The 270,350-nt window shown below is 41.1% G+C and overlaps 6 protein-coding genes, 2 long non-coding RNA genes and 1 pseudogene across 21 annotated transcripts; 4 read left to right on the top strand and 5 right to left on the bottom strand.

The window, feature by feature from the left end:
• Positions 1–3,824: 3,824 nt before the first annotated feature.
• LOC120718534 (gastrula zinc finger protein XlCGF26.1-like) lies at positions 3,825–7,511 on the bottom strand. 11 transcript variants are annotated; one of them, XM_040007070.1, is made up of 4 exons: positions 7,204–7,511; positions 4,854–5,442; positions 4,733–4,769; positions 3,825–4,564 (listed from the first exon to the last, which is right to left on the bottom strand). In XM_040007070.1, the coding sequence occupies exons 1-4, from the start codon at positions 7,217–7,219 to the stop codon at positions 3,857–3,859; spliced, it is 1,350 nt and encodes a 449-aa protein (XP_039863004.1). In that variant the 5' UTR covers positions 7,220–7,511; the 3' UTR covers positions 3,825–3,856. The 11 variants fall into 11 exon arrangements, with proteins under 11 accessions (XP_039863004.1, XP_039863003.1, XP_039862997.1 ...); XM_040007069.1 differs by having other exon boundaries at positions 4,733–5,442; positions 7,204–7,510; XM_040007063.1 differs by having other exon boundaries at positions 3,825–4,769; positions 7,204–7,510.
• Positions 7,512–14,376: 6,865 nt separating this feature from the next.
• LOC120718557 (E3 ubiquitin-protein ligase TRIM39-like) lies at positions 14,377–30,477 on the bottom strand. 2 transcript variants are annotated; one of them, XM_040007090.1, is made up of 15 exons: positions 30,347–30,477; positions 27,098–27,242; positions 26,700–26,934; positions 25,867–26,087; positions 25,683–25,787; positions 24,848–24,943; positions 23,368–23,601; positions 22,390–22,537; positions 21,090–21,137; positions 20,099–20,125; positions 19,949–20,013; positions 19,673–19,783; positions 19,330–19,448; positions 14,986–15,082; positions 14,377–14,812 (listed from the first exon to the last, which is right to left on the bottom strand). In XM_040007090.1, the coding sequence occupies exons 2-15, from the start codon at positions 27,236–27,238 to the stop codon at positions 14,660–14,662; spliced, it is 1,800 nt and encodes a 599-aa protein (XP_039863024.1). In that variant the 5' UTR covers positions 27,239–27,242; positions 30,347–30,477; the 3' UTR covers positions 14,377–14,659. The 2 variants fall into 2 exon arrangements, 1 of the variants encoding a protein (XP_039863024.1); XR_005692511.1 differs by lacking the exon at positions 14,377–14,812 and adding an exon at positions 15,712–16,156 and having other exon boundaries at positions 14,998–15,082.
• A 3,768-nt stretch (positions 30,478–34,245) lies between these two features.
• LOC120718524 lies at positions 34,246–35,266 on the top strand. The gene is made up of 2 exons (XR_005692509.1): positions 34,246–34,657; positions 34,695–35,266. It is a non-coding gene; the product is annotated as an uncharacterized LOC120718524 (long non-coding RNA).
• A 677-nt stretch (positions 35,267–35,943) lies between these two features.
• si:dkey-9k7.3 (circularly permutated Ras protein 1) lies at positions 35,944–52,736 on the bottom strand. Its single transcript, XM_040007082.1, has 19 exons — positions 52,563–52,736; positions 47,911–47,962; positions 47,634–47,690; positions 45,651–45,782; positions 45,476–45,562; positions 45,306–45,391; positions 44,987–45,184; positions 43,755–43,799; positions 43,571–43,660; positions 42,466–42,617; positions 42,297–42,378; positions 42,062–42,189; positions 39,643–39,727; positions 39,454–39,560; positions 39,180–39,292; positions 38,952–39,063; positions 38,687–38,827; positions 37,694–37,787; positions 35,944–37,049 (listed from the first exon to the last, which is right to left on the bottom strand). The coding sequence occupies exons 1-19, from the start codon at positions 52,611–52,613 to the stop codon at positions 36,906–36,908; spliced, it is 1,956 nt and encodes a 651-aa protein (XP_039863016.1). The 5' UTR covers positions 52,614–52,736; the 3' UTR covers positions 35,944–36,905.
• Positions 52,737–52,783: 47 nt separating this feature from the next.
• On the bottom strand, positions 52,784–65,475 carry tkfc (triokinase/FMN cyclase). Of its 2 annotated transcripts, none has more exons than XM_040007084.1 (17): positions 65,367–65,475; positions 64,634–64,823; positions 64,449–64,553; positions 62,445–62,632; positions 60,666–60,744; positions 60,478–60,567; positions 59,853–59,887; positions 59,683–59,767; positions 59,508–59,597; positions 58,937–59,053; positions 56,693–56,812; positions 56,071–56,208; positions 55,892–55,998; positions 55,698–55,804; positions 54,834–54,867; positions 54,643–54,735; positions 52,784–54,555 (listed from the first exon to the last, which is right to left on the bottom strand). In XM_040007084.1, the coding sequence occupies exons 1-17, from the start codon at positions 65,370–65,372 to the stop codon at positions 54,397–54,399; spliced, it is 1,743 nt and encodes a 580-aa protein (XP_039863018.1). In that variant the 5' UTR covers positions 65,373–65,475; the 3' UTR covers positions 52,784–54,396. The 2 variants fall into 2 exon arrangements, with proteins under 2 accessions (XP_039863018.1, XP_039863017.1); XM_040007083.1 differs by lacking the exon at positions 65,367–65,475 and adding an exon at positions 64,909–65,303.
• A 701-nt stretch (positions 65,476–66,176) lies between these two features.
• On the bottom strand, positions 66,177–67,162 carry LOC120718586 (annotated as a pseudogene).
• Positions 67,163–67,789: 627 nt separating this feature from the next.
• exoc6b (exocyst complex component 6B) lies at positions 67,790–193,153 on the top strand. Of its 2 annotated transcripts, XM_040007141.1 has the most exons (23): positions 67,790–67,976; positions 87,283–87,448; positions 87,545–87,592; positions 87,688–87,778; positions 88,520–88,565; positions 89,310–89,514; positions 100,040–100,213; positions 107,792–107,860; positions 114,966–115,049; positions 115,924–115,970; positions 120,465–120,585; positions 120,679–120,750; positions 122,212–122,309; positions 123,027–123,132; positions 123,379–123,488; positions 133,189–133,300; positions 135,529–135,663; positions 135,904–136,092; positions 140,728–140,757; positions 151,293–151,434; positions 155,957–156,030; positions 185,637–185,749; positions 189,118–193,153. In XM_040007141.1, the coding sequence occupies exons 1-23, from the start codon at positions 67,888–67,890 to the stop codon at positions 189,242–189,244; spliced, it is 2,448 nt and encodes an 815-aa protein (XP_039863075.1). In that variant the 5' UTR covers positions 67,790–67,887; the 3' UTR covers positions 189,245–193,153. The 2 variants fall into 2 exon arrangements, with proteins under 2 accessions (XP_039863075.1, XP_039863076.1); XM_040007142.1 differs by lacking the exon at positions 140,728–140,757 and having other exon boundaries at positions 67,792–67,976.
• Positions 185,756–188,869, top strand: LOC120718588. Its single transcript, XR_005692519.1, has 2 exons — positions 185,756–187,334; positions 187,392–188,869. It is a non-coding gene; the product is annotated as an uncharacterized LOC120718588 (long non-coding RNA).
• A 35,109-nt stretch (positions 193,154–228,262) lies between the features above and the next one.
• Positions 228,263–265,477, top strand: LOC120718533 (cytochrome P450 26B1). Its single transcript, XM_040007060.1, has 7 exons — positions 228,263–229,583; positions 247,279–247,503; positions 258,950–259,068; positions 259,308–259,464; positions 259,826–259,981; positions 261,649–261,933; positions 262,867–265,477. The coding sequence occupies exons 1-7, from the start codon at positions 229,380–229,382 to the stop codon at positions 263,257–263,259; spliced, it is 1,539 nt and encodes a 512-aa protein (XP_039862994.1). The 5' UTR covers positions 228,263–229,379; the 3' UTR covers positions 263,260–265,477.
• The last annotated feature ends 4,873 nt before the right edge of the window (positions 265,478–270,350 follow it).

Raw genomic sequence — 270,350 nt, 5'->3', positions numbered from 1 at the left:
AACGACGTATTCCGATAAAAAAAAGATCTCTTTACCCGTCGGCTTCCCGTGGCTGTCATGCGACCGGCTATTGCAGTTAATAATACAACAGCCTCTTGCCATTTTTTGGGTTTCTTTTTATCGCTGTGTAACTGAGTTCAATTGAAAGCCTGCGTGCGCTAGTACCTCTTGCCACAAGTTCCCAGAATCCTTTGCGGCTTTACCCCTGATTGACGTCACATTTTCAATCTTTATCCTGGTGGGCCGGTCTCTAGTCAAAATGCCCGGGCCGATTTTTTGTCCCAGTCCAGCCTTGCTTTTGTGCTTGGGTTTTTTTGGTGTTTTTACAATAAGGGGTATGGTTTAAGGATAAAGTGAAAAATATTTATTAATATGAAAATGTAAAATGTATTTATATATATTTTTATTGAAGTTGATGTATTATATAATGTGGTGGAAGGTCAGGATTTGAGAACTCACCTGTTAATAGAATAATGCTTTAACCTGTGACAGCTGAAAGTATTTAAGACTGTCAGTTAGGGATGGGTACCGGTGTCTGGTGCCATGATGGCACCGGTTCTGACATAAACGGTAGTAACCAGACCGAAAAGCAGCGCACATTTCGGTGCTTTATTTCGGTGCTTTTTTTTCCTGAGCTGTGATACACTTCTAGCCAATCATTTTACGTTTCCGAGGATAGTAGGCGGGTCCAGGTACGTACGTTCTTTTAGAGCAGAGCTACAGATTAAAAATGCCCAAGGCGACGCGGTCAAAAGTCTGGCTGTACTTCACAACAAAATATGCAAACTCAGCAGCCTGCAACAAGTGCTTTAAGCTGATACTGTGATACTGTCAAAGGAGGTAACACCTCAAATCCGATGAAACACCTGGCGACGCATAGCGTTTTTTTTAAAAGCCCAGAAATGCGCTGTATGATAGCTTGCTGCGAGACCTCACACCGAGCACATCTACTGTGTGTGGGTTGCCTGTTATCGGACCCGGAGTTAGCAATATCCCCCAAAAACCCCGAAGAGGAGAGTCCTGGCCCCTAGCCCTGTCAGTGTAGCAGAAATGATGACGGCAGCAGCAGCCGTTCTTCTCTGCGTGAGTAGCTTAATGTTGTTCGTGTGTAATTTACATTGAGTAGGCTAACCACGTTATTACATTAATGCATGTAATGTGAACTAGCAAACATCATCATAGTTACATGCTGCTGTCTTCTTGTTTGATGGCAGATACTCCCTTCACCCTGGCCAAAAAGGCTAAAATGACCAAAGAAAAAGTGGAAAACAGTTAAACATGAAAGGTTTTGGACAAAGTTTGTGTTTTTTCCATTGATTAAGCACTGCTTCCAGCCAAGAGTGATACCATATATGCCCCATAGCTGCAGAAAAGGCTAACATTGTTATCTTTTTACAAAAAACCAGCCTGAACATGAGAGGTTTTTGGACCAATTTTGTGTTCTCCATTCTTTAAGCACCGGTTTGAGCACCGTTTGAGCACCGGCACCGTTTCAAAAGTACCGATTTGGCACCGGTATCGGATAAAACCTAAACGATACCCATCCCTACTGTCAGTTGTTATTAGATGCAATGTTTGTGAGCTGTATGGTAAATAAATACCTTGTTCAACTATACTTGTCTTGGTCTGCCTCATAATAAATCCAGCCGCAAAAGGCTGCCCTATTACACTGCACATGTCACATGACAATACAGTTACAGGGGGATTCGGAGTGTGGTCCTGTGATAAATGCTGCAATTCCACTGTAATTATATGATATTTCAATTATTCTCTTTGAATTGGCATTTTAAATATATTTATGCACAAATACTTAACAGTAGGTATACTGGAATAAAGGGTTAGCAAGTCGTTTTCTTACAGAGAAAATACAAAAAATGATTATAGCGACATAACTTTTAAGTAATGTGTAAATAAGTTAACAGAAAATAAGAAATATACATTATAAGTTTTATATATCTTAATAATTATAGGATACATTTAATTTTACACATACCTTTGGTCAAAATGACAAACTGATGAAATACAATAAAAAAAAGTTTGATGCAACATAAAAAAGACAGGTTTCTTTTTCTCATCATGCAACAAAACAGACCCACATCATGTTTTAAGACAACAGAAATCATTTAAAACTATTAAATTTTGTTATTTTAATTCTTTTGGCGGCAGAGAAAGACTGGACCCAGGGTGGTCAAAGCTCAAAACATGATCTTTATTTTACATTCCCGGGAACGGAGACCTGAACACATGAACACACGCTCAGGTCTGAAAGCAGCAGCAGCCAACATGGTCATATATATATATATATATATATATATATATATATATATATATATATATATATATATATATATATATATATATATATTTCTGCAGCACGTCACACACTCTAAGTTTGGATCAAAACACTCTGCTTAGTTTCACTTTCTGTCTGCACCTCCTGTGCTGCGACCTAGTTTACACTCAAATCCCAACAAAACACATTTCACCACATTTCAAATAGCTACATTAGAGAAACAGCGCTGCATTGACCTCACTAATTATCTCATGATGAACAGCCCACTAAACAGCAACAGGTCTTTCAGATTGACCTAGAAGGCAATCTGTTCAGATGCTCTGCTTCTCTTTGTGATCACATGATGACAATAATGCTTGGTCTGTAAGATTACATAGATGTTTGCACAGAACAGATAAACTCAATGTTTGCATGACTTTAACGTGACAAAGTTTTCCTCAATTTGATCTTCAATGAACAGTTTGTTTTGTGAGGCGTGCATAGATCTCTAAGCCTTTGTGCATTGTGGCCTTTTATTAAATTCCGTTTATAGTTCTGCTATACGTCACACACACATAGTTTCGATATAAACAACTCCTTCAGTGTTACTAGTTCCGCTTTTCTGTCTGGTTTCCTGTGTTTCATTAATATGCCTATGCAACTCTACCCTAGCTTCCTGTTTTTTAACTTCCCCTTACTGAAGTCTCTGTTGCCAAGGCGACCAGTCACCCTCTGACCTAGTTTTCCTCACAGACCTTACTACAAAGTACAAAAAAACAATATAATCAGAAAATAAGAATATATTTTTATTAACACTCTTAATCATGGGTTTAATTTAGTAAAGTAAATATGGTAAATAGACTGGTTCTTATATAGCGCTTTTCTACTCTTCTGAGCACTCAAAGCGCTTTACACAACTTGTGCATTCACCCATTCGCACAAGCACATTGTTCTAAGTGCTTTCTAAGTAACATTCACACACATTCATACTCCGATGGATGCATCGGAGATCAATTTGGGGTTAATATCTTGCCCAAGGATATTTGACATGCAGACCAAGGGAAGCCAGGAATCGAACCACCAACCTTCCGATCAGTAGATGCCTGCTCTACCGCCTGAGCTACAGCCACCCCATTAATAATAGCCATTACATTTATGAAACAACAATCAGGAGTTTCTGAAAAGACCATTTGATTAAAAATCAGAAAATGTAAGAAACTAATATCAACAATTAAGAGAAAGTCTTTCTACATGCTGGCTGCCAGTTTAAGATAGGCATGTTATTTCCCTTCCCTTCATTCCTCTTCTCTCCAGAGCACACCTCCACCTCTCCAGGTTCTCTTACTACTGATTCCTATTCCTACTATAGATTACAATATCATCTGCAAACAACATATTCAACAGAGACTCTTAACTGACTTTGTATGTCAGTCTGTCCGTCGCTACTGAAAACAAGAAGGGCTCAGAATTGATGTAATCCCATCCCCACCGTCAACCCATCTGTTACTCCTTCAGCTATTCCGGAGGGGCTCAGAGTCGCAGAGCCGCCGCTCCTCCACATCGAAAGGAGCCAGTTGAGGTGATTCAGGCATCTGACAAGGATGCCTCCTGAGTGAGGTGTTCTGGGCCTGTCCCACTGGGAGGAGGCTCCGAGGCAGATCCAGGACACGCTGGGGAGATTATATCTCTCGGCTGGCCTGGGAACGCCTTGGTGTTCCCCGCGATCCAGCCCCGCGATCCAGCCCCGGATAAAGCGAAAGAAGATGGATGGATGATTGGGTGGATCAGTTGATGATTTATTAACCTATTCTTGAGTGCAAAAGTCTTTCCACACTGATCACAGCTGAATGGTTTAAATCCAGTGTGGATAAGCTGATGTTTTTGTAAGCTGCCATCCTGAGTAAAGGTCTTTCCACACTGACCACAGCTGTATGGTTTAAATCCAGTGTGGATGACCTGATGTTTTTGTAAGTGACCATTCTGAGTAAAAGCCTTTCCACACTGATCACAGCTGAATGGTTTAAATCCAGTGTGGATAAGCTGATGTTTTTGTAAGCTGCAATCCTGAGTAAAAGTCTTTCCACACTGACCACAGCTGAATGGTTTAAATCCAGCATGGGTGAGCTGATGTTTTTGTAAGCTGCAATTCTGAGTAAAGCTCTTTCCACACTGATCACAGCTGAATGGTTTAAATCCAGTGTGGATAAGCTGATGTTTTTGTAAGCTGCAGTCCTGAGTAAAGGTCTTTCCACACTGACCACAGCTGAATGGTTTAAATCCAGTGTGGATGACCTGATGTCCTTTTAAGTTACCTTTGGAAGTGAAAGACTTTCCACACTGATCACAGCTGAATGGTTTAAATCCAGTGTGGATGACCTGATGTCCTTTTAAGTTACCTTTGGAAGTGAAAGACTTTCCACACTGATCACAGCTGAATGGTTTAAATCCAGTGTGGATGACCTGATGTTTTTTTAAGCTGCCACTCTGAGTGAAAGTCCTGCCACATTGATCACAGCTGAATGGTTTAAATCCAGTGTGGATGACCTGATGTCCTTTTAAGTTACCTTTGGACGTGAAAGACTTTCCACACTGATCACAGCTGAATGGTTTAAATCCAGTGTGGATGACCTGATGTCCTTTTAAGTTACCTTTGGACGTGAAAGACTTTCCCCACTGATCACACCTGAACGGTTTAAATCCAGCATGAATGAGCTGATGTTTTTTTAAGTTGGCATTCTGAGTAAAAGCTTTTCCACACTGATCACAGCTGAATGGTTTAAATCCAGTGTGAATGAGGTTGTGTTTTTTTAAGCCGTCACTCTTGGTGAAACTCTTTCCACACTGATCACAGCTGAATGGTTTAAATCCAGTGTGGATGAGCTGATGTCTTTTTAAGTTGGAATTCTGAGTAAAAGCCTTTCCACACCGATCACAGCTGAATGGTTTAAATCCAGTGTGGATGAGCTGATGTTGTTTTAAACAACTATGCCGGGTGAAAGTCTTTCCACACTGATCACATGTGAAGCTTTTGTCCCCACTGTCAATGCTCTCGCGTCTTCTGGGCTGCTTCATAGTGCTAAAAGTCTTTTCCATCTGGTTCACAACTGGTTCATCTGTACTTGCTGGAACTGGTTGGTTTTTGTTTTCTTTGATGCTTTCCCTTCTTTTGCCTATAATTACAAAGAAACAATGACATGCGGTTATAGAACGACAAAACCTACAAAGTGTACAGATTATGACACATTCTTAAAACCTTAATTCAGTTTCAGTTTAACATCGTTAAAAGGTTAAAGAAAACGTATATAGAGACACATTGTAGACACAAACAGAAGACATTAAATATATGAAAAGAGATGTGTGAGCTTCATGATGTAGTCGCCAAGCGCAGTCGCAAAAAAACATCAATCGCTAACAAACAAAAAAGTGGCTCACGTGGTGACCGCCCCAGGAAAGGAAGACCAAGAGTCACCTCTGCTGCTGACGATAAATTTATCTGAGTCACCAGCCTCAGAAATCACAGCACCTCTGGTTAGAGCCTAGAGAAATGCCACACAGAGTTCCAGTAGCAGAAATATCTCTACATCACCTGCTGAGAGGAGACTTTGTGAATCAGCCCTTTATGGTCAAATAGCTGCTAAGAAACCACTACTAAGGAAAAGCAACAATCAGAAGACATTTGTTTGGGCCAAGAAACACAGGGAATGGACATTAGACCAGTGAAAATCTGGTCTGATGAGTCAAATTTTGAGATGTTTGGTTCCACCCACTGTGTCTTTGGGCGAAGCAGAAAAGGTGAACGGTTCACGCTGTGAAACATGGAGGAGGTGTTATGGTGTGGAGGTGCTTTGCTTGTGACGTTGTTGCTGATTTATTCAAAATTGAATGCACGCTAAACCAGCATGGCTACTACAGCATCCCGCAGCAACATGCTGCCCCATCTGGTTTGTGTTTAGTTGCACCATCATTTATTTTTCAACAGGACAATGACCCCAAACACACCTCCAGGCTGTGTAAGAGCTAATTTGACCAAGGAGAATGATGGAGCGCTACGCCAGAAAGCCTGGACTCCACAGTAACCCAACCTAAACCCAATCCAGATTGTTTGGGATCATATGGACCAAAAGGGCTAGAAAGTACTCAAGACTGTTGGAAAACCATTTCAGGTGACTACCTGTGAAGCTCATCAAGGGATGCCAAGAGTGTGCAAGGCAGTAATCAAACCAAAGGGTGGCTAGAATCTAGAATATAAGACATGAGTTATTTTCATTTTTTTGTTTACTTCCTATTTCCATATTTCTTCATTTATAGTTTTGATGCCTTCAGTGAGAACCTACAATGTAAATAGCCATGAAACGAAAGAAAAGGCATTAAATGAGAAGCTGTGTCCAAACATTTGACTAGTGCTGTACTAAGATAGAAAGACAAACAGCACACTTGGCTCAGCCTGGCTGCAGCGCCGAAAAGAAACCTGAGGTTGTTCCCGGTTTTTCCTTACTTACTAAGATTTCATTACTTTCAAGAGGGCTTTTACTTTTCCAGGTCAAAAGAAGATCTTCTAAATTAGTCTTCAGTGTAGATGTACTTATAAGTTCTTCCAGGTAGTCCAGATTCTCTGATTTGTTGCCTTCTTTTTCAGAGCAGCCACATTGTGCAGAGGATGTAATGCTATTAACAAAAGAAGCTCTATGCGATCATCAGATGGAATAAAGTAAGCGACAGAGGATAAACAGAAGGTACAAGCGAAAACACAAATTAGCTAAGAGAGAAACCCTGTAGACAATTATGGAGTTAGGCAACCAATGCAGTTATAATTTACTCACTGTGGATCCCTCTCTGAGTAACCCGAATTAAAGATCCACCAGGGGAGAAGGAGGCAAGCGTGCCGATTTTGTAATTGGACTACGACGAGTAGAGAGAGTGGGCTCACTGACCTCCTCTTTCAGGCATGTTACTCCCGTCAGTCAGCACGAGTACACGTTCTTTGTTTACAACGATCAACGAGAGCGTATATCTTTCCAATCACGCATCAGAAACAGAAACGCGATCTGCTGGAGACCAGAGGGGGAGCATTAAGGAAGCTCAGCACAGCCACACCATCTTTGCCTTAGACGGCTTAAAAAACTAAAGGTCCTCGTGGAAGATAAAACGTTTGATGACTGTAGTTATGCTCTTACTTCCTTACGCCTACGTTCTGCTTTTTACAAGCGGTACTACTTCTTGTTTAATGTCGATTGGCAAGCAACGTTTCTGGTGCATTACCGCCACCACCTGCACAGGAGTGTTGATAGGGGACACTAATCTCCTGCGAATTCTTTCATCTTTACTGTTCTGCCATCTTCACTTGATTTTTTTAATTACTTTTTCATTTCTCCTTTAGTGAAGAGTATCATTATATCAATTTGACTGCTTTATGTAGCTTGTTTTTCATATTTGCGTTCCAGCTCTAAAATTTGAGGCTCCCCCATGGCCCCTCCCGTCAAGATTGTCTTATGTTTGTTTTCATTTTAATAAACGTGAACAGCAGAGAGAGGAAGACACACTACAATGAGATGAAACAATACCTTGGAATTTTTCCTGCATATACAATTTTACGGTCATTCACACGATGCCACTAATAACCAGCTCGCAAAGTAAAACATAATAAAAACAAACCAACAAACACAAAACACCAGACATTATGATAAAGACTTATAATTTGCACAATTTGTGTTTTCAAAATTCTATTACACACATATACGCGAAAAGTGAATGCAAGGGCCCTCAGTGCCCCTGCTTGCTGCTGCTGCGCTGAAGTCTCAAACACAACCTGTCAAAAGGGAAAGGGGGCCGGAAGCATCCAAACAAAGAACATTTCATTCATAATGTTGTCAATCCAAGCCCAGTGTGCATTGATTATTTTTTGTGGTTTGTGCGAAATCCCAGAAAGAAAATAAAACCCTATAAAATGGTCAAGGTCTATTAGGTTATGTTAAGGTAATTCTCGGGTTGAGTGTCATCAGATGCTCAGTATAGGAAAAAAAAAGAAAGGAGAGGAGAAGAAACGAGCAAAACATACAGGTAATCAGATGTGTCATCGGATAATGGTAGGTATGGGGCGTTAAATGGGGCATTTAAACTTCATTTCATTTCATTTCAAAACAGCATTAAGACCGTGGACCAGACCTTTTATTAGAAATTCAATAAATACTGGCATTAATAGGGATACACTCCTTTCCAGCTGGTGGCGATAATGCTCCAATAAATGAAGAAGAAGATGTGCCAGTCATCATAATTGTTATTTTCCATGACATTTTTTTTAAGCTGGTTAAAGCCATCACCTTTGTCTATCTGTATCTGAAAGTGCCACAGGACTAGGGCTGTCCCAAACACACTATCAGTTGTGGCCATCTTGCTGATGTATTCATGGATGTTTGTTGTTTCATCCTGAATAGTGGTTCTGACACTCAGTAGGCTGCAGCCACCTTCATTTCACTTAGTGTAAAGTCTCAGAGTGCTGAATTTGGATTGAAACTTTCCTTACATGTTAAAGAGCTTTCTTATCTTGATGCCAGTGGCTTCTTTCTCTTCTTTTAGCCTACTGATTATCCCAGCAGGGGTACAGGTATTAATTGCCTGGATCCTATTCTTCCCATTCAGCTAACAACAGGCCATCCTTCAAAAGTCTTTGCCTCACTGTGTGTGCAGATTCACTCACACCTGCCTGCTGCCATTCCTGAGCAACTCTGCACTGGTGGCACCCATATCCCGCAGCTGAATCCTGTTTAGGAGACCGTTCTAAGCCTTGCTGGACTTTCTTGAGCGCCCTGAACCTTCTTGACAACAATTAAACCTGTTTCTTAAAAGTTCTTGATGATCCCATAAATGGTCGATTTAGCTGCAATTTTAGTAGCAACAACATCCTTGCCTGTGAAGCCCTTTTTATGCAACACAATGATGTTGCATTGCAGATAACCATGGTTAACAGGAAGAACAACGATCTCAAACATAATCCTCACTATTATTCTAACTCAGTCAGCATAACATAATAATCTTCAGCCTTGTGCTCGTCAACATTCTATTGTTTGTATTGTTTGTTTCTTGAAATTATCTCAGCATGTCTTTTTATGGTAGTGATAAATGCAGTGGAAATAGGTTTTTTTGGGATTAAGTTCATTTTTATGGCAAAGGACTTGCAAAGAACTGATCACTCTTCTTAACATTCTGGAGTATTTGGAGGATTTTCCTTCCTTCGGCAGAAACTGCTTCTTTGTGCTACCTGATGCTCATGGCGTGCATTTAGCTTCTTTAGCCAGTAGGTGTGAATCATGTCATGGCTGTCTAAGTCAGGGGTGTTGAACTCCAGGCCTCGAGGGCCGGTGTCCTGCAGGTTTTAGGTATCACCCTGTTTCAACACACCTGAATCAAATGATTAGTTCATTACCAGGGTTGTGGAGAACTTTAAGACATGTTGAAGAGGTAATTTAGCCATTTAAATCAGCTGTGTTGGAACAAGGACACATCTATAACATGCAGGACACCGGCCCTTAAGGCCTGGAGTTCAACACATGTGGTCTTAGTCTTTATGCTTGAGACCCTTTCTTGGATGCGTGGATCCTGTTCAGGGAGGTTGGCTGTTAACACCACTGGCCACTAGAAGTGGGAATCACCAGACTCTGAGTATTGCGATACAATATATTGTGATTTGTCACATTTTTTTCTATTCATTTTATCTAATAACAAAGTCAAACACTCATTGTTTCTCTAATTTCCGTCAGTTTTATTGCTGACAAACTGAACTGTTTGTATCACAGTCTAGTCCAACGTAACTGAATGCAACCGTCTGGGGACAACGGTACAATTATAGCTATTCCGAACCATCAAATTTGTAAAAACTATGCAGCCCCTTCAGCAACAAAAGAATTTAAAAGTAAATTACTGTAAAATTAAAACAATATAGTTTTACATTAAATAAAAATCTTTTTCAATTGGAATAAAATATGTTTGTCACGGCTCGGGTCAGCGGCCGTGTGAAGGGTGGAAAGGAGGACTCAAATGCAGCACTTATTCAGACGTGAGGGTGATTTATTAACAATACCAAACATAAAGTGGAGATGGCAAACAGAACTAAGGATGAACTAAACTGGGAGAAACTAAGCCAAGGAGTAGCAAACCTGAACATCGAAGTGAGAAACAGCAGGGAGAGCACGCAGGGAATTTCACAGGGTATGAACACAGACGACGCGACCAGGAACAGAGGCAAACACACACTATAAGTACACAGAGAGACACTGGGAAATCACACACAGGTGGGAGACACAGCTGGACCTGATTAACCTGACCGAGACAGGGGAACACTAACACCAGGGACCAATAGAGGGAGCACAACCCCAGAACCGCGTATCTAATTCCCAAAACACAAACCATCCCAAAACAGCCACGAATAATAATGAAAGTAATAACAATAAAGAACACAAACACAAAGTCACTGAGTCATGGCCACAGGACCATGACAATGTTGTCTTAAATTAAAATAAGTAAACTGTCATGTTTATTGCTGCCATAAAAAAAGTTAAACACATTTGGACAGTGAAGGAATGTCAGGATTCTTGCTCAGAAAAAGGATCAACATGCTCTGAAGTCAGAGTTCCAGTCCACAAAACCTTTTTTGTAACAAAATATCGATTTCTGCTGTCCCTGTATCGATACATTATTAGCAAACAAAATATCACGATACTACACAGTATCGATTTTTCCCCCACCCCTAATATACAAACAACCAGTACACAGGACACAGAACAGAAACATACACAATTTTTATTACATAGAGGGTAGTATGTAGTGTCAGGGCTATGGCATCATCAGTGGACCTGTTGTGGCGGTATGCGAATTGTAGAGGGTCCAGTGAGTCGGGTAGTGCAGAGCAAAGGAAGTCCCTGACCAGCTTCTTGAAGCATTTGCTCACGATGGGGGTCAGGGCTACAGGTCGCCAGTTGTTCAATGAGGAGATGGTGGAGGATTTGGGTACAGGGATGATGGTGGCCATTTTGAAGCAGGCTGGGACTACAGACAGAGAGAGGGAAAGGTTGAAGATGTGTGTAAACACTCCAGCCAGCTGAGCCGCGCATGACTTGAGGATGCGGCCGGGAATCCCGTCCGGACCAGTAGCTTTGCGCGCGTTCACCTTCCTGAAGCACTTCCGCACATCCTCCTCAGACACAGTGTGCGCACTGACGTCATCCGCGGTGCGCACACTGTCCGGTCTCATGGTGTTTGCTGTGTCAAATCTAGCGTAGAATACGTTTAGATCAAGGGCGTAGATTTGGTTTAGGCATTGGTGGGAACGGATGATTCAACCACTGAACCCTGTTCCATGTAATCTTAGATGAGTAGTTTTATGGACAAAAACCACCAGGTCAATCAGTGTTCCCTTAGTGCCAAAATATAACAGATGTTGGTGCACTATAACTGAAGTAATGATGTTAAGTCCTCAAAGTCATATTCTTTTATTGTCATGACTGTATTTGAAGCTATTTTTATTTTTGTATGATACCTGATTTATATGGATTATGGCTGAAGTAAACTAAAGCCTAAAATACTTAGTCAGTCATTTGTTTATTAGTAATTTAACATTATATAATTCACATATAAAACTATGAATTGTGATTTTAAATGGTTTAAAAGCAGAATAGCATATGTAGGCAAGTATATTTCTCGTCTTTTTATTAAGAAGCAAAAACAAAAAGGAAAAAAAAAAGAAACAGGGCAGGGTTCGGTGGTTGAATCATCCGTCCCCACCAATGCCAAAACCAAATCTACGCCCTTGACTACTGGAATAGGTTTTGTGTCTCTCCTCTGGGCACAGAAATTGCAGGGTTTTAAAGCTTGGATCGGGGTCTGATGCTGTATGCTGATAATATTCAATATTTAGTATTTACTGTTATAATCACATAGATTATCGTGATGATGATGTTTATTATATTGCTCTCTTTTTTTGCTTGCTTTTTCTTTTTTCTTTCTTAACAGGTGATCCATGGATCACCTGTTAGTTATTTATTTATTTATTTATATATATATATATATATATATATATATATATATATATATATATATATATATATATATGTATATATAGTTATTTATTTATTTATTTATGTATATATATATTATTTATTTATTTATTTATTTATTTATAGCAGTTGTCAGCCACCTCCTGTACATGGATGACATCAAGCTGTATGCCAAGAGTGAACGAGCCATCGATTCACTGATCCACACTACCAGGCTATACAGCAATGACATTGGAATGTCGTTCGGACTGCAGAAGTGTAGGCGGATGGTAACAAAGAGAGGCAAGGTAGTCAGAACTGAGGGGATTGAACTACCAGAAGGCAACATTGCAGACATAGAGGACAGTTACAAGTACCTGGGGATCCCGCAGGCAAATGGGAACCATGAAGAGGCCGCTAGAAAGGCTGCAACCACTAAGTACCTGCAGAGGGTCAGGCAAGTCCTGAGGAGTCAGCTGAATGGTAAGAACAAGATCCGGGCCATCAACACCTACGCCCTGCCTGTGATCAGGTACCCTGCTGGGGTAATAAGCTGGCCAAAGGAGGAGATAGAAGCCACTGACGTAAAGACAAGAAAGCTCCTTACCATGCATGGAGGGTTTCACCCCAAGTCCAGCACCCTGAGGCTGTACGCTAAGCGGAAGGAAGGGGGCCGGGGACTGGTGAGTGTCAGCACCACAGTCCAGGATGAGACAACGAACATCCAAGAATACATTGGGAAGATGGCCCCAACTGACCGAGTGCTCAGTGAATACCTCAGGCAGCAGAAACCCAAGAAAGAGGAGGGAGACGAGGAACCATCATGGAAGGACAGGCCCCTGCGCGGTATGTACCACCGGCAGATAGAGGAGGTGGCTGATATCCAGAAATCCTACCAGTGGCTGGACAAAGCTGGACTGAAAGACAGCACAGAGGCACGAATCATGGCAGCACAAGAACAAGCTCTGAGTACAAGATCCATAGAGGCTGGGGTCTATCACACCAGGCAAGACCCCAGGTGCAGGCTGTGTAAAGATGCCCCAGAGACAATCCAGCACATAACAGCAGGGTGCAAGATGCTAGCAGGCAAAGCATACATGGAACGCCATAAACCAAATGTGGCCGGCATAGTGTACAGGAACATCTGTGCAGAGTATAACCTGGAAGTCCCAAGGTCAAAATGGGAGATGCCCCCAAGGGTGGTGGAGAATGACCGAGCTAAGATCCTGTGGGACTTCCAAATACAGACGGACAAAATGGTGGTGGCTAACCAACCGGACATAGTGGTGGTAGACAAACAGAAGAAGACGGCCGTAGTGATCGATGTAGCGGTTCCGAATGACAGCAATATCAGGAAGAAGGAACACGAGAAGCTGGAGAAATACCAAGGGCTCAGAGAAGAGCTCGAGAGGATGTGGAGGGTGAAGGTAACGGTGGTCCCCGTGGTAATCGGAGCACTAGGTGCGGTGACTCCCAAGCTAGGTGAGTGGCTCCAGCAGATCCCGGGAACAACATCGGAGATCTCTGTCCAGAAGAGCGCAGTCCTGGGAACAGCTAAGATACTGCGCAGGACCCTCAAGCTCCCAGGCCTCTGGTAGAGGACCCGAGCTTGAAGGATAAACCGCCCGCAGGGGCGTGCTGGGTGTTTTTTTTTTTATATATATATATGTATATGTGTGTCTGTTTGTTTTGGTTGGTTTTTATTTTTTGCCCTTTATCACCGTTCCTCTTCCCTGTTTTTTTTCTTTCCCTACCTCTCTTTCTTTCTCCTTCTTTCCCCCAGTCATGCCTGTCCCATGTGTAGCAAGTGAAAATAAAATAAACAATAAAAACAAAGGTGAATCAAATAGACCAATACAGCAAGGCCGGGATGGTCCATTTGGTAAAGTAAAAAAAATCAAAATGAAAAGAAACCTCCAATTTCAGATATTTGAGGTTATGCTGAAAATAATGATACCAAACAAGGCAAGATAAACTGTTTTAAAGGTGAAATATAGAGGTAAAATCAAAAGTAGTCAAAAACAGTCATTTATACCCTGGACCCCAGAGGGGTAAAGCATGTTAGCTACCACTCACCGCTTGTTTGCAGGCTTTATTAAATGGAAAACTTCCACAATACATCCAAATGTAAGATATTTGTTTAATAGATTATCAGTTTCAAAATACATAAAAACATTTAATCTGTATGCATAAACTATTCAGTCTGACAACTGCAAGGTTTAAATCAATAGGGAATATTTATAGATAGATACACAATTGGGGAAAAAACTGACTAAGCTTATATGTATGGAGAGCACATAAGTGCAAAGGCAGCAAAATAAAACTGAGAGGAAGAAATACAATACTATGTAACTTTTAGGTGTCACTCGGTCATCTTCACTGGCGTGATGATCAGTGGAAAGTCGTTCCTTCCTGACTTGTTGGTGCAGGGGCTGAAGAAAGGGTAGAGGGTCTCATTGAAAATGTCATTAAAAGTATAGATGTGCATCTTAGCATCAACATTGTAGAAAGACACCTGCAAAGAAGAGAAACACACCTAAAGTAAAATTACCTAAACAAGACAATAGTGAAAATATGTATATTTATAATATTTATCTATATGTAGCTAAATAAGTTGAAATTAAAGGGGGACTCAATTTGCCCATTCTTTATGAGACAGGTAAATTCCAATCATGTACACCTGCACACCTGTCCATTTTCAAAGTCCACAAATATCCCGATCTTATGAAGTACAAGGTTCACTGGGACATCTGTGTAGGGTTGAGATCGAAAGCCAAACTTATTCCTGTGGGGAGAAATGACAAAGGGAAAGGAAATTAAAGATGAAAAAGTTCTTCTAACATCAGTAGGTCTGATTTCATTTTAATCTGCATTATTGCAAAAGCATGGCATTTTCATGCATTTTTAAGGAACTTAAAAAAGTAAGACATCTATCAGGTAAAAGGGAAAAATTAAACAACTGAAAACATTCTTTGTGGGGGATTGCTAAAAAGACCGGCTTTTAAATCCAACATTTACATGTCATTGCTTTATTTTTACATTCAGCAAATGCTGGGAAACATTAGCATCAATCTGGAGTGTTTCTGTCCTTTTCATTAATACAAGTACAATGTTATGTCTCACAGTTCTGTTTGGTCTTGATCCTCTGCTAATTGAATTTTCTGTCTCATTATTGGCTAAATGTGAATGTATGCAAAGACGACACAAGAGTTCCCGTAGCTCTTCTGGGAGCTAGAGTCAACTAGAAAATGTCTTCTTGAGTGAGTCCTCTATGAAGAGGAGCCTTTCCTTATTGTCAGCGGTCGCGGCTGCTACAGAGTGCTGGCAGCCTCATTTCCCTCGGCCTTAAAACTGCAAGGCGGCCATGCTGCAACGCCAAAACACTGATGGTAAAATCACAGTGATCCCACCCACCATCAATGCGTCGGTTGCCCCCGGGAAAATCGTGGGGGTCACGGGAGATCCCGTCGGAACTATCGTCTGGATACCAAAGCTCCTAATAGCCAGGAGAATGTGATCCATTTCTTCAGTGAGTGAGCGGTAATCCTGCTAGGCCAGAGACAGGGAGTTGGCGAGGCCAGCTTGCACTGGAGCCAGCAACTGTTGGAGGAATACGTAAGTGAAGATGAATCCGTCAACATCCATTCCTAGCAAGGATGGCATACTTTCCATGAGCTTGAGAGGCCATCATCCAGGCCAGAGAGAGAGAGAGGAGTTTCTCAGCCCACTCTTCAACAGAGAGGGAGTAGCGAATGAGTGGTGTCATTCCCTTGGGTGGGGGGGATCCCGGAGGAAGGTCATCACACGACCCTCAGCAGATCCAGTAAGGCCACCACATGATGGTATTTCGTTACGTTGGCTGAAACGGCCAAAAAAAAGAAAACTCAGCTTCAACGTGCACAAACCATGAAGGAGGGGGTGAAGCCAAAAATCCGCCAGCTTAAAAGCCACAGCAAAAGTTGAAACATACAGCTCAGCTATCACTTCCAAAATAAATGAAGACAGAAAACTAAACAGCCATGGTGTTTGTAGGGTTACTGAAGTAGGGTTAGCATGGTGGCTAGCTACACTGCTATCGTTAGCATGTATAAACACCGTGAAGCTGGACGCCGAACGCTAACTTTTTTCCACTTGATAAAAGTTAACGTGAGGGTTCCCGAAGGTTAGGGACAAATGCAATCGCATGGCAAGATGCTGTAAACAGACCAAACTTTAGTCAGGAGAACAACTGAGATAATCCATCTACAGTACGAGGTTAGTCATTAATATACTGCTGCATGGGCTGGTGTCGCCCAGTGGAATTGAGGTTCCACAGTTCTTCTTTTTCCTGTTCTGTCTAATCTATTTTTATAATTCTATATTTTATAATTCACTATAGTTTATTTGCTCTTCTTTGCCAAACCTATTCTCTATTGTCTCAAATCTATGTCTATCAAATTTATTTTGCCATCCTTTCACCTTATTGGCTTAAACCATACATTCTTGCATGTGATTGGTTAGGAGAAGTAGATCCTGCCTCCTCATGCTTACTGAAGGACATTCCAAGTGCAGTGTAGATGAGGCTACAGCGAAAGGCTAAAACAAACAATCCCTGATTAATGAGGTAAAATACTTTCTGTAGTGGAAAAAAATAACAGCCTGTAACCGGTATTTGGTTCAGGAGGAGCAGAACGGAATCACCTAGAAAACCGGAGGTTGTTTATACGGAAATTATAGTACTTCCGACCGTCTTGATGAGTGTTGTGAAAGTTAGCATTGCTAGCTGATGTAGCGAGCATGGTGCCCTCTTCCCAAGTCTATCGGTGTGTGGGTAAGTTGGGTAGGCACAGATGAAGTTTTCAAAACAGTGTTTGGAGGATTCAGTCGTTCTTATTAATAAGAACGACTGAATTTTTATTAATATTAAATAATATTAATAAAAATTTGTTTTATGTCCAAGTTAACCATATGATAGTCCTGCCTAAGCCAATGCTCTTTATTCCAATTTTATTCCTCTTTATTTGCATGCAAATGTTACTGCTGCTGCTGCAGGCAATGTGTAAAATGTGATTGAAGTCCCGTAGCTGGATATGGAGTATTACACAAATATTCTCCCCTAGTACTCTGGCTTCTTCCCACAGTCCAAAGACATGCAGTTAGTAGGGTTAGGTTAATTGATCAATTTGAATTGCCGGTAGGCGTGAATGTGGGTGTCTGTCTCTGTGTGTTAGCCCTGCAACAAACTGGCGACCTGTCCAGGATGTACCCCGCCTCTCGCCCTATGACAGCTGGGATAAGCTCCAGCGCCTATCCCATATAAAAATATGGTTTTGTACATGTAAAATTTGTTTAGAAATAAATGCTGATTAAAACTATATTGTAAGGTGAGTACAAGTCAGAAAAACTTGATAACTTTCTAGTTAAAGATAATGAGACTCCATAAACAATAATTAAGACTTAATCAGTTTCTTTCATTTCCAAAAAGAAAAGTCCAATGTTATGTGTTTTTCAGTGCAAACTTATACTATTTTATTAGTTCAATGGTTTATTTTCATTTTGTATAAGGATTGAAATGATGCAATGTCCATATGGTTAACATACTTGAATACACAAATATGTGTGTGAGCTGAATTCCAAAGCTGTATGTAATAAAGGTTTTTATTGTCATGCAGGCTGGGTTTTTTTCCCCTTCCATCCTATTTGTGGTTGTTCATGGATTTCTGATGTTGGAACTCTCCTCTGAGAGGAGATGTCGAGCCATCCCAGACCCTAGAATTTGTCTGCCGCAATGATCGTCCTTAGTTCATTTGAAGATTCGCGGTTTGGTAGGACACGCCCAGACCACATAACAGTGCTGACAGTAGAAAAAGACCTGAGGGTGCACCCACTAAATCTTTTCTGATTTTTTTTCTCATCTTCTTCTCCAAGAAAAAGTGAGCTTGATTTGACTTATTCTTCTGACTCTTGACTTGAGACTTTGTATCACTGACACCCATGTGGAGACTCAGAGACCCTTAACAGTGATTCTATGACTGAGATTGTTTAGGTTATAAATTGTTTTGCCAGCTATAGTTGTGTCTATGTTGCAGTGCTATCATCTGTGTGATAATACAGCGTTCTCCTCAACTCACCTGCCTCCTGTAAACCATTCTCCCTTTAACACTACCTCACAAACCTAGAACTGGTCCACCAGAGGGTACATAGAAGCTCTGGTTAAACTGGGCTATAGTTACATTGTAAGGTTTTCAAACTGAGCTTTAAAATGAACAGTGATAATAAAAACTGAGAGGGGCTAACAGCGATCACTGGCTGTTTTTAGGGGGCTGTTCAGATTAAATAGAACAAGATACAAAGCATTAAAACATGTTAAAAACACAACAGCCTTAATAAACGCAAAGTAGTTTGGATCCAGAAGCAGGATTCATCAGGTCATCATTTAAAGATTGGATATACCACCTGCTGTGAATGTTTTAATGGAGTACAGTTGTTATTATTGTCACATGTCACAGCCAGTTTATGACCGTTAAAATAAATAAAATTCATATAAGAAATAAAATTGCCTTGTGTAAACTGTATATAGTGTTAAATAGGTCTATACTACAGTACTGCGCTGGACAATATGTTGCGGTCTTAAATGGAAGTGACTAAGTGACGATTTATCCACAAATACTGTTTAGCTTCTCTCAGACCTATATTGAAACTAAAAATATATATACAGACTGCAAATGGAGACCATTCACCTTCAAAGTGGAAGTTGTACTGTATGAAACATGTTGACTGTAGCTCTGAGGTACAACTTTTACTTTGAAGGTGAACCTTCTCCCTTTCCAGTTTGTGTCACACCATAATGTTGTATTACCACAAGTAGTTAACCACATACTTGCAGAAACACATGAAAATCTGCAAGCAATTGTGGCAATCTGCTAGCAACCAAAGTGACAACAAGCAGCATGCTTCTGGGAACCACCGCCAACCATTTGGGAAATAAGCATTTTTCCTTCAGCTACAACGGCCAATAATTTGGAGAACTCTTCAACAATGTGTTTAACTCACTTGTCTCTTAAACTGAGGAACCAGAATCCATTGTCTGGGGTGTATTCAATCTTCCCCTTCCTGCTGACGGAATACTTGACCACACCCAGGTCCCAGTCAGTCTTCCCTGTCACGTCCACCTTTTCAAACCAAACAAACCACAATCCTTCACTCAAATAGTGAAACGCATGTAAGTCTGAAGAAGCCAAGATGTTTGGCAAATATTTGTTTATTTAGCACACAATTGTATCTTCTAATGAAAGCAGTATGGAATCAAGTTTAATCAACGATAAAGAACTGAATTATAATATATGAGCAATGATTTTCAAGGCTTTTGACTCTTAGAAAGGGCAAACCCTCATACCTCCCAATAATGTTTTCCAGAAGAGATTGGCTCCCTCCCTATAACACAGACAACTTTTTCAAACCTCTCTGGGTTGTCTGGCACCAGTTGGTGTCGATCTCCACACCTCACCTGCAGAAATATACAATTTATAATTACAGCTCATTTCATGGAGATTTTACATCTTCTTTTTCTACTGTTCTCTCTTTATGCTAAAAGAGAGGCTCCGAGACAAGAGGACACAGGAAGTCATTTCAGCATGATTGTAATGGTCTAGTAACTGAACAGGAGCCTCACACTTTTCAGGTCTGATGACAGCACCAGTCTTGGATGGGCGGTATTGGAGTCCAGAGTTACATCCACTGTGTTGAAAGAAGATGTAAAGAACTTCATTTTCTGTTGGTAATTCTGCTTTCATTAATTTTAGCTTGGATGAATGTCACTTACGTGCATATTCGTGTATCCCCTTTATCCCTGCAGACAAACAATACATATATATATATATATATATATATATATATATATATATATATATATATATTATTAACAAAATACAGTGCTGCTGTTAAAACTCACCAGATACATTTGGATCTTAATTATCAACAAGGTTAAAGTGGATGAAGTTGTATACAGTGTAACCGTTAAAAGAGCACTTGTTAAGGTGGAGAGGACATATAGGCTGTCTCCCAATTCAGGGTCTGCAGCCTTAAAGTACAGACTTCAAAGCCAATTACGTCACAGCGGCGCACCGAAGGCTGTCCCAATTCAAAGGCTGCTCGAAATTCGGCCCTGAAATGCGTCCTTCATTTCCCTGAATTTTAAGGCTGTGGCAGTGTAGACTTCGTGGCCCAACATATCCCAGAATGCATAGCGCGGCGATGGGTGTGGATAAATTTGCAGAAAAAAACGGCGGATGAGGGGCGGCCGAAGAGTACACTTTAAGTACTGAATATTATGTCACTTATTTATGTGCAAATGTTTAATAACGAAGAACATTAAAACATTACTGTTGGCCACATGTCGGCAAAGTTATGTGACATTAGTGACGTTTGTACTAACTTGGTTTTAAAGCCTTTACTTTAAAATATACGCCGTTCAATAGCTGACCTTAATCTTACAGAGAATGATCAAAGCTCATGTAGAAACAAACAAATGAACAAAAGATTTTCTCCTTCATGTCTGTCAAACAAAGCTGTATGAAACGTCTCCAGCTGTTAGTATCATGGTTGCTAGGCAACCTGGGCAGCGCAACAGAGGCTTTTTTTTTTAAACTTTATTGACAAACAACAGTATCAGCGCAACGGAGGCTAGACCGTCCCATTACACAAGCCTCGCACTTCCGGCCTTAGCGATCTTTGAGTATGCGGCCCTTGAGGATCGTTGAGGCTGCGTACTTTAAGGCTGCAGACCCTGAATTGGGAGACAGCCATACACTCACTGGGCTGTGATCGAGAAGGACTGGGATCCAGTGTTTGTGCAGGAAAACCTGAACAGAAACAAGACAACAGGTGTAAGGAGCTAACATGAACCTACCTTACTGTTTGGTCTGGTAATCCAGCAGAAATAGAAGTAACAGCTAATACAAACCTGCACCACCAGGGGGGAGTATTTCATTGCTTAATGATTGTATCTGTAGTACTGTCTGGCTTGAACACTTAAAAATACTTTAAAAAATTCCTCTAGTGGCAATTTATAGCCTGCTCCAGAAAGACAGTCATTGATAGTCCATGGATAGATAGACCATGAATAGCCAATAAAAAACAATTGCATAGTACATGCAAATTAGTGAAAAAGCCCAATACAGGTTTTGGAGCCATTTGCTGAATCTCCACGCTGCTTTCTACGTGAAAGATCTCTTAAAGTAGAGTTTTTTTCACTTGCGTGTTTTTAATAAGATTATCTGACTGATTATCTTCTAGCTGGTGCCTTTTGGGTCATCACAGCGGATCATCTGCCACCACCTCACCCTACCCCTAGCATTCTCTTCTATTATACTCACACTAATCAACTTCACTACATCCATGAATCTTCTCTTAGGGGATATTCTTCCTCCTCCCTATCAGCTTCATCTTCAATGTCCTTTATTCAGTATACCCACCATCCACCCACCTCCTCTTCAAATGTGCAAACCATCTCAGCCTTGCCTCTCTGGGCTTGTCTAGATCCTAGATTGTAGATTGCACTTAATCTACTCATTTTTAATTCTGTTCATTCCCAATAAAAATCTTAACATCTTCAATTACCCCTGACACTTGTCTTCACCCACTCCATCCTACCTGCACTCTCTTCCACACCTCTCTTGTCCAATGTCTGTTGAATATACCCCGATGTGTGGTATGGGTCATAAAAAGTTTGTGTCTGCATTTTGGTGATCAGAATTATAGTATTCTATTGTTCTACTACTTAGCATTAATTAACATATGGGTATCTGTGCATTACACTGGTACAGTTTATGGATGCAGCTTATTACCCAGACCAGCATTAGCTGAGTATTTAGCATTTCACTTGCAGTTACAGAAAAACACAAAAGCATCAGCCAAGAAATTTATTTAAAGTTTCTTTTTTATATAACAGCCAGACTCGGTTATATATCGCCTAAATGTGTTTTGAGAGTTGTTGGGTTTTTTTGCTCCGTATGTTGAGTCTGAACTAATTAAAAATTCCCTGTTCTCGCAGATTTTGTGTCTTCTTTGTATATTATATGTGTAAACCAGCTGAATGCTTTTCATTACACTGACCTTTTTCTGTGATATTCTTCAGCTCTTTGGCAAACTTCTCCACCTGAGCTAATATAGACATGTAAATGGACTCTGTCCCCAGGTCAGAATTCACCGACACTTTGTACCAGTCTTTGGTAGGTGGAGGGCTGGACAGAATTGGGAACGTCTAGGGAGCAGGTGGAAAGAAATGTTAGAAATTTTTTCTTGTCAGTATTTACCAAAATGCCAACTCTTCCTACAGGATCAGGAGTTGAGCATCAAAGCTTATCAGACATTAAGTCACCGTCATGTTGCCAAGCAACCACCTAATAATAGACTAAAATGTTCCTTACACAACAAATAGGCACTTATGTGCTCTTATAAAAGCTTACAGAAGCTTTGTGTCACTCATTTGATGTCAGTGACATATAATTTGGCAAATATTGAATATAATCATTTTTGATATCTCCAATCTGTGAAGTGTACATTACATCTCTTTTCACCCTAACTTATCAAGTCAAGTTTACTTTATTTAGAAACTATATGAGTAGTTTAATGTTTGCTTCAGTAAAAGTATAAATATATTTAAGGTAATAGGATTTCAATCCACGTGAATTTGACCTTAAACAGATTGTTGTCACATGCATGTTATGTATATGTATAGGTAAACCAAAAGCCATACAAGTATACACCCATATAGTATATCTTTTACTATATTCTAGATAAACAAATCATGCATATCAATATTTCATTATATACTTAATGGGTCTGGCCAGTGTCTGACCAATGAGTGCATTAGTATGCCTTAATGATACACGCAAATGCATTTTGATGTATAAGAACATTTTGTCAGTTCTGTGATTATCTGCTATTTATTTGTATAAATAACATTTACCACCTCTACTTTTTTACTTTCCTCAGTCTGATTCAGTATGTCAGTTTGCCAACAGCACAGAACAAATAGTATTGGAACATGGGCGTGTACTAGCATCTTCACATTCATTCTTAAATTCTCACTTTCACACAGTATAAATGATCATCTGATTGGGCAAGCTTGGAAAGCTCGCTTTGTCTCTTCTTTAGTTCTTCGATCTCCTGTTCCAGCTGCCTTGTTATGGATTCAGCATGGCGCTGTGCCACCTTCCGGCTGATCTCCATCGCCTCCACCAGCTCTGCCTGGGAACGTTCAATGAAACAAACCAAACTCGAGAATAGAGAAACGCTGCCCGCCGTCTCTCGGTCCACTGCCAGCTGGAAAGTTAGACAGAGTGATATGAGATACATAATTGTTTAATTTGTTTTGGTTTAAAATATATATTAATCTCCCCAGTAAAGAAAAATTCTCACATCACATGGAAATATGCAGCATCTGTGAATTGCAGCTCAGATTTCAAATGTAAGGAACCTAAATTTTGCTACAACTAAAAATCTAAGAACATGTGCAAAATGTCTAGAAATCCTAAAATGCAAGGTAAAAAGTTAGAAACATAAAATCTTTACCAAAGTTTGAATAATGTAATTAAAAATTGAGAGTGTTTCATAAATGATTTTGTTGTTTAGAAAAACATAATGTTGGAAAAATATATATATATTTTTAACTTAAAATGTAATATGTGGATTTGGTAATCAGATATAAATTGTAGATCAGGGAAATACACCTGCACTTTTATGTGAAATTGGCTATAGATATTGTTTAATAAGCTCCCAACATGTAGAAATACATCATTTAAGTTTGAAAAATTCAATTCAATTTTATTTATACAACAACAGTCGCCTCAAGGTGCATTATGTTGTAAGGTATACCCTACAATATTACACAGAAAAACCCCAATAATCATGTGACCCCCTATGAGCAAGCACTTTGGCAACAGTGGGAAGGAAAAACTCCCTTTTAACAGGACGAAACCTCTGGCAGAACCAGGGTCAGGGAAGGGCAGCCATCAGGTGCGAACAGAAAAAGGGAAATTGAAATAGAAATTGTTTAACACAGCGGTCCCCAATCCCCAGGCCACGACCAGTACTGGTCCATGAGTCATTTGGTACGGGCCGCGGGAGTTGAGGCTGTGAAATTTATGGTATTCAGGGTTTTTATCATTAACTCGGTTTCCCTGGGTCTTTTCCCATGTTGTAGTTGTGAGTCTTATATTGAAAGAAATGTTTACGTGTTACCATAGTGACCAGAGAGCATTAAGGGGCAGAAAGGAGGACGTTACTCTCAATGTTGTTGGCGCATTTCAGGAGGACGCTGCTAATAAAGTTACACAAATACACACTGAATTCGCTAAATAGCACAGTTTTTGTCTTGGTCGTATAATTTTATTTTTTTGCATTGATCCTTGACACCTTAAAGGCCGGTCCGTGAAAATATTGTGTGACGTTAAACCAGTGCAAAAAAGGTTGGGGACTGCTGGTTTAACAAAAACCTTGAAGTGATATGAGGATTTACAGGTTTTACCATGCACCTGTGGTCTTACACAAGAATGTGTTTGTGTTTTACCTCCAGCTCTGTCACTGACATATTTATCTCTTCGATCTTGTTGATTCTCTCGATAATCATGTCCTGGATTGTCCGCTCTGACACAGTCAGCAGTGTCTAAAATACACAAACATTCATGTTACACATGAATGTTCTGAAACAGACGTGGGGAACAAGGGTGGATCTGTTTGTGATAATGTATGTCAGACAGTAGTCAATGAGCATATCTTACAAAATACCTCCTTCTGGAAACATATAATCACTACATAACTTCATATTTTATGCAGCATGACCTGAAACCAAATGTTTAAAAATGATATATTGAATAGAAACAGTGTAGAGCAAGGGTAAGCAACTCCAGGCCTCGAGGGCCGGTGTCCTGCAGGTTTTAGATCTCACCCTGGTTCAACACACCTGAATCAAATGATTAGTTCATTACCAGGCCTCTAGAGAACTTCAAGACATGTTGAGGAGGTAATTTAACCAATTAAATTAGATGTGTTGGATCAAGGACAGATCTAAAACCTGCAGGACACTGAGGCCTGGAGTTGCCCACCCCTGCTGTCGAGGAACATAGATTCTATGTATTTGACTCATTTTCTGTTATCAAACTGCTCCACGGTCTAAGAATTTAGGCTCAGATGTTAAATCATTTTTAACAGATTTTTTTTTTAAAATGGTCTAGTTCGTTCATGCCAGAACTTCATACTATCACATGTCAGTTATCACCTGCTTTTTAGCAATTCTTTGTTACTCCAATAAAAAACATTATTCTGTTGTTTTTTTAACATGGAAACTTCCCTAACCTAATCCATCTGTCCTTTGTATCTATCTTTTTCTGTTTTAATTTTCAAACCTTGGTTTCCATCCATTCGGTTTCAACGGTCACTGTGTCATGGTCTGGATGATCCTCCATCTCGCATTCAGGACAAATGCACACCTGGTCACTCCTACAGAAAATCTGAAGCCCATTGCATATGATTTTTATTTGGTCTTCTTTAAGGACTTCATTCAACAGGTGCAGAAGGTGAACCTTTTACCAATATTGGCCTGTTGTGGATCTCACAAAGAGGGACATTGTGGCTCATCTCAGTCCCACTCAGCGTGTACCTCCTCCTCCGGGTATGTGGTTGGTGGGAAACCGGAGGACCTGCCACATAGGTTTCATTCAATGCATCACTGAAACTGTGGTTTGGCACTGAGGATGCTCGTGAGTTCTTGACTGGAGGAAAGGACGTTGAGATTGAGTCACTTTCCAAGCCTGAAGATGAAAAAAATATCAGGGATTTTCAGGTTAGTCAGTCGCTTTAGTGAAAAGTCAAATATCTATTTGGATACACAATGCTGACATTTTGTAGAGCCATTCATTGACCCTAGATCTTTGTTCAAGTACAGTTGTGGTCAGAGGTTTACATACACTCATCATGGGCATGAATCACATGTTAACATTCTGCTAATCATGATTTCTTTGAACTGCTGTTTTTTTCTGGGTGGAATAATTATTCAGCATTCATCTTTCCTAATCCACAAAAGGTGAAAGTACACATTCAATTTAATTAAATGTAATTCAATTCAATTCAGATTTATTCATACAGAGCCAATTCGGAACAACAGTCGCCTCAAGGCGCTTTATATTGTAAGGTAGTTACTGTTTGGCAACAGTGGGAAGGAAAAACTCCCTTGTAACAGGAAGAAACCTCTGTCAGTAGTCTTGTATAAGTTTGCTGTTGTGCAACATAATTATGACAGGACAGTCATTTACTAAGTACTCTGAATTGCCTACTCTGAAATCTGAGAACTATTCCAGATTGTACTTGAGCTTTGAAAAGTACTCTATAAATTATTACAGACGTAAACACAGAAGTTTTCTTACTCCGAGAAAAGGTCTGGTGAGTCTTTCGCACAGGGTGACGCAGCTTTTTCTTTAGTTCATCAAATAAATGGCTTGACGGGCTTCCATGCCCTCCAGTTCCCTTTCTTCCACTCTTATTCTTTACTACTCCATTTTTCATGGATTTATACTGGTCAGTGATCTCTCGTAGTGTTCTGTTAATCTGGAGGTCCGGTCGCTTTTCAAAGCTCTTTTTACACAGAGGACACTTGAAAACCTGGAAGGAAAGATGGAAATAAGATATAAGTAAAGATGGAAACAATAGAAACAGAAAGGACATCAGCAGGAATGACGAAAATATGTTAAATAACTTCTCTGAACGTCAACAGAAAGTAAGGGAATGAAAAAGCTGAAAATGAAGGAAATCAAAAAAATAAGACCTTAGCTCCATTCCAGTATTTGGTGATGCATTGCATGCAGAAGCTATGTCCACATGGTGTGGATGCAGGGTTGGTGAATACATCAAGGCATATGGAGCACTGGAACTGTTCTTCACATAAAAAACTGTCATATAGAGACATCTTTCTGCAAGCAAAAGAGAGACGCAAACAATCTTTAGGAGAGTTTCAACATATGGATGATAACATTTGTGATTTTAAGCAACATAAACCACATAACTAATTTGGTTTATGTTGGTTTGGTTTATTTCAGTGACTAAGCAGTCACTGGAGAAGGCTACAGCTTCTCCAATGTGATGATTTGGCAAATTTACTGCTGTATGCTCTCAATCGTATTGGTGGCATAAATAATAAAGTACACAAGTAAACTTGATGCACTTCGTCAAAGGTTTCACTTGTCTTTTACACAAAAGGTGTACTCTGACAAACCACGTCAAGGCATGTCAGAGGAACAGATCTGTCACTCCCAGCTGTCACTCGTATTTCAACTTTGGAATAAAAAACTGCTGGATTATAGTAAAATCATAAAAGCTGATCAAATGTAGCTCCCGATCCTTTAATGCAATTTAACCGAGGTATTTCTTACAGTGTAGTGAAATAAAACCTTCACAGATTGTCATGTGCGTAAACAGCAAAACATCAATTCTGACGGAGTATACTGCCCCCTACTGGCTCAAGTATTTGTTATTCCCCAGCTTTAAGCTTTAATTCCTCTCTTCACTCAAAGTTTTTTTCTACATGTGTCACTTTCTGATTGAATATGTAATTGTGTGTGTGATACTTTTACTATCACACTTGACCTTTGAAACACTTTTGCTCATAATCAAACTCATCATGTTATCTGAGGTGATAACCTTCCTGCTCAGGTAGCTGCTGGGAGGACTTCTCACTAACCACTGATAACAACTTCATTAAGACTTTCTTCAGAGAACAACTGAGGCTTCTGTAACATAGCTTTTGTCCCGCAACTGTGCTCAGTCCCTGAAAACACAAAATTGTCTTATTGTGTTATATGCTCTGATCAGCGTGTCGGGTTGAATTTATCACTAGGTGATGCTAGTTGTACTTTGGGTGTTTGGTGTGTTTTAATGTGAGTGCCGTCTGACTCTTTTAAACAAGTGAAACCCAAGAGAGGAGCAAAGAGTCATGAAGCAGTTATCTAACAAGCTATTTATTTATTATGAGAATCAATGCATAGAAGTCATGTTTAAATTTAGTGTATCAAATGTCTAGCAACAAAATAACAGGGTTAAGAGGTTCAGGCAAGCTGAATATATGAGAGACAAAGGACAGACTCACACATATCTCTCTTTGATGACTAAAATCTGAACAGTATGGTCAGAAGATTTCAGGAATGAAGTTGATCGAGATTTTGTTCAGAACCTACAGGTACAGGTTTATCTTTATACAGGTAACATTTGAGCAGACTCATGTTGGGCAACACATTTCACAAATACTTCTGATAGTTGATTTTCACAGGAAGCCATGCATAATTCTGTCTCATGTGTAAACTTCTCATGCTAGCCTATCCTGTTTCAGAGTTGTATGGGGCTGGACAGTATTGTTATTGTTCTGCAGTTAAATGTGTGGAAATCCCAGGATGGTTCATCTGTCTGTCCCACAGCTACTACATGCAGGTCAGGTATTTGTTTTGTGAGGGAGGGAAATACATGCACAAGTGTGAAATCCTGCAGGTTAAAGAGAGCTAGTTGTTTGTCAAAAGAAACTAGTACCATTGTCAAATATTAGATTTTTTTGCTTGAGTCATCAACCATGAGTTGAATCGTGCTCAATTCATGAGCATTGAGATAATGATTTACTAATAGAAATTGTTATATGAGCAAGGAAAGATGCAGATCACAGGCTCCATTTAGGACAAAAATCAAAAGCTTAAAAAAATCCTCTTAGCACGTTTCCTAGATAAACATATAACTTACTTTGCCAACTTTCCTAATTTTGGCATTAAAACATTTGTCAGGGGTTCTTATGGAAGAGGGAACAAAAGAGGAATTATATCCAAAATTAAAAAACAGTGTGTTCATCATCTTGGTTTGCAGCCAAGAGATGATTACAAAGCACAATTATCATGATTATGCTCAATCTTTAACTTCCATTAAGAAGGTCATACCCACAAAGCACAAAGTAGCTGAAGTAAACAACATTACAGCCATAATATGACTCAGCCAAAATTCTAAAATCCACAGAATAAACCACTAAAGTGCCCACAAATATGTGGAGCACGTTTGGTGCTCTGGTAGCTGCAAAACCATTGCAAAATGTTATCTCACTGCTTGAAAATTATCCTTGGAGATGGGATGGTTGGGGTTTGGAGATCTAAGAATTCTTCAACTTTTCTGTGGTTTATATGATCCAAATCCAAATCGAATTTATTTATAAACTACATTTAAAAACAGAAAGTTTGCCCAAAGTGCTGTACAGAAAAACAAAAACAAGACAAAAAACAAATGATAAGACCACTCACATTCAAACACGTACATAAAATAAAACAAAGACACATCAACATCAACTCACACCGGTCCAAAAAAGAAGTGTGTCCAAAAGAGACTTAAAAACTGCCTATTATTTACAGGCAATGCATTCCAAAGTTTGGGAACCACAATTGAAAAAGCTTCTTCTCCTCTAAGCTTCAGCCTAGTTTTTCGGACAACCAAAGGCAGCTGATCTGTGGGCCTGCGAGGGAAGTACATCAGAATAGTATGGAGAAGCAAGACCATTTAAGCATTTATAAGTCAACATTAGGACTTTGAAATTAATTCTATGATAAACAGGAAGCCAGTTAAAGGAGGGCATGAAAGGTGAGATATTTCCATGCCTGTGTGCCAGTTAAGAGACTGGCAGCAGCATTTTGAACAAGCTGAAGATGTGAGAGGGATGCTTGGCTGACTACAGCATTGCAAGTGCATTGCAATAGTCAAGCCGAGTTGAGATAAGGCATGTATTATTTTCTCAAAGTCATGCCCTGACAAAATTGGCTTAAGCTTTGCCTTAATTGGAAAAAGCTTTTTTTGCAACTCAGAACTGATTTGTTTACTAAATTTAAAATCCAAATCCATTATGGCTCCAAGATTCGTTACATGCTGTTCGATGAGTGACCCAAACTATTACATTTTACTCCTAAATCTCACTAATCAACATATGCCAGAAAAACAACAAGCACAGCCTCGTATTACAAGAAATACACAAAATAATAACAAAAGGAAAATGTGATACCTTAATGCAGGTAAGGTGGACAGCACAGAAATCCAGAGATGTCCCACCTTGGCCGCTCACACTCTCAATTATGAGGTGTCTCGGTGTGTGTACGTGCATAAGTAGTGTGTTCGAGAAAGTACAGCCACGCCCTCTCATAGTTCTCTGTAAATGTGGCAGGACTGGTTAAGATAGTGAAAAAAGAAAAACTAGGTCAGAGGACGTCAGATCTTATCACTGCATATGTTTATAGTAACACTCCTTTTATTAAGCATCAATGAAAATAGCCGCACATAGATCAGCCTGTGAGACTGTATCACATATCATAAGTATTATGAATTACTGATTATAAGTAAAGCAAATTTGTGATATAGGATTATTTTGAGATTTTGTGATATAGGGTGTGTTCTTTGTTTTTTGCCATTGTGTGTGATAGAACCGCTCTGAGCGTTAAATCTGGCCTTTATCAGATGTAAGGTCCTCATCTGGTGCACATCTGAGCTGTTCTCAGCATGCTTGCTATTTTAAGATCACTCCACAGAAATCATCTTGCAATGGCTGCTGGATCTCCTTGAGGGTGTCAAAATGGTGATCCTTTACCAGAGGTGTGATTATTTTTTGTATAACTCTTTTAAAATGGATTAAGATCTATAAACTTCAGCATAATTTTTAAGCGTTGCACATGACCAGTACATTTTCATATCATTTGGTTGTGCTAAGACACTACACTACAGCAGGCTGTTTAATCATCCTCTCCATTAAGAATATTTTGTTGTTGAGGTTTTTAAGGTTTTTAAACTTCTAACCATGTCACATTAGCTTAATACTACTACTACTACCACCAACAACAACAACAACAACAACGATGATGATGATGATAACACATTTTTATATATAGGTGCCTTTCAAAACCTCAAGGTCACCTGAGATTAGTACAGCAATTTTTTAAAAAAAATACACAACTAAATGAGAAACTAGTAAAACCAGATAACAAAAGCATAAAATATGTTCAAAATAAAAGGAGACTAAGGCCAGTTGTCCACTATTTTTGGTGTGTGACTATTATGGCGAGAATGTCGGATGAAGCGACTAAGGCACCAGTTACATTTTTTTGAGCAAACTTATAAAACTTCTAGTGAGGGAGGCTGTCATTTATTTTTCCATTGAATTATGAAATTAATGCAAACTTCAGAGAAACCTCTATGCAGTTCATCATATCACTGTTTTTATGTAATATTTGTAATATTTTGACATTAACAACAACTTCACTGTGCACAGCTCTGGCTGGTCAAGACTCTGTGCTGGAATAAGAATAAAATTAGATCTTCTTATTCTCTCATCCGTCTCTCTGTAGGAGTTATTGCTGTAGAGGAGCCAACTGTGGATGCCTTTCAACTGCTCTGCATGTGCTTTTTGATTCTAGTAATCATTTGTTTGTTTCCAGTTCCTGCATCTGAATCAGTAACATTTCACAAGCTTGTCATTCCTTTCTGCCGAGAAACAATTACACCGAGAGAAAGATAAGTACACTCTGACAGTGTGCACCCAAATAAGATGTTGCGAAACAGTAGTTTTGCCCTTCATAACCAATTCCCAGAAAAACAAAAACAAACAAGTTTAAATTCAAAAAGCAAAGAAAATGTGTCTTCATAGCATAATGGTTTATACATTTTCCTTAAAAGAGGAGGAGCCCTACATTGTTCCCGGGAGGAGGTACAAATCGCTTTTTCAAAACAAAACATGCTGAGGCAAAGGTTAAACATTCCATTATATTTATACAGTACCAAATCACAAGAACAGCTTTCTCAAGGTGCTTTATACTTTAAGGTAAAGTTCCTACACTAATATGTAAAATACTCTCTATTTTAAATTGACAAGTACAGCAAACAATTGACTGAGTCTTTCTGTGTGAGAACCACAAAGAATGATTGATTTTTCTTAGCAGTGTCAGCCAAGTCACTGAAACTACAGTCTCGTTTAATTCTCTTTTTTAATTATTTTTTCAGAAAGACTGTTTTTATCAATTCATTTCATTTAAAATTAATTATCATAAAATGATTAGCCTTCTGATACTTTACATGGATTGATGGGCACATATAGCATTAACCCATGTAGGTTGTCAGTAGCTAGATAACACACGACTCAGTACTTTCTAAACTTTGGAATTGTGTATTCAGGTAGATATTCACAACAAATAAATATAAGAATCAGTCAATACCAAGAAATATTCACACAAAAAAACCTTGGAATTGTTTTTGGACTACCTTACATGGATGGATGTGCTTTGATACTCAGAAGTGTTTTTCTTTTCCTTTTCTTTACCATGAACCACATAGACGATATAACATCAGTTCAGTTTCCAGTATTTAATAATCATCTGTACAATCAGAACTTTCAATCATGGACATTCCACAGTGTCATGTCTTTGTTACTTCTTGGTAAAAAGCATAGCAGTGCCAACTGGCAACTGATAACTGAACGCCTACATTGTTAGCATTTTTGCTGAGCTTATTCACTCATTACAAGAAAGAACCTGTTGACTCCAAGGTCACTAATGGGGTTACCGGATGAAACAAAGCAGGCCTATATACAAAGCTTTATAAATTTGTGAACTGAAGGTGTAGAGTTTACATATGCTTAATATGTACACTCACTGAGCATTTCATTTGGTACACCCATGTACTTCGTCCTTAGCACAAATCTAATGACTGCAAATGAATGCATTGAGGCACGCGGACATGATCAAGACGACCAGCTGAAGTTCAAACTGAACGTCAGAATGGAGAAATAAGGTGATTTAAGATGCTTTGAAAGTGGCATGATTGTTGGGCTGAGGATTTCAAAAGCTGCTGTATTTTAAACACTGTCAGGAACCCTGGGCGGAGCAGGAGGTGGGATTCAGTGTGTTCATGTTTAGTGTTTTCACTGTAAATAAATGCACCAGAGTGATATCCACTAATGTAGTCTCTCCAAACACTTGAGGGCAGGGAAGATCCAGGGAAGGTCTGTATGCGCAGTTATGGGGGGGTGGGCAAGGGAAACACACTAGTGTCCAGACCCAGGACTTTACTAATAGCATAATTCAACAATCCAGCAAATAATGAACCTCAGTCACCACATGAAGTAGTGGCCTCCTGATGAGCTCATCTGGAACAGGCGGTTGATTGGTGCAGACATGTTCTGACAGAGGCGGGAACCTACGATGAGTTCCACCCACAGACAGACAGATAAGCAAGACAATCATAGAGAAAGAAGAGACACAGAGAGAAAACAAAGACGTGAGCAGGCCGCTCAAGAGGACTGAGGAACAGGATAGGTTCCACTGTGACTCTGAATTTAGGAAACAGAAGGCGAGCAAAAGAGAACGATGAGAGTGAGTTTCTTTTCAAAGATAAGCACAACTCAGCATGTGACATTTTATGATTATAAAATAGATATTTGATCTATGGAGTTTTCACTGAACTTTGTTTTGTCAGCTTGTCTTATACAACATTAAAAGACTTAAGCGTTGCAACAAGCTGGTCTGTAAATCTGTGATGACTCTGTGTTTTTTGCTGTATTATGAAAATGTTCTGGGTGAGTGTTACAGCATTAGAAATAATAAGATTAGATCAGTGTTACTCATAAAGCATGAAGCATTTGCAGTAGTTTAATATAGAACTACCTTTTAGCTGTTTCATATGAGTTTAAAACGAATAAAATGAGTGTTTGAGAAAAACAAAAATCATAAAATAGCAGCAAATGCAAGTTACAGTTATCTAGAGCTCAAAGCAACATCATTACTGTTTTGTTTAATCAAAATTTAAATCTCAAACTTTTTTAAATAGTATGAAATTAAAAAGAGACGTTTCAGTATCTGAAGCCATTTTTGGTATTGGCTAAAAAAAACTATTATAGTAGTTTCAGAATATAATGTCTCTTAATTAGAAAACAATCATTTCTACCTCATATAACTGTATATGTGTTGATTGCATCTCATAGTAAAGTTAAAGTTATTTTTCTTTCTGTCTTTTAGTATCATATAGTTTGAGAAAGTAAAGCCTGACTCACTATCTAAAGACAAACCGTTTTTGCTACAACAGCAAAAACATACTGATACATAAGCTTGTCATGAACTGTTTGGTTGTGCCCATCAAATAGGAGTAAAATTACTAACCATTCCTTACTGTCGGTCCCCTGACCGTGGTCGGGAGATGCAAGGGGAAATACTTACTCCAGGGCCGAAGTTTTGTCCTACTTTGGGGTTAAATCCCCTCACTTTTGTGGAGTAGTGAGGCAGGCAGAAATTAGCCAAGACACCTGAGATACTGAAGGGATGAGGCTTTAATAACGGTACTGCACATTCAAATACACACTGCATAGGCTGTAGCCCGTTAGAACGGTCACCGTCTCTACCCGCGACATTTTTTGCGCTCACAGCGTCTCCTCACGCACATCCTCACACACACATCACCTACAGTCCTCACAGGGCACCCAGCCACAAAAAAGCCGGCAAATCCCGCAACAAATGAATATCATCAAACATAGATCAGTTTAAATGTGCTTCACTATATAATGAATTTGCTGTTATTCATACATTTTTGTCATTATAAATTTTACTGCTTGATGTCACAGATGTGAATTCCAGTAAAGATCAGAATAATCCCACATGAAATCGCATCATTATCGCATTACTAAAAACAATATTCTTGTAATATAATAAAAACAGGACTAATTTAGAAATGTCAAACACGTTCATTTATTACACATGAAACAAATAAAACTGTTTCATTTTGTTTTACAAAAATTCCTCTAAAACAGAAATCAAATAAAAGCACATTTGTCTGGCTACATTTTTTGCTGACTGATTTAAGGCAGTTCTCATAAACTTTTTGTCAGTCTTAATTCAGAAACAACAGTCCTTGATACTAAAAGAACCTGTATGGTCTACATATGATAAATTCAACAAAAGAATTATTTGTTGCAATCACACTTCAAATTTGACTTTAATTTGGCCAATAATTCTTTTTGTCATTTGTGTAGAAAGTTCAATTTGGTCTAAATATTTGGATCAAATTGACAAAAAAAAAAAGAGATTTGACAAAAGGTTGATTATGTTCTGGACGTAGCGTTGTCAGTGGGAGAAACGTTTCGTCACTCATCCAAGTGACTTGTTCAGTCTCAGCTGACTGCAGGTTTCCCCAGTCTTATAAACAGTACATTTGAATAATGACTGAAACCAGCCCACTGAAGGAACAATGGACTGGGAGGTCAGTTCCTTGATTATTAATATGCAAATTGTCATGACCAAATTGACAGTAATCAGTAACTAATTACTGATTATTTCCCCTCAAAAGTAATCCCATTACTTGAACTGACTTTTTAAAAACATGATTTACAACCTGAATAGGTGATAAAGTGATAGATCTTTCAGCCCAATTCTACTTTTTCTGCATAATCCATCATACAAAGTGTAATCAAATGAAAAAGTCTCTTTTTAAAACTAGTTTTATTAGTTTTAATATTTTAACTTAATGCATCAAGCAAAAATTAAATTATATGCAACATTCTCTGACTGGAAGAAATTTGTTTAACATTTAAACCTATTTTCTGCACATTCCTGCACATGAAATAAAACAATTTTTGGTGTTTACACTCACTCTTTCAAATAGATGCAAGTAAAACACAGCAGAAAATAAATAAAAAAGTGGGGTAGGCGGATGTTTGCCCTGGTGCAGGTATGCACCAGGGCATACCAGGTCATGTCAGAGGTCATGTGAGAGGAAGGATCTGGGAGTTTCTCTTTGAATTTCACATTCCCGTGGCAGCATACTCAATGCTTGCTCTGAAGTTTAGGGGTTTTTTCCCTGTAAAAAGAAATTTTCTTCCCAGACAGTGAGCAGCAGATGCTGATGATTTTGTCACTTTTTACAGAATCAAACTCAAAGTAAGGTCAGTACTTCCACGCATTAAATACTGCGCCTCATACTCCTGCACTCGTTATATTATCCATTGTTGATCTGCACACAGTTGCCACGAACGTCGCACTCGCTTATGTCATTGTCACGAGACACTCTCACAAACGTGAGAGTAACGCAGTAACGCAGCGTGCTTACGGGAAAGTAACAGTAATCTAATGACCTTTTTTGCAGTATTAATCCCTTACTTTACTCGTTACTGCCCATCTCTGTTGTAGACTATTAAGAAATATAATTACAATACAAAGCAAACTATAATCGTAACAGCTTCTACGAAGTCAGTTACAACCACTCTAAATTCTTCAGTTTATGAGATTTTCCATTTAAAAATGTGATAAAACTCCTCTCTGTACAGTTTTTATAGAGTAGATCAATGTTGGAAAAATTGTATCCATTTCCAGCTCAATAATTAGGCGTGGAATAAGCAAAGAGGTAGGAGCTCTTATTGAATCTATTGTACAACAGCATCTCAGACACAGAAGATTTTTAGTCATATACAGCTCTTTGAATGATGTCCACATTTGCCTGTCTATACTCTGGGTTTCTTAAATAAAAAGAAACTATGGTTCTCTCACTGCTGTAAAATTAATTGCTTAATAAACAGTTTTGTTTTGTCTTTTAATTTACACAGCCTCCATGACAGCCTTTTTCTTCTTTGTGGTCTTCTTTTGGACATTAACTGTGTTGCTGCTGTTGTTGTTGTTTCTGACACTGCTGGCTCTCTTCATCTGGTACACCACCTTAGCTGCTTCATCAGAAAGAGTCAGCTGTAATAGATGTAAAAAAAATTGATAATCTGTGAATAACTATTTTTTACAAACTCATAAACAGACCTATAAACAAAATCTAATATCTTGTTCCAGTGGACCTTGTACTCTTGCACTAATTGCAAAATTTTCGTCTATGGAGAGGTTCAAAAAGTGGCTATAAAAACTTTATTCACTGCGGTTGCTTGAAAGGTGCTGACCATTAAGGGGCTGTGATGGAGTTCAATAAGCTCATTCTCACTCTGAGTTTAGTATTTACTCAAGTTAAAATTTATAGGGTGAGGGCTATATTTTCATATTTACGACTGTTAGAAGTTAAAAGTGGTATTAACTTTGTTGTTGATCTGTTGCAATGTATGTGCAGACAAAAAACAAATCAAAAAAGAAAGATTACGAGTGCACAACATCTGATTAATGTTTCATGAATTCTTGTGCTGCTTCATTGGCAGTTGTATAAAAGTACGATTTTCCAAATCTTTGCCTGCTCAGTCACAGACAAACACAACATCTGACACATGTAAAAATAAAATAAAAATGAATACTTCCAAAATGTTCATGCTACATAAACAAAGGGTTTATATAATGATACAACTCACTGTGTGATATTTCATCTAATTGTCTTCATTAAAAAAGTGTATGAATACCTGGGATTCCGTGGTAATGTCCTCACAAATTGTCGTCATGGTTTCCATCCAGTTACCATATATACTCTCTTCCTTTTGGATTGGCCTCCACTTGCTGTAGTTTAGAAAGAGGCACTGTTACTGCCTACAACACAGTAAAGTCACACACACACTTGAACTCTAACCCCTTAAAACCATTCCACTTTCTTCTACTCACTTCAACCGTTAACGTAAAATGATCAGGTGGTGGCTCAGTGGCCCCACAGTACAGGTGAACTGATGGGTCTAGATCCCCCCATTCAATGTGTACTAAGATCTGCATACATATCTGCTTTGCTATTTATTGTTATAGGGATTTAAAAAATAATAATCTGAATATTTATAAAAGTTTAAATGTCCGGTAGTAATAAAATAGTGACAAGAGATTAAATGCCACACTTGGAAAATATCTTTCCTACAAAGGCAGGCAGCAATAACTACACAAAAGTAATAAAGTTGAGAACATTTGCATAATTATTCCTCAACATAATGTATAACACTTTACGTTTGGACTATATAAAAGAATACTAAGGTAAGTTAGTTTGTTTTTAGGAGAACTCGAGCTCCTTTTCTCTGTATGATAAAGTTTAATGACCATTTTATGCACGTGGTGTCTCAAATTTAATTCCTGAAACACTGTGTGGCCAAATGTTGCAGAAAACAGTAGCTATATTATCTGGGATCTATATAGAGTTGTTTTAACCACTTTCTGTCACTTCTACAAAGTAAACGCTTCTTCACATTTCTTATAAATTTTGTATAAAACATAATAATAAAAATGCTTGAAGTAAAAACAGATTTCGGTCTGGCTTTCACTGACTTAGGACCAAATTCACCAAATTGACTTTTTACAGGATTCATCACAACAATAGCATGCAGCATACATTATCAGTGCCTTAATAGCCGGCTACTGAATCTCTCATATGTGCATTCATTATTACCTTTTTCTCCATGTATCCTCTACAAGACTCATACCTGACTTGTTGTAGCAGGTCTTGCTGTGCTTTCAGCTGCCTTTGTGCCTCCTGCACTTTACCCTCCATGGTTAAACTGGCACAGAGCTGTGCGCAGTGAACATCGAGCACTGCCATGTTAAGTCTACCTGCAAAAATCCGACTTCAGACAGACAGATAAAGAAGATGAAATTAAATATATAAATATAAATATCTTTTATGATTAACTGGAACACATTTAAGTTAATGATTCTAAAAGTATTTAACACCCAGCTCCAGCTTTTTACCTGCAGGTAGTTGCTGGTCGCTGTTCGGTGATGATGCGAGTGATTCTGTGTTGGTCTCTGGTCTTGAAGCTGAGCTGCATTTGGAATGGAAGCGTTCCTTTCTGGAGAAAAACTGGTGAATACAGACCAATATATAACAAAATAGATTAGACTTTGGTTGATTCTATTAAATGCTTTCTGCACTACAAATGATTTTTAAGCAGTAATAATACAGCAGAGTTGACCTACATTCCATAAAATCAGGTTTTACAGCAAACTGGAAGGTGATCTCCAGACCTTTGGTGACATTCCCAATCTCTCTTACCAGTTTGTGATTGTTTTCATCCTCATATGGAAAATACCTAAAGTCAAAGAGAGAGAAGAGTGAAAATAAAAGAAGGAAACAAAGGAAATTAATATTTTTGATACCACTGCACCACTCTATATTATTATTGTTATTAGACTAACATACAATCGAGTATGTAAAATGTTTATGTGGCAGTGTTTTTACGTTGCCACTCACACTCCATCAGAAGCGAGCAGGGTTGCTTTGACTCCTGTAGCTAGGACGTTATCTTCGGAGACCGATTGAATCTCTCTTGCTACCGTGCCAATGCTGACAATATTTACCTGTGCAAGACAAGGAGCAAGAGTTACAGTAATATGTTCTTCTTTGTGTTTGCTTGTGTGAATTAATTTGTGTCTATCTCACTCTTCCTCCCGTAGCATCTGCCAGTTTACCAATATCAGCCAGGCGACAGTCTGTCCCTTCAAAAGTCATTACTGATATTATGACTCTGAAAAAGGAAAGAAAGAGATATGTTTTTCACAGAATTAGACAGGTTTTGTGGCTGATGTGCTCAGTTCATGCAGATGTGAAAAGTTCAAAGGTTTGAGCTAGACACCCTGCTGTAGCCAGGTGAGTCTGAATTCTGGAATGCTGTAGAGTACATGTGCAAAGAGTATATAAAAGAGTGTACAAACTGTAGTATGTAGCTGTAAAATGAAGTCTTAGTAGTAAATTCTCCATTTCTACTCCAGAACAAAGCATATGTTTCCAGTTTTTACTTTGTTTATCCCAACAAAGTGACTTTTTTGTGCTGATAAGCTACAAGTCAACTGATTTGCACTGGAGTAAAGGCTCTTAAACTTCACCAGATGTTGACGTCTTTGTTCTGTTCCAGATTCTGGTCATTGTGAACCTCTCCTCACAAGCATATCTTTTTTTCTCTTTTTTTTCCCACTGTTTTATTTTGACTGACGGTTTTATTTTTACAATCCCAATCAAAAGTTTAAGAATACTTGAAAAATGGCAAAACAAATCATATTTTGCATGGCTGGATCTTAACAAGGTTCCAAGTAGAGCTTCAACATGCAATAAGAAGAAATGGGAGGTTTTTTGAGCATGCATAATTTATTGAAAACAATGCTTAAACTGAAAAAGGCTGTTTTACAGCTGATCAAAAGTTTAGGACCACACCTCCAAAAAAAACCCTGTAATTGCCCCCAAAACAGAAATCAGTGGCCACCAGTGGCCGTTTGATGCCTCTGCACAAGCTCCATTGTTAAACTGAAGGAAAAATCACCCCAGACCATTATTGTGTCCCCTCCACTGTGACGCATAGAAAACATCTAAGGTTGGATCTACTTGTCATGCCAGTAACGTTGGAAATCATCAGGACCATCAAGGTTAAAAAAAATTTTCATCAGAGAATAAAACTTTATTCCACCTTTCAAAGTCCCATGTTTGGTTGTCTCTTGCAAAGTCCACATGGTCAGTTCTGTGGCATTCAAGGAGACGATACCATTGAAGACGTTTTTTGTTTTTGAAGCCCTTCAATCTAGATGCTGTCTGATGGTTAGGGGGCTGCAGTTGGCACCAGTAACGGCCTTAATTTGGTTCGGGGATTGTCCAGTGTCTTGACGGACAGCCAATTGGATCCAGTGCTGGTGAAATTGTTTTGGGTCTTCCACTTGACTTTTTTGTTCCATAACCCCCAGGATCATTTAAGAAATTCCAAATGACTGTCTTACTGCGTCCCACCTCAGAGGCGATGGCATGCTCCGAGAGACCCTGCTTATGCAGTTCAACAACCCGACCACGTTCAAAAAGGGAGGGTTTTTTGCCTTTGCCATCAGAACATCATGACAGTGTGACTATCTGACAGAAAATGACAATGAACCCACATTTTTGCACAAATTTGGCCTTTTAAAGGCATGCGGTCCTAAACTTATGAACAGCTGGTATTGAAAATAAAAATCTTTTGCTTTAATTACACAGTCTGCACTTGAATCTGTCCTGTCAGGAACCTTGTTAAGATCCAACCATGCAAAATATGATTTTTTTTGTCATTTTTCAAGTGTTCATAAACTTTTGATCGGGACTGTGTAATTAAAATTAAAACAAATATACTCTGTAAACAGAAAAAAGTAAAAGATTTGAAATGGTAAATATTTGTATAGCGTTTTACTAGTCCCTAAGGACCCCAAAGCGCTTTACACATCCAGTCATCCACCCATACAGGTGATGGCAAGCTACATTGTAGCCACAGCCACCCTGGGGCGCACTGACAGAGGTGAGGCTGCCGGACACTGGTGCCACCGGGCCCTCTGACCACCACCAGTAGGCAACGGGTGAAGTGTCTTGCCCAAGGACACAATGACCGAGACTGTCCAAGCCGGAGCTCGAACCGGCAACCTTCCGATTACAAGGCGAACTCCCAACTCTTGAGCCACGATCGCCCACGATCAATATTTGACAGGAATATCTCTAAATACCACACAATTTCAATACTCGAAGAGGACAGGATGAAGTTTACACTTAAATCTGCAAAGCAAAACAGGACTATTCTTATCAGCTGCTGTGTTTAGGAGCAGAGGTGGTGCCTGTCTGACTTTGAGGCAGACTCTTGTGTGGCAGGTAAATGATTGCTCACCAGAGACATGGTTAACACAATTAAACATTGACAAATGCTCAAATGCGCAATTAAACATTGAGCATTTGTCAATGTTTAATTGCGTTAACCATGTCTCTGGTGAACAATCATTTACCTGCCACACAAGAGTCTGTAAACTTCATCCTGTCCCTTGACAAATGCTCAACAACTTTGTGCATGCATGTGAGCCCTTACCCCTTCTGTACCGCATCTAGAGCCAGCTGAGTATAGAAATATGGAGTAAAGGCAGAAGGAGTCAGAGAGGGAGCTTCCTCCATCTCTCCCAGTCCGATGTTTGCTTTGCCATCAGTACATAAAATGACCTGTAAATCACAACAGCCGCAAGGTTCTTGTTAATAGTGGTGACAGTCACAGCACTCAGTTGTCCCAATCACACCGTAGTAAAATATCTGACCGCTCATTTACTCACTTTTGACCCGGGGTACCTTGAAGCCATGGCAACGGAGGCTAATGCTGCGGGACCGAGACACGTGGCTCCATGTTCCCTGAGTCTAGAGTCAGAGATGTGGAGAAAACAAAGAGTGTTTCAGACTGTACAGAGCATTCTTCCATGTTTCTAAAACACTTCTAACACTTACTCTTTGACCCTCTGTATTAGGTGGTTGTAGGTCTCAGCGATACAGTGTGGGATGTGGTAAGTCACACCCTTTTCCCATATATGGTCGTAGTCAACTAGCGCCCAATCCCTGAGTGTGATAGGAGCACTAGTACCATCACCATATATTACAACCTGTGAAACCAGCAGAATGTAGTTAGAGTACTCCAGGGGCAGGAGATTTATAAGGTCTTCTTCATTTAATGTCTTCAACATTTAATTCAAATTTTGACAAAAAAACAAATTCTCTGGCAGATGAGGGCAGATTGCTTCTCCCTTCTGTCTGCTGAAGAGCCATCTTCTACAGAGCATGACAGTTCATCATGGTAAACAGGAAGTCCTCTTGTTTTTGTGGGCCAGGCTACATAACTGTCAATTATGCAAGGTCCAAAGGGGACAAAAACAGGAAAACATTTAAAATTCTCTCATGTAGTGATAAATAAGGGATTCAATGGACTTTATAAGTCTGGTTCTATGAACAAGGACGTCTTATGATCTGCTCCACTGATTTTTCTATTTTACAACACTGAGGTAAAACTCGAGCAATGTACTTAGTTATAGCAACATAGAGGAATGCAATTAAATATTCATTATATCTTGAGTGACACGATTATATATTCATATAGATTAAAATTGGCCAAAAAAAACCCCAAAACCATAGGAAAGACAATAAAGGGCTTTTCTATTCTATTCTACTCAAAAAATGAGAAAGATCGCATGGAAGTAAAAAAAAAAAAATGTAACAGTAGAGTAAAAGGTAAAAAAAAATAAATTTAGTTTTTGTTGTCGTTGTTTTAAGGTAGCAATATAGACAGCAAAATACCTAAAGCTTTAGCATCCCCACTCCTGATAAGGACCCCAGGTTCAGTCTGAATCAACCATAATGATTTGTTCTCATTGTGATTTCTGGAGTCCAAAGACATAATGAATACTAAACACCTTTTACAATCTTTTACCACATGGTAGTTGGATGGGATAACACTTATATTTGTATTTAAATGTTCACAAAAAAAGAAAGATTCAAAAAAGCAGCATACAAGAATCAGTGTTATAATTAATACTACTACTACTACTGCTACATCTCCTACCTCATCGTTAAATGTCACCAGAGCCACCCTCCGATGAGGGGACCGTTGCTTTATGGTGAATAGTGCCCTGTAGAGGGCGTCCTGCATACCCTGTGAAGACGTACCAAAACAGCACAAACTTTAAAACAAAATGATTATGTTAATGCAGCTCAGCCAATCAAACCACAACAAATTATCCTCTCACCTCTAGTCTGGATACGTATGTTACAGAGCCATTGCTTGATGGAACCTAAAGCAGAGCAAACATGATAAGACTGAACATTTCAAATGGAGTTTTATTGTGATTTAATTAACCTACAATCATGTGGAAAAGAGGTTTCAACTGTGGAAAACTGAATGTCTCTTTACTGCTACTACAGGTATTCAGAAGGTAAGTAGCAGCCAGGTGCTGCTAATTAATTACACTTGTTTAACTGATAACAAGTGAGTGTAGGCACCTCGATGACAGCAGACATTTTGGTATTTAGCTATATGTTACCACAATGCCACAATCTTTTTAAGAGTGGATGTCCCAGTAAGTTCACCCGAAGAACAGATTGTGCAGTGCTTACATAAACCGCAAGAAACTTGAGAGGTGCATCTCAGACTGAGTTAGCATGTTAAATGTAAAAAATCTTGACAGTGCCATTAGAAAAAGACTGAACAAGTATGGCTTGTTTGGAAGGATTGCCAGAAGAAACCCTTTTCTCTCTCTCTCTGTCTAAAAATAAATAAATAAATAAAAAGTAAATAAACTTGCATCTGAGCAAAACACAAAACTTGACAGAGACAAGACTGCACAGACGAGATCAAAGTGGGAGGTTTGGCCACAATGTAGAGTGAAACTCAAACACAGCATATCATCATCAAACACTTGTATTGTGTGGATGCTGATTGCAGCTACAGGACCTGGGCACCTTGTTGTCATTGAGTCAACCAACAACTCCTCTGCATACCATTCTTTATTTTAGAATCAAATGTAAGCCCATCTGTCCGACAGCTAAAGCTTTGTCCAAATTATATCATACAACAGGACAAGAACACACAAAATCTACAACTGAATGTCTAAAAAAGAAAAGAATCCAGATGATCCAATTCAGAGTCCAGACCTCAAACTCACTGAAACGCTGTGGCACGTCCTGTTCTGTGGCAGGACCTTAACAGAGCTGTCCATAAATGGATGCCTGCAAAACTCAATCAACTAAAGCAACACACTTAAATGAGAGTGGAATAAGATTCTTCACTGAGGACTTGACGACTGATAAAATCATACAGAAATGCATTTACTTCAAGTTATTTTATGCTCAAGGCGATCCTACAAGCTTTTGAATCATGCAAGAACTCTTTTTGCAACCACAAGGGTAGCCTCCAGCTTTTGATAAACAATGACTGCAGGAATTTTACCCTCAGTGTGTTTGAATAATGCAATCCACACACCTCTGTAGTAACGCTCATGCTGCCAGAAGTGTCCACGCAGAAAACAACTAGTGTGTCCTCTAAGTTCTGATAGTCGTCTTCACTCTGTCTGGGCAGGTAAAGGTCATCACTGCGCACACCGGCTCGCTGGCCAATGCACAAAGCAGCTAAACTTTCGTCTACGCTGTTTTCATATCCACAGAACTCACATCGCCAAACCTGCACAAGAAGAAGAGGATTTGCTTTTGTTTGTTTCAACTACCTTTGTCCAGTGGAAACCAGTTAATCAATTGGTTGAGTCCAAAGAAATAAAAAATTCGGGAATTAAATTACCACTCACGTTCTTCTGTAACAAACTGAGACATGACAAAGCAGCACTACATTTCCCACAAATCACTGGCCTTTGAAAAGTCTCCATGCCTGAGTCTGATAAGCAAAGAAAGAAAAGAGATTAATAAAATCCCCAAAAAACTTGGAAGGAAGTGTGTTTGCATGTGTGTGCCCCCTGACCTTGACTGGTGTCAACCAGTTTTCCAACATTGAGTGAGACAACGTTGACGTTGGCCTTCAACCTGGTTAATCCTTCCAGCTTGTCAACTGATGAAATGCGAAAAGGAAATGAGAGAGAGAGAAAGATTAAATATCAAATATAAAACATAAGGAAAGACTGGCAAATCAAACTCACATCTGGGAGGAACAGGAGGAGGGAGGGAGGTCGGAGCAGACGGAGGCTCGAAGGAGGAATTGTTGTAAAGAGGAAGAGAAGTAGGCCGAGGTTTCCTCAGTCGACGAGGGGGCAGCGGTGGAGGAACCTCATCTGAAGTAACAAGGAAACACTGAATAAATAGCCTACAAAAGCAAAACGTATCAAGTGACACGTTCTCTAGGACATGCAGAGTCCAGGCTATGGCTTTATTACCTCACTGCAGTCATTATCTGATGTGCATATGTGAGATCCTTTTAAAATCTTCTTTCAAAACTTGTCTTAAAACATTAAAAGTCTATCAGAATAAAACTTCCAAGTGCAAGATGCACATGCAGTACATTCTGGATAGCATCTGACATGCAGCGGCTTCATTTTTTTTCTGCATGAAAATGAGCTTAACACCTCTGGTTGATATACAGCCACAAACCATGACAGAGCCTCCACCCTGTCTTACAGATTTTAAATCAGAATCTAAATCAGAAATACTTTATTAATCCCGAAGGAAATTATAGGTTACAGCAGGCAGCACGCTAATGGCGCTTGCACACTTACAAAGGAGCCCTCTGACCAAACTTTACACAAACATCACATTGGGAAGACATGTCAGAGAGGTAGGCTGATAGGAAAAAACAACAAAATTCATAACATGAGGTGAGAGGAAGAGGGGAAAAAACTCCACTCAGACTGAGCTGCTAATGGGAGAACAGGTTGAGACCAGAAAAAAAACACCCCAGCACAAAAAGCCTGTATGTCTGTCAATACACCGTAGAAACACAAGACAAGAAACACTCAGTGTTGTACCTTATCCATACCTATTGATGTAAATTTGAACCAAAAAGTTTAAACTTCATGCTGCTGATTTTCAGTCTGGTGAAGTAGAGGGGACCTTTCCCCCAATCGATTCATATAATGTTGGTTCCCTTACCTAACCAAAGACTAAGTGAAAGTGAAACTAAACTGGGAGTGAAATCAGAATTAATCCTAGAAGAAATGCAACATGAAGTCTGAAAACAATCCAAAGTAATAATGTCTTAATGCATGCTCGATAATCCAGACAAGGAAATCCCAGAAAGTTTATTCTGTTCGCCTCAACATTTCTTCACTGATCCAAGTGACTGCATCCATCTCAGATGATGAGATGGAACCACATAAACCGTCGCAAAATTGACAGTCATGTGACATCAATGCCAAAAAGTCATAAAAGCGTTCACTGTGAGACTGAGACCTAATATCCATCTATCCATCCATCTATCTAGCTGCAAATATGAAAGCTGTTTTATAATAAATGCTGTCTTTTTGTTAGATTTTTCTGATTGAACTTCAACCAACAACATTTTAAGGCCTGAGGAACTCAGAAAAAATTCTACAGGCCATCTGTCACCATCCATCCATTCTGTTGTGCTTATCCAACCATTTACTATCTATCTGCAGAACAAATAATACAAATCTTGATATTTTTTTTTTATGATTTGCGTTAATACTTGTTAATACTTGATAATACTTGATATGTGGAATATTTACTTTATTTCTTACATTAATTTCACTGAAATTGATTTGTGTTGGTGAGAAATTCAATTTTACTGGCAATGGGGGTGGAGCCAGACTGATTTGGACTGATTTTTTAGTTTTATCAGCATTAACTGTCACACTCTTCTAACATCTTGGTAATTAGAGCTATCTGACATCTTTTTCTCTGTGTGGACTTTCCCTTGTTGAACCTCTATCTTTACATCTCCTACACAGTTCGTCTCTTTGTCTGTCTTGCATTTGCAAGCATGCCCACACACACACACGCATGCACACACATTACTACTTAATATGCTTTCCTGTTATTTCACTGCAATGCTCTTGAGAATTTAATCAACGCTCTGGCCAGAAAAAAGCAACGGTTCATCACCATCAGCGTCATGAGAGTTGCATGCTTGTGCACATTTTTTGCAAGTGCATGAGTGAGAAAATTACCTGCTTGTTGTTTTACTGGCACTATGTTGTCATACTCGGGCCCCATAGGAAAAACGCCTGTAGTTGGAGGAAAAACCCTTCGTTATAACAGGTTTAAGCAGTTATGCACGCTCTCTTCCTTTTTGGTGGCACTTAATACAAACAGACGCAGACTGTTCTGCAACTCAGGGTCAAAGATGTCAACACTTCACCGGCTTAATGTACTTGAAAGATTCTAACTATAGCAAGCATGAGCATTATTTGTCACATTGGCGAAGATACACTTTAAGAAACTCACCTGGTCCATCTGGACTCCAGTTGCAAACAACATGGCTGCAAGCAAACTCCATCTGCAACACACAGATATTTATTTAAATTGATTGCGACACCATTTAAAAGACCCACAATCTCTTTGGGTTTTTATCTTTAAGAGACAAATGAATCAGATAATGGGGACAAAGAAAGCGAGAAAAGCTGACATATCAGCTTCATGACTATGGTAGACGAGCTTCCTGGCATTGTCAGTGCGTTGTCACCACAGCAGCTGTTCCTTTGGTTTGGTTATTTTTCTTGTTAACAGGTGCCTCAGTAAAACACTTCCTGTTATAAGAACAGGGAAGAAATGAGAAAACATGAGAAGTAATGGTTTCTTAAATATGAAGAAGGAATAAAAGTTGCATTTTTCTTCAGGTTTGGTTTGTTTGGTTGAAGTATGGCTGCAGACACTGAAACTAGAGCACAGAGCCAATGCCATTGAGGTCAACGTGAAGGAAATGACAGGGTTTAAAGTTCTGAGAACTGTTAAATTATTAACCAGATTTAGATTGTTTTTAATCAGAGCATGGTGGCAGTCACAGAGCAGGCTACAGACTAATGAGTGTTAAAGGGGTCAAACCACAATCTCACACGCCCAACCAAAACCCCCAAACAGCTCTAATGTGACTCCAAAATGATCTCAAAAGCCTATAAAATAAAAACCTACACATTATTTTAAAACAAAAAACTCAAAAAGCGCCTAACATGCATGTGTTTGGACTGTGGGAGGAGGAAGGAGCACCTGAAGGAAACCAACGAGAAGCCGCAGAGAAAACATGCAAGCTCCACACAGAAAGGCTTCCTGTGAGCCGACAGCCAAACCGCTGCACCGCCCTGCCCTGATATGACTGCACTATCCTGCTGCTGATTAACACGATGCCTTGAGAAATGTGAGGTTTTTGACGTGTACTTTAGTGACCAGCTAAATTTCTTCTACGTGGACCTTAACTAAAGCAAAAAGGAAAAACTAAGGATGACTCTGTGGATACTCAGAGTGATTGGTCAGATAAATATGGTCATTTATGTTTTCAGACAAATTTTTTGAGAACATTTCCTTCTTTCTTGTTTCACAATAAAAATGTGCGTAATTTCTATTTTTTTATCGTTAAAAGTTCATGATCCTTAGATTGTGCACCCCATGTTACACCCAGAAAATGAAAATGACGACGTCAGCCAGTTTATTTTCAAAAGTTTCTTTGGAAAAGTTTAAAAAGGAAAGTTTTGTAAGACTTAAAGGTAAAAACTGTTTTTAGTGTATAGCAGCTGCTAGCCATACTGTTGTTGTGTCTAATTTCAGCACATGTAGAGTCGAAATTTTAAAAGTTCACATTTTTCTGTGTTCTTCATATTTTCACAGCTCTATGTTGTGAACTGTTTTGAACCATGTTTCCTCCAAATTTATTCACGAAGCAGACGTTCAGTTTATCAAGACAGCAGCTATCTGCACTGATGACAACCAGAAATCCTCATCTAAGCATGAATTCCCCTTAGAGTAGAATTTTTTTTTTTAATTAAAGCTGCTTTATATTAAAGGTGTCTTTTTTTATGGCTGTTTTTTTTTGTTTGCTTTTTTCAGATGGAACTTTAACCAGGTACATTTTAAGAGCAGAGGGACTCGAAAAGATTCTGAAAGGAAAGGTTTTTACTGTGTCATGGTGAGCTTATAGTTCATGATCATCAAAAAAAACTGAAGGTAAGCTTAGGTATCATTTTTAAGAGCAAGATTCGCTCTCAAAAAAAGATTCAAACGTAAGTAATCTAAAACGAACCACACAAGCTTTACTTTAAAAAAGAAATTGTGCATTTTGCTATGAATTACTCTAAAAACATTTCTCACCATCACAGAGATTTAAAGGGTTTTTTATTTTTTAGATTGTAGGTAGAAAATCCTGAAGATCTCAGGAGCATTTTGTTCGAGTTTTCCTGAAAGCCATTTTGAAACAAGAGCGGGCTGAACCACAACATTAGCTCTACTTATGCAAACTCATTGCTTCAAAAAAAAGTCACATCAACCCAAGAGGGTCGAGCTACACTTATTTTGAGCTTGCTATAATTAAAGGAAGATAATGTAAGCAACAACTTAAAATAACACACCAAAGTCTGACCCTTTTCTCCACTTTATACAAGCTTTGTTTTACAAGTACTCCTGACTCAGAAAGTCAAGTAAGTAAGTAAAGTAAAATTGTATTTATATAGCACATTTCTAGATAGACATCACAAAGTGCTTTACAGATATAACAGATTAAAAGACAAAAAACAAACAAAGTTAACAAAAAGCAATTTTAAAAAGATAAGTTTTTAGCTGTTTTTTAAAAGTAATCAATGAATCAACGGATCGTAGGTCCTGAGGAAGGGAGTTCCAAAGTCGAGCGGCCACAGTAGCAAAAGCTCTATCACCCCTAGTTTTCAGTCTCGTATACTGAATGACAAGTAAGCCCTGACTACTCGACCTCAGAGACCTACTAGGGGCATAGGGCTGCAAAAGTTCAATAATATATGGTGGTGCTTGTTGTCGAAGAGCCTTAAAAGTTAAAACCAAAATCTTAAAATGGACTCTAGATTCGACAGGAAGCCAATGTAACTGCTTAAGCAACGGTGTTATATGTGAATATTTAGAAACTTTCGTCAAAAGTCTTGCTGCAGCATTCTGAACGATCTGCAGACGCTCCAAGGAACCTTTGTTTAAACAAGTAAACAGGGAATTGCAATAGTCCAGTCGTGATGAAATAAAAGCATGAATAACAATCTCGAGTTCGGTATAGGAAATTATGGAGCTCAATTTAGAGATATTTCTTAAATGATAAAAGCAGGACCGAACAAGAGATTTAACATGACTATCTAACGTAAGAGCAGGATCAAGGATAATCCCTAAGTTCCTGACAGATGGTTTTACAAACGCTGAAAGAGGACCAAGAGCATTTATTATACTGGGTCTATGTCTATCTGGGGCACATAAGAGGACTTCGGTTTTGTTATCAAGAATGCACAGCAAGTAAGACAGCGTTTTCTCTGTTCCTGTGACACACACAGCAAATAAAATACAAAAGACAGAGGTCGGCACCTCTGTGCTGCTCAGTATGAAGGCAAAAAGTACTAATGAGTCAACATAAGCAAATGCTCTCACTTAAATTACTTAAGGAGCTTATTTGCATTTTCACACAGCAAGTTGGGCATGCCCGGGATATCATTTCCTTATTTTTGCTTCCCTAAACCTCACAACCTCGGTTATGCTCAGAGGTTATCAGCTCTCTAAATCACTCCAGGTTGCTCTATAAATAGGTCGATCTTGGCAACCGGGACCAAACAAGTTGAGCTGCATACTTCACACATGTGCAGCAGAGTTTCTGCAGCTTTTGCAGGTTAGTTTCAAGGTTTGCATCAGTTGGGTACCTGAACTACTTTCTAGCCTTTCATAAAAAGGACCTCTGGTGGGATACACCTGTCACCCAGTTTAATTCAGTAAAGCTGCTAAACTGCATCTGAATGAAGAAGAAAGGTGATTTGAGAAACTTTGAATGTTGTATGATTATTTGTGCTGGACAGGGTGGTCTAAGTATTGCAGAAACTGCTAATCTGCTGGTATTTTACTGCACAGTGATCTGTGTGGTTTACAGAGAATACTCTGAAAGGGAAAATATAAAGTGAGCAGCAGTTCTCTGGGCCTTGTTGATGTCAGAGGTCAGGGAAGAATGACCAGAGACAATGGTACCTCAAATAAACACTCATTACAGCCAAAGTATGCAGAAGAGCATTTCTGAATTAACAAGGAACCTTGAAGCAGGTTTAATTCAATGTTATTTATATAGCGCCAAAAACAGACAATAAGACATTGGAAAAATGTTGCCTGGTCTGATGAGTCTTGATTTCTGTGGCAAAATTCAAATGGCAGTCAAAAGTTGGTGTTACATGAACATGGATGCACAGATCGATGCATTGTATTAATACTTCCATCTGGTGGTGCTGGTATAATGGCATTAGGCACATTTGGGCCCCAAGTGAGCATCATTTAAAAACCACAGCCTGCATCAGTGTTATTCCTGGCCATGCCTATCATTTTATGACCACACTGCACCCCTCTTCTGATGCCTGTGTCCAGGACAATTCGATTTTTCAAGTCAATTTTATTTTATTTATATAACACCAAATCACAACTACACTTGCCTAAAGGTGCAAGGTGCAGAATAATACACCATGTCACAAAGATCAGGATAATCTCAAGCTGGTTTCTTGAAGATTACGGTGAGTTCATTGCACCCACGAGGCCTCCAAAGTCACCATATGTGAGAACAGTAGAGCACCTTTCAGATGTAGTGGAACAGGAGATTCACATCATAGATTCATGAAGATTCCAGCATCTTCATGAATCTGTGCCATGAACAATTATCTGTTTTCCTAAACGACAAATTAATCTCATCTGTTGTGTCGGTTAGTAAATGAATTCTTTATACTTGTACATAGATTCAATTTTGAAAAGTGGATAAAGCAGGTGAATATCACGTTTAGAAACTTTAGTCCAAAACATTTAATCAAAAGTTAGCTAAATTAAAAATACACGACTCACTCCTGAAATTAAAAGCTGTAACAATAGTTTTATCGTGGATACACACACACACAATACAAGAAGAAAAGAAATACCTTTGCAGCGGTCTGAGTGCAGCGGTGTCGCTCAAACTGAAAGCGTTTCATGAAGCATGTTTCTAATATGTGTGAGAGTGTGGGCGTGTTCAAAGTCTAAACAGCAACACTTTGTGCATGTGTGTCAGGAAGTCGGTGCAGAGCTGGGTTTCTTTGTTTTGTTTTTTTCTTTGATACAGTGTGAAACGAAGTTTGAAAGGAAGCAAGGAAGACAAGAAAAAGACTTTATCTGCACGTTTTAATCATCAAAAAGAAAAATCTTTACAGACTGTGAGAATCACGAGACGGTTGTTGAACCATGTCCACTCATTTTCACTGTGTGGAAGAGGACAGGGAGTGGGTGTGTGCTGTTAAAGCACACATATCTATATGTACACATAATATGTCTTAGTTACTTTATTATATCAGGACTGTCCTACTGCACTGGAATCTAAACTACATTTAATCTGTATTAGGCCACACAGTGGAACAAGAAAGATAAAAGACCTTCATATTTAAAATTAAAAATATATAAAAGAAGAAGCTGTTCCAACTCCCTTCAGGACCCACAGTTGAATATGAAGATAACACCGTACGGACAGACGAACAGACAGACAGACATCAAAGGGTAGATGGACACTTTGATGGATGCATGGATAGATAGGTAGACAGATGGTGCATGCATGAATCATGGATAGATGTGTAGATGGGTGGATGGATGATGTATACATGTTTGGATTCATGCATGCATGGAAGGATGAATGAACAATGCATACATGGTTGGATACATGGATTACTATGGAGATGCATGGATGGATATTGTATGGGTAGATGACTGCATGCATGCATGGATGATGGATGTTTGCATGAATGCATGCACAGATGAATGCAGATCATCTTCATGTTAATAATATTTTCCTTTCATATCATCACATCCTGAACCTTTTACCATAGGAGGTGTTAAACCCACCAATGAACTATGAATGCTGCTGCTATAAAAGTTGTGTTGTGTGAAGAACAAACGTGTATCTGAACAATAAAAAAAAAGGTCTACAGACCTGGCAACAGATTATGAGCTGCATGAAAGCGATCATCTTCGTGTGCACGAGCTGTGGCCTCACTTTAAAAGCTGCTGTATTGCAGCCTTTAGGATTATCTTTACTGCACATCATATAGCAGGAAATGCAACAAAAGAATTTCCCAAACATTTATCTTCACTAATTATCTGAATCATACTGATATCAATCACACAAACCCTTCATAAAGTCAAGATCATCGCTGCAGCAGGAAGAAACGGTGATGGAGCATCTGATCACAAAGTGAAAAAAGCTGGGCTCTCCCTTAGAGACAGAGTGAAGAGTTTGGCCTTTCAAGAGATGGACTCTGGCTTCTCTGGAATGCCAGTAATCCCTGTGATCCCAGATCAGTACTAGAAAAATGGATAAATGGATCTTGCTTTTTTAATAACAAATACTAAAATCACTAACACCAATCTATTAATAGATTTTTCCTTTATTAGTAGAAACTATGAATATTCCCTTCTGCTACAAAAGTCTCCTGTTGTTCATATGATTCAGTTTTCAATGGAATATGTTTTAGAGACAATACCCAAGTTATTTTTCTTGATTTTTGCTTTACATCTTTGCACTGCTGCCATAATTTTTTACATCCTTTTGTTTCGTAAACTCAGTTTAACAGCTTGTAATGACTTACTTTGTGTATAGTGTGAAAAATAGCTTCCAAAAATGTAAAATATGCATCACAAAAAAATCAAAATATTTTAAATGATAATCACTCTTGCATCACAGTTTTGTTTAGGTAGCATTGGCCCTCTACTCTTATCCTGGTGGCTGCATCACTTTCGCCCCTCTAGCACCTCCAGAATAGCTTTCAAGATGGTTGCCACAGCTACAGCACCAGGGTCTGGCAGGCTGACCAGGTTGGGTGAGATGTAGCTGGCTCTCCCAGCCCTTGCTTTAAGGTCACGAGTTGCCTCCGCTCCTGAAGCAGCTTTCTGTGGAGATCGAAGCAAAAGGAACATTATGTAGAAAAATCTGCTGAGTGAGCAGTGCAACCACATCAACACCAGGTGGCACCATACCTTCACAGCACTTTGCAGTACAGCCATGTGTCCACCAGATGGAGCTGTGGCCAGCTTAATCAGTTCATCAACTGCAGGGCACAAAGCATCCAGCTACAAGGTAAGAGAAACAAAGAAACTTCACTGCTAAAGACACTCTTCATAAATTAGGTAATTCAGATTAAATGAGATTTGGGGGACAAAAATCTTACCATTGTTCTGTCTCCAGGGGCGGCACCACCATATCTGCAAGAAAGTCAACATTTAAGTCCGACCTGGCCATTGCACAGAAATCTGGAGGTTCGGTTGAAAAACAATGAAGACAATTTGCACTTTTCTCTTCCTTGACTTTTATTCTCCTTGAGTTGTGACATACACTAACAGCCCACTTACTCATCTTTGTACTTTTGAGATTACAGAGGAACTAGCGGCAATGCAAAAATGGACTATGACAGCTAGTCATTTGTTCAAGGACCTAACTGTATGCTGCGATAAGCTGGGTCTGAAAAGGAAGAAACTTGCAGTTGTTGTAGACAAAGGCTGTCCTAATCTGACAGGGAAGAATACTGGATTTTTGCAGAGGATACAAGATAAAATGACTTACATGAATCCAGAACTGAACTGGTATTTTTGCATTGTGTTATAAACCAGGAGATGTAGTGAAATTCCCTGCTAATATTAACTATGTTCTGAATGTTGTAACTTAAAGCTTCATCAGGCGAAAGACCTGATGAAGTCAACTCAGTGTTGGACTTTTGGAGGAGCATGACACTGAAAATGGTGACATGGGCTACCACACACCTGCCAGGTTGGCAAATAATATGGGACCCGAGCATTAATTCAAAAGTTAAATGTAAGGACATTCCAGAGCTTTCAGACTAGAAGGCAAGTATAGCATTTGCTGATGATGCGACTGTAGTAATGAATAAACTAAGTTTCTTTTAAACCAACTGGAGAGCAGCACGCCAACATTGATCATAAGATCAAAAACTCTGGAACAGCAGTTAAATGGCCATATGAAGAAGAAAAGTGGACTTTGAAGTAAATACAGACATGAAAATGTTACCAACCCTTACTTTTTCATTGCTTCTGTCCCAGCATTCATAGCAGTGGCCCAGGCTGCAGCATTGCTCCGCCCCTCGGTCACATGACCGGCTGCCGCAGTGAGGAACAGACTGTACAACTGAAATAAACTGAGCATTAGTATATGTGCTTGTGCTAATTAAGACAGAATACTGCAGTCAAACACCACTTGAATCAATAAACCCACCGCTCCTGAAGACCCGCCCATTTTCTCCTGCACCAATCCAGCAACGACCGATAACAGCTTCCCGGGGCAACCGGGGACCACATGTCCTTGAAGCCACTCCTGAATGGCTGAACAAGCATCTTCACTATTTTTACAAGTTCCTCTTTAAGCTACTGAAGATAGTAATCACAGTTTCTTACCTCTAGCAGCCTGAGCATGAGTATTACCACAGTCTCCATCCCCGGAAGCACGATCAAGGGAATTGAGTTCCTCCTGCTTTTCCAACAGACTGGAGCAAATCTTCTCCAAGGCTTTATGCATCACAGGACTAAGTGGTCCTGCCAAGAATAACAAAACAAACTTCCATTTAAAAAAGCCCAAACTATTTTATTAATATATAGATCAGAAATTATATACTGGGCTAGAGAGTAAAAGTTAATGGATGTTATGTGTCCTAACTGGAATGTCCAATATGCCCTCTCTGACAGCACCTCTACAACATATAAAGCCCTCTATTAAAAGAGGGAAAAGACATCATCATTTTAGCTGACATTCTACTAATGGCCCGTAGATGCCCTTATTAAATAGTAAAAGGACTAAAATTGAACTCATCTATTTCTGTTATTACAATACTAAGGATTTTCTAGCACTACATGCACAGATGTGTTTGTCTGTCACAATTTGTTGGTTTCCTCTTGTTCATCCTGTTTCAATTTCATGCAGGTAAACAAGTTTTAAACATGTTCAATTATAAGCCTTGAATAAGTAATGCATTACAATAATTGATTGCAATACACATACACAAAAAGCTCATGAACTAACCTTCAGAGTGCTTCTCATCTTGTGGCCGTTTGATGGTTGTTTGTGGTTCTGTGATGTAGCTGCGTCCACTCAAACACACATTGCTGAGGTTTGGCCAGGCAGGGGCAGTAGTCTTAGCATCTTGATGGGACAAAGGAGGTGTGTGTTTTTCATTAGTAACAAATTTATTTATCATATAAATCTGTGTCTCTGAACCCATAGGAGAGTGCTTATTTGTGTGGTTCTATCAGAAGTTAATATTCACTCATCTTGGGGATGAAAGTCCTGCTAAGTTTGGATTTATGATTACTTTGAACCAGTCCTTTTCCAGGGTAGAATAATTGTACAGCATAAATCTAATAATTTAATTTAAATCTAATGTGAAATCAAGAACTGGGTGCAAAAGTCTGAATTTATTTAAGAGAGAGATAAGATGAGACTTTATTGATGCCACAACGGGGAAATTTTTGCATCACCTCAGCTCAGGTACTGATATCAGAAGGAAATTCAAAAATACAAATAAGTACAATCAATGAAAAAAGGAAGATAATACACTGTATACAATGGTAGCGTACACAGTATGTGATTATGGATATGGCTGGAAATATGGAAGACATAAACTATATAGCTTGACATAACTATTGCACCACTACTATTCCTGTTTATAGACATGTACACACACACATGTACACACTAAATATACATATGTATACATATACAGACATATATACCTGCACATGTCCATACACATGGAAGGTCCATTATGCATGAAGTGGTGACTGTGGATGTTCAGTGTCCAGTGACTTATGACATCGTGATTTTTGGGTTGGGTTTGGGTATTTTGGGCTTTCACACTCAGGGTAGCCATCAACAAGCTCCTGGCATAATTCTAGCATGATATTTGATCATTCTTCTTGGTAGAATTGGTGGAGTTCATTTAAATTTCCTGGTTTCCTGACATGGCCGCAGCTTTCAAGCATAGTCCACAAATTTTCAACAGGGCTGAGGTTGGGGCTTTGGGAAGCTCACTCCAAAAGCTTACTTTTAGCCTGCTTTACCCATTTAAACCAATTTTTAAACCAACTGTGTCCAAGTTTCAACCACCTAGCTGTCAATTTGAAGGGAAGTTAAAGAACTTAGAGGTACTCCTTCTTCATTATTCCATCCACTTTATCCAATGTACCAGTACCACCAGTAGCAAAACACCCTCAGAGATGTCATAGTGTCATACAGTGTTTTAAGCTTTGAAAGCCTCACCTTTACTCCTCCAAACATCTCTCTGTGGCCAAACAGCTCAATCTTTGCCTCTTCTAATCATAAAGCATTTCTTCAGAAGGCATTTCAGTCAAGCTTGAAGATGTAAATTTTGGCACAGGATCTTCCTTCTTGGGCTGTACCCTCTCAATCCATGAAGATGTAAAACTCGCTTCACTGTGGACAAACACGCTGGTGTTCCAGCAGTTTCCAGTTTATAACTCGCTTTGATGATTTCTGGGTTGTTCCTGAACATCCAAATCAGTCTCGTGAGGGTGACAGTGGGTCTTCCTCCAGACTTTGGCAAAGTGGTGACACAGCCTAATAACTTCAGCTAATGACCTTTGAATCTGAAGTTTTCTTTTGAAAACACCTCCAAGAGACCATCCCAACTTGTGTCATACATCACTCGGTTATCTTTCCTGCCCAGTAGTAGTTCCTCGCTTCAAAGATGCAGAAAGTAGGTACATGTTGGTGAATTTCACAGAGATTTCATGGTCTCTGCGCTCTACTTGCTGCTAGTCTCCTCCACTCCATAAGGGATTGTTCAGACATATGACTTTCAGACTTGAACACTCTCACACTCTCACCTCTGGGTCAGACTTGTTTTCACATCTTGCCTCATGTGATTAGGTAGAGGATCAATAGGGGGTCCATGACCCTCTTCGGGGGACACTCCCATAGGGCTTAAAATCTATGACTCTCCACCAGGTGCTCTTAGAACCAAAGAAGCCTCTCGGATGAGAAGTGAAACTTCTTCAAGGAAACTCCAAGAAGTCCAGATGCTTTTCTTTCCAAGCTCTTTAGACCACTGGATTAGTTGTTTGCCTCGTGGTTTTCATGCCAAAGAGCTGACTGACTGGTTGCTGCTGCCATGTCGATCATGTAAGCATTCACTTTGAAGCTTCTGAAGTTTGAAGTTCTGAAGCTCTGAATACACTGTGATGTTATGACAAAGGCCCTCACAAGTTTAGAAAAACAAAAAACAAAGTTATGTGTTTGAACACTTACCTATCAGCCTCAGTGTTTCCTTGTCAGCCCTCATCAGGGTCAGCGACACTCCTGCCATCTCCAGAGAGGTCATGAACAACCCAGACATCACCCTGGCAACCACCACTCCACGGCTTTCTATAAAAAACACCAATCATATTCCAGATTATCGAATGATCGTGCTGTTCCCCCACCCACCAAAACCAGCCAATCAAATCACATCTGAGCTCATGCTAAGTGCTAATAAAAAATGTTATTCAATAGCATTCATTAACGTTCCACTGTGGTTTCTTTTAGTTAGTCTAGCTACTCACAAAAACTGCCATTCATAAACTATGAAAAATAAAAGAGACAAGGTTATGTTTTACATGGATGATATTTTAGCTCACAGGGTGTAGTGAGATGCAGGTATTTATTTTCCTGTATATTAAACATCAAGGTTTAAATGTTTTCGGAAGTTAAAATGGTGATCATGTGAGAGAGGCACAGTAGGACCCAGCTAAGTATGGTTAAATGCTTACCTCACACACACACACACACACACACACAAACACACACACACACACACACACACACACAGACACACACTTACCCAGGCAGATGATGGCCGATCTAGTCACCACAGCCATCTCTAGGCAAGACAGAGCTCCAAGGTTGTTCACGCACACAACCACACTGTCTCCTGTAGGAAAGAGGGAAAAACACACACATGGAGAGCAGCCGTACTAACGGTCAGCATGATACATGATCGATGTCATTTAGTGAACCTGATTTCAGCGGCAGATGCGATTGGCTGCTTGGGTTGGTCATGTGGTCTATCATGGTCTTGACCACCTCATCAGCAGAGGCCACCTGAGGGAGAAGATCAACAGAAACTGAGCCATACAGCCTGATGTTAAAAGCACATTCAGGCTGTTAAGGTTCAAATCCGACTCACCTTTGACCTCTTTATTCCAGGTTCCCCGTGGATACCTGAAAATAGAAAGAAAACACTGGCTGTTATTTCATTTTCGTCTCCTGTGCTCTCTCCATCTGTGCATCTTTAGAATGGTTCGATAAGAGTTTCCATCATTTTCTCAGCTTTTACAAGTGAATTTCCTCCAGTTTTATGAATTGAATAGAAAACTCCACTCAGATTAAAGACACCCAACCCATTTAACATGCTGAAATTCTGACATGCCCATCTCCCCATTTGACTGAATGAATTCTTTGGAAACAGTATTTTATGCTTCACTTAAACCATTTTGCTGCTCTTAACTGCTCTTGCACACCACTAGATGGTGCAATTCAGTCATTTTCTCTAAAATATCACTAACATGATGTCACATCTGCAGAGAAAGTCAAAGATGGAGATTGGCCATTCTAACGATGATCTGGTTTTAAATCATTTGTCACAAAAAAAAATGTAAAAAGTATTCATTAGCTCGGGTGGAAGTTTAGTTCTGGAAATAAGAGTCTAGATAACTGGTGTCAGCCCAAAAGGCTGCTCTCCATATTCTGCCACTCTCTTTCTCCTGCTCTCACAACTCCACCTTTTCCATCCTTCTCTAATCATCCCTCACCCAGCCCGACCTCCATGTCTCCTGGCGGTAGATCGAAGGAAGGCAGGCAGCCGGGAACGCTGCATGGAGACAGACTCACCCCCAGAGTGCCTGGAGTAAAACAGAAACATCATTAAGAAAAGTATTCCAGTGTTCCCAGAAAGTATTAAATGTATTAAAAAAAAAACCCAAAAGAAAGCGCGACTCACCAATCCTCTTTAAAATCTCTGTCACCTTGGAAACAATCTGATCCAACGAGCAGCCCTCTTCTGCTAAAGCACCAGCCAGCTAACAGAGCGAGAGACCACATGTTTAAAGGCAAGAAAAATACTACAAAAATCTAATAAAAGCATCAATGATACGAAGCTGCATGGTGCAAAATATACAAATTCATGGTTTCTGCTTAAGTTCACAAGATGATGTATACTTTCCTGTTCCAACAACCTAGATCAACAAAATACAATATCATAAAATGACTCACAACAATGAAGGTAAAATAAATAAATACAAATAATAATATAAAAAGAGAAATACACAAAAGAGCTTCATTCAGTAGAAAAAAAACATGGAGGGTTTAATAAAATGTGACATTATTATTGTGGTTCTAATAAAAATATGTATTACAAAAAATAATTACGTGGGAAAAATAAATAATTACAGGGTAAATTTAAAAAAAAATAATGCCAGAGTTTATGAATGAATTATTGTCTAATTATTTTCTAATTAAATTAGACACATTTAAGGGCATATTAAACATTTAATTCATGTTTGATGTTGGCAGTTTCAGTCCTCCATACATTTTAAGATTTGTTTTTGCTTTTCCTTTTTTTATAAAAATTATTATTAAGAGAACAGTTTCACAGTTTCTTTTTTGCAAGATCAGTAACCGCCACATACTTGCCAGCCTTGAGACCTCAGAATTAGGGAGACAAAGGGGGGGGGGAGTTGGTATATATATACATATCCAAAAAACTTGAATTTTACAGTGTTTATTTATTTAAAATTATTTATTTAAAGTAAGTTAAATGTCACTGTTGTTACTGTCCCCCAGCTGGGGCTGTCCAAATGCAGAGGCTGCATCCACCTGAGGACCCAGCCTTCATGGTCTAAGTGGGCCGGGTCCTCCAAAAGCCAGGTAGGCCGGAAGTGAGCGACTGTCACGGTCTGGCCTTCAGAATTACGTCACGAGCTCCCTCGGTGGATTGAAACTCCGCCGTCTGCTCCTTCCTATCTAAATATAACAGGATGCTGGCGTAAATTCTCGACCATCCCACACTTCTGTTTAGTCAGTTTTGCGTTTGACGTTTATTCAGCTGTGTGAAAACCCCAGAGGAAGTTTTATTTAATCTAATCTAATCTAGTAACTTTAATCTCAGCCAAACGGATTTACTCAGGAACAAATAAAACACTGAAAAAAAGTCAAACAACAACATTTTTAGGTTTTCTAAGTGACTTATATATCATGTTTAACCTGAGTAGCGAAAGACCGCAGGGGGTTGAAAACGTGCCGGGAGTTTGCTGTTCTCGCCGACTCAGTTATTTGAAGTTTACACAGCTACATTCTCGCCTGAAAATATGCTAAAAGTTTATTTTGCGACCCAGAAAGAATAATAAGAGTAATATTAAAACTAAGTAGCTGCCACCATTGTTGGAAACAGGAATTGGCTGGGCTGGGCTATGAATTCTGGGATATGGTTTTTCATTTTTGTTGTCCAGGTGGAAAATCAGGAGAAATTCAGGAGAATGGTGACTCCGGGAGGGGCACTGAAATTCAGAATTCTCCCAGAAAAATAGGGAGGGTTGGCATGTATGAACCGGCAGACAGGACAAATCTGCCTCATGTAGCTTTATAACAGCATTTGTACCATAAAAAAAATGAGCACAGTGATATAATATTATAACCCTTTTAACTCAGGATACACTTGTACTGGTCCAAGTTGAGCTGTTTCCAGAGTGAATAACACCTCTATTAGGCTGTTGTTGTGTACCTTATGTATGAAGACAGTGCCACACAAGCCTCTTCTTCCAGCCTTACTTGGTTGGTCAAAGGCGCAGTCTTCCGCAACTATCACCATGTCAACAGCAACGCCCTGGTTACGAGCTTGCTCTGCAGCCAATCCAAAGTTAAGGCGGTCACCTGTGTAGTTCTTCACAATGAGAAGGACCCCAGAGGCTCCTGAGGGGGAAGACTGTTGTTAGTTCATTGGATATTTAAAAAAAAAAAAAACTTGCAGCAGGTCACAGACAGTATATAAAAGATGGACATAGCTTTTAGGTCTATGGATCTTAAAAGCTGCATTCTCTCTAATGGCCACCAGGGGACAACTGCTTTGGATGCACAACGAACCCTCTGACCTCAGCAAACACTTTTAGTTATGGCTTTGACTCTCTAGTTTGTGACTGATGGGTCGCTACCCTATGAACAGCATCCTCAGTTTCTCAGTCAGATACGCACTCACAACTCCAGCTTGCTAACCATTAGTATAAAGTGTGTCTCAGTCTTTTATATACAGTCTTTGCTCCCTTCTGCCAGAGACAGCCGTAGCTGATCTGGGGTTATGATGAGCATCTGTTCTCACCAACATCACTTTGTTGTCCTTATCCTTCTTTTTGGGGCCAGCAACCTACACCTATTGCAGTGTAACTAGGAGAAGGATTCAGGGTCACCTGTTGCAAACCTAACTCTATGTTTTGCCAAAAAGGAAAGTTTTAAGCCTAATCTTAAAAGAAGAGACAGGGGCTCTATCCCAATTCAGGGTCTGCAGCCTTAAATTACGCAGCCTCAATGATCCTCAAGGGCTGCGTACTTAAAGACCGCTAAGGCCGGAAGTGCGAGGCTTGTGAAATGGGACGGTCTAGCCTCCGTTGCGCTGCCCAGGTTGCCTAGCAACCATGATACTAACAGCTGGAAATGTTTCATACAGCTTTGTTTGACAGACATGAAGGAGAAAATCATTTGTTATTTGTTTGTTTCTACATGAGCTTTGATCATTCTCTGTAAGATTAAGCTCAGCTATTGAACGGCGTATATTTTAAAGTAAAGGCTTTAAAACCAAGTTAGTACAAACGTCACTAATGTCACATAACTTTGCCGACATGTGGCCAACAGTAATGTTTTAATGTTCTTTGTTATTAAACATTTGCACATAAATAAGTGACATAATATTCAGTACTTAAAGTTTACTCTTCAGGCGCCCCCCATCCGCCGTTTTTTTTACGGCAAAATTATCCACACCCACCGCCGGGACAGCCTTCGTCGCATCGCTGTGATGTAATCGGCCTTAAAATGCGGCCTTTAAGGCTGCAGACCCTGAATTGGGATACAGCCATAGTCTGTGTCCTGCATCCAAACTGAGAGCTGGTTCCACAGAAGAGGGGCCTGAAAGCTGAAGGCTCTGCCTCCCAGTAGTTGCTGCAGGATAGTAATTTATCTGCAGACTAACACAGGTGCTCAGTAACCTTCGATTTTGCACAGGAATATAACTCAAATATAACCAGCTGGCATCCAGTTGAGTCGATTCCACCCTACTGCAACATGCTGGCAATCTGCATGCACTTATTTGCAAACTGTGAGACTGACTGAAGACAGTCTGAGTCTGTCCATTGCAGACAGGTTACTTCACACCAGGTGGGTGAAGGTGTTGGACCCTCTGTGACTACTTACAAAAATAATGCAATCACCATGGACACAGATTTTTCCTCACTGAAAGGAAGTGGCCACCAAATTTTTATAAGGTGCAGCGTTAACGACGGCAACAGTGCAGCACTGTCACAGGGCGAGATCAGTGAACCATTTTGGCAAAAGGATCAAATGTAAAAGGTCAAACTTCAAATCAAATCAACAGTTAAGACTTTTTTTAAAAAGAGTTGCACCACACTGCACTGTGCAAGCACTGGTTTTATTAAACAGATAAGATCAGTGATTATATATGCACTACCAACCCTCACAGACACACACACACACACACACGGAAAACTGAAGGACACATTGCCTGCATTGTGCAAGGAGAGAATGGCAGCAAGGATACTGCCAGGAGGCGGCGATGCAAACACTCCTCCTGCAACAGCCGCCGACAGCATCCCTGCTCCGATATAACCTGAGGATATGAGGAGGAGAAATCAGAGCTGAGGTCATCAGAAGCATCTCATGTTCATGTGTAAAGGAATAAAGTCTTACCTGCGTGTGCAGGCTCGTGGCCCGACCCCCCTCCAGAGAGGAGGGCCACTTTTCCCTTGAGGTTTTCAAGGTCAGACCGAAGCACAACCCTGTGGCCCTTTAGCAGAGAGAGGCCCCCGGAGGCCCTGACGAGGCCGAGGAGGGCTTCGTCCACGCAACTCTCTGCTGAGTTGATCAACTTCTTCTGGGGCTGAAATAGAAAGAGATAAAAAATAAAAATGGGGAAAAAAACCCACATAGAATATGTGTTTTTGATCAGCCTCAAAAGACACAACTGAGATGCCGTTTATCCTCATACAAGTTACACAACGAGGCATGCCATGCGTGCGAATCTGTGGAAATGCCATTCAAATGTCTTAATGATTGAAGTCCAAGGGTTGCCCTCAGCAGGTGGCACAGACACGGTCAAGCAGATCCACGCCGCCTGTGTTTGTGTGTATGCGCGAGTTAAATTAAAGTTGGCAAAAGTTGCACAATTAAACTAAAAACAAACTAAAGTTTTATTTTGCAACAACAGCGCAATTAAAATGCTGAGTTTTCACAGCTTGTTCCCGTTATCGCTGCATGGACTCTGATCCATGTGCAAAGTGCTGCGGGCTCATCCAGCCTAGCGAACCACTGACATTTCATGTTAACACAAATTATCAACCGGACAATCTTCACTCGTATTCAAACAGATCGCTTCAAATTGTCTTTATTCTTCTTCTTCTTCTTCTTCTTTTTTTTGTTTTACCTCCATCTTAACTTTTCTCGCTCCCTCACTCTTCCGACAGCAGGCACAATGAATAGCGTCAGATCCGAAAGCTTTACTCAGACTGACACCTGCAGTCTGAGTAAGCCAGTATGCCTACAAAATAAAAGCATTGCTCCCCCTTTTAAAAGCACACATATAATCCGTGGAGTACAAAAATGCTCAAAAACTGCATTATGTTGGAGATACAGCAAAATCAGACTGCAATTAAATAAAAGAGCTAAAAGATGCGAGGCCAGAATATACTTGTGGTTTTAATTTGAAAATATCAAAGGAAGTCTTGTTTCGGTTTAAGCTCGAGAAAGGACACAGCGGTCACGCCCACCTTTTTGTTTCCGGGAAAATTATTAAAACTTGAGTTTTCAGTTTGTTTCGTTTGTATATAGGCCATTGTCATATATGGATGTTCAAAGGGCTTTACAGGCACAAACACATATTAGGAAATTACATATGAGGTCACTTAGATGTAAAACCCCTCAGAAATAAAGGCATATAGTATAAATAAGTCACACATAAATTCCTGTGAAATTAGACAAAGCGAAAATATGAAATAAAGGAACTTTAAAAACAAACAATCAAACAATAGAAATGCAAGAAAGAAACTATTTCAGAATTAACAGAAGTAAGAGGCCAACACATGATATCACTGAAGAAGATATGCATGTGCATATGTCTGAATCTGCCACATAATAAAATGTGGCTGCAATCAGTTATTGTTATTATTATTATTATTATTATTATTATTATTATTGTAGTTGTTGTTGTATTTATTTTCATGTGTGAGGAGGAATGGCTAAAGTTCAAATGTTTTTGTATTTAGTTGTATTATTTTTAGGTTAACGAAAGTGGGCGTACTTACAACTTATACAGTATTTCTTTTTTTCAATTTTTCATTGTGGTTTATTGTACAACTTTGTGTACACCTGTAGAAAAAACATCTCAGGGGCTAAAAACAAAATAAGTTTTGCAATAGGTCTCTTTGTGACAGCATGATCAGTGCCTCGGTCACTTTAATTAAGCCTTATATGTCTTCTTGACTTTAGCCACTTCATTCTCATCAGGAAGTATTTCCCCATATCATTTATACCAATTGTCATCTAAAGTAAAGGAAGGGGGTGGTGGTGTGGAGCCCACAGCATCATGGGAATTATGCTGTGGGCATATCCCACATATGAAATCTGAAAAGGAAGTAAGCCGTGATCTTGTGCTGTTAATTGCCTCGTTTAGCTTCTTCTGCTGTTTCATACAGACACCAGTTCGAGTGGAATCCAACACCATTCCAGTGTGGGGACTAATGAATTGCTGCAACAACTTGACATTCTGATGGTGAATGATGATGTTTGGATCACAACAAATTGAGCAGGGGTTTCCACATATGTTGTCACCTCTAATGCAAGTCTTACAAGTCTTGTGAGGGGGGATGTCTCCTTTGTGGTTCCTCCTGTAGTCAGCCCACACTGGATTGTTTCCATACCTTTCAATATACTCTTCACTCTCCATGTAATCCCAAGGCCTGTCCTCCGTCCTAAAGCAATGCTGCTTTGCAGTAAGAGTGTCTGGGATGTATAAATAGAGACAAAGAAAGACATGTCCTTGCAGGTAGCCTCTAGAAGGGACTGATACTGACGAACTGAATGTGAAATTGAAGGCGAAATTGAAGGCGACACACGACATAAAAACATCGCGATGTACTTCATGGAGGTAGCCATTTTCAGATCCTACCCAGATTACAGGTGAAAGGTCTTATACAGTATATCTTATCGCCATGTTGTCCTACTATAGATCAGGGGTGTCAAACATTAAAGCCATTATACTCAAATAAATGGCTTCACTGCAATTTTCACCCTTTTAATGGACCATTTTGGTCAAATAGTAAAATTTTGGTTATTTTTAGTGATTTCCTGCAAATTTAACTTTTTTGTAAAACAAAAAAGTTAAAAAAAACACAGTCAACACATTATTGTTATTTTTGATTAAGATGCCAAACTGGAGATGAATGCTCAAAACATATTTTTCGATTTTAAATTTTATTTAATGTTGATGACCGTGAGGGGTTTTAAAAGGTGCCAACAAATAAAAGTGATTGTTATTATTTATTTATTGTATTGTTATGCTATGTTATGTTTACATAATGACAACAAAGAGTCTTCAATCTTGAATCAGAAGTAAAACAACATTTTAAAAGGGGAGTAAAAATCTAGTTTATTTTATCAAACCAAGTAGGGGACTGGAAATTCCAGTGCTCAATTTAACCGATTTAAATCGGTGGTTTTAGTTAAAACCGCAAATGTCACTTTTTAAACTCTTTTAACAACATTAACACTCTACAGGTCGCCGCTCCTCATAACACAACGTCCCTTCTTCCCGACAAAGAGGAAAGCTCCGCTCACTCGGGCTGCTCGGTTAAAATATCAAGCCAACCCTGTGGTTCCTCCTGCCGTGACGCACAGATCCCGGCGAGTCTGTTCAGCTCAGCTCGGAACCGTCCGGAGCAACATGCAGGATGGCGAGTTTGGAGACAGCCGCCGAGCACGAACGTATCCTGCGGGAAATCGAGAGCACAGACACCAACTGTATCGGACCGACACTCCGGTGAGTCAGTCCCCACTCCACGGCTGGGGGAGCAGCAGCGTCACTCAGCTTGCGGGAGCCGCGGCTAGCTGGCTGCGACTAGCGCTGATCCAGAGACTCCCGGAGCTTGCTCAAAACTTTAACCCGTCTGCTTCCATTATCGGACAGCTAGCCGGCTAACTTTAGCAAACATTAAAGCTAGCTAATTTCCACTTTGAACATATAGAGTGTGAGCCTGAACAGTCCTGACTGCCGGCTGTCTTTACTGGCTTCACGTTTTCTTCTCAAGGCGGGTTGTTTGGCTTTGTCGCAGAAGTTTCGGCAAGTCGTCCACAGGAATTTCAACAACTTTGGCTAACATTAAGCTAACTGTGCTAATTAATTGACATTCGGCACACACGGGGGCACAAGCCTGTTTTCCCGTGGCCGAACCGTTCGCGTTACCCGTGTGGCTCTGTGAACTTGTCAGGGCAGGGTTAGTAAACTTTATTCTGTATGGAGGGGGCGAGTGTTTGTGCCCTTTGCTGTTAGCAGCAGCTTTATCAAGGAGTGTCAAGTGCAGCAGCCGTGACAAACCCTGCATGTGTCAATGAATGAAGACAGAGGCTCAGTCCAAACCCTCCCCGAGCAGCAGAGAGGCACGTGCTGATGGTTGTCATGCTTCTAATTGACCGTTTAGTGTCTTTATCAATAATTTAGTGGAAGCTACACTTAAGATTGCCTTGCTCCCCTTTTTGTTTTGTTTTTTGGTTTGCTCAATCATATTAGCAGGGAATGGAGGAGGATGCTTCATTTTGCACCTGGAATGGGTACACACTCGTGTTTATCTTCAGCTTTCAGATTAGAGGTGTAAAACACAACGAGAGCATAAGGGACATAGACGTAAGAGCAAAGGGATCTTCTACAAAATGTGGCCTTTGAGTGGCCTCTGTGAAGCAGCTTTGTTCCTGACCAGTGGTGTTTGCCCTGATTGTCCAGAGAGGAAACAGGCAGTGAATGAAGAGGGGAAATGCTGCAGGCTACCAAAGGCGTATCAAAGGTGTTTTCCCCCTCTTATTCCTCTACGTTGGGCTCTTCTGGTCATCATAAGTCCTGTTTAAACTTGTTATTCAGGACACCTCCGCTGTGTGTTTGTGTGTGTGTGTGTGTGTTTGTGTGTATGAGAGAGAGAGAGAGAGAGAGAGAGAGAGAGAGAGAGCGAGCATGTGTGTTTATCAGTCCTCTCCAGATCCTGTTGCTAAAATGACTTGACAACTTTGTGCGACACCCCCAGTTGCCGCGTTCGTCTGCCTTTTTATATGATTCTTTTTTTTCCTCCTGTGGGTGACGTTTCATCTCCTGTGTCCGACTCCTCAGTATTTCCACTTCACCCTGTGTGCGCTCAACACTCTGAAAATACACCGGCAAAGTCTAATTTTGGAGCTGTCATATTCATTGCGAGTTAAATTTAGTCCAGAGACGCCTAAAAAAGGGAGTTTTGTTTGCAAAGGAAGGAAGTTGTCAAGTTTGCGTGTATGCAGTGGGAAATGAAACTTTCCAAAGAAGCTTTTTTTTTTTTTTTGGTAAGTGCAGATATTCTACAGGGATTTAAAAAAAAAAGAAAAAAAAAAGAGGGATATAAAACAGTAAAAAATACCTACCACTAGGGCTGGGCTATATCATACCGTTCATGGTAATACTGGTGTAATTTTGGGTAACGATAGGAAAATGAGATCGCGATAGAATATGGGTAAAATGCGCATGCGCAGTGCCTTTGTTTACATACACACATGGCAGCGACACAGAATGAGAAGAGCAAAAGCGGATCATTGTTTGGAAAATACGGCACACTTAACATCAATCCGATTTTAAGTGGTACACGGTGCTCAAAAATCTGTCAAATGTTTTAGTACGACTTTGCTAAGCTAGGAAGCTGCAGCGTTTGATGGATTGTCGGAGCATTGCGGCTATCGTAGGCAGGAGCCTCGCGGAGTGATACGTACTGTGCTTCAACATAATATTACCATATTGTGTGTGTGTGTATAACCTCTTTTTTTTTAAGTTTTGTGGATATTATACATGGTTATGCTGAGGATAGGTCAGCCAGTTTACACTGGAAATGCCTTTTGGTTAAACTGTCAGCAAGGAATTTGCACTGTTACGTTTTTATATAACTTTAATGCAGATAAAAAAACAGCTGCTTGTGTAAGTGAAAATACATTGATGGGTTTTTTGCACTAATAAAGTTGTGGAGTTGTAAAGTATTTTGTCTAGTGTCAATTATATCGTCAGTTATATCGTTATCGCAAATTTTCAAATGTATATCGTGATAAATATTTTTGGTCATATCGCCCTGCTCTACCTACCACATCTGGTAATGAACTATTGGACTGTCGGTTATGTCGACAAATCTGTTGGGGCTTCATTACTTTAATCTCTTAATTCAGTTTTGAAAAGTAAACTTCTTAAACTTTTGATTGAGCTACATCTTCTGCAACTTTTTCTAACTTCTGGCTATTATTCAGCCTCCATTTAACTTTCCCAGGACTAAAAGTCCCCAGAAAGAGCCTGGAAAAATCAGATTGGCAGTGAGAGCTGTGTGTGCACGTGCGTCTGTGTGTGTGCGCGCGTGCGTCTGTGTGTGTGTGCGCGTGTGAATGCAGCGCTGGTGTGCAGGTCGAGGCTAGCTGCAGAATTCCACCCTGACAGCATAAATATGACTGGAGCAACCATGAGCAACCAGCCAACTCCCTCAGGTTACAACATAAACTCAAGACTGAAATGCTGTGGATAAATACTAAAATACTGGCATTGTGTGTGTGTGTGTGTGTGTGTGTGTGTGTGTGTGTGTGTATTTAGGCCTGTTCAATCTGCTTTTTGCTCTGTGACAGCTGGGATAGGCTCCGGCTCATCCTCGACCCTGAACTGGATGAGCTCTTAAAAAGATCGATGGGTGGGTGTTTAACCTTGATGCTAATGGGTTAGTGAAGCCCAGACAGTCCAATCAAAATATTCATTGAGGTTGTTGTGGCCACTACAGGGCTGGACATTACAGTGAAGATTGTTTATATTGTTAATAAATGACAACATCAGCTAAAGCAACTGTTTGTATAGCTTGAAGATTTTATTAAAGTTTAGTGGAACAAAAGCTCAAAATTCATGGTAGAAATCCCACTTTGTGTGCCAGGAATCTCATTTAGTGTTTCAGCTGCCTTTATTAAAATTTCAGTAGGTTCTACTGGCATCCTTGACCATAAGGTGAAAGCTTAAAGAGTGATGTGTGAAAAGGAAGCTCCCAAGTATTGTTTGTTCTTTGTTGTTTCTCAGAGTACTTTGTTGCTTTTTGCTTTTTCTAGTAAATACTTTTCTTTACACCCCCCCCAAGAAGAAAAAAAAAAAAGTACTTTGAGCCTCTCGAAGTATATTTTTGGAGCCCCCAGGGGTTAAAAGAAGTTTGGGAAAGCAGTGCTGTCAAAATTGATTCCAAAAAAACGTTTTGAAAAATTATTTTTAAAGCAAAGAAACTGTAAAGCAAAACACACATAACTGGACCGTTATAAAATTAAAGTTGTGAATCCTCAGACACGTCGAATATGACGTTATTGCAGTTTCTTACATTTTGTGATATTCTGAGTATTGCAGTAACACACATTACTATTTATCACCTTTTTCAACTGCAAATTATGTTCTCAAAGTTAAACTATGTCTGTATCAGTTTTCTACAATAACACAAATTTATTTCACGTCAGTTTTTTTCAAAACGAGATTCTCAAGCACGCCAGCACTGTCACTAAAACATGCCATAAATAGGCATAAGGCAGAGCTTACTGAAAGGGGTCAAGTTGGCAATTAGATCCAATCTGTTTCTGACAATACAGCAATGAAATGTGATAGATCGTCAGCTCACGTAGGGGCTTGGCAGCCTTCCCGCTTTATAGAAATATAACCAGTTGGCAGCCAGCTGAGTCGAGTCCCCTCGAGTTGTGCTCATTGACAGACTCGTTCAGACTGATGGCAGCATGTTGGATATTATTATTGTTGACACAATTATTTACGAACCATTGACAATCTCTCTGAGAGATTTGCAGAAAAGTTGCCTCCTATCAGGCGGCCTGTGCAATCAACCTTTGATCACAGTTGGATAATTATCTCATGTGTATAATTAGCCCATTTAAAACTATGTGAAAACATTCGTAGAACAAAAGAAAATTAAAACAAGAAAAAAATCAACTGTTTACCTTCAGCTGACCTCCATTCACTTATTTTCTCTAATTATGTCAGGCTAAGTCATTCACACCTCTCCCTCCGTCTCTCCTTACACTGCCCATTGAAGTCTGAGTCAGTGATCGCTCCACCCGTTTGACTTTGACATAAACACTAAGCTGTGTTGCAGGTGCATTGCACTCCATTAATCCCACCCCAGCAGCGATGTAATTTTGCTCGTGGATATCCAGCTTCATATTTTTAGTGCTGATATTTTTTTTTCCTTATTTCCTCATCATTTTCAGTTTAATATAAAGTATTTTTTGACAGCTGTGAAAGGACAATGGACTCAAAACAGTAAATGACATCCAAGGCTTAAAATCTCTCAGGCTTCTATTTTCCTTCTTGAGGGCGCTTGGGGTTTAAACTTTTTCCCTTACTTTAAATATGAAGTATCAGCTTTACTGAATACTTGGGGAGCTTGCTGAGGTTGTGTCACAATGTGTGATGTGAAAGCGTTGAAATGGGACGAGAACTGGTGACGAAGTCTAAACGCACAAAAACAGGAAACGTTTAGAAAGGGGCAGAATATTGCAGACAATGTCAAACACTGGCGGTGTGTGTTTATTAAAGAACTATTTAAATGTGAAACATAAGTTAACCCATGGCTTGAACAGAAAGTATTTAATCACTTTAAAAAAAAAAAAGAAGTGTTGGGTATTGTGGATATAAACTCTATGGAGTGTGGTATTGGGCGACATTAGTTCATCTTTTAATTCAGGTGTTTTCAGTGTCATTGTCACAGGTGTATAAGATAAGTAGTAAGATCCATGCAGTGTGCCTTTACAAATGTTAGTGAGAGTGGGGCGCTCTAACGGGGCTCACTGAATTTAAGCATGGATGCCACTAGAGCAGGGCGATATGACCAAAAATATTTATCACGACGATATACATTTGAAAATTTGCGATAACGATATAATTGACACTAGACAAAATGCTTTACAACTCCACAACTTTATTAGTGCAAAAAACCCCATCAATGTATTTTCACTTAAACAAGCAGCTGTTTTTTTATATGTGCATTAAAGTTATATAAAAACGTAACAGTGCAAATTCCTTGCTGACAGTTTAACCAAAAGGCATTTCCAGTGTAAATTGGCCAACATATCCTCAGCATAACCATGTATAATATCCACAAAACTTAAAGAGGTTATACACACACAATACTGTAATATTATGTTGAAGCACAGTACGTATCACTCCGCGAGGCTCCTGCCTACGATAGCCGTAATGCTCCGACAATCCATCAAGCGGTGCGGCTTCGTAGCTTAGCAAAGTCGTACTAAAACATTTGACAGATTTTCGAGCGCCGTGTACATAAAATCGTTTCGAGGTCAGTAAACACAACCAGAGTTCATACATAAGGCACACGGGAATATAAGGGGCACTGTCGATTTTCAGAAAAATCAAAGCATTGATTTTAAGTGTGCCGTATTTTCCAAACAACACGGTAATAACAACGGCCCGCTAGCATGCGCTACCAAAAATAGTGCTTTGTTGTGTATCTGACGGACGAAAGCCAAACCAGTTCCACACCAGTGAAGTTGCAGCATCTTTACAAACCAATTCTGGTTCATCAGTTTCATTCAACGATCCGCTTTTACCCTTCTCATTCTCTGTCGCCGCCATGCTTTTTCCGCCATGTGCGTATGAAAACAAAGGCACTACGCATGTGCGTTTCACCCATATTCTATCGCGATATTTCATTTTCTTATCGTTGCCCAACACTATACCGGTATTACCGTGAACAGTATGATATGGCCCGGCCCTAGATGCCACTGTTGCAACAAGTCAGTCTGTGAAAACTCTTCCCTCCTAGATATTCCATGAACAGCTGTAAGTGTCATTATTGCAAAGTGGAGGCATTTAGGAACCACTGCAACTTTCAGAGTGGGTGTGTCATCAACACTCTGCTGACTCAAGAACTGCAGAGCTCCAAACCTCCTCTGGCATTAACATCAGCACAAAAACAGGGTGCTGGGTGCCAAATGTAAGGTGGAGCAGTGTAAAACATGCTGGCAGTGGACTCCAACGCAGTGGTCCTGTGTTCTGTGACTTGACCAAGCTCTCTCCTCTATCTGGTAGTCGGAGTCTGGGTTTGGCAAATGTTAGGATAAGGTTACCTGCTTGACCGGAGCTGTGGGGGTCTGGGCCCCCTGAGGTCCAGCGAAAGGAAATCAAGACATTGTAAACAATTCTCTGCTTTTGACTTTGTGGGAAAAATATGGGGAAAGTCTATTTCCTGTTCTATCATGACTGTGCCCCAGTGCACCGAGCCCATAGATGCACGGTGTGATGAGTTAAGTGTAGAAAAGCCTGAAGGGCCCACACCAAGCCAGACCCTCTTGTCCGACATCAGTGAACTTTCTCCTGCTATACTTGAGGGTAGAGAGCACTTATGTCACCTTGCAGTTTTCCTAGATAGTGTTTACGTTTTAAAGATGTCACTGGTGAACTGTCCAACTATTTTCACATTAAATTGTAGCTTAAAAACAAGTGTAGCTTTAAAAGAAAGCTGCTTGGCGCTGCGGGCTTGCTGTGTGCTGGTGGAAACCCCGAGAGATTTCTGTGACTGTTAGGCTGTCACTCTCTGTGCTGATGCGTGAAAACATCCCCCTCAGGGACTTTGTGATTGTTACAGAGGAACGTTTCCATCACTTTCACTGTTGATGTCTGTCTGTTAGCCAGAACAGATTTAAAGATGTCACTTTGGCACCTGGGAAAAGGTCATTATCACCGTAACAAAGTCCAGATTAAGTTTCATTTATTGATAGATTTATTTATTTATTTTTATAAAAAAAAAACAATGTTCCCTGATCTAATTTGTGCTTGTGTTGAATTTTTTCCCCTACATTGCTGTTGGTTAAATTAGTATCAGATTTACAGAAAATGACATCAACACTATAATGATGTTCAGCTGAATTTTAGCCATATTTAAATGTCTGCAAATGGCTTTATGCACCAACTGCATATTTGTTCAGTGAGGGATTTCCTGCCTTGCTAAAAGGCAGTTATGCTGGGATGCACTCTTGCTTTACAACTTGCATAAACACAGACGGGCAAGAAGAGCGCTGGCTATGAAAAGGTTAAAGTGAGGCTAATGAATGAGTGACATTGTGTAGAAGTGCTGCTGTATCATGACAGACCTCTTCTCTAATGCAATGACCGTTGCATTAGACATTGCGCACACACACAGACACACAGACAGACACACACACACACACAGAATAACAGCTTTTTTTGTTCTTTTGTTTGTGTTTTTTCATAAAAGTTGGTTCAGGTTCATTGTTGTTACTCATTGAATCTGTTCAGATTATCAGGAGCTCATATAAACAGATTAAGTAGCACAGCAGTCAATTTAAGTCTTAAGTTTCTGTCTGCGTCAGCTGAGAATATTGAGCTTGGATTTCTGCAGATTTTGTTGTGCGTTCAATGCCCGTGGAGGTTGCATTGCTCATGTTTATTTCTTCAGAAACAGACGAGTGCATCTGAGAGTTGTCCAGCTCATCCTGAGCTGAAGAGGCTTTTAAAAAGTCGTGTATGTGTGCTGAGCTCCACCCTGTGTTTAACAGCATGCCGACGGGGAGGTTTGTCAGATTTAGCCATTAATGACAGGGAACCTTTACGCATGTGCTCATTTTGTGGTTTTCCTACTGTAAAGTCATGGAAAATGCTTTTTCCTTATTGGGCTGCAGGTGTTTATTTCAAATATGACAGAGAGGCTCAGTCTTTGTGCTGGATGTTCAGCCATGAGACTGCATGAGCCGCATGTTAAACTACAGCGCCAAACGACATTTGGCTCAGCTGTGTTGGTGTTGGGCTAAAATAAAATCTGCAATGATGCTCATTCAAGGTGTTGTGATGAAAACTGTTCATTTGCAAGGCCACTCATTGGCAGCAGTGCACCGGTTTCAAACAGGAAACTGTCAGCAGCTTCGGTCTGACTTCACCAGCAGCTTTTATTTTGAAGAAGAATTTCAGTAATGTTTTTAATTAGTTCTCATTTATTATTTTACTAAAATAAAAGTTCTTTGCATTTTTGTTTTATTTTAAACATTTAGGAAAACTGTTTAAGTCAAACCTCATGTTAACCTTGTATACATAAAAAATAAATGTTTGCCAGTCTGTTCCTCACAAAGAGGAACACAGCTTATTAATTTAACACAATGCCAGCAGATACTGTAAGCCATCTGTGTCAGATTATCACTGGACAAAGCCCTGATGATATTTAAGTCTGTCCATGGGAGGACGAGCATCTGATATTCACACTGTTGTTTATTGTCACAAAGTAGGTTTAGTGTTTACTAACATAATTAATCTGAGATCATCTGAGATGGTTGAGCAGAAGGCCATGGTCACTTAAGATGGAATGACTCTTTCATGGTGTCAGAAGTCAGATTAAGATGGTCGTCTTTTGGCCATGTGTGCTCTAGAGAGGGTCACAGCTAGCTGCTGCAGCTGCAGCAACCGAGCTTTCGAAATATGAGGAACACCAGTTAATCTACTGCAGATGGGGAAACGAGAAAAAAGAAGGAAAAATGAGTCACCAAACGTACCCTGGGCCAGTGTTAGTATACCTGGGCAGCCCGCCCAAATAAAAGCTGTGTGTGGAAAAGAGGCACTGAACACTATTGTGTGGCTTGTAGTTCATACTGGGAAGGAGTGAAAGCTCTCTGGAGGAGACGTTCTTGGTCATCTGTTTGTTTTCTGTGTCCTCACTAACGTCTTCCACTGAAAACTAACACACTCTGACAAAGTCTCCGTCTCAAGGGTTCAACTAGTCAGAGAAGAGTGGGAGGAACCCACCACAAGCTTGTTAGATCATGTACACACCGATCCACACACACCCTGCTGAGTCATCATTCTGCACTTGAAACACACACACACACACAATCAGGGGTTTGCTGCACGTCTTAAGTGGGTTAAGATCCTATTTAGCTAGCTGTCGAGCAGTCAGCAAACTCCTCTCCAAAGATCCTTGGATAGAAGACAGACACACACACACACACACACACACACACACACACACACACACACACACACACACACACACACACACACACACACACACAGAGCAGCTGTTCACAATGATGTCATAACTGAGAGCAGCTTTGTTGAACTTCTACCAAACTTTTACGCTTTGGGAACCACAGCTTCCCTTACCCCCGTCTTTATTGTGAGCTTGTTTTCACTCTGCGTACGCCTCTTATAATTTGCATCTATATGAGCAGCCCTCATCTCTTCATACTGTAATGGGTAATGGTTTCTCTGATGCAGCAGAAAATGCATATTAACCTGCATGTGATATGTTACAGTATTTTTAACATTATAGGATTAATTTAATTGTCAATTTCCACTTACAATGGCTCAACGTAACATTTTTACTTCACTGAGCTCCCTAAGCCAATAGATCGCCCTATAGCTTAATTTAGAAGAATGTAGACTAATGTATGAGTTGATTTGTATTTAAAAACTATTAGTAAGTCATTTAATAACTGAATAACTAAATGTGGTGTGCTGTAGGGCTGGGCCATATTATACCGTTCACGGTAATACCGGTATAATGTTAGGCAACGATAGGAAAATGAAATATCGCGATAGAATATGAGTAAAACGCGCATGCGCAGTGCCTTTGTTTTCATATGCACATGGCCGATTGTTGAGTGAAACAGATGAACCAGAATTGGTTTGTAAAAGTGGTGCAACTTCAGTGATGTGGAACTGGTTTGGTGTTTGTCCGTCAGATACACGACAAAGCACTTTTTATTTTGCAGAACATGCAAGCGGCCGTCGTTATTGTCGTATTTGTCGGACTAAGATGCTCTTAAATCTGGGAGTAATCTGGGTCCTAAACTCCGTCCTCTTCAGGTCAAACGAACACTGCAGCATCACTGAGAGTTAAAAACTGTCTAAACTCTTTCATCTTTAATAAAAACGATCAGCATTGCTGCTTTACCAGGTGAAACTATGAAGTTTAACTTCCAGGCATCCATGAAAACAAAATTTACTACATTTAACGGAGTTAGAAGTTAGCAGGAAGCTAGCGGAAGTTAGCTCGCTAGTTTCGCTAGTTACCTAAGCATGATATAGCATGTTCTGACAGAGAGATTTCTGAAAAAATTCAAACGTACTGCTCTGCTGTCACTTCCAACATAAATGAAGATAGGAAACTAAACAGCAGTGACGTTTGTAGGGTTACTGAAGTTGGGCTAGCTGGTATATAATGATGTGCTACGTGATCGCTAGCGACACAGCTATGTTAGCATAACATAAACAGTGAAGCTGGAGGACGAACACTAACACTTTTCCACTTATAAAAGGTAACGTTAAAGTTCCTGATAGTTAGAGACAAATGCAGGCAGGATGCTGTAAACGGACCAAACTTCAGTCAGGAGAACAACTGAGATAATCCATCCACAATACAAGGTTAGTCATTAATATACTGCAACAACATGGGAATAGAGCAGCTGCCAGAGAATTCAACATTAATGAATCAATGGTACAGAAGTGGAGGAAGCAAGAAGAATGAGTTTAATAAAGTTTGATTTATCTGACTGCTTTGTTTCGCTTAATGTGCCTTATAATCCCGTGCACCTTATGGTCCGAAAAATACGTACTGCACACTGCAGTTTAATGTTGCAAAGCACCTCTTTTTAACTTCAGTGGATATTATACATGGTTATGCTCAGGATATGTCAGCCCATTTCTACTGGAAATGCCTTTTGGTTAAACTTTCAGCAAGGAATTTGCATTTGCACTGTTACATTTTTATAAAGCTTTAATGTACATTAAAACAAAGCTTCTTGTTTAAGTGAAAATAAATGGAAGGTTGTCTTTTTGCGCTAGTAATGTTGTGGAGTTGTATTTTGTCCCGCATCAATTATATCGTCGGTTATATCGTTATCGCAAATTTTCAAATATATATCGTGATAAATATTTTTGGCCATATCGCCCTGCTCTAGTGTGCTGTTTTGCCTTCATGCTGACGACACCTTCATTCTGCAGGTAGTGCTGTTAGAAAGAGAGAGAGCCCATGTCGCAGCAAAGGTTACAAGAAATCTCAATTGTTTTTTTTTTTTAAACAGCTGGCATTTTATCTGCATACAGTGCAGTGAGTTTTCACAGGACTCTGTGCAGGCAGGCATTAATTTATGCACAGCTCTCATAAGTTCCCATCACAGCATTTCACTCCTTCACCTTGATTCTTCTTTTTCAGCCGTTCTCATGTAGATTTGCTGCTGTGCTTGGGGGTCATTGTACTGTTGCAGGAACAACAAACAGCCTCACATTTGACCCTAGGATACTTTGTTAGACAGAGGAGTTCATGGTCAGCTCAGTAACTACTCAGACTGTTCAGGTCCTGTGGCTGCAGAACAAGGCCAAATCAACACCCCTCCACCACTGTGCTTGACAGCTGGTATGAGCTATTTGTTCTTAGCTCTTGGGTTTGTTGCAGTCTCTCTGAGCATTGCACAGTCTGGCCTTTGGCTGAATTTCCAATGAAATCCACTCCTGAGAAGACTGCGGTGTTGTTAACACAGCTGAATGCTCCAAACCAGTAAACTACCAAAACTTCAGCCTTTAAAGAGGTGCTTACACTTTCATCAGTTAATCAAGTACATCTGATTAGCACCCTCTTAGTTCCTGTAACAGCAGCAAACATGGACTCCGTTTATGCATAGAAACCTGTGAAATGTTTTTCACATGAATGCACAGACAGCTGATTTATTTATTTATTTATTTTTAAATGGCCTCCTAATTTATGTGGTGGTGTTGCTGAGTAAAACTGTCCACACGGGCGGTAAAAGCACGTCTGTTGTTTTTAATGTGAAAAGAGCTGTGCTGCTCATTATTGAGGGTCCATTACAGCCAGTGTGTTTGGGAAACACGGTCAGTGGCCAAAACGTGTGTGTGTGTGTGTGTGTGTGTGTGAGAGAGAGCAGTCACACCATAGATTATATTGAATCCTTGCTTCTAATCACTACATTGCTTTGTAGTGAAACATCACTAACAGACCTGCGGAAGCCTCAAGACTAGCTCTGACCCTTCATGCACTGAAATGAATTACATCAGAGCATTTATGGATATCTGTCACAGATAAAGGAAGCGGCGTAACAGAGATGGAGCCTGGCCATCGCAAGATCTTAACGTCATGTCATCACAAATACATGAAAATACTGAAGATATCAGGATGCACAGTAATGTGGACACATACACTCAAGCCCCGAACGATTTAGAGGGAAGTGTTAGACGTGCTGCGCTCTATCAGATTACACCGAAAAATGAAGTAGTACTTGTTTCCTCCATCACAGGTTATGGTGGTAGTGTCGTTTTGAGCTGTTAACTGTGATGGTCAGAGTAGATTAAAAAAGGATCACTTAAATTGTCCTATGAGAACTATGTAATGTAAAAGTAGCCAGTATTTGAATATTTTAAGTGGTTTTAGAAGCTTATCATGTTGGAAGTGTCCAGTTTTCCTTTTCTGAAGGGATCTAAAGAGGTGAAAATCAAATATTTCTACACAAAGAAATACAGAGAAAATGAACTTTTATTGTTGATGTTGATGAACCGGTGACTTCGGCGGTTTATCATTGCCAATATTGGAACTTTTATTGTGCATTTTTGAGCTGACAAGGAGCAAAACTAAGCAGCATGTCCTCTCCCCTTGCTCAATAGCAGACACCACCAGGCACTGAGTGAGTGAGAGACTCTTACCAGGCACTGCAGATGTGCTAACATGCTAATCTTAGTTTGTACACACAGGAAACCAGCCATTGTTTGGAGAATTCACCATAACATGAAGTGAAAACTTTCCACTATTGCCACCAAAAAAAGGGCACATGCTGCTGTGGCTTGTGTTATAGTTCTTGTGAATTGCCTCCCCCCAAAGCACTGAGGAAAAACAAATATGTGAGTTATAGAGATGAAAGACCGAAGGGATTTTCCTCATCCCCAAGGTAGAAAAACTAGGAGTGGACCAATGTCCTCCCTTCCGACTGCATCTACCCTCAGCAGTCTGTTTATTTATCACTGCCCTTGTTTGTACTTTGTTTTCTGCTCTGGTTTCATTAGCAGGCAGCAGTTTGCCTAAGTGTTTGCCAAAGGCAGGGCTTTATTATGTTTGTATGAGTGCATCTAAAGAAAGCAGTTAGTGACATCAGACCCTGCTGTACATGCTGGGCATTTCCTGGTCTGCAGGAGGAAGGAGGGGGATTGTTAGCTGTACACAGGTGTGTGTGTGTGTGTGTGTGTCTGTGTTTGCTGCTTCAGGAAGGGGAAAAAACACAGGAAGTGCTGTGTTCATTATTACACAGAAATAACATGAGATTTTTCTACATCTGTCCTCTTGAGGTCGGGCGAATGGAGGCGTGCTTCATTTTAAATCTATGAATCCAGTTTTATGGTTTTGTGTGGTTTGTTGCAGGCTGTAGTTAGATTGTATAAAATGTAAGCTAGACATGTACTGACTGACCTACAGGAAGAAAAGGCACGCATTTGCTGCTTCCCTGGCAGTAATCTGAGTATTTATTTATTTTGGCTCAAACTCATTGAAATATCTGCCAAAAATCTGTATTAACAGTTGCCCCAAGGATGGATAGAGGAAGTCTTTCATACCTTATGCATTAACTTTTTATAATATAATACTGCACAACAGATCGGAATCATCTGCTCTTTTCATTTTAACATTTATACCGTATTTTCACGACCATAAGACGCACCCTACTAAAAGGTGCAGTCTCAGTTATGTGTGCCATTACTGTATTTGACACACACACAAGGTGCACCTGATTATAGGGCGCGGGTTTTATATACAATCTACGCCCACACTTCCCCCTTTAACGTTCTCATGGTGTCCTCTACTACGTCCGCCTTACAACAACAACAACAACAACACACACAAGCATACAAGTGTGCGTATTTAAAAATAGAGCGGGAGCAAAACTGAGTTTGGTTTTCACATTTATTTTACCACCATCATAATCGTAATCGTCATCAATCAAACCCACTGAAGTCCTCAGCCTCTGTTTCTGAATTGAACAGCTGCGCTAAATCTCCATCAAACATGCCAGGTTCACTTTCTTCACTGTCAGAGTCACTTTTCATTTTAACATTTATAGTTCCTTTTGTGTCTTTTGTAAAAATTCTCTTTTACTTCGTTGATTCTGAAATGGCTAAATTTCCATTCCTTCTCTTTTGTTGTTAGATCAATAAATTACTTTTTCTTATTTTTAATTGCATTGCAATTAACATAACAAATTTGTTAATGTCGTTTTTTGTTCAGTATAAGCATGTAAAATGAGGAAGATATTAAACTTATATATATCGTAACATTAATGATGAATTATAGATGGCAGCGATTTAATACCTAACGGGTTGCTTTATAAAGTGTCTCATGACATGATGATGCTCACTGAAACTTTGTGTTCTTATTATAGATGGACCGATCTGATCTTATGTATCGGTCTGACACTGACCTAAATTACTGGATCGGAAATCGTATACAGAAAAGCACCTCACAAAACTTCAGACATAGCATAACCCAGCTCATAACCTTAGCACGTCGGAGCAGTATGCATCACGTGATAGAGCGGCTGTGGCGTGCGAGACCTGTCGGCAGTCTGGTTGAGCATTTGGAGCCTCGCATAGTGCTTCCAAACCGGCTTTTAATCTCTGAGAAAGTTATCCTAGAGAAGTAAAGCAAGTGTGTAAGTTCATCTCTGAATGTTTGTGAAGCATTGCCATGTTAAGCTTCACAACCGATATATGTAGCGACTGCCTCTTCTCTCTCTCTCTCCGTCTCCTGCTGCTACTTCAATCATGAAACTGATCAATGATCAGCTGATCGGCTTTTCTGTCGCAAGTCCGTCTCTTTTGTTTGTTTATCGCCCACATTGCACCAGAAAGAGGAAACCAGCAGTTGAACAACAGCAGCACGTTTACGCTTGATAAGCTGTTGCTACAATTTATTTAATATTACCTTCTACACCAGGATCTTTTTCTACGTAGCTGACGGCTGGTAACTGTGCAGGGGCGGATCTAGCAAAGTTTTGTCAGGGGGCCAGGTAGGGCATTAACAAAAATTGCCCCCTCTTGACCATTAGAGAGGATGTAGATTTCATCCACTTATAAGACCTGAGAGCTATGGTCTGGGGTTTACATAAGTGGTCCACAGTTGTGCATGTGCTGTCAAAGAAAAACTGCGCACCAGATAAGAAGTTGTCCGCTAGAGTGGGATTTTCACGGCATATTGTGCACCACATCTCTGTGCGTTCATCATTTGTTGGAAGCCACCTCACCTCATGCAACCACTTTTCCGAGAATACGCGCTTCTTTTGTGGTTCGGACTCCTTTGGACACCAAAGTAATTGCTTAAAGGAGCTTCTTCGACATCTTCAAGAGTTCTAAACAAATGTCTGTCCTCCTCCAGAAAATCTTATGTACGCAAACGCACGTTGCAACTTCTTATCTGGTGCGCGTTTTTTATTTTTATTTTGACTTATGTACACCCCTGCCTATGGTCATCTTTTATTTACAGCCTGTGATTTAAACATCAGCATTGTCCCAGACTTTCAGGATAAGTACGTCATCATGTAAATCTTGCAAAAATTTTGTGTGGTTTTTCAGGATTTTCATGTTAAAGAAATGATCACAGCATGCAGCCCAACTCTTTGTCTTTGGAGCCTTCCATGCTGTGCGCCCTGCCTTTACAGGGGAAAACAAAGTGTGGATAAGACGTATTTTTCTTCATTAATCCTCCTGTGTCACTGCCAGCACCACTTTAGTTTGTAGTGAGCTGAAAGCAACATTTGAGCTGAACTGCTTTGACTGTAGGAAAACCCTGAGTAGTTACCGTTTAATAGCTGTGTGATCTTCAGTAATGAGTATAATCAGGGGCACAGTTACTGTGTCATTTTTCTAGAGTGAATATCCAAGCATGTTAAATGGAAAATATGCAGTTTGCACAGTGAAGCTGCAAAGTTTCCCAACAATCACACATGGGAATAAAATAGAAAACATGCAGTTATTAGTTTTGTTTTTGTTTGACCAGCAGTCCAAAGACAGAAGACATATATTCGGTGAGTACATTAAGCAAACTGCCCACATTAGTGTCGTTTTTTTAAACATGATTAAAAGATTTTATGCATATGAGGAGAATTTATCAGTAATTTGACTGTTTGAGCTAAAAATCACAGCACAGACTGCCCATAAGCCCTGGAGCAATGCGATGAACTGGAAGCTGCTATGGTCAAACCCAGCTGTGAATGATGGATTACAAGCGACCTCTACTGGACATTTAGAGGAGATGCAGTTGTTTTCTTTACTGTTCTTCTTTTAGAAGAAGCAGTAACCTGTGCACGGTTAATGCTTTGATTCTTTCCTGAATGCTGTCATAGCCGATAAAGGTTGGCAGGTTTAGGATTAATTAGTTTTCAGATCAAAAGAGACAGAGGGAAGAAATAGTGCACGCTTGAAGCTTTCAGGCTTAGTGAGCTAACTTCAGATTTAACTGTGGGTTCGACGTGTCATGAAGGTTATTCATTGGTTGGACCTGCTTTGGAGGAGGATTTGATAGGGGATATAAATGATCTGGTCGTTGATGTAAAAAAAATAGCATTGCTCATGGCAACAGGGCCTTTCCCTGATGAGCATCGGGGAGAAACAGATTCTTAAAAACACATTTAAGATAAATTTTAAGCCTCAATAAGGGATTCTCAAACAGGATGCTTGCTTCTTTTTGGATTTTATTTATTGCTGTTCATAAAGATAATCATTGTAAATGATTGTTAGTTAAAGTTCTTTATTAGGAGCAAAGTTCTACAAGAAAGATACGTTACTGAAAAAGTGCGTTGGCACTCTGTGGTAGTATTGTAGACGATGTTAAACTTAATCATCATCTCTGCCTCCTGACGACCTGTTTGCTGATTCGATTCAATTTTGCCTCAGACAGTCAGAAATATTATAATTCTAATCACTTATCAGTACTGATACATGTGAGACTTCATCAGCGGTGTGAGCATCACAGTAGATGCCTTTGTGTTAAAGTAACTGAGGATAAAACAGAAAAACACGAGATAAACAGGAGATTTTCCTGGCCTGACTTTTTATAGCAGATAACCTTAAAAATATTCTGCAATTTTGCATAATTTTAAAAAGTTTAAATTTCTTCAGTACTGAACAGCAGAACAGGCTTTCCTGTCAGAGGTCATTTGAGGTATATATTAAAAAAATAGACAGCGGCTGACAGCACTGTAAACAACGGTAGACTGGTGGGTAATAAGCGAATGAATAATGTGGAAAACAGAGATTTAAGACGGGAAACTGTTCTTGATGTACAGAGAGAGAGAGAGCTGTGCAGGAAGTGTGATTTTTATCAAAACGGCAAAAGTAAGAGGGAATTCATGATGATGTTATCAAATGTGAAGCGTAGTTTGCTGCTTCTTTTGCTGCTGGTTCAGTGAAGTTTGGTTGGAGAGAAACAAAACCTGCAGCTCAGAATGTAGCGCAAAAAAGACGTAAACACAGCGCCGACCCGACGCATCAGAATCAGTGAGCTGTTGGCTCTCAGCCCCGACGGCGTGTCCGTAGAGTGAGAAAGCCGAGAAAAAGAAAGCTGATTCTGATGCGTCTTCGTGTGGAATCCGTTTACCTGCTCTCTCATTTACTGTTTGGTGGTTGTTGAAGTTGTTTTGTGAGCTTTAACCTGAGATTCTGGCGTTTCTGGCAAAATACATATTTAAAAGTCGATTCAGGATTTAATGAAGTGATATCGCTTTATTCAAGCTACTCACCTCCCTCTATCCACCTGCACTTTCAAACGCACACACGAAGGACTACAGGAATATCTGGAACACGGCCAATCAGAGTTCCCGCCCCTGACTATCTCTGATTGGTTTAGACCACGATAGGGGTGTAATGTTGTTGACCACACAAAGACTCGAACAGCTGCTGGTCACACCGGTGCGACCTAGGATTTTTTTTTTTTTAGTCGCACTCTAGAGCCCTGGTGTGTGTGTGCGTGTGTGTGTGCGTGTGTGTGTGTGTGTGGGTGTGTGTGTATAAAACCTCTTCCAGGTTTTATCAGGTTTGTGTTTCTTTGTAAAATCAGCTGCTCTGCTGCCAGCACTGCGCTGTGTAGGTGAGCGCCCTCATGGCGAGTCTGATAAACACTAGGATGATGTGTTTAGTTGATCTCCAACATCGTGTGACCTGAGCACCTGATTTCTTGGGATCAGTGAAGCCACAAAAAATGTATGAATGACAGTATTGCAAAACATAAAGAATCAGGTAAATTAATTATTTAAATTAATTGAAAATAATACCAAAAATACATTTAGAGATAAATAAATTCAGCTAAAATGTGAATTTATATTTAATTCTATGTAACTCCATCTGTATTAGTAGACTTTCCCTTACTATTGACTATCCCATTTCATTTTCCGTTATAGGCAAACTTTAAATCATTTAATACTTTATTATTAATTCTTTTAATACAATATCAATGTGTCATCATCAACTGATGAGCCACAGACGCTGTAGGAAAGGGTTGTTGAAGCTAGGTTAAGAAGAAAGGTGAGTTGTTGATGGAGAAGTGCAGAGCAGATCAGAAGGAGCTTCACTGTGAGGGTGGTGCAGGATATGCTTGAGACAATACAGTGGTGTGTTACATGGGTTTAAGGTGGGGGTACAATTACATCAGGGATCAGCTCTCAGCTCCTCCTTGTTTGCAGTGATGATGAAAAGTCTGACAGATGAGGTCAGGCAGGAGTCTCTGTGGAGAGAGGTGGAGCTATGCTTTGGATAGAAGATTCATGACTGTAGTGAAGGAGGACATGCAGAGGGTTAGTGTGACAGGAGGATGGTGGGGATAGGGTGAGATGGAGGCAGACGATCTGCTGTGGTGACTCCTTCAGGGAGCAGGTTAAATCGGGAGGATTATTAAAAAAAACAAAAGGTTTTGTGTCACTGTTGGTCCTAAATAAAAGTACTATTAGAATTTAAAATGACTTAAATGACTTTAAAAATAAATAAACAGAATATTTTTTACCAGCAGTCTTCTCTTTCTTTTCTTCTTGTTCGTCCTCAGGTCGGTGTACGATGGTCAGGAGCATGGCCTGTTCATGGAGAAGCTGGATGCTCGGATCAGGAACCATGACCGAGAGATCGAGAAGATGTGCAACCATCACTTCCAGGGGTTCGTGGACTCCATCACAGAGCTGCTGAAAGTGCGAGGAGAGGCGCAGAAGTTGAAGGTAAGGCGTGCCGGTGAGGTCTGCGTCACAGGTACGATGGCGAGCACTTGACTGTAAAGCATCTGAATTAATGTCTTCCTCCTTTGTGTCTCTCAGAGTCAGGTGACTGAGACTAACGGGCATCTTCAGGAAAATGGCAAAGAGGTAAAAGCTCACAGGTTCACACAGAGAAGTCCTGCAGGCTTCTGCTTACGTCCTCACTGATGTTGCTCTCGTCACCTCTTCCTCGTGCTATTTAGCTCACCACCTCCATGGAGGAGCTCAGACAGTGTCGGGTGCAACAGAGAAACATCGCCACCACGATAGACAAACTGACGCACTGTCTACCAGGTAACACCCAAACACTCAGTGTGAATGCCCCTTTATTGTATCTGCTCTGTTTATTATTGTTTTAGAAGATTAATCATCGTTTTGAGGCAGTAAACATGCTTGAAATTTCTGCACATACATTAGGTTGGGTGAAATTGTGTGGGTTTCCTAGGTCTCACCCAAAACGAGGGGAGCAAATGGCTTTGCAGCCCCAGCTACAAATGACAAAAGATGAGCTCCCCTGCTTTGGTTTCACGTGCACATGAGGTTTGGTTTAACACAGGAGTCGTGCCCTGAGCACAACAGGAAGTTTTGTTCTAGTGTTTTCAAGTTTCTCCCATATGCACATATACAAACGCACATATACTGGCAGCGTGTGGTGATAATGATGTCACATCTGCCGGCACCGCAGCAGAGTTGTAACCCCAAGTGCACGATTGTGTCAGTTTTTGCTGCCATTTTAATGGAGCTCAGAGATACACAGTTGAAATGTAGAGGGAGGTAAGCAACTGTTTGAAAGCTCTTTTTGGAAAAATAAAAACCACTCTGCAAAGTCTTTACTTCCAGTTATGACTTCATCGTTATTGGCGCTGATGTGGCCTTACTGTCGGAGTTGTGAAACCTATTTTTCAGGAGTGAATGTAAGGATGATGCTACATTTGAATGGATGCAATCAATTTCCTGAGATTTCCTTCCCGGGGTGATTGAGCATGAGTTTCCTTTCTCGGACTAATTACTGTTTTTTTCCTTCTTTCCTTCCAGTTCTTGAGATGTACAGCAGACTTCAGGAGCAGATGAGGGCCAAACGGTAATCATCGAGTCTTTTTCTTTGTTGACGTGAATATATTTTCTAAAGGTGTCGTGCTGTTCTCATTCCAAGTGTGGGGAACACTGCTGTTTGGTCAGAGCTACTACTGTATGGTACATACCTGTATAACTTCACATCCTTCTTGGATCATGTAGATGTTTGCTCGCTGGCAGCCACAAGATGGAGCCAGAGCACTTCCTTGAGCAGCTGAGACAATTTCTCTGCTTCTTTCTTCCCCTTCTCTGTCCTCGGGCTGCCTCTAGATAGGAGTCTTGGCTGGTCATAAATTTGTCATTTTGTTTGTGTATTTTTCCCCGTCTCCCTGTCCCGCGTCTGCTGGGCTCTCAGAGAGCAGGAGGAGGTCAGCCAAAAGCAAACGCTCCTCGAGAGGGAGAGCCTGTGTTTGAACGATGCAGTGGAGTGAAGTGGGCTGAAGTGTCTGGGGGATTTCTGTGCTGCCAAATCTCCGTGAGGTGTATCGGAGTGTGTTTATTTCTCTGTGTGTGCAAACACTCCTAGGTTGTTGGGTGTTTTTTGGTCATGCATCTGTGTGTCTGTCAGTTTTGCAAGTGGAAATTAACATGTTCAAAACGAAACCAGATTAGCTGCGTTCAGGCGTGAAAGCTGAAAAAAACAACGTTTGGCTTGAGACGAGTCAGACTTCATCCTGAACTTTCAAACCAGCTCACTGAGTGATTGAACAAACAAGCTGACTGCACTTTTCCAAATGCTTTGTCTCTGTAGGTACTACCCCGCGCTGCGAACGTTAGAACAGCTGGAACAGACGTGTCTTCCCAAAGCGGGTCAGTACCGGTTCTGCTCCATCATGGCTGAAAACATCCCCAAACTGAGGATACAGATCCGCGACACGGCCATGTCACAGCTGAGAGACTTCCTGGAGAGCATTCGGAAACACTCGGATAAGATAGGCCAGACCGCCATGAAACAGGTACACAAGCACCCAGAAACACTCTGGGCTGAGAAAGTTCAGCTGAGATGCTCTCATTCACAGGAGATGACAGATTTACTAAATGTGGCTCTGTGTGTTTATTCTTGCACTGTGTTAGAGTAGCTTTGCGTGATTTACAGTTCAAAGCAATCCTCATTTATCTCGTTCTGGGCCTCGGTGCAGATCCTCAGCTCTGTTTCTCTTTTCCAACTTCATTCTGATTGGCTGCCCCTCCCAAACAAAAGATTTAAACTACAGGTGGGTGTGGCCTTTTGACTGAGAGGACCATATTAGGGATACGTCTACTTATACAGAGAGAAGAGCAGAAAACTGTATTACAGCAGCCAAACAGCCACAAACTAGATGTGTTTTGTTAGTGGGTTCTGAACTGTGCCAGAAACCTTCACTCTGCTGTGATGGTAGCGCCCTGTGGGTTGTGATGGATTGACCCTTTCTTGGAGTTTTTATCATTATTAAACTGATGGAACAGTCAAGATTCACACAGATAAATGTTGTAAAGGTGAGTACAGGAGCTGTGTGTGTTCTTGGACTACCCCTGGAATGAGTGAAACAGGGGTAATACATCTGCCTATATTCATCATATTTTAGAGATCTGCTTCCGTTTTCGAGTTACATAATATAAAAGGTGACACTTTCAACAATTGTGTTCAGAGGTTAGGGTTTGTATCAGGTGTGTTTTTGAGGACCATTTTTAAACCTTAACTTAATCTTCTGGCTTTATCTGGTGCTCAGGAGATATTGGAGCTAACAACAGAGCACAGCAATGTGCCACAAGTGGACAGAACTCTGCTTTTCAAGATCTTTTTGGCAAAGTGAGGACATTCAGCCTGTCTTCACCTTGAAATAGGCTTTCAATGTCAAGACCTGTTTGATGGTTAAGGCTCAGTTTTTAGGTTATAAATCATTTACGTAGTCAAACAGAGCAAACTTGGGTAGCAAAAGTTTCACATGGTGCAAACAGCTAGAAATTTGAATAAAATGTGGTTTAGGCCTTTACCCACAGGGTATATTGTGAAGAAATAACACGAGTTTTTCTAGATGTGAACTTGTTACATACACACTGATCACGTTTAAGGAGGCACAGAAAGGATTTCAGAGAGCCGATTGACCCGGAGCAGCATCTAGCTGTGTATCTGAGGTAAAATAGTATTTTCACATCGTCGTACATTCAGCACTGCATGCTATGAATGCAGCTGTTGCCAAATGCACTGATCTGATTGGTCAGATCCTTTTATTCACACGTGAAAATCAGAAAAAATCTAACTTGATGGGAAAAAACTATATTTATCCTGTGACAGTATGCGGTCGGTGTGAGCGGCTGCATTAAGGGTAGGGAAGTCCAAAAATATGAATGTTCTTAACATTTCACAGATTTTACGCGTCTGGTGTGTAACGTCGTTTGGTGTCTTTGATGAAGACTGTATGTTACTGCCTGTCTAACTGACTTCATCCTACAACTGATTTTTGTTGTTCATCTTTTCTGTCTGATAATTGGAAGCAGCCTCTGTGCGTGCGCGTGTTGCTCTGTGGTTCCACTGCCAGTAAGCAAGTACGTTGGCTTGTCAAGGAACATGCACGCACACATGCACGCACGCACACATGCACGCACGCACACATGCACGCACGCACACATGCACGCACAAAGATGTGTGTGCAGCTTTTCTCCACTTACCTCATTGTTTTGTTTTTTTTCTTCAAGGCTAAGGAAGTTATACATGTCTGTGTGTTTTATGTTCTCTTGCGGTATCCGTAGCTCAGAGTGAAGGCCTCCTTGTTTATTTGCGGGCTTCCAATATTTGGGGAATGTTGTTCCATGGAAGTGCAGGATGAAGGGATGGGAATGATGAAGGAGTGGTTCACGACAGACGTACGAGTGGACGGAGGCTCAGAGTAAAGCACGCTGCACATTTGCTTCTGTTTTACATTCTAATAATTACTTCCCTCATTAGTGCTGGTGCTTTGGGACATTCAGCAGTGGTGCACCGCTCTTCTGCCGGCCCATCCAAAGCAGCAGCCGTTCAATCAACCTGCAACTTAAATACAGATACCCACAGATGTATTTCAATTCAACAGTAAATGTAATATTATATAGTAAATCTAAGTTCTCTACGATCTCAAAGATAAATGCCATTTTTACCGAAGATCAGTCAATGGCACCCAGCTTCTGGTTTTCTGCTGGTTACTTGGGTCCAGAGTAGACCCAGGACACGCTGGATGGATTACATCCCTTGGCTTGGCTCAGCTGGGTTGGGAATGATTTGCTGAATAGTTAAAGCATCTCTGGGTCTTGTTCAGGAGTGAGGAGAGTAAGGTGCAGTGTTTGCTTTATCGGCCAGTTGTGGTGAAGCGAGAGCTGAAATTCAAAGCGAAGCTGCAGATTAACCTGTCATCTACGTTTTATGGCCTCGACCTGTGGCTAGTGTCCAAAAGAATCAGACTGTGAATACCAGTGAGCTTTATGAATTGATGCCATAGGTGAGTCTACTGAATGGACGAGTGGTAGCACAGGGGGCAGTCAGTATGTTAAGAAGGGAAGAAGCCTCTTGGATGAGAAGAACAGCAGATGAAGCTGAAATCATTTTTTCACAACAATCACTAGAAGAATAAAGTTGTGTTATAAAAGTATTTGACTTTAAATTACTTGAGAAGGTTCATGCACTCAGGCAGGCTATATTTGCTTCTTATTGGGAAGAAAAAAAAGATTCAGAGAGTTTGTTAAACATTTCCTACAGGGGAGAAGCTATCAGATGTTCAAATTGTTTTGCAGACACCTTACTGTGCATGTATTAGGTGGTAGTTTGAAGCCCCTTGGGGGGGAAAGTTAACATACATTGTTTAGTTTTTTTGTCCTCTAGATGTCACTAGAGGATCTCGCTTCATAATCTTGCTGCTTCTGGTTGGCAGTTAGTTTTAAAGGTTACCATCTAGAAAAAAACAACAACAAACACCCAGAGCAGGTCACAGGGGTCAGTGCATGGTCTGAGGATTTCCAAACTATTTGAACTTCACTTGAGTTTTCAGAGTGACCTTTTAGACAGCTGCCATCGCTGTGGAAAGATGTTGCTGTTGATCCAGCACTTCACAAAGAACCTTTTATAGTAGTTTTCCTTCAATTTGTCACATCTTTGTGGGAGAAAGTATTTATTTTCTCTCTGAGGAAGGAGGTGATGGACATTAAATAGAAATTATGATCACGCACAAGCAGTCCCCATTTATAACATCTGCACGCTAACAACCCTTCAGTGACCTTTGGGTGGGGGGTCCTTGGACCACAATTTGAGAGTCACTGGCGTAGAAAATCCACCTTCAGTCACTGAAGAAGCTAACCACTTACTCCCCTAACCACTAATTACAAGGAAGATTATGGAAACCCCAGCAGTCCAGCAGAACTGATACTGATACTGGGATTATGTTGTTGTATCAAATGTTTGGCTTAGAACACACACACACCCTCGGTCGTAACTGTGTGTGTGTGTTTGGGACTGAATGTGCACAAGCAAAGTAGACGTTCTTCCCTTCCTTCCCTTCCTTTCCTCCTCTGTCTCTCCTTCACTCTTTCTTCTTGTTCTGCTTCCATTTTTTCTGTCACTCCATCTCTTTCTCCCTCAGACAGTGTGTCTCTCTGCTGCGCTCTGTTCCAAATTAGCTCCAGCTCTCTACCCGGCCGTCGTTACAACTCCCTCAACCAAGGATGTGAAAATAAATAGATCTGGGGGGAAAGAAGAGGTGGAGGAGATTGAGGAGTGCAAATGGCTTACAATGGAGCTATTGTCTGCTGCCACATGCCCATGGAAGTGGAAGAAGAGGAAAGAAGAAGAAGAGGGAGGATCAAAGAAAAAAGTAGAAGATGGTTAAAGAAGAATGAAGTTGCGGGGGCTGGGGGGGTTTAGATGTATAGAAACAAGAAGAGGAAACTGGGGAATTATCGGGAGGGATTATGATGGATGAGGGGCAGGAAAAAAGATGTAGAAGTTAGTAGGAGGAGATGAAGAGGTAAGGGAGATATCTGAAAAAGAGTAGAAGAAGGATGCTGAGAGCCAAAAAAGACAACAGGAAGGTGACGAGAGAGTGAGGAAGATACCAAAAAATTGGTATTTCATTACAAAAAGCACGCCTTCAGTGAAGCCGTTTCACTGAAGCCTGGAGTTCTATAAATATAAGATGGGCCTTTTCAAGTTTTGAACCTGCGTATGCTGTCAAAACACACAGCTGGACTGAATGGACACTTATTCAGTCCAGTCGCTGTTTACACCAGAGATTGATTTAAATCTTGTAGAGTAGCTTTGCATGACTGACAATTCCAAATAATCCTTATATGTCCCTCCTCTCCCTCGCTGGAAGCCCTTGTAAAGAGAGGGTTTACACGGTGTATCCCTCTCAATCGCATGTCATACAAAATCAGGAGTGGGGAAAAATGAGTGCGTAGAGCAGTCTGAAATTTTGTCAAATGTGACAAAGGGTATGCGACAATTAAATATTTTTGCTGTGCTTTATGCTTTTACCTTCAAATAACTTCCAAAATCTCTGGGAGTGAGTTTAGGCTTTCAGTCCACCGTTTACCTCAACTGTCGAAGCGATACAAGTCAGCGAAGCTCGCTTTTGTCTGATGACAGTTTAGGGCAGCGGTCCCCAACCCCCGGGCCATGGACCGGTACTGGTCCATGAGTCGTTTGGTACCAGGTTACGAGAGGCTCAGGTGTGAAATTTATGGTTTTCGGGGTTTTTAATTGTTATTTTTTTTAATCGTTTTTATCGTTAACTGTGTTTCCCTGGGTCTTTGCCCGTGTGTTATGAATAAATATATATATTTTTTGGTACCAGTACTGGTTTTATTTTGTTGTATTTATCTGCAACACCTTAAAGGCTGGTCCGTGAAAATGTTGTCGGACAAACCGGTCTGTGGCGCAACAAAGGTTGGGGTCCCCTAGTTTAGGGTATCCTGAAGTTTTCTGTTGGCAAGCGCTGCTGCCAACCTCTGTTAGCCTCTGTTAGCCTCTGTTAGTTGCTGATAGCTAGCATTAGTGAAACTTATTTTGAAGTAGGTCTTGTTTACTTTGGACACCTGTTGAACAAACTTTCACAAGATGTGATAATGTAATCAAACTGTTTATTTGAGGTAAAGTGAAATATTTTATTTTTTAGGACATGAGGCTAACATTAGTTGACACAACTATAGCTTATAACTAGCTGCTGGTTTTATTTGATTTTTTTTTTTTTTTTTTTTAGCTAGTTTTTTTGTCAGTTGTGCGGAGATGGGGAGACATGAGGGTCACATGTTTAATCTGCTGATAAATAATGGCAGCATCGATAATATATTTGTGGCTGATCTTCAGCCATGTACATAAAACGTGATCAGGTGGAACAGCGATGTCCGTCTCGACCTGCTCCTACAGGATCAGTTGTTAATGGATTAATTCTAAGTTCATGAGAATGCATTAACTACACAATAATAAGTGTATATTTATAAGTAGAATATTCTTTATTTCTATTTATAAACTCTAAAACAGTAGTGACTGTGAGCTTAATATGAGCATCAGAACTATAACAGCATGTATATGACAGAAAATAAGTAAAGCATAACAGGTCCTTTGGAAAGAGAACCAAGGGAGTGGAATTAGCCAGAATCGTCTGCCTTTGTCATTCTCCCATGACTCCCCTGTCATTTGTCATGTCTCTCTTTCTGTCTTGCTGTCCCATCATACCCCTCCTCCTCAAAATCTCCATGTCTGTCTCTCGTCCTTTCTTTCCACCTCCTCATCTTTCCACCTCCCTGCCTCCCTTCTTCATTCTCTTGTTCCTCTTGTTTTTCTGTTTCTTGTGTTCGCTTTCAACAGAGGACGAGTCTGGAGCTTCTGCTGTGTATTCAGTAGGCGCACACACACTCGTACACACTAATGGGAAACAGATTGCCGGGCCTGTGAAGTGGAAGAAGATTGATTACCTGTATCTAGTTACTGAACACACACATGCGTGTGCGTGCAACGAGGGTGGCTGAGGGCGCACGCTGGGTCGGTGTATTGAACCATCACAAGGGGAACAAAAATAAACTGTTATGGGCTGCTGTGTCACCCAGTCTGGACCCTGTGTGTGTGTGTGTGGTGTCTGCCGAATAATGCACCACAGTTCACTGCCATCAGACACCATTATTTCTGGCTGGCCGACTGTCTGCCAAAAAGTGATCTATAGTAGGGATGCCCCAGTCAGGTTTTAGCTTCGATCCTTATCCGAGTCATTTGTTATGGAGTATTTTTCTGTACAGAGTACCAATTTGATTCTTGTATGTTATTTCGAGTACTATCAGGATTGTTTTTCCAATACTGAACAAAAGGCCAAATGAATACTAAAAAAAAAAAAGGAGTAGTAAAACGTTATCATAGCGTCAACTTTTCCTGCTCATCTTTGCTCAATTTTTCCTTTTAACTCTGACCTTTTGATACTCATTCTCTCTAGACTTAATTCGATGGGTACATTTTGTGAAGTTTGAGGTTGGATTTTCAGACTCTCCTGTGCGGCAAGCCTGCCAGCTTTTCTTCACCAAAACCAAATAAAAATAAACAAGTTTAATGTGGTTTTAGTGGGGTTTGGAGGTCCTTTTGAATAGATTTGTATTAGTTTTTTCATAATTTCAGTAGCCTTTAAAACAATTTAGTTCAATATTGAAATCATGTCCCCTGTGAGCACAGCTCTCGGTGACTGTGGGGAGGAAGAACTTGCCCTGCAACGGGGGGCAAACCTCCAATTGAACCTGGCTCAGGGAGGGGCAGTGATCTGCCGTGACCTGTTGAAAGGGGAGGGGTTAGAGAAGAAACTGTTACTGAAAGCCTGTAGAGATGTTTTGTATGATGTCCTACACATATATCTGGTAGAAATAGAGAAATCTTTAAAAAGCTCTGAATGAGCTTTTTAAAGATTTCTTGGATCCCACAAACACATTTTTCAAAGGATAACGAGCAATCTTGGAAACAATTTTACATTTATTGTTAACAGCATTACTTTTGCATTTTCAGTGATAGATACGACCATGTTTTCCAAACATGCTCCGTCACTTTGGTTACATTTTTTGTGGGAGAAATCAATGTAGATTTTACACACATGTCCCTCGGCCCACCCCCACAACAAACAACCCGTTGAAACCACTTGTCACCAAACGCGTCACAGCATCTTTGCTCTTTCACTTACAGTGTTTCTCAGTTTGCCCACTTGTGTTGCAAATACACTCAGAGACATCGAGTCACCTCAGCCACATATTTAAGTCAGGACTCCCCTCCTTTCGTTTCCACAGAGTAATTTCCGATCATTTAAAAAGTATTTAAAGTGATTTTACTTTAAACCATTATAGTGTGGCTGATTCCAAATGCTGTGCTGCCTTCCTTTTGTACAGTTTTTATTTTTTTCTCACTCCATCATGTATTCCAAACCTGTCTTCCTCCTCACCACCTTTCCCATTTCTCTTTCCTTTTCTTCCCAACTCCTACTGTTCGTTTTCCATCTGCTCCACTCCCCATGCCTCCCATGTTTCCCTCCTGTAACTGCGTCCCAGTTTCTCATGGCTTTTTTGCGCCGCAGATGACGCACATTCCCACACTTGTGCTTCAAGCGCTGTACCGAATTCCGTCCCCAAAGAAAAAAACACAACAAAAGACAGGGGTTAAAAAGGCTTCCCGGTTAAGAGTGAATGGTCGGGTGAGTGTGTATACAGTAATGTTAGCGGGCATGGATGCACCTGCTGAAGAATTCCGGAGCCCAACTCGACCGCCGCGCCGAGTTACTTTGACGCAGGTGCTGACGTCGCTGAAAACCTCTTCTCTTTTCTCCGCCATTCACAGGTTGCTGTCTTTTGTGGTCGAGCTATGTTAAGTTGTACATTTCTGAGTATTTGAACAATTACAAAGAAATGACTCGCAGACGCAACAGGACTCTTCACTCTGCGGTTCTCGCCATCTTGAGTTTCTCATCCTGTTGTTCTTTCAGCATTTTGATTTAATTCGATGTAAAGTAATTAGAGAAAACACTCAGAGCTCGGCACATTCCTCAGCGTTAGGCCTAAGCTGCTCCTGCAGCCGAACGACACTTTCCTGATTTAGTTTGTTCTTATTGTCCTCCATGACTCACTTGTCTTCTGTGGGTGTGTGTGTGCGTGTTTGTGTTTGGACATTAGATCAAAGATGGCATTGTGTTCATACACAAGCATCTCTGATATTGTGCTCTTCTGGGTTTGTGCCTATCTGCCCTCGTGTCCGGAACAGTTTTTCTCATTAACCTCGCATTAACAGCCCAAAACGAAGCATTTTGATGTGTATGACGTCTTTATTGACGTTCCATTCGACACATTTAAGCGCACAAAGCAGCCTACGTGTTGGCGCCAGTGATCAAGGAAGGTGTTTGCATAGGTTTTTCAAAAGTAGCCCGATGCGGATTTGGGTGTGGATGGAAAGGCATGCTGACCTCATTTCTGAGGGTTTTCCCACAGAAAAATGTTGGCGACCATGCTGCGCCCGAGGCCCGACTGGAGGAGGATTTCGAAGAAAGGCGAATGGTGGTCATGTTAAAGAGTTCAAAATGCACATCAGGCCCATGTAGAGATAAATGACTAAAGACTTCAGATCAGTTTTATTTGTATGTGGAAGTGCAAGATGATGATCTCCTACCAGCGAGGTCCTGACAAAGACTTGGCCACCTCTGGAGTGACCGCGGCTCTGTTTTCACTCTGTTATGGAGACCAGCTTCCATTAATTTCTAACTAAAACTTCCTGTTTTTTAGTATTTTTATTTTTAGAGCTCATCATCGAGCACTGCCGCACAGGGAGATGAATGTATCACTTCCCACAGTAATCCCCGAACAGCGATGTAGACGCAGGACACAATTAGCATCAGAAATTACATTACACATGGCATTGTTTGGTAGGGGAATCTTTCCAGGTAGACTTTTCCATTTCCTGCTCTGCTTTACCCCACCTTCTTTTTAAATGACCACGTTTTTGAGAAACTGAAATGACAGGATGAGTTGGACATTAACCAAATGCAGCTGTATATGCTGCACACGTGTGTGTTTGTGTTGCACTGACAAAAGAAGTGATGTGACCCTCACAGGACATTTTATTAGGTATAGTTTTTGAGTTGTGCGTTCAGAGCTGCCTTAATTCTTCGTGGCAGAGGTTCAAGGAGATGCTGGAAAGATTCCACGGAGATTTTGGTCCATACAGACGTGATAGCATCATGCTGCACATCCTTAATGTGAATCTCCTGTTCCACCACATTGCAAAGGTTCGCTGTTGAAGTGAGATCTGGTGACTGCGGAGCCATGTTGAATAGAGTGAACTCATTGTGATGTTCAAGAAACCAGTTTCTGAGCTTTGTGACGTGTGTGTAGGTCACAAAGCTAGACGCAGCTTCAAGGTTTGACGTGTGCTTTCAGAGATGCTCTTCTGTATTTGGTTGTCTTGAGAGCTTATTTGAGTTACTTTTGTGTTCCTCTCAGCGCAAAACAATCTGGCCATTCTCTTCCTGTTTCAACAAAGCATTTTTGCCGAGAGATCTGCCGACCACTGGGTATTTTCTATATCAGTTTTGTATCCCTTATTACCTGTAACAAGGAGGTTGGTTTTTTTGGTATTTTGTGCATGTATTTAAAGAGAACAAAGAAAATAAAATGAATACATGCAAAATGAAATACTGTTTCATTAGAAGTAAATACTGCTCAGAGAATGAGCCCTTCCTGTTTTATTTTTCGGACAGTTTTTGTCCTCCAAATTTTTTATTATTTTTTTTTTTTGGTAAGCTTGAGTTTAAGGAACAGCTGAATCGAAGGCGTTGTCGAGCAAAAGCACAGGTCAGACATGTAACCTGTCCCTGTCTGCACTTTTATGTCTCGAGCACTAATTTTACGTGCTTTGTTTTCATCGACTCCTCATCCTTCCTGTCCTTCCCTTCCTGGCCTGCTATTTTCCCTCCTGTGTATTCTTAGGCTGCTTTGGTAAATCACTTTTATTGGCCATTTCCAATGGGACGAGGAGTGGCTCAAAAGGTCTAAACCGGTGACCTCACAACACCGTCCACAATTTCTGACATTTTTCCCGAAATGTTTCTAAAACGAGGGGGGTACTGTGAGCAATAACCCGAGCATTTATTGCTCACATGCTGAGTTGGATTAATACCATTTCCCTGTTAGTGTCTGAAAGCAGTTTGTGTTTTTTGAATTTTTCCTGGGTTTGTTTTCTGCTCCGTCCCCTATAAAAGTTGTTGCACGTGAGGAGTCTTATTGCAGACAGAGTGTGAGTGTTATCAGACAACATCTGGTTTTGGTGTCAGAGCGTGAAAATCAAAGAGCTTCCATTGTTTTGCTCTGAAGTTGCGCCAGCGCCTAAATGCAAATTCTCGTCTGTCGGACTTAAAAGAGATTCTGAGAAATGTAGGAAGTAACTGAAATGAACCAAACAATGCAGGTTTAAAATAATCCGTTGACCCTCCGTGGAGTTCTCATCTGCTTTTCTGTTTTGTTCTCCAGGCCCAGCTACAGCGCTCACTGGACTGCTCCGTCTCGCCTCAGCCGAGGGTCCTACTCGGCCGGCGCGGCAGAAAGGTGGCGCCGGCGGGGATTCGGGCTGGAATGGGTGTCAACCCGCTGTCAGAACATGACACGGGAATTCTGGATGTGGAGGATGAAGAGGAGGAAGATGAAGTGAGAAAACTGCAAACACACACACACAAAATCAAGACAACACGCAGCCTCCAATTATCTGGCTTCACCTTATTTGATGAAACAAACATCTCTGTACTGATACGTTTGTACATCCAGTGCATCCCATTCATCTCAGATTGGTCCTTGGCAGAATCGTCTCTGATCTTGCCCCCATGGCGGGGTACATGAGTCGCCAGGGCAGCTCAGACTTGTGTCCAAGCGAGCTGACATTCATTTTTATAACCCCTTAAATAGTCAGATATTGTTGCCAGTCCTGACCGTGGGTTTCCCCTAAGATTGGCAGGCTGGACCAATTTCGTTTGAAGTCTGATTATCCTTCAGTGTGGCTCAGTTTTACTTGCTTCCTGCTGCGTTTTCTTTGTTGTTAGTCAGTTTTTAGTCTTTCTGTCCTTTCATCTCTTCCATGTGTCCTCTTCTCGCCCAAGGCTTATGCCGCTTTTTCTACGTGACTCTTTCTCTCTCTTTTTTTTTTTTTTGGTCGTCTTCTTTTTCTTTCCATTCATTTCCTTTTCCTTCCACATTGACTGCGAATGTTTCTTCAGTCCCAGTAGTCTGAAGTCATTAGGTCCGGCCCAGGTGACATTTCTGATGTTTCCGGAGAGCGAACATTCATCCCACTGCAGCACGTAGCCCACATAAACCAGCTTATACTGGGCGCACGCTCAAATACAACTACTGCTCGAAACATTGTACCAAAGTATTCAACATATTCAAAAGACTGTTCCCATGGGCTGGAGCAGATTCTAGTCTTTGAAAGGGAAAGGAGCGCAAATCAAACAGCTGAGGGTAAAAACAATTTATAAAAAAAAACTTGCTGAAAGATCATAAAGTAATGACTGGGCTCTCTGCCAGTGGGCAAACCAACAAATAAATAATAAGAGCCAACATTTACTGTGAAAATGCAGCTGGATGTTTCGTGGTCCGCTTGTTAAGTCTAATGCCTTTAGAGATTTCCGAATCCAAATGCTTCTTTAGATCCTAAAGGCAAACAACACAGAGGGATCACTGAGAGGTAAAATAGTTCAAATTCTTTGATTTCCAATAAGATGATCAGTGTGGTGCTTCTCCCAGGTTTTGCAATTACGTGTAACTTCTGGGCATATTTACAAGGCTGAGGAGAGCTGCTGCGTGGTTTGGAAGTTGTGATCTTAAGGTTAATGTCGACACTGAAGTCTTGTTTGGCCTGAGAGTGATTGTTTTCTGGAGTGTTCTGATATTTAGAATCTGTGTTGCGCTGTGTGTACAAAAGTAATTTTCGTAAGCTTAAAGACTTTCTACACCTCAGCACAGTGAAACTTTAATGTCCCCATGGCAGCTTGTTTTGTAGAAGTCCAACATAATAAATACACACAGACAGTGTTGTGCAAAGGTCTTCGGCCATGCCTCATTTATTCTTATGTTGTTTCCAAGGATCCAGAGATGCTTGGAAGTTTTTAAAGTCTTGAGAAATAATTCTGCAGTTCTTTGGCCTTTAACTTTTTTCAGTCGTTTTCAGTCCAGTCTTTGTACCTGACAACTTTCAGAGGAATGTGCTTTTTGTTTGTTGAACCACAAATGACAACTTAGGAAAATTCAACTTTAAATTTCGGCACTTTGTTCCTAGAAGCCTGTTATAAAAACAAATCAGTTGGTCCCATTTTTTTTTTAGTTGAATCTACAAAAATGCCAAAGATAACAGTCTGACAGGCACACCAAGGTGATTCCCAAAGAGCAATTAGCTAAAAACTTGGCATATGTCAACATGGCATGCAGTGTGTCATAAAACAATGTAAGGAAACTGGACAAATGAAGGAGAAAAGAAATATTCGTACTCAGAAATGTCTTCAGCAGATGAACAGTATCTGGAAGTCATGTCCTTAAGAAACAGGAAAAAATCCAGCAAAGACCTGACACAGGACCTGAGGGATCCATCTGGCCCTTCGTTGATCCGTCTGCTGGTCCCTGAAACCTCATCAGGAATGGTCTCAGCGGAAGGATGGCTGTCGAGAAGAATTGTTAAGGAAGTGGAACAGGGAAAAAAGACTGAGGTTTGCCAAATTGCATAAGAACTGGACTGAAAATCAAGGACAACATGTCTTATTGATGAATTCAGATTTTAAGTTTTAGGTTCAAATCCCCGTTAGTATATTTGAATGAGATCAAAGTTGCAACAGTGAGAATCTACAGCGATCTGATCTGTAAAACACGGCGGAAGTGCTGTCATGGTTTTGTTCTATCCACTGTTTAAAGAGCAACAGTGGATAGAACAAATGAATATCTGAATCTGTTAGTCCTACATTTAGGAAAACCAAATCTTCTCCTTGATGGAAGCATCTGGAATTCTGGAACGTAAAAGACGAAGAGGGTCCAAGTGATGGAGGGTGATCTTGCAAGGGCCTTCGCTTCATACAGTTCCTGAAGCTCATTAAAGGTGGAGCCAGCGATGTTACAGCATACGCATATACAGGACTAGTGCCACTAAAGAGCTGTTTTGTGTGTGTGTGTATGTATGTGTGTGTGTCTGTGGGGTTTTTTTTGTTTGTTTTTTTTGTTTTTTGTGTGTGCGGGTGTTCGTGTCTGTTTAGATAACAGGCGACACCGCTGCACCTTTTAAAAAGGCGAGAGCCTCGGTAACAATTTAGTTGTTACATGATATTTAAAAAGAAGATAAAAAAAAAGCCTGTTTAGAAAAACAAAGTGAAAAGGGAGTATATCAGCTGAAGGCTTCTTAAATCTGTTGAGGGAATAAGAATAAAGCTTCTAATAAACTCCTGCTAACTGCTGAAGCGCCTGTAAACAAAAGCTCTGGACAGGTGGCCGAGGAAGGAACACATCAATGCTGTCAGTGAACATCTGTGACTGTGTCGCCAATATTAAACATGCTCTAAATAAACATCTTAATGCTGACAGCTGGCAGTGACTCCTTTAAGAATTAAGAATAGTACACACACACACACACACACACACACACACACACACACACACACACACACACACACACACACACACACACACTCACTCATCATGACTTGATCATCTGAATGTAAACTGTGACCGAGCCCAGCTGGAGCAGACCCGGTCCGACCGGTTAGTCAGTGCGCCCAGATTGCATCTGTAATTGGCCCGACAGTCATTAAGTGTGTGTCCAGCTTCAGACACTCGAAACAGTCTCCTCATAGGCGCGTGTCTCGCCACTTGGCAGCCATCTTGGCAACATCTCCAGGCACTTATTTCAGGTTAACAAGAACAGGCAACCTATTTATGTGAAGAGGAAGCGAAACATAACTGCATTTTTGAATAGAAGCAGCAGTCAGATCTGATTTAAAAAAACCAAAAAACACAAACTTTTAAAAGTTAGATGACTTTGCCCTAAAATAAGGTCTGGAAAGCTTTTTTATGTTTCTGCCACACGTACACAGTTTCATAACATCACAGCTCCATAACAGGCTAGATCATGTCTCCAGCTTATCCTCCCAGCCAAGCACGGAACAAATGACATGTTAATTCACAGTGAGGGCCCTCCTTATGAAATTAGGCAAATCTGAAAAAGTTCCCATCTGGCTGCCTCAGAATCACCTGATTGTCGTGTATAACAGCTTAAGTGCATTTAAGTGTATTTAGTGAAGCCGTGCAGTATATTATTGTCAGACTGTGAAATTGTTCCGTGCTCCAAATTAGATAGGGTTGGATTAAAATACGACTCTTTTACTTCTATATTTTTTCCTGCAGAAATGACAGCCATAATAAATTTTCAGGGGTAAAAAACTTGTTAAACTTCTGTTTAAAACTGCAGCCACACACACGCAGTTCACGCCAAGTAAAAGTTTATTTTACTTTATTTTGTTTTCCCCCCCCTTCTATCTGTGACTAACTTTGAGCTTTGAAATCATGATATATATATATATATATATATATATATATATGAGACATGATAGTTTAGAGTTTTAGTCCACCAGTCTAAGATCTGTGATTCTTTTTTTTTTTTTTTTTTTTTTTTATTACTATACAAAAAGAACAAAACAAAATTGGGTGGGACTCACTGACTGGAGATTTGTGCTTCAGGGGGAAATCTATGCTGCAGCTACACCATGATCTGACATGCATCGCCCTAGAAATGTAACTGCACATCAGGTCGATGCAGCCCGCCACTATTTTGAGTAGCCTGTTCAGTACCATTGATTACAGCTGTGCTTTTCCATCTACGTTTTTAACACAGTTTTTGAAATAATCTTTGATAGAACAACAACTACCATCTACCAACTACCATAAGGAACCATAGCATCAATGTAAGGACTCACAGAAAATTCTTGGTGGACGATTTCTGAAACCACTAAAATGTACAACGAAGTGGAAAAACGTCAGCAACAAATATGTTTGCCGCTGGAAAAAAAATATGAACACAACAAAGAAGGAAGGAGGAAAAAATGTCTCAGCATTCCATGTTTTTTCTGTCGTCTGGGACATGTAAAGGTGTGTGGGGTTTTTCTTAGTCTGTGGGGAACTCCAGGCCGGTGTCCTGAAGGTTTTAAATGTCCTTGATCCAACACAGCTGATTTAAATGGCTAAATGACCTCCTCAACATGTCTTGAAGTTCTCCAGAGGCCTGGTAATGAACCAATCATGTGATTCAGGTGTGTTGACCCAGGGTGAGATCTAAAACCTGCGTGGCAGGCCCTGGAGTTCCCCACTCCTGGTTTAAACTAAACTCTGGTTCGTTTTCCCCCTTGGTGCAGTTTACTTGTGCCAATTTGAATCTTACTCTGAAACAACCACACTGAGTCTGTGGGGGGAAAAAAGAAAGAAAAAAGGTCTGTACAGGCTAGCGGCTAGCTGTGAAATTCATGTTCTCCAAAGTCCAGAACACAGCACCATCCGAATGTATTCACGGTCCAGGCACATCTGGACAGTAAGCTGACTGAGCATTCTCACGTTGTTTTCAGTGACGCATTTTGGTTCGCTTAAGGTTCACTTGGATTTTTCTGTGTGTGAAAAGAAAACAAAGCCAGTGAAAGGCTACAAGTTTACAAACCCATCATCTGATTCAGATCGGAGTAAATGAGCTGTGAAGGTGTGAAGATGCCCTTATAGGAATGGTGGGAACACACCTGCTGACTTCCTCATGCTGTCCACGTATCGTACAACAAAAAAACCGCCGTCACACAGTTAAGTTTGGAGAAAAATGTTCAAATACTATGAACTTGTGGAAATCGTGTCAGGGCAGCGAAGCGGGCACAAAGCATTTTGACACTGAACTCTTCAAGTCATCCCTCGCGGGATCAGAGTTCCTTTTTGGAGCCTTTTGTTGTTCTTGCTCAGGGAAAATAAAGTACAATGAGGTTAAGGAGAGAATAGAGCTGAACTTGTCACCCCTGTGCTGCCATTCTGTTTTAAGGTCCCTGTCGTCCCCTTGGCTTTATTTATGTCCTGTAAACTTGACTCAACCTTCTTCACAGGAAGACCTTGGCTCGAACAAAGACCTGACCCCGTGGCCGTCAGGGTTACGACCGCGTTGGCGCCGCTGGCTGCAGCGATGCCAACCATCAGCGTCACGTCTCCTCACGCCAACCCTGCCTCTCCATCACTTCTTCTACTTCCCTTCATTTACAACCATCCCTCATGTTTGTTTCTCACTCCTTTTACCTTCTAATTCTTGTTTCTTTTGGCTTGTTTCTCACCTTTATGTTTTTCATCTGCTTCCTCTGGTTCCGTTCATCCTTTTTCTTTCCACCTCTGCCTTTTGAGTCATTTTTGGTTCTCTTTAAGTTTTTACCTGCCTGTGTTTGTATTCCCCCCCTCTAATTCTCAGCTCTTCCTCTGTCTTTAAGTGGTACAACTCTTTGGTTTTGTTTTTTTGTTCTTGTTCTTATTGTTTTGGGACCCTTGTTTGTGTGCGGTTACATCAAAGCTGGCATTGTGCTTTGCCTCTAGTGAGTTTTACAGAAGGCAAACTTTCCAGAGGGCAAAAGGGCAGGGGACAGAGGATGTGGGCAGGGAGGAGGGACTGGAATGATGGTTAGATCGAGGGATAGATGCTAAGAAAAAAAGGTATGAGTAACTCGTAACAGAAGACTCCCTGAAAGCTTCAGTTCACTTCAGATGGCAGTGACATATGAGAAGTTTGAATTGAGTGTTGATCTGTTTCTGCCAGTATTTATACCCATACTTTGTCTCAGTTCTGTTAATTGAACCTAATCTGCATGATGTTAAAAGCATCCTAACCAACACAAATAGAATAATTCAATGATTGTCAGTGAGTAGTAAATGGACCGGTTCTTATTTGGCACTTTTCTGCCTGAAAGCAGAACAAAATGGCTCATTCACACTCTGATGAATGCATTGGAAGAAACTCTGGGTTCAGTATCTTGCCCAAGGATGCTTTGGCATGCAGACTGTAGCAGCCAAGGCTCGAACCACCAACCTGCCTATGACCTACACCATCTCCTCAGTCACAGCCACTCCATGATAGTTAAAACCTCAGTATCCAGTGCCACTAACACTAGAAACGCTAAACAGGTTGCTTTAAAAATCATCTGACTTTGGTAAATTGAAACTGTCTCAATTCATATTTCATGGCTTTTTCCTAAAATGGGCTTATTCATTATTAGTCTTTTGTTATGAAGGCTGATATAAGATGAACCAGAGCTAGCTAGTTGTGATGAATATGTAGGGGACTGTAGTTTAATAAAGATGAATAAAAACTGCAGGGCTTAACGAGTCATGGGTGGCAGCAGGGGGAAGCGCAGCTGAACAAAGTCCGGAGTTTAGAGAACTTCAAGCAAATGGAGCAGCAAGCTCTGAGATCAGATTTAAACTTATGGCTGTGAATTATTCAGTCTGTTTCACAGGAAGTGCCTGTTTTGTTTTGTTTGTTTTAAATATAAATATCCTTGTTTAAGCACAACTGATACCACCTTGAATCTTTCTGCAGTGTTCCTCCACATTAAGTTATTTCAATGAGTAACTGTACTGTTTGTTTTACCCTTTGTGCAGGTAAAATATCTTAGAAAATATAATGAAATTAAATTAATAAAAACTCCTAAAACTTATATTCTAAATTTGTCTAATCTTACAGTGAGAAAAAAGAATTAGATACTGTGTCTGTTAAAGCAAAGTTGCAGCCTCCAGGGCTGGAAAATAGAGACATGCCAAAACCTGCAGTTCCTCTAGTGGCCACTTGAGGCCAGCTCCCGAAAATCATCTCCACTGACTCCTTTGTTAGAGTTAACAGCTTTATAGCAGAAGTAAACGTGTTTGCAGCCTGGTAACGACTTCATTTTTTGCTCTGCCATTTAAGTTTTATTGAGGTTGGAGGCTGTTCATTATTAGGGAGGCGGCCTGTTTTATTCTTGCCGTTCACATTTTCCTCGTCTGTTTCACAAACACAATCATTTGTCTCTGTCTTACCCCTCGTTGCCATCTTTGTCTCTCTCTGGTTAGAATCTCAGGTTTGGTTTTACTTTGCTTGGCTTTAACCAAAACAGGTGTTGCCAAAACTTGTAAAAGAAAACTGAAGACGGGCTGGTTGATTGCAGTTTATGAACTGAACATGTGAACTGTGCAAATTGTTTCCCCCTGCAGGTCCCAGGAGCTCAGGACTTGGTGGATTTCTCTCCAGTTTACCGCTGTCTGCATATCTACACTGTGCTGGTGAGTTCGTTTTCTCATTTTCTGTTTTATTTCTTCTGTGCTCTTTTTTTCTTTTTTCTCAAATCAAAGATGCAGAGCTGTTTCTCTTTCCTCCATCCATGAGCGCTTCAGTTTTCCAGCTTAAGTGAAGCCGCAACTCCTTTCTGATCAGCTCGTAAAGGTGTATCTGCCTGTATTCTCTGTGCATGTGATTGACTGAAGTAACAATGTTGTTTGTTGCATCCTTTGTACTGACTTTGTTCTGCCTACATCAGGGCTGGGTGACTTATGGTATTAGCTTTATGAAAACAAGATGCTTTGCTGCTCTGCTTTGGTTACAAAGTTCACTCCTTTCCTTTGGAGCGCTGGGCTCACGTTGTTCCCTAAAAGCTTAAATCTACCAGCTGTTTAGTTCAGCTCGAGCTGAGATGACTAAAAGGAAGCTTTTGGTCCACAGCGTCCACATAAAGGAGGTCAAACCTACACAGGTTCTGCAGATGAAGCTCGAGAAGGATTATTAACAGCTGCCTTTGACTCCAGAGTGTCAGTGCCATGTGACAGTCAGCTTTGACTCTGTCACCAGAGGCAGACCAGCAGTGCTTGGCCTCATGAGATCGGGGCTGAATTTTCTCCTTTTTTTTCCTACCCTGTGTCCAGCTCATCATATTGTGCAAAAGTATTAAACCTACTTTCATTTCTTTATATTTTACACCACTGACTGAAGCATAGCTCCAAAACACGACAGAGCCTCCAAATATCATGTTTGGCTCATGTATTTCTCATATATTCATGAGATGTGATTGTTGACATCGTTCAGCCCTGCTCAGTGGTTTGCAGCAGCATCCTCTTCATCGCCTACAACAGCCAGCGATAATGAGGAGGCCCGCTTCTTTTGCTTAAATGTCAGAATCTGCTTGTGCCCAGCTCTGAGGGTGACCTGGCACAGAGGGGGTAAACGACTTCGGTACGCGGGGCCTCCAGCTCGAGCCTGGCTTCGCTCCAACCAGACTGCAGAGAGAACTCGCGTGTCTCGTCTCACTTAGAGTGAAAGTGACATGGGTGGAGGTGCCACGAATGGGTTAGCTGTGCATTCAGGTTCTCTGTGTGAGTGTGCGTTTGTTTGCATTTGTGAGTTTGTAGGACTTTGTAGGGGACGTTATCAGGCCAGCACAGCCAGAGGGTCGGGGTATGACAGGGGGACAGGAAGTGCATGAACTTTGACAGGAAGGAGAAAGTGAACGGGCAAAAGAGTGAGGGAGGGAGGGAGTAGAAAAGCAAGGCTGAGGTTAAAGAAAGGTTAAGCAGGGCACGATTTAATGATGGAGGAGAAACAAAGAGAGAGAGGTTACAGAAGGTTTAGACAGGTGACGACGTGGGTGAAGAAAGTATAAACACACAAACACTTTATTTTCTGGCTGTAAATGTTTGTGTGAAGCTGAACGGTTTCCCTCATTTAACTTAAAACACTGCATGTCCCCTTATGGAAAAGATTACAAAACGTGGTTTTTTTAGGGCCCTTTTAAGGAAAAACCTGCAGCAGAAGGAAAGAAGGAAAGGCCATGAAAAAATATATAAAATATATAATGTAGCACAATAGGGAAGCCAAGTGGACTGCTGCAGGTTTTTTTACTCTACATACATTTTTAAAATGTATATGTATACAGACTGGTTCGTGTATTTTGAGCTGGATAGGTCCATAAATCTGTCATTTATTTTTTGTTTCTGTAGTCAGTGTTGCAGGGCTGCATAAACCTAATTAGCAAATTTTTTTTTCGATCGTCACGTTAAATCACATCACCCATCAGTGGCTGCCCGAGCCACCGTGTAGGACAGATTTGTGTGTTTTGGCCCTGGTGTGTATATGACAAGGTTAGGAAAAGTGTATTTGCATGAAGTGCTGTACTACAGATCTACAGTTTCTGTAATGATGTAACCACATGTGGAAAAAATATGAATAACTGTGTATAAAGTAAAAATGAAAGATATCAGTGACCCTGTGAAGAATGAGCTAGGTGTAAGAACCACTCATGTATGGCACCGAGCTGAGCTTTCCAGGTGGTGGTGGTGGTGGTGGTGGTGGTGGTGGGGTGGGGGATTAAGAGATTAAGATTAAATAGCTGGGGTCAGCCATGCAAATCGAGGAACAGTCCACAAGAGAGATGAAGAAGAGAGTGCTGGCAGGGTGGAATGGGTAGAGAATAGTTTAAGGGGTGATTTGCTGCTATTTTTTGCAGGATGGTATCATCGTTCCTGCTAAGATGTATGATTTGGAGACTGTGGCACTGACAAAAGATGAGAGGTCAAGATGCCAAGATCTTCACTCCGAGTGAACAGAATGAACAAGACATGAGTACAACTGAAGGATAACTTGATGGATTTGGAGACGGAGTTAGAGAGGCAGAAGGATGATGTATGTATTGGAAGATGGAGCTGCCAGGCAGGATGAAACGACTGAGACCTCAGAGGAGGTTCATGGATGGAGTGCAGAAAGTTGTTGCAACAAAAGATGCTACAGATTGAGGGACGAGGAGGACTTGGAGAAAAATCTCCATCTTTTGAAAAAAAAATAAAAAATCTGATGCCAAGTTGAGGATGGAAATTTGCTGTGTCACAGCGGCCAAAATGAAAACACAACCTACAACGAAATGGCTTAAATGAAATAGAACTGGGCAACAGAACAGAATACAACAAAACAAAAGTAATTATATCGTAGCAAACTGAAACAGAGCTCACGTCAAGGTGCTTTATGTTGTAGGGACAGTCACACAATGTAAGTAAAATAAATTCAGTTAACAAATAAAGTGAAAATACTTAATGAGTAAAATCAATGTGAAAATACAGCAAATGTAGGAAGTATAGGTAAATAAAGTTTCAAAAAATACAACAAAATAAATAATGGTAGAATAGTACAATAAAGTGGATCTGTGGCATAAATAGCTCAATAAATTCCCCAAACCAAAATAAAATATACTGCTTCTAGAGGGAGTGGTCGGCATCTGATTGGTTGAATCAAGTAACAGGTGAGGTGTTATTGGTCCATGGGGAGGGAGGAGAACTACCATATGGTGATCTTTCTCATCTTACTGACCCCTTAAAGCTGAACTGAACCCTTAATGATGTGGAAGAGGCAATCAGAGAGGAAGGTTATGAGAAGAGCGGGGGTCACAGGAAGGGAAGAAGGGAGCATTGAGATGTGGAGGCTAAGCAGGAGGAGTGAAAAGTGGAAGGAAATAAGAATTTTCCACAAATCTCAGTCATTAGAGCCTCAGCAGCACTTGAACCAGCCCTGCTGTATGTTGCTGAGGCCTCAATCAGCTGATTGGAGATAAGCTGTTGCAGAGAGTAGGGAGCAGAGGGAGGTCACGGGGAGGTTAAAAGGGCAAAAACAGGAAGACGAGGGTGAAAATGCAGCGAGACAAGAGAGGGGAGGATGGATGAGAGAGGAGGAATGAAGCACTCGAGATGAAGGAGAAAGGGGGGAGGAAAGGAGCACGCTGCTGCTCGGGAAGGTGTTGAAAGGATTGACCCCTGAACCTTTGGGGTCACACACTCTTAGTCATTTATGTTCCCCCTCCTCCTCCTGCTGCTGCTGCTGCTGCCGCCGCCATTTGAGATTTTGTTTGCGTTTCTATTAAAATGCAGAAAGGACACAAGATTAAACAGACACACTCGAACTGTTTTGTGTGTTAAAATAAGCTGTGTTGCGGCGCTTTGAATGACAAGCTGTCAGGGTGGAGATGTGGATTTAATATCAGAAAATAAAACCACACACACACACACACACACACACACACACACACACACACACACACACACACACACACACACACACACAGTCTGATTGTTAAATGTTTGAGTATGTCTTGTACTTCCACAGGCACACGCTTGTAGCACTTTCATTTATTTTTCTAGCAAACCTGGACGTAGAATCCCATTTGCAATCAAGACCCCCCCCCCCCCCCAACTATCCACTCTTCTCCCCTCTTTCCCTTTTCCACCTTTAAGGCCCACAATTTTCCAGCCCGAACAATACTCCTTTGTTACACTCGCACACGTACCGCACGTTGACAAATGTGGGCAGAGCTGCGATGGATGTAAACACGGGCCTGAAGCCCAGCGTGTCGGGCAGAGGCGAGGGGAAGGAGAGGCGAGGTGAGCGGCGGTAGCAGCCAGTCCATCAAACCGGTCAGACTGGGAACTCTGAGCTGCAGCACGACAGCTGGAACAAAGCAGCTGCTCTAACAGATCCTTGAGTCTTTTAAAAAAAACTATTTTAGAGAGCATTAACATATACAGGCAATTTGTCTAGTAGGTCTTTTATTTTGAAAGTTCCCTTGGTTCAAACCAACTACTTCTGCTCCTTCTCAGCTTGTTTTTCTTAAATAAAGTAAAAATAGTCGAGCATCCCCTTTGCAACTAGGAAAAACATGTAGCTGCTTGGAGATTGAAGCATTTTTTTCTGGACTTTTTAGCCTTTATTTTGACAGGACAGTTCTGAGTTGACAGGAAAGCTGTTGCACGCATCAAAACATCCAGGCCTCTGCAATAGCCTCACAGCATTTGGGTCACATGCTCAGCCCTACTACCTACGCTGGTGCCACCAGATAGTTGTGGAGGTTGAGCATGCAACGCCTTCAACCTCTGAGCGCCGATTGGCAATCACACAGGTCACACGGTGGAAGTTAGCCTCTCTCCAACAATTGCGGTCCGACTCGGTCACTCTCACAGATTGCTGAAGCTTCATTACCTTCTTTCTTACCCCTCCGGTTTGGAAAAACCTGCCAGAGATGTAAAGTTGCAAAATCGTTCTTCTTTACCTTTCTTAAAGGGAGACAGGGGCGTAGAGGGCAATGTGTGATAAGAGCTATACATTTGCTAAATGAATTTTTTTTGTATTGAATACGATATAAAACTAGTGACTGAGACTAGAAATCAAACAGTGTTTTCAAAGACTTAAAAAGAAATGAAAAGTCTATTTCATGTATACACTCTTATTGTTGGATGCTTATAATAAACATGGGCTGAAGTTTCAAATAAAGGGCTCAGGGTGATGGGATGTTGGGCTACAGTGGAGGAAAATGTCTATAAAGAGATCAAAAAGGTGAAAAAAGACTGACTTCTTGACCTTTAGCAAGCAGATGTGTTTACTTCAGTAAAGGTGGAACACTTATGCTCAGTCACGCTCACTCCAGTGTAGTCGTTTATTTATGAGGGGAACCTGCTTGTTATACTGTTTTGTTGTAATTACACTGCTGATTGGCGGATGTGCATATAAAACAAAGATTCACATAATGAAGTTGGTGTGTGAACAGGTACATTCTCAGTATGGTCATCTCAGACAGTATGGAGCGCAGGAGTAGACAAGCCCCACCCACCAGTTCCTCACACCCTCTGTTTGTGTGGGGCAGCCAATCAGAAGAAAGCTGGTGCCATGGACATAAATAGTCTGTGAGCAGTTACTAGAAACATTTGTCTTTCTTTGTTATCAGGTTTTTGGTCGAGTTCATGTTGTTGTAATTTATTCAAGTCTGATCCTCGTGCTGTCTGATCCGTTCTTTCTTTGATTCTCTGCTGGCTCCGCCTGCTGGTGTTCTTCTCTCTTTCAGCTCCTCTCTGTTTCGTTTATCTCTCCTCACCTTCTCTGGTGATGTACTGATCTCAGCCCGTGTTTCTCACCCCGTGCTCACGCTCTCTCAGGGACAGCGAGCGCTGTATAATGCAGAGTTCACAGCGGTTTGATGCCTCTCATTTGTTGAATACACATTGTTCCACTGAGGGTCAAACTGGGAATTAAAAAACACAGTTTTGTCATCTCCAAACAAGCTCAACCTAGTTCTGACACACTACCAGGGAGAGCTGTATTTCTACCATTCACCACATTGTTTTGTTGGTATCTTTGTTTTCAAAGGGCACGGTTCAATCAAGGGAACGACTAAAGAGTGTAGCTGAACATGATGCCAAAATCCACTCGATTTTTCACATACAGCAGCATTAGAGAATTGGTTAAAGTATAACGTTGGAAGCTAATCATGGTATTGATTATTAAATTCCTATCTCTTTAAATAACTGGGGCAATGGACTGCAGGGAACATGAACATAAATGTAATTTCTGAATGTATAAATTTCATATTTCTCAAAAGAAACTGTACCGTGAGGATCGTTTGTCTGATCCCAGATGGAAGGCTAGCATGAACACAGCACACACTCAGTCTGTGTTTTCTGGGACCAGGTGATTGGCGGTGGGGTTAGGCCTCGAGGACTGGACTTGTTCCAGGGTATCCAATAGATGCTCTGTGGCATTTGGGTCGGTGCTCACTGAGCTGTTCCTGAGCAGGTTTTATTTTACGATGGAACATATTATACTGCCTGGTGATGCTGTTGCTTTTTGTCATGAGCATATCAAAGTGACTTCTACTTGAATGCTGGCACCCTATGTTTCCAACAGAGCAGTCGTGTTGTCATAATTAAAGACAAAGTGTATTCATTTATTTTTGAAGCTGCCAAATGTCAAAGTTGGTAAAACAGTGGTGTTTTTGTGTTTGTGGTGTATTTTTATTCCTGTATCTGACCTCCTACAACAGCAACGTCAGCTGGGTAGATATACGTGCGCTGGTCTGGTCAGTAGCTCAGGGAGCTTGTCATGTTATCTGCCCACTCCTGGGCCTTTATCTCTGAGCTCACCGGTTACTGTGGGATCTGGATACGTGTGTGTGTGTGAGAGAAAGAGAGAGAGACTTGTGGTCTATCTTAGCACAACAGAGATAAGGGAGAGAGAGCTTCAGTGTAATGGGAGGAACAGATACGAGATGGTCAAGTTTAGACAGCCGATTCTGTGTCTCTTGCGTGGGTACGTTTTAGTTTGATGTCTGAGCGGTGACGCTAGCCAGCCATCAAAGGCAGCTTCCCTATCTCCCTCTTACTCACGTATGCACTAACATGACCTTCTCCATCCTCATGTGGGTCTACCCTTTTGATTTTGTACCTCATTACATGAGTTCTTCCTCTGTTGTCTACCAACCTCGATTAACCTGAAATACTGGGTTGTATGCTTGTGTTGTTGGCGCTTCACAGGCTGTACTTGCAGTCCATCCCTGCAGCCGTTCTTACCTCCAGTTTGTGTTTTTAGGGTTTGCATGATGTGTTTGAGAACTACTACAGAAAGCAAAGGAGGAAACAGGCCCGTCTCGTACTGCAGCCCCACTCTAACATGGTATGACTCCGCACCCTCACTTTGTGTTATTCGATGCACTGTTATGTCCACACACTCCTAACTACACTGACTCCACCCTAGCCCTGCACACACACACACTCTCAAGCTGTTTTAACAGCCAAGGCCTCAGTCACACAGGCCTAGACTGGCTAGTGACCCCTTGGCAACCACCGATGTATACCCCAACATGTTGGCCTGTGGTTGCTGGCTTTCTACTGGTCAAATACTACTCTACTGGTTAAACTGGTCAAAAAAAAAGGTATATGGTGCTGCAAAGGAAACCTTCTCATGATTGCTTTGGACACCTTAAAATTGGGCTTAAGGTAGAAAGATCACAGAAACATGATAAACTGAGGACTGATGAGTTAGTTTAGTGTTGAGAACAAAAGGCAACGAAATGAAACTGCAGAAAGTGCAACACAAACCAGAAACTGAGAACATTCACCTTCAAAGTAAAGCTTTTGCCTTACTGCTACAACCGGAGTGTTTCAAGATTTGCAGCTTTTATTTTGAAGGCGAACATTAAATACACTGAAATTAAATGTAATTACCCTCCTGTTGCAGGACTCTATTATAAAGCCTGCACCCTTTATCCTGTAAACAAGTAGATAAACAGTGGTTGGACAAAATTGTTATGATGAAAAATACGACAACCTCACATAGAATTACAGTCAATGTCTCTGCCACTTGAAAATGATGAACAGATGTTGCTAATGCATAAAACAAAGATTTTAGATGCATATATTTGAGTAATCGGTTGATTTTCTCTGGTATAAGTTTGTTTCCTGTTATTCTGATATTTGTATATTTTCACATTATTAGTAACTCCCTGTTTCTCCCTCTGTTTGGCCTTTGTGTTGTTATTTATTTCTAGCATGAAACTCTGGAGGGATACCGGCGGTACTTCAATCAGATTGTTGGGTAAGTTCATCCACCCGCTTTTATTTATTTCCTACTCCTTGAAGTTTTTCTAATTCCCTTCTTTAATTTCACCCTAATTGAAAGTGAACTTTTGCCAAAAGGTCAGAATGAAAACGTCTGTTTAGGAATATTTGTAAATATTTTCAAAATGGCTCATAACAGATTTCCACCGACCGACCATCCGCCCGCTCATTGTGAGATTTCTGTGTACCTTGGCAGAGGCGGAGGAACGTTTGAGTGAAAGCAAACATTCAGCATTTAACAGCACCTCATTTCATTTCTTCTGAGTGACTTTTGACCATTTGACATCTTTTCATCTCCCCTCCTCTCAGCTGTTATTCCTGCCCCCCTTTTTTCCCCACTCACACCCCATCCTCCTCCTTTTCTTTACTGTCCTCTCATCCGTCACTCCGTCCCACTTCTATGTTGCGTCTACACACACGTCCGCTCTTTCTCTCTCACATGCACGCAGCAGTGAGGATTGATAGTGTGTGTGTGATGGCGGTTGGCGTGTTGCTGTTATTCCTTCTGTCAGTCTTGCTGGAGCAGACGCTTCTATAAACACTGGACATCAGCTCAGGCTCATGCACTCACCCTCAGGTCTGTTATTCCCATCTGAAGTGCTGGAAAGTGCCATCCTTTGTCTGTTATCCACTAGTGCTTCTTCATCCATGTCTCCCACCCTAATATTCTTTCATCTGCGCTCTCTGTTGACATTAAACACTTCAAAATAACTCCAACTAAGGCTTCCTTTAATATCTGCATTTATTTTTTTATGTAATAGTTGTGCATGCCCACAAAACCAGAGTTATTATATATGTTTAATTAGTAACTGTGCGTGTTTATATGAGGAAACTTATGGGGGCTGAAACTGCCAAAATAACAACAACAAAAAAAGATTAAATGGATGCATTAAATTACATCAAAATTTATTTTTAAAAATCTTCATCACGCCATGTTTGTCTTCCAACTTACTAACTGAAGATTTCTCACAATATGAATGGCTGCCTCCAGGAGACACTCATTAGCAAGCAGAGGCGCTCAGCTCATCCATTTGAAAATGATACCGTTCACTGATGAGCCAATGAATAAGCAAACAGAGAAATATATATTAATGTAATGAACTCAGTTATAAGTTAAAAAATGGGTCAACTAATAAAAACGTATGTACGCTGTTCAAAAAAATGAATGCAACACCCGATCATCAGAGTGCAACAATAATAAAATTCAGCGATATCAGTGTGTCCTGTTAAGAAGTTTGAAGTATGGTGAGGCAATTTTTACTTCTTTGGAGCAAATCAAAGTGACAGAGTTGCTCTGGAGAAGTAACAACAGGACAATCCTCTAAAAAATGGATTGCAGGTGGTGGACAGTCATTGTCTTTATCTTCTTATCTTGGGTTTGGTATTCGTGTCCTTCTCCCTGCTGCTACCATGAGTTGCTACCAGGAGGGCATACAGGTTGCACATGCTTACATGCCAACAGGTTTGCTGTCTCCGCCAGCACAGTCTCAGGTGTGGAGGAGATACCAGTAGATGGGCAGTTACATGAGTAGAGCTTAAAAGGGCTTATACCAGCAGCTGCAGCATCATCTTCTCCTTCATGGAAGGAGGAACAGCTTTGCAACTGTACAGCAGAATAACCTCCAGTGCTACTCACGTTCATGTGTCTCACCAAACTTTCATAATTGGACTCCATGATGGTCCTTAAGTCATTGAGTGGGATCTGTGCAGGTCACTGATGAACTTCAGACTTGGCAGGTTCTCTTCACAGATCCAAACAGGTTCACACTGAGCATGTGTGCTAGATGTGGAGACACAATAGCAGATGTTAAGCGACCTGCAACCTTATTCTGTATGAACAGTTTGGCCCTGGGTTAATGTTAGTCTGCAGAGATAGATGCTTGGAGAAAGTTGTCCATAGGACGGGATAAAAAAATCTAATATGTAAGTTGGATTGACCTAATAATTGTGTGTCTAAATCAGGTTAAATCACTTTCATGGATGTGGTACATTTAAAATCAGAATTTGTACCAAAGTGTTTTCTGGTTGATGCTTTTAAAGCATAAATCCAACATATATGTAAATCAAATGAAAAGCAAAGCTTCTCAAATGTGAAGCTGTTCTGTATCAACTTATCAACAATTTTTAAGTTACAGTTATTCTTTCTCAATGAGTTGAATTTGTAGGGAAATTTGTGCTTTGTTCCACTGTGGTACAAACAGGTAGAAGATGCTGCTTGGTCTTCCATAAAAAAGTGCGCAAATCTTTTAGTTTCTTACATGAAGAAAAAGCTGGAAAAAGTAAAAATCTGTTGAAGAGTGAATCTCATCATATTTATTCCCTTCAGTAATAGCAAAGAGAAAAGTAACCATGCATAGCCGGGCCACTGATCCGACCGCAGTGCGGCTCATTGTGGCCTGGCAATGCTCGGTGGGCACTGGTTTGAGTTAGACGTGTTGTCAGTGGATGTAAACCAAAGTCACTTTGCAGGCGATTTGATCCGTTTCACACAGGCATCATTTCAAGACAGCAGCACAACGTGTGACTGACGGGTTTGTTGCTGTGCTCAGATATCAGCATCCTCGCACGCCTGGCTGGGCGAATGCGCCGTTTGCCTGGCTGTCATTTGCACTTGCAAATGATTTTAAATCAGAGAAACATGGCAGCTCTTCTGGAAAAGTTGTCAGAATTGACTCGAACCATCCCAAAGTAATCTCAGGGTGAAAATAAGCCACACAAGTGTTTGTCTTTTATTTGAGATTGGGGATATCTCTGAACAGTCCCTTCCTCTGCAGTCCAGAAACATGTTTTCATTTGCGTTCCTATTGCCTAATTATTTTTAATTCACTTTGCAGCTGATTTTAAGGATTGTTTTCCACAAAAACATCTTGTAGAAAAAAAAAAAAGGATCATAAAGAGAAAGATGAACCAAAGAAAACCATTTGTCATAGAAAAGATCAGCAGCTTTATTTTTATGAAAACCAGATTTCACATTTCTCTGTTTGACATGATGGAAAATACAGTTATTGTCAAGAGCAGCAGATGGATTAATAAACTGAAACCTAATCTAGATCCTGGTCTTTTAACTGCTTCGCTTATGTGAAAGTATTTCTAACCTTGGTCCGGAAAACATGACAGTACTGTTATATTTGCAAGAGGCAGTATTAGAATCAGTATCCCTTGATCCTCCAAGACTTTCTTACCAGCGAGTCTGAGTACAGCTAACACACAGCTGGACTCGTTGCCATCTCCCACAAGTAGTTTTTTTTTCTTGCTTTCTTCTTTATCTTTGTTGTCTTCTTGGTCTTTTTTTTTTTTCCATCTGCTTAGTCTCCAGCTGCTTAACTCGTCCTTGTCTTGTTTCCTTTTTTCTTTTTTTTCATCTTTTTCCGTCGTCGTTGTCTTCGCCGTCTACAGGATAACCTGGAACACCGTGTGCTGCCGTATTCCATCCGAAGAGAATCGCTGTATACCTTATCGAAAGAAACTAGTACTAGAATTTCATTATGAGTTTTATGAGACGCAGCATCTTGACCAGGCTGAACATGTTTCATGTTTAGTCTTCTTTATAAAGACGTTGTTCTGAATAGTAACAAGTCAACTTCTTTTAACTGTCATATTTGATTTGCCGCAACAAAATCTGTAAGAAATGGCACGTAAACATTAGTGGCATCTCCCGCTAGCTGCTTCAGTGTTTTGCCAGTTGCACGTTTCCACTGGTTTTCAGGTCTAGTTGAACAGATAGGAAAGTAGCTCCTGCACAAAAGGGATTAGAACAACGGAAGGTTTTGTATCACTGGCTTTGATTTGTGACATTGCTGCTAAGATTTTAGGTCTTTTTTTTGTTTTTTGTGGTGCGTAGGGGACTAAACAGAAAGCACAATTCAGTTCTGTAACATTCAAGAGGAGGCAGACTTCTCTACAGCACATATATCAGAAACTGGGCAGCCAACTCCAGAACAGTCTAAAGGATAAATGTCACTGCAGCTCAGTATTCTGCCAAATATGTGAATCTGATTTACGGGTGGACTGTCCCTTTAAATCTGTTTGTATATCCCTTCCAAAGTGCACCTAAGACAAATCCAATTTGAATCCAGGAAACACTCCTACTCAAATATTTTTCAAGTTATATCTCATTTATTTAATTTGTACAAAATCTGAAGTGTAACAAGGACAATTTGCTGTTGCGCTGGAGGTTTCAGGCCAAGCTATTTCTTGGATAGTAATGGTAGAAACACTCTGGCACCTAACCTCCTGGTTTTTGTGCATATTGAACTGTAATATAACATGCAAATTAGTGTGCTTCAGTGAGCTAGGTGGATTTGGACATAGCCCGGCACTCAGTATTTATGCAAAGCTAAGCTAACCATGTCCTGGCTCCAGCAGGAGTGGTATTGTTCTCCTCCTCTTACTTTTGGCAGGAGCGTGATTAGGTATATTTACCAAACTGCCTAAGTAATTCCATCTGTCTCTCTGTTCTCCTCGCTTGCAGCTTCTTTGTTGTGGAGGATCACGTCCTGCACACCACACAGGGTTTGGTCAACAGAGCATACGTAGAGGAGCTCTGGGAGTTGGCGCTGTCCAAAATAGTCGCTGCCCTGAGGACGCACTCTGTGAGGCGAATCACACACACTCATTAAATACAAAATGCATGTTTCCACAAGTCTGAAATGACACAGACACACCCCTCCCTCCTGTTTCCTTAGTCATACTGTGACGACCCTGACCTGGTGCTGGATCTGAAGAACCTCATTGTCCTGTTTGCTGATACTCTGCAGGTATGTGTGTGATTAATTCCTAATATTTCACTTCGAAAGGAAGGAAATCCTCTCGTTCCCTTTCGCATCACGCTATATGAAATGCTGTTGTGTTTTTGTACTTCTTGTTCAGTTATCTTGGCACATGTCTCCTAAGATATTTGACCCCAGAGGCCCGTGATTCTTGTTCAAAGCATGTTTTGTAGTTTTTACAAAACAGACTGCTGCCAGTCTCTTAAAAAAAGAGACTTTCTGTCTTAATTCGTCCGTTTTTAGAAATGGACCTTAATCATGTGCTGTCAGTTTGCGCTCCATCCATTTATTTTCTGGCTGTATTTATGAACTAGCCTGGATGGATTGAGTGTGATGTATGAGAGGATGAAGGGGAGATAGAGGGGATGTGGGTGAAAACCGGATGGGAGAAACATTCAGAGAAGAGTGAGGCACATTAAAGGCGGGGAATGATGAATGTGTGGTTCGATGTCCAAAAGTCATTCATGTACAGAGATGAAGTGCTGCTGAATGGCTAAATTTCTACTCATTGTTTATGTTTGAGGGCGTTTCTGTTTTATTTTATTATTATTTTTTGGAATTCTTCTGTATTTCTTCCAGCAGAGAGGAAACTATACCTTGGGTTTTCTTTATACCACACTCTCAGTCTTATGTTGAAGGCATGTTGTTTTCCAACCTCATTTTAATTGGTCCTTCCATCAGTCTTTATTTTGACATTTCAGACATTTGATGCAAAATATTGTTTTGAAAAATCAAATAATTATGTGTTTAATCTCATCCACCTGTATCAACTTAAAGTCCTCCTAGAGCGAAGTCTTGTCAGACAGCAGCCCTGTTAGCCAGCTATGTGCTGTCACAATCTTCCCAGGAACATGTCCCAGTAAAAACACCCCAAGGTCAGATCGTTCAATGCTCAGAGAAACTGCAAAAAACCCAAGAGCTGCAGCTTAGACTTTACGAGCCTCAGTTAGCTCATAACAGTGCAGTTACAAAAAGACTAAACAAGTATGGCTTGCTTAGAAGGTTTGCCAGAACAAAGCCACTTCCCTCTAAAAAGAACGTGACAGCACAGCTTAAGTTTGCAAAGTTGCATCTTAGCAAACCACATGTGCCACATCTGGAGAAACCCAAACACAGCATATCAGCATAAACACCTCATACCAGCTGTCAAGCACAGTGGTGGAGGCATGAATATTTGGGCTTGTCTGTCTGCTCCAATCTCCGTGGAAATATCCTTGGACAAGATACTAACCCCAAAATTGCTCTCCGATGCATCCATCGGAGTATGAATGTGTGTGAATGTTAGATAGAAGCCCTTATGTTAAAAAAAACATAGTGTGTAAATGGGTGTGAGTGAGTGAACGAGGCAAGTTGTTAACCATTTGAGTGCTCAGAGCAGAAAAGTGCCATATAAGAACCAGACCATTTACCATGGTTTCACATGCAGCTGCTCTTCTTTCCCTTCTGCAGGGTTATGGTTTCCCTGTGTCTCAGCTGTTTGACATGCTGCTGGAGATGAGGGAGCAGTACGGAGAAATCTTACTCAAGAGATGGAATGTCACCTTCAGGTAGCGAACGTTTTGTTTCCACGCTCTCCTGATAGCTGTTTTTCAGTAGCTGGGTTCTAAATACTCCAGTGTGTGCCGCACTGACCTTCACCTCTCTAACGATAAGGTCATGAAGCTCGTACACACACACATATTTGTGCAGCAGCGCATGTCTGTGGGAAACGTCCTGGTTTTGAAGTTTTACAACCAGCCAGAGAGAGGAAGTGTTTTAAAACAACGTCCGGAACATTCTCTGCCCTTCAATGGGTACTACCCCCTACAAAACTCTGAGTGTGAGAGTGCGTGTTTGTATTCGGGCTAAACGTGCCATTGTTTCAGCAGCGCTTTTGTCCAATGACACCAGTGGGACTTGCAGCAGTGAGAACGGACAAACAAACACACACTCCCTCTCTCCTTCCTCCATCTTTCTCTTTCACACACACACACACATCGTGGAAGCCACAGGAATTTTGTGTTGTATTGTTGGGGAGAGGGAGAGAGCGCGCTCCGGTTCACGGCCTCTCCATGGAACGCTGGAACGTCCGAACTCTGGAGTGCCAAAAAGACGCGGGGGTGGTGAAAGAGGGCAGGGTGGTAAGAAAACCTCAAGAATTAAAACGACCCCCAATGGGATGATTGTTTATATGCATCCTCTGTGGGTGTGGGTGTGTGTTGACCTCTTTGGAGAAGATGGGAAGTTATTTACCTTTGATTTATTTGTTTCTTTGCCCTCTGCAGGCAGGTGATAGACCAGGACAACTACAGTCCAATCCCAGTCTCAACGGAGGAGGAGTACAGACAATACACTTCCCAGTGTCCCTTTCAAGACCCCGAACTGGAAAAGGTAGAGAACATAGACGATATAAAAGTGTGCAAAAAGAGAAAATATACCCTGAAAAGTGCTGCATGTTGCTTCTTGCAGTCATGTCAGTTTAATTTCTTCCATGCAAAAGCTTCTTCCCTTTAGGAACTCTCAAGAAAAAACTACCTCTATGCTTGAACTTGCTCAAGTTAGCTTTTGTGCAGTATGTGAATTAAAGTTTGAGTAAAATCTCACTTAATCTCTTATTTTTCGCCCCATTTCCTCCAGCTTCCCTTCCCAAAGAAGCTTCCCTTCTCAGAGTTTGTGCCAAAAGTCTACTGCCAGCTAAAAGAGTTCATCTACGCTTGTCTGAAATACTCTGAGGACCTTCATCTCAGGTACATGCGCTGGATGCTTACACTCCTCTGCCACTGACAGTCCTGGTGTCAGAGTTTAGTGGTTTTGATTTTACAGATGCTTCTATAAGCAGCGTGGCAACACTGATTAAGGACAGCCAGCTGAAGGTGAATAGATTTGTTCTGTTCACCTTGAATCTGATTTTTCTGTGGGCAGCAAGCAAACAGTGAAACGCATTCAGTGACAGTCGTGGTTTACAAGATTCAGAAAGGATTGTAGCTCCAGATATGAGTCACTTCAATAAATCTGTGTTGGTACACATTTAAATGTACATTACTGTGCAAAAGTCTTGCGCACGTCTCAATTGTATATATTTGAGAAGAGCTTGAAAGTCAATATTTAGTACGGCCACCTTTTAATCTTCAATAAAGCCTGAACTCTCTTAGCTTTCTTGTGATGTCTTTAAGTATTTCTCCAGACTACTTGAAGGATATTCAAAGTTCTTCTTTGGATGTTGGCTGACTTTTGGTCTGTTCTTTGTCAAGATGATCCCACATTGCTTCAATAATGTTGACCCAAGTTTGAATTCATCCCTCTGTAAGACCTGTTGCCACTAATGTTCTTGTGTAATTTGGCATAGTGCAGCCGTTTCCCCCTGTTTGGCACAAAATAAAGAAATGAGGTGTTGTTCAAGACTTTTGCGCACAGTATTGTCTAATAGATCTGATGCTATAATGAAGCTTCCCAAAAGGAAAGGAAATACAAATGAAATAGATAAATATGCAGGTGTCTGCGTTAAACCTCAGGCTCACAGCATTTTCATATCCACTAGTTACGCTCTGATCATCTCCCACATCATTCCAAATAGTTATACATTCCTGGTAGCACAAAAGAAGAAGAATTTATTGTCTTATCAAATTATGTCTTTGGGATTCATTTAAATAGTTTACTCCCCACATTATTCACTCTGTAAGAGAAGCTCAAAAAATATATGGAAAAATAGACGGAAGCTGTTCAGTCGCTAAGGTCTGATTTGAGCTTGATTCAGACTTTAGACGAACAGAAACAGTAGAAACAATAGAAACAATAGAAACAAACAGAATGCTAGGACTTCCCCCCCCCTCATTGCTCTTTGCTGTGGTTTATTTTGTTCCCTGGGGGCAATCATATTTAGGTTTTCCACTTCTTTTTACATTCACTCACGTCCGTTCCGATCGTTTCAAAAATCTCACCCCAGGAATTTGCTGCTGTTTGTGAGTCCTTATATTGATGCTATGATTCTTATCCTCATGTTGAGGAGATGATTGTTATTCTCTGACTGAAAAATTCCAAAACTCTGGGGAAAAAGTAGTCGGGATTGTTGGGAGCTGCGTCGACCCAAGTTGTAGTTACATTTCTATGAAGGTGCAGCTTATAGCCCAGTGTTTCAGGGGAGATCGTGGTGACAGCGGAGCATAAATGTCCAGAAACTCATCACTTCACCTACAAAATGTCGTCTCTCATCACCTCACAAAAATCATTTACAGTAAAAGATTTAGATGAGAGCTGATTGTATTAGCTGTCTTTAGTAATAACAAAATCTGCATTTGCAATGACTGCACGCTGATGCGGACTCATCAGTCTCTACCATTTCGTTGGGTAACTATCTGTAGTCTGTGGTACTTATAAAAAATCGTTCAAAAGTCATTGAAATGGGCTTTTGTGTGAGCAATTATTCATATTCATTTTTTTTTTTTTATTCAGGCAAATATTTTCACCAGGTCAGGATCAATTGTTGCAGCTCAAACGATTCAGATTGACCACAAACTTCAATGCCTGCACACCTTCTCCCATTCATTCTCACTGACACGCACACACAAACACTCAGCAGACAGCAGACGCCGTTTGGTTGATTGGTTCTTTCCATTCTGACCAGGGGTTTTTGTCTCATTAGATCTGGCTCGAGTGGGATACAACACACACACACACACACACACACACACACACACACACACACACACACACACACACACACAGGACCACAACTCTGCAATCAAATGCAGCTTCTGTTCTGAAAAGGTTAAATGGTAAGCGTGTGTGTGGGTTATGGTTGATGGAAGAATTAAGTAAAACAATGCAGCTACTTTTCTCCTGAGAAGATGAGCAATCAGGAAACAACTTCCGCTGTCCAGAGGGATTCAGCAGGCCTGGGCCTCAGCCAGACACAAACACACACACACAACAAATTTCCCGCTTAATGTAAAAGCTAAAGATCCTCACTTTGAGCTTGAAAAAGCAGAACAAAGAACTGAACATTCACTTCCAGAATAGCACGGACTCTGGGTCCTTCAGTGTGAAACACATTATTAGAGTCATGTTCCGATTTGCGTTGTGCGTTCCAAATGAATAACATTTTTTATTTGTACCTTTAACTCCGAGTCATATAGCTTTAATATTTTTGTGCTCTTGTCCGCTTATGTAGACGAAGCTCTACGAATGTTTAGTGGCTCCTTGTGCGTATGTGTGCATCAGTTGATTCTCCCTGGGGGCTGGGAATTGGGGAGGTGCCATTGATCCGTGACCGGGGGGAAAAAGGAGACGGCGGCAGGAGCAGGGATGATTGGGGATGGGGAAAAAGAAAAAAGAAAGTCCAAGGCCTCTAATTAAAGTCATCGGTTTAGAAAAGCAGAACAGTTTTGTGTTTGTGTTAGAGACAGTTTAGTCACCATCTTTGCCACAGATCTGTGTGAAAATGAATCAAGCTGAAGAAGCCTGTGTCTCTGGCACTTTCTAGAGCATATGAGCTCTCTGAAATGCTAAAAATTGAAAGCATGAGCAGAATTCACTGGAGCACAAACAGTAGAAGTAGTAGTCTTCTGTATTTGTTGAGGACTCGTTCCTACAAATACAGTCTGCTTTGGTCAGATTTATTGGACAGTGGAAACGATTCTGTGTGCGCGTCTGGACTCTTGTGTCTGAACCTGTCAAAATGTTCCCGACAGATGTTTTTCAAGTAAAAGTTTCTTTCTGGTCTCTTGCTGACCAGACAGCACTAATCGCTCTTCTCAATCAGAGGAATGACTCCACTGTTTGACCTGGCTGGATTTTTTTTTTATGGCCGTGCACACCCTGCTATCTGGTTACTGCAGTGGCATGCCTTCCTGCCTGTTTCAAACAGACATATACATGGATACACAGATCCGGAAGCAGACGGGATGATGGTGCAGGATTTTGGTCACTGATCCCAAGCACCCCCCACACTCCGACCTCTGACCGTAACCTCTGTTCACTTTTATAATTTGGTGGAAAGTGGGTACACTTGCATGCATATGCGCAAGTGTACTTTAGTGCCTCCATGTGTGCTTGTCTTCTCCTGTTGTTCTAGACTTGTGTGTTTCAGGCAAGCTGCCATAGTAGCTATAAGGATGACATTTTTAGCCTTGGGGTTGATAAAGCCACCACTTTGGTCCAAGTTCAAATATCGAAACATTTACCCAATAGTTCTGCATTTCCGCACAATAGACTTTAAATAAAAACTGGATCTACCCACTGTGATGTTACTCACTATTATGGAAACTACCTCTTTTAAGCTACAATTTCACCATCATTTTTTTTCATGTTTTATAAAACCTGGAGGTGACAACTGAGCTATACTGACTGTTCTGACTAACAAATTGAGGTCACGACTTACTTATTTGACTTGCATGGGAACCATTACCTACTAGTTCAAAAATCTATGCATTCCAGGAATTCAAACATGTTCATGTGCTGTGAAAAAGTATTTACCCCTGAATATAGATAGATAGATAGATAGATAGATATATAGATAGATATAGTTGAACAGTTGTGAACCTTCCCAGGAGTGAATGGGCTTCCAAAATTACTCCAAGAAAACATCGATGACTTATCCAGGACGTTGTAAAAGAAAACCAAAAAACATTGCACATTAGTACATTGAAATAGTTAAGCAAAAATGGCATCCATGGAAGAGTTTCAAGGACAAACCCACTGTCAAACCAAAATAATACAAAGGTTCATCTCACATTTGCCAAAAACAAATCTTGATCATTCCCCAAGGTGGAAAATATGTTGCCTACTGTTCGAAAGCCACAGCTGTTATGGACCAGTCAGCTCTCTATAAGCCCTGGCTGATATGGTCAAACTTATCGGTGTGTTAGGTGTGGAAATATATCGGTGGTTTCAAATTGATATCTACTAAAAATCTCTGTGTTTGAATCTCAGTGACCTTGACCTTAAATGACAAGTGAACTGACCTTGAAAATCTTGTGTATGCAATTACTCGAGAAGGAAGTCACTTAGGATACCATCTGGTAGGAGGGTGAGGAGTCCTAGTTGCTGTTGCCAGTATTTTGCAGAGTTTTCTAGCACTGTTGACTTTAGAACTAACTAGTAAATCGTAACTACTCAATCTGTGTTATCAAAGCATCTAGTAAAAGACAAACCTGCCTTTCCAATAACTCAAATACAGACTGACGTCGTACTGGTGCTGATTTTCAAGCTCTTGCATCACCTTCTCCCCAGTTCGTCATATCTTCCATCCCACATCTGCAGCATCTGTTCACTGCAGCATTCATTTAAAAAAATGATGGTCTTAGCTCTGTCACTATTCTTTTTTTGTTACTTTCTGTCTTCCCAGTTGGTGTCTGTGTTTAAGAGATCTTAAGTTGGAAAGCATTTTCTCTGGCATTACTCTGTATTTTTTCACGTATCAGTGGACTTGCATGCAAAAGACAATTATATTCGTGTTCAAAGATAAGTATGATAAGCTCTAAGAACTAATTTATTTGGAGCAGCTGTACTTTTTAGGTGTAGTTCTGCAAGTTATTAATAATCCCATTTATCAGTTTATCCAAAGTTCGTTGCGTTCACTATTAGATATGAGTTCATTATGCCTGTTCAGGTAATATCAGGTGCAAAGAGGCTTTTTTTTTTTTTTTGGTCTGGATGTTTGTCGAACTCAAGAAACACTTTGGATTGAACATGTCAGACCCTTGGATGATACGTGTATAGGAGGCTGTTGTTTGAACTATTGCAGTACTACCTCAGAAATTCTATTATTTATATTCAGTTTGGAAATGATTGTATAGTCTATCGTGCCAAGGTAGCTAAAGCAGACAACTAAGACATAATTATAGGCCTGACGAAGACCTGAGTGTTGGACTGGCAGGAGCCTGAGTGATGAAGGCTGTGCAAGTTTGTGACGTTTTTGGAGGAGAAGGAGATGAGGTGATGTTGGCATGAAAATATGTGCGAAAGACATCAACCTGTAGCCTAGAGGTAGATCAGCGGGAGCTGTTAGCCAGAGGATGGTGGAGCTCATGATGAACCAGTTGGAGAACAGTCTGGAAGGTGAAAATGAGAAGTGCTGCCACACAGATGCCCATGAGCCGGTCCAGTGGAAGAAGACTGTGGGTGTGAATCTGTCAAACTGTGAATATGAACGAGTGTGTTGCTGAGAAACGGCATGCATGCTCAGCCAGCCCATTTGAGGTAAAGACTGGAAAGAAAACAGAGGCGATTGTAGATGAAAATGTCAACACTTATTGGCCACATTTTCCCCACAAATACAATCAAGTGATTCAAAATTAAGCTGCAGATGTCAGTCTTGTTCACAGGCAGGTATTTGATTGCAAACACTTCAAGACGCTGTGGACGTCAGAGTGGTAATATTTCCAGAGCGGTGCTGGCACGATAACAACAGGCATGAGCACATGCTTATGTTTGAGACTGGGAGAGCTGAGTAGTTCTTTGACATCGGTCAGTTGGAAGTTTACCATGACAAATGTGTGAATGCAAATAGTCTGGATTGCCTCAACCCATTTTTGATTTCCAGGGGGTGTTAACAACAGATGTAGACAATGTACACAATGTTTCTGGATGCAATTGGATAGACCTGCATCAAGTCCGTGAAATGGATCGTGGGAAGTAACACGGCATTAGAGAACAATTAGAGGTGTTATATGGAAATCGTTCTGAATTGTAGAGGCCTGCAAGAAGAAATGAATCAAATTCATCTAAGTGATGCTGGACGTGATTCCTAGTGATGAATCTCCAGATAGCATTTCAGCATGGAAAAGATCCATCTTGTTTGTTACATTAAAGAAATTATAAAGAAAGCAGTTGTAATATATCGTCAGACAGTGTTGGGTGTAACGCATTATTAAGTAACGAGTTACTGTAATTAAATTACTTTTCCACTGAAAAAGTAGAGTAACTGATTACTGTTCATTTTTAGGTATTTTAATTACAGTTACTTACAATGTACTTGCGTTACATTGTAAAATAATTAAACTGGCTGAATATCATTATTTAATTTCAATAATTTGTCTTCTAAACATAGAAGTAAACTCTGCCGCTTTAATATCGCTGTAGTGCAGCTGCACGTCATTTCGCGCCAGTTTGCTGCATAGTCGTATTCTAAAGCGGAAGATGTCGGACTCGGCTGAAGCGAGTGGCTGTTTTATGAAATGGACATATTCCCGTCTCTTCACTTTTCTGAAACAAGCAGACAAGAACATTACAGTAATATGTAAAAACTATCAGCTGCTGTTAATAGCACGAGTAATCTACCGAAGCGCCTGACACGAGAGCATAGACGAACACTTCTGAGTGATCCTTGTTCATCATCCATGGGTAACAGTGCAGCAACTCCTGCCAAGCAGCAAAACCTGATTTTACTTCAGCAGCACAGAAAGCGTCTGAAGGTGAGCTTAAAAAATGATTGCAGGCTGCATTGTGGAAGAGATGCTACCGCTGCGTACTGTAGAGTCTCCGTCTTTAAAAAAATGTATTTATTATTTAAAGAGTTTAATTTCTATTGTTTGTCCACTCAAGGTTTATAGGGATTTTAAGAAGTATTTAGTTAATTTACTTATTGAGTAATTAAGTACTTTAAATACAATATTGATTAAGTAATTAGTAATTAATTACTTTTTTAAAGTAACTTACCCAACAATGTCGTCAGATAGCCTGCAGATTTTCATTTGCGATTAACTGTGAATGTCAGAAGACTACAATCTTCAAGCTGTTACAAGCTATAATTGGCTTTTATCTTTAGGTGGGGGAGAAATAAGCATCTCTGTGGAACTTTATATGTCACATTTTTTATGTTACAATGTTAGTAACCCAACTAGGATTTAGTTATGAGTAGTTTTTGGCCTAAATCTCAGCATGAGACTGATTTAAAGGAGTTATTGGCAGAATCTAAAGTTAGCACATTCTTTATATATATTGTGGAGCCAGTTCATGACCTTTAATAATCGTTTGTCTCTTCATTCATTCTTTTGTTTGTTGTACTAATAATTTATATGTGCAATCTCTGGGCAGGTATGTGCAGCAGTAGATAAAGTATAGGATATAAATACAAAATATAAGCAAGGTAGTTATTTTCAAATTCTTGGCAACTACTGTTCTGCCTGCCAGGGCCATGTGCCTAGTGCACAAGGCACCAAACCCCTGCAGTGCCTGCTGAATGGACGGATCGATATACAGAGCATAAAACCTTATGTGTCAAACGCACCTGCACCTCTGCAGATAGACACCCTCTATTTATGAACCAGAATACCTCATCAATATATAAGTGCTGCATGAAAAGATTAGGAAATGCTGGTTTTGGTTGATGTTCACATTGGTTGGTTTTGTAAAACAGAAACATGTGACCTATGTAGTGTAGCTGTAAACGCAAGACTGGATGTCAAAAAAGTTGCAACTCCCTGAGCAGACAGTTGCAACTTTTAATACGCAGAGAAGCTCATCAGACTTTCATATCTGTTGTGTGCTGAGCTGCAGTTCACAATCACACTGACTGAAACACTTCTGATTTTTGCTCTCGGTGACATCATAGCAGCTTTTCTGTTCCTCAGCATCATTTTCGGTTGCTTTGCGAGCTGCTGGGACGTAATGTGGTATGAAATCCGCTGATTCAGTGACGGATGATCCAGAGAGCTGTGCTGGGGAGCCAGTGAAGCGCGAGAATCAAGCACGACTGGAATGCTTTTAGCTTGCCATCGTAGTTTGCGAGACACACGCTGGTGGCGGTTACACACACACACACACACACACACACACACACACACACACACACACACACACACACACACACACACACACACACAGCAGAAAGACACACAGAGGGAGAGCAGAGTTTACTTGGCTGGCAAATCGGTTACCACAGTTGATTCTTTTATTAAATGTAGGGAGTGCTACGTGGCACAGTTACTTACTGCCACACGTTTGAACGTCCACAGTGTTTTGTGTGTATTCAGCCCGTCGCTGTTTTCACTGCTGACTGTGTTCATTTTTTTCGTTGTTGTCATCGCTGATGCTGCTGCCTGTGTATTTTTAGAAAATACCTCCTGGGCGTGCTGTAAACACGCCTCATCTGAACGCTTCTGGCTTCCCTTTGACAGCGCAGACCGCCGTGCATTTATTGTGACTGATGGCAGCATAAATACAATGAAACTCAAACCCAGCTCTGCGGTGTGTCTATATTTGTATATGTATGCGCGCGTTTCGGTGAGTTCACCAGCATACATTGACTTTTTGCCACTCTCCACCATTTCTGTCCACTCGGCACTTCTGCCGCTCCAGGAATCTTTTTTCTGTCTTCCTCCACCACCCCCTGCAACCTTTGCTCTGAATTGTCGGAACGTTTTTAGGATTCCTCTGCTTTTTTGGAAAAGCAGTGAGTTTGAATTCCAGCTTTCGCTCTCCCTCAGGCAACTCAGTGTGCATGTGTGTTGAATTCCAGGCACAGACAATTTACTGATTCAGTTGGAATGTATTTGTTGCCCACAGGGCTCTGGATTCAAACACAGAAAATAAAACACACACACAAACACAGATTGTTCATCATCCCTCAGCGGGAGAAAGCGATTGCTTTCATTCACAGTGATTATCTCTGCCTGTGCGACTCGTTTTGACCTCCCCTGACCTTTTTCCTGCAAGAGCGTGCATCATCTTCTAATACTGTGTGTTTTACCTCGGGTCTCTCATGGGTTACGACCTCTCTTCTGTCTGTACACGCAACCTTTTGCCTATCACACCGAGCCCGAAGTCACACGACTTTTTGTGTAGTTGTTTCCAGGAACGTGTTGTTATTAAACAGGAGGCCAAAGAAAGAGACACCCTGCCATAAAAAACTTTACTGGACCCCCAAAACTGTGCAGAAAATAGTCTGGGTTTCTTCACCAAACATCATCCGCATTTCAAACATAACAAAACTGATAGCGTGTCGGAGATTCGTTAAGTGGGTCTGATTTTTCTGCCATCAAACATTTGTTTTAATAGGAAATTTGAGCTCATTTCAGAGTTAAGTCCGCTGGCTGAGCACAGCTGGTAACTTTACAACTATTAAAGCTTTAAGAATTTTAAGAATTTGGAGGAAGAAGTTTGATTTCTGTGATATTCTGTGGTCATACATTTAGGATCATGAGTCCTAAATGACCAGTTTTTGGTTGGCAAGTTTAAAGCTGAAGTCTTATCAGGGCATTTAGGATGGCGTTAGAGTTTTAATGAGCCTGACAGCTCATAACATGGTAATGTACTTGTTAGAGTTGGCTGACATTTAGACTTTTTCCCAAATGGAGAGAGTCGCAGACAGAGAAATTCACTTAAACTGTTTGTACTGGCTTTCGGGCGTAGCAGCTCTCTGCAAGAAATGGAAGAAATCGCTTCTGCACAGTCACAGACTCTCTCCCGTTCTCTTCGCTTATGTATTTATTATGTATGTGTTTTTCTCAGCTCCACAGAGGTGGACGATATGATCCGCAAATCGACAAATCTGCTGTTGACCAGAACTCTTAGCCACTGTCTGCAGTACGCCATTAAGAAGAAGAATGTCGGACTGGCAGAGGTAATGTGTGTGTGTGTGTGTGTGTGTGTGTGTGTGTTTTCCAAAAAAAGTGGACAGATAAAACCACAATGGTCACTCCAAAAGGTCAGACATTTTTCTGAACTGAGGAAGATGTGGGGAGTTTCTGTTCTCTTACTTTGGATTTAATATTTTCGTCTGACCAAAAACCATAGACGCAGAATTAAAGTTGACATAAGTTGAGCGTTTTGACGCTTTCCATCTTGTTTTTTGTTTGTTTTGTTTAGTTTTTTACCTGAATTTGACAAAACAGAGAATACGTTTATTTATATAGTGTCAAATCACAACAACATTCGCCTCACAGCACTTTTTATTGTAGAGTAAAGACTGTGCAATATTAGAAAGAATCTCCAACAATCAGATGACCTCCTACGAGGGGACACTAGGCAACAGTGGGAAGTCGCCGTCTGCTGCGACTAGCTTAAGGGGTGAGAGGAAAAAGAGGCAAACTGAGATTACTCTAATGGGATTATAACTGACAAAATAAACTCGCTGTATTAAATAAGGACAGAGAGAGAGTGTTAAATGGGTGGATACAGATGTATGTCTATTTTTGTCCCCCAATAAACCACTGGTGAGGTGGATATCCCTTATATGGTCTTCTCAGGCACTCTGACTGTGAGCACAGAAGCCCCACCCACCTGCTGTTTATACCTTCTGTTTGGAGCCGGCAGCCAATTAGAAGAAAGTTTAACGACCATTACAGTAGTTTCTGGGGTTTTTTGAAGGGCAGCTGCACAGTTAGAGGTGACCCTCACTAACTTCTGATGCACACCCAGTTATTTTGTTCTATAATGAGGTTCAGAACAGAGCTTCAAGTAATACTCCTAGCAGGCTTTCACATAGTAAGAAACTTATAACAACTTAAAAAAAAAAAATCTTACTTCATCCTCAACAATTTCTGTCTTTTATTTCTGTATCTAACAACAAAAACAGGGATGACGTTGAGTTGCAGTCAGACGCATGTGCAGTGGGGTCGAAAAACCCTATTCACTGAACATGGTTCCGGTCCCAGCAGTGGGGCCCACCCTGCTGTTTGCAGAGTAAGAGGAACTAAAGCAGCTTGTGTCAGACAGGATGAACAGAGGAGCTGCACCAAGACCCACTATAAGATAAACAAGGATTATTCTGAGCTGGGACTCATGCAAAGCTGCTCTAGTCGAGAGAACAAATAACATTGCCAATAATGACAGTGAAATTATGAAGAGATGGAGACAGAGCTCTACTGAACAAATGCTCATTAGACTTGTGTTACAATAATGGCCTCTGAATGGTGGATTTTTGCAGTGATGTGAGCCAGTAAACAAGTGAAGTCTTATGTTTTTGATTCTATCTTTTATTATGTTGTTTTCTTTGGCAAGTGCAACTTTTGTCACCCCTGACACTTGTAATAACCTTCTCAGAGTGAACATGTTACTCTAAAGTCGCTTGCACAACTTCAGAGTAGTTCTCTTACTCGGAATGGCGATTCTCAGCATTTCCAGCTCATTTACTTTCCCAAAAACAGACATTTCCTCTTTTCGGCCCACTGTTATTGTTGTCCCATCGCTGCAGAATGTGATGTGAAGTAATGATTTAATATTTTCCACTTTCCGTTGCTGTTTATTTTCATGCTCAGCGGCTACACTAGAGCACAAACATCATTAATTCACGGGGACAGGATGTAATGATAAGACGACGTGTTATGGAAAATTCAGCACGTCTGCATCCTTTATTAAACAAGTTCATCTAAGAATCACAAAGCTCTATTTGTTGTTCAAATTAAGGCTTATGAGGAAGTCACTAGACTGATTGTTGCAGAATGTGAAAGCATTTGCACACCCGTTTGCTCCTGTCATTGCGCGTATTGCAGTTTGGATTCGATTAACGCATAAAAATTCACGATTAAAGCCAAAAATCAAGTAACCGTTTGTACTTTTTAACCTAAGAAATATCAGTAAACGTGGCAAACGTATTCCACACGGTCCACAGGAGACATTATACTTTTAAATTCGGTGGTGTGTTTGATATTTGGCTTTTTGGCGAGCTCTCTGCCCATTTCATCGAAAAATTGCCCACATGCTGGAAAAAAAAGTCGAACTGTTCAATATGTTCCACTTGCAAAAGATGACACATTGTGAAAAAATGTGAGGAAAAAGAACTATCGGCTACGCAACAAAAGGAGAAAGAATCCAAAGATGACCGGCTACATGTCTGTCCTGTTTGTGTAGTTGGTGCAGGTGATCATTAACACCACTCACCTGGAGCAGAGCTGCCACTTCCTGGAGGAGTTCATATCAAACATAACCAATGTTCCTCCTGACACAGTAAATGCTACCAAGCTGTACGGCACCTCCACCTTTAAGGTAAGGCTGCTCTTTCTTCCTCTGTCTCCTCTTTTCTCCCCAGCTGTTTTACTCTTTCTTTATTCCCCCATTCTTCTTGTCTTTTTCCTCCTTTCCACACAGTTTGTTTATCGTGCCATGCATTGTCTGTCTGCAACATGAAGGCACGCACGTGTCTCCAGTTTGTAAATTCTATGATACTTTTCCTTTGTTTCTTTTCTTTTTTTAAAATTCTCTGTTGGTTACAATCTTCTCTCGCAGGATGCTCGTCATGCTGCAGAGGCGGAGATCTACACCAGCCTGAATGCAAAGATTGACCAGTTCCTGCAGCTGGCTGATTACGACTGGATGGCTGCGGTGCCCGGAGGCGAGAATCTGGCTGCCAGCGACTACCTGATTGACCTGATTGCTTTTCTTAAGAGCACCTTCAGTGTCTTCACCAATCTGCCTGTTAGTAAACACATGAATACACACACACACACACACACACACACACACACACACACACACACACACACACACACACACACACACACACACTATAGACTTTACAGCATTGGAACACCAGAACAGAGAATCGAGCCATTCAGCACAACTAAGGAAATCTGCAAATCTCACCTGCAAATATAAAGAACTAAATAACTATAACAGTGCTCCATCCATCCATTTTCCATCCAGTTTATCCAGGTCAGGGCTGTGGGGCTGCAGCCCAGCTGCCACAGGGCGAGAGCAGGTGAGATCAGTACACCCTGACAGGTTGCCAGTCTGTCGCAGGCTAACACAGAGAGACGTACAGTCATTCACACTCACATTCCACACATAAGATTACATTTTAGATTCACCAGTGAACCTAATCTCACTAACTGCATGTCTTTGTACTGTGGGAGGAAACCAGAGTACCACGAGACAACCCACTCAGGCACCCAGGACCTTCTTTCTGTGATGAAACTGTGCTAACAACGATTATCGTGCTGTCCTACAGCAGACGGCGATTAAATTATAACTTAAAATGAATTTAAGTAAAAGAAGAGGAGGAGAATGTAATGTTTTAAAATGAAAGTGAGGAGTAAAATTGATAAGCTTTCTTAAAAAGTTTTTAAAGATGAATCTCAAACTGCTACAGAAACAAATGTACAAAACTTGGGGATTCTGGCAGGTTTGGGTGTTGTTGGCCAGAATTAACTAAGTTGACATAAGTGTATACAGCGTGCTTCGGTTTAGCAGCAGGTATGGTGGATGTTGTAGTGTTCACAATATGTGGGTCATTAAAGTGTTTATCAGAGAGAAAAAACAACCGCCTGCTAAGCAGACGGTACAACACAGAGAGGCCTTAAGACAGCATCTTTCACCGTCTTACAGTGTTGTGCTGCAGCCGTCCCCAACTCTCTGTGAACAGTAGTCATGGCCACAGATCGATGGTGACAACAATTTGCATATTAATGATCATGAAAACTGAACTGGTTTAGGGCTCTGCTATGAATTTGGCCACCATTACAAGAATCGATCTCACTAGGAAGAGAGGAATATCGTTTCCTGTGCCCAAGACATGAGGTCGTCCTAAGGTCATCATAAAGCAGCCTCACAGCGCCCCCCCCCCTGTGAGATTAATGTGAAATGTTTCTAAATTACAAAAAGGAGGTTTAGTAGCACTGTGTTTCACACGTGTTGTATTTACTCTCGGCTACACGCTCTGAGTGTGCCGTTGTGTTCATTTGTCCGTCTCGCTTCGTGTTAGCGTGACGCATCACAGGGCAGCACAATCTGCTTTACTTCGTTAAAGGATCAGCTTGTTACAGGTTAGGTCGTTAACATGGGCTCCGCTAAGCTTATTAAAGGGTGAGCTGGTTAGGTCAGGACCACTAGATTATACACAGACTCAGGCTGGTGATGCTGCTGCCAAACTTTCATGACATTACACTTCAGGTCAGGATATCACAGCACAATTTTCCACATTTTACAGTGTTTCTAAAGTGGAAAGAAATAATTATACTGTTCAAAGAAAATGAAAGGAATGCTTGATCATGACAGTGAAACCTACACTAAGTAGGGTTAAAGTTCAGGCATACCAGTCCCACACTAGGAAGCAGAAGCCATTGTGAATCCATTTTAGTTGCTTTGGTGCAAATAAAAGTGACAGCAATGACTGGAAAGGCGACGACAGGACATCCTTCCAAAAAAGACAATGGTTTGCAAATGGTGGCCGCACATCATTGCTCTTTCCATTTTCCCCTCCAACTTTCCTTATTGTTAGCGGCTTTTTCACTACTAGTAGCACGAGTTCGCCTGAAGCCCATTCAGGTTGCACAGATATTCAGCTTCTCTAGTACTTTACGTGCTGTTGTAAGAAGGTGTGCTGTGTCTCCCTGCACAGTCTCAAGAGTGCAGAGGAGATGCCTGGAGACGGGCAGTTACTCGAGGGTAACTGGACAGGGCTGTAGAAGCAGTGGGTCCAGCATTTGCTCTGTTTCTCACTAGCCAAACCTCAAATCAGTGCTAATGTCGCAGCACTGCACTGTTGTCCAAATACGCTCACTTTCCAGTTTCAAATAAACAAGATGGTAACGGCCAAAATGTGTGGATGGCATCATGTTCGCTACGTTTATCGTTTATACAAAGCCTTCAGAAGGAACTGAAGAAAATAGAGGGGCATTGTACTGCATGCTGAGCAGAAAAGCGGACAGAGCTTAATATCCCAGCTATGTTGTTCCCACTCTGAATCTACTGTTTTGGGTTAATTTAAAAAGTAAACTGGGATTAACCCGCTCAGCTTTTAATGACAAACAAAAACTGAATTTTAAAGCCTGAAATTGGATTTTGTATCAGCTGTTTTGATCATTTAAGCACACAAACCGATTTGAGAGCCTACACACACAGAAATACACTCACACACGGACACACACACATTAGCTTTAAGGTGATTTTGCACGCAGATTTAGTCCCAGAGGGTCACAAGGCCATAAGCACCCACACATGTATGCGCCAAGTGTTTTCTAGCATTTCTAAGAGGCTTTTTCTGCACCCCCACAAGCCCTGGACATGACCCCATCACACACACGTTAACACCCAGTGTGGGGCCTCCTAAGCAGATCAGATGCTATGAACCTATGATGCTGGGTGGTATGACCTCCTAGATTAAGAGGTGATTGTGTGAAAGAGTAAGGTTTCACAGAAATGAATTGGATACTACTAAAGTGCGTAAACAGGTTTATAGGGGCATAAATTAACAAATACGTTTATACTGCCCCTTTATTCATGTCCTACTGTGTGTCTGGGTCTGTGTGAGTAGGGAGCAGCAGCATTTAAAAGAGATATCTAAACCTCCTACTTCTGGGGTGGTACAAAGGTATGCAGCCAAAAGATGCTTTCTGTTGATTTTTCCAGAGTGTGTCGTCATTTTTGCACACTACCCAAAAACCCTCACCAAGGAAGCGTCTCAGTTGGTCCAGTCCAGCTCAACTGGCTCTTTTCCAGCACATCACTGTAGGTCTATCTAACCACTTTACCCAATTCATTAACGAGACACCTAGATACTTGAATCTTCAACCCTGAACCAGCACTTCACCCTTTTCTGGCTGACAGCTGTGGCCTCAGACTTGCAGATGCTCATTCGCATCCCAGTCAAGCCATCCTGGTGCAAATTGGAAGTCGTTGCTTGATGAAGCCATGTCGACCACATCATCTGCAGGAAGCAGACGTGATCTTTAGGATGTTCTCTGATCTTCAGCTGTGCCTGAAATTTTGTCCATAGACGTTATGAGCCCAGTATGAGTAACTTATTGGTGGCAATGTGAAGCCCTGTATTTTTACATGGACCAAATAGCACATAACATGAAACCTAATACTGTACAATCAACTATTAAACCCCTTAGGATTCACTGAGGGATGCAGTTGAATGTCTTCTCCAAGTCCACAAAATAACATCTAAAACACTTTTAATGGCTTCTAGTATTAGTACTGAAAGCCAATCTGAATTAAATTGTTAAACTAATTAAATTAGATTATTACGGACTTCCTGTACTTTGACTGTCATACACTTTCAAAGCCACAATTTTCTGGACGACCTTAGATCATCAGCCAAATTAAGACCAGCTTCAACTCATGAACTCAAGTTCAGGGCTTCACAGTGCTTCGCACTCATGGATTTTACTTTGATGGAATACTGTGAATGATCCTTTTTTTTTAATATATTGCACCATTTCCAAGCTTTGAAGCAGACGATTTGATGGACGATAATGGGAAGGAAATAAAGCATCCAAATATAAAGTCCTGGATGTTATGCAGCCAACAGTAAGGACATTGAAAACAGCGCAAACATACAAACCCCAATCCGATATTTATGGAGTGAAGGAGCAGCATGTTACAGAAACATTCCTGCAGCGATCAGCTCGCTATATTTTTGCACATGCTTGTGTCAGCTGTTTAAACAGCTCTAAACCTATTAGTATTAAATGTAAAAGCTCTAAAGGTACTTGGCTCATATTTCCTGAACAGCTACAGGAAAGATTACACTTATTCGTCTCATGCCTCAGTTTCAGTTCCTAGAAAGGAAAGCATTTCCTTTATCCAAAAACTAATACTACGTCTACTTAGAAAAAGGATCATAATCGAATTGGGCTCAAATTTTAAAAGCAGAAGGGGGACGACGTGAAAAGTCCTCTGGAGTGAAAACAGTCACATGAATATTGGAGAGCAAACTTTGGGCCAACAACCCTTCGGTTTTATGGTTTATGGGCACTTAGATCATTTTTCTGTAGTGTTCTGAGATGTTTTGGCCACTGCTGCCGCCGTTGTGTCCACCAGATCTGCGTGGTGCTTCAGCACGTTGCACAAAGTGCCAGTTAAAGCCAGATTAGCTTCATCTCGAGGGCCCGTGTGTAATATATACACACACTGAGGTAGAAAAAGCTGCCAATGTCCTTGCAGTGATTTGATTGAGGAGGATTGTTTCCAGGCAGCCATTATATACTCCTTCCACTCTTTTTTTTTTTTTTTTTTTTTTTTTTTTTCCTTTCCTTCCATTAAGAACACATGACTTCTGATGCTTTGCCCTGTGCTAAATATCCTGGTTTATGTTTCTTGCTTTAGGGAACACCTATAGAACACGCTACCTTACCGGTGAGTATCTGGGCTGCTGTTGTGATGGAGTGATGTTTACAAACCCCTGACTCACCTTGTTAACCCCTCAACCCTGACCTTAAATCTCCTCACTAGAACGCATCGACCAGCATGCAAGATGAAAAGAGTGATGCACGTTTGCCTGAATCGGTGTTATCTCTGTCCCAACCAGGGAAGGAAATGGGGGCACAATTCTGTTTGTTTCAACTACTGAACCACATATTTTGGCAGGTTAAATTGTCATTTTGTTGTAGGTTCAGTCATAGTATGAAACCTTTGTTATGTATTATAACTGTGTATAAACAGTTGATATTTAACTCTCTAGCTGAGAGTTATCCAATCTTGACTAGAGCATATCTGGTACGCTTGGGCGGTATCGATGTGTATTAGTAAAGAAGACTATTTACAAATCTGCACAGCATGACTTTTTTGTTGTCCTGAGGAAATTATGTAATTTCCTTCAACGTTGTCCAAAAAAACCCCAACAGTCCTCTATTAAAGAGGACAGATTCTGTCAGTGGACAAGCAGCTGAGCTCAGTGAGCTGTGAAAGTTGTCAATTGCAAGTTAGTAACCAGTAACTTGGGAGTATTTTGGGGTTTAGTCCAGTTGATAAAAGTGAGGCAGCCAAACAGGCAGAAAGGAAGAAGCTGTGCGGATTGCTTGCTTTTAAAAAGTTGTTTTGTACTCTGTTGAGGACACAGACTTGGAGATCAAACATGGACAATGATGTCAGGGATCAGTTATGGTCAAAGAGTTATTGTATAAATTCCTCATTGACTCAATAAATTAATAATATTATTCCCAAGATTCATTATAAATCCGTCAAGCAATGATTTAATGTCACATATAACCAGGGCGCAGGTCAATGTCCTTCTACATGCACGAGTGTTGGTGTGGTGACTACACAGACCCATCATAATCATCATCATCATCAATGACAGACAGCTGAAGGTTGTTTCTGACTGTTGGGTTGATTTTGTTAAAGTCAGAGTGTAATGTGAAAGATGCTCGTTCATCGCCTTAACCTATTCTGTTTTAAGCACTGAGCATTTCTTTGGGAAAAACTCGCTGTGTTCCTTCCCCTGGTGTATCTCCCAGTTGAAGCACCCAGCTTTTCCACTGTCCAATGGGTTAGCTGACTAACGCCATGGCTTGCTGTGTGGTACAGACGATCCAAGAAGTGTGTGTCAGCTTTGCTGAGTGAAATTCAAGCATTTTCCTTTTTTTGTTTTTTAGTCCGGAGCACTAATTAATTGAATTTTATTCTATTTGAATAAATAAATTGTGTGATATTTATTGCAAACTGCTTCACAACAAATGCCAGAACATAAAAACAAAAGACCATTGAAGAATGTCCTTTTCTTTGCCTTGGAAACTCTTGGGTAGCTTATGCTTTGGTTCGTTATCCATTTGCGCTGTGAAGCTCTGTCTAATCAGTTTTGCAGCATTTAGTAGAATCCGAGCAGAAAGAATCGCTTCTTACGAACTCATCCTGCTGCTTCTATCAGCAGATACAGCATCAATAAACACTAGTGACACAGTTCCACTGGCAGCCATACACGCTTACACCATAACACAGCCTTCACCATGTTAGATGCATAGTATAGCTTTGCATCACGAGCTGTTTCTGTCATCTGTATTTTTCTTTTCCCATTAGGTACAAGTTAATTTGTCTAACATGTTTTAGATGTTTTCTAGCAAAGTCTAATCTGACCGTTGTGGTCTTTAGTGTAGCCAGTGATTTGCATCTTGTTGTACAGCTTCTGTATTTACATTCATGGAAGCGTCTCCTGATTGCAGATCTTGACAGTGATACACAGGTTTATTTTCTTAACCACAGAAATAAATCTGTGATCCACTTTAGTTGTATTTTCTGGTCTTTCAGGCCTTTTGCTGTAGCTCAGCTGGCCAGTGCCTTCATTTCTTTTTAACAATGAGCAGTTTGGCTGCTGCACAAGGTCAAATTTATTTATTTTTATACCATATTAAAAACAACAGAGTTAACCAAAGTGCTGTACATTAAAATTGTATAGCGCCATCAAACATTGCACTAAAATCCAGAACAATTGAGCACGAAACACAACATTTAAAACACAATGAATAACATAAGATAAAAATAAAATAAATTTATAACACAAAATGCAATAATCTAAGGATGCTGCACTGGAACCAAATGCCAAGGCGAATAAAGATTTAAATGAGTGTATTGTCTGAGCTGTGTGGATACGGAGAGGTAGATTATCCCATAGATTTGGTGCTTCTGCTGTAAAAGCTCAATCACCTCTTGGTTTTAGGCGTGCGTTAGAGGAACTGGTAAGATAACTGCAGCGTTTACAGGTTTATCAGTGTGAAACGGCTCAGACTGATACAAACATGCAAGTCTGTTGAAAACCTTAAAAGTAAGCAATGAAATCTTAAAATCAATTCTAAAACAGACAGGGAGCTAAAGAAGGGGTGAGAGGCCGAGGTGATGTCTTCATGCCTTTTAATACCAGTTAAAAGACGAGCTGCCCCATTCTGGACTTACTAAAGGCAGTGCATAGATGATTGTTCAAAGTCCAGGGAATTACAGTTTTGAAGTTTTCACTGATTGGTTTACTTGGGTGTTTTTCGCTTAACGGCGGTCAGCTTTAAAATTATAGTAAAAAGCTATAAATACAAACTCGACATTTAGAATCAACTTCAGATGTCATATCTGCTTCATTTATCACAAAATCACAAGAGAACATATCTCACCTGGCCATGAAACCACCCGTCAATTGTCACATTAAGTTTGAGCCTCTAAAGATGAACAACTGCAGAAAAAAATGTGTAATTCCCAAAGAGTTGATACAAAATGTTTGTAAAACCCTTTGAATTAAAGCTAAAAGTCAGCACTTCAATCACATATTTTGATTATGTTTAATTTACAATACACTGTGGTGGTGTACAAAGACAACCGTACAAAAGCTGCACAAAGGCCACTGTGTGCCATTAAAAACACCCTGTGTGATGTCAGGAAGGTATGAAAAGATGGATACCGCCCAAGCCTGATGTCTGGTACTCACTTTCTTCAGATTTCTAAAACGGGCTCTAATGAAACAAAGGAAAAAGGCCAATGTGAAGAATGTGTTTACCAGCTGCTTCAAAAGACAAAAGAAATTTCCAACCCTGGTGTCTGTCAGATCAAATGTGGTTTGTAGTCCTTGAAGTAAAGCTGCTTGCATTGGTTCTGTGTATCTGTGTGTCTGTGTGTCAAGGTTACAGTCAAAGAAAAGAAGGAAAAAATCACTCACAAAAATGCACAAAAGTCCAGACTTCATTTTTGTGGTGTTTCTTGAGTGACATGAATAAATACCTGCCTGGTGCAGAAATCTGTGATTGTTCCACAAGCCTTAACCTGGGCCTGCGCCCTGCACGGTCTCAGACACATCAGTATATTCCCCCTTTTATAGTCTTTTTTTTCAGGTCATTAATCAGAATAAGCACCTGTAACCCTTCAGATTTACCCGGAGCGCTCAATCTCGTATCCCCCAGACGCCGATTTAGGTGAAGAAGCACTACAGCCGGGTGTCGCTCTGCAGTGTCATTTTTATTTTATTTTTTTTGCTGTGATCCCACCTCTTGACTTTTGGCTGCCCTGCGTGGCTGTTCGTATGATTGACAGGTTTCTGGATGGACAGAGAGCATATTATACACCATGTCGAATCAGTTCCAGGAGTTGTGAATCAGTGCGTTTGTGGCGTTGTGAAGCGCCGACTTACGGTGCTGTTGTGTTTATAACTCAACCTGCTTTTAGCATTATGAGACTGCAGTTGAATTCAGATGGGAGCGCTTCAAAAACAAGCTCTGTCCAAAAAAAGGGGGGGAGTTGCACATGAGTCTATAATGCTGAACGCTTTTACATGTGAGGCTCTGGTTCTTCTAACAGATCCATAAACATGAATGTTTTTATTAAAAGTAACTGATTACATTTAGCTTGAACACGATCTAAGATTAAATGAAGGGAAAATCATTGTGTTTATTTGGCCTGTATTCAGGCACCTGTTCTGCCTCAGTCACTGCTGGAGTAATACATGTGGCCACACTTACACGTTTATTTACCCCCACAAAGCAAGACCATGAATAACCTGAACACTTTCTTCTCAAGTTTGCTGTGCTGGAAGCTGACAATCAACATGAGCCAGATATTAAAAAAAAAAAAAAAAACTACTATAAGATTTTTTTTTTAGGGGCTTTAAAGCTTTGCTCTTAATATAATTTTATATTCACAGTTGATCAAATAACTGTGTCTCTAGTAGTGACACCAGATGTATATTTGTCAGTTAAGTACATAGTGATTAGAACATTTTTCATAGGTTTTACAACTTTTCCTATTGATAAAGATCTCCTCCGCAGGCATTCATACTATACTAAAGTGAAGTAGTAGATAGTCTTTCTACTATAGAAATGTATATGAGCTGCCAGAACTTTGTTCTGTATTTTTACACCTTTATTTGTGTAGAAAAACTGAGACATGCTGTTGAAATCACACTTCTTTTCCTCATATTAACACCTCTGGGGAATTAAATGTGTAGTTAAATGCATTTACAGTGACAGACAGACACTGGGGAGTTTTACTGGTCTGGCTCTGTATGTGGCTCACAATGTAAAATGACTTTAACATTCCTGCTATAGAATACTTCTTCTAGAGAGAAATTCATGGCCTACTCAATGACTGCAAGGTGTCCAAATCATCACGCCTCCACCTCCGTGCTGATAGTTGGTATGAAGTGTTTCTGCTGATATGCTGTGTTTGGTTTTCTCCAGATGTGTTGTTGTGCATTATGGCCCAACATCTCCAGTCTGGTCTCTTCTGCCCAAAGGACATTGTTCCAGAAGCCTTGTAGTTTGTTCATATGCAACTTTGCAAGCCTAAGCCGTGCTGCAGGGCCTTTCTGCTGACAATCCATTCAAACATTTTAATTGTAGTGTCACAAACTTTAACATTTGCCATGCTAACTGAGCCCTTTAGAGTCAGATGTAGTACTTGGGCTAGTTCCTGGGAATATTGCGGCATTGTGTACTGTGAGTACCTTTTATAGAGGTATTCACATCTGCTGATGATCAGTTAATTAAATGCATTGATTAGCAGGACCTGGCTGCTATTTACCCCTTTAATTCCTATGGAAGCATTTAGGGTGGACATTACCTGACTAGATGGAAACTGTTAGCACTATGCACTGTGTTAGCACTGTGAACATAAGTATTAGATATCAGGTGGTCAAACTCACAGTTGGATGTGTTATTGTTAATGTGGCACTAGCATGTGTCACATGCCCATCATTTCCCCTCACACAGGCCTAGTGAAGCAACACTAGGCCTTTCTCCACTTTCTCTGCTGTTAGTTGTTGGAAGGAAGCAAACAGCAGGTTTATCACAGCGTAGAGCGATTTGTAGGTTTCCCGCACATAAAAACGATTAAATATTAACGTCGGAGATTAATGCGTGTGCGAAAGCACCTGAAGGTGAATTTTCATATCCTGAACAGTGGGACGAGCAGATGTTTGGTTTTTTTTCAACTGTGCTTTCCTCCTCTTCCTTCCTCTTTCTTGATTACTCACCACCACCCGTCGTCTGTCTCTCCGCCTGACCCCGCCAGTCTCGTCCCCATCCTTTCCCCTCACCTCGTTCCCTCCACCTGGCCTGTTCTCTTTCTTTCGGTCTATTTGTTCAGCCGTTAGGCGCTGAGTAGATTTTAATGAGCTCTTTGATGAACGTCTCTCGTTAGTTAGAAGGAGGGATGGAGGTGGGAGGATGGAGGAGAAGCATCACTTGTTTTTCTGGTTTCCTTTTCTTGGCTCTCTTCCTTCCTTACTAACTTCTCTCCCACCTCCTCTTCTCTACATATTTATGTTCTTGAATCCTTTCCTTTCATCCCTCTGTCCTCACCTTACCTTTCCTTTGCTCACCTCCCCTCATATTTTGCATCCTCTTCTTTTCTTTCCTTCTTTCCATCTTTGCCTTATTTCACCTTGCTTACCTGCATTTCCTTTCCTTAATTTCTTTCAATTCTTCACTTTTTCACATTGTTCTTGTTTTCTTTTCCCTTTCTTCTTCATTTCCTTCCTCACCAGTACTCCGTTTCATTCTTCCTTTGATCACATCTATTTAAATTTACATCTTCCAGCTGTCCTAATGGTTCCTTTCCTCCTTTCCCCAGCTCACCTGTTCTTGTTTTTCTCTTTCCTCTTATTTTCCTTCTTTTTTCATCACCCTTTCTTACTTTGCTCTTCCTTTTGTCACTTTTCAGCAGCTTTTCTTTTGTTTTTCTTTTGTTTTTGTTCCCACCCTTTTCTTTTTAACTTTTTCCTTCCCCCTTTGTTACCTTGTCACCTGTGCTCGTCTTCTCTTTCCTGCCTTTATCTTTTCTTTCCTAGTCATTCCTTACCTCTAATCATCCTTTCTTTCTTTTCCATTCCTTTTCCCACATTTCCCTTCAATTGTCACTCCTTTTATTTTTTTTAATCCCAACCTTCCACCCTTTCCCTCACCTTTTCTTTTCACCCCCTTTCCTTTCCCATCTTATACTTTCCTCTCCTTCCTCTTCTCCACTGTGCCTCAGGCTAATCGTTCCCAGTTGTCTGTACTGAAGTCCAAGACAACGCCATTTTTGTCAGAAAGACCTACGCGTGTGTGTGTGTGTGTGTGTGTGTGTGTGTGTGTGTGTGTGTGTGTCAGATATTCCTTGCTTAGGACATGTAAATAGAATTAGCTCATTTCACGCTCGGTCTCACCCGATGATAATTGACCCCCGAGGTTGTGCGAACACTGTATCTCTGTGTTTGTGTGCACGCAGAGTTCAGAGGCCAGCGTCGTATTGGAGGATATCCGGCCAGTCGTAGGTGTGTGTTTCTCGAACATATGTGCTTGCACGTGTGTGCCTTGTGTATAATTTGATTTTCCCTGTGAGGTGAAGGCTCTCCAGACTCTTTCCTGACTTGGATCTCAGTTCATGCGCTGCTACAATTAGATCTTTTTTTTTTTTTTTTTCTCTTTCTTGCTGCTGTCGGGTTTGTTATATAAGATAAGATGAATTTTATGGATCTCTGAGGGGAAACCGTTTTATTACAGCGGCAGTGAGTTGAGTTGCTGCCTGGAAAACAGAGGAAATGGTATTAAAGTGTGTCATTAAAATAAAAATAATGTCTTGATTAAATCGTTGCTTAATGACAGCCAATAATTTTAACTAATGTGTCTGTTAATGTTCTATTTTGTTTTTCCTTAATTTCACATTTCCTGGATGTATTTGGGAATCAGTGGGAGGGTATTTTCAGCCATAGGAAAAGTCTGGGAGCTCAGCCATTACTCAGGATTTTTACTAGGGGATCAATTGAAAGGATAATTAATGTGCTGTGCTGCTTGTTTCGTACATTCATTAATGCTTGGACATTCGCTGCAGGTTTCCATCCCAGTCTAGACGCCAGATTGCGCGGACAGTGTGCAGAAAAACAACGCTGATTTTAAAGTTATGATTAGAAATGTGTTTGTGCTTCTGTTGTTTTTTTTTTTTAATATATACAAATGAGAGCATTCGCACAGTGGTGGTTAGCACTGTCCCCTCACAGCAAGAGGGTCCTGTGTTTGAATTTGAGTCTTTCTGAATCAAGTTTTCATGTTTGCATCAGGGTGCAAAGACATGCTGGTTAGGTTAACTGGTTCTGGGATTACCTTCGCTGCAGGAAACAAAAGCCACTTGATGGGACTTTAACACAAGAAGAGCAGTAGCTAAAAAGTGAGTGTCTCCTGTTTTCAACGTCGGAGAAAAGAAAAGGGTTTTTTTCTCCATGAACTACTATCCAAAAGCCGAAATGAAAGGAGTAACTTCCTCACATTTAGAACTGCTTAAATTTGCATTCGGAGAAGCTTTATCAATCTTGGAGGGAAATTGAGTTGTCATAGCAGCGTACACACAGCCAAAACAGACAACAAAGCAGCCGTGTGAAATGTAGAAATGGAGGGATAAATAAAGAGTTAAGATTAACACTAATGTTACTAAAAGGATTTTACAGGTATTGTAGGTGCACATGTACGTTGTGGTGTACAAAAAGTGATGGAGTGCAGTTAGTCCAGTTCAGTATGTGTAGAGTCTGATGAGCAGGAAGGAACGACCTCTGGTGTCGTCATACAGCGAGGCTGAAGGGATCTGCTGCTGAAATTGCTCCTCGGGTTGTCTGATGTGTTAAGGATCGATGCCAGTTAATTTCCCTCTACAAAATCATGCTGCAGGAACATCCATGGACAGCCCTCGATAGTGTCTTTGAGGTTTTTGCTGTGTTGTCTTTTTTTTTTTTTTTTTTAAAGATGTGATCAAGGATTTTCTGTCGGTGTAATTTGGGCCGTTTATAGGAACTTATTATTATAAGGTGATTATGTAGCCCCGATTAAAGTCCTTACTGATTAAATAATTCCTGACATATGAATTAAATTAAATAATTTCCCCCTTTTTTTTTTGTGCAGCATCTTTTGCGTATGCAGTGAAGTCCAGCTAAATTTTACCTTCATGTCACAAACGCTGGGGAAGGGTTTATTTTTCGTGTGTCTGCAAGCGGGGGGGGGAAAAAATAGCCTATATATTGGAACATGGGATTTTTAAATCACCAAATATCGGTATTGGTAACGAGCGGAGGAACAAATTGAGCCGTTATAAATGCAGATACAGATTTATCAGCATGTGGCTGCTAACGGCCCCGCTGATATATCGGTCAAGGTTAACAGTTTACGGCGCGTAGAGGAATAGAAACAGGAATTGGTGCCCTGATGTTTCATCTGGTTTCTGAGAATTCAGTGGGGAAAACTTGCAGTGTGTTTTGGGTCACAGTGTGATTGCCGGCTGGTCAAAGTAGGTTTTGATACCATCGTCTATCTGCTAGCTGTGATTCCTTATGTTTTAGCATAATGTTTTATGTGTTCAGGGAGGTCAGGGGGTAAATGTCCTGAGTGTTGCTTCTTTTTATGTCATGGTATGGCTTCTATGAGAATTTACTCTGAATTAATCAGCATATAAAGAAAGTGGGAGTATAACTGCTCACAGTGTTGGTTTGCCTTCCTTTGATTGGCAGGTCAGATGAAAACACTTGCAGTCTGCTTTAAACGGAGCGCAAAGAGCTAAAACGACTAAAATTCAATTAATTTGACATCGAATGCACGCTAACAATCGCAGGAAGATATCAACAATTTATTCGCTGTGTATGAATATTTGCAAACGACACAAGGAAACAGAGTCACATGTGTGATTAGAGCTGTATAAACACTAGGTTCACACCAGCACCTTCATGCTTCACACAAATATAAATGTTGTGTGTGTGTGTGTGTATTTGCACATGCTGCATGTATACATGTGTGTTTAGCTTCACTGTGTGATTAATGAAGGTAATTAAATATGCAGGGCTTGAAATGAAAGGTCCCGCGTTTCTTATTAATCACCCCTAAAGTGCGTTGGTGTCAGCCGGACACATCAAAGTCACGTCAGGATTAATATGTGTAATCAGGCCTTTCAGGGAAACTTCCTCTGCTCGGCGTTTCACTCAGAGTTTACAAGGTTAAGATGATCTTTTAATAGACTTGATTTCCCTTTTTTTTTCTCAGTAGTTCTCTCAAAGCAACATCTCGTCAAAACTATGTTGATGGTACTCAGGAAAGAGGAATTAAATCATACAAGTTGTTTATTTAAAGATTACAAGAAAACTAATCATCTTCTCAAGCTCTAGATTTCCCCTTTTCTTTCTCGGTTCCCACTGAACTTTTGCTCTTTCACATAACCTTATTTTTTTTAAAAACCCTTTACCACTTCTTCCCCCTTTTCATCTCTTTGCTTCATGTTGTTGGTATGCAGTCATAGAGGTCAAACACGAGGCCACAGCTTGTCACTGAGACCACACACACACACACACACACACACACACACACACACACACACACACACACACACACACACACATATATATATATGTACACAATCAGAAAATCGAACCCAGTCAAAGTTGTTTCTATATAAATGTTATGTCATGCACTTCCTTATCCCCTGCCTTTATTCTTTTATTATGCCACTTCATCATTCTGACTGCACCTGAATGCAGCACACGTCTTTGTCGTCGCTGTGTGTGGGTGTATGTTAAAAACGATCCTCTGACAAAGAGCACCTGAACTGTGCATACGTCTGTTAACGTCCATGCATCGGTGTGGATCACAGCTTCCTTAGTTCTGTTTTTGCATACAGTCACAAATAAAATACGTGTTTCACCTACTGTACAAAACTGGGATCAAACTGATACTAAACAAGCTGAAATTTTGAGTTGTGTTTAGTTTTGGGGCACATTTTGTAGCTGCACAGGCAGAGATCACCCTCATTAACCTCTGATGCACATCCAATCACTTGGTTATGAGATATGAGAGCTCAGTTTAGCAGTGAAAAGCGACACATTTTACATTTCTGTTTAGAAATCAAGAGAAGAAAACGCAGCATCCTCACTTCACTCCTTTCTTCTTTCCTTGTGTCTTCTCGCTCTTTCTCAGGGTAAAGTAGCGCAGACTGCGTGCATGTCGTCCTGTAAGCACATCTCCACGTCCCTCATGCAGCTCCTGCTTGACCCGGAGGTCCGACAGATCTCCATGGGCGCTCTGCACCAGCTCGACACCGACGTGAAGGAGTGCGAGAGTGAGTGTCGCAGTGCAATGCAATGTTTGGGCATTTCGTTAGTGGGTTTTTGTGTTGAAGCATTTTTTTTATTTTTTTTACAGAAATATGTGAAAAGGTTTTGTGTCTTTTTGTTTTTTTTCCTTCAGAATAATCGTTTGTTACTTTTCTGCAAACTTTACAAAGTTTATGGTTGGACGTTTGATTTATGTTGACACACGAATTAAGAAGATAAATGTTTTGTCAGATTACTGTTTTCTTCACCTCTGTGCGTTCTCTTTGTCAGTTTCTTCTTTCTCTTTCATTTTTTCTTTGTTCCACTTTGTTTTTCATTCACACACTCACACATGCACACATGTACTTTTTAACCCAAATTAAAGTGAGGAGGCACATCTCCTTAACATGAAATGCATTTTTCTTTGAATTAAAAGTCTTGGAGTCGCACAAAGACATTTAATCACACGAGACCGCTTTTATGAAATGAGCTGGAAGTAGGCCATGTTTGCACTTTGCATCTGAGAGCACAGGGGGCGCTATGGAACAACCAATTGCATGGTTGAGGGAAAGCATCTTCGATACTCCTTCTCTAAAAATCCTTAATTTTTCTTGCTCTTCCATCTTTTTTTCCTCGAATGTCTCCTTACTCTCCTCCTTGTCTCCAGCCTCCTCTCTCCTTCCCATCATCCTCCTGGCTCTCCCCCTCTCTTCCTCATTTCTTTCTTTCCTCTCCCTCCTCCTTCTCCTTGGTTCAGAGCCACAAAGATGCAGAGCTTGCAGATAAAGGCGGGCAGGGAATGAAAGAGCGAGACGCTTCGCTGGCTCGGTTTTTACATGATCAAGGTTCTTAGAGTCACTGAGAGCGTGTGGGTGATGTGATGTGCAGTGACATGCATGCAGCGCTGCGGAGGGGTTAGCAGGTTACAGAGTTAGTTTTTCAGAATGGATTGGGAGGGGTGGGAGTCAAACTGGGAAAAAAGTGGAGCTGATGGTACAGTAGATGGATGGAAGAAAAGGAAAGTGGAAGATGAGTTAAAAATTTAAGTGGAAATGCAAGACAGAATAATGCCTTATAATAATGGGAAAGGGGGGTTAAATATTAGGAGAAAGTACTAAAAAAGGAAGAAGAGGAACGGGAAAGGGGGATGAAATGAGAAGTTTAAGATGCATGGACAGTTTGAGTGGAAGAAATGGGGGCAAATAAGGATCTTTATTGTGTTTCAATAAATACACTTAATCTAGAGCTTTTGAAGCTTTTTTTAAAAGTCTTTAAGAAGTCACTGCACGAGTGCGGTGAAAACAGGAATATGACTATCGAAAGTGTTAAATGTTCAAGAGCAACAAGAAGAAAACTTTAAGCAAAAAGTGGAATAATGAGTGGGTAAAATTAAAGGACAGAACAGATTTCGGGTGAGGGACAGGTGAACAAAGAAAATGGGATTAAATGGAAGAGCTGTGAAATTAATCAAATGAAAATCAGAAGGAGGGCACATGAGACGGACAGAGGGAAGAGCAGAAAGCATGGATGAGAGGAGGGATTAAATGAAAATTAACAGTGAGGTTTAAATAAAAAAAAAAAGGAGGAAGTGAAGGAAGAGAGCACAAGAAAGAGGGATTAGAGTTTGAATAAAGGGAGGAATTTCAGGATGGCGAGGGATAAAGAGAAAAAGGAAGGTACAGATGAATGAATGCGATCACCAGGGGAGTGTGGGGAGGAAAAGGGAGGAGATGTCGGATTCTGAGAGAAGCAGAGGAGCATTGATGGAGAGAAGGGAAAAAGAGTTGAGGATGAGAGTGTGAAGCTACGAGCATGGCACAGCGGGCAGCAAGCGTTCAAACCCGGCCGTTGACCAGAGGCCGTCAGTGACTGTCGCTGCCACAGAGTGGACGGACACTGGTTAAACTAATTTCTACCCTGAAGCAAAGCCAATGGGAGGGACGGGTACTGTAGATGGACGTGTGACAGGGTGGGAAACTAGCGTCCGGAGCTTATCCACAGCAGCCACCAGCTGGCAGCTACAAAGTGAATCCCGTCGAGCGAATTGCTTTATGTGTGGATGGGGCTTAAGAGAAAGAAGCAGAGCATGGAGATGGATAAAGTGAGAATAAAATGAAAAACATTAAAGTCGAGGATGAAAAACGGGGCATCCGTAATCCTGACCTCAGAACTATCCAGGATGGAAACTTGATTTATGAGCCACGTTTCTGATTTGGCCTTAGTGAAGCGACCATCCCCACTTATCTGGCTTTGGGAACAGCGTCGCGGAGGATGCAGGCTTGTGCTTTCCCATTATCTTGTATATGCTGGGTGAAAAATACAAAATGAACAAGTTAGGAAAGAGTCAGTTTCTCGAAAGCCATCGCCAAGCTGCCTTAGTTTGTTTCCAGTTTGCGCATGGACACGTAGAGGGCCGGTCATTTTTGTAAAGCGCACAAGCCACGTACCGTAGGTTAAAGAACTAAGTCATTTTTTTGTACTACAAATGATGCTGTAGCTTTGACGTGTTCAAAGGTGAAGAAGGGAGCGAAGACATGAAGACAAGATATAAATATTACAGGGAAATACATCCAGAGATGAAAGGAGGAAACAAATGAAGCGTGGGAGTTAGAATCAAAGGTAGAAGGTGCTACGTGTTCAAAGCAGGTATTTAAAATGTATGTTTGAGATGAACATAAATGTATTATAACCTCCAGGATCTACTCGCTAAAAGAAAACCACAAAAAGAATCAGGGATTTTCAAGAATCTGACCATTTCTTGAACCCAACAACAACGAGCAGGGAAGCCACTGAGACACAAAAAAACACCTTAGGGTGGAGGTCTGGATGGATGGTTGGCTGTACAGTGACTCCCCTCTCTTGTGGAAGTGCACCACCTTAGGCGTAGATTGTACTTCCTTTAAGTCCGCTTGAGGAGATATCCAGGAGTGCATGGCTAACTGGTGCCCTGTAATACAGGTAGGCATGTGAATGTCCACAAGGACACTAGTGCTGATCATCTGATGATGAAATTTATGTCACTTGGACTTGAGCAGACCCTAAAGCAGGGGTGTCGAACTCCCGGCCTCGAGGGCCGGTGTCCTGCAGGTTTTAGATATCACCCTGGGTCAACACACCTGAGTCAAATGATTAGTTCGTTACCAGGCCTCTGGAGAACTTCAAGACATGTTGAGGAGGTAATTTAACCATTCAAATCAGCTGTGCTGGATCAAGGACACAAATAAAACCTGCAGGACACCGGCCCTCGAGGCCTGGAGTTCAACAGCTGTGCCCTAAAGGATTCGTTGAGGCAGTTCAAATGACCTGACTGGCACTGCATGCCAGTTATCACTAGTAGTGAAAGAGATGTTACCCGTGTCCATTGGCAGCAATGATTGCAAGTTAAAAGATGTGTGGAAGTTTGAATGCACAAAACAAGCCAACATGCTACTCTGATTGTATAAAGTGTAGCGGCATTGGGCAGGAAAACGCTGAACAGGTGGTGTGAAACAGGGCTGTGGCCGGCTTTTTAAGTCGCGAAAGCTTTGCTCGAGTGGCTGCGCCTCCACGTACCCAAAGCACTGCTGTCTGCTAACACTAAGCCTGGAGGAACAGCCGGTGTGATGGGTTTCCTGTTTCGTTTCCCTTGAAGAGCGATAGAGAGCAGGTTTGATTTGTCACTAATTTGAAATATTCAAAAGGGAGCGAGTGGTAATAGGTCTGTTGCTGCTGCCAAGACCAGTGCCTGTTAAGTGACGGCAGAGGGAGAAATTAAGAGAAAGTTGAACCGAGTTTGGGTGGAAGAATCGTTTAAAAGGTTAGCTTAGGCGATGGCTTCAAAGTTTATGTGCAGGATGTGTGTGTGTGTGTGTGTGTGTGTGTGTGTGTGTGTGTGTGTGTGTGTGTGTGTGTGTGTGTGCGCGTCTCTGGGGTCAGTGAAGACGGCGGGCGTGTAATCAGTGCTGTAGTGTGTATGGCCTTGTGCTTCTCTGTGTGTCCTGAGGTAAAAGAGATTAGCTACAGGCTGGCTCTGGCTCCCTCTCTACACCACGGCGCTCCTCTTTCCTCTCCTCTCGTTCCCTCGCTTTGGCTTGTTTACGGAGCCAACTGACGCCAAGACCCTAGTTCACACTCCGTACGACCCTGACGCGCACACACAGGCCTCACGTCTGGATTCAAAATCGAACAGCTAAGCCCTGTACAAGCAATGCGCGCGCGCGCACACACACACACACACGCGCGCTAGCCTTAAAACTCTGACATTATCTCCTTCACTTTCACCAAGTCTGCATCACCCCAAACACACACACTTTCACAGGCACGCACACACTCTTTTTCAGCAAGACCTAGCGACATGACTCTAACACCCTGCCCTCCCCTTTCCTCTCCTCCCTCCTCCCCCCTCCTCCCCAGGCTGTCATTTGTCTGCCAATCTATCCCGATGCATAGCAAATCCGACCAGGTCTTTTATTATTCTGTTTTTCACCCTCTTATTTTTTTTTCCTCCTCCTCCTCTCTTCCCTCTCTCCGGGGGTGGACTGGGGGTGGCGGGTTTGTATTTTCCCACAGGTTTTGCCAGAGCCGGCCCGGTCGCAGGCTTCCAGGGTGACACGTTGCTTCTGGCCTTCAGTGACTTGAGACAAGTAGGTCTTTGTCTCCCTCGTGGTCCTCTCTCCTTCATTTTCTCTTTCTGTGTGTTTTTTTTTTTCTTTATTTTTTTATTTACCCCACTATCTTTTTTTTTTCTGCCTCCTCCTCCCCCACTTCCTTGTCCTTTTCATCCTTCTCCCATCCTCCCTCACACTCCTCTCAACCCTCCTCATCTTCATCTTCACCCTTCATTTGGTTTTCTGATTTTATTCCTTCTTCGTTTTCTCTTCTTTCTTTCTTTTTTTAATTTTTTTATCCCACATCCCAGTCGTCCTTGCTTTTTCCACCCTTTTGTTTACTTACTGTGTTTATCTGGAAGTTTCTAACATCTAACATATCTCTACTGCTGCCTTATCTCTCATCAAATTCCTCACACATTCATTGCGAGGAAGTGACGATGTTTCGAGAGAAAAAACGGGAAACCTGAATGTTGTAACGAACAACTGATGCTTGACTGTGGTGAAAGGTTCAAACATCTTATCTGCAAAGACCCTGATCTGAAGATTCCTCCTGTTTACTCTTTATGTCCCCGCTGTCGCCGAATGCTCGCTCACTGGAGACCAGTGGATTGTTGGGTTTCTGTCTATAATTGTTTTGGGTCTTTAACTTAACCTCTAACCTCTTTGAAGATCTCCCGTAATGATCTCTCTACATCAAAATGATGGAGATGCTCCACAGTGTGCTATTCATCGATTTGCTTTAAAAGAAAAACATTAAAAGTTCGTCCCACTTGTGTAGAGTGTAAAAATTAAACATGAAATCTCTCCCCTTACCTCCAACTGGTCGAGGGGGATGGCTTCGCCTTCCTAAGCCTGGTTCTGCCAGAGGTTTCTTCCTGTGGAAATAGTTTTTCCTTCCCACTGTCTCCAAGTGCTTGCTCAACTCCTAATTGATTAGCTTTTCTTTCTATTACTGAGGAGTTTCCACCATACAATATAAGTCACCTTGCGGTGACTGTTGCTGTGATCTGGTGCTATATAAATAAAAATGAATTGAATTGAAATGACCTGTTTAATATTGTGTATGTTTGCCTTTGTTCTGCTAAATTGTTCAGTCTGGGCCTGCATTCAGGGCCTCTGGGAGTCCTTGCCACTGAAGTCTTTTACACACACATCCTTTGGGTGTCGTGGGGCGGGAGCTTCGTGGATCCGCGTCTATCCATACTGGCTCTGATTGGGATCAGTGGACTTGAATGAATGTCTAGTCATCACCAACACCTTTTTCGTCTGTTCTTTTGAACAGTTTGGAAGTGATTTGGTTTCTCACAGCAGTCTCTCAGTATATGAGAAGTTGGAACACACAATATAGCTGTCAGGATCAAGGCCAGTGTTTAGGGCTGGTTTTAGCATTAGTGACGTGTCCCGTGTTGTCTCTTTTGCCCAGTTTCTGACTTTCTAACACACGTCGCTGAAGCGGCCTTCATAATGCGCCCTGTGGCAATAAAGTGGGTCCGCGAGCCGGATGCTGAGAAACAGTCGAGTACAGGAAGCGGCCCGATTGTGTGCTGTGGGCGTCTTGTTTTTGGATCCTGGGAAAAACAGAGCGGGGGACAGAACTGGACAACCCCGATGAGAATCCAGGACGCTAGGCGAAGTTGTGTGTGTGGGTGTGTGTGTCGATGTCACATATTAACTTTGCGAAAAAGCATTTGGCAAGCCGGCGCCCACGTACGTGCGCGAGAGCACGCAAACTTGTGTTTGCCGTCGCCGTTTCCGAGGCTCTGGCGCGTTTGTGAGTCGCCGCCGAGTGTGTGAAACTGAAGCGCCGTTTGTGTGTCTGTGTCATCGCTGAATGTGTGAAACGGGGCGGAGAGCCCGACTAAAAAGTTTGTGTGTGGCTTTCCTGGCTGCTGCGTGTTTGTCATAGTTGCTGTGAAAGTGTGTGTGTGTGTGTGTGTGTGTGTGTGTGTGTGTGTGTGTGTGTGTGTGTCAGTCCAGTGAATGTGTGAAACAGGGCGGAGAGGGAGTCAAAGTTTGTGCTCGCCTTTGATGTGTGTTTGTTGTTGTTGAGTGTGTGAAAGTTGGTGGAAAGTGTGTGTTTGTATTTTTGTGTGTGTGTGTGACAGCGGATGACGGATGGGCCGGCAGGACGGAGCAGGGGACGATGAATGAGGTGACAGACAGAGACGGATAGCCCTTTATCCCTCCGTCACAATCCCTCTTTCTCTCTCCCTCTCTTCTCTTTCTCCGCCTGTCGGGATGATGCAGTGCCTCTTGTCCTCTCGCTCGGAGGAGGAGAAGGAAGGGGGGAAGATGGGGAGAATGAGAAAAGAAAAAATTGCATTCATCCGGCATTGATGTTTACTTCAGCTACCCCCCCTCCTTCTTCTCTCTTCTCTCCTCCGCTCTTTCCCCATTTTGCTCCCACTGCCCGCTACCTCGTCCTCTTCCTTCAGCTCCATCCTCCTCCTCCTCCTCCTCCTTTGTCAGTGATCAGAATCAGTCGACTCTTTTAGCGTTATTCAGCTCCTTCGCTCTTTTATATCTCTCTCCTCCTTTGTTTTTCCTCACCATTCTTCTTATATCAAAAGAAAGAGCATTCCTTTCCCCCCCAAAGCTCTGAACGAGCTTTCATACGTGACGTCGGTGCGTACACATCTGCCCGAGCGCATCTTTTCTTGTGTGTTTGTGCGAGGGTCGATTTTTCATTTTCCTGTGTCGACTTTCGTATGTTGGCGCTCTGTGAGTGTGTGCGGGTCTTTGTGCAATATGTCCGTGTGTGTTTGTGTGTGTGACCTGATTTTTGAATGGCCGATAAATCACGCTGACGGGTCCGTTTGTTGGGTGGTCGGGTCCCGGTGTTCTGGAAGGATCCGGGGTCCTGGGACAGGGCCGAGACAGGAGTTCCCCCAGGACACACACACTTATGCACTTTTAGATACTTGGATGGACACACACACACCGAGCGCGTACAATCGATGTAAACGGGCAGCTCAGACATATGTCATACCTGCAAAAAAATTTTTTTAACACCATTAAGCATTTTCTTAAAAGTACAGCCTGTTTTTAACTCAGTATCTGCATTTTGGAGCAGATAGCCACTGTGAGGATTGGGGGAAAAAGGCCATGTGGGACAAAAGACTTACAAGTCTCCATGTAAAGATATAATAGACGTACATGTATAAACTTTTTGTCCGATCAGAGAAGAAGGAAGAAGGAGGATCCCTGTCAAGGTGCTGTTGACTGTCAAAATTTAGCTGGAAGCAATAATCTTATATGCTCTATCAAGTGTTTTCAGCTGGCCCTTTTTTAAATAAATCAGTAATAAGCATTTGGGATTTTTCAATAGTCAGTGCTGCAGACATATTTCAGTCAATACCCCCCAAAATTAAACTGTATCCTTACTGATTCCTGAAGGCAGGAGGTCTCGAGTTACTTGTGTTTGGTCAGAAATACGTCCTTTTTTTATTGTGACAAAATGAAGAGAGAAACATGAGAAAAGTAAAGTTTTTCTATTCTTTATACAGTGCAAATTCAAACATAAGACCCAGGGTTCCAAAATTGACCTGGCAAAGACTCTGCCCATTTGACAGCTTGAGAAAAGGATTACATAGGTCGTAAACTTTTTTGTGCATTTTCATGTGTCTGAAAGCTCCTGTAAGTGTGTTCGTCCTTTTCTTCTTCTTCTTCCTGCTGCTCCCTTTAGAGGTCACAAAATCGGGTCATCTGACTCCATCCCTCCCTATCCCTGCTATACTCCCAGGTCACTCCAACCCTCTGCATGTTTTCCTGCACTACATCCATGAATTTTCTCTGTGGTCTTCCTCTTGCCTGGCTCTTCCATATTCAACACCCTTTGCCCAATATATTGACAATCCGCCCTCTGTAGATGTCTCTTGAAACTTTGATATTTCAGCCACAAAGATGGTGATTTCTACCCCCCGCTTCTGGCAAAACCCTGATGTGTTTGTGTGATCCTGCAGCTGCTAGTGTACATGCAAAGTTGGACGCAATGACGTTAGTTAGGCCCTTAGCCTCCCCCTGGAGCGTAGGCCATCGACTGCTGCCTGCCAGCACTTCGCTGTGAGTTTGTCATCGATGCTTCTGTAGCAGTTAGCTGTTTATAGAGTGCGGTTGTTGGTCCCATGCCCAACCCTCCTACTCTCTCATCCTGGACCTGGGACAAGGCAGTGGTGGAGTTTTCCCAAAGATTTGGGTTGATAAGGTTGATTTGTGTTGGGTGCATTGCCTTCTTTAAGCAGCTATGCATCAAATTAACTTAAACAAAGAAAGAAACTGTCACTTTTAGTATTCAGAATTTGCCAACTTTGAGTCCCACAGTGAAACCACTGCAGGCTCCGAACAAGACAAGTTCATGCTTTTATCTGCAAAATCACCAAAAAAAAAAAGAAAAGGGAAAAAAAGGGCAGTGTCACACCAGCCAGAATTCACATTTTTATGGCACACTACTCAAGGCTGTCTAGAAAAAGGCTGATTCACTGTAACAACAAGCTTATCTAAGTTGTCAGCAGCTTTCTCCTCTTCCCTATGATTGCTAAATAATTTGGTGAGCGTAGGAGGCTGATTGTGTTGGTGTGTGTATTCAATCCCCAGGTTGTACTTTTCCACAGATCCTATCAATCCTCCTATATTTAGAACATTCAGAAGTCTGTGGTTGCTTCAAACCTTTGGCTGGCCCTCTGGTGTGTGTTTGTGTTGCGGTGTGGCTTCCCCCCAAAAAAACGCTTGCAACAGTGGAGTTCCACTCATCCCCTTCTCCACTCGTTCATACGCCAGGCATGCATTCTTCCACCTTCAGCCCTCTCCCGTCTGTGTGTGTGTGATTGGTTTCATTCCTTCGGTTGACCACAGACAGTCAAATTCCACCCATTCATCTCCTTAAAAAATAAAATGTCATTTCTTTCCCCTTTTGTTTTTTTTTTTTCCTTTTAAACCATCTGTCCATCCATTTTTTTTTTTTTTTTAACTGCTTACCCAGTTCAGCTGCCGATGGGGGGGGCAGTGCAACTTTCAACTGCACTGCCCTGTGCAGTTGAAAGTTGACCAACTCCATATTTTTATTTTAGGATTCTACTAATGTAGCGTTGCATGATTCCCAGTTCTAAATCATCCATATTTGTTTAATAATTGGGCCTTCAGTTCATCCTCTGTCTCCTTTTAAGTCAGCTTTCTGCTGATTGGCTCCCCCTCCCAAAACGTTTAAAAGGAGGTGGGTCTTCCCTGATTGTGACCCTATTAAGGTTTTGCCTCACAGAGATTTGAAACGTTTTTAATGTGTTTTTAAGAGTTTGGAAAAGGAGACTGGACTTCTGTGAAGACTTTTCAACCAAGAGGCTTCTTTAGTTCTAAAAGAAAAAGGTGGAGAGTCCCAGATATTTAAACACTAGTGGGGATTGTCCCCTAGAAGGTAGCTGACCCGCTATTAATCATGTGCCTGATCGCATGAGCCAAGGTTCGAAAAAATGAGGTTTCGTAGTGAAACAGCTGACTTTGCTTCACTTTATTATGCGACCTATTGAGGTCACCTGACGCAAAATGTGAGTGGGGGTTAAGGCACCTGAGAAAGGATCTCAAAAGTGGATTGTAGGTGGCAAACAGTTCGTGTCGTACCACCCCCTCTGTTCAGTGATGGTTGTTCACAGTGAGCCAGAACATTGACACCCTTGAACGAGTAACCTTTAACCTTTAGGTGCAGATGAGTTCATGTTCTGCTGAGGTGAGTGGCTGCTTGGTTTCTCCAGTTTAGAGGTCCAATGGTCATGTTTCATATGAGAGTCCAACATTTCCACATGTAAGTGCAATGCAAACCCAAAATACAGACTCGGATGTTAGAGTGAATAAACAACAGCAAATTTTTATTTGGTGAAAACAGCAAAATGTGCAGCATTAGGGCAAACTAAGGTTTTTAAACAAACTGGAGAGTAATCCGGAGAAAACAGCTGGGGCAAAATAAGAAAAAGCTGACATTAATCACACAACACAGGAGACGACTAACTAAAACTACTAACTAAAAATTTGAATTCTCACTTCGATGTTCTTTGTTTCATCTGCTCTGTGCTTCACTTACTGGCACTTTTTCATTCCCTTTAACTTCATTCCCTGTCGCTGTCCTTCTCACTCCTACCCCAACTTGTAGTTCTTTCCGTTGTACTTGTCACCGTCTTCCTTAAATTATTCCGTCTCTCCGTCCGCCAATTCACCAATTCACGTGCTGGATTTCAGCGGTCAACATATCACCCAGTTCCCTTTCTAAGCACACACACAGTCGTGCAGACTTTCAGTGCCGTCTGCCCTGTGTCTGACGCTCGCGTCCATCCCGAGCATTACCTCACGAGGCTTCCCCCCTCACTCTCCAAAAGCAACATGTCACAGCATGACGACTGCTCCCCTTATCCCGACTTTGTGTGTGTGTAGATTGACTGGCGTGGCCAGTAGCGATTATCCAGTGACAGGATAGCAGATTCTCCCCCTCTGTGTGTGTATGTGGAGGCAGTACACAAGCTAAGGGAGGCAATGAGGCCCAGTGGGAGAGGAAACCTCCATCTCACCTCCTCCTAACCCAGACTGACAGAGCAGTGGGAGGGAGACGGGAGAGAAGTTTGGAAAAAGGGAAGGAGTGATGGAAAGAAACGAAGATATGGAAAACACAAGCTGAATGTATCAGAAGTTCTATTATTTTTCTGAACTTGCTATTTTGATCGTCTTAACAGTTTTAGGAACTCTGTCACCTCATACCCCCGGGGCAGTCCTTGTAATTTCTGCTGTCATTAAGTTTCTTTCCTGAAGATTAAAGCCATTAAAGATGATAGCGAATGATAACAGTATAAAATTAACTGTGTCCTCAGAGAGGACTTTCATTTCCAAAAAAACACAAACTACAAATGACGTTAATGCTGCAGCTTTACCTCATGACCTCATATCTCGGATACGTGAAGCTGTTTGTATTCATCTTACTTTTTGGGTTTTGCTTTCCTCTGTCTTGTTTTCTTTTACCCATCTTTTTTTCAAAGTTTGGATTTGAAGTGTCTAATAACGTCACATTGAAGAAAAACAAAGCATCCTTTCCTTTAAATGTGCACTTTAACTTTAAATTAAGCAATAAGTTTGCTAAACTAAGTTTTTGTTTCTTTTAAAAACAGATAACTAAACCAAGCCTGGCTTGACTCACGTTATAAATGCATACGCTGTTTATCCCAGATCAGAAGTTGGAGACTTGGAAAATAACCCTGATTAAGCTTTTATTCATGGGACGACTACATGACGATAACCTCACGTAGTGGATTAAATTTCACGACGTTTCAAAAAACGAGGGTTTGTTTCTTCCTCGGAGAAAAGCTCTTGGCTCTCATTCAGGCCTGTTGTATCAGTAAGAAAAACAACTTGTACAGAACAAGGTCGTCCATCAACACGGCAGGAAGCCTTCACTTGATTCCACCACAGTTTGTTTGTCGACTCATTGTTCCCCACTGGAGTGCACATGCTACTTAACGCTCCCCGCTTCCTTTCAAACGTGATACGCTCCTGCGGGAAATAATCCCTCACAACCATATTGTCTTAGTAACTTTGTTTATGCTCACATCGTTAACCCGAAACTTTGTGTTGATCATATCAGGTTTCTCCTTAGTTTTGGCAAAGTTTTTACTTCAGTCCTCGAGACGGGGATAAATGGATTTTCATTTTAGCTACTGCTAAGCCCGTAATATGTCAGTGTGATTTATTTCTCGAAGTTTGATCCACAGTCTGTCTTTAGCCAAGTTGACCTGAAAACTACACCCATATGGGGAAGAATGAGAGAGCAGGAAAGGAGCGCATGATGTTGGTGAAATAGGGAGGGTTAAGTAAATGTTCAGAGGTAGAGCAAGTAAGGTAGAGAGAGCAAAAGCAGGGGTTTTCTTACATTGTTATGCGCTGAGTAGGTGAGTTGGTAGGTAGGCTGATAGGTAAGTAGCCAGATAGATATAGATATAGATGGATGGGTGGGTGGGTGGTCTTCTTTTTTCTTTCTTAGGGTTTTTAGTTCAGTTTTATATTTAGGAAAAACACAATTTAACTGAAATAAATTTTTTTCATTTTATTTTCTAAATGTTATTTTTAGCAAAGCAACAACAGGACAGGAGCTGGAGATGCAACAAGAAAAGCAGGACACGCTGAAATCTGCAATTAAATATTTTTGTTTCCTGTCACTTTGAACTACCTACCCAGGTGTTGTTTGTTTGTAATAGTTCTGTAATGTTAAAATGTGCTTATAATCCTAAAACAACTACCACTAATAATAATATTGGTGATTGTAATTCTGGAAATTTTTGACCACTGCTTCATCCTGATGCTGCTGCTGCTGATGATAATGATGATGATGATATAATGGTTATAAGGATGATTGTAATTAATGACAGCAATAAAGAGCAAAAATATTGATAATCACAATAATAATCCTGATGATAAGAAATTAAAGACAGTTTTAAATCATAAAAACTTACTGAAACTCAAATTCAGAACAAAATAAATACAAAAATAATGAATGAAACTAAAAAGACTTAGTTTAGTCAGGAACAAGATTTAACATATCATATATGAAATGTTAATTTTATATGCTGTAAATTTAATGTAAACAGAAACCGTAGAAAGGAAAGAAAGACCTACTAGTGCACGGGAACTAGACATTCCTGAAGCTGCTTTATGTTCTGCCGTTTTGTTCCCATTTGCTTTTTAATGTTTGTGCTTACTGCTTTGACAACCTTCATTGGCTGGAAACTGAAAAGCAAGACTCCATATGAACACAACGCTTTCCCACCTCAAACTCCTTTTGAGCTGTTGACCCCGTTTACCCGTTTATTGCAACGTTTTACCAGGTCGTATGCTGAGGCTTGCTTATTTGGTGACCTCTCTTCACTCTTTGCGATGTTTTCACACAAGAGAAAGATGCCGGGGAGGGCGACGTGAGGCAAAAGGTAAAGAGAAAGTGAAGGATTAAGAGAAGGGTAGGACAGAGGTGAGGATGAGGACAGGAAGAGATAGACGAGGTCAGAGGAGTGGAAGGAGACAGAAAAATCTGCTACCATCACATTCCTAAGAACTGTGGTCACGCTGGGACAGCTGCAACATGGGCGTGTGTGTGTGTGTGTGTGTGTGTGTGTGTGTGTGTGTGTGTGTGTGTGTGTGTGTGTGTGTGTGTGTGAGAGACAGGTCAGAGTCAGGAAAGGGACTGCTGACAAGACCAGGGTGAACCGTGCACGTGTGTGTGTGTGTGTTAGGGTTGAGCAGCAATGACCGCACATGCAACAGGTTCACCTCTGACCTTTCAACTCCTCACCAGACTCAGACGGATGGGGAAAGAGGAGAGGACGAGCACGTAAGGAAGATGAATGTAAGGGGTGGTGGGAGAAAAGGCAGAGATGGCGAAAGTACAAAAATCTTAACAGAAAGGCGGAAATGAGGGGGAAAGTTGATGCGCAAGACTCGATGAGGAGGAGATGAATGAGTCCAAAGGAAGATGACGGGAGGAGATGGAAGTGGAAAAGAGAGAAAGCATTCTGGCCCGATTCTGAACTCACCGAGTGACAAAACGAGACATGAATGTGTGAGGGGGAAAAAAAAAAAGTTGACCGAATGGAGCAAAAAAGCGAGGGATTGCAAGTGAAAGAGTGCAGTCAGGTGAAAGTGATACGGCGAGTCGAACGGACGGACAGGGTGGTCTCTCTCGCCACTGGTCTCTCCCTCGTCTCTCTACCTCGCTCCCTCTCTCTCTCTCATCGGGAGGCTGACACTTCTCTTCATCCGTTTGACCGGTCACAGAAGGGGGGATGAATAGAGGAGTGGAGAGGGGTGAAAGAGCGGGATGAGCGGAGAAGAAAGGGGCCGAAGAGAGGATGAGCAGCAGACGGACATCTAAATGCTCGCCTGCCGATCTTTTGGAAGAACGAGCGTGCAGAGGCCGACACACAAACAAAAACAGCGATGCGAGCAGTTTGCACAAAATGCAGCAACACATTTGCTGGTAGTGGACATCCATGCGTGCAAACTTGGGTGTGGAAACGGGGGGGGGGGGAATGCTCTGAAACGTTGCTTTTGTTGGCCCTCTAAAAACTCTCAAATACAGCAAATAGTCCTCCGTGATGATGGCCAAGAGCTTGAGAGACTTGCCGTGTAACCACGCAAGCTCGTCCTGGTTTTCTTGCGGAAACCTTGTCCTATGTTTCCCCCATGTTTTGTGTCACTGATCTTATGAAGTTAAAACTTAATCTGCTGACTTTTTGTTGTGAAATATTAACTTGATAAGCAGGTTATGTGGTTTTTAATGCTGTAAACATGATTCTGTGGTTCTGGACTCCTTTTTGAAACCTTAATTTTTTGTTTTGTTTTCTTAAAACCTTCGGGGGTTGGTGGAAGATCTCTGTAAAAGCTGGATCTCTAGTTACACAAAGTTATTTTCACCAGTTTCCAAGCCCAAAGGCCGCAAGTGCCTTCAAATCTATGGGGATTAAATCACCTTTGGCATGAAAACAACTAAAGAAAAAAAAAAAGAGAAAATGCAAAATATGACTGCAGCTCTACTTTCGAGTGATTTAAAAAAATGTTGCATGCAATATGGATAGCAGTTAAAGGCAAAATGAGTTGGTGCTTACAGTCTTCCTACTTTAGTGCCAAACCTTTAGGTCATCCACCGGTTGTGAGGAGTAATTTCCCTCTCACTCTCTCTGTCTCTGATGGTCTCATCTGCTTCTGCTCGTCCTCCACTTTCTCTAAATTTCTGCCTTAAAGCGTGATTGCTGGGCATCATGGGGGCTGATGTCTCAGTCAGACACAGAAGCACGCATTCACACGGTTCACAATAAGTGCAATATAAGGTCAGCGGGATAAGTAGTGGTGCCAGGGAGGGGTGAGAATCTGCCGTCAGCCCCCCCCCCCCCCCCCCCCAAAAAAGACGCTTATCTAATGGAGCTGTCTCTCACACAGATTCTCTCCTTTTCCACAAACACTGAAAGTCTGCCGCATACACCTGTCCTGCCTCTTTGCTTCACACACACACATTTCTGCTCTTCCCCTCTTCCAACAGGTTCAGACCATAATAAAGCAGCCTGCGATCCTGTTGTGCTCGAGATAACGCAGCAAAAAGCGGCTGCTGCTCAGACGCGAGTGTAAGCTGTTATTTATCTGGGAATGGTCACTTAAGTGTGTGTATGTGTATGAGCGTGTGTTTCTCGGCCCCTGTCTCAACTTCCTGTCCTGTCTGTGGCCAGCTTTATCGGCGTGACAGCAGGTCAGGCGGTGGTCACGGCAGCAGGAGCTATTCACTGACCTGATTGGACGGGGTGGGGAGCGCTGGCTCTCTACTTCCGACCAATGGTCAAGTAGCGGTCAGAAATTGGGGGGGGCGAGTCAAGGTGGCTCAAACTCTGATGAACGCAAACACACCAGGAGCTCTCTCAGACTTTGATAAATAGCTTCACGCACGCAGTCACAGATGCAGACGCGCACACGCTGAAGTGCCTTTTGTATATATTTTGTTTTTAATATGCACATACAGTGGCCGCGCTGTGACCCGGTCAGGTCATTGTTCTGCGTTATCAGTCCCGACCTCTCCGTCAGTCTCCTCCGATATGACCTACATGTACACCCCTTCCTGTGTGTGAGAGAGTGCGGCTGCGGTCATTCTGTGGTCAAACCGAAAAACCCTCCAACAGCTCTCACCTTTCAACTGTTTCCTGTTGTTCGGGGGGAGGGTTCGGAGAGCTGCAGAGTGATGCTGTGAAGTCTCATTTTCCTGGATCTGCAAATTAGATTTTTCACAGCAGTTAAATCATCTTTTGAAGACCAGTCCGGGGGCGAAATTTGACTAATTGCATGCACATGCTCGCAAGCCTTTGTCACGTGTTCCAGTTTAACCCAGCAGTGGCTTTTTGGAGGTCGGGACATCTTCAGATTTACCTTTAGGTTTCCTTATTCATAGTTTGGGAGAAGCGGCTCCAGCTGACTAAAATATCTCAGATTTATATATTTATTTATTTTTATACTTTTAACATTTTGTTTCCTACCTCACTGTCTGCTTCTAGACCTTTAGACTAAAAACACCATGTTACCAGATACTTTTGTCCTTAATGACGACGCTTTAAAGTTAACTGAAACAGGTTAAAGTAACTTTTATGGACATGAAGAAATGTTGAGACTAATATAAAGAATAACAGCAAAAACAACAGAACTATCTAGTAAATTGACTAAATTGAAGAGGTTTCATGAGCTCTTCTAAATTTAGTGAACCTTTCTCAAAAATGTTACTCCTCTTGGTTTTTTCTTTAAAGATCCTCTGAAGATATGTTTTATGACTTATTGTAATCTCATTTCATCATTCATAAAATCACTATATCTGTAGCAGCCCAAAGGAAATTTCACCTGAACTTAAACTTCCTTTATTATGAGAGAAGAGGTGTTACGTCCAGCTTGGGTGTAGCTGCTGCTATGGATCGTGTGAGATGATTATCAGACCAAACATACTGAAATGTACTATTTGATACATTTGCAACATCTAAAGCACCAATAAGGGAAGAGTAGATGAGCTGCAGTGGATTACATGTCAGTGTTGAAACCTTATTTCATAACCTAACGTGTGGAGTTCAGTAACTCTGGAAATTGTGCAGCCTATGAGAATTTGGTCAGATAGCCACTATTCAACCTGCATTCCACCTTCACAATTGAAAATCACACTATTTAAACACAAGATGTCTCCTATGTCTCGCCACCATCCCCCTCCACTATCCTGGATACTACACCTTGTAAAGTGAAAAACACCGGATTGATTGAGTGATTTGATTTATATTTATTTGATTAATATTTCAGGTAAATCTACGTGTAGCATGCTAGGAACTCCAATTGTTTTACCTTAACACAGGACGTTTAGCTCAAACCTGCAGCATACACCTGGTCTTTGGGCCAGATTGAGGGCAGATCACATTCTTGTCATAGGCAAATCTCTCTGAAGTTTTCTTTTAACCAGACCAGGACCATCTTCTGTTAAGGGTCTGTGTTTTAGTCAGGCTACAACACAGAGTTCCTCTCAGGTAAATGCATGCTGTCTTTTGGAGCAGCTATGGTACAAATTTGTTATTAAATTCATTTAAAGGGACTCGGTCTGCATAGAAAAATGTGAAGGAATTGCAGTGCAGCGTTGTATCAAGACTCTATCAAAGTCTAATAAATGGACAAACCTCACATGAACTCCTGACCCAGGATTAACCTCTAAAAATAAGTGTGTGGATCCAAATTGACTTTAAGAAAGTGGCTGAGTTTGAATCGACCTTTTTGAAAAAGTGCCTGAATCTAAACTGAGCTCAGAGTGCAGCTAAAAGCTGCTGTTTTTCTAGCCCTGTTTGTTTTGGAGTATTCCGTCTTTATTTGCTTTATCAGCGCACAGAGCAGCTCCCAGCAGGCCCCTCTTGACTTCAGCCTGCACTTGTTTATCGTCTCCCTGTTTCTCACTCACTCGTTCTTCCTCCTCCGTAACATCTAGTTACCCTCCGCCTGACCTCCTGCTCTCCCTCCTTTCCCTTGCTCCTCCAGTCCTGTAATATTCCCCCAATCATTCTTTTTGAGTTTTCTCTCGTCCCTCTCATTTACCTCCTCTCATTCTCTCTCTCTGGCTCTCTCTCCCCACTTCGTCTCTGTCCATGTATGTCTCTCGCTCGCCCTCTCTCCGTCTGTGCAGTGTCTAATTGACAGCGCAGACCCCTGGTTGAACCACCAGCACTCTTTTCTCATTTTTGTTTCTTTTTTTTTTTTCCTTTTCTCCAGCAGTCATTCCATTCGAGTCCTCTCACTTTTTTTTAAAGCAGGTCACACAACTTCTCTAACACTCCTGACGAAGAACAAGGGAGGATGAATAGGTGAGAGAAAAGGTGGGGACAAGGACAAGATGAAAGATGAGAGGAAGGAGGGGACTGATCCTGAAAAGCTCGTTCTTTTAGGGTAGCTCAGAGTTCAGAAGCATAATTCATTTGGCAGACGTGTTCCCATTCCTCTTGCTATATTGTGTTGTTGAACTTGAGAAAGCTCTGCAGCAATGTCGCCTTACAGGAAGCAGGAAGATGCATGACATCTTCTTCTTGTGCTTCAGTGGGTTTCCTCCAGAAGTTCTGCTTTCTCTTGCCCATCTTGGTGGCCCGAGGAGGTCAAACGAACTTCAAGTTCAGAAGTGTAATTTATTAGTTGCAAAAGCACACAAAAGGCAACACAAGTTGAGTAAAACAAAAGGGAAGTAGGTCAAACACCGAAAGCACATTCAAAAAAACATAAAAAGCTCATAAAACACAACAGAAGTGACTTAGGGGAGACAATAACGCGATGGGACAGCTCCGGCAAACAACTAATAGCAAACATTTATGTACATTAGAGAACACACGTTAGCTTGAATTATCACACTTCTTTCAAGTATGTCTCAGGCACGATGATATCCCCATATTGGTGTTCTTCCTACATCATCTTAATAATGCTGGTCCAGGATCAGCATTGAAAATGACCAAGCTGTCTGAGCATTCAGTTAGCATCCAAGAACTTGGCTAATGCTTTTAAAAATTGCCACTAGGAAACAACTGTGAGTAGCCCAATTTTGGCTAACAGCAAACACAAATTGATAATATAGTTATTATATTGTATAAATTAATAAACACTTCAAATGCTTGCCATTTGTTACAGAAGAGTTTTTATGTCTTTTTTTTTTTCCCTCCACATTGAAACTCTGACATCACAACACTATGATTGGACAGTGGTTGTTGATCCCGGACCAACATGATGATGATGCAGGAACAATATCAACATGGGGATAATCAGTGTCTCGGTGCAATCCTTTGCTTGTCTCGATTTCTGTCACTTCTGTTGCATTTTATTCAGCTTCTTCTGTGTTTTGTGTGCCTTTGCAGCAGTTTTCTGTTCACTGGTCTGAAATTACATCAGGACATGTCTGAACTGCAACCCTTTACTGACTGGCTTTTCTGTCTGCGCATGAAAGGTTTTTTTGTTTGTTTTTTCTTTTTAAACAGTAGCTGGCTTTCCACAGCCATGGTTTTGCTTTTACTCCCAAGAACAAAGACCATCAGCCTTAATACTCTGAGCCACAGCCTGCTGAGCCTCAGGAAGTAGAACAGTTTGTCTACCAATCTGAATCTTGGTGATTTCTTGTGGTGTCTTCGGGCAAGATACTGAACCCCAAGCTTCCCCCAATGCATCCATTCCTCGTTTCCTCTAATGTAGATCCCTCTTGTTCATTCATTCCTTACCTCACCCCACCACTCCTGCTCGCCCTCCTTCTCCAGCCTGCTGGCTCACTGACCCAATAATGATTCTAGAAGGTTGTTTACGTTAACAATTTGTGTAATATACCTTAAAGTAAACATTATTTTTACCAGCTAATGACGGAAATGATTCAGTGAGTGGCTGAAATGCTGCAAGCACTAAGAAATGTTCTCGATTGCAAGCCACACACCCAGAGTTTAATGCTTCTGAACTTTCAGAAAGTACCATCCCCCTGAGCAGACCTTTATCCCTGCAGTGGAAGCACAGTGAGTCCATTCAGAGGGTTCTCGTCACTGGTAAAGGCTTGTGCAGTAAAAAAGCAGCTTGTAGCATGACCAGGAAACAAAAAACTGCATTTCACAGTCATCCTCAACAGATCAGAGTATGTTTAGGAGCCAAAATCATATCTGGAAATGACCCACTGCTGTGTTTGTCTTTGTAGTGAGTATAAGGTTATAAAACATTACTGAAACTGGTCTAAAAGAAACAGCTGTCTGAACAAACAGCGTGTTTAATGGTGAATTAAAAACATTTAATTCTGGTCACATTTTTCCCAGTACTTGTGACTCTGTGACACAAATACAGCAGTTGCATCATTCATGTGGTTTCTTTTATTTTTTTATTATTGTAAAAATAATTTTTGTGTCTCCTTAAAAAAGAAAAACCTAAACATTGAATTCATTAACCTAAAAAACAAAGGCTTTTTTAAGGCTTGAGAAATTCTGAGACATTCAAAGTAATTTAAGTAGTTTACCCAAAAGCCCCTGGCATTAATATCACCAAGCAGGTTTGCTGAACCATCAACACTCATTATGTTTTGCAACTGGGATCCCCAGAGCCAATGCACTGTTTCCTTTCTGCCTTCCTAGTGACGAAATGGGAAAATGTAGATTAGGGCCGTTCCACCCAACTAAAAGCAGTATCAGGGAGTAGTATGTGAAGATGTGAGTTTTCCTCAAGGTGCCCCACATCCTGCACCTTCCAATGTTGATATAAAGAGTTTCCCGTTGAATTTCATTAATTCAAGAAAATATCCATGTTTGTTCATCAAACAGCATGAAATGACAGGTAACTGTAGAGATTTCTTTCCAATAAAGGGAACAGGCTTACTGCCTTTCACCGTAGGCACCAATCGTGCTTTGTGACCCGTTTCTATGTCAGTGTTTAAAACAACAACAATCGGTGATTAGTTTTAGACACTGAACCCAGCCCGATTTGCATGCGTTTCGGATGATATGATCTAGATCAGGGAGTGCGGATTAGCCCATAACATTGCAAATCAACTTGTTGTTGATGTTAACAACAATTCCTTTGTGTTAATGTTTATCCGGGGCCTCGACCAAACCACGAAACCAAGCAGTTAGCATCCAAATCCCTAATCACTGACGGTTTTTTTTCCCCTTCAATTTTGATTATTGTGCAGTTGATGTTAAATTTCATTCAAAGTGACATGAAAAAAGAAGATCTTAAAAACCTCATTTTGCCTCCAGCTGTAAGAACCCTGGTTACCAATAGTAACCCACTTGCAGCTTCTCACTAGGCTGCTAGTTTGGTTAGTGTCCGAAAAGTGGAAAATTCGTGGATTGATATTCCTCGTCATCAACTGCTTCCAGTCCAAGCATTCATTTACTTATATGAGTGTTGTAAGTGTGCTAACATGAGCAGGCTGATAAAAAAAATACTTGTGTACATCAATCTTCTGTAAAATAAGCAGGTCAGAAAATCAATTTTATCCATTTGCTGCGGCTTCTGTTTATTATTCATTTACTGGCAAGAGCCAGGAATGGGTCACTGACCAAATTTAAACCATATTCTATCTGAATATCAGTCAGATTCAAATCCTCCTGTATGGCATACATCTAGCATGATTAAAGTGCTTTTGAGCAAGCTTCTCTAGCACACTTCTGGCGTCTCTGTGTGCGTGTGGGGGAAGCATAAGATAGCTTCCCTCAGGGAGCGATAACGTATCAGGATTTTATCTGCACTTTGCTTCGTGCACATGGCGAGCAGTCGACCTGCAGTGGATTAATGAAGTGCAGTGCGCACAGCGAAGCAGTATCACAGCGGAGGTTGTGCTGCGTTGTGGTCACTGGCAGCAGCGTGCTGCGGCTGTGGAAACGAAGCAGCAGGCAGATGTACAAAGATACAAGCTTTTGGTTTTAATTTAACTCCTGGCCCTGCAGTAAGAAAGTGAAATTAGTTCCCTGTTGCGAAGCGATAAACATCCAAGTGTGCTTCATTCCATTCATAGCTCGAGATTGAGCGATAGTGTTCGAGCTGGAGGGTACGGGGTTATGTGTAAGCAGTGATGGAGGGCCTTTCACATGCTGACATGAAGTTAGAAACAAATGTTGGTTGAATACGACAACAAAAAAGAAACCAAGAGGAAGAAGTTTCTGTTTGGCACTTAAAAAAGTAAAAGTGGAGGTGCTAGTAGCTAGTCAGTATAACCTCTGCATATGACCTTTGACTTCTTACTTACAGAAGTCAAGAGCTGACTTAAGGGTTTTCCTGCAGATTGTCAGTGGGACTCTGTGGCAGATAAGATTGAGCACGCTGGTGTCTAAGCGGACTTTCTCACACTGGATGGGACATTGGTGCTAAAATCGTCAATAGATTTTCTCCCTGCAGCTTCTCACAGCTGCTTTTGTCTGTTTCAAATTATTTCAATGAAATCTTCTGGGGGCTTTAGGATTGTTTTTCAGACAAAACAACCAAATGAAGGACATCACCCTGGGCTCTGACGAATCAGAAGAAGCATTTTTTCTCCAAAATGATAATGAAAGTATATTATTTCCAGACTAAAAAAACCCAACCACGGCAGGATATTTGTATGTTTGTTGTTACATGGTTTGAATGTAAAACCTTTTATGTGTTTTTGATGATAGATCATTATTCACTTTAAAGCAAAAGAACAAAAAAAAAAAAGGCTTCCAGCCATATTGGCTTCACAAATGTGATCATTTAGTGCTGTAATGCAGAACTGCCAGACTCCCAATCTATGGGTCATATGCAGGCTTATTTCAAGTCTGCCAAACTAATAAACCCACTGCACAAATGACAACTCTAAACGTATGTTTCTTTTAGTGTAAATAATCACGTTTTAAAATGTTCACGTTTAATGAACCATCCATTCACAAAACAGCCTAAGAGTTGTCTTAAGGTTTTAACCCTTAACAGCCTACTAGGAGTAACCCTTGAAGTGGTTTCTGTCATATTTCAGGCCTAGAATAAAACTAATGGGTTTGTGCTAGACGTTGGTGAGGGGGGGTCTCTGCCTGTTCAGGTACCCTTGGAAAAACCTGGAAACTATTCTAATGCTCTTCAAACCATATCTTTATTGATATATACAGAGGTCTCAAAACACGTCATTAACGTTACTGGGGAGGTCGTCAAATGTTGTGTGCATGGTGTAAAGAGTTAAACACTTGGACTGGGACTTCTTTCAGGTTCATGAATTTAATCTCTCATTCTGGAGGCTTCGTCGTGTCTAAAGATTGCTGAGCCCCTGTGATAGTAATGACCCACACCTCAATTCACACCATGTGGGTCGCACGAGCCATCACAACGTTATTACAGGGTGGGGTTGATGACTCTCACCTTCAAAGGGACAACTGGCCTATTAATGCAGGTAATGCTGCTTTATATCCGGAAGTCGGATGCCGGAGCTGAGAGTGACATCACTCCCGATTTGAGCACATTCCAGTAATACAACACTAAAAGCAAGGATTTGTTCTCCTCTTAGCAAGGTCACACACGTGACACAATAAAGAATTGTGCTTCATAATAAAAATGCTAAATGTAAAATCATTATAACAAAAAATACACAAAAGCAAGTTTAAGAAGATGAGGTTTGAGCTTGTTTGTATTTAGAAGAGGAAGAAAGTTTAAGAGTCTGGAGGCTGCTGCTGCAAAAGCTCTGCTTCCTTTAGTTCTCAGCCTCGTAGCTGCACGGCCAGCAGACCCTGATCTGATCACATGACCTTGTGGAATTAGCAACAGTGTGACATGAGAGTAACTTCGAAGCGACGCTCTGAATAACCTGCAAACGTTCTAGTGAGTTTGCTTAAACAAATGAACGATGGATTACAATAAATGCATGAATAACAATCTGCAGTTCAGAGGGAGACACAGTGGCACTTAACTTGGGAGTATTTCTTAAGTGGCAAAAACAAGAAACAACCAGAGATTGAACATGAGGATCGGTGCAAGCGTCACCAACAGTCAACCCAAAGGTTTCTGATCATGTGCATTGCTACCATCTCGGATTGTGGGGTCCGTGGGACCGCTTCCAAATTTCTGCTCCACATCTCACCTTTAACCTTAAAATCTGGTGCAGAGTGGAAGCCAAAAATATGGATTGTGTCAGGAAGAAAGCAAGGAGCTGAAGGATGACAGACAGCTGCTGTTGTTTTTCATGCTGAAGGTAAAAACTGCTTTCTCAGACAGGACGACCACCGTGACGGGCAGGTGTCGAGATGCTCCCTCATTATTTTCCGGCTCAAATAGCCAGCATGTCCTCGCCTCCTTTTTCTCTTCTGTCTGACCTTAAACATACTCCGGACGCACAGACCTAACTGACAGGTGTGGGGGTGGTCTTTGTGTGCTGATGGTGACCTTTGAACTTTTAAGTGAAAAGAGGACTTAGCGATGAAGCTGGTGATGGACAGGTGTCAAAGGAAACGATTTAGCCTTGGAACAATTTGAAGCATTTTCTCTGCTTTGCTAACCTTTGACCTTTTAATCTGCTGAAAGTAAAATGTTAGATAACAAAAATCTTTCACTTTCTCCCACAAGCAGATAAGAGAGAGAGATTATATAGTGCTGTGAAAACGTAATTAGTTTGTTAATAATCAAATTGTTTTGGAAAGCTTAGTTTAATTTCACTAGCCACACTCAGGCCTACTTATTGCCCGAACTGTTGAATCAAGAAATTACTTAAGTAGAGCCTGTCTGATAAAGTGAAGCACGCTAAAAGATCGCAACACATCATGCCATGACCTAGAAAAACCAAAAGCCATTTTTAAGGCTTTGGGCCTCCAATGAACCACAGTGAGAGAAATTATCCACAAATGGAGAAAACGTGGAACAGTGGTGAACCTTCCCAGAAGTGACTGACCTACCAAAATAAGGTCAGCGTTCACAATTCAACAATAAGAAAGAGTCTGGGAAAAAATGGCGTCCGTGGGAGAAAACCTCTGCTATTTAAAAAGAACACAGGTCCTCTCACATTTGCCAGAAAACATCTTGATGATCCAAAAGAATTTTGGACAAATATTCTGTGGACAAGTTGTTGGAAAATTTGAGTCTAATCTAGTTTAATTCTAATGTAAAACCAACGCAGCATTTCACAGATTGAACATCATACCAACAGTCAAACATGGTGGTGGTACTGTGATGGTCTGGGGCTGGTTTGTTGAATCAGGATGACGTGCTGTATTTGATAAAACCATGAATTCTGCTCTGCACCAGAAAATCCTCAAGAAAAAGGTTCAACTATTAGTTTTTGTCCTGAAGCTCAAAGACACAAACTAATAGTTTAACCTTGGGTTATGCAGGAGGAACACACCAGCAAGTCCACCTCTGAAAGGCTCAAACAATTCAAATTAAGGAAAGGCCTAGTCCAAGACTAAAGTTTGACATCACAGTCATGCTCAAAAACCCTCCAATGTCTCTGAATTGAATGAAGAGTGGACCAAAATTCCTCACGGTGATGAGTCGAAGGAAAAAACAGTTATCACAAATGCTTGATTGCTGTTCTTGCTGCAAAGGGTGGCACAACCAGTCATTTGGTTTAGAGAGCAAGTAGGTTTGGATACCTATTTCTCCTTTATAAATGTAAACATCATTTAAAAACTGCATCTTGTATTTACTTGGGTTATCTTTGTAGATTATTAAAATGTGTTTGATCTGAAACACGTGTGACAAATATGCAAAGAGATATGAAATCTGGAAGAGACTAAATACTTTTTCCCAGCACTGTACGTGCAGCCTGGATGCTAATTCCACTTTATTCCTGTAACAGGGATCTCAACAGTGCCGCTCTTGCTTTTAACAGCACTTCACTGGGAATAAAGACAAGAGTGATCTCACATTGGGTGACTGACGCACGACGGATGAAGGCGGTAGATTTGGATTGTGGAGATGGACGGTGCCAAAAGGGCTGCTTTTCTTGATAAAAGCCTGGTGCACTTTCCCTGCTTTTAGCAACCTTTGACCTCTCGCCTGTCAAATTTTGAGGGGCACAGACAGCTAATAGAGCTGTGAGACGAGTGTACAGGGAGAGGGAGTAAGAGCACTGGAGCTTAAAGAGCAAGGGATGAAAAGTTAGAAAGCGTTACTTATTATCCAAGATGGTGCATTTTTATTCATTTTCCTCTCCCGTGTAAAGATGAATGATACTAAGTTCACACCGCTGGGTCACAAATTTGTTTTCTTCATAGCCGAAACATTACATAATCACAACCTAACTGTGTGTGTGTGAGTGTAAACATGATGAATTCTGGGTGACCCTGACGTTTGGCCATTAGCAACGGGAACACGGCAATTCCCCAACGGTCCCAAACAAATAAATCCTGCCCGCAGCCGGAATAACCATTAACAAGTCTGCTAAACACTGAAGAAGAGGAGGGGGAGGAGGGGGAAGAGGGGAGCGTAGACAAATCTGCGGATGGTGAGGGGAATCGAGGAAAGATGTAAAGGGGGGAGTGTATGGGTCAAGTTAACTTGGGAGAAAGGGAGAAGGGAAAAGATGGGGATGGATGTGAGGAAGTTGAAGTAGCAAGTGAAAAGCTTGAGGAGGTAGAGAGGGCTGAAAGAAGGGGAGGAGAACACAGGGAGAGTGATGGGGAGAGTAAAAAGGTGGGTGAAGAATGGAAGTTGGGTTAAATGAGGAGGATGGAAGAGATGGAAGTGACAAAAGCTGGTGAGGACACGAAAAAGGAGGGATAACGAGGGAAAGAAAGGATGGAGTTTGTAGAAACAGAGAGAGAGAGAGAAAGGGGGAGGGGTGGAGAAAGAGGGAGGGAAGGGGGTTTGTGGGTGAGGGATTACGAGAAGTAAAAGAAGCCCATTAGCGGAGAAGAAATGAGAGAAAACAAACAAGAAATGTGAGGGCAACACATCACTGTTATTCTGCCCACCCCCCCAGAAGAATAAGAGGAAGCAATAATCTGTGTGTGTGTGAGGAGACAGCAGCGATAGCGTGGGGGAGGTCACAGCGAGGTGAGAGAGGGAGAGCGAGACGGAGAGAGAAGTTCAGCTAGAGGTGAAGCGAGAGACCTGCCGTTTTCTGTGTGTGTGTTTCGGGTGAATCAAGGGTCAGGTGTGTGTGTGTGTGTGTGTGAAGGACCTGCTGGCTCGCGTGTGGCTGGGTTTTGTTTTTTTTGTTTTTTGGACAGCCCACGCTCCCCCCCCCCCCCCCCCCCCCCCATACACACTTTTTTTTTTTCTCCGTCTCTTTTCCATTTTCATCAGTCTTATCTGCCTCCTCCTCCTGCTGTCCTCCCTTCTTGTTGAACTTCTCCTACTGTTCGTGCCCTCCACTCCTCACTCCTGTGTCACCCCCCTAATCGATGTTTGGGTTAGACTTTTTTTTTCCTTGGTGCAAATTTGCAAAGAAAAGTGACGTATAAATAAAGTTTGTCATCCAAACTGAGGTTCACTCATAAACTTTCCCTGCTGCCCTGATTTCTCCCTTTTCTTAATTTTTATCCCTTTTGTCGCACATTACTGCTCTTAATTTTACTCAGATCAGCACCTGAGGTACCAAAGTTGAAGACAAATAGCCGTAATTTTACGTGTGCACCCAAATGCTGCCCTTCCTCACATGAGATGTTTTGCCCAAAAAAAAGTCACAGCTGTTAATGTTACGATGAAGCTAAAGGTTTGTTTTTGCAGCAGTTTTTTTCCATCTTGTCTGTGACGCTCCCCATACAAATTTTTTCTGTTGCATTTAAAAGAATACGAGTGGAAAACTAGCAGACTGAAAAATGAAGATTGAGTTTTACTTTTATAGCACCAGATAACAACAACTATAGTTGCCTCAAGGTGCTTTATATTTTAAGAAAAAGACACTAAAATAATAGAAAGAAAACCCCAACAGTAAGATGAGTCCCTATGAGCAAGCACTTGGTGATAGTAGGAAGGAAAAACTCCCCTTTAACAGGAAGAAACCTGCGGCTTGGGGAGGGTCTTTACCTTACAGTATACATTTGCCAACTAGCCCACAGTGTCATTGCTTTTAGGTTGATCCCTCATCATGTCAGGTTTCAAACACACCAGCATGGCTGCAGTAAAAACCCTGAACTCAAAGTTTGAAGGGTTGAAGGGACTTTGCTAACCAATGTGGGATCTTGTGTATGGTCTGTGGTCCTGTTCTTCTCTCCTTCCTAGTCTTTGTCCTCCTCACTGCATTTTTCTTTCTCTTGTCCTCTGCAATCCTCATGCCTAACGGGAAATTTTGTGCAGGTTTATTTTCCTTTTATCTCTGATACAAAAAAAGAAAGTGGGTGGGAGAAGAAAGCAAGAGATAAAAGAAGACTGATGCGCAGAGCATGATTGCAGAGTGAAGACAGTGATTTGCTGTCAGATAAAATAAAAAAACTCACGAATCTCAGCCAGCAGCTTATCCATCTATGGATGCATGGTGGCGTGTGTCTTCTTTGCTGTGTGTGTGTGTGTGGGGGGGGCGTTACTTCCTGTAAACAGGCAGCTAAAGTATGTGTTTATCCCACATGCTTTTACCTTGTATGTTCCTCAGAAACAAGTACAGATGTGCTGTGTCTTTGAGCACAAAGCCCATCCTCCAACACCTTCAACAATAACTTTGAACGCAAAAAAAAAGCCTTTTAAACATCTGCGTTAAAGTGAAGAATAGTGCGCATGTGGTCCCCACAAATACAGACGTACAAGCAGTGCAGACATACATACACAAAGCAAGGTGCGTGTGCACAAATAACTTCCTGCACACAAGCAGATGGAAACATCCTGACAAACAATATTATATAATACTGAGACAGTTTATGTGAACACTGTGCACACACTTGTATCGGCACCTAATCATCAAATAATATTTGTGCTTTAACCGCCCTCACTTGTGTGTGTGTGTGTGTGTGTGTGTGTGTGTGTGTGTGTGTGTGTGTGTGTGTGTGTGTGTGTGTTTGTGTTTGTTTATATGGGAGGATTAGCAGGTCAAACCTCGGCCGTGCAAGGGTGAACTCGGGGACAAAGTAGAGAGAGCTGAGCGCAGAAGTGAAAAGGCCAGAGGGTGGAAGGAAAGGAGCAGAAAGCAGTGATAGGAGACAGTGGGAGGGGGTCAAAGGAGGGAGGAAAGGAAGGGGGGGGGGAGTCCAACGGAATCACTTGTCTTGCGAAGCCAGGTTGAACCATTTGAGAAAATATTTAGGATGTTTCCTGTTTTCAGGAATAACTCTGAAGAGGTGAAGTCAGGTAGAAGCCATGACCTTTAAAAAAAATACAGATAAGGATGCAGCTTCAAGGACTACTTTCACTTACATATGACGTGAAATAATAATAATAATAACTTTTTTATGGCATTTTCAAAGCACAGTGACAAAGTGCTTCATATTTTGATAAAGTCTCACGTTCTATGGCACAAAATAAAGGGGAACACTTAAAGAAAGGCTAATCAATAAAACAGACAAATCATATACCTGACAGGCTGTGGAAGAGAATAAATATTTATATTAAAACAATCAGTTTTGGTGGTTAGTTCAGACTGGTATGACTTCTTGGTACCTGCTGGTGGGCAACTCCTCCTGATCCAGTTAGTTTATAGCTGTTTAATAGCTCGGTGGCACACCCAGGCATGTTAAAGTTAAAGCAAAACTTCAATTTGTGCTCACAAAATTCACTATAATTTAATAATAATAATAATAAAGCAAATGTGTTTCGCTTTAGTTTGTCAGGTTGGTCATCACAGCCCGCCTCATGATGTTTTGGTGTATTTCTTGATTCACTCTCAAGGTGTTTACACGATTGTGAGCTTCATAAAGTGCTGTCAGCTTTTCTGGTCTGTACTTCTAAAAAAAAATATGCTCCATTAAAAATAATTAGGAAAACAAAGTAATAATGAAACCGAAAAAAAACCCGGAGTGTTTTTAAATAACAAAAACTGAACTGAACCTGCTCTGGAAATAAAGGTGGCGTGAATTCAAAATAAAACAAAAGCAATGCTTAATTGGAAAGTAAATAAAGTGTAATAACTCAGTAATCCCACAGCAGTCTTCAAATTCTGGGTCTTTATGAAAGGAAACTTCCACGTGTCTAAAGCACGAGCGGCTGTGGCTCAGGAGGCAGAGAGGCTCGTCCAGTAATTGGAAAATCACTGATTCAATCCAGTCCGTATGTTGAAGTGTCCTTGGCCAAGATAGTTTTAAGTCTGTGTGTCAAAGATAAAGCGCTGTATGAATGCATGTGGAATCGTGGCTTATGGTGGTCTGTAAGGCCATCTATTTTACTACTGACTGAAGCAGGCACTGTTCAGCTGGTCTTGTCTGTATTGGTTTGATTGTATGAGTTCAGTTCCCAGATGAAGAAGTAACTGAACACCCAGTAAATTCTTGTTTCATTTGGGCCGTTTTATCACATCGCAGAGATGTAGCAACTTGTTACATCATCCACTCACATTTTTGAGTCAGCAAGTTCATCGACTGGTCTGGTGTTAAATACTGTACAGACTTGTCCAAGACAGGTCAGTCAGAGTGTTGTAATGTTTAGAAGTTGCTGACCACGAATGCTCTGCAGTTACACGAGTTATTTTATTAATGTACAACAGCAGTTACCTGTCGATTCAAAGGTGTTACAACACCACCAGTCCCTTACCAGGGCCACGCCCCTTTCCTTCTCAGTCAGCGATGTTAAAGAACGAGTGGTGATGTAAATAGATGTCAGTAGCTCAGTGTGGTTCTGCAGGACTTTGATACAGACGAGGATTGTTGACGATTGTCGGTTATGTCAGCTATGCCCGCTCTGCACAGGCATGGAGATGCTAGCCTGGAGAAAGCCACAGTGTACTGCTGTTAGCACTGTTTATATTAGCAACACAAGCTGCTAGCTAGTCTGACACGGTGCCGTGTCTGCACCGCAGCAGCCATCAATACTTAGGTGTGTTTGGATTGCGTGGGCAAGAATCTAAGACCTATTTCTTCCTGACCACCTCCTCTTTGTCTGGGTGGACACCAAGGCGTTCCCAAACCAGCCCAGAGACATAAACTCTGCAGCATCTTGGGTCTGCTCCAGGGCTTTTTGTAGGACAGAGTCTGGAGAGATCCAGAGAGTTTGACAGCCTCGGGTTCTTTGATATCTTTCTTAAATCCACTGTCCTGCTGCAGGAGGCTGCTGCCATCGAGGAGTGCATGGGGGGAAGGGTTCTAAGTCTCCAGCAGAGGTTAGCTAGGCAGTTCATGTCAAAAATAACAAACAGCAGCGCTATGTGAAGTCACCGCACAGTTCAGTGGTACAAAACCAAGTTGCTAAGTGTGTGAATCTAATGGAGTTAAACTCAGTGGAAGACTGAAAGCACATCCATGATAGCTCGACATTCTGATTATACAAACACAAAAATGCGTGTTGGATTGAATAAATAGTGTCTCTCTGACTTGAGTATAAAGAAGAATTAAGAAAAGATAAAGGACCCTCCAGGGAACTTGTAAAAATCAATCCTATGTGCAATAGGGACTAACTGGATGATTAACGATTCCATGCACAGTTTTCGTAAACGTCAGGACCATAGTTATAGATGTGAACGCTGAGAAAGCAGCTGTACAAGCCAGTGACTTTCACAGATTTTTCACTTCACTTAATTTCTCTCGTGTCCTCTGTCATCCGTTCTGTTTTCCCCGGTCGCCTGCCGGGGCACCTTCATCAGCTAACTCCGGTCTATCCCCTTCTCTTAGTCTTATCTATCCATCTTCATCTGCCCTTCCTTTACCCTCTCCCTCTTTCTGTAAGCGCTGTTATCCATTCCTCTCCATCTGTGTCTCCTTCCATCTTTACTCTCCCTCATTTTCTCTCCCCCTTTCCTCACATGTGGTTTTGCTCTCCATCCCTCTGTACTCCATTCCTCCACCTCCTCCTCTTCTTCTCTCATCCCTTGCTCACATATGGTTTCTCTCTCTGGATCTGTGTTTGGTGTTACCCAGAGTTCACTGGGGCTCCTGCTCATATGTGTGTGTGTTTTACAGACAGAGATAGAGAGACGGCGTGTGTGAATGTCTGCAGGCTTACGGGTCTGCCTGCCTGGGCCTGTTTCTCTCTCTGTGTGTGTGTGTGTGTGTGTGTGTGTGTGTGTGTGTGTGTGTGTGTGTGTGTGTGTGTGTGTGTGTGTGTGTGTGTTAGGTAGAGTTCAGCAGGGCAGCGGCAGGTTATGCAACTGTTTGAAATGTGGGTCATTCCGAAGAAGACTCAACCTCTCCAGCTGGTTGCTTTTCTTTCCTTTCCCTTGACCCGTTTGGCGTTTACTTTCTTGGCGTTGTTGCTTTTATTTACCTAAATGTAAAAATGTCTCCATGTGGGGAACTTAAAGGCTTCTTGAGACGATTTGGTCATTTTTTTTAAGTGCTGAAAACATAAACATCCGCATTAAGTTGGCACAAGCTGCAAGTGCCAGAACTTAATACTATTTCCTTTGGAGTTACCCGGACTTCACAAGTGGTTACTCATATAACATGCGGACTGATCTTCATCACAAGTGGCACTTGTAAGCAAGCATAATCTGACTAAAGCAGTAACCCACAAACAAATGTGCTTTTAATGTTCTTATTAATCACACTGAGTAATAACTCACAGTGCAGTCTGGACGCAAACAGCAACATCATGAGGTTTCCTGTGGCAACTAAAGGGAGCTGGACGGCAGCGGGAATTTTTGACCATTTCTCTGTTGGTCTCTTCGGTTCATCGCGGTTTTTGAGCAGTCTTCAGAGGGGTGTACTACCCAGCGAGATTAACTCAATTCAATTCAATTCAATTTTATTTATATAGCGCCAAATCACAACATAAGTCGCCTCAAGGCGCTTCATAGATACAGAGAAAAAAACCCAACAATCATATGACCCCCTATGAGCAAGCACTTTGGCAACAGTGGGAAGGAAAAACTCCCTTAACGGGTTCACCGTCATCTGTGGGGTTCTAGGTTTTGTTGAACCAGAACAGAGGAGCTCCAAACATGATTTCACCAGCATGGTGGAATCATGGGATGAGGTTTTAGTGTGCTAATGTGGAGTTAGTGTGCAGTGCTCTTTTTTTTACTCTTTAGATTTTTTTCGCTAAATGTGAGAGGAATGTGAAGGAGGCAGAAATTTTGTACTCAAAACTGTGTTCATAAGTTTTACAGCTTTTCCTGCTAATAAAGACCTCACCTTATAGCTGTTCATATGCCATGAATAATTATACATAATAATACATAAATCATTAAATGAAAGACATTTAATTATTTATGTTTTCAACTTATAGTTTCTTCTATAGAAATTAGTTTTCTAGTAAAGATTCAATAACAATAGAACTTACTGTGATATAACAAAAACATTTTATAATTACAGGACAGTCGGGGCAGCATAGAGCAGCATTTCTACATTATGTAGAAAAACAGAGGCGTACTGTTGAAACTGCACTTCTTTTTCATATATTAACACTTCCCAGGTATTTAATATGTCTTAATAATCTGTAATCTTTACACTGACACCAAGGGGAATTTCACTGATCCAACCCACTACTTTAAATGAAATCGACACCTCTGAGCTTTGTAAAGTTTTTGAAAGTTGCGATTGAGACGTGATCGCACCTGCCAGCCTTTTTCAAGGAGAGCACAGTTGGTGTGATTTTTACAGCGAGCTGCACCTCTTATTACTTACACTCCCAATCTTGCATTTCTGAGCATACCTTAGGAATCACTCATGTCTATACTAACCTAGTGGCATAGATGCGACAGCAAGGTCGTGATGAACGTGATTATCACTGCTGTGAGTGAGGGGGTGGTGTGGGGGTGCCAAGCTGAGCAAAGAAGGCCAGAAAAGCTGTGATAAATGTGGTTATGGAAGAGCCACACATCTGTTCACAAGACAAACTTTTGGCTCTGAATCCATCTGAGTACATCGTGGTTGTATAAAACACCACATATTTATCTTCAGAGCTGCTACAGGTTCATGTTTCCCTGGTTTTTGAAGTGGGCGCCAGCTGTTACACAACATGTTGGTGGGTTAGTGAGTGAATCAGTGATCTGCTGGTGTTTATTTCATCACTGCTTAATGGATCATTTATCATCTCCAAAATCTGAGATCTTCCTATGAGTAAAACAGAAACACTCCCTAAATCTCACGTTCTTCCTCTGACTTTTTTTCTAGTTACTGGATTTGTTCACCCAGTGGGATTGGTCAACCTACCTGGCTGATTACGGCAAACCCACCTGCAAATACCTGAGAGTCAACCCACACACTGCACTGGCACTGCTGGAGAAGTGAGTAGTGATTCATCATTCTGGGATTCACACATTTCTGTTAATCTATTGTTCTGTTGCCTCATTTTTTGGATGACTCAAATCCTTGTTTTGCCATTAACTGACCAAACAGTTTCTGATTCCAGCTTCTTAAATGTGAGAGTTTCCTTGTTTTCTCAGCTTTATACTACTGTTAATTTCATGTTAATTAATCTCACAAAAAAAGTTGAAGCCCTCACTTTAAGTTTTATGAATTTTCATAAACTTCTTTCTATTGATAAAATGTCAACATTTTCATTGGTTCCCCCCCACACATAAAAATTTAAACCCTGCCTGGCTCAAATTTGGCTGATTTCCTTATCAAGGTCTGCATCACATCCAGCATGTTTGCAGTTGTAGATCAGTGGAGGTCCCACTCTGAGCTTGAGCGCTTGTGATGTGTGCTGGATCCCCTTCAGTGTGCCCAGCACAGTTTTATTTTAGGGGAGAGGATTAAGTTTCTTGGAGCCAAATCTGGATTGTGCCTCAGACAACTCCATGTTCTACAACAGTCTGATCCAATTGTTTATTTTATATATTTATTTATTTATTTATTTATTTATTTTTGTAGTTCGCAAACCTAAAAGTGTCTAAAAAGAAAGAAAAATAATTTCTGACCCTGTACCCCCAACATCAGGCTTGGACATTTTGGACTCTTCCATTGAGATTCATTTGTGGTCTTTCATAGTGAAATCTAGTTCTCACAACCAGCCCTTGTCCTTGATATATAAGTATTAAAGTCAGGTTGATTTTACACAGAAGTTGATGTTTGTCCGGTTACAGATGTACATGTGTTGGGAATGGGATCAGACAGCAGTGAAAGTTGCACAAGGAGATGACCTGGAAGGGCAAACTGTTGATTTTGCCCCCTTCCTGATTTCTTAGGTGGATGTTTTTGTTTGCATTTTTGTAACACTTACATTTTTCAGATCATCAAACAAATGTCAACATTAGGCAAAGATAACCCATTACAAAAATACAAAATGCAGTTTTTAAATGATGATTTCATATATTAAGGAAAAAATTCTATCCAGATCTACCTGACCCTGTTTGAATACGTCAACTTTGAGCACCCACATGTTTTGGAAAGCTGAGTTTAGTGTCACACACCCACGCCGAATTACTGCAAGAACTGTTGAAAAGAGAAATCACTTGAATAGAACCTGTCTGACGAAGTGAATTGTATTAAAAGATGTCAAACACCAACACATCATGCCATGACGATCTAAAGAAACAGCTGAAAAACAAAGTCATTGATGTCTGTTAGTCTGGAAAGGGATACAAAGCTACTTCAAGGCTTTGGGATTTCAGGGAATGATGGTGAACCTTCCCAAGAACACAACGACGACTCATCCATGAGATCACAAAAGAACCCAGAGCAACGTCTAAAGAACTGCATGATTCAACAATCAGAAAGAGACTGGAGGAAAGTTCCAAAGAGAAAATCACTGCACATAAAGAGTCGTCTCACATTTGCCAAAAAACAAGACTTTTGAGAAAGTATTCTGTGGACTGACGAGACAAACTTTTTGTAAGGTTTGAGTCCGGTTACGTGTGGTGTAACACAGTATTTCATAAACAGACCATCATACCAGCAGTCATACATGGTGGTGGTACTGTGAAGGTCTGGGGCTGCTTTGCTGCTTCAGGACATTTTGCTGTAATTGATGGAACCACGATGTCTGCTTGATGTACCAGAACATCCTAAAGGAGAATGTCCAACCATCCAGTTTGTGTCCTGAATCTCAGGCTCACGTGGGTTATGCAATAGAACAAGGATCCAAAACACATCAGCGAGTCCACCTCTGAGAGGCTCAAACAAAATGAAGAAGAGGCCCGGTCAAAGTTTGGACTTACGTGAGATTTAGATGCTTTGCTGTGACTTAAAACAGGATGTTCATACTCAAACTCCCTCGATCTTTCTGAATTAAAACAATTCTGCAATGAAGAGTGGACCAAAATTCCTCCACAGAGAAGAGACGCATTGACAATTAACACAAATGCTTGATTGTGCTGGCCCTGGCAGCAACAACTCTAGTCAGTTATTAGATTTAGGGGAACAATGACTTTCTCACAACCCATGTAGGTTTGGATAACGTTTTCCTTTAATAAACTAAATCATCATTTAAAATTGCATTTTGCATTTACTGTGGTTATCTTCTCTAATGACCTGAAATATTCAAGTATGACAAACATGCAATATAAATTGGAAATGAGGAAGTGGGCAAAAACAATGTATGTTAATGGATGGGTTTTGGGTTTGTGGGTTATGCAGAGCTCCTTTAATGAGAAAGCCAACATCAGATCAGTGGAAATCCAGCAGCATTCCTACATCAAATCTCATTTGAACTTTTGAACTTCATCCACCTTTTCCTCCATCTGCTCTTTTCTGTCTCCTGTCCTCCTTCATGTTCTTGACAGGTTGTTTAAGCCGTGAGTATCATCTGTGTGTGTGTGTGTGAGAGAGAGAGATGCTTGTTTGAGGCATGTACTTACACCAAGATCAGTACTCGGGTTTACTAAAGCTGTTTACCTTCTTCCTTTTAAAAAAGGGTGTGTGCAATCTCACCTTCCGTATTACTCACTCTCACACATCCTGAGAACATAAACTCATGTCGTGATGATACTGATGTTTATCGCCATGGCTGTTAACCATAGGATGTTATCGCTACAACACCACCCGCATCCTGTATCTGTGTACCATCAGTGTAGGGCCTGATCATAGAGCCCGAGCTGATATGAAAATAGGGAAGATAACCACACACACAACCTGCATGAACTCAAAAAGTTATAATCTGACTTTGTGGATCACCGCCTCTGAAAGCTTTCACACAGAAACCTGAAAGTAAATACACACTTTTAAGACTTGAGGCAAGAAACAACAACAAAAACAAAAAATACACACGCACAAAGTCATATGTTCTCATTCATTCTGCGGCAGAGCACCTTAATTAGGGACAGCCTTTTCTCTTCAGATAGCCAGGCCTGGTGGTCTCTCTTTGCCCATGAGGAAGCACCCTACTGGGGTTAGTCTGGTCTGCTGGGCCCCCGAACTTCCTGGAGGTCCGTAACGCTCCAGTGTTCAGCTAAAAAAAAAAAAAATACATGCCGAGATACACATGTGACAATGAAGGTTTTTTCTTCTCAAATAGGCGACCTTAGCAGGGATGTGTGCTTGTTCTGAGCATGCTCGTAAACTTGTGTTTTCCTGATTGCATGAAGTGAATATTGATCCTTTTTTGTCCCTGACTGATTTCTTTAAAATCTTTTTTATTTCTGCTTGGCTCTTCTTTCCTCCCTGTTTATTCCTTCCCCCCCCCCCCCGAACCCACCCACAATCCCATCTCCAGGATGAAGGAGACGAGCAGGAAGAACAACGTCTTCGCCCAGTTCAGGAAGACAGACAGAGACAGGCAGAAGCTCATCGACACCATCATCAAGCAGCTACGCAACCTCATCGCGCAGCACCACACCTAAAGCAAGCCGCACGATTGGCCAACAACCCCACGAGGCTGGTGTATGCACCTTAAGTTAAAAAAAAAAAAAAAACCTTCAAAAAGCAACAACAAATTAGGCAGTCTAAAACTGGAAAAAGCACACTGGATGATATGCTTGCAGTCTGATTAGTGTTAGTGGTTACATTTTGGCTGAAGACAACCATGTAAGAAACTGTCCAGAGTAGCATGTTAGCTGGAAGGACATCCTTTTAAAAGCAATGTTGTACATCCTGAAAGTTCAGTTTTAATCCAGCCATCTGGATCTGGTTAGATAACCATACAGGCTTCTCAAAATGTAATTCCGTGTCCACACGTCCTACCGACTTATAAACAGAAGTCTGGTGCCATGTTATATTTTTCTTTAGTACAGAAAAAGATCAAAACGAACAACAAACTCATCTTTCTAAAACGGTTTACTCATCTATTAGAGCCATTTGCGATAAATGGCAGAAACCTGCTGAGCCTTGTGTTTTTTAAAAGTTCAATAATATTTCCCACTGATTTCCACCAATGATCGCCTCAGTAATTAGAAAAGGTGTCAGGAGGTCTTTAGTTACCAAACGATAGATTAATAGATTAATAGATTGTTGGTTTTGGTCTTTCATGGTATTCGTTGATGAGGAGGAAATCTAGAAGCCCGTCGGCTATTACCTGACGATTTTGGCTTCAAGCTTAATGTTTTTGGGACTTCTGTTGTAGCTCTTCGATATCTGGGCCAAGGCTTCCTGTTCTCTGCCCCAGGCATTGTTTGCAGTCCAACAATTAAGGCTTAATTGTCTTCAGACTGTTTGGTCAGTAGAAACAGAAACCAGAAAACTTCGATCCATCTATTTTCTGCAGCTTATCCAGAATCGGTCATGTGGGCTGCGGTCTAAGCAGAGACACCCAGACCTCCCTCTCCTCAGCCAGCTCCTCCAGCTCTTCTTGGCGGACACTTCCGTGTTCCCAAGCTGAGAAACAAACTCTCCCTCCTATCAGATAGCTCAACCATCTCAACTGGCTCCTTTCATTGTAGAGGAGTGTAGTTGAATGACCGAGCTCCTCAATCTGTCTCTAAGGGAGAGCGCAGACAGCCTTTGGAGGGAGCTCATTTCTGCATGATCGCCTCCTTTCTGACATTTTCCGCAGCTCAAGGCAGCAGATGAAAGTAGGAATAGAGACTGAACAGTAAATTCACAGCTTTGATTTTACAGTTTCAGAAAAGTTATGGTACCGATATCTTCTCCTAACACAAAGTATATTCACAAGTTTGTTTTCTGGCTCTGTAACCCCAGTTAGAGAGAACTAGTGTATTTTCTTTGGCTCTGCCTTAAACCACACGATGTTCAAGAAAAAAATCTACATCATCACCAACTTCTGCCTTTAACTGGACCTGATGTTCTTCAGCCTGGAAGGATTCTGACTTTGGTCTCTTTAGGAGCACAAGTGATAATGAAATTGATCATTTCTTTTTTTATCATGCAGCTAAAAGGAAAAAAATGTAACATTACAAATAATTCTACACATGCTGTTATCCACTGCTCTCAGATCAAATGCTCTCCGTCATCTTTGAAGCTTGAAAAATACGTTTCCAGTTGCTGGATGGTTGCTATCGATCCATTTGTGGGTCTGCTTAGTGGGAATGAGAGTTAATTTTGGCTTAAAAGTTTTGTAAGGGAATTGTGTACAAGAAATGTTGAAACAGGTTGTATTTTTGTGCTCAATTCCATTTTCCCCTTCAGTCCTTCTCAGACTGAGCCGGGCCGGTTAAGCCACCCATCCTCACCCAGCCTTTAATGTCTTCCGCATCACTCTCCATCACTGTGACGTGATAACAACGCATTGAATGTACATCACAGAGGGCCGCCTCCCATGGCTGAATGTCTTTCTGTTTTTTTTAAGGTTGTGAAAAAGCTGGAAAAGCACTGAAAACAAAAACAAGATATTAGTGAAAATGAACAGAATGTTACTGCCTTTATCTTCTAACAAAAGGGGGGATATTGGCGCAGCTTGGTAACCCATTTCCCCTCTTACTATATACAACCTGCAGACACTTGAAACTTGATTTGGCAACCTTATTTCCTTTGGTAGCACAGTGCATGTTGGGGGATTTAAAGGTGTGTGTGTGTGTGTGTGTGTGTGTGTGTGTGTGTGTGTGTGTGTGTGTGTGTGTGTGTGTGTGTGTGTGTGTGAGGGATGGTGGTGAGGTCTCCCAACATGGCAACCCATTCCCTCTACCTTTTAAGTGAAACTTGATTTGGAATGGAAGGGACATGGCTTGGGTGTTTTCTTTGTTGTAATGTATTACAAAAACTAGGTCTTAACAAGGGCGGCGGGGGGGGGATGCTTCAACATTTCAACTTGCTATAAAACGTGTAGTTTGCTTGCCACGTGGTTTGGAAAGATTTGTATATAAACCGCTGTAGACAGATGTGTGTCTTCCATGAACATGCCAAGCTCTGTGTGAGTGTGTGCAGTGAGGCTACTTTTACACACAAGCTTAAATAATTGAAGCACAATACTTAATTCCTTTCACACTAGATCGACTTTGAAACTAACGGGGGTCTTTTCACTCTTTGTATAACTTTTCTTTCTTGAACTCGGGTGCAATAATGACCTTGCAGCAGGTGTGCGTTAATCATATAGGGATTATAAATAGGGATTTATAAAGGGAATGCTAACCTGGTGTGGGTGGGTGTCTGAAGGGAAAAAGTGTCTTCCTTCCCATGCTCATGAGTGTGTTGTTTCTCTTGTGCATGGCAGCACTGTGCTTTTTTTTTTTTTTTTTTTAAATAGTTTTTTTTTTTTTTTTTTCAGTTTTTTGATTCATTATTAGCTGTGCATCTTTTTTTTTGGGGGGGGGGGGGGTTGTTTTTGTTGTTGTTTGTTTGTTTGTTTTTTTAGAAAGGGAACGAGGCCGTCGTTATTGAATGTGCCTTTTGCTGTATTTTGTTGTTTTTCCTGCCAATAAAGCAGCCGTCCTCAGCCGTGGTGATTGGACTCTGGAAACACTTCATTCTTCACAAAAAAAAAATTAACTCAAAATCTGCAAAATTTCCTTTTTTTTCCCAGGCTGCGTTTGCTCTGTTTTCTTTTCTGCTATATTATTTATGATGCTGTTTTGAAGCTTTTATGTTAATACCCTGGACTTGCACAGTTTATTATGATCACAGTGAAGACTGCTTTGCATTTTTCTAAACAACTGAAGGCTATTTTCTTTTATTTAAGACAGCTGGGCATCTGCTACATTCACAAAAACTACCTTTTATTATAAAAAAGATTTTCTCACAACTATAAGAGATCTGCAAAACATTTCTCAGTATTCCTAATAATTAATTATTAGGATGCTACTATGTTGGGTTTTTTGGAGTCACATAGCTCTTTTTTTTTCCAGCTACTAGGTGGAGTGCTAAACCAACAGCTAATGCTAGCCAGCATTAGACAAAGAGATAAATAATGCTAAATAACAGAGTAATAAAAGGTTTCACTCAAACTGAAATGTTACAGCACACAGCAGGTCATAATATATGTCAGATAATTTAATTGAAAATACACCAGAAAGCACAAACACCTTGGAGAGGTGCAGTTTAGTCATTCAGATTATCTGAGGTCAAGCCTAGCTAATCTAAGTATGATGGTCAGTTTATATTGTTTAAGACATAATAAATACATTTTTGTGTTAGTGCCACTGTCCCCGTTTTAATTTACTAAAAACTGTATTGGTATCCAGAGTCCACGCACTGCAGATGTTGTTGCTAATTTGTTTTTTGGTTTTTTTGTAAAGCAGATGTTGTTATTGAGACACTGTACACGCTGTTGTATTAAACCACTAATGAATGAAACAAAATACTAATAAAATTATGACAAATGCCAACAGGTGAATATGGAATAAATGAAAAACTGTTGAACATTTTGTTTGCTGAAGTTTCTTTTGTCGCTTGAAGCTACATAATCATTTACCCCTTAGATGTAAAAAGGCTGATGGGGGTATTACAATGCAACAATCTCCGACTCTACAGGCTTTTTGGACGAACTTCCAGGACAAAGCCTCTTTTGAAAAAGGAATGCAAATCTTAAGCTCTGCTGCCAAGTTTCATCTGAACATCTGAAATAATGTCATTTGGACTGATGACACCAAAGTCCAAAGTACAGATATCTGGCCATCATGCACAGCACCACGTTTGAGGAAAACCAGATACCTCATACCAGCTGTCAAGCAGGGTGGTGGAGGTGTGATCATTTGGACTTTGTTTTCAGCCATGGGGTTTGGCACCTTGCTGTCATTGAGTCAGCCATAAACTCCTCTGTATACTGAAATATTCTAGACTCAAATTTGAAGCCGTCTGTCTGACAGCTAAAGCATGGCCTGAGCTAAGTCATGCAACAGCATAAGCAGAGCAACAAATCTATAGCAGAGTGACTGAAAAAGAAGAAACCTGATGGAAATGCTGCGGTGGGACATTCAGAGAGCTGTGCATAAATGAATGAACCTTAATGAACTGATGTGGTGGTGTAAAGAAGAGTGGACCAAAATCATGGGGTAAAGCACTGTATCAGTACCATTTGTCTTAGCCAGTGCACATCTGCTCAGAAACATTTAATTATCATTAAAAAACAAAATTCTGGTTATTAACATGGATGATTTAAATGTGAATTATAACATTAGCAATATAAGAATTATACAGTCTATGGTGTTAAATGATTCAGATAAATATTTTCATAAAAGGAAAAAGGAACAAAAACCAGAAAAAAGAACTGCTGAATAGACACAAAATCCCAAAACAGATCCACAGGAATTCATGAGATAGTCATGACCTCTCATTTCCTGATTCATTGTATGTTCCTGGTTGTGCGACCCCTGGTAGTAAGAACTGCAATTTGTGATAACTAGCAATGAGTCTTTCACATCAGTGTGGAGGAACCGTCCCACTCTTTGCAGAATTCTTTTAACTCACGTACACAGGAAAGTTTTTCAGCATGAACAGCCAGACTTAAATCCAGAACAACAAACAACCTCCAAAACCTGATGCATAACCCAAGTGAACCTGACCTTAAGAGCGTGAACTGATAGTCAGACATTCTCCTTCAGGATTTTCTGGTAGAGAGCAGAATTCATGGTTTCATCAATTACAGCAAGTTGTCCTGAAGCAGCAAAGCAGCCTCAAACCATCCCACCATGTTTGACTGCTGGTTTTATGTTCTGTTTATGAAATGCTGTTTTAGTTTATTGCAGATGTAACGGGTCTCAAACCTTACAAAAAGTTCCAGTTTTGCCTCATCAGTCCACTGAATATTTTCCCAAAAGTTTTTTTGCTAAAGGTTAGTCGAGACTTTGTGTTCTTCTTGGCCAACAGTGGTTCTCCTTGAGCTCTCTCATCGATGTCATTTTTGCAGTCTGTTTCTGATTGTTGACCTCAGTAATTAGTTACTAATTACTTTTTTAAGTAACTTGACCAACACTGGTGGTGAGTGAAATCACTGTAGATGAACCGGATGGCTTGTTTTTGCTGAATTCTTTTAATTCATGCACACAGGAAGGTTTTTCAGCATGAATGTCCTGTTAAAGTAATGCCTGAACAACAAACAACCTCCAAAAGCTGCTGCATAACCCAAGTGAGCCTGACCTTCAGAGCATGGTCTGATGGTTGGACAGTCTCCTTCAGCATTTTCTGATTTTTTCAGGATTAATTATGATTTCATTTTCAGTTGTTTGATTACATTTAGGGGTGAAAAAGACATCTGTGTTGAAATAAAATATAACAGCTGCAACATCTGTTAAAAACTTGTTTACTTGGTTGCCATGGTGATGCTGACTGCTTTTTCTGAAAAATGTACGTACTTATAATACAAAACGACTTCCTATTGAAATGCATTACTCACAAATTATTGCTCACTGACATAGACTTCTTATTGCGACTCGGTCAGGACAACAAACGCACTGCTGACAGTTGCAAAATTTCAGGCCCCACCGCAGCCAGTTATCAACCTATTTTTGGCATCCTCCTGTTACACCAACCCTCTGCATGTCCTCCTTCACCACAACCACGAACCACCTCTGTGCTCTCCTCTGCTGCCTGGCAGCTCCATCTTCACCATCCACTATCCGTCTTCTGCACATGTCCGAACCATGTCAAACTGAGCAGTCCCTCTGATGTGCTCGTTTCTAATCCTGACCATTCTAGGCACTCGAAATTAAAATCTTAACATGTTAACAAGTCTTTTTGTCAGTGCCACTGTCTCAGGCGGCACTGTATTAAAACCTGATGTGTCTCTGAGGTGAAAATCGCCGCTTGTGCTCAAGAACACTTCAGTAAATCATGATCAGTGCACACCGTTTAATTTTGTATCTACACATACAAGTTAAAACTTACTTTAAGGCAATGGTTCTGCTGGAGGTTTTCCTTCCCACTGTCGCCAAAGCACTTGCTCACAGTGGGTCATATGATTGTTGAGGTTTTCTCTGTATCCTTTGTATTACAGTAGGCCTTGAGGCAACTGTTGTTGTGATTTGCTGCTGTATAAATAATTGAGTTGAACTGAATTAAATAGGACCAAAACAAGAAAATAACGGACATAAACAAGATTGAGAAATGTAGCTGTTTTCTTGCACACATGCAAATCTTTCCAAATATCACCATCATCACTTGTAAAAATGCTGAAAATGCTTTTATGATTTTTTTGGTAACCTTCACTAAGATCATGTGATCATGTGTGTGTTCAGTATTTTAAGTCCATCTCTGGTTTTAAGATGGGCAGAAGCAGAAAACTGTCCTGTGATCTGATCAATCAATATTTCGGGCTAAAGGGAAGAGACAGAACATCTGCTAGTCAACACATAGCTCAAAAGCCAGCACATGTCACTGTGTGGCAGCACATTAGTGCACGTGGCATTGGTAAATTGGTACTGACATCCAGGCATCCTTTTCAGGAACTTCTTGCTTATTTCAGGAAGACTATGCTAAACCGGATTCTGCACTTGATCCAGCAGTAGTTAAAGAGTTTGAGCTCACTCGCTGAAAACGTTTTAGATCAGGAGCCTGTGAACCACAGAGCAGCTGAAATCCTTTCTTCAGCCAGCTTCAGTGCTTGGTCTCCTGAGGTCCAAAGTGCTTACATTGTTGTTAGCTTAACAGGTGGTGCAGCAGCACATCATCTCTGTGTTGTTTTCAATCAAATATAGATTAGACATCATTTGCAAATCATTGCATTCTGTGTTTATTCACATTTTTCCAGAGCATGAACTTCTTGAACACTCCTCAGCTGCACGTACAGTGTTTTTCGAAAAGTTCCTCCTTTTCATCCTTCCCGCTCTGTGACTTCTTAACCGTTCCTAACCAAAATAACAAAGAGGCAGCTTCTGTTTTTTCTAATGAAATTTGCAGATTTTTGCATTGAGTCAGTCAGCCTTTGTTTTATGAGCTCACAGTAGCTGACTCTCCAGATTTTAGTTCCTGTCTCTGGTTCCTTGTAGCAGCGTTCTTTGGGTCACTGTTTGGTTCCCAAGTGTTGAAACACAGATGGCTATGAGCAAAAGTGCTGATTTGAAGCTTCTTCCAGTTATATTTGCACATCACACATACTCCCTGTCTACCTGTATGGCTTATCTTAATGTGCATCTACTCTACTGGAGATCAGTTCTTTCATTCAGAAAGGCTTTGAGTGTCAGAAAAGTTATCATTATTATTATTTGCAGTGGAATTTTTCATTATGTCCGTATATATTGTTACCTACACTCAAGTAAAACTGATGCTCTTTTCCTGCAATACCCTGCTCATCATTATTATCATGCAGCAGAAACACAGACCTGCCGTCCAAGAGGAGCTCCAGTAGAACAACTGGGAGAACAAGCTGGAAGTAGGTCACTTAATAGCACTCAGAATATGCTATAAGAATGTAAAATGTTAGTTTTGCAGTTTAATTGTTGGGAAATCAACTGTGATCCACAGGCTGAAACGTTTGAATGGCTAACATTAAATACTCTGTGTTTTATAATGACTTTTTAATGAAGATGTTCATGTTTACGTATGTGGGACATGCATTATTTTGGTATCAGGAATCGTGTAACTCTACTGGTACTGATAGCGACTACTAAATTCCCAGTACTGTGACATCCCTACTCTGCACTTCACAGCAAATGAATTATTTCTCATTTAATTCCACAAGAAATGGTCCAACAGTCAAAATGTCCAGTTCAAAGGTCAATCTGCTTGGGGAAGTGATGCCGACTAGCTATGGCTGCCAGTTGTCAATCAAAGTGGCCACTAAATGTTGTAATGAAGGGGGAATCTAATCAGAACTCTTTATTCTTTGTGCTGTTTAATGCTGCAAAATTGGGCATTTTTAGCACGGGAGGCTTTATGGCTATCGTAGCCTCAAGCAGTCACTGGAAGAACTGCAGCTTTTTCAGCCCTGGTTCACTTGGTTTGAAAACGTGAACGACCCTGATCTCTAATATAAGCAATTTTAGACTACATAGCTTTTCTAAGGCTAAAAAATCTCCCAATGATGTGAATGGATGAACTGAGCCTCCACGTTAAGAAGAATATCTTTAACTGGATTAGTGTGTGGTATTTTGTTGAGACTATCAAGACAGCATTGCTGAATTTACTTGGTTCAATCTCATATGTTATTGTAAAGCTATAATAATAAATGTCTAGTTTTGCTCCACTGTTGTAAAAAATCCAACAAATCCTTGCTTCCTGAAGTTCGGTCTGGTAAAATAAATTCCTGTGCCAGTCCATCTATAAAACCTTTTCAGTAATCCTGCTAACACGATGTTTTCTCACAGATTGTAAGATCCATCCAAAAAAGGGTTTTGTTTGGGTTTAGCTTTGAAAAACGGCAAGAAATATTATCCTTAAAGAGAAGGAAACAGAATAAGTGAAGAAATGGACAGGCTTGTGCAATCAGTGTCTTTTTCTGCAGGGCATGCACTAAACCTTGCAAGAGTGTCTGATAATAGTGCAAACTCAAGTGTGTGCGTGAGAGTGTGTGTTATCTCATTAATACTCCTCTGACAGTGGTTTGTCTCAGATTCATGTGGTCTGGCAAGTGTGAGAAGAAGCAGATCTTTTCCTCAAACGCACACATGAGCATCCAGGCTCTAATAAAACAATCTTCACATTTCCTCTGCTGTCTTTTGTCGTTTTAAGAGGAGCCAACCACATCAAAAGCTCGGAGGAAGGAGCTGGCTGAAGATTAGATATATGTGTCAGTGTACAAAATCCTTTCAAAGCTGCTACTAGGAGAGAAAATATACCATAATTTCAGTCATTATATACTCCAATGAGGCAGTGTTGCTGCTTTTTCAGTCTTTTTCTATTCAGGATAAATTCCAAATACTTAAGGGGACATTTCCACCTCTAGATTTTTGTTATTGCACTATAACAGGAGTTGCCAACGTTCTTTGTGTCAAAGTAGATCGCAAAGCATTTAAGAATGCTGATATATTATTTTAACCTATCAGAAGTTAGGTCACAGCCAATCTGTTTACTTTTAATGTGTCACTCTACCATTCCCATGACTGATTGGCTGATGATGTCTGAATGTGTGATGTTTGATTGGGTCACCGTACTGATTTACAAGCAAAGATACAGAGACGGTCATTTGGCTGAAACTACGAGCCATGTAGCAGCGTAAGATGGCAGATGGCGTTCGGAAGAAGTTTAAAACCTACCACTTTCAGTCAGAATGGGAGTATGAGTTTTAATTCACTTTAGTCAATGACAGACCAGTGTGCCTGCTTTGCACCCAAGCAGTTCCGCCGAAGAAGAAGAAGGCAACCTGGAATGACATCATGCTATGGCCCACCCAAAATTCAAAGGATACCTCCGCCTAAAAGCGCTCTGCGCTCCGCCAAAGTCACCGAGTTAAAGTCGGATTAAAGACACAACAGCAGCTGCTTACTAGGTCCGCAGAAATACTAAAAGCTTCTATAGAGGCATCATTTTGTATGAGTCACCTTATAGCAAAGCACAAACTAATCATTTTACAGATGTTGAGTCAATTAAGGAAGCACTATCTATCTCTGTGGACACCTTATTTAAAGACTATAAAAACAAACATGACATCAAAAATCCTCAATACTCAAACATATACTAGTCTGAATTAAAGTTGTTAAAACTGACCATTTGTTTAAATTTAAAAGTTCATATTTTTCATAGTGCTGTCAGCGTTAATCTTGTTAAAATGATGTTAACGCCATAACCGCATTAACGCAGCAAATCTCGTGTGAGGGGCTGCACGGCGCTAACGCGTTAACGAGCTCACCGCGCTGACGTGTTGACCAAACCTTAATCTGATTGAGATACCTTAACATGATCTCGAACCCTCCAGTGTTTCTGAATTAAAACAATTCTGCAAAGATTAGTCGGCCAAAAGTCTTGACTCGTTGAGAGTTAATGCTTAACTAAAGTTCTTACTGCCCAGAGTGGCACAACCAGGTTTGGGGGCAATTACTTTTTAACAAAGGGTCAGGTAGCTTGGATAGCTTTCTTTTTTCTTAATAGACAAAATGATTGTTTTAAAAATTGGTTTTTTAATTTACTCGGGCTATCTCTGTCTAATAATAAAATGAGTTTGATGACCTAAAACATGCAAAAAACTACAAAATCGGGAAGGGGGCAAATACTCTTTCACAGGAGTGATGTGAAAAAACATAAGGACAAGCATAACAGATGCACTTTAATATGAGGCCTTGAAACAGTGGTTCTCAAAACTATTATTATTTTTTAACAACAATTATGTCAAGAGCATCACAAACTTCAAGGCATCAGGAAGGATATTCATCCCTGGTGGTCTAACTGATCTCCCACATGTTTCATGACCCGCCCTGTCCCTGTGTGGTTGAGAAGAACTGAGTAGTTTTAGGGGGAAAGATTGTGGTTCTGCTTAAACCTTTCCACTTTTAACATAACCAGGATGTATGTCTTATTAAAAAAATCCATCAGACTATGTAAACTTACATTTATGCAGCTTTGCTGTATCCTGTGCAGGGTTACCATCAGGGACACTGAACTTGCTTCACCCAGGGATTTCTTTTAAGAAAACAACGACAGGAAGCCAAGGGTTGGTTATAACAAACAAATAGTATTAAACAGATAAAATTAGGACATACTTAACTTACTTATAGACTACATAACTTAACTGACCCAAAGGCAATATATCAGAAGGAACACACATTTCCCTGCATTCATTAGTTGCAACTGCATTTTAGTTGTGACAACACTGGAACCTCTTCAGTCTGTCTTATTTATTAACTGTTGGGGGCCTGTTAGCACCTCATGGCATGCCTGATTAAACTAACGTATCACCGCGCTGGAGTGTATAATATCTCATCTAGAGAGACAGATCGCTTACATCGACACCTACAGAGACTTGTGGATAAGTAATAAAGCTCTGAGAGACTGTGGGAGGACGCAGTTAGGCCTTAATCACATTTCCTTCCAAATGTATTGCAGATTAGTTGCATCTAAATGCAATTAAAAGGACACACAGTCATTCATAACATGCTAACGTATTCTTGTTTGGATCATTTGTACCTGATGTGGTGGAAATCCACAACACGCTGAAAATCATAAGTCTTAAAGTTTCCCCTTTCATCCTACTTATTCATTAATTTCTTGCACACTACTATTATTTTGTTTCATATAATAGACCTCTGTCAGGCCTCTGAATCTCTGTTACTTAAATCTTTCCTTCCTTCCTTCAGCTCATCAACCTTTTCTTTATTTTTACCATTTCTCCGCCAGTTTCAGATCTGTGAGAGCTACAGACAGCAGGGGTTCACACGAGGTCAGAGCATCTGTTATCAGAGTTTCTCTCAAACACTCTTCGCTGCACAATCTGTTCATCTTTACACTCATTTTTATCAGATCACGTTGTGTCTGTGATGCTCAGGTTCAATTGTGTCCTCAAGCCGAGTCGGAAGAGGCGAGAGCTAAATATAGAAACAGGAAGTTATTTTATAACAAACTAGAATAACTTCCCCCAAACACAAATCAGCCAGGAGCATGAAAGAGGAGAGGAAGGAAAGCCTGAGGAAGAAGTCTTGCTTCCCTCCCTCCTTTATTTATATTTTATTTATGTCAGTGAAACGTTTCTGCCTTTCTGTCAACATAAAGATGTTTAAACAGCACGTCTCAGTTTTCTACACAATAATGAAATGATGCTCTAGTAAATTTTTAAAAATCTGTCACCACAACTTTGGGCTTAAACTGTAATATAAAAAAAATTATATTACTGTAATTCCCGGACTACAGAGCTCACCAGATTAAAAGCCGCATGCTCTAATTTTAGAAAGAAAATCAATTTTGTACTTGTACAGGCCGCACCGCATTTTAAGCCGTATGCGTTTCACTTGTAATATGAGATATTTACACAGAAATATTACACGTGAAGATTTTTAACGTTTAATTTAATCCGTAAGGTAACATAAACGTTATGGTAACATACAAAAATACATACTGCAAATGCTTTTTTTCCTCAAACAGCGCCTGTAACACGGCTACCTTTAAGTACACGTACGTATCGGTAACACACAAATTACGTTGCTTATGGTTTTTTTACGGAACAGTGCACAAACAACATTACAACGTCTCTTAACAACACGGTAAAAATATATACCGTATATATACTACTTATCAATTTAATTGGTCTACTGTTACCAGGCAAAATTTTGGCCGCATGAAAAAAAAAATGCATTAGCCGCATGTCAGTATAAGCCGCAGTGTTCACAGTGTGGGAAAAAAGTAGCGGCTTATGACCCGAAAACTAGTTCTTTGCCGACCCTGTCCCGTAGTTATATAAAACTTTTTGTTATATGGCAGAATATGCCCTTGTTTTTCTTTGCTGTGACTCCACTGTAAAAATCATACATTTTTGTAGTTGGTTGTGAATAAAGAGGACATTTCTGATTTTTAATATTTTATTTATTATTTAATTACTTTAGTGATGCATGGATGCCTATGGAGGAGGTCTTTGTGAGCAGGAAAAGCTGTGAAACCTTTTTTTCTCTAAAAAAAATTAGAAATTTCTACAGTAGAAAAAACAGGAAGTTGTCTGTCTTTTAATTTTTCAATTATTACCAAGTTAGTTTGGTGTAGTATGAATAGCACGGGGTCGAGTGCGAGGGTGTATTTATCAGTACTAAAACCTCCAAAATGTATGCCCTCTGTCACATTTTTGAACCATCTCTATTTTACATTCTAAAGGGCATTGAGGCAACTGTTGTTGTTTGGCGCTATATAACTGAATTGAATTGAATTTTCCAAAGCCGTCCAGTGGGCTGGATTGGCGTCTTTGGCAGGCCGAATCTGGCCCCCAGACCTTATGTTTGACACTCCTGATCTAAAGATAGCTGAAGGCTTTTAACCACATGCTAAATGCACAGATTTTTATAAAATTAAAAGATGTTACATGTCAAATTATGTCTCATATGTTCATGTTGACTTCAGGTTTTCCATTTGGAATTAGAAAAGGGCTGAACATTAATCTAAACCAAACCCCGCCACTATACCTCGATCTGTCTGTTGAAGCTGAATCTGATTCACTTTTTGTCTGATTTTGTTGTACCTGCAGATCTGTGAAGGTCAATAAAAAACAGACTTTTTGGACATTTCTGGACAGGGACGCTTGCCAGATAGCGTAGAAGATTTACATGAAGCCAGTGTGCAGCTTCAATGAACTGCAATTCCTCTGGTGGCCACTTGAGGTTGGTACCAAAAATAAGCCAAACGCCAATAGCAGAAATAAATATATTTAAAATACAAAGAACAGGTGGGACAGCTCTCCTGGGTGTGTGTGGATCTTTTGTGTGTGTAGAGTTTGCACATTCTCCCCAGCTTCCTCCCACAGTCCAAAAACATGCATGGAGTTCTCCAAAAGTTGATTCTGTTTATTTGGATGTAGCGTCTTCAGTGGGAGAAACGTTTCGTCAGAGACTGAAGAAGTCACTTGGATGAGTGACGAAACGTTTCTCCTACTGAAAACGCTACGTCCATATAAACAGAATCAACTTTTGGGGATTTACTTACCTGGATGATTGAGAACAACAACACAAAACCCAAACGCTTGTCTCAAACGCAAGTTTAAGGGTAGCGTTTCTTTAGTAGTGAAACATTCCTGTCCTCTACCACGTTCTTTATATACTTTAAATGTGAAGATTGTATGTTTGTCACATGGAAAATTTAGATGATGGAATGTCTTTACAGAAACTGTGTTGTGCTATTCACACAACACAGTTTGATCATAAAACTCCCTCCCAGTCACAAAGATGACAGAAGCGTTAAGTCAGTCGGTCATGCTCTCTCCAAGCCGAGGCAAGAATTCAATCAAGAAACCTGAGACTAGACGCTATTAGACACCACCTCTCTAGGGACATTTCAAGCCCTCCAAGGTATGGAGGCCTATCTCCCCCCACCACTCCCCCTGCCAGTGGCAGACGCCCTCAGACATCGGTGCATTGGTGGTTCTCGGTGTCCGGGGCTGGGCGCTCAGGTATGCACCAACTCACTCCCGGTGGCTGCTTGTCAGGGCCCGGCGCCTGTGGCTCGGTCGGGCCCCTTCAGGGGGTGGGGTGCCCTCGGCCTCTGGGCCTGCGGCTCGGTCCACTCTGGCACAGCTGGATGCCAGCGGAGCTCACGGGCACATCACTGCAACCCCCCCCCCCCCGGCTTCTGCTCCGCAGCTGCTGCGTGACCACTCATCTGGGACTCTCCTCAGCTCTTTCCGGGAGAGTGGCATCGTTAGTGGTTGTCCCTCTGTTGGTCCCTGTGTTGGACTCTTGTGCTCTGACGGTCTCTGGATGTCTGGAGCCTGGATCTCCTCCATACCTGCTTCATGCCCTGGAGGACGGGGCTGTGGCCCCCCCCCCCCCCCCACACCCTCTAGCAGATCATTACATGAAGGAATCTTTGGAATACAAGCGCGCTCATGCTCACAGGTGTACACACGGGTGCTCACACACACAAACTACACCTCAAAGCACACTGTGCACTATCGATCTTACAAGCTACACAATAATATTCAATATTTAGTAGTTACTGTTATACAGTGGGGCAAAAAAGTATTTAGTCAGCCACCGATTGTGCAAGTTCCCCCACCTAAAATGATGACAGAGGTCAGTAATTTGCACCAGAGGTACACTTCAACTGTGAGAGACAGAATGTGAAAAAAAATCCATGAATCCACATGGTAGGATTTGTAAAGGATTTATTCGTAAATCAGGGTGGAAAATAAGTATTTGGTCAATATCAAAAATACAGCTCAATACTTTGTAACATAACCTTTGTTGGCAATAACAGAGGTCAAACGTTTACTATAGGTCTTCACCAGGTTTGCACACACAGTAGCTGGTATTTTGGCCCATTCCTCCATGCAGATCTTCTCGAGAGCAGTGATGTTTTGGGGCTGTCGCCGAGCAACACGGACTTTCAACTCCCGCCACAGATTTTCTATGGGGTTGAGGTCTGGAGACTGGCTAGGCCACTCCAGGACTTTCAAATGCTTCTTACGGAGCCACTCCTTTGTTGCCCGGGCGGTGTGTTTTGGATCATTGTCATGTTGGAAGACCCAGCCTCGTTTCATCTTCAAAGTTCTCACTGATGGATGGAGGTTTTGGCTCAAAATCTCACGATACATGGCCCCATTCATTCTGTCCTTAACACGGATCAGTCGTCCTGTCCCCTTGGCAGAAAAACAGCCCCATAGCATGATGTTTCCACCCCCATGCTTCACAGTAGGTATGGTGTTCTTGGGATGCTACTCAGTATTCTTCTTCCTCCAAACACGACGAGTTGAGTTTATACCAAAAAGTTCTACTTTGGTTTCATCTGACCACATGACATTCTCCCAATCCTCTGCTGTATCATCCATGTGCTCTCTGGCAAACTTCAGACGGGCCTGGACATGCACTGGCTTCAGCAGCGGAACACGTCTGGCACTGCGGGATTTGATTCCCTGCCGTTGTAGTGTGTTACTGATGGTGACCTTTGTTACTTTGGTCCCAGCTCTCTGCAGGTCATTCACCAGGTCCCCCCGTGTGGTTCTGGGATCTTTGCTCACCGTTCTCATGATCATTTTGACCCCACGGGATGAGATCTTGCGTGGAGCCCCAGATCGAGGGAGATTATCAGTGGTCTTGTATGTCTTCCATTTTCTGATGATTGCTCCCACAGTTGATTTTTTCACACCAAGCTGCTTGCCTATTGTAGATTCACTCTTCCCAGTCTGGTGCAGGTCTACAATACTTTTCCTGGTGTCCTTCGAAAGCTCTTTGGTCTTGGCCATGGAGGAGTTTGGAGTCTGACTGTTTGAGGCTGTGGACAGGTGTCTTTTATACAGATGATGAGTTCAAACAGGTGCCATTCATACAGGTAACGAGTGGGGGACAGAAAAGCTTCTTACAGAAGACGTTACAGGTCTGTGAGAGCCAGAGATTTTCCTTGTTTGAGGTGACCAAATACTTATTTTCCACCCTAATTTACGAATAAATTCTTTACAAATCCTACCATGTGAATTCATGGATTTTTTTTTCACATTCTGTCTTTCACAGTTGAAGTGTACCTCTGGTGCAAATTACTGACCTCTGTCATCATTTTAAGTGGGGGAACTTGCACAATCGGTGGCTGACTAAATACTTTTTTGCCCCACTGTATATACATAGATTATCGCGATGATGTTGTTTATTATATCGCTCTCTTTTTTACTTGTTTTCGCTTCTGTTTTTTTCTCTCTCTACAGGTGATTGATATATATATGTGTAGTTTTTGTCCCCCCACCTCTTTTTTGTTTTGTGCCCTTTATCACTGTTCCTCTTCCCCGCTGTTTTTCTTTCCCTTCATGTCTGTCCCGTATGTAACAACTGAAAATAAAATAAAATAAACAATAAAAACAAAGGTCAATCAAATGGACCAATACGGCAAGGCCGGGATGAGAACCTGAGACTGTGAGTATCTTACCAGACAGATATCTCGTAGTCAAGACAAGAAAAGATAAGGATAGTGAGAGAACCACGATGATGTATTAAGAAAAAGAAAAAGAAAAAGGTGAAAACAATATATAAGAGGGTGGGTAAAATTCTGAGCAAAACCAAACAAGAAAAAAAACTAACTCAATCCCTGCAGAGTGAGCTGCACATAGAAGTCAGAGTCATTTTAATTAAAACGAGTCCGCCTTAAAAACATGACTGGAAGGAGGTGCTGTTGGTGTTCTAATAAAATTTTGCATGATTCATTATTTATTTCCAACTTGACACTGAAAAGTGAAACAATATCATTCCTTAAATAAAAAGAAACCAATTACCAACAAACCAACAAATGTATTTTTTATTTTTTTATTTAAATGAATAAATTAATTTTGAATTGAAGCTTATTTCTGTCACTGAAGAAAAAATATATTTAAAAAAAAAAACACAAATGGAAAAATTGTGACCAAAGTGGAAGTTTCAGGTTACCTCCAAAAGTTAAATTAATAACTCCATATTTTTAGATTAAAAACATGAAAATTTTGAATCATGGTGGAAAAACATTTCTTTCCAGTGATCGGGAACAGAATTTCTTCATTAATTTATTTACAATGTGTGATGTAAAAATCTGGGCAGCACAGTCATTCAGACCCAGTCTGAGGTGAGACAAATGCACTGAATGTAAGGAAAGAAAACAAAGGAGGAAGTCTTTGTCACATGTGCATGTGGTGACACGGCTTTCAGCATCACCATCTCTTCCTGCTTCGGTTCTGGTTTGCATATCCTGCTGGTCCTGTGTGAGACAGAGTTAAATAATCAGTTAATCAGACATCAGTGTGTTCATGTTCCTTCCTCCAAACAAAGAGAGGTGATAAAAAGAAGATATGGAGAGAAAACAGACACAATATGTGGTTGATCTCTGTGTCTGTGTGTTTCTTGCACAGCTGGTTTTACATTTTAGTTCCATCAAGTTTTCAAAATAACCAAAAAACTAAAAGAAGCAACAGACTTACAGTAAATCAGAGAAAAGGCTGCAAGTTTGTTTTGTCAGCGTACGTCCCTGTATAAATCAATCCTGTGTGTGAAGGTTAGCACATCAGTGCCGCTATAACAAACACACAGAAGCCTAATGAAGATGGATGAGACAGCACACACACTTCTCCTGGCCTCCCGGTTATTGATGAGCCTGAGGGGTCAAAGGTTAAGGAAACACCATCTGTGTATAGGTGTGCGAGTAACTTTCACTCTTGCTCCTTTGTCGCTGTGATCTTAAGTTCTGTGGGTTCTTTTTTACTTTTAGTATGTTCTCTTTTATTTTTCTGGAACATTTTTGTTCCAATCATTGTTTACCTATAAATCATTTATAGCATTCTTCGAAAGTTTTAGGTGGTAAAAGTAAAGCAAGAATGTTTTTGAAGCTTAACAGAAACCTTTAATTAAGACATCATTCTTATGTTGCTTTCTGTTAATTTTTTCTAAGTTCTACATCTTACATTTTACATATTTTAAACCCACAAATCTTTTGCCAAAATACTATAGGTCATCTCAGCTTTTTTATGTTTAACCATTCACTAATTGCTAAGCCCCTCCCCCACTATTAAAGACAAGTCAAGTTTTTTTCAATAGTACATTCAAACAGACTAAAGTGCCAAGTAAAGAGTCACAGCCTTGGCCAGCCGCTTGAAGAGCTATACCAGAAAGACAGAAGGCAGGAGGATAAAGCTGTACTCCACTGAGCTTCCATGGTGTACTCTCAATGGCAAGGGGACAATATGAATATGAACAGCCCCACCAACGCTACAGACGGCGCAATACTGGAAGAAAATCTGGGAGAAGGACACAACTGATAACGGCAATCCTCAGTCGCTAGTGGAGCTAAGAGCAGGACACAGCAACCTCCCTAACAGGGTGATAGTTACAGTGGCGGACATCCAAGAAAGGGATGTTTCTGTATACAGGAACATCTGTGGCGAGTATGGTCTGGAAGTCCCGAGGTCAAAATGGGAGACGCCCCCTAGGGTGGTCAAGAATAACCGAGCTAAGATCCTGTGGGACTTCCAGATACAGATGGAGAAACTAGTGATGGCTAACCAACCGGACATGGTGGGGGACAAGCAGAGTAAGACGGCCGTAGTGATAGACGTAGCGGTTCCGAATGACAGCAACATCAGGAAGAAGGAACACGAGAAGCTTTAGAAATACCAAGGACTCAGAGAAGAGCTCGAGAAAATGTGTAGGGTGAAGGTAACAGTGGTCCCAGTGGCAATCGGAGCACTCAGTGCAGTGACTCCCAAGCTAGCATGGTTTTTTAGCTCTTTGTTGGGATGAGCATACATACTGTTCTATTTATTGAGTTGGTTTGAAGTGATAATATCATGTACCTTTTCTCATGCTTAACGTGACATTTACTAAATGTGTGTTGATTCAAGAGTCTGCAGGTGCATCACTATTTTTTTTAACAGTTTTTAGGTATTGAAAAGCTACCTAAAGATGGAGTTTTCAACCACCTTTAGCATTAGCATTAGCCTATGTTCTGGAATGGAAGTGGAAAAGTCTATCTGTTGTTTAGAAACCAACAAATATTATCTTAAAAAAATAGAAATCTGTTATTTCAGAAAATCCGGCAGTTTCAGGCATGTGCTCATAGGTACATTTGTACTTGTTATTGTAAAAGTCCTGAAACCGTCATAAATCTTTGCTGTCCACGTTTTCAATTTCTGCTTTTGATTGGCTCTTTAATTGCACAGACCATTTAAAAAATTGGCATCTCTGCTTTTAAATAATTGTCACACTGATTTTTACCCAGGATTCTTTGTCTTTCTCTCACACAACATAAAAAAAGGTTATTACAGACAAACAGACAAGAACTGTTACTGTGAGTTACTGTTACTGGCTTCCCTTCATTGGTTTCCTCTTAAATCCAGAATTGAATTCAAAATCCTGCTCCTCAAATACAAGGTCTTGAGTAATCAGACCCCATCTTATCTTAATGACCTTGTAGTACCATATCACCTCACTTTCACTGCAGGCTTACTTGTTGTTCATAGAGTATTTAAAAGTAGAATGGGAGGGAGAAGCTATTAATCTCTGTCTCTCTTCCACAGCATGTCTTTATCCTGTCTTCCTTCTCTCACCCCAGCCGGTCTCAGCAGATAGCCCCGCCCCTCCCTGAGCCTGGTTCTGCCGGAGGTTTCTTCCTGTTAAAAGGGAGTTTTTCCTTCCCACTGTCACCAAAGTGCTTGCTCATAGGGGGTCATATGATTGTTGGGTTTTCCTCTGTATGTATTATTGATCAGGCCCACCTTACAATATAAAGCACCTTGAGGTGACTATTGTTGTGATTTGGCGCTATAGAAATAAAATTGAATTGAATTTTGACTCAACCATAACCTTTTTGTTTCATCTATACAGTTAGGAAAGACTCAGGAGAAGAGCCACATGACTATCTGCAGCTGTTATTTCACATGAGGGCTCTGACCGAAATTGGTAGATGAGTCCTTTCCTGTGAGCTTTCTTATTTCCCCACCATCTTTCTAAAAATAATTTGCCCTTCTCTTCTTCTCTACACTTCTTGTGTTCTTGGTGCTGTTGAATCCAGTTCGCTACTTGTCGCTGCTTTTCAAATCTGCCCAGCCTAGCCTGTTTAATATAACGAGGATAAAATATTCTGGTCTGACTTGGACACGATACACAACCACACCAGAAAATATTTGTTAAAGTAACTTGATTTAAAATTGGAAATGTCCTCTGAGATGTAAGGCAACCACATTATTCATCTCCCTCTCTCTCTCTGGATGCCTGTGGTCCACTGCTCTGAAGCTCCTCTTCCATCCTGTTCCTCCTCTGCCTCATTCTGCTCTGTCTTTTCATCTCCCATCTCATCATCTCTTTTAGCTGACATTTGCAGTGTGTTTTACTAATATCCCTCCCCAAAAATAGCTGCGGCTTGACCAGCAAATTCTCCTCTTCGCTGAAAGATGACTACTGTGTGTGTGTGTGAGAGAGAGAGAGCGGTGTCCTGCCAGGTTGTCATTCCTTTTTTCTTCCTAACCACATATGAAGAAAACTGAATTATAATGGAGCCCATTATTAGGGCTTAGCAGAGTCCTGATCGCTCTGTGTTTCTGAGGATTGTTATGGTGCGTGTGTGTGTGTGTGTGTGTGTGTGTGTGTGTATATGTCTCTATGAGGACTACTAGTTTGAATTTTCAGATTTTGAGAGGACATTTTTTCACAGTGATATTATTGTTAGTTACAATTAGGGTTATAAATAAACTCATGATATCAAATACAGGGTCCTCGTAAAGATGCAAGTACATTTAATCTGTGTGTGTCTGTGTGTATCTGTGTGTGTATGTGCTTGGTGGATTTTTCCCCTGGTATTCACGGTGAATGCAAAAAACATTAAAGTGTCAGGCGGCATTACTGTAATTGCCGTTTTAGATCTGATTCGATACAGGCCTCTCTGGGGAAATTTTTGGAAATGTATGTGCACGTGTGTGTGTGTGTGCACGTGTGTGTGTCTGTGCACGTGTGTGTGTGTACATTTTAAAGAGACACGGCGATCCAGCTGGGAAACTGACTAACTGATTACCGTCATGATTTCTGGGAAATGAGCAGCTTTAGTGAACACAGAACAAGTGTGTTTATTGCTAATTTGTGGTGTTTTATTATTATTGTTAGATTGTGATAAATTAAGTGCAGAGTGTGTGTTAGTGGTCTTTGAATCATCAGCTGTGTTTGGAAACATGTCAGCAAAACACAAGACAGAGTGTTTGGATTACTTTGTAGATGTTCATGTAGCTTCCTGGACCTGAATTAAATTTAACGTTTGACTCTCATTGTTCATTTAGCCACCAGGACATGAGGAATTTATGATACAGCCAGACATCACGTCTAATTTGAAATGCAAAATTTGAAACTGCAGTGCTTTGTACCAGGATTTTGGTATAATCACATACACTCACCACATACTTTTACCTTTTTCAACTGCTCAGTAATGAAAAAATCTGATCGACCAAATTTCCTCATTTTCAGTAAACCTCTGTAAATTGTAGCCTTAACTTCCTGTTCTTAGTTTGCAGGAGTTGCACCCAGTGCGGTCTTCTGCTGCTCTGGCTGATTTTCTTGCGCATTCAGAGATGCTATTTTGTAAATCTTGGTTGCAACAAGTGATTATTTGAGTTACAGCTTAAAGTACTGTAGCTGTTCTCCTCTGACTCCTGGCATCAGCAACAGAACTGCTCCTCACTGGATATTTTCTCTTTTTTAAAACCATCCTCTGCAAACCCCAGCAACACTGAATATGGTTTCATGTCTAACCCTGACCCTCTGTCTCTCAAGAGGCTGTTCTTGCTGCTTTAGACATACAAAAGCACAAGCTAGTCATTTTAACTCCATCAGAGCTGGTAAAACTCCAAACACTGGCGAGTGTCCTTGAGCCATGCAGATAAATAAAACTATATTTTAACTTATTGTTACTGTTTCTCCAAAAAGCTCTATAGTTACAGTTATTGTGTAGATTAATAATTACTTTCTTGAACTGTCTACTACAGGTTTGTGACTGAGCTTCTTGGAGGTGAGACATATGTGTCATGTTCAGTGGTTTTACCTGCTTTCTGCCACCTGCATCACACCTTGGTCTCCAATGATGACTCAAACTACATGGTGAAATTCAAGACTGCCTTCACAAAGGATCTATCCCAACGTGTAACTACACTCAACCATCAGTGGCTCAAGATAGCTATTGTGCTTGACGCACGCTTTAAGAACTTAAAGTGTCTTGCAAGGGGAGAGCGAGAAGAGGTTTGGACCAGCCTCGAGGCCCTGCTGCAGGAAGAGTGTAGAGAAGATATTTTTTGCACTAAAATGTTTGATGGTTTAGCCTAATGTACAAAATAATTTGGGCTAAGGTTACTCAGAGTTTAAAGGTGAAGCTGGTCAAATAACTTTTCATGTTTCTGCCTTGTGTTTTTTTTAAAAAGAAAAACTGCACTTTATGTTGAAATTTGTATCATTATTATTATTATTTAAAGACAATACCATTTTGAAAATGTACTTAAAGTACTTAAAATAGCACTTTATTTTTAAGTCTGCCCAATTTTGGCCAGGGATTATTTTAGTTTTTCTGTTTTGAATTGAAATGCAAGTTAAATGCTCCTGCTTCCTCCCACGTTCCAAAGACATGCAGTTAGTGAGGATAGGTTAATTGGAAACTCTAAATTGACCATAAGTGTGAATAAGAGTGCAAATGGTTGTCTCTCTCTATGTGTTAGCACTTTGACAGACTGGTGAACTGTCCAGGGTGTACCCCACCTGACACCCCCCCCCCCCCCCCCCCAAACCCTGACAAGGATAAGCGGAAGAGGGTGGATTTAAAAAAATATATATATATATTTAAGACAACTCAATTCACTACACTATCAATTCAATATCAATACCTTCATTAGGAATGAAAAATGATGGGTTGGGAGTGACAACAAGGTTTCAATAATGATGTAACCAGTTACATCACTTTTTTAAGCGTTATTTTAAACCCTGGCAATGAGTAAAGCCTGGCTTCAGTGCTTGGACTTAATCTGCAGTAAATGACCTAATAAGGAAATCTGTCAGATACATAGAAAGTAATTGGAAACCAAGGCACATAAAGCAGTCTCAAGTCCGAGCTTTTGAGCCCGAGCTTTTTTTATATACATTTATTTGATTATCTGAACATTTGACCTCATCTAATGTGAACATCTAAAAATTCCAAGATTAAATTCAGAAAAGTCCCACAGGTTTCTTTAAACTGGTCCTTCCTCTAAATGGGAACAGCTTCCTGTTTTTGTTGTTACCGTTGACAGTAACTCTGTACTTTTTCACAGCAATCAAAAGAATCCACTTGAACTTTTCCCACCACTCATGATGAGATACACCAAAAGTGTGAGACATAAACATTAAAACACAATCACAGAGAAACAAAGTTACAGAAGGCAGCCAAACGCACACAGAAGTGAGTCATTGAGCCCAGATGTCCTGATTCGGCTTTTCACCTAAAACCCCCCAGAATGACTGTTTAAGTGAGATACACTCATAAAACCCAAAATACAATCTCATAACCACACACAATACACTAATGAACGATTGAATGCACTCATACATACACACAAACGCACTCTTCCATTACCATGAATTCACCTGATGGTAAGCTCACAGACCAGGCTGACCTAATGAACTGTGTTTTCTAGCTGACGGCGATATGTCATCATGGTGAACTGGTGCTACATGTGTTATCTATAAACCGCTGATTAACAACAGTGTGTGTCAGAACTAAAGAGTGTGTTGTGTACATGTGCAACTCATGACGTTTGTGGGAAATGGGTTGTTGGCTGTACAAATGCTCAGTGTCTCTCTCTCACACACACATGGACACACTGCGACCTCCTGTGCAGTGCAGACTAATAGTTTTGCAATGTGCGTTTCGTCTCATTGGCACCAAGCGGGGCGACTGTCAGCAGGAGATCTGACACTCCGAGACATTTTACAGATATGTCAGTGTGGAGCAGCGGGGTAACGATCTCTTTGGAGCTGCCCAGTAAAACACCAGTCTGCGGTCAGACGATCTGTCACACTAATCCACACCATCCATCAGAGCAAGAGGGAGAGAGACAGAGAGGGATCCAGAAAGAGTGAGAGAAAGCTAGTTTTCTATAAAAAAGTTATTTCGGGAAAACAAGTTGTGGGTTTTTTTGGTGAATTTATTGCATTTCCATAAACAGAGCCATGACCACAACTTACCTTAGTTAAAGATTTTACAGGTTTAAATCAGGTTGTAATTTCCAGTCAATGGCAAGGGGCTGATTTTACAGTAAATGTCCACCGCATCTCTATGAGCAAAACGCTCTAATCTCTGCCAACATTTACAATTACACAGAGATGCTTCACTGTTTATTCCACTGAAGTTGATGCTGATAAGCACCTGACTAGCTCAAGATATAAACATATAAAGTGCTCTGAAAAGCATGTGTCCCCGTCCTGACTGCTGTGCTTTGCATCTTTGTCCCCCTAAAATGTTTCATGAAAAAAAATCTAAAATCTGAACCTGACCTTGTATAAAAATAATTGCCTCCTTTGTTAAATCTTGAATTAACTGTGATTAACCACACATTTTGGAAAGCTGAGTTTATTTTAACACAGGCCTGATTAACAATCAAGAAATTATTTAAATAGAACCTGTCCGACAAGGTAAAGCAGGCTAAAAGATCTCAAAAAGCAACACATCATGCCACGACCTAGAAAAACAACCGAGAAACAAAGTCATTGACATTTATCAGTTTGGAAAAGGTTACAAAGCCATTTTTAAGGCTTTAGGACTTCAGTGAACCACAGTGAGAGAAATTATCCACAAATGGAGAGAACTCGGAACAGTGGTGAACCTTCCCAGGAGTAGTCGACCCACCAAATTACTCCAAGAGTGCATCGCTGACTCATCCAGAAGATCACAGAAGAATGGCGAACAGCATCTAAAGACCTGCAGACCTCACTTCTCTCACTTAAGGTCAGAGTTCATGATTGAACAGTAAGAAGGGGACTGAGCAAAAGTGGCATCTATGAGAGAATTCAAGAAGAAAACCACTGCTGACCAAAAAGAACACAAAGACTCGGCTCACATTTGCTGAAAAACATCTTGATGATCCCCAAGACTTTGGGGAAAATACTCTGTGAATTGATGGATGAAAATAAGGTTAAATTTGGTGTGAAGCTAACACCTGATTTCACTTTGGTTATGCAGTAGGACAATGATCCAAAAATTCCCGAGCTTTATAATTGTTTTTGGATCATACTAATTTGTTAGTATTCATCCATCCAGCTTCTGCCTCCTATATGGGTCAGGGTCACAAGGGCAGCACTCTAAGGAGAGACTCACCTCCTACCTCCTACCTGCTGAGTCTTTACGACTATTGGGTCTATGGAGCCTCCGCCCAGTAGGAGATGCTTAAAACACCCTGAACAACCTCACCTGCCTCCTTTTCTACTTTGAGAGGCCAGAAACTCTTCAGAGGAAACTCATTTCTGCCACTTGTATCTGCGAACTCATTCTTTTGGTCACTATCCACAGATCATGACCATAGGTGGAGGGTATGTAGATCAACTGGTAGATTGTTTATGGTGAGTTATCACCTGACACCAACAGACAAGCACAGAGTCCCCTCACTGCTGATACCACACCAGTTCATCTGTCTCTCAACTTTCGCCTCACTTGGGAAACTCCCAAGATACTTAAACTCCCCCACCTAGGGCTGCAACTCCTCCCACATCCCGAGTGAGCGCTCCACACTTTTATGGCACAGAGCATCAGTTTCAGACTTAGTACTCGTGCACTGTGAAGCAAGTTCTGCTGTGGATCTAGATTTGGTGACATTATCCAACAGTAGTGCAATATACAAAAAAGCTGCAAAGATGTTGTGAATAATTTGTTATACTCATTACTTTGTACTTATTTATGTTGCTCTCATTTACCAACACAGACACAACCTTTAAAGCTCTCATGAGCACAGACTGAGGGATTTTTATTATGATATGATGCATCAAAGGCACTGATTCACAGCACAGAAGATAACATTTAAGAAGAGGGAACGTTGAATACTTTCTTATCTGGAGCAGACCACAGCTAAACACCAGTATGACCCATTACCTAAAGAATGCAGAGAAAACTGGTCAGATAAAACTACTGCAAACCCTACCTGTTTTATCGCATCAGCAGACATCCTCAGCTCGAATGTGCCCTCTGTCAAAGTCAGCTAATGCTAACTTGGTGCCAGACTGAAGAGGTACTTGGAAACTAAACATATCATCCGTATTTCGAAAAACGTGACCTATTTAAAAAGAGACTGGGTTCTAAACTGGAGGCAGGAAGACTGTTTGCTGGACTGTGTGAAAGTGGCTGATAAGATGATGGAGAAAGAAGAAAGGATGGGGAAAGAAACAGCGTGGGAGGAATGCAAATGAAAAGAAAATACAAAGAGAAGCACCACAAAAAAGCTGACTTAAAGAGAAAATAACATGGTAGGGAGGAGTGATTAAGTACTAGTTTAGAGGAAACCAGACAAACTGGGTAGACAGAGAATAAACACTGGCATTTCTTGTTCTAATTTTCGCTCATTGGTCTCAGTCTGGTCTGTACCAGAGAAACCTCCAGTACATGTTCAGTTCTGATCCCTCTATGGCACCACTGTTGTCATATTTTCCCCTCCACGCCTTGTTGGTGCTTGTCATTGATCACTTATTCTGTCAGAAAAATATGTTTATGCTCCCTTTCTGGCTTCCCAGCGTCACTCTTTTCTCTGGCTTCTCCCTTTTCATCAGAGGGTTTATTTGTCACTTCAAAGGAAATACATTAATCCCTCTGTTTTTGTTGCATCATCAGATGTCGCCATGGCATCTGACGAGGGCGGATTAAGGTCTGTCTGTTTCTCACTCGCACTCTAACACAAGACGACTTTGAGTTAATTTAAACCATCCTCTGCCCGACCAGTAGCATAAAGACTCCCTGTGGAGCTCCCGACGGCAAAAAAGTTAGAGGCTCTTCTCAAAACAGCAAAACATCACAACAGATGTTGTATTTCTGCATGAATAAGAGGTTTCAGTCAGATTCTTAAAGATTAAAGAGTCTCATGTGTTTAACATAGAGATTAGAGGTGCTTCTTAATGAGCACTTGGTCAAGAGTTACAGTTAATTAATGGATCCATCCATCCATCAATCCATTCTGCTTATCTGAAGTCAAATATTCCAGATGTACTTCAGGGGATTCCTGAGGTGACAAGAGCTGTATAATCTCTCTATAAGGTCCTGGGTCCATCATGGGGTGTCCTCCAAGTTGGGTGTGCCTAAAAAAAGGTGCCCAAGAGCCTAATCATCCTAATCAGATGCCCAGATTACATCATCTGGCTCTTATCAAAATGACAAAAGTTCTCTTCTCTAATCTCTTCACAAAAAGGCTACAAAACTGGAGAGAGAGTAATGGCTAAACTGGTTTTGAGAAATGTTAACGTGCACCAATAATTAATGATTTCAAAGCTCACTGAAGTTCACTAAAGCTCTTTTCAAGAATACACTGCTGGGAGAACTGAGTTGTAACTTTGTCCCCAATAGTCCTTTGTCATATCAGGCATGAGTTACAGTGAGGGTAATAAAAGCATTGCCTGGTTTCAGTGAAAGGAACTGTGACATGAAGACACCCTGCACTATGGACCCGAGGGTCATTTTTTGGGCTTTGTCCTTGGGACCTAGCAGAGCAAAAACTTTTTCTGGTCTACTGCATTTTCACATAAAGCTCTGAGTACTGTCTACTTCAAAGCTGTGGTGCATGTGTGAAAACGGCCCGAGGCAAGCCATTTCCTTGTTTAGAAACATGTGTTTGCTGGCTGCAGCTTCACAGTTAGGTATGAGGGTGGGATCAATCATCTCACTTGACTTAAAATGTGTACTTCTCAACATAATTCAAAACAATTTTAAAATCTTTTTTTTAAGTCACAAACAAAAAAAAATTGATTCACATACAGATCCTGGTTACCAAACTTGCCTTTGGACTGGCTTCTGCACACATCTGGATGTCAGATGGATCACAACAATCATAATAAACTTAATAAACCTTCATTAAGTTTTGTCATTTTCCCCCATGTGAACTGCAGACTTACAACATTATGAACATTTCTTTGTACTGCAACGCTGGGATCTACTTTTACTTTTTCTTTCTTTACTTTTACTTTTTTTTTTTAAACCTTTAGGTTTGTTGCACTATATATGTAAGGTATAACACATCACACTGATCAATACAATCAATATTTCCAAAATTGTGTGGTCAATATAACCATCAACCAAGTAAATAAATAAACCTGAAACTCAAAAATAAAAATAAACCTTCTAAAAACAAAACAAAGAAAACATCAAAACAAAGACAAAACTAAATTCACAATCTACTGCCACACAAAGCTTCAGAACAGATTCTTGTTCACGAGTGAGGTGAGTGTGGAGTCTGTCATCTGCATCTACAGATGCCTATACGTTGAAGAGAGAGCTGCGAGGAGCTTCATCATTCCTCCACATCAACAGAAGCCAGTTGCGATGAGTTGGGCGTTTGATCAGGATGTTTCCCGAACACCTCCTAGGTGACATTTTTTGGGCATATCAAAATGGGAAGAGAACAAAGGGTGCACTCAAGACATGCTGGAGAGATTATGTCTCCTGGCCGGTTTGAGAATGGCTCAGTGTTGCCCCAGAGGAAGTGGAGGAGGTGGCCAGCGATAATTCAGATGGATGATTCAACCGACCTGGACCTGAGTGAGTGGTTGGATGAGTTGTTGGTTAGGATTTTGAGTTAATGTCACAATTTTCCTTTGAAGGACATGCGTACAGTCTGCCCACTGGAGTATTTAGCTTGTTTTATCTGCAGCCGCCAACTTAGAACTGACTTTAACTGTCAAGCAGGACCCTAAATATGACTGTGAATAAATTAGTGACAAGCTCATCAGCAGGACAGACTGAACAAACAGAAAATCATGCACTCACATCCCTCGGCCAAATGTAAGAGTTCAAATGTACAGCTTTCCGATTTTTAAAAAAAAGGCATTTTTTAAAGTATTAAATAAGTGAATTGAGCAGATTTTACATCTCCCCTTCTGACAAATATGCAGCCAAGACTAGAAGCTTAGAGTTCTGATGAGCTGAAGCTCTAATTAAGTTGTCACACAGCGACCTTGAGGGGCAGCTTAGAAACCCACATCCTAGTTTTATTCAGAAGTCTTCCACAAGTCCCGATCCAGAAAATTTGTGGAGCAGGAAGGGCACTTTGTATTTAATTACTTCAAGGAATCCGCATAAAACCTTGGACTGTTTAACCACACTTAGTCACTGACCCAGTACCCTGCAGGCATCAAACACAGCACAGATAGTTCTCTTCTTCTTCTTGTGAGACTCGTCTCCAGAATCAGTCGTGTGTTCAGCTTCAGCCGTTTTAAAGGCTTGGGTCCTCAATATATAACAGATGACGAGAAGGTTATGTGTTTGACTTGCGAATACAACTTTTCTGAATGTGTTGTTTTGAAAAGTGCTGTGAATAAATTGGATTATTATCTTGGTAATAAAAAGCAGACTGCTGACCTCTCCTGAACTTTAAAGTCTGGATCAGCCGTCTTTAATGTGACATCCAAGTGTTTATTAACACCGAGAACGGCACATGAGGACATGGTTTGTTATCAGCATAGCTAATTAATTCGAGTCGACGCTCATATGGAGATCCAAAACAAAAAGTGCCACGTGGAAAACCTCTGTCCCTCCACTAAAATGAACAGAACAGAACATCAGCCACATCTGTAACTACTGAGCAGCTTTAATTTTAGTTCATTTAATCTGTCTGTTTCTGCTTGTTCCACCGTGTTGTTGTCTTCCCACTTCTGCCCGGTCCTTTTATTGTTTCATCCATTACCACAGGTCTGCAGCCGCCTGCTGTGCTACACACAGCTCTTATTTTGTTAATGGAGGTTACCTAAGAGTTCAAATGATGAAAAAATGTGCAAAGCTAATTGGCACAGCCTGTGATTACATATCAGAAGGCTTACTAGCTCATTTAAAATTAATATAATAAAGGCTTTTCTGATGATCATCTTTTTCCACAGTTATAATGCCCAAATTAACTTTTAGCTCTTTTCATTTACCCGTTTAACCCTTCAAAACTTGAATTTTCCAATAGAAACACTCGTGTGGTGCTTTAAATTAAAATTAAAGGCTTATATACAACCAGAAGTCTTTTTTCAGCTACAGGGTTCATCTCCTGCTGGCCATTAAAAAATTATGATTTTAGACACCTCCAGATTGGCCTCACTTTACAGACGTAGAAGCTACACCCATCTTTTATGTACACAGCCCATGCACATGCGAAACTAAACAGCCATACACACCTACCCCTGTGAGATAATTAAGCCATCCAATACAGAATGGTTGCAAAAAGGAAAGTTGATGCTAGTTTCTTCACATCTTCAAGCATGTGCCCTCTTTAGCCCCAAAGAACAACCCGGGAACTTTGTGCAATCTACATTTTTCACACAGAAGTAGTACCATCTGTATAAAGAATTTAATGTAAAACCATTGGATTTTCTATTAGAGTAAATTCTGTGTAAACTCCTTCCTACACTAGTCTGTCAGCACTGAAGAGGTTAAATGTTATCCAACATCTTTTGGCAAGGCACCCAACAAACTATCGTCACTCCTGCATGCCAAACTTGCCTAAATTTCCCCCTAATTCAAAAATAGCTGGTGCTCCATCAGCAGATAATAGCAAGCCTAAGGCTGAGACCAGTCTCACCGGCTGGGATTTTCGGTAATTCCCTCCCCTGATTTTGTTTTGAACACCCACATATTAAAAACAAAAAAACAAAAAAAAATACAACAGCAAACAACAAGCTGATCATGCAAACGTCTCATGTTCAGAAGAATGCAGGTTAGTTTCTGGGTGTTATTTGTGTCCTTATTAAGTCTCAGAGGCTGTAAATCTGGTGGTGCTGCCTGTAAATCAGCAGGTTACAGTAAATCTGATTTGTGTGAGTGTCTGCAGGCAGTAAGTGGTGATGTCATGCTTGCTGAATGGATACTGTATTCTAAGTCAGCTTGTAAGGTCACCCGGGGTGCCGTTGCAGATAAATATGTGCTGTGTGTGTGTGTGTGTGTGTGTGTGTGTGTGTGTGTGTGTACTTGTATAACCAGTGTTGTGGGGGCGCACTGTGAATCAGTTACTTGTGGGGACAGTGTTCCTGTTCAGGGAGGGAAAAACAGCCCTTATCACTTAAATCACTCATTCCCACACCCCTACAGGAAACCTCACTAAATAGATTAATTTAATTAAAAATAATTAAATGAATAACAAAACAAAACAAAACAAAAAACATGTCCCCGCTGACTCATAAAAACACTAAATGGAACAAAGAAGTTCGATCAGGTGGTTAAAAGGAAATACTGAGAAACAATTTAAATATGTAATATAATGCTGGATAAGTCACCAGTAAAGATGGAGAGATTCAATAAAATGCTAGTGGCAAATGAAAACTTTAAGTCAGATATAGTTACATTTTAAAAAGTTGCAGTTAGCTGGATGGAAAAGTGCTTCAAATAGTTTTCTAAATACACTATATCATCCATTATACATATATTATTCATATTAAATACACTGGATTAATGGTTTCTACTGAATGCAAAATTTACCAAAGTGACCTAAGGACCGACTGACTCTTCAACTTTGTGAAAAGGGGAAGCATTGCTGAGTTAATCAGCAGGAAGCGAACGCTGTGATGGAAACGACTATTTCTGTTTTTGTATGTGAGATAATGACGTCATTGCAAACTGTCTTTGCAGTCTCACTCTCTACTCCCCTCTACCCTGTTTCAAAATACTGGGTCAATGTTCAGTTTTACAAATCAAGCCTTCGCTGTTTTTCTTGCAATTCATTGTTTTGCTGCTTATTTTGGGTTGAAAAGCTTTAACTCTTTTCCCATTGGATGCCTACTGAGCGGTTTCTGTGATATTTCAGGCCTGTTTGCAGAACAAAATGACTGGGTTCACATCAGAAATTAGCACAGGTGATCACTTTAATAGCAACACACTTGGAAAAATCCAGAAAGTATTCTAATGGTCATCAAAGCACGCACGTATTTATATATTCTGAGGTGTTAAAACTCTTCATTGAGAGTACAGCGAACATCTAAATGGGGGAAAGCTTAAAAATGAACACTGACCAAACACATTGTGCAATATTTTTTATACTTGAATCTATGAAAAATGTCAAATGTCATAGATTCAACTAAAGAAATGGGAACAAAAAAAATGTGCTTTTTTTTTCAAATTAAAAACACACATCATTTAGTTCTTTGCAAAGACATGACACTTGTTCATCCCTTGTGTTTGGTACCTTTTTTTTTATTCTTGAATGATTCATAGATCAGTTTCAAGTCTCTCAAAAAGCAAAAAAAACAAGAAAGTCTGTCTCACTGGACACAAATTTAAAGACATGAGTGGTGACTCAAGAGTTTTGCACAACTCTGTATGTGCATGTGATGAGGAAAGAGAGACTCATCATGTGAATATGATGAAGTGAACACTTCTAGGAGATACCTGAGACAGACTCTAAATCGAGAAGGGTTTTGTGTAGAGTTTTAAAATAAAGCTACACATCAGTAAAATTCTGCTCACCGCTTCGCTTTTCTGCATGTGTGTGCGCTTGTGTTCACTCCCTGTGCCCCACTAAGCCCTCTAAAGCCACCTTGGCTGTGAAAGGTTGTTCCAGGGTCAGAGGAAATTGAAAATAGCTGTTGAGTAGAAACACGTCAGGACTTACACACACACTTTTCTGTATGTTGCGCACCCACATTGTTTCTGCTCGGGCTAACTGAGGCAAGCGGCTGTGTGTGTTTAGGTAGAACGTTAAAAGCTTAAATGGACATAGCTGTGGAATGTAAAGATAAGGCCTCTGTGCTTATACAACGAAAGACACACACACACGCTTACGCTGCAGCCACATGAAATGGGTAATTATCTGTCTTACACGCATAACAGCTTTAACGGGGTTAAGCAGCACCAAATCAAACACTGGAAGTCTGACACATTATACAAGAGGTCGCGACCTCGCAGTCGAGCGAATAAGGTCACCCACAGAGGATGTTCAGGAGGGCAGTGATTTACTTGTTCAGGAACTATTTAAATCAAGGTTGCTCACTCATTGCCTCACTGTGTTCAATCAGAGTCGCACCACAAAGTTGTGAATCAGCTTTGAATCAGAGCGACTTCATCTGCACTCCTACTCATTTTCTTCCCCCTCTAAAAACTCCTTTAAACAACCAAAACTTTACAAAGACGGTCAATTGGATTTAAAATACTTTCTCTTTATTGGCATATATGTGTAATTTTTGTGTATGTAATAATATAATAATACTGCATTTGTGACATCATTACATTGCATAACTTGTATCACAGAAGAAAAATGATTATAACATTTACTGTGTGGTGTGTTTGCTCATTTATTAATCATAAATGACCCTCTGTGGTCAAGTGAGACACCTTAGCGATCACTCATGTGTGATGACAACAAAGAAGAAGGTCAGAATATATTTTAGAGCCACAAAATCCACACCAGGAGGAGGCTGGGGTGGATGGATGGGTTTAAAAAACATAGGACTCTAACAGGAGAAACCATTGTTGTTGTTTTCCTGCTTTTTTTCTTTTAAGGTGTGGAAAAAGGTGGAGGTGAAAGGGTTGCTGTTTTTTTTTAAAACCCCGAGATACTGAAACCAGTTTCACATGACTGAGGTTTCCCAGAATTGGAAGGTCTCTGGTCTCACAGTTCCTCTTCAGTTAATTACTCACCTACAGTATGTGGTCAGGCCCACATGTGTTTGACCCTATTTTTGCATATTGTCCTCTGTGCAGCACCACAGTGGGTTTTTAAAGTGGGTTTTAAGTGGGTTCAGACTTTCAGAAAGTGCAGACTTCCAGCTTCAATTCAAGGGATTTAACTAAAGTACTGCAATCGCTGTTTAGGAGTTACTGCGAAATAACATAATGTATTAAATAATACAATATGTTTACAGAGTTTACACATTAAGGAAATAGCACTAATATATACAAATGGCTCAATTATAAAAATCAATAATACTACGGAGGTGAGAATACCATGATTAACTGACAAGCAGTTTCAGGGCCAGGTGATGCCTGTTTCCTTGTTATTCCATTACAAATGATGATAAAACTCACTAGTGTTATTGACGGTGTGACTGATGACAGGTGTAGCAGGATTAATTGTGTCGTGTACTGGGCTATGCTCTCTGCTCAGATTCAGCCAAACTCTGCAGAAGTGATCAGAAAGAGTTTCAAAATGCAAACATATGATGACCCAAAGCACACTGCAAAAACAACAACTCAAGACTTTCTCAAGGCAGAGAAAAGAGATGGTCTTCAACGGCCAAGTTAGTCAACTGTTAGTGAACTCTCAACCCATCAGGTACTGAAGACAAAACTGAAGACAGAGAGACCCACAAAAAAGGGTGGAACATCTAAAGGTGAGAAACGCCCAGAAAGTTGAAACTCAACCAAGTGATGTCTTCAGTCTCAGCTGACTGCAGGTTTCCCCAAAATAACCTAGCTACAGCTACTCCCTATTTATAAAAACACTTTTTTTTATGTTTAATATTTCATTGTTACACATGAAATAAGAACCTGCATTTAAATAGCAGCTATGTATCGATATACAGAACAGTTATATATAACCTCCAGACCTGAAGGAAACCTGAAGATTTGAAATTAGGAACAAACTTAATTCATTCTGCTGAGCACACATGCATCTGTCTCAAACAATATACGATGTGCTGGGAGCATTTTTCTGTGCTATCGTGGTTTCCTCTGTGCTGCCAGCAGTGAATATTACATCACTACTGTGCCCATAATCACTGTGAGGAATCTCTGCATGGGATATGAAGCTGAATTTTAACTGAAACAAACAAACAGTCCAAGATAATAAGCATGGATGGCATGCGGTCCAGTTTTGGCTGCAGGCTGAAATAACAACGAGACTAAAAGTAAAGCTGTTCGCTGATCTCGCTGTTTCTGTTTAGAAACTCGTGAGCTCGGACTTTCCCTTCCATTTTTTAACTCTGTGCTGTTTAAGTAACACGAAGCGTTTGATCCTGTCAATCTGCAGTGCTGCGACTCTGTCCATGGTGCTGACACTCCCTTTACTTAGCCTAAAGTCAGTTTCAAAGCAGCTCTGATTCAGCAGCTTGGCAATCGTATGCGGGTTAGGGTGTTCTAATCTAGAGTTCAGTCTGAGGTCAGGTTTCGGGTGTTTTGTTGTGAAATTGGCGTGACGGCAGGTGAAAAACAACTGCGAAATAAAAAACATCTACAAGTGAAAATAGGAAACACGTGTTAGAGTAACAGCACAACAGCTTCTTAAACCCTCTGAACTTTATATTCAAATACATAAACATGCATCATTTGTAACTCTGTGTGTGGATTAGACCTTCAGGCATGTTTGTTAGAGTTAGATACGCAGAGAGGCATGTTTATGTCACTGCGTACGTTCATCCTCATGCTTTTATATTCATCTTTATTTCAGTATAAACTGGTTTCCTTTTTTTGTTTAATATTGTTTTTATCCCCTTTTCATTTTCTATTACAACTTTAACTGGCTTTGATTTTTTACTTATTGCTTCTATAGTATGTTTATTTATAAGGGTGTGTTTATTAAAATTGAAATCTTGCATAGTCGTGTCATTTAAACTTGTTTTGCCTCAATGTTTGTCCTACTAATCTAATTTGCCTTCTGAGAATCATGTTTTTTGCTCGTCTGCCAAAGGTGCTGTGAAAACTCATGAGTTACACGTCACCAGTACCAGGTTGGAGCTCCTTTTGCCTTCTGAACTGCTTTAATTCTTCGTGGCTAAGCTTCAACAAGTTGCTGAACACATCTGAGGCTGTGACTGTGGAGGCCCTTTGAGTACAAAAGGTTGTTAGAAATCTTCATCTGTTGAGCCAGTGTTAGTTGTAGCCTCAGTTTCCTATTTATAGGTGGCAGGAATGCATCCAGCGTGGTCTTCTGCTGCTGCAGCCCATCTGCTTTAAGGTTTGATGCTCTTCTCCTTACCTTAGTTGCAATAAGTGGTTATTTGTGTTGAGCTTGAAGCAGCCTGATTCTCATCTGAACCCTGTGATCAACAAAGCTGCTCACCAGATATTTTCTCTTTTTCAGCCCTTTCTCTTTAACCCCTATTGATGGTTGTGTGGGAATATCCCAGCACCAACAACCATGCCACATTCAAGGTCACGGAAATCACCTTTATTCTTAATGTTGATTCCAGGTTTGTGCCTAAGTGCTTTTCTGCCATGTGATTGGCTGATTGGGGAAACTTATTAAACTGCTCACAGAAACTGAAACTTTGAATAGCTGCAGTTACAGAAACAAACAAACTGGACAAACAGAGTCTTCTCAGGAATGCCATTCAATGAGATCAAGACATTTGAAATAACAAATCAGCAAACCTTCTGCTTGATTGATGGGTTTGTATAACTCTCCAAACTGTACATTGACGCCACAATAAAAGGAAGAAGCAAAGAACAGACTAAAATCCAAAAATCTGCTTTTATTTTTGTTTTTATTGTTGCCTTGCTGGAGTTTATTGGATCAGATCTCTGTGTGAAATGATTCAGCACTGTGGTGACTTTGGGTTTATGACATAAAGCTGCTGCTGCCCTACATATGAGTTCAAGCTAATACTGAGATCCTGAATGTAAGCATTTTATTGGGATTTCAAGAAATTATTGACTCATTTTGTCCTCTCACATATGTTTGAAGTTTCCTGTTGTCAGCAGATGTTTTATGAGATATCAGTGCATGTCCGCGTGTGTGTGCGTGCTGAGCAGTGAGTTTCAAATGTGTAATGATGCAGGACTAAACTTTTGATGCTCTCACGATGAAAGGAAAAAACTTGACACAGTTTTTTCTTATCTATCATTTGCTCTTCACCCTTTTCTCTTCACCCCTTTACATGTCTGACTCGCGAGTCATGTGATTCTCCTCCGCTAGGCGGCAGCATTAAGCCGCTGTCTGAGAGCAAGAGGGGAAAGACCCGATGAAAGAAAGGAGAAATGAGAGTTTGGCTCTGTGAGTCTCGGTCTGGAGTGCAGGTTTCGGAGATGAAGAAAGGAGGGGAAAGGGTGAAGAGAAAAGAGGATTCGTGAAAAAAAGACACAAGTGTGGTTAAAGATGCAAAGACAGAAAACAGAGTTTAAATGTGGTTTGATAAATGACCTGAAACAATGAGACCGCAGAGCAAAACGCGCCCCCTCACTGTACGAATGACCTTTTGCATCCGTGCTGCGGGTCAGGGTCTCCACTCTGCCTCCGTGTTATGTAACAGGTAATGTCTGCGGACCTAATTGAAGCCAGTCATTTTCTTTGGAATGAAGCAGCTCCCGCAACCCACCCCGCCCCCCAATCCTCGCGCTCCTGCGTGTCATTGATGAAACTGTATTCTGGGGGCTCAAGAAAGAGATAAACCATCCGGCGCTCAATTTTAAAAGGTCAGCTGAGTGAGCGGGATTAAATCATTGTTACGCGGGAGACATGAGACTAGATGAGGTGCGTGTTGGGAAGATGTGCAGCAACTTTAACTCTGAGATGAGGCAAGGAACGGACACAACACGGAGAGAGACGCGAGGAGAATAAGGGTTTAGTTGGAGTGCGAACATTCCCAGTATTCCCATTCCTAAACTTGAACTCATTTCTTTACAAACACTGAGAGAAATCAGAGAAAGTGAGGGAACGAGTTTAATAAAAAAAAATATATCAGGGAAGAAACAGACAGAACCTAATCTGTCACTCTGATGAAGCGCGCGGGGTGTGCGTAGAATATGGGATGAATAAAGGGATGTTCTGTAAATAAAGTCAGCATAAATCAGATCCACGCTGTTTACATCAGTTCTGTTTGACACTAAAACACCTGAGAGCTCAGTGATTCAAGTTTTGACATGCGCAACAGAAAGAAACAAGAAGCTCGCTCCAGACAGCCTGCGCGTAAAGACGCGTCTCAGAGTAAACACGCAGCTGAGAATCACGTTTTCAAACAAACGCGACAGGATCTGTTAACAGTTTGGACTCTATCGCTTCTGTAGAAACACAAAGAGGTCTCATCAGTCCTGATGCAGGTGACTCGTACTATAGTGCGCACGTCCTGCACGGAGACACAAGTCAGAACCGCGAGCCTTGTTCCCCCCTCTCTCACTTTTCCTCCCGTTGGCACCCCGCCAGGTCCAGCACGCTCCGAGCCTCTTCTCCTCTTGCGCCGCTTGCTGCTCACTTTACACCACCCCTTCTCCTGAGAGGGGAGAGAGAGAGAGTGGGAGGGAGGATGGAGAAGGGGGTGCCCCCGAAAGAGGTGGAGCCGAGCGGAGGGAGGGAGCAGGGGAGTCTCTCTGCCGACGCTGGAGTGAGGTAGAGTTGGGTTGGAGGGGGGCGACGGGAGCCCTTGGCCGCCTATTCGCCTTCCAGTTGCCTCCACGCTATATAAACACTCATTGGTGCCTCTGGCTTGACGCACACACACTCCTTGCGCACGCATGCACAATACACACACTGAGGGTGACTTGTATAGGCAGCCAGAGAGCGAGAGAGAGAGGAGAGAGAGCGCTCTGAGAAACAGAAAGGTACACAGAGAGGAGAGTGGACGTCAGAAAGTAAGAGAAGGAGAAGGAGGACGGCAGCTCCTGAGCATCTCCTGCGCACCCACGCATCCCTGTACGCTCAAGGATCTTAAACATTTCTACTCCTCGTGTTTGCGCCACAGAGACGTGACTTTTTAATGCAAAGACGCCTTTTGATTTTCTCTTTAAAAATTATTTGAAGGAGACGCGATTCCTGGAAGAGTTTTCGTTTATTTTTTTCCTCTCTCACCTTAAACCAACTCTTTCCATCCCTCGAGAAGTTTTAAAAAGTAAAAAGCCCTCGTCAGTTCCAGGGCTCGGCTTCACTTTTTCCACGTGTCCCCGGGAGTCCCGGCGTTTGAAATAAACGTGTCACCTTAGAGATCATTTTTTTCTTTTTCTTTCTTCAGCAATTTTTTCCATCTCCCTTTTTTATTTTTATTTTTAGTCAGTAATTCACAAACGAGACTAAAAATGATATTTCAAACATCAGGACAGACCCCAGCCAAGAGAATTCCGTGTCCTAAATGTTTCAATCATTAAAACAAAGCGAGTTTTAATAGTTTCACTTTACCCCCCACACTTCATAAGCTGAGGCGTGATCCTGAAGACGCGGGGAGCTCACCTGTAGCGTCTCTGCCCAGTTCAGCCGAGCCTGATTCGCACCTCTGAGGCACAGAGACGCCACTTTGTGACTGTTTTAAAACACAGACCCACGAAATCAGAAAGGAACTTTACACACTTCATTCATTCTCAGAGCAGAGCAGCCGCTGCCTCCTGACACCTCCAGCGCGCGTAAAAAGAGCGCTGCGCTATTTTACGCAAAAAAGAACTTTGAAAGTTTGACGAAGATTTACTTTGCCCCCTTTTTGGAGCACAAAAGTTTCAGCGCATCTTTTTCCAAAGTTTCTGAAAGTCGACCCCAGTTCCGCAGAGATCACCGGGCTCTCCATCACCATGCTGTTCGACACTTTCGACATCGTCTCCGCTCTGGCGACTCTGGCCGCTTGCCTGGTGTCCATGGCCCTGCTCCTCGCCGTGTCCCAGCAACTGTGGCAGCTCCGGTGGACGGCCACGCGGGATAAAAACTGCAAGCTGCCCATGCCGAAAGGATCCATGGGCTTCCCCTTCATCGGCGAGACCTGCCACTGGCTCCTGCAGGTAAGAGCGCACTCTGGGCAGGGAGCGAGGGAGGGAGGGAGAGGGGATGAGTTTGGTGGAGGGAGACAGAATCTGGGTCAGCGCCGGTCTCCGTGTCTGTGAGGTGATATCAGTCTCATCTAATTATTTATTCCTCCCCAAAGATCGTTTTGCGCTTTTTTATTGACATCTTTAGTAATTTGTGCAAACATCTGCGCCTTTTTTTTTACCAGTCACATTTTTGTTGTTTGCAAAAGGAGAAAACTCATTTAAAAAACACCAGAGCGCAACTTTTTTGTTTTGTTTTTAAAGCCTCACACTCGTTCTTTTATAGCCTTTGTTAATAGGACTCCATATCTCATAATGCACAATGTTACATTAACTCAGAAACTCATAAATATCGAGATTCTAAAACAAAAAAACCCCCCAAAACTGATCTGCTGCTTCATCTCCATCCTGCTCGAATGGGATGCACAGTGAACACGCACACACAGAGGAGAATCAAAGAGTTTCGCTTCATCTTTTATTAGTTTACAGCCCTGTAATATCTCTCCCCGCACTCCAGCGGTGGCTCCGCACAGACTCTTCTTTCCCCTCATTATCTCACACAGGAGCGCATCAGCCAGTCGCGGCGCGACGTCACAGTCTATTGATCACATCTGATACGGTGGCGAGTCCAGGCTGAGCCGTGGGGACTCATGTCTCTGACGGAGAAGGAGGACACTCGTGTCCACAAAGAGATTCTGTTTTGTGCTGATTGTTCGGAGAAGGAATGAGAAAAGGGAAGTTCTGTGTAAAAGGGTTAAATCGAGGGTAAAGTGCAGTCTCTGGACACGCTCTCCTCCTCCTCCTTTTCTTCTTCTTTTTTAAAATCTTGGTTGCATTCAGAAAGGTTCCCGACACGCCGCGTTTTCAGTAGATTGGTCAGAGATTCCTGCAGAAAAAAGGAAAGCCCTGCACCATGCGTAGTATTGATCCAGCTTACCGAAGGTTCGCTTAATCGGTGAGATGCTTCACTGTCTAACCCCCCCCCCCCCCCCCCAGCATCCACCCTTATCAATAAAATTTGCAGATAATCTTAATGTTTAAGGCTAAAAACGAGACACTTGGACCAGTGAGTGATAGGAGATCAGGGTGCACATGATTGCCGCTACTGAGGACTCCCGGGAGAGCGCCAGCTGAGGGGACAGCTAATAAAACAGAGAGAAGAAGAAGAGAGACAGGAGGGAAAGGGAAGCCAGGCTCGACGAGCGGAGGCACGTTGGCCGCGTGCGGGGCTTGAACTCGCGGTGCTCCTCTGCGTTACATCTGACACCGAGCGAGACGCGTTCCCGGAATGCAAGCGGGAACCACGGCCAAGTTTATGGTGAGGGGAGGGGGGAGGCATGTCAGTCAGAAGGAGGAATAAGAGGCTGTCTGTACTTATGAGGACCCCGCGTCCCCACAAGCAGGGCTCAGACCTGATTTATAACCTTAAAGTGAAGTTTTAGAACAGCGCAGTCAGGAGAGTTGGGCGGGTCGATCCTAATATCAATCGTATGCTGGTATTGGTTTAGGATCATTCTTGTGTTGCCTGTCATGCCCGTTTCATTTATAGCTTATAGCACATTTAAAGAACAGAAGTTGAGCCAAAGTGCTTCATAGGCAGGCACATTTACATTCAAGAAACACCAAATGCTGAAAGTTGTGTTTTGTTGTGTTAACTAATTATTGTGGAGAGTAAGAATCAGGGTGATTTTTTGGTTGGTAACAAGTGTTCGGAATTTTCAAATTTTTTACTATTCATCTCATAAATCATGACTCGCTGCTCTCCTCTACGTGAGCTGCCTTCATCAAGTAGTAGTATCGGCACTGGTATCAGTAATACTTGTCCTGTGTTTACAGTAGCAGCCAGTGTACCAGGAGCCATTACAGACATCTTTTTGATTATAAGAAAAAGAAAGAAGGTGCATGCACTACAGTCTGTGTGTGTCCCGTGTCCAGTCCAAAGACTGTAGATAGAAGATGGATGTCTGTGACATCACTCACTGGCTGGTGAAATCCTGTCTGGAAGCCTCAGGTTGAGTACTTTGCCCGTCTCCAAGCCACAGGAGACTATACCACACCCATGCGCTAAGGAAGCCACGCCCCCAAGCATATTTTTCTCTAAATGGGAGCATAACGACACAACAAAGGCTGCACTGACGATGATTTGAAATGAACAATGAGGTCATAAACTGCCCAGGAAAGCGCTTAGTGAGGTCCCGGCCTGAAGAAGCACTAGCACTGTTTTCCTATAGGTTTAATTAAAACTGACTTTGCCCCCTGCTGGCCATCAGACATAAAGCTGGCTTGCGGAGGTTGACTTTGTGCTACTCAGAACATTTTTGGGGGACTGCGTTACTGCGATGTAGTTTTTTTTTTTTTTTTTGCTCTTCTTCCTCCTAGAGATCAACCATACTTGTTGTGGTCATCTTCCTTCTACCAATCAGAGTCTGAGCTATGTGCGGCGTCATCATCCAGGACTTCCTTCCTGTTTCAATGTTTGGTTTCTTTTTAAAGACTCAATTTTCTTTTTTTTGATCACTTGGGATCATAAGAACCAATTCATGCAGAGCAGAAGCAGCATTTGGAGGTTCTGAGCATTCTGTGTTAGCTCTGTCGTCGGTCGCTGCCCACTCCTCACACTTTAGCTACACACACAGTCACCATTTGGTAAATCTGCCTGTCTGCTGCTGAATTGTTTTTCTCACTATGAGAGCGTAAAAACAGTGAAGTTATGCGCATACACACATATACACATGGTATATTTTTACCCTGCACACACACGCAGCAGCACATTTCTGTGACGGATCCATTTTAAAGCAATCTGCAGTTAGAAATAGTTCTGTGGTCACTCTGCCAGAGCCCTGTCTGCTCTCATTAGGAGCCTGAGCTTTCTGGAGCTACGGTGCCAAGCAGGAGCGCTACTGAGGCTTCACACACACACAAACACACATACAGGCACACAGAAATAATGTACTAATCTTTTTGCACATAGACATAAATGTTTTCCTGTGCACACACATATATGAAGAGAAAATATGGTACAAAAACCATAAGTGCATGTTGATTCTGAGTTACCTTTAAACATATAATTTATAACAAACTTTTATTTTTGAGTGAAGCTGTACGGCCGTAGACTTGTAGCGTTTTTGTCTCACGTTAGATGATCTGGATACTTTGTTTTAATCACTCCACTCCTCACAATTTTAGCTGGATGCAAATGATCCCATTTCTTCTTTTAAAGTTTTTTCTGAAATATTGTACGCATGTTGCTGGGTTTCTACTTGGTTGAAGTTCGTTAACAGTTACCTTCCACGACCACTAGGGGTCACCACACCACAAGGATCCCAAGAAAATATTCTGGTAGCTAAGAAGTGAATTCAAAAACATCGGAAACACCGATAAGTCGAACCAATGAAATTTTTTAAATACATTTTTATCCTCCTTTGACAAAACAAATCTACTGTTGCTAGGTAACCAGGTAAACCTTTCTTCTTTTTTTCATGCAGTTTCTTTGGGTCGGAGCCTCATAACTTTCTCACACACACACAAACAAACCACACAAACATGTACGTGGAGCAGCCTCGCTGGACTGAATCTGGGTCAGATGAGAAGAAATGAACATGAGGCTCACACACACAGAGTGGAAGGTCCAAATGTTTTGTGTCGTCATTTTTGGCTTGCATAATTGGTCAAAAATAGCAACCAGCAGCTCAGATGGAGCTACATCAACTCACACACACACACACACACACACACACACACACACACACACACACACACACACACACACTAATGAGGTACCCTCTGCCTGCCTTCTTCTGTCTATTCGGCTGTGATGAAGTGTAAATGACGGTGGCCAGAGTAATAACAATCCTGCAGCCCAAACACTCTTTTGCGGCTCACAGTGACGACAGCCTCGCTCCTTTTACAGCTTGCTCCTTTTTCTTCTTCTGCACCTGCACTGTTGTCTTCTTCTATGGTGGTACGGCTACAGATCCTCGGCAGGTGATGGCTGTTTCTGTTGATGTTATTTGGTGTCATCAGGTGTTTGTGTTCTTTGATGACTTGAACCCAACCTTTTCATATAGTCAACTTTTACAACATCCCAAGCAGCCTTTAAAGGCAACTTTTAATTCTTGTTTGCAGATAAATGCAGGCAAAAGCCACCAAAATTGAGAAGTGTTCATCAGCCGTGCAGAGTTGGCAGGTTTGACTAACAAGGCTACTTTAGTTTCTTCCTCACAGCCCAAACACGTGCACGTTTGGGTTTACCGGTCATTCCTAAATGGTCCTAAATGTTGGCCCTGCGACGGACTGGCGACTTATCTGGGGTTTATCTCGCTTTGGCTTCGTCTGGCAATCCTCACCTGGATAAGCGCTTAAGAAGCTACATGGATGACACTGATGCTCGGTCAGGCCCATATTGTCTCACTGCAGCCCGCTGTGCAGCGTTTTTCAGTGTGCTTAGATGCTTGCCAGCATATCCTTTGGCTTGGTGAGGACAAATAAGTAAATACAGAAGTCTGAAGTAGGAGGTGGTTGTGGAGGAAAACCTTCAGCATGACGAAGCATCACTGGGCAAGGTACTGAGTTTCCACTGATGCATTCATCAGAATGTGAGAGTGAAAGGATGAATGAAGGCTGTAGTAAGAAAGCGCTTTGGTAAATGGACTGATTCATATGCAGTGCTTCTCTGTTCTACCTGAGCACTCAAAGCCCTTTGTACAACATGCCTCATTCACCAATTCGTACAAGCACTTTTTTCATTTTTTTCTAGAGCAACCTGTTACCTTACTTAAGGATGTTTCAGCATATCTAGACATGGATCGAACCGCCAACCTTCCAATTAGCAGATGACCTGGTTTTACCTCCTGAGCTGCAGCCAATCCCAAACAGAGCAGAAAAGAACTATATAAATACGGCTCCTTTTGTTGCTTTGTCGCTGGCGTTAGGGAAAAGGTCAGTGTTTGGGTTTAGACGCCTCTTTTCTCAGCGTTGAACAAAACTTACGTATCTCCTCTTCAATAAGCTTATTCTTCATTTGCCTAATCGGCATGGTGGTCATTTCACGGTGTCCTGTACCAGCAACCATGCTATCTATTCACGGCTGTGCCAGGCATGTGGGGGGATGTGTCATGTTGTCTGCTGGAGCAATACATGAAGCTTCTGGCTCCTGACCGAACGTCAGCATGTAAGGAGCTGGAAGTGAGGACGCACAACATGCAAGAAAAAACACTGGATTTAGAAAAAATCAAATGCAATGAAACTTAAAAAAAGATTGTTGTTAAAAAACAATGTTTCCTAAACTTTTTTAAAATTGGGAACAATTGTACAAATTTTAACAGAGATTCACAGATTCGTTCTGCAAAATCAGGAGCTTGCAATTCACGATCTCGACAAATTGTCATCATAAAACTCAAAATTCAGTCGTATACGACGCAAGATTCTCTCATCCCGACGGCAGACGACCACCTCGAAGCTCCTCTGCCTCGTAGCGCATGTGAGGCCTTTTGTTTTTTAGCCGAATTGCTCCTTTAAGCAGCTCAGACAGAGGGGGGATTGTGAGGACTGGTGGCTTCATCTATAGTAGGTTCCATTACTGCGGTCCAGCCCGCTGTGTGCTGCATAGCTGTGGTTACACAGTCCTGAGGCGCGCACACACACACACACACAGAGTCTTTCCATTTGCTGTGTTGGTCTGTGTGTGCATAAAGTCATATAACATGCAGCAGGCGCACATATAGAGTACGATGATGTAGCACACATGCAAAGACACAATTAATTGGCCACACATGCACAGCAGTGTGTGAGCACACACAGATCATAAACCCACTCTTTCTCTCTGTCTTTCTTGTGTGGCGTGGCAGGGAGCTGGCAAGTGCATGTTCACTGGGTAAGAGATACATAGTTCACTGAGCGGACACAGGGGGTAAAAGTGTTAACATTCAAGGCAGGACCCTTGAACCGCCGAGGACGCTTCTTCTTCTCACACCCCGCTAAACTGTGTTCAAGCTCCTCTCTGTTTTTCGTTGTATTTTTTCCCCCGTTTTTTCAATTTTCTTAAATTTAACAATGAAAAAAAAACCTCCTGTCACCGTCTTGTGTAAATATAGTCGACTTTACATTTTAAGTGCATTTAATGATCCTCTGCGTGATTCGTTATATAATTTTTCCCCCCAGCTTTTCAGACCCGTAGTGCTGCTTCCCTGCAGCCTTCTGTTTTTTATCTTCTTCAAATATCTGAGGCATTTCTAACTTTCTGGATTTCAGTTTTTCAAAAATAGCCTCACCTAATTTTTCCCCCACTCTTTCTCTGCTGTCTCCTCGAGCCTTTGCTTCTCTACGTCTTGCCATTTTCTTGTTTCCCCCCAGTCAATAATGACATTTTTCATCACTATTTTTCTTCTTCCTTTCCCCCCCTCACTCTTACATCCATCCATCCATCCATCCATCCATGCCCTCCTCCTCCCTCCTCTTGTACAGATTAGCAGGAGGTACTGGCAGCAGGTCCCTTGCCCCTTCTTTCACCCCGAGAACACACTGCTCCCTCCTTCAACACTCTTGTCCTGGGCCGAGTATAGAGGCCAGTGTTAATCTCCCTTTCTCAATGAGTGTGCGTGTGTGTGTGTGTCACAGAGAGCTCGAGTTTTTAAAAGATCAGGAAGTTTTTTCATTCTCTTATTTTCTCATTGTTAAAAAATTGTCTGCACAACTCCCACCAAAGAGCTCAATGCTTGCTGCGTTTTTCACAACTCTTTCCCCACTTTTTGTCAAGCGTCACGGAAGAAATCAGGAAGTTGCTCCTAAAAAACAGACGAGCACGGCATTGTAGCAAACGCTAAAAGTGTTAGGAACTATTTTCAGCAGCGGCTTGATCTACAGTTGGTGCTATAATGAGTATTTGGTGCTTGTAAATGGGACCAAGTCAAGCAGATCTTTCCAGAAGAAGATAGAGAAGCAGTGCAAACAAGATCCTGTTTGGGTTCCAGTCGCAGCATCCGAAGTCAAGTTCAGGCTCAGAGGTCGCAGAGGTCGCAGGAGAAAAGTGGCCTGATGCCTCCTGTAAAAAGCTTCCATTACTCAGCGAAATGAGAGTTAACTCTCTGGACAACAATGGAGGAACAGGACGTGTCAGATGGCAGCTGCTAGGAGGATCAAGTCCTTGTTGGTTTTGGTCATTTAGAAGGAAAAAGAGGGAATATCAGCTGAAGGATATTGGTGGACTTTCACACGGTGTCTGTGTTGGCTTGTAGTTGGGGTGCGTCTGTGTGTCAGGGTATTAGCTCGGGTCCCCGGGGTTAGCGCTTAGAGAGTTTTAAACAACCATAATCTCCCTTTCTATAATGTCCCCGGGTCAGGGGCCAAGCCTCTCCCTCTCTCTCCCACCCGCTCCCTCTCTCTCCTGCTCACTCGCTCTATTCTCCTCATTTTTTGGCTGAACTATCCGTAGCCCTTTTTTCCTTAATCCGTCCTTTCTGAAACGAGCACCCATCCCGATCTCCCCGCCTCCTCCGCCACGCTCAGTCCCCTTTCACACTTTCTCCCTCCTTCTTTAACCTCCCCCCACCTTCATTCTTTATCTTTCCTCCTCTCCTCTTACCTTAGTTTCCTTCCTTCTCTTCTTTCTTCCACCCCACTCCCCTCATTCCTAACCCTTCTTCTTCTCCTCCTCCTCTCGGTGTCTCTCTCTGATGTGGTGGCGTGACTGCAAAGGGACGGGGGTTCATTGTCAAGTTGAGGACCTATCGCACCATTCAAACGCACAAACCCCCCCTCGCACACACACACTGGCTCCTTGGTATCTCTGGCACCAGCTGAATGATTGACAGTTGAAAAGAGAGAAGGAATTCCCTTGCAGCCTTTGACCTCGTTTCCTCTGCCTCGCACTTCCACAGTTATTCTCGCAGCATTTTCACTTTTCATTTTTTAACCTTTGATTTAGATAAAAGTGGGTTTTTTGTATGTGTCTGTGTGTTTCCAGACTATATATTCTCCCCTTCCTATCAGTCAAGCATCATACGGACAGAGATCTTGTGGATGTTTTTGCTTCTTCGCCTGTGACTTTTGTGGGTTTTAGATTCTCTTTTTCTCACTTCTAGTAACGTTAGCGCATCAAGCTAACCGTGAGCTACCTCACATCACTTCACGTCGCCATTTGCGTCTTAAAGGTTGCCTTTTAACAAACTGCAAAGACTTGAAGAGGAGGGTGAAGGCCGGCACTCAGTACCTGTCATTTCTTCAGTTAGAGGGAATTAACAGTCAGTAAACTCGTTGTTTCCTCGTACATTTGTTTCGCTGGCTTCCTCTTTAGCACCGATGTACAACCGTCCTGCAGTTTCACTGTACCTGTGTACAAACATGTGCAAAGACAATAAAGAGTTAAAGTCTGATGGATATCCATTCCTCTCAGAAATTACAGCACAGATAAATGCAAGCGCAACGCTTAAGACAACCACACATTTACATTTTAACGAGAAACGCCACCGACAGAGTCCAACACAATGACAGCAGCACGCACGCACCTCAGAAAGCGTGACCCGACCCTCCCCAGCGCTACACCACCGAGGCAATGTCCTACATTTTGATTGGCTCCATTTTAGCAAAGTGAACACACATGCACGTTTCACAGGGATTTTGGGGTTACAAAAAAAAGCTACAAGGACAGAAAACGGTAATTCGTGAATGCACGAAGACAATGAGAGCAATCGTAGCTCTGTCCATCACACGATCGATGCTGTGACAAACCTAACATGTACAGTTTGCTTTCATTTTTAAGAAATATCGATACTGAAATTTCTGACTATATTATTACTGACATTTCTCACGTCCCATACAAACATACTCTTTGTTGGAAACCAGCCGCCTCGAATGTGTTGAAAGGAGCCGTGATTAAAAGCGTCAATAAAACAAAACAACCGAGCAACCGCAAAACCAGAATACGGTAAAAAGGAGGCGAGGCTGAAGCTGGATGTGGTCAACAAGTTCAATCTGAGCTTTCTTAAGTTTGTTAGATGTAAGGTTAATATTCAAGTTATTATATTTAACTTACATTTTTAAATTAAAAACAAAAGCCAAACAGCTTCTTTTGATAAGTATTTAAAATAACGACTCGCGTTGGTAAATGTACTGCTTTACTACAAATTGTTTTTTCCGAAGTAAAACGTTTTCTGTCAATGTCACTGTGTAAAATGTAATATTTTGGGGCTCATACTCGGCTTTCTTGTAAAATGTTAGTGCACGCAGCTCGATTAAAGAAAACCTTTAAAGCATTTTAAAGTGTGAGCCTGCTAATTCACACAAAGCTGTAAAGTGACTGGAGTTTGATGTGAAAAAACAACTTTTTAACCATTAATTTAGAAACTATAAATATTTTTTTAAAACGCGGATGCGTTTAAATCACAGAAAATAAATGCAAAGCAAGAATTTAGACCAAAGTCTTCAGGATGCACTCATTCTTCCTGGTAATTTAGCAGGAAATGTCAGAAAACAACACTCTTACGAGCACGTCTAAATCGGAGTATAGCGTCTGTGTATGTCGACTGCATCGTGTGCACTTTACACCGAGTTAATAAGTCAAACATTTTCATTCAAGGAAACCTTCAACTGCTCTGGGAATGCCATGAAAAAGATAGATGTAATTTATATATTTGATAGATCCCCCAAGTTTGGGTTCACTCCCTGAAGTTAATTTGAAATATTTGCTCTTGTTATATCAGCTGCTTTCTCTCTTTACATAGTAAAGCTTCCATCTCCCTCATTTTTTTCTGCAGCTGGTAAAAAATCTTCCCCGGGTTTGTTGGTGAATTTCCTACAACTGTCTGTTTCTCTACTCCGTCTAACCATCACCCCAATATTTGTATTTCATAGACTCTCTAAATATACACACTTATACACAGACACACTTACTCTCACTGTCTCTGGTCAGCGAGCCAGTGTGTGTCTGTGTCTGTGTGTGTGCGTGGATTGATCTGAGTAAACATAATTAGCTGTGTTTTTTTGTCTTGCCCTAATAAAAGACTCATTTGTTGGACATTTCCACTGCACTACAAAGAGGACATTTATAAGCCCGGGCCCAGGTTCGCCCCCAGGCCAACCCCAACAGAACAGACGGGGGTATTTTTAGCACGGCCGGCGTGCTAGCAGGGTTTGCCGGGACAGTGTGTGTGAGTGAGTGTGTGTGTGTGTAAGAGAGAGAGAAAAGAAGAGAAACTGAGATTTTATGACATCTTTTGTGATTGTGCTGGTTTTTGTGAGAAATTCTGTTGAAATGTGAGTGTGTAGCTCTCCTTTATTGAGAAAAAAATCTGATAAAAGCACTCTAGAGAAGCGGACACTGGCGGCTACGAGAACGCTGTCCAGGCTGTAGTCACGCACAGACAATCTTTCAAGGCCATTCCTTTAGTCTGTCCCCTTCCCATTGTGTGTATAAAACCTTTAACCCTCCTATTTTAACCCTCCTTTAATCACACCTCAGGGTCCAGCTTGAAGCTGTGTTCGCCTGTCTAAACCTAATGACAGCGTTTTTGTTCTTATCTTAAAGTGAATGGGGAGTTTATGGGTGAGACCGATGGAAAAAAGTGTGTGGAAAAAAGCATAAATTTATAAAAAAATTTTAAGTCGAGAAAAGTTTTGTTTTTGAAGGAAACCCACTTCTTCCTTTCAAATCCAGAACAGGGAGAATGGCTGAAAATGTCGGTGTACAGGTTGTTACAACGAGAAGATCGACGGGAATTTCACTGACCACACACACAGACTAGTGTGCATAAAAGTTTGTTGATTATTATGATAAAAACACCTTCACCAGATTCCCTTCTTTTTAGAAAAGATGTTCCCCTGAAATAATCGATCCACATGATAAATGTCTGTAACAAAATGCAATCAGCCTGCTGCCACCAAACCGCAAAAGTCACGAAACCTTCATATCGAGAGTTTTGGATTCAAACAGCTTGCATCGCCACGGCAACAGTAATAAATTAGAATTATTAATGACACTGTGAACCAGTTTGGGTCCAGGCCCCACCGCTGCTGTTTATTCCATATTATTATATACAACGAACAACAGCAAAAGCGCCGTTATTTTGTTCTTAAGAGTCAGAGTAGAATGCACTTCAGACATTTTGCAGAATTAAGTGAAGCCACACACACGCACGCACCTTTATTTGTTGTCCATTTGCTAAATGCATGGAGCTAATATGCAGTAAAGTTCAAACAGGAATTAATTTAAACCAAGAGAAACAAATTTAACCAACTTAAAATGATCTGTGAGAAGTAAAATAAAGGACCTGAATTTATTTTAAATACCTAAAAAAAAGAAAAAGTGGCCAGTGGTTATTTATACTTGTTAAAATCAACTGTGAATGTTTTCGAGGCCATGCTCGCTGGTATTAGCTGTGTTATCTAATCACAGCAGGCTACTTATAGCAGATCCAAAATAAAATCTACATGTCGTCAGTTTTGTTGCTTTTCATAAAGCATCCAACTGGCGTACGGCGTTGCAGGTAATTGCAGGAATTTCTTTCAGCTTGTGCTGGAAAACCTTCACAAAGTCGGCCGCGGTTCAACAGTGAAGCGGCGGCAGGGGTGTGATTGCACCCTGAGCTCTCTGGCTTGATTCCAGTGTTATTCACAGCTTCTGACTGCACGGTGCTGGAAAATAAAAATAAAATTAAATAAAACCCGAGGTGCGTTCCTCGTGATGTTTTCGGCTCCCATAGCCAGCTTGTACTTCCCCCAGTTGCTATGTAACAAGGAAAAAAAAACTTTATGCCCACCGTCATTAAGAGAAACCTCTTTATGGTTTTCAGCTCACATCAGAGTTTGTTGCCTGTGACCTCGATGGTAAAATCAGCCGTTATGTTGTGGGACCAATTTTGGTTTGGGGTTTTTTGTGTGTGTGAGTGTTTACAGTGACGGCTGCTTCGCCTCGCCAGAGTTTGGAGGGAAAGAGTGTTTGAACCAATCAGGGTGATTGCAGACGCGACGGCTACGTTTACAAATCTGTGTGTGCGTGTGCACAGTTATGTACGTGTTCTCCTGCAGAAGAACTGTGGCGTCATTACATCACAACTTTCCATGCTTGCTCCCTGTGTGTGTGTGTGTTGGGCCAGTTTTGAGAGCGGCGGGGAGGTTGTGGGGTTAGGGAGGGATGAGGTGGGGGTACGGGGGCTGTACACTTCTCACCTTTTAAGCTAAATGTCACCCAGACCACACCCCTGGCGCATGCTCACACTCAAGCACACACACACTTTTTTTCTTGCAGGGAATCTGACAGAAGAAAACCTTCAGCATTTGCCAAAATGTGTGCGAGTTTCTAAAAAGAAAACACAGAGAAATGGAAAGAGAAGTCGTAACGCACAGAACGCACAAAAAAAGTACACAATCGTCCCAATCTGATGCTGTATCTTGGAGGGTGAAAGGGAGCCTTGTCTGGCTGCCTGAGGAACTCCCTTTGAATTGGACTGTGTGTGCGTGTGTGTGTGTGTCAGCAGGCCTGCCAGGCAGACATACTAAACCACTCTACATCCATGTGGCAGCAAAATGTAGCTTGGAAAACAACCCTGCTCTAACACACACATTTGCGCACTCAAACACACACACACACACCCTGAGGGCTCTAGAGGCCAGCCGGTCGACCTGGTGTGTGTGTTTGTTAATGTGTGTGTGCTGCAGTGAAAACAGGAAGTGTACAGGAGCTGTGAAAACAGCTCGGGCCAACAGTTTGTACCCAGACTCATCGACAGAGAGAAAAAGAAACCCCCAAAATTTGCAAAGGTGCATGAATGAATGAATGGATGCGGCTTCAAAAATAGACTCTTTAAAAGACAACTCAGTCCCAGCTACACTGAAACTGGATGGTTTCTACAGTTTTAAGCCGACTATCAGGTGGACGACATCGACCAGGAATCAGGCAGCTGTCGGACAGCTTTGCAGGATAAAACCCAGTGTGAATAAAATAAAGCCAGCACCTCGAATTCGAGTGAACACTCTGAAACACGGCAGGGCGGGACAGTGGGGCGTGAGGAGCTTGAATGCTAATTAACAGGATTTTTCATCTATAAAAGCAGTCTGGCAATCAGAGTTTTCAAAGCAGCACAAAAACAGCAGCCAGACGTACAGCGAGGGCAAAAGCATCTGTGCTCAATTTAGGTCGACTTCACACAGAGAAACCTTAGCATGTCAGCTACGTTGCGATGACGAGAGAACGAAATGAATGACTGATATTAATAAGCAGTCATGAAGGAAGAAGGAAGCTTCAATCACCTCTTGATCGTCATTGGTTGCTGTTCAGCAGGTGCTTTGTGTCGCATCTTTATCTTCAGCCACAGAAACCGTTTGAGTCTTGTTTGTCTTTCTGATGTCAAAAAACTATTTAATTACAACTCTTATTTCCAGCTTATATTTGGTGATATGGTAATGGAAAGCAGCAGCAGGAACCAATTACACAACAGAGATGTAAGAGGTGGTATGAAAAGGAGGTGCTGGGGGTGGAGGTGGGTTGAAATGTGGCTTGCAGAAGGAGCATTGATACATAGCACGCCTGGATGTGTACAAGGACATCGTGTAAAAGGCTCAGCTTAGCTTCTTGGCCTGCCTGAACTAACACCGTGCTGAGCTGTAGGAATCAAAATGACATGGCTGTTAGTTTCTGCAAAAATGACTCAGTTTTACTGCAGCAACTTCATCGTGGGTGGAAACTGGGATTGAAACTGGTCTGTTACCAGTCTTTAGGAGTAGGAGCTTCACCTGCGTGTCTGCTGTGTTCGTTTAGGGCCGTGGGTTTTCCTGCAAAGATGTAAACCCAAGGAGTACTGGCAAAAGCATGCTGAATACAGCATACTATGGAATAGAGCAGCATAACAGAGCAGCTGACAGTAGCTGCTTTTTTCAAAGGGGCTCCATACACAAAGTGCATCACTTTGGTGCTGATGGTTGGTAACCTTCTGGTTGCCTAGGTAACCCTCTAATATTTTTACAAACCCTGCCACATGGCTATCGACGGCATACTTCACTTGAATTCTATTCCATCAATTGACCCACTTCATGTCACCAGTGGTTATTTTACCCACCTTCGCTTCAAGCTGTTTAATATGATTTGGTGTCTCCGCCTTCAAGATATATTTCATTTGTGCTTGAAGGTGGAGTCCACCAGTTTTTTGCTAGTTGTGAGAGGTAATACAAAAGAACCAGCTAATTAAAAACCGATATCCCTCTTATTAGTTGATGGTAATTTTGGAGGGGTTCAGTTTTATCCGGCTCATTCTTCTAAATACGTGAAAGACCATATAAAGTTTTGAGATTGCATTTATTCCATTGCCTCTTTTAGCCCCCTTCAAAGTCTTTATCTATTCCCATGGTTGTCCCCCCGCACGCTGCTCAAACACAAGTGAGCAATATGTCTCTGATAATTAGACATGTCTTTAACATGTACCAGTGTGTTTGGAGCTGAAACTTTCATAGGGACTAAAAGCAGGAATATCTCAGCCTCTGGTAATTTATTCTCTTAAAATGTGTGACTTTATAAACATGCACTACTAATTCCACTGAGTTCCCCTTTACAAACATCTATGCACCGAATGTAAAACACTTATTTACACCCAACCAGAGACACACACACTTTTTAAAGTCACTCCTAATTTAGACCATAAGCACCTCCTCAGCTTTGAAACCTCTTGGCCAAGCGGGGTGTTTTTGATTGGGAGTTTAGTAAATCTATCAAGGCTTCACTGTAGGACTGTGAGCCAGTAATCACACCGCTGACCGGAATCAGTGAGCGGACACATTTTGAGCCCTCGCACACAAACAAAAAGCACCGCCGCCGCTGCCAGAGGTGTGCCCTCGACCAGGAAACAAACTACTTGCTAAAATTAGTTTCTGAGCTCCGCATTCAAACACAAACATGCGGCCTATAACTGCACTCATACACATGCCGACTGTTTTGTAGTGTCGGGGGTTACAGCTTATCTTAATGTTGGCTCCTGTCAGGAAGGTTTGAAGTTATTCTGATTTTTTTTAAACAAAAATCACCATAAAAATGCTCTCCTTGTCCGTTTTGTGTTGATGTGTGAATAAACTGCCTTACAGGCTGTCCTTTTGCCTTCATGTTTACACACACAAATATATATGTGTACATATATATTTGTGTGTGTGTGTCTGTGTGCCTCACAGTCATAAATATCTCTTTTCCCTTGAGTAAACCGGGGTCAAACCAGTTAGTGTTGTCACGGCAATTTGCAGTTGGGCCTCCGCGTGTTTGTTTGCTTTCCATGTTTCTGAGTTTTTAAAGATTGTTTTATTTTAGTAATCTTGAGTGAGTGTGTGTTTTTAAGTCTATATGCACATGTGTGTTAATACTTGCATTTGAATAATGCCTTGTTAGACTCAGTGTGTATGTCCCGTGTACGTGTGTGTGTGTCTGTGTGTGTAACACAGTAAGCAGCCTCTCAGGCGGCTATATATTCTTTTCACTCAAACAGCCCATTTACAGTTCTGGGGTCGGCTCCCTCTCACTCTGCTGTGACCCAGACCATTTAGAGGTCAACGTCAAAGCTGAACTCAGGTCAGCTCGCTAACTGACTCCAGCTTCGGTCCTCTGGGGGTTGTGCTTGCAACCTGGGTTGTCCAAACTGTGGGACAGGGGCCCTGAAATGTGACGATGTGGCTCCTCGTGATGGGTCAAAACATAAAACAGGGACAAATGTTTATTTTTTTATTCTCCAGCAAGAAATTCGAATTTTTCTCCGTGGCTCGTAGTATTGTTCATGCACCTACATTGTTTTGGTATTAACTGCCCAGTTTTGCAGGTATGGGGTGTAACAACGTTTATCTAGATGCTTATAGGAACAAAACATGCACTTAATCTCTCTTTTTTTTAAAAGAAATCACACACCTGTCACTAAAAAAATTATTTTGCACTTTTTCTAAGAACTATTTTCGAGTTAAACCAGAAGCTCTACCTGTAATTCTAGCAAGCACTATGCTTCTTATAGAAAAAGGGAAAATTCACTTTCTCTGATTGCCTTCAAATAAAAAAAATCTGAGAAGGAGAAATCCCCTCTGTGATTTAAATAGTGACAACCCTGTGAAGAAAGATGTAGTTTAATGTGCTACATGTTAAACTACATCTTGGACGTTTGGACCTCCTCAATAATCCAGGTAAACTGATCCCGTTCATCTGGACGTTTTCAACTGGCGAAACATTTCGTCAGTTTTCCAAGTGACTGCGGGTTTCCCTAACCTTATAAACATGACTGACACTAGCAACATTGCCTAACAATGAGCCATGAGCTCAGCTGCATGATTGTTAATATGTAGATTGCCATGACCATTCATCAGAGGTTGCCGCCATAGTCCATTCATCTTAGGGCTAGGGTTCCCCAGGCCTGACAACTTGGAGCTCCACCTCAGTTGATGAACGAGGAGAAAAAGATTTGAAGTGGCAGTGGCCAAAAATGAGCAGTCTGAGGCTGAAACTTCTTATATCCTCGAGCAGTCTCCTGTCAGTCTTCTTCATCAGGATGAGAAATTTCATTTACTGTATTTTAAGCCTGAACTGCAAATGTTTTGAGAACCTTTAACCTCACCGCTCGTGGGCCGATGTTAAAACTGATCTCTGCCTGTGCCCTAAAGGCAACTTGAATCAGTTTTCATTGCATTAACCTGATGTATACAGGCTCCTTAAACATCTGCAGTCTTCTGCTTTCAGTTGGTTTAAGTTTACTTTTTTCTCTGAGAGCTGAGATGATGGAAACCTCAGTAACTTTTAGCATGTGGAGAACTCACCAGTCTGTTTGGGCCCCGAGCCACAGAGAGAGTAGAAAGTACTTACTGAAACCTTTTAGAGATGAAGATCAAAAGCTGGGGTGAAGGTTGGATCCTAAAGACTGTTTTAAATTATTAGAAAGTGCAAAAAGCATGAAGAACTAGCATGTTTTGTTAACGGTGGTCGAGGGCAAGGAGAGCGTTTTTCAGAGTAGGCCCCATCATTTCGGTGAGGTATCACTGTTTTGAGGAGCCTTCTTGGATCTGACCAGCTTCTGTTTGAGGACAGCAACTGCTGGCTGTCTATTGTAATATTTCATCAATTTTTAAAATGATTTCTGCATGATTAAAACCTCATCTCACAATGTTTCCTAAATTTTAAGGAATTTCATGTTAAGAATACACTAACCCTTAAACTGCTGACAATAGAAAAAAATTCTTTGAGTGCAGATATTAAGAAAGATATAGATTTAGAAGTGGAGATGGGGGCGATCTCCATTAGCAGGATTTGAAAAGGTTCCTCTGATTTCCGTGAAACAGGGTGAGGAGTGTTTGGGGAATTCCTTCTGTTACCGTCTCCTCACACCTGCTTCTCTCAAAGGGGAACTCCAGCATTCAGTCCCAACAGTGTTCTCTAAAACTACCCATCTTTCTCTTCTTCCTTTCTTAATAGAATTTCGACTTTCTTATAGATGTTGAAGGAAGAAGAATGGAAAAGCACCAGGTTTATTTTTCTATGAGCAAAACCAGTTTCTTTAATATGGATTTTTGACATAGTGCCTCATATAATTAATCCTCCAGCACGACTAAAGAACTGTCGCTCATTCTACCATAGAAAATATCTTAAAACGACTCTCGTGAGTTGTGTCTTCAGCATTATAAGTTAGATCTGTGATTGATCTCTGTGCTTACTGTCTTTTCCTTTGTCCAGGGCTCGAGCTTCCATGCATCACGGAGACAGAAGTACGGCAACGTGTTCAAGACCCACCTGCTAGGCCGTCCTGTGATTCGGGTTACAGGCGCAGAGAACGTGCGCAAGGTGCTGATGGGCGAGCACACTCTGGTGGCGGTGGACTGGCCTCAGAGCACGTCCACGCTGCTGGGACCAAACTCACTGGCCAACAGCATCGGAGACATCCACCGCAAGAGGAGGAAGGTCAGGACACGTGTTAATTTAAGTTCGCAAACACACACAACTATACAGAGATACCGAACGCATGTATTTGTGTGTTCATCTTTACTTTTAATGCTTCACTTTGTGCTAACTGCAAAGACTCAACTTGACCAAGGAAAATTTACATCCTAAACCAATCAAAAGTAAAATATTTTCAGGATGTAGATATTTTGATTTTAAGCCATTTGACTATACAAAGTGTTTAGTAAGACATCTCAGTCTCTGTCTTATATTTTTAGCAGCACAAAAAAAAATGCAGCACTATAATTTCAATACTTTAGGCAGAGGAAAGATACGGACTTAAATATAACAATGCAACTACTGATTTAATTTAAATGCAATCATTATTGATGACTCTGCCCTTGGATACAACTAACTACTCCCTTCAATGTGAGAAGGTTAACACCAGCTGCCAACTTTATTTTGATATTCTAACACGATAGTAGAAGGAGCTAAAAAGACCGTTTTAAACTGAAGCATAATATTTGAACTTTCTGGAGACCAGAGTACTCACCTGACACAATAGAAAAAAAGGAAAATGAAAGTATACCTTCAAGTGTTTCCTGAATCTGCACAACTGTTTTTTTTGTTTTTTTTTGTAAGTACGGCTTATATTTGGCTTCAGAAATCTAGCTGCCTGCAACACATCGTCAACAGTTCCTCGAAATAATTAGCAACAAATGATAAAACTGCACTCTGACGATAAACTCCAGCCCTGACTCAATATCGACAGAAACGCTGAGTTAGGTCCTTTATTCCCTTTTACGTTATGTTAGGTAGAAACTGATCATCTCGTCACATGACGCTTTAAGGGGACAACCTTGAGAGCACTGAAAAGAATGAAGTAGGAAGCATATGCTTGCTATCGTATCAGGGCGTACCAGCTTTCTTACAAAGCTTCAGTATGAACTAAAAGCAGCACTCTGAAAGAAAGACTCACCGCTGGACGGTTCAAACAGCAAAGGATCTGTCTCCCTCAAAATGTCTGCGGCTAAACCCACCTGGATTCACAAATACAAACCCAGAACACAAAATACAACACAAAAGAGACATAAGATTAATTACACAAGTTATAAAGATAATTCAACTCTTGTCTTGGTTGGCCTGATGAGGTTTAATGGTCCCAACTTTTACCGGCTTTTCTCTTGTACCTTGTTTTTGTAACACACGGGGCTGAAGTGTGGAATTGAATGTAATCATATGAACTGCATCTTCATGCAGCAGCATGCATGGGGATATCAAATGCTCACCCTGAGACAATGCTTGAATACATTTCTCGGAGGCAAAAGAAACGTGAGGCAATAAAAACATATAAAATCACCAGGACATCTTAAATAGTCGGCTTTTACTTTTACCAAAGATGAAGATCTGTCTCCACATGCAAACAAAAATAAACTCTGAATTTCATGTCTAAAAATTACTTAATTATTAAGACCTATAGGATTTCTATATTAATCTGTTAGTCATTTCATTTATAAGCTGCCATAGAACAGTGAAAAATCCACCCGTCATCAAGCACGACGTCTTAAAACAGGGAGTCTGGAGCGAGGGCGGAACCACTGCGCTTTAATCGATGAAGAAAATAAAAAGCAGACCTAATTTAAATGCAAACAATTAATAGATGGAACATCAACTTTTTAATTCCTAATGATTGAGTGAAAACAAAATTGGGTATTGGGATGTGCACATTATTTTTGTTTGCAAAGGCAACCATCGGACTCGGGAGTGACGAGCATCTTTGATTGAGTCCCAAACAAGTTTTCAGCCTATTTTCTGTTGATTTCTTCATCTCTTTGCACACTATGTGCACATCAACCTGCAGCAGCTGCAACTGCATGCAGAAACGCTCATCAATATTCATGCTGTGGAATAAGTGGCAGACAGTGACGTGCACACATTCGGAGTCCTCTGCACAAAGGGTGAGGCAGGACGCGCAAACAGACAGAGTATCGGTGTAAAGCTGATCCTGTCCGCTCGCTCTTATCAGCAGCATCCTGGCTGCTGAAGCGTGAGAACGACCCCTCCATCATTCCATCTTCTCCTGCTCCTCCTCTCATCTGCCTTCGGACAGAGCGAGTGAGAGAGCGAGAGACAGCCCTCATGTTTCCGTTTTTTTTTTAAATTTTCTGTCATTTCTCCCCCTGACTATTATTATTATCTCTCTCTTGCTCGTGCACTTTCTCTCTTCTTTTCTGTCTCTTGCTTCCTCTCTAGCTCTCTCGTTTCTATGCCAAGACCATTTCAGGTAATCAGCCACTTACCTCTCCCTCCTATTATCCCCTTATCCCCAGGGCACAAACCTTCTTTTCTCTCTCTCTCTTCCACACACACACACACACACACACACACACACACACACACACACACACACACACACACATTTAATGCACACGCAACATCACGCACAAGAATCGGAACGAGAAAAACAAGAAGTAGAGCTCCCTGTGTTTTCCTGTAAATCAGTCTCTCATTTTCTCTCTGCAGACACAGTTAAGGTTTTTTTTGGAGGGGTTTGGAGGCGGGGTCGGGTTTCCTTGCTGCCGTGCCCCGGGACAGGCGAGGGGTTGGTCGGGTCTAATCTGAGCTCTGATCCCCTCTCCTCTCCCTGGAGACCCCCGCACTAACCTCATGTAATGACCCCTGATTAGGAAGGCTGCCTCCGACACGGCACAAAGAGGGGCTTTCTGTGGGGGCCCAACATACACACACACACCTGAACGCTGCCTTGGATGGATACACACACAGTAAAGTTGCTTAGCCTCATAGGTTTAAGCTGAAGTGCCTCTGAGCAAGACTCAAAACTCAAACTCGTGACCTCTGGCCTCCATAATAGGCAAAAAAAAGAGATCCTTCCTAAGTAGATCAGCCAATGTGGTGTCAAACTGTCGAGTTCAGAGAGAATTTTCACCTGAATGCAAAGAGGAAAATCCTTGTCTTTGAAGCCTTTTCTCTGATAGAAATAAATCATGAAGAAAAAACGATTAAAACAACAAAATTCCACAATTTCTTTAACTTATTTAGGGAAAGAAGGGAGAATTATCATGGCCTCGACTCCAGCCAAGCTGTCCCCGAATGTTCGACTGTTGTATCTAACCTGATTTCAACTTGTCTACTGTCCTGTTTATGATCGGGAAACCCGCAGTTCTAGATCATTTTTAGCACGACTGATATGTTTAGATCTCTTAATGGTCCTTCCCCTTTGCCTTTTTGAGTCTCCTCAAGTTGATGAAGTCATGTAGAGCATAGTGATGAGGGAAAAAAATGGCACACAAGCATCTCAGTCCAGGCTGTTTTTTTCTGGGGTGAGACAGTATTTTTTTCTCTGCAGTGTCAGTCTCATTCTGAGGGATGAGCTAAAAACTTCAGTCGTGGCCGCAGACCCGGTTCTGGTCACCGGTTATGCTCTTCTACATGAAACAGCAGAGGATGTTTGCTCTCTCTGCACAAGTTTCAAGCCTGTGGTAAGATCACAGAGCACAAGTGGTCAAAACTTTCAGGACTTTCAGGGAGATCTAAAAGCAGCCTGGAAGCTGTCATGACATGCCCTAGAAAATCAGCCAAGTTCAGGTAAGACTTTTGATTTTTGTGGGCCTCCACGCCACCTCGTACATCGTCTTAGCTTCAGTGCCGACCAATCCCATCATGGATCAGTACCCACCACTGCTGCCAAGTTAGTCACTTTCTAGCTAGATAAATATATATGGATATATAAGCACTTAAGTCATCATTTAGCAGCTACCCCTGAAAAAAACAACATTTTATGGGATTGTTTAAACCTTGTTGCAGATACAGAACTAGAAAGACTTCAAGAGAGCTATTAGTGAACATGTAGGTTTAAAGAGCCATCAGAAAACCAATAGACTGAGCTTGTGGCAGGTGCAGAGAGGCGGGTGGCTTGCAGGGTCCTTCAAATGTACACGTGTTTACACTTCGACTTTCAGCTTGCTGTGGTATTTACAGACACATCACTTCAATATAAGGAGGGCTGACAGAATGAATGATATTATAAGGAGAGCCAGAGGTCAGCTGGCCATTTTTCAGCAGCTTAAACAAGAGTGTGTGTGTGTGTGTGTGTGTGTGTGTGTGTGTGTGTGTGTGTGTGTGTGTGTGTGTGTGTGTGTGTGTGCGCGTGCGCGGGCTCCCTCCTGTTTTTCTCGATAATAAAGCTAAGTCAACAGAAAGAAGCGAAACACCATCAGCTGAGAGAAAAATAAGAAACTGGTTTACTGTCTGACCAGCTGGACCAGAGTGTCTCCTCTGTGTGTGTGTCTGTGGTTTTCATATGGAAAAACAATCTGCACACAGCACATTAGCCTTTTTGGTGGATCAACAGAGCCAGCCAGTTTCCATATAACCCCGTGTTAAGCTAGGAAACTAACTCCATCAAAGAACCACAGTAGACTGGTTTTCCACTACGGGCCAATCAGAGCCTAACAAGGGCAGCCAGGACTTACACATCATCCTTGACTGAAAACAACATCGAACATACCGTTTGCATTTCTGCTGCGAACTGAAGGACTTTTTTATTTTGGTGGGTTTTAGTCGTGTAGGCTAAGATCTTTGCTCCTGCTGGATGAACAACTAGATGGGTTTGAGCGTAGTGTTTGTTCTCATGTAGACATCAGACTTTCCAATGAAATATGTCTTTTTCAGATCTGTGCAAACACTAGAGGCACGGCAAGACTGCTTAAACTCCACGAAGGTATTCGATTAGGTTAATGACCCTTGGGCCAGAATCAAAAATCAGAGTTTAGAGATATATCTCTTTTATTTCCAGCTTAAAAAAAAACTGAAGTTCAATAATTAGAGGTTGTAACTCTGTTTTTGGTCTCCACTGTCACATCAGGGAAGATGCTACACAATTTGTTAGCTTTGACCACTTTCCCCCTTTTCTTGGACACATTGCATTCATCAGTGTTTTAAATTCAATTAAATTTGGTTCTAATTATATTGAACAAATCATAACAACAGTTTCCTCAAGGTGCTTCATATTGTAAAGTAAAGACCGCACAGTAATACAGGCAAAACCCTAACAATCAGGTAACGCCCCTATAAGCAAGAACTTGGTGACAGTGGGAAGGAGGCAGCTGGTTGGGGCTAAATTAAAGAAGCAGGCTACGGTTATAAACATGCTTCTTTAGAGAGTCCTACTTGGCTCTCAGTGGAAATGTTTCCCTCTGTGATGGAACAACACTGTGCAAACACTCTGTTGACTGTGGCAGCCACTACTTTTATTTTCAGCTTCACGAGATACTTCTCACTTCTTCAATTTAAGCCCACAGCCGCCCGCACATTCCCTCATACCATCCCTTTCTTTTCCCGTTTTTCTCCACATTTTCCTTCCCCCTTTGTTATTCTTTCTTTTGGAAACGTTGCCCGATCCTTACATTTAGGAAAAACCAAACTTGGACAAAGAAAAGATAGAGATGTAGAGAGAAGAATGGACAAGAATCTGACTCGATCTGACACCTTTTCTCGGTTGCTGCCGGGGTTTTCTCGAGGAACTCCATAAACGTTTGCTTTAAATAAGCGTACAGTGAAATCAGAGAGATGTGATGTCTGTGAAAGTGCTGCGATGGTGATGATTCTTTGCATGGAGCCCTTGTATGTTTGTCTCAGCCTCCTGTGCTTCTGCTCATCACCAGTAGAGGGCACTGCAAAGTGGGACAGAGGTGAAGCCCACTCTGTGCGTCCCTTTTTTTTAAATCCAGGTTTTATCAATGCTAAGATCAAATTTACCTCTTAAAAATTTCAAAAGTGTATATACATATTTTTTAAAGATCCAGTGGAAGTTTAAAATCAGTACTACGCTGTCTTAGAAATACTGCATGCAAGAAAGATAATTTAGTTTTGAGAAAAGTAATACTCAACAATACCCAGAAAGTAAAAATCCAGCAGTCCAGCATTAAAGCTTGTTATTACTTGACATGAATACACAGTAGCACAGTGGTACAATGGTTAGAGCTATTGCAACACAGCAAGAAGGTCCTGGGTTTGAGTCTAGGAGCTTCTTCTGTGCGGAGTTTGCATTTTCTCCTTGTGCCTGCGTGGTTTCCTGCAGGATAGCTTCCACCCACAGTCCAAGACGTGTATGTTGGGTTCATCTGTGATTCTAAATCGGCCGAAGGTGTGAATCTCTTTGTGCAACCAGCGTGTACCCTGACTTCCACCCAGTGACAGCTGGGAGGGGCTCCAGCCACCCCATTACCCTGAATTAGATAGAGATGTGTTCCTGAATACAGTGTTGTAGCTGCACGTTAAACATGTGCACTGCTGTTAGTTTTTCCGCTCTATATTTCCAAATTCTGTTAAATAATTAAAAGTTAAATTTATTACGTGCCTTCCTCCTAAAAGTAAATGACGGGGTGAAATATTAAGCTTAATATTGACCGTAACCCTCATCAGCAAAGCAATCACTTTGTGATTCAACGTGACAATACAAGCAGGGAAAAACACAGGGACTGCTTTTGTAAGTAGGAGAAATGAGTAAAAAGGAATAAATAGTATGGTTTAGAAAAAAAGGATGGATGAAGGGGCAGGGAGAGCCAGGAAGAGGTGGGAGCAGAGAGAGAGAGAGAAAGAGGGAGGGAAAGGAGGGCAGAGAAAAGAATAAAGGAGTCTTTACATGTCTGTGGAACCAGCAGCTCGCAGCACTTTCACATAATTTAAGACATATGGACGTTATTAGGACAACTGTGTCTGTGTGCGAGTGTGTGTCTGACTATATCTGTGTGTGTGTGTGAGAGAGAGAGAGCACAGGAGTGAGTGTGTCTTTAAGCATGTGTCTTTGCGCTGCAGGCTACAGAAGACAGTCACGTTTTTGTGGTGCAGCAAAATGACTGTTGTATTGAACAATCCCCCACCAAAACACACACACACACACACACACACAAACTCCCGTCTTGTGTGGAACTTGGAACGTCCCAGAGTGACACTACATAAAAAACTGTGTTTGATTGGCAGCCAGAGAAACTGTGTGTGTTTCTCAACGTGTGTGTGTTTGTCTGACCTGTAGTTACCTTTCAGAGTCTCCCGTCTGCCTGCTCACACACTGACTGCCTGACTCACGGGTCCTACAGTAGCTCAACCTTTCTGCTCTGTCTGTACTTAAAAGTGTGTGTGTGTGTGAGTGTGTGTGTGTGTGTGTGTGTGTGTGTTGGAAGAGACAAAGTGCTCAACCAGATTGACCAATTATGCATAATCCAGTGCAGACGGGTTAAATGGCTAAATTCACAATGTTACACAGCCTTATTTGGCCTAACTAGTGTTTCTGGTGTTCAGTCTCTGCTTGGTGTGTGTGTGTGTGTGTGTGTGTTTGCATGGTTTTTATTGCTGATTTTTCATGATGATTCACAAACATATTTGCGTTGCATGTACTGGATATTGTATATAAAAGATAAATGGAGCTTCCTGATTTAAAAAGTGCCTTAAACCTGAATTCTTTTGAACGGCCAGCAGAGGGAGATTCCACTGGTTGCGAAGAGATTTCGGGTAGCGTTGAAGGTTATTGGAAAATTATTTGATCTCCGACTCTCAGTCAACACTTTTCATATTCTTTAAGGTCTCAGACTTTAGCTTTCAGACTGACTGAGCGCAATGTGATGTTTAAATTGTAAACTGTGGTCGTATCCATCCATACTTCTCTACATTAAGATATTTCCAGGACAGCTCAGAGATGTAATCTCTCTAGTTTGTCCTGGTCCTACCTGGGGCTTCATCCTTGGAACACCTCGTCTTACCAGAAGGTGTCCGGGAGGTATCTTAATCAGATGCCTGAACCACCTGAAACACATTCTTATCTGAAGGTATGCTGAAAACTAACAACCTAGTTTTTATAAGCAAAACCTCAGCATGAGGAGACATGATGAGGGCTGGTGGAAGTTTAAGGCACAAAGCTGCCAGCCAGGAGACTGTTGCATCCCCTTGGGGAGCTTTGTGTTTTGTGATTGGTTTTGCTCTGTTTTCATTCACTGATTGGTTAGGTTTAGGCACAAAAAGGACTTTGTTAGATGTAAGACAAAATGGCTCTTTTATAATATGCCCCTTCACAACAGCAGCCCTGCACATAAGCAGGGTACATGGCACTCAATGTGACACCGAGTTGTCTTGAACAAGCATCGATACGTGCGTAACACTCGTCTCATTATCGCCATGATTGGTGCGTCGCACTGCCAGACCCAAGTGTCTCTCAGACACTGACAGCTTTGACAAATTTGACTTTGGCAGCGCTCGACACCATGGGAATGGGAACAGGCTGACCGCAACCCTGTTTTGCCACGCAACTTCAGCAACCCTCACGGGACAATCGATGTCATTATGAAAAGAGTGGAAAGCAGTTTAAAGATGCGCAATCCTTCAAATTTCATCCAAATCCAATCAGCGGTGTCCACTGTTTCCTGGGCAACAGACAAACAAATGACTGATTAATCCAACATTGACAGCCCTCAAAGTAGCAGACGAACAAAAGACGTCACTGCAGTTTCAGTATCTCAGGCTCTTTTGAGTTCAGATATTGTGTGTAATCTCCTGTGGTTGGGGTTGGGCAGCAGGTCGTGTAAGCTGATCTGTGACCAGCAGTCCCAGGGTGCGGCAGCAGAGGAAATGTAGTGCTACTAAGGTCTTAGAGGGCTCTGTGATCTGCACTAACCACTCCCTAACGCACAGCACATACGTATGTACCCGTACAGTGCGCACATGTAACGCATGCACGCACTCGTGCACTCGGCACCAGCTCAGTGGACTATTGTTCATTCATTTTCAGGAGGGCGTAGGGAGGGAAGCAGACTTTGGAGGAATGAGAAGAGCGGGAGAAAATAAGAGGGAAATGAAGTAGAGAGCAAAATAAGAGTATGCGCGCCCAACTGATGTTTTGGTGGCTGAAACATCAACCTCAAGAACCACATGTACCCTCTCTGGCCTTGGTTCAGATCCCACTAGAAGCTGCTTTCTTCCCTCTCAATAAGTCAATGAAGAGAAGCAGAAACACTCCACTGGCTCCTCCGGTGTGTTAACATATGGGAAATATATTCCAAAATAAACAATAAAGGCACTTTGTTTGTGCATATTTCAGTAAAGCAAAGAATCTGGACACAATACAGTTTTTACGAGCATATAATGTTATACTTAAAAAAAAAAACCAAAACTCTTTCCCCCATACAGACAACATTTGACAGCCTCCCCTGTACCCTTAATGATGAGTTTTGACACTTCACAATATCAATAAAGACGTGGTTTGACCACCATTAGAATAGTTTCCGGGTTTCTCCAAGAATAGCTGCATAAGCAGAGACCAACCTCACCAACTTTTGATGAACAACCAGTCATTTTGTTATGTAAAAAGCCCTGAAATATGACAGAAACCACTCAGTTGAGAAAAGGGTTTCAAAGGTTACTCCTCATCAGCTTTCAGGTGGTAACGAATTAAGGATGATTGCAGACAAAAGCCATTATCAAAGAGATTAAGCTTATATTTTCTTTTACAACATGCTGCTATTAGAAACAATACCTATACAGGATTTTTTTTTTTTAGCATAGATTAGTTTCTCTGCAGGGTCTAATAAAGGAGAAAGTCATAAAAAGAAACCACAGTGATTAAATAAAGCAGAGAAAAACCACAGACAAGTAGCAGTTGGAAGTTTGTATGTGTATTTTAGATAATAAAAACGAAAGCCATTAAAAAATAATAAAAAGCCACTTTACGTCTGCTGGATTGGAGACATTTCCAAAACAACTGTAAGGCTTCAATGACCACTATTTATTAGAAGTTATCCACTTCTAATGGAAACTCAGCTCATTCAGCTTTGATTTCTGATTCAGTAAAACCTATAAGATGTATTGATTAGAGGGCGGTCCAAATTAAATATGACAGTCTTTTTTTGAAGTCTCAGTGTGACCATTCTAATATCATTGTCTTGTTTTGGAGCCAGGTGTGATTGTTGAGTGCATAGACACAGTTAGTTACTACTAGGCAGAACAGTGTTTCATTATTATTTTTTTTATTAGTATTTTTATATAGTATAAAAATACTAGAGCGCAGACATGTCGGACAAACAAACAAACAATATTTGCTTTAAAATACTCCAAATATGTTTGAAGTGTCCACTTTAGTTACTTGCATCAGTGGATGTAAAGGATAAAAAGCCCCAACAAGTCAGCCATGCCTTGGTTAGATTAGGGAACAATATTAAAAATAGTAACTGTGTACAGCTATTAAGAAGAGAGAAATTTTTGTAGCAGCCTGTGAACATGTTTATTTTTGTTGTAAAGTAAGAGCATTTTAATATGGGGCTCTATGGGCATTTACCAACTTTTGGAATCAGCCTCAAGTGGCCACTGAAGGAACTGCACCTCACTTCTGGCATATTCTTTTTAGGTGAAATCCTAAACACAGCTACAAAATTTGATTTCACTCAGTGTTTTGAGAAAATAATGAAGGCTGTTAACAGCTACAGTTCATCTGGTTCTAACTTTGTTTTTTCTTCTTCACTCATCTACATAATTAGGAAAATGTCCGACCGTTAAAGGAACAAGAAACTTATTAGTTCAAATAAAACTAAGCATGGGTAGTTGACTCATTTTAATATAAAAGCTCTATTCTAGTCCATTTCCCTCTCTTTTTTTCTCCTCTTCAGTGTTCTCCCCTCTAAATCATTCCCAAGACTCTTTCATGGGCAGTTTTGCACTTTAAATCTGATGGAATATTATTTGTCCAAACAACACTGACGACTGGTGACTGATTCATACTAAGAAATACTCTGCGCAGCCAGGAAAGAACTTAGCTCTTCCCCCTCTTTCTGTTCATGCTCTTTCTGTCTGTCATTCTGGTTCTGCTGACTACAGGGGAAAAACCTCCACAATGTATAAGTCTCTGTAAAGACCAAGCAAGAGCAATAAGGGGGGAGAGACAGAGAGAGGGAGAACTTGGGGATAAATAAGGAATGGGAATCATAGAAAATGAAAAAAAGAATGAACACGTGATGGAAAGTCCAGCCTAGGTAGAATTTAGAAGAGAGAAGGAGATCAATGATTAGACAATTTAGAGAAATATGAGAGGCCAAGACAATGGCTACAAAAATACAGCCAGATGTTTTATCCTTTACCAAAAACCAGTTGTCTCTTTCATGGTCAACTGTAGAACTTTGTACCAAATTTCACTTGTAAAGTGCACATTTTTAGATGCCCTGCAAACCAAGAGACAGACATAAAACACCCCAATAAATTCCCAGTGAATACCAGCATTACTGCAGAATAAACTTGTGCTTCCTGTTGTCTTTTCACATACCTGTCAGTCAGGATTTACCGAGGGGATTACAACATATAATCTGTGGACATTTGTCCTCTGTTTTGACTTGCACTTCTCCAACAGCTGGGCGCTGTTGCATTCTGCATTTGAGACTGATGTTATTTGCTCATTTCTCTGTCTCTCCAGGTGTTTGCCAAAGTGTTCAGCCACGAGGCCTTGGAGTCGTACCTCCCTAAAATCCAGCAGGTCATCCAGGAGAGTCTCAGAGTGTGGAGCTCTACGCCTGAGCCCATCAACGTCTACAGGTACGGCCAGGAAAGGACAGTGGAGACAGTTGTTAATGTAGCTAAAATCTGGGAGCAAGACTAAAACAGCGCTCCTATCCTAGGTGAATGCAGGTAGAAAGGTATTTATGATGAGTATCGCTGACAACACAGAGTCGTTATCAGCAGTGGTAGAAACTCAGAATATACTACAGTTCAAAAACACAGACTGCTTCAATGGGCTACTAAATTAATATTATTCATCTGTCATTTTTCTGCAGGGAGAGCCAGAGGCTGTCCTTCACCATGGCTGTCAGGGTGCTGCTGGGCTTCAGAGTGACGGAGGAGGAAATGAAGCATTTGTTCTCAACCTTCCAGGACTTTGTTAACAACCTCTTCAGTCTGCCCATAGACCTGCCATTTAGTGGCTACAGAAGGGTAAGTGTACTATATGACCACTTCCTTCTCATTGGTATTTTTGGAGCTTAGTATATCTTTTTACATCTCAATGTCCCCAAAAATAAAAGTGTTTTCCCATCTGGTCACTGCAGATGGCTGCACCTCCCTGAGCCTGGTTCTGTTCAACGGTACTTCCTGTTAAAAGGGAGTTTTTCTTTCCTACTGTCATCAAGTGTTTGCTCATAGGGTGTTGTGCAACTGTTTAGGTTTCTTTCTAATATTGTAGGATCTTTACCTTACAATACAAAGCATTTTGGGGTGCTTGTTGCTCAGCTAAACTGAATTTGCATCAAAGAGGACATTTTAAGGGTAAAAGGACTTAATTTGTGCATTGTTGCAGGGTATCCGTGCACGAGACACCCTTCAGAAGAGCATAGAGAAAGCCATCAGGGAGAAGCCCATGTGCACCCAAGGCAAAGATTACAGTGACGCGTTGGATGTCCTAATGGAGAGTGCCAAAGAGAATGGCAGCGAGCTCACCATGCAAGAACTCAAGGTAACATACCTAAGCACAAAAAAACAGCCACCTGGGAAAGAGGGTAGGGTAGTGCAAGCATGCGCTGAAAAGAAGCCAGAACCACAAGAAGTCACTCAATCGCATGTAGAAGCACGTGGATACACACTAATTCGTATGGGTGCAAACACACATAGAAATCTCTATTTACCTAGCAGAGAGCTGCCAAAGGGAACCAGTCTGGGCTGACTGAAAACAAACAGTCATCATAATTCTCTGACAAATCAGCCAGTGATCATAAGTACCAAACGGGGATAATGATACACACCCTAATGTGAAATATGAAAGCGAGCTGCGTTAATACCTATTGGCTGACAGGAACAGCATAACACACACATACACACACACTCATGGTCAGGCACACCCTCTGTTTACCTATTAAAGTAATTCAGAGGAATTCTGTGGAAACTCGACTCTCTGCTTCTCTCTCGGACTTTGTGGTTTCTGGGTTAAGTCCAGGGCCAAAAATAAGTCAACACTCCCCCCCTGCTAGGGGTCTGAAAGAGGCCTCCTGTACGCACACACTCACACACAAATATTTAAATACACACACAAAGTGAACTGGGGAGGCCCTGTCGCAGAGGCCCAGGCTGAAGCTTTCTCCTGCAGTTTTCTGACGCATGCATTTATAGCACACACACACACACACACACACACACACACACACACACACACACACACACACACACACACACATATATATATATATATATATATATATATGCTGGTAGATGCGAGGAGGACCTCACTATTATTTATTCCACTGACTTAAGGCCTTAAGGGGCCCAGCATAGTGCACACTGAGTTTGTTATCGGATGTTACCTTCATATTTCCAAACACACTACTTTTCAGGAATTAAAAACACCATACTTTTATTATGTATTGACTTTTGACTCCTCTCTCTCTCTTTTGGTCCAACATTGTTCCAAAACAAATGGCAAGCTTGAGGTGTGGGGTAATGGATTTGTGTCCAAATTTTGGTTGAGTTTGCACATAGCTCTGTTTTTACTCAGTGGAAAGAACAATTTTACATTTTTTAGAATAATATTCCTACATGCCGCTGTTAAACAAGCAGTTTCTGGGTTTACTTCTAGCTCTGGCTAGCTCTTGGCTGATGCTCACCCTCAGCCCTCTTTATTTCCACTATGCAAACTGTTTATTAAAGCAACAAGTAATTAACCAATCAGAGATGAAATGAGGCTATAGTTGGCTTGCTCTCAAAGTAAAGACAAGTCAACTGATACACCATCAGTACTGCCAAGTACTCAATGAATGCTTGTGATCATTCAAGAATGAGTCTTTACTTTCCTAGTTGTCTGTGAAGGTTCTCAGTCATCCAGGTCATCGTAGTCAAAGGAGCTTGCAAAGAAAAGCGTCTGGACTTCTTTAAGTTACTTGAAGACGTTTTCCTAGTTATTGGCGTAAATAGTGATAGGAACTCTTTTTCAAAGCTGTTTGCTATTCTATAAACCCATAAAACTTTTTCCCCCATGGGAGAAGATGAAAAATGTATAGGGTCGACTGATACCCTGGGAGCTCAGGACCTCCAAGGGGTTGCAAGATAAATGTGTTTTTCTGCAAAACTGTTAACCAAACAAGACCCAAATAGCGCACTAATACACCATCGTATCTGTTTGCTGACCCACAGGAATCAACCATTGAGCTGATCTTTGCTGCCTTTGCCACCACTGCCAGCGCAAGCACCTCCCTTATCATGCAGCTCCTCCGCCACCCGCAAGTCCTTGAGCGTCTGAGGGAGGAACTGAGATCCAGGGGTCTCCTTCACAACGGCTGCCTCTGCCCAGAAGCAGAACTGAGGCTCGACACCATTATCAGCCTGAAGTACCTGGACTGTGTCATCAAGGAGGTGCTGAGACTCTTTACTCCTGTTTCTGGGGCCTACCGAACCGCCATGCAGACCTTCGAACTGGACGTAAGTGTCCCTAGAACAGTACATCCTTCACATCTTCATGCACCTCTTGTTGTGCAGCATGCTTGGCTTAACATGAATTTTCTTTTTTAAATCAATGCTACTCAATGTCAGCTTTTATTTCCCGTTATATTTTTGTGCAGTGGTAGTTCTGTCATATCAAATCTACCCAAAAGGTCAGAGACTCAACTAGAAGAACCATCGAGTTACCATTCAAATGAATGGTGTAGGTGTTGGTTCACAACCTGCAGACACTACAAGAATCATTACAAGAGTATCAACAGTCTCATCACACAAAAGGAGGGAAGGGGAGATTTAGAGGAAAATTACCAAGGATGGACCTCTTTAAATAGCTATCTGTATTTAAAGAAGAGAGAACCACTGGCAATGGAAATGAATTTTGGTACAGAAAGTGTTCCAATGTCCTGATCACCATCACAGATGTATTCAGCAGTGAAACTATTTATGATGATTTTGACTTTATTTGCTTCTTTAATGTATTTGCATTCATTAACAATGACCACTGGATAGAAAAAGAAGGTCCTAGCCCACATATCTTCTGATACTCTGCACGCCTGAAAAAAATGGGTGTTGCAGCCAGATGTTAAATCAACAGACTCTTTCCATTGTACACGTACAATGACAGTAATGGGCTATTCTATTCTATTCTATTCTATTCTATTCCAATGGGTTCCTGGATTGATCAAGGACCCTAAATGCTTCTCATATTGCTGTATTCTGGTATGAACAGAGAAAAGATGGTTTGAATATGGAAGAACACATATTAGCAGAAAAGTTCACAATTACTTCTTGGGGATACAACAACAGAAATCAGATTGTTATCCAAATTAATTGGTCATATGGGCTTATGGTGGCTAAGTGAACAATTATTTTTATGTGTGTTCATTGTTATGAATTCCGGTCTTTTGTCTCCAGGGAGTCCAGATTCCCAAAGGCTGGAGTGTGATGTACAGCATTCGGGACACCCACGACACTGCTGCCGTCTTCAAAGATGTGGATGCCTTTGACCCTGACCGCTTCAGTCAGGAGCGGAGTGAAGACAAAGAAGGACGCTTCCACTATCTGCCTTTTGGTGGCGGCGTCAGGTCCTGTCTGGGAAAGCAGCTCGCCACCCTCTTCCTTCGCATCCTGGCGATCGAGCTGGCCTGCACCAGCCGCTTCGAGCTGGCTACGCGGAACTTCCCCCGCGTGATCACGGTGCCCGTTGTCCACCCGGTCGATGGGCTGAAGGTTAAGTTCTACGGATTGGACTCCAACCAAAATGAGATCATGGCCAAGTCCGAAGAGCTCCTGGGAGCGACAGTTTAAAAGGGTGGAGGGGTTGATGAGTGGGGGTAGGGGAGGAGAGCAGATTTGTAAGGGAGAAGATTTGAGAAAGGAAGGAATACATTTTAGAGTTATCTTTTCCTTTCCACCTTTTTTTTCCAGCCAAGAAGGAGAAGTCTTAATGTTATGCTACAGCTGATGATTTGGACTTTCCTTTAAGAAAGAAAGAAGCTGCCAAAAAAAAATTCTAGAGTTCTATACTATACAAAGAACTATACACACAAAAAGTATGTACAAAAAAAAGAAAACAAAAAAAAAAGCTATGTAATATAATTTGAAAAAGAATGTGGGTAGTGCACAAAGGGAGAAAGAGAGTTGTGGTGGTACTTTTGGTGAAATGAAGTGTAGAAAAGTTAAAGATGGTTGTCAATGGGAGGCGAGATGGATGAAACAGGGTAAAGGACGAACAAATATGATATTCTAGCATTTATGCTTGTGCTTAATCAAAAAATGAGTGAACCATTTCAGTTGTATAGCAGGGTAAGAGAGATGGATATATAGACTTAAACATTTCAGGTTTCATGATCCTTTAGTCTTTTTCATTTCCTTCTTAGTGGTGCCCTCCAAATTTAATCCATGTCTTTTTAGTGTATGGTAGTGGTAGCTTTTTTTGGGTTCTTTCCAATTCAAGTTCTTTACTAGCACTCGGATGCACCCTAAAGGATCGTTGCACACTGGGTAGCAGGTTGTGCATCACTTTAGCTCTATACCATTAACTGTATGATGATGCAGTATATACTTTTGAGTGGTTTAAACTTGTACTGCTAATTAGTGTCAAGTATCAATGAAGAATGTATTTTAATGGGGAAGATACGCTGGACGGCTAAGTTGAGGGGCAGTACTCAAACCACACTGAAGTGATGTAAATGGGCAATTTGTTTCTTATGACAACATTGCCTTTCCTATCTGCCTCTAACAGTTTCCATATTACCTCCACTCGTGCACCATAAAGTAAAATAAGCTTCTCAAAGTACTAGCATCGCAAAGAAACACATACATAAAGGCTAAGAGCTGCAGAGCTTTTATCCAGGAGGGAGGGGGGATTTTAATGCAAAGTGCAGCTGCAATCACAGTAAAGAGAGGAACTAGGGAGCCTCAAAGTCTTTGAGATATATCTTGAAAGAATAAAATCATGCTGGAAGGACAACGTGCTTTCTGGCTCTAACATTCCACTTAAAAAGCCCTAAAAATGGGAACTGAGTTCAAGAGAAGCTCAAAGAAAGCCTTACTTCCTTAATTCCACTTTGAACCTTGAGATTGTTTTTCAGGTTGCCCGTCTGCATTAAGTCAGAATCTTCCCCATATATACAAATCCTCAATTATCTAAAAAGTGAATAAACTCAGGTGCAGATTAGGCACTATGGTGTAGAACTGATAAGCCTTCTTTAATATTTAACTATGACTGCACATAACAGGACTATCCCTTACTCGCCGCCGTAACTTCAGAGCTGGATTGATGTTTTTTGCCCAAATCAAAAAGAAGAAAAAAAAGAAGATGAATCATGGGGTGAGGGTGAGCAACTTCAAACAGCAATTCTTTTTCTACTTGACATGTTACCCTTCTGCAACCATTTTGCATCCCCCAAAGCAAACAATTTTGTTGGTGGAAGCACAAACAACCGACAGGAATTCCCATTCGGCATCACACAAGATAAAAGCAATGGAATCCAGGTCAAAAGTAACGTGGTCCAGGTCTGCTTTGTAAATTCTCTGAACCTGTGCTTTGATTTGATTTGATTTTTTATATACCACACTACCAAGTTGCATTGAGATTGTACTCTCTCTCGGGTGGACACTTTGTCCCGCTAACAAGGAAACAAGTAACTTTAAGGACTTGCTCCGAGAGAGAGAGAGCAGTGAAAAAAAGAAGGGTAAGGCGGAGGTGGAGAGAAGTCCTACATACATGCTGCTTGAATGTTGCTTTGTCATTCTGCGTTTGTTTATTTGTGTGCTGTTTTTATTTGCGTGGCTCCCTGGGGCGGCCATTTTGAGCTCTGCGGAAAAATTGACGCTCTGTCTTGCTGCTCCTCCAATCAACACTAAGAATGCAAAAACAAAAGTAATTCCACGGTTTAAGCAACTTTATGAGCTGAAAGAGATTTATTGCTCGAGGTGATTGCACAATCAGAACTCTTGGAGATTTTTGTGTTCCATAATTGGAAAGGAACATCCAGTTCTTTTCCCCATATATGGAAAGCTTCTAACAGCGGAAATCTGGGACTTGTTTGGGACATTCTGAGCTCCTTGGACAGAGTTCTATGTTTTGAGCTTGGGAGAGAAGGACCAATGAGGTTTTAGGGGAGGACAGGGTGGCACTCAGAGTTCTTTTGTTTATTTTTAAATAAAATTTGATATCTAATTGGACCATCCTGTTGTCCACTAACATTCCAGATGGATCCTGCCTGTGCCAGATGTTGTTCACTCTTTCTGCCAACCACACCACTGATCTCGTCATGATGAAAAAATATGAACGTAGATATTTTTGTTTTTGGTTTTGCTGCTTTTCTTGTGTACATTTTCTAATTGAGAGTTCTAGATTGCAATAGTTTGTATCGAGTGAGATTTGCTATTTCTTTCCTTCATATATATATATATATATATATATATGTATATATATATATATATATATGATTTAGCTGATTAAAATATTTTGTGAAAGCAGAAAGAGCATTAATAGGTTATAGTGTATATTAATTTGTACAATATTCCTTTCATTAGCAAGCCATGGGGGAAAATCAGCTATTTACATCAACTAATAACCTAATATTAATGTTATTGTACAATTAATATTGTTGTTATAAGATATTTGAAATGCTATTTTTTATTCTATTACAGATTTAGAGTTTTTAGGCTAAATGAGAAGGTCTTTGGTAAATATTGGATGTATTTAGAATGTTATGTATTTCAATTATATTGTAAACAGTGTTTAAAATGTTAATATTGATGATTTGATTACTGTAATAATTATTATTTGTTTTGTTATTCAGACTTATTATCACTGCATTTTATTTGATATTAATTATGGGAAACAAAAAAGCACTTGTGAGGTATGTTTTATTTTTTAAGTGCCATGCGACTACACTTCCTTTTTCTCTCACCTGTTGGTTTCTGAACCTGTCTTACGTCATTCTGTACATATTTGCCTTTCTTTATACGAAAAAAAAATCATTTAGGTTAAATATGAATGTCGTGTGCTACTTTCCTTGTTTTCTTTTTGTTACTATGATTGTTAAATATACTCCTGTAATAAAATATAAAGTGAAAAAGATATCTGAAAAGTGAATTTTTTGACCACTCTTTCTTTTGACTAGCAATCTAAAGAGAAACTGCAGTTTTTATTGGACAGCACTGTGTTACCTTCACAACAAGACGGTCCTGGTTTTTAATCCTGGCTGGGGTCTCCTTCACTGGTCCTTGCACGTGCTCTTTCTGGATACTCGATATTCCCTCATAGTCCAGACATGCATGTTAGCTTAATTGGTGTGACTGTGCAAGTGAATGGTTGGCTGGGTCTCTGTGTTAGGCCCATGCTAACCTGACAACCTCATCAAGGTATAGGGTTGGGCAGTAATTTAAATGAATGAGAACTGACATTTTGCTTTTAAATTCTCTCAATACAACCTACAGTATGTACTCTCCTAGTAAATTTTGATATTTTAAAGCTAAAATACAATCATTGTCTGTATCAGAGATGGGCAGTAACGCGTTAATCTGATTCCTTTTTTCAAGTAATGAGTAATGTAACGGATTACTAATGCAAAAAAGCAATTAGATTACTGCTACTTTCCTGTAAGCATGCTGCGTTACTGTGTTACTAAACCGTGATTTTGTTTGTGAAGTGTCTCACGACAATGATGTAAGCGCGTGCAACGTCTGTGGCAGCAACAGACGAGTAGATCAACAATGGATAATGGAGTGCGGGAGAGAGTACAACCATGTAGCGCTAAAAGCGTGGAAGTGCTTACTCTACTTCAAGTTTTATTCTGTAAAAAGTGACAGAAACATTAGCGTCCGCTGTACACTCTACGTGGGAAGAAAAGTTAAACTTCAAATCTGAGCAAGCACCGAGCAAGCCGCCACGGGAATGTGAAATTGACAGAGGAACCCCGGATCCCTCCACTGACATGACTGCTGCGGCACTGGGCAAACCTCCACCTGCCCCACTCCTGCTAAACAGGTGAAAACAGATTTAAGAGAGTCAGGACTTAGTGTTGCTAAATCTTTGATTTTGTTTATTTTTTGCTGTTTTACTTGCATCTATTTGAAAGAGTGAGTGAAACAAAAAAAAAAAAAATTCATTTTACATGCTGGAATATGCAGAAAATGGGTTTAAATATTAAAAAAGTGTATTCAAATGAAAGACTGTTGCTTATAATTAAATTTTTTGCTTGATGTGCATAAATTTAAAAGATTAAAACTAATAAAACAATTTTACAAAGAGACTTTTCCATTTGATTCAGTTTTATATGATAGATTATGCATAAAAAATAGAATTGGGCTGAAAGGTCTATTGCTTTATTAAGTATTCAGGTTGTGTATCATGTTTTTAAAAAGTAACTAAGTAATAAATAATTAATTACTTTTGAAAATAAGTACTCAGTAATGTAACGGGGTTACTTTTTTGGAGAAGTAATCAGTAATAAGTAACTAATGACTTTTTTCAAATAACTTGAACAACACTGGTCCCTATCCATTAATTTTCAGATTTATAAGTAAATAATTACAGTTATTTATTTGCATTCCTGAAGAGAAAAAAAACATTTAATGGTTGAACATTGTACTTTATTACTTTCCGAGTTTTCAGTCCACTGTACTGGCTCAAATTTAGGTATAAAAACTTTACAAATTTTAGAATTTTTAGTCTTAAACATGTTTTGGCAGATTTCTAAAATATAATAGGTGGTGGTCTTATAAATTTGTTATGCGTGCGTGTGGTAGCGCTTGCATAGCAAACAAGGTAAAATCTTCAGTTATTTGCTATTGTGATTAGAGGTCATATCGCCCAACCCTCCATGACAGCTGGGATAACCTTAACCTCTTAGCCAGAATACTAAAGTAAATAAATCCGAACTAAAACAGCTGTGTGGAAAAGAAAAAACCTAGACTTGGTTACATCTGTGAACCAGCTTTTTGACCGATTCAAAGATCAACCATTAACAACTTCTACCCTCCACTCAGCTTTGCCATGCAGCATTGCTGTGTATTGTATTCAGATGAAGTTAAATCTTTATATAAGGTATTAATGCAGTGACAATATAGATAACCAAATTACATCCAGACTCTGAAGAGCATGCATGAGAACTTTGTTAGTTTTTTGGAAGCCACATGAAACTGGCACACAAACAAAAACAAATGTATGTGCAAAAGTGCAGCCAGCAAGCAAGTCAGACAGATGGTAGGCCGCCTGTATTGTGCATGCTAACAAGCTTGAAGTACCGAAAGCACGAACTTGTAAATCAGAAAGGTTGGAAATCTTGCGGAAGGGTAACAAGCAGGACCAGGTGCTCTCTGTCAGTTTAAGTTAACTATTTATAGTAGTAGATTCTGTGATGAATCCCAGCTCCATGAATGACATATTCACCCATCTGCTCCAGTGGCTTCTTTCCCCTAAAAAAGAAACCCGTGAGTGTTTCCACTTTGAAAGCACAAAAGAAGTCTATGTAAAAAGGTTGTAGGAGTGGCAGTGTCACACGTCAGTACAGCAATTTCACCCATGACACTGGAGTTCAACCCTCATGTAATCATAGTTTCATATTATATTTTGAGTTAAGTTTTGTTTTTACGCTCACAATCCCATCAGTGACACTTTTTTGAAAATACGCCCACCTGCTGGGATGGCTTCTGTCATTTAATTAAAACCAGTCATTGTTTCCCCTTTGAAAGAACAACAATAGTTCACATCAGGACGTTATGGGACTGTTATACATGACTATGGGAGTGTTATACATCAATACAACAGTTTCACTCAGCAGAGTTAAACTCCCATGTTATCTTAGTTTCACATTATGTTTTGACCTTTGCTTTTACATGCCATTTACTTTCATTTTTAATAGACCATTTCATTTTCACTTTGTCAATACACCCTTATTACAATGTTAAACATGTTTCAGAAAGCTCAGTTTTTTAGGTTAGCAGGTTTAAGATTTTAAAAGCAATTATTTACAAGGCCTCAAGAAGTCACCCGATCCCTCTGGGTTTTCTCTAGTAATTTCTTAGTGAGCGTAACAGCTGACCTGATCTAATTCTATTGGTTTTTTTGTGGCGGAAACGGGCTTCCATAAAAAAACGGTATTGTCCTACGTGGGAAAATTATTTTTGGCAAGCAGTGCTAAACCCTGCACCATTCGCATAAGAAACTCAATCCCCCAAATCAATCAACAATTAAGTTCATTTTAGTTGATTAATTAATACACATTTGTTTACCATAATCTAACTCCAGCTAACATTCAAGTGTGTAAAAGTGAATGGTAATCTTTTCAAGGCATTAGAGACACCTGAATTTATGCCTCTGAGGTCTAAAGCATCACCATTCCTTAGACATCAGTACGTCAACCTAATTTTAACCATTCGGCATATTTCTGTTAATTTTAGGATGTCTAATACGTCCACTTCTCAATGTTTATACAGAGCTGGGAAACAATATTTGCCCCCTCCCTTCCTTTTTAGCATATTTGTTACACTTTGTTACCTATTTGAGTTCATCAAACAGATTTGAAAACTGACTTAAATTGAGAAAGAATGAAATGGAGGGAGGTGGAAAGGTATAGGTGCAAGGAGTAGCAGTAGTAAAAGATGAGTTTAAATACCTAGGGCCAACCATTCAAAGTAATGAAGAGAGACAGGAGGCTGAGCTGAAGGTAGCAGGTTTGAAGATTTTTATTGGGAGTGACCACGATGGACAGGAATACATCAGAGGCTGAGCAGCTCGAAGACAAAGAGGGACGGCTGGGATGGTTTGGACATATCTAGAGCATGGATGTAGTGAAGGAAGTCATGCAAAAGGGTTGCTGTGACAAAGTTAGATGCTAGAGCCGGAGAAAGACAGAAGCAGATGATCCGCTGTGGCAAACAGA

This window comes from Simochromis diagramma, unplaced genomic scaffold, assembly GCF_900408965.1.
Source record: "Simochromis diagramma unplaced genomic scaffold, fSimDia1.1 OVJJ01000531.1, whole genome shotgun sequence".
NCBI lineage: Eukaryota > Metazoa > Chordata > Actinopteri > Cichliformes > Cichlidae > Simochromis > Simochromis diagramma.
This window is presented reverse-complemented; position numbering and strand designations above follow the sequence as displayed.

Excerpts from the sequence above, each read along its gene's own strand:
- LOC120718557 (XM_040007090.1), bottom strand. The coding sequence starts at position 27,238 with ATGTCTCTATATGACAGTTTTTTATGTGAAGAACAGTTCCAGTGCTCC. Across the intron at positions 26,935-27,097 it reads AATACTGGAATGGAGCTAAG|GTTTTCAAGTGTCCTCTGTG; the intron begins GTCTTATTTTTT and ends CTTTCCTTCCAG. Across the intron at positions 24,944-25,682 it reads CCGAATGGATGGAAACCAAG|ACACTGCTGACTGTGTCAGA; the intron begins GTTTGAAAATTA and ends TGTGTATTTTAG.
- si:dkey-9k7.3 (XM_040007082.1), bottom strand. The coding sequence starts at position 52,613 with ATGAAACGCTTTCAGTTTGAGCGACACCGCTGCACTCAGACCGCTGCA. Across the intron at positions 45,783-47,633 it reads GCCAGTAAAACAACAAGCAG|ATGAGGTTCCTCCACCGCTG; the intron begins GTAATTTTCTCA and ends TTGTTACTTCAG. Across the intron at positions 43,800-44,986 it reads GCATGAGCGTTACTACAGAG|GTTCCATCAAGCAATGGCTC; the intron begins GTGTGTGGATTG and ends GCTCTGCTTTAG.
- tkfc (XM_040007083.1), bottom strand. The coding sequence starts at position 64,980 with ATGGCATTTCCACAGATTCGCACGCATGGCATGCCTCGTTGTGTAACT. Across the intron at positions 54,868-55,697 it reads GGGACAGAAGCAATGAAAAA|ATATGGTGGTGCCGCCCCTG; the intron begins GTAAGGGTTGGT and ends ACTTTCTTGCAG. Across the intron at positions 54,556-54,642 it reads TACTGCAAAGTGCTGTGAAG|AAAGCTGCTTCAGGAGCGGA; the intron begins GTATGGTGCCAC and ends CGATCTCCACAG.
- exoc6b (XM_040007141.1), top strand. The coding sequence starts at position 67,888 with ATGGCGAGTTTGGAGACAGCCGCCGAGCACGAACGTATCCTGCGGGAA. Across the intron at positions 87,449-87,544 it reads GAGAGGCGCAGAAGTTGAAG|AGTCAGGTGACTGAGACTAA; the intron begins GTAAGGCGTGCC and ends TGTGTCTCTCAG. Across the intron at positions 115,050-115,923 it reads TGCAGCCCCACTCTAACATG|CATGAAACTCTGGAGGGATA; the intron begins GTATGACTCCGC and ends ATTTATTTCTAG.
- LOC120718533 (XM_040007060.1), top strand. The coding sequence starts at position 229,380 with ATGCTGTTCGACACTTTCGACATCGTCTCCGCTCTGGCGACTCTGGCC. Across the intron at positions 229,584-247,278 it reads CCTGCCACTGGCTCCTGCAG|GGCTCGAGCTTCCATGCATC; the intron begins GTAAGAGCGCAC and ends TCCTTTGTCCAG. Across the intron at positions 259,465-259,825 it reads CATTTAGTGGCTACAGAAGG|GGTATCCGTGCACGAGACAC; the intron begins GTAAGTGTACTA and ends GCATTGTTGCAG.